This window comes from Lontra canadensis, unplaced genomic scaffold, assembly GCF_010015895.1.
Source record: "Lontra canadensis isolate GAN:19392208 unplaced genomic scaffold, GSC_riverotter_1.0 scaffold56, whole genome shotgun sequence".
Lineage (NCBI taxonomy): Eukaryota > Metazoa > Chordata > Mammalia > Carnivora > Mustelidae > Lontra > Lontra canadensis.
Genome location: NW_022631050.1, coordinates 7,876,802 through 8,165,159, shown reverse-complemented (window position 1 = coordinate 8,165,159; position 288,358 = coordinate 7,876,802). Strand labels below are relative to the sequence as shown.

Here is a 288,358-nt window from a genome sequence, read left to right as displayed (position 1 = left end):
CACTTTCCTCCGCCTAGAAGGGAGTCTAATACATAACAGGTGCTCCTATGATAGTGATTACTACTATCAGTTTCCACAAGAGCTGCCTCCTCCTCCCCAACCTGCTGCTTCAGCCTTCTTAGGATCCTGCAAAGTACCAGCGTTGTAGGTATTTTGACTCCTTATACCTGTTTGACATCACTTAGGGACAAAAGCTCAAAATGAAGGAGTAAGAGTATGAGCTAAGGTGTAGACTATTTTTACACAGCCTCAAATGAACATATAAATGCATAACAGTAGAAGTTGGGAACTGCCTATAGTCACTTAGAAATTTCTCTTAATAGGGGCACCTGGGTGGCTCAGGTCATGATCTCAGGGTCCTGGGATCAAGCCCCACATCGGGCTCCCTGCTCAGCGGGGATCCTGCTTCTTCCTCTCTCTCTCTCTCTCTGCCTGCCTCTCTGCCTACTTGTGATCTCACTCTCTGTCAAATAAATAAATAAAATAAAATAAAAATTTCTCCTAATAACCTGTGACTCCTTTCTTCCCTCTACAGCAGGTTTTGCTATAAGCAGCTCAAAATATTTTTGCTATGAACCATCCAGGCTTGACATAAATGAAAACTATTGCCCTAGGCTGTTTTAATTAAGACATCTGATTTCTAAGTAGGACAACCATACATCCCAATTTTCCTGGGATAGTTTTGCTTTATGCCTCTAGTCCCAGGATCCTACCCAGTTAGCATCCTCTCTCACTCTCCAGAGTGTCCTGGTTTGGATGATAAGTTATATGGCTACCCTATTTCTAAGTCTAAAATGTGTGCTATTATGGGTAATGTTATTTCCCTCAAGTTATTTACTTTAAGTTAATGAACTGTTCTTGACTTATTCTCTGAACCATCGCTCTTACTCTACAGCATGTTTTCCCTTTGACTAAAGACAGAATCATCAGAAGAATAGAAGCGTAAAGGAGCAGAGGCTGGAGGATGAATAGGCAGCAACAAAAGTAGAGATAAAAAGTAGGTGAATCGATATTTCTCACCTTACCCCACTCAAATCTTTGAAGTTGCCATCTCTGTATTTACTGGTAGCTTTCCTAAACCCATAGTGTAAATACACAGGATGAGGACTCTATGCTTGAATGGTTGGCACACTTTTCTAAATTCTTTTTTTTTTCTGGGTGGCTCAGTGGGTTAAGCGTCTGCCTTCAGCTCAGATCATGATCCCAAGGTCATCAGATCGAGCCTGCTTAGCAAGAATTCTACTTCTCCCCCACCCACTGCTTCTCCCTCTCCCTCTGCTGCTGTTGCTCTCTCCATCAAATAGATAAGTAAAACTAAAAAAAAAAACAAAAACAAAAACCCACAAATAATGTTCCTTTTTCCCCAGTTTTATTGAGAAATAATTGACATATATTACTGTGTAAGTTTAAGGTGAACAGCATGATGGTTTTATTTACATATTTTGTGAAATGATTATTGCACTAGGTTCAGCTAACATCCATCATTGCAAATAGATACATTAGAAAGAAAAGAAAGAAGGGCGCCTGGGTGGCTCAGTTGGTTAAGTGACTGCCTTCGGCTCAGGTCATGATCCTGGAGTCTGAGGATTGAGTCCCGCATTGGGCTCTCAGCTCCATGGAGAGTCTGCTTCTCCCTCTGACCCTCTCCCCTCTCATGCTCTCTCTCACTCTCTCTCTCTCTCTCTCTCTCTCTCAAATAAATAAATAAGATTAAAAAAAAAAGAAAAGAAAGATGAGAAAAAAAATTTTTTCTCTTCATAATGAGAACTCTTAGAATTTACCCTCTTAACAACTTTCCTCTATATCATACAGCATTAGCTATAGTCAGCATCTTGTACATCACATCCCTAGTACTTACTTATCTTGTAACTGCAAGTTGAGAACTGTTGATCACTTTTCTCCTATTCCCCCTCCCCCTCCCCTCAACCCCACAGGACCAGACCTATGTCTGATCTCTTTTTCTATGAGTTTGTTTGTTTTTGATTCCACATATAAGTGAGATTATACATTGTTTGTCTTCTCATTTGACTTGTTTCATTTAGCATAATGCCCTCAAGGTCCATTCATGTGGTCACAAGTGATAGATTTCCTCATTTTGTATGATTGAATAATATTCTATTATATATATATCTCCTAACTTCTTCATCCATTCATCCACTGATGGACACTGAGCTGTCCATGTCTTGGCTGTTGTAAACAGTGCTGCTATGAACATGTTAGGGGCAGATATCTTTTCGAGTTAGCGTTTCATTTCCTTTGGACATTTTCCTGAAAGAGGATTGCTGGATCATATAGTAAATCTATTTTTAATTTTGTGAGGTTCTCCATATTGTTTTCCCTCGTGGCTGTACCAATTGACAATCCATGCCAGCATTTGTTATGTCATCTTTTTGATGACATAATCTTTTTGTTGATGGTCATTGTGACAGGCTTGGGGTGACATCTCATTTTGATTTTAATTTACGTTTCCCTAATGACTAGTGATGTTGAGCATATTTTCATGTACCTGTTGGCCTTTGTATATCTTCTTCAGAAAAAGTCTCTTCAGGTTCCTTTACCCATTTTTAAATTGAGTTGTTGGGTTTGGTAGTTTTTGCTTTTTGTCTGTTGTTGTTGTTTTGCTATCGAGTTATATGAAATCTTTATATATTTTGGATATTAACCTCTTATGAGATGTATGGTTTGCAAATATTTTTTCCCATTTCATAGGTAATGTTTTCATTTTGTTGATGGTTTCTTTTGCTATTCAGAGTTTTTTAGTTTGATGTGGTCCAACTCATTTATTTATTTTTTTAAAGATTATAGAGTGCTTTTTTCTCCTTCTGTAAAATGCTGTTGGACTCTTGATTGGGATTGCATTGAATCTATACGTGGCTTTCAGTAGTATTAATATTTTAACAATATTAATTTTTCCAATACATGGACACAGGATACATTTCCATTTCTTTGTGTCTTTGATTTCTTCCATCACTGTCTTAAAGTTTTCAGAGTAGAGATCTTTCACCCCCTTGGTTAAATTTATTCTCAAGTATTTTTTTTTCTTTTTGATGCTATTGTAAATGGGATCGATTCTTTATTTCTTTTTCAGAAAAGTCATTGTTAGGATATAGGAACCTTACTGATTTTTGTATCCTGACACTGTAATTTTGTATCCTGCACCTTTATTGAATCCGTTCATTAGATCTAACAGGTTGGTTTTTTTTTTGTTTGTTTGGTTTTGGTTTTTTTTGGTTGAGTCTTTAGGGTTTTCTTTTTTTTTTTTTTAAGATTTTATTTATTTATTTGACAGACAGAGATCACAAGTAGGCAGAGAGGCAGACAGAGAGAGAGGGAGAAGCAGGCTCCCCACTAAGCAGAGAGCCTGATGCGGGGCTCGATTCCAGGACCCTGAGATCATGACCTGGGTCGAAGGCAGAGGATTAAACCACTGAGCCTCCCAGGCACCCCATGTCTTTAGGGTTTTCTACGTATAAAATCATGTCATCTGAAAATAGAGATAATTTTACTTCTTCCTTTCCAATTCTTGTATCTTTTATTTCTTTTTCTTGACTGATTGTTCTAGCTAGCTAGTACTTCCTGTGCTATGTTGAATAGGAGTGGCAAGACTGGCACCTTTGAGTTGTTCCTGATTTTAGAGGAAAAGCTTTCAACCTTTCACCACTGAGTATAATGGTAACTATGGGCTTGTCAGGAAAAATATGCGCTTGTGTTTTCACAATGTCAATAGCGATTTGTTGGGGAAGCTCAGAATCCCATTTATGTCTCCATGGAGATAACTGCCAAGTTCTCTACTAAGAAGCTGGGCTAAGCTCAACCTCCTTTGACACAGGCTGGGAAAATATTAGCCTGAGAATAAGGCGGCATGAAAGACGGGCCAGTGGTAGTCAGGGGCTTACTCTAAGGGAAAAATCCTTTTGCCTTCATGGAAGAAGAGAGAGGTTCATGGAGGAACACAATAAAACTCCAAATCCAGGGCTTGATTGAACTCTGGCTGCCAAACCTTTCATTTTAGGTAGCTAGAAACAACACAGTAAAGGACATTTATCAAAGACTCCCTGTGTTCTTACTGAGCTAAGCTTTGTCTAGGATATAAAGGTGATCTTTGTCCTCAAGTGGCTTTTATTGTATTAGAAACTGGAAACTCAGCTGCTTGTAAGGGTCAGACAGCATGAGTAAATGAGGAAGACCTGATGTAAGAAAAATTATGAGGCAACTGCCATTCAGTATCAGAGTCCAAGGGACAGTAGGGAATGACAGGTACTATGAGCACCTGGAGACCACGTCCTCCAGAAGGGACAGCCACCACTCAGATCCAGGAGGTTATTGCCTGGAGGGGCCAGTGCTGTCAGATTTTATGCTTTTCTAAGATACTCCAGAAATACAGGTTTTTATTCCCAGTGTGCCTATTTTTAAATATTAGGTGCTTTTTTTGTTTTTCTTTTTAAATTCTTTGCCCTTCTAATACTGTCAGCCAAACAAACCATCTCTACAGATTGGATACAATTCTTGAGCCTCTGGCATGTGCTTGCATCCTGGATTTGAAGTTAGCACTACAGCAAAGATTTCACAGGGTGAATGGGGTTTGGCCACATCCAAACACTTGAGAAGCAATTGTTTACCTGCAAGCAGCTCTTATCAAATCCTAGAGCCACAAGGAGCCTTAGAGTTCATCCAGTGTATTCTTCATTTTACAGGAAAAGGAGCTGAAGTCAAAGCACAGAGAATAGGCACTAAGGTCCAGCCAAAGGTGAGGTTCTATCTGCCCAAAGTCACCATATGTAGTCAGAAGACACGTAAGGCCACAAAGGCCACACCATGGCCATCCACCTTGTCGCACCTCAGCAGAGTCGTGGGCCCTGGGGTGCAGTGTCTGTGCCTGGGCTCCTGATAGGTGAATGCCTGGCCATGGGGCCCTTGTTCATCCTGGAACCCGCTGGGAATGTTTTGCGGGCTGGTGTGGAGAGATTTGGTTTAAATGTAAGGAAGTAAATTTTGATCGATGATGAGATCAGATCATGGAGAAGGCTCTGAGTAGCTCCCTCTGGGAGGTTCCTGGGCAAGTTGCCATTCAGTAGTGATCTGAATTTAGGAGCTAGGAAAGTTGTCTGGTCCGTCCCTCTGCCTCCAAGGAGCCTTGCCTTTGCTCTACATTCTCTGGGAATTTCCAAGGGAAAGTAAGGCCACTTCTGCCACTGGGCCGCTGTTCCGTCTTTATATGGGTGTAGCTAACAGAAGAGCCCACAGTTTTTTTTACTTTGGTAGCAGAGACTTTTTAAAAATCACATTAGGATTTTTCTAAGGCCGCTTATAGAAAATACAAGATATAAAGAAAAGGATAAAGAAGAAAAAAATTATAATCGAGCTATCCAGAAACAATCTGATATCATATTTGTATGTTTATACACATAGTAATAGATATATATTATTATATGTGTAATACATAGGTATAATATTTATATACATATATTATAATTTCTAATAATAAATACATAATCTTTGGTGATCTGTTTTTTACAGTTTTACATGTTTTTTAATTATTCTTTTACGATTTTTTAATGGCTTTACCATATCCCATGAAATGAGTACGATAACTCGTTTTGGTGGCATTTCTGAGGGATCAAAAACTGCTTAGCAGAAGCACCTGGGTGGCTCAGTTAGTTAAGCTTCAACCTTCGGCTCAGGTCATAATCCTGGGGTCCTGGGATCAAGCCCTGTGTCAGGCTCCCTACTCAGTGGGGAGTCTGCTTCTCCCTCTTCCTCTCCCCTGGCTCATATTCTCTCTCTGTCTCAAATAAATAAAATATTTTTAAAAATACTTTTAAAAAACTGCTAAATAAGGAAGTTTCTCACATAGTTCAATGCAAGTGTCTTGGCTCTTTTCCTGAATAAAGAACTGCTTTTGATTTATCCTAAAGCTCAATAATGGTGAGATATAGTGTCTTAAGTGGAGAAGGGAGATCTGGAGAAAGATCTAAACCATAGCAGCTTTCTGGGACACCCATCAAGTAGCTAGTCAGTTTATTGGGACACTTGGCCTCAAGCCCTCATTTGGAATAGGGAAAAGTTCATAAAGTTGGCATGGCATCTGACTGGAGGTTTGGCTGGTATTACCCTGGGTGGGGCACCAACCCATTTATGTTAACACCAAAAATGGGAATTCCTGGTGTAAAAAGATGAGGAGGAGGTGACTGGCCTCAAGGTCAGCCAAATCCCTGTTCCTCCCACCGTAAACAGCTCCTTTCTGACAGAACTGCTGTATCCACAAAGCCTGGTTGGCAAATCCCTCCCTCCTCGTGCAGGAGGAAGGGTTGTCTGCACTTGAACATGGAGGGTTTCTTCCCCAGGATGCCACTGTCCTCCTGGCTGCTGGCCCAAGGAGTAAACAGGTCCTTCTCCAGAGGCAGATGGGTCCTTCCAGAAAGAGACTGCAGCAGACCCCGTGCAGAAAGGTTGTCCTCAAGGCAAGAAGTATAGTAAGCTCAAGAGCCCCTCCCAGTCCAGATGGAGCGTAGGTGGGATTCACTGCCGGTAGTTTTCCTGCAAAAGGCTACTTATCTTCATTTTTTCCCCAGAACTCCCCTCCCCCTTCTTTGGCTGCAGAAGCTATTTTTAAATTGCCCTGGCAACTGGAGGACACAGGCAGGGCCTCCTGTGAAGCTGCAGTCACCAGAGACTGATCTGGAAGGTGGTACAAGAAGAGCCTGTTTCTTTCCCTCCAGCCAGTCATGACACCTGGTCCCCTTCCCTACCTCCGCCTCCGTTTCCAAGTTGGCCATCATCAATTTATTCTGAGATAGTGTCTCAGGCTTTAGTTCTCAGACAACTGTGATAGGTATTCAGAAACGTGAGCTCGAACCTCGCCCTGTGGGCCAGGGCGTAGATGGATAGGGGACTGAGGGTAAGGAGCTACGGGGGTGGCCCACCCACGCAGTAAATAAAGGTACACTGTCTGCAGAGAATGTAGAGTCAGTAATGAAACCAGCTTAAAGCTATCCTTGTGGACCAGCAATTCTTTAGTCGGTGATCAATACTCCCTGATGGTCCCCCTCTCTTTTTATACCCTGCTGCTTTGCTGGCTTCCCTGCCCCTGTGCTCCCCCTTCACCCACGTCCCGTGATGACCCAGCTCACAGTGCCAACGCCTAGGAAACCAAGCCATTGCTCAGCTCAAATGTTATCCAGCCTCGCTCTGGACTGAATGTGTTCCCCCAAACTTCCTATGTCGGTGGCCTAATGTTCCCCATGATGGTATTTGGAGATGGGGCCTTTGGAAGGTAATATGTTTAAATGAGATAATATGTTATGGATGAGATTAGTGCCCTGATAGGAAGAAACTAGAGCCCTCTTTCCACACACCCCCAATCCCCGCCCCCATGTGAGGACTCAGCAAGGAAGCAGCCACCTAAGCCAGCAAAAAGACTCTCCAGAGAACCCAACCAAACTGGCATCCTGATCTCAGACTGCCAACCTCCAGAACTGTGAGAAGTCACTGTGTGTCATTTAAGCCACCCGCCTATGGTATTTTTGTGAGAGCAGCCCTAACTGATTCAGACACATTCCTCACGCTGGTGCTTGGCTGTGAGAAACAGAGCCTTCCAGGCTGCACGAACCACCCCAACCACACCCCTCAAACATAAAGTGCCCACGGTCTCTGCGCCTTTTCACGCCAAGCTCAGGAAAAAGGAGTCAGAGTGAGCAGGACGCCCCTGATGCCCTCTCCCACCCCCTCAGGATGGTGCCCCAGAGCCTGCTGGCAGAGAGAGGGTCACTCCTCTGGAGCCTGAGCGGAATGTGAACTTCTCACTTTCTTTTAAAAGGGATTGCCCTCTAAGCAAAAAGCCCTGGTCCCTCAGAATGGCTTGGATTGATCACAGAAGAGAAAACAGAAGGAGGGATGGAATACCCGATCACACATCAGGAAATCATTTTGAACATTCTGGGGGGGGGCCTAGCCTGCATTTTTCAGTTCTGAAACCGAACTTGTAAATACAATAAATACATGCTAGGTGAAATCTTATCACATGGCCACATTTGATACTGTACTCCAAAGGGACGTCTTGTAAGTGCCGTGAGCCCCAAGAGCGCAGAAGCCTGTACTGAGCGGGGGCCTTCGGTAGCATTTACTCGTTACAGGAATTCTGTGTTCTTTTGGCATTTTTGTACTATGCCATCTAGAACTGTTCCCTTACCCTCCCTTAAATGTCCCTCAGTTGAGCTAAATTCCTTGTTGCTTTGGTAAGAGCACCGTTCACATCAAGGTGTAGAAGAAACAGGCGTTCCGGACTTTGGCAGGCTGAAAATACACTTGTGGTTTGGATTAATTTTCTTTTTCTATTTTTAATCATCTTGCCTATTTACATAGGACTTGTCTCCTCTGGGGTTCTTACTGCTTCTCAGTAAGGATTTGCTCTTGTTCCCAGCATCTCCTCGAGGTATCAAGTGGGTACTGTTGAACTACCCAGCATTGAGGAGAATCCTCTTTTCCATCGTCTGCCCAAGAGCCCTCAGAACTAAGAGCCCCTGGTTCACTGTCCCTGGGCAACTTCCCATCTCTACCCATCTCACTTGTCATTCTGCACCAGGTTACTTTTTAATAACTTCCTGGTTGGGTAGCTGGTGTCACTCGTGACCACCATCTGAGAACAGACAGGATAACTGAAGGGGCACTATGACGCTAGCTGGAGACCCTTCGGAGCCAAGCAGTCCCCCTTTAGATGCTGCAGGGGGCAGAAGTTGGGGTCCCGGGGAAGGAGCTGGGACCAATGGGTAGCTGGCAGCACCCAGGATGGTCCAGACAGCAGTTCTGTGTCTAAGGGGTACAGAAATATTTTCAATACTCGCAACACCTGGGACAGCTTTGTCTGTGGCTGAATACCAGTCCCTACCAAAGAATAAAGACAGGACTTCTTAGTAGGTATCCCTTGTGGGAGAACAAAGGTAACTTAGTCCGTTGGTTTGCTGGGTTTATGCAGGTTGCATGCAAATTAGAAGGAATCTTACATAAGTTTCCCCCTTCAAAGAGGATCACAGCAGCCCTTCTTGCTCTCTCTGCAGTTGGCCCCAAAGTTATGTCAACCCTCCCATGTCTCCTTTAGTGGTGCTCAGGTCAGATCTGCTCCCCAATCTTTTCTTTCTCTTCCCTGGGAACACAAGTAGCCAACTGAGGGTCAGAATATGACCTAGATGGAGAGTGTGGGCAGACCTGTGTCTGCCCTTCTACATACATGTCCTGAGCACATGTCAAGGATGAAGACCCAGGGCACCTGGGTGGCTCAGTCGTTAAGCATCTGCCTTCGGCTCAGGTTATGATCCTGGGGTCCTGGGATTGAGCCCCACACTGGGTTCCCTGCTAAGTGAGCAGCCTGCTTCTCCCTCTCCCATTTCCCCTGCTTGTGTTCCCTCTCTCGCTGTGTCTCTGTCAAATACATAAATTAAAAAATCTTTAAAATAAAAAAGCGGGGGGATAAGGACCCACTGAGGAAACATAATTTGCTTTCAGAAACTTAATTTTTAGAGAAAGAAATTATATAGAAACAGCTCTCAGGACAGCTGTGTGTTCAGGTGTAGCCTTAAGGAAAACCAGCTGAGTAGAGTCACTCCCCCCCCGCCTGCCTCCCCGGACCCTGGGACTGTGTTCTGCCTCCTTGTTTGCAGCCATTCCCACCACTGACCATCTACTGCAGACCCACCAGTTCCTCAAGCCCTTCTGGGACCATCCGGGCTTTCTTAAAAGGATTCCAAAGAAGGATTAGCTTGAAGATTTAACTCTTTCAGTGACTCCAATCACACTAATCACAATTACATTGCAAGGGCCTAAATATGCATTGGGACATTGCTACTGTGCTCCAAGTGACCATAGCACCAAACTGTTTGCATTGGCATCTTCTGTTCATGTAGTGTCACCATTACCTCACGGTGTTTTTTATAAAAGTGAAATTTCAGGGGGGCGCCTGGGTGGCTCAGTGGGTTAAGCCTCTGCCTTCGGCTCAGGTCATGATCTCAGGGTCCTGGGCTCGAGCCCCACATCGGGCTCTCTCCTCCGCGGGGAGCCTGCTTCCTCTTCTCTCTCTGCCTGCCTCTCTGCCTACTTGTGATCCCTCTCTCTGTCAAATAAATAAATTAAATCTTAAAAAAAAAAAAAGATTGTCTGGGAAAAAAAAAAAGTGAAATTTCAGGGACGCCTGGGTGGCACAGTTAGTTGAGCATCCAATGCTTGGTTTCAACTCAGCTGGTGATCTCAGGGTTGCTAGATCGAGCCCCAGGACGGGCTCTGTACTCCGCACAGATTCTGCTTGAGATTCTCCCTCTCCCTTTGCCCCTCCCCCCTAAAATAAATGGATGAATCTTCTTAAAAAATAAAATTTCAAATTTTATTTCTGTTGTTAGTTGCCTGAAGTATATTTTTTCAGAATATGAGTGAGACGATAAGGATTCACTTGGGTGCTCATTATGACTCTGGAAATATTGGAGTGGGGTCAAGAGGTTGATTAATACAGGAATGTGCAGCTAATGAACAGGACCCTTTAGATTTCCTTTCTCTGGAGACACAACCAAAACAACCACTGCAGGGTATGTAGGGTATCATCTTGGGGAGCAGACTGCTCATTTTGTTAGGAGACTGGCATGGAAAAAGTCAATCTGCAGGAAGTTGTTTTCTCCAAATGTAAATTTCAGACTTGACAAACTGTAGCTGCTTTGATCGTATGAGATTCCTCAGAACTCAGCATAAAAGCTAGTACTTTTTATGATCTGGTAGAATGGGAAAGAAAATTTGTTTGGCTATTGGCTTCCTGAGATCAAGATGACAAACAGCCCTTCTGTGAGATCATTTCAAAAGCATTTGAGTTCTTTAAATCAGTGGGTGGTTGAGCCTAAAACTTATTAGCTAATACATGAAATTGTTGGAATTATCATCTTTAATCTCTTCTTGGGGTAATGAGATTCATGGCATTAGGACCTACTGTGCTTGTACTTTTAAGCTTCTCCAGTCATCCTCTACATTCTGGCATTTTGCAAAAAACGCCAGTGCATTCTCTTCAGAATGTTAATACTTCTGTGGCTGATCATATTCTATGTCAAGGCTTTTTATTTCTAGATTGAGCCTCCTTTTTTTGCTTTTTAGTTTTTGTTTTTTTCTTTCAGGCTGGCCTCCTGTGGCAGCATTTCTACCCCCTACATAAATCCTCAGCTCAATCATATCTGCCCTAATATGAGCAGCCAAGATCTGACTTACAGTTTTCTAGTCTGGATACCCCCATGGTTTTATAGTGACAGGATAATATTTCTGATCCATACTCCATACAAAGGTAATCCACATCCCATTAGGGGTAAGTGATGTTGCCTGGCCCGTGTATTTTTTGGACCGTACAAGCTCCTAGAGTCTAGAGATCATTATTTTGTGGGACTACAAAAGTCATTGTCCTTAACTCATCCCTTAGCTGCCCACCACCTTATAAGTATAATTTTACTTACCTAAAGCTTCCAACTCTGTAAGGTTCCATGAGTTTGTTCCATTTGGATCGACACTCACAAATCAGAGATATTCAATATCAACTTCATTCTTTTCCACAGGACACATAAAAATATTAACTAAGGCCAATCCCTGACTTGGATACCTGCTCTTTCTAATTTGTCATACAGAAAAATATCCTTTTTTCATATCTCTTATGTCCTATATCTTAGGCAAATCCTTGGACATAATCAGGGGAAACTGAATTATCATTGATACTGGAAAAATATTGTCATAAACTTTTCACAGAATCTTACTACAATGTTAGTGAAAATATCAATAATGTCTTCTAATTCATTTTCTCATGATTGTTCTTTACCCCTCTAAAAAATATGGTGTGTAAGTCTGTCTTCATTTTCTGAGAAATATCCATTTATTCCTTTACTACCTTATGTTGTATCTGCCTAAGATTACAATAATTTATCCTTTAGTCTAGCATCTGCCACTTACCTAATATGACCATTACGTTCCATGCTTCATTGCTGTAACATTAAACTTGCAAATTTTGGCATTTTTTTTCCCAGCAAGGAACACACAGAGAACCTGGTCCAAGTAGCTCACTTGAAAGATAGGGAAACTGAGGTCCAGAATGTTGAACTGGCTTGATTAAGCTGTGCAATGAGTTGTCTCCAAGATCAGGTTTCTCACTAGCTCTCCAGCATTTCAATATGCCCATTTAGATTTGGGTGATTGTCATTTATAAGGAAGCATTTTAAACATTCTGATGGGGGATCTGTGCCATGGGCCAGTTGTCCAAAAAGATGGGTCAGTTATTTGGTCGTGTCCAAACTTAGTCTGTCATATAGCTTCTTCCTGATATTCTAGTAGGCCCTTGACAATGAAGGATGAAATGATTCAGACTTTGCTTGGCCAGAGGCTATGCAGCTGTTTCTTTCTGCATCTTATCATAGTTCTCATTGACCTGTGTTTCTCCTACACTAATAGAGAATAACATAGAGAATAGAGAATAAACACTTTATGGACAGTCATCATTCCTGATCAGTATCTTGGATTATGGTGAGTATTTGACAAACACTTAAATGAGTGAATGATTAAAGGACTTACCAAGGACACATCAGTAAGTAAATTATAATCAACTCTGTGTGTTCTTGCTGTCCGGTAACCTATGTTACACACCACTCAAAAGTGGCAATCAGACAGCCAAATGTGAAAAACCTGATCCGTGCCTGGCATCATATGTGGAAAACGAAAACAAAAACACAAACAACCCTGAAAATAGATCATAGACCTAAAAATAAAACCTAAAATTACAAAGCTACTAGAAAACATAACATAAAGTCTTTGCTGCCTTAGGTTAGAGGAAGATTTCTTAAGTATGATACTAAAAAGTATCATATGATACTAAAGTAGCATTCGTAAAAGAAAACAAGGATTACATGGTACCTTATCAAAATTAAAATATCTGCTCTTCCAAAGATTAAAAGACAAGGCACAGAATGGGAGAAAATATCTCCAAAGCCCATATCTGATAAAAAGTCCTTGATTCCAGAATATATAAAGAACTCTCCACGTAATAGTTAGAAAGCAAACAACCCAATTTTTTAAAATTGTTGGAAGATTTAGCAGACCGTTCAGCAGAGAAAAATGTGGCTGGGAGATAAGCACCCGCAAATATGTTCAGCATCATTAGGTAGGAGGGAAATACAAATGATGTGCACTTGAACCACCACGAGCCTGCTGCATGAGTCTATTCGAATGAAGGAAAAAACCCCACCAACAATAAACCTCTCCTACATTCCAGGGGAGCACACAAAATGCTACACCCATTTTATTAACATTCGAGTGTTTGAAATAAAACTAAACATATACTAACCACACGATCCAGCAAATACCAATTTGGAATTAAAAAAAAGAGAAACAGAAAGAACACCTATGTTCACACAGTAACCGGTACCTGAATGTTTATAGTAGCTTTATTTGTAACTGCCAAAACCCAGAAATAACGTTCTTCCAAGTGTCCTTCCACCAGTGATTGGATTTAAAAAAAAAAAAAAAAAGTGTGGGACGGGCACCCAATTGGACACACACCAAAAAGTGGATGGATCTCAGCAGGATTCTGGTAAGTGAAAGCATCCAGACTCAAAGGGCTGCCTAGTAAGTGATTTAGGACATTAAGGAAAAGGTAAAAGGTAGTAGGAGACTGATGGGTGGTTGACAAGGGCTGAGAATGGAGGCAGGGGTGGATTATAAAAGGCATGAAAGTATTTTGGGGGTGACGGAAATGGTTTGCTTCCTAACTCTGAAGGTAGTTATACATTATACGTATGTGTTAAAATTCACAGAGCTGTACTCCCCAAAGGTGAATCTTACTCTAAATTATATCTCAGTAAACTTGACTTCAAAAACCGTATTTGGGGGGGCGCCTGGGTGGCTCAGTGGGTTAAGCCTCTGCCTTCCGCTCAGGTCATGATCCCAGGGTCCTGGGATGGAGCCCCACATTGGGCTCTGTGCTCAGTGGGGAGCCTGCTTCCTCTCTCTCTCTCTCTCTCTCTGCCTGCCTCTCCACCTACTTGTGATCGCTGTCAAATAAATAAATAAAATCTTTAATAATAACAAAAACAGTATTTGGGGCTCTTCCTTTGTTCCTAAATTCTGCGAAGTTCATTTAGGTCTTATTAAAATCGGAACACCAGAACTGGGTGGATACCCGTCCACACCCCACCGAGTACCTATTTCAGACTTTGGCAAGACTCTCCACCAGGCTCAGAGTTATCCAAATATCTGTTAATCCATACAGGAGCTGTTTATGGTTTGGAGAAGGCACGGGAGTTTCAGCTTTACCAGGAATATAAATTTTTATAAAACATGTCTGCTTTGGGGGCACAGAACCCTAAAACACTTCCCATCACACATTATCCTGAGCTTTCGGAGAAAAAACTGTTAAAGGTACTACCTGATACTGGTTGTGAACACAAATCGTAGCAAACTGTGGTGCCTGGGTGGCTCAGTCGCTAAGCCTCTGCCTTCTGCTCTCCTGCCTTGCAGGACCCCAGAATTACCTGGCATGGGGCTCCCTGCTCGGTGGGAAGCCTGCTTCTGCCTCTCCCACCCTTGTGTTCCCTCTCTGGCTGTATCTCTCTCTGTCAAAGAATAAATAAAATCTTTTAAAAAAGTAGCAAAGATACAGTCATCCCTTTTATGTCTAATAAGCTTTTGAATATAGTATGAATTTATGTTAGGGTAAGAATAACGTTATGTTAGTGTAGGAATAATAATGTAAGCAATATTGAAAATATTAATGTTTATGTCAAAATGGTGTAATTACAAATGATTTTTTAAATTTATAAAAACTCTGTACATAAAAGAAAATTGTCTAATGGGCTGTTAAAACTGCAACAGCTTCTATTTTGGCGTCTTTTATTACTTTTAGTTTCCAGAAGCATGAATGTTTTTAATCTACTTCCAAAAATAATCCACATCGGTGGTAGAGAATATTTTAAAAATACTGGAAAACGTGCGGGCGCACACATACCTATTTTCAAGCCGGTTAATATCACCGCTCTCAACTTTGGCGGCACCAAGTCCCGCTTCTTGAAAAAAGGTGCATAGTATATAAATATGTTCCCCATTCTTTCACAAACATGGACTCATCCTACTTCACAACAAGCACTTTTCCACTTAATGCTATTTTACGATCCCAGATTCCTCCAGGTCTGCACCCGCTGAAACGGACCTGGCGGCAGGAGACTAATGTTCTCCGCGGCAGCCTGATTTGATAAGCGGCCCGCACGCTAAGCAGACTGTCTTTTTCCAGCGCAAGTTTTCTAGGCTAATGCAGGAAAAATGTGTAATTGAGATAAATGCCCCCTAATGTTTTCCCAGAGTGTCATCAAGCTTCCCGAAGGCTTGTTTCTGTGCCTGTGGTGGGGGGGAGGAAGAGGCTCTCTGCAGCCCCAGGCTTACCTTTACCACCACGGCTCTTGCTTCTTTTGGAAACCCAACAGCCTTGATTCTGCAAGGCAATTGGGAACCGCGTGGGAAAGCGCCCTTCATTAAGCGCCCTGAGGCTGCTCTATCTGTACCCCTAACTCACCACGGGCGGCTCTGAAACAGTGACCAAAGCGAGCTCTTCCTAAAGTTGCCACCCTGCAAGGATAACCTCAGGCCCCCGGACTCCTTGGTTCTCTGAGCGACTTTGGAACCACAACCCCCCACCCCCACCCCCCAGCATCACACACCTGCCTTCGGGTTTCCTGACCTCTCCCACCTGAGAAGTCTGCTTAACACTGTGGCCGGCGGAGAAGACCTGCCTGGGAAAGAGCTAGGTTGAGCCGTGGCCTGATCAGATGGCCCTCTAAGCAGGTACCTGATCTGAGCTATGCTTTAACCTAGCAGCTGCGTGCAGGACCTACTGGAGCCCAAAGGGGCTTTGAGGAAGGGGACCCCAGAACAGCCCAGTTACGGGTTTAGCGCAGATTACTTTGGACTCTTCCTCTGTATAATGAAGACGCGAAGACCGCAGGTGAAACCCTGGCTCTCTCCAGTACTTCCAGGTCTGGTAGAGCAGGAGGGGCAGCAGAGGACCCTGAGAAACCACAGCCACCAACCTGGGGGGCGGGGCAGGTGAGTGTGGGGATCGAGTAATCACCCCTATTTCTAGAAGGAGGCTATGGATGACTGCACCCAAAGTTGCCAAAAGATTCAGTGAAGAGCTTTCTCTGGAGGGTTCACAAGGAGTCCCATAAAGGTCAAGCTGTTCAAGACATTTAAAACATGATTTAACCTACAAAAATACAAAAATTCGATTTACCCACAACTTCTTGGTAACAAATCAACTCAACACATATTGAGTTACTACCATGACTCACTTATTTGCTTAGAAATCATTGGAACAAAGGCAATTTTGTTAAGTGTCTCAAATTAAGGCAGCCTACGCTTGGGGGAGGTGGGGGGAGCCAGACAACGATTTTTCCTTCCAGAACTGCAGAGGTGGGGGGGCGGCGTGGGGGGAAGCCAGTTTTTGATTATCGATGCCAATCAGAAACACACAGGGTAGGGATAATAGAATCCATCAGTAACTACACAGTCCACCGATGATGACTTTCTAGGCGAAGGTTTTCATCTCTTCCACCATTTAGATTTGAAATCAGAGATGATAAGAAAACTGCCTTACATTGAACTGATTCTTCTTTTTTCCTCACTGCTTTTAGGAAGGGGAGAAAAGAGGAAATAAAATGACCTCAGGGCACAGGGAAAAGAAAAATGAGAGCAGAGGGCTTCTGGATGGTCAGTCTGGTTCACTAGAGCTATAGGAGGTGAGGTCCCATGCTGTGCCCTGCCGGGCTGGGAAGGCCCCCACCAGGCGAGCACCTGGCCTGCTAAGACAGCTTTTCACAATTCCTGATGTGCATTCAAAAGACGGCTCTTTCTGACCCAATATGCCATTGGCAGAGGCTTCACCGCCTCCTGCCACGTCTCAGCTTCCCGTTCTTGCTTTAATCCCTTCCCTCCGCTGACCGAGTCTCTCCTTCCTGCCCCTGCAAATAGCAGATAGGCTTCCAGAGGCTGGGAGGTGCGGTGATGAAGGGAGTACCTCTTCTACTAGGAGGATTATAAAGCTTTCCCCAGCCTTTGCCTCCAACCTTGAGCCTGGTAATGCCCCCCCAGGGATCAATGAGCTAAAAATAGCCCTAGGCTTGTAAATGAACTGGAACAGTCTTGCGGCCTTCTTAGTCCTTCACAGTCCTAGGGACACAGGGGAGGCCCACAGCTCCAGTGCTGTTGCTTTTCCCTGCCATGTCCCATGGAGGCCAGCACCCCCCCCCCCCCCCCCCCCCCCCCCCGCCCCACTGCTTGCGGACGAATGATGGCATTTCCACCCTCTAGCTTCCCGGTCTCCTGTGAAGGTACAGCTAGTCCCCGTTCTGGAAGCCCCTTTGGCATTCCTTCTGGAGGAAGTGCGTCGCATTTCAAAAGAAATGTAATGCCACATTGATGGGTTGTAAATTCACCAGCCTGACTGTCAGGAGAAGTCCCATTTCCCAGAGCTTCGCCTCTCTTCTCCCTGAGGGCTCTCCTTGCCTGGCATGCTGCACCCAGGAGACAGGGTACCCGGCCCACCTAGCTGCTAATATTTTTTGAATGCCTGCTAGGTGTTATGTGCTATGCAAAAATACTGCTGGGTACTAAGCCAGATGCTCAAAATTCACAGATGAATAAATGTAGTTTATTGGCAACTCCTCATTTGCCCTGGGAAGTTCTGGGCAGTCAGTACGTCCTCAAGGTCTTTCGGTACAGCACAAGAGCAGGCAAGGTCAAAGCTGACTCCAGCGGCTAGGGGAAGGGGGAGTATTGTCCTTGGGAGGCCCCTAGGCATGGCCTTGGCTGCTATATTTCTAGGATGGTCTTATGCTCTATTTTGGCACCTACTTGGCACTTGGCAAATGGTGAGAGAGTATAGTGGTTAAGAGTGTGGGTTTTGGGGATCAGACAGATCTGCCTTACTCTACTTACAGGTGACACATCACCTCTCCTGGCCTCAGTTTCCCCACCTGTAAAACAAGGTCCAATGAAAAACTCTTCCTGGTAGGGTGCCTTTGAGGCTTGAATGAGACAGTGTGTCTAAATCAGTTGTCTTCCTGGCTGGCACAGAGTAAATAAACAATAAATAGTATTGTTTTAACATACAGTGTATTTGTACAAAAGTTAATGTCCAGTGAGGCCAATAGACCAGGAGATGATGGTCATTGAAAAGATAGCTTAGGGGCATCTGGGTGGCTCAGTCGTTAAGTGTCTGCCTTCAGCTCAGGTCATGATCCCAGCATCCTGGGATCAAGCCCCACAGGGGGCTCCCTGCTCAGCGGGAAGCCTGCTTCTCCCTCTCCCACTCCCCCTGTCTGTGTTCCCTCTCTTGCTATCTCTCTGTCAAATAAATAAATAAAATCTTTTGAAAAAAGAAAGAAAGAAAAGAGAGTTAATTACAGTTCCTAAGAGGAGGGTGTAGACTAGGCCATGAGGGCCACACAGGGATGCTCCAGGGTGGGTCAGGAGGCAGAGGGAAGGAGGGGAGGATGTAGACAACAGACTTTATTGTGGTTTCCACAGGCAAGGCAGAGTTTGGGATTGGCAAGTTTGAGTAATTTGGGGGTCGCTAGAGCAAAAGAGATGTCCCTGTCTGATACTTTGCTCCGAGGTGATTAGGTAAAGGAGGTGGTTGGGACTGTGGGCTCTGACTGGTTGGTTTGTATTGGAAAGGTACACCCTTGAGCAAGTTGTGGATTCTCTCTAGGAACTGACTAACCCTGGGAGGGGCAGCTGCTCTCATTCAACAAAGCCCCAGATGTCAAAGCATTTGCATACAGAAAATAAAAGACATGGTTAATGCAGGTATCTAGCATTTTCTATACATATGTAGAGAGTATGACACTCCATCCACAAAATTGGGAAAGTCATGTTAATTTTTTTCTAATTAAAGTAAGTCTAGGGATGCCTGGCTGGCTCAGTGGGTAGAGCATGGGATTCTTGACCTCTGGGTGGTGAGTTCAAGCTCCATGTTGGGGATGAAGCCTACTTAAAAATAAATAAATAAAATAGTGAATTAATTAAGCCTGACTTGGAGATGATTCTGCTGGGTTGCAGTAATCCACTCTGTTTCTCTTAGGGCTCTCCTCTCACGGCTCGAACCTCACCTCCTGGAGATACAGCGAAACCTCTGGATTCTTCAGCAGAGCAAAAAGGTCTAGGAGGTCTCCTAGTCCACCAGGCCACAGTGGTTCCTGCTGAAATCCAGGAAGTCCAGTGGGAGAACTACTTTTCTGCCATGTGGGCCTGAGTGCCATTGCCAAGACCAGGAGCCTCCCAGATGCATATGGTCATTACTTCAAGGCCAGGGAAATGTGGGCAACTGAGTGATAGAAACTCCTCCAGAAGCAGAACTTAGATGCACACATGGCCTGGCCCTGCCTTTTTTGGCTGCATCTTCCTTAACAACCCCCAGAGCTACTCCTCATTCTTGCCCCCTTTACCTCTCTGGGTGGGCAATGGTATCTTAGCCTTCCTTGATGTTTTTTTTGCCTAAAACTTGCTTGTCTCTCTTCTTTGTTCACCTAATTTGTGTTCACATTTAGCTAATATTTACTCAGACCCTGCTATGACTCATTTAATCTACATTCTATTCTCACAATAATCCTATAGGATAGTCACTCTTACTGATACCCATTTTACAGATGAAGAAGAAGACTCAGAAGGGTTAAGTGATTTAATTTATAGTCATACAGCTAGCAAAACCCAACTCTGACCAGAAAGCTTTTGTTCTAAAAAAAAATGTGTCATACTGCCTCTTGCCAGTGTTACCTACTCCAGGAAGCCTTCCCAGATCTCTCCCTCAAGACTGAACTAAGAATCTATGGGAAAAGACCAAATAGCTGCTCACCAAACTATCTCTTTTTCTTTTTCTTTTTTTTTTTTTTAAAGAGTTATTTACTTGGGGGAGAGAGAGAAAGAGAGAGAGTGAGCACCAGCACATGAGGAGTGGGAGGGGCAGAAGGAGAGAGAGAGAGAGAGAAGCAGACTGTCCCCTGAGCTCAGAGCTAGTCATGGGGGCTCCAGGTGGAGTCTGAGATCATGACCTGAGCGGAAATCAAGAGTCAGACACTCAACCCACTGAGCCACCCAGATACCCCTGTGTCCTCTTTTATCTGTGCATATTGCTAAACATTTCCCAGCCTCCTTTGTGGTTAGGTGTGGTCACGTCACTGGGTTCTAGGTGATGGAATATTAGGATATTAGTGGAAATGGTGAGGGTGACTGCCAGGCCCGGCTCATAAACACCTCCCATGTGTATTCCACATGTGTGGGCTGGATGCCCCTTGCCTTTTAAGCTACCTCAAAGGTCATGTGGTAAAGATGGTGGGGTAGTGGCAGCCTGGGTCACAAAGCACCGAGTGGATCATATCGCCTCTCCGCCAACCCCCACCCCCCAAAACATTGAACTAGTGCGTGTGAGAGAAAGCAAGTCCTATTGTGTTAAGCCCCAAAGTTGATACTTATTTCTTGCCGAGGCTGGTGTAACCTTCACCAATAGCTTCCTTTGAGGCTTTCTTTTATCCACACGCTTCCTAATGATCGATTTACATAGAATCTCATAGAAGTGACCTGAATTAGATTCCATTGACTACCAAACGCAGTTTGGAAGGGGAAAAATTATAAAAGGCGGCTTGCAGGGTATATGTACGAAGAGGAAAAGAAAAGAGAGTTTATAGGTAGATCAGATTTGTCCATTACAGACCTTTGGCTTGTTGATGGCCTGGTGGCCTCTGCCAGCCATAGCCTAGGCCCACTCCCACTCCCATACCCAGCCCTTAGCTGCTCTGGGGGCTGCCAAGCCTCTACTGCCATGGTCTTCAAATTCTAGAATCCATACCAATTACCTGGGGGCCTGATTGTAAAACAGATTCCAGACACTTCCAATCTCTAGATTGTAAATTACCCAGTTGCATGAGAAGTCTAGATATCTACATTTGTAACAGGCTTCCCCATGAGGTGAGTGGCTCACACATAGACCAGACACTTGGATAAATGCTTCTCAAAGAACCCCAGGTCTCTGTCTCCTGCTGGCAAGCCTAGGGTGGCAGTCAGGCCCCATAGGCAGGACTCATGGGACTAAGGGCTTGACTACCATTTCGTTTCTGGGTAGCTACTTTGTGGGTGATGTGGCATTCTGTATACTGGTCTGGAATTTACCTTATATCTAAGTGTTCCTATAGGAAAAGGAGCTCCAGTTTAATTACAAACTAACTTTGGCAGGAAAACCTACTCTTTAGGAGAAACTGTCTATGCTGATGGACACGGTAGAGTAGTTCGGCCCTGGTGACTAGTGGGAGACTTTCCTCCAGAACCTGAAATCAGAGGGTCGTCTGAGCAAGGTCACTCTAAAATCAATGCATGACAGATGACCTGATGGGCAACAGGAACATCCACCCTTAACTGGTACCCAACTCATTGTGTTCATTCACTGTTCCCCAAGCTTCCATCCTTGTCTCATCTTCCCAGTTCTTGAAATATGTGCCCACCCTCTGTACGATCATTATGTAACATTTCCCTTGAAATTGACAACCGCCCCCTGCATAGTTTTTAAAAATTTTAAAATATTGAAAAGGAAACTCCTGGGTAAGTGGGAAAATACGTATATATGAAAATTAGGACAGATCCTGGACCCAGAAAAAACGTGACCCGTGTCCCCTGACCAGAGTGCGCGAGCAGATGAAGAGGACCAAGGGCAGGGAGGGCCTGCAGCTGCTGGAGGAGAGAGGGAAGGGGTGGGTGGTGTAAGGGTTAGAGAGGAAGAAAGAACTCCAGCAGGAGAGGGAACACCGTTAGCTCTAATGTCAGGAAGACAGGGTGAGGAGGACTGCTCGTGGAGGGAGAGATAGGTCGGCAAGCCTACATCTGGAGAAGGAACCTCAGCGACTGGGAGAAGTGTGGGGCCTAGAGAGGGGGTGCCGGGGACCACCAACGCCAGAGGAGGCATGGGCGAGGAGACAAGATTTCTGACGCTGGGTTTTAAAGGGAGAGGTTAAGATGGAGTTCTGGGGTAAATGAGGTCCAGGGTGGGATACCGGCATGGGTTGGGGGGTGTTAGGGAAAGGGAGGCTGAGGTGGGGGTGATGCAGAGGGGAGAGAGCCAAAGAGGCCACAGCGGGGTCACGTGGGCAAAAGTGCTGGGGAGCAGGTAGCAGGGTGAGCCCTCAAACACTGGGCCCCAGGCATTGTCTTCCTGGGACAGGTCTGTGGCGAGGGAGTGCTGTCTGCAGCCATGGACCTGGGTTTGACCTTTCGGTCTAGAATTTTCTAAATGTTGTTTTGAGCAACCCCCCCCCCCCGCCACTTCCTGAGCCTCATTTTCTTCAACAATACAAGAATTGTTGCCACATTGGCTCAATGAAGGAATCATTCTTGCGCCACAACCCCATTGCACAAGTCAAACAGTGTAGACAACAACACTCAACAGAATATAAGAGACAGGATTATAATGGTATCAGAGTTCTGTGGCCTCACACTGTTGAGATGGTTTGGGCTGTAAGAGCACAGCACTGTCTCCTTCTTCTGATTCCCTAGGCCCTGACTCAGGGCTCGTCTTTCCAACAAGGGCCTCAGGGCCATGACCTTGTCTCAGTGAGGACTCTCCCAGGGACCTGAGGCAGGCCTGACACACAGGGAAGGTCAGGCCAGGGCCAGGGAGGCAAAGAAGAAAGAGACATCCATTCTCCATCTAAGGCCAAGGTGGAGAAATTGAAAACCTTGAGAGAAGGGGCTTCTCCACATACTTCTGGATGGTTGACTGGCTGGGGGAACCCATTCCCTTACCTGACCTTAGCTCCATGTAAACCCACGCCTCTGGGTTAAGGCTCTTTCTGCGAATGACATGGGCCATCCTGACTCTTTCTGGCTCCAGTCACTGGCTGAATAAGAGACCCTGGCAGCTACCTCCCCAACATGTCTGACTGTCCTAGGTTTCCTCAGGGTGGCTCTCAGATGCTGGTGACTCTTCCCAAGCTGGAGGCCTGTTCAGATCCACTTTGACAAGCCCTCAGGGTCTGGGGAGTCTGTGCTGCTCCCTGAAAATCCCCAGGTCCTGACCTTTCTCTTTAGGGGGCAGCCTTCACATGGGAACGGATGTGGTCACCACCCCAGGGACACCCCGTGGGTTTGGGCAGAAACTTCAGGCCCCTCAGAAGCTTCACTTCAGCTAGGGACATCTCTGTTTTTCTTTTTCCACTTAAAGGGCAAACACATCTATTGCCAGGCTATTTTAGGTGAACTCACTGAAAAAAAAAAAAAAAAGAAGAAGAAGAAGAAAGAAAGGAAAGAAAAAAAAAAGGAAAACAGAAAATCAACGTCGGGACGTCATAGCTATTTTTAGCTGGATCTTCTCTCCCTTCAGGACTCAGGCTCTATTTGGGAACCTTGTGCCTTGGTGGGCAGCCAACCTTGTGCTTTTTCACAGAGTTATCCCCTGACATATGGCAAAGGCTCCTGGTCCTTGTCACTGTTTTATGAGGAGGAGTTTATGGGGGACAACCTCCGTTCTTTCTGGCTCCTCGCTCATGGGCCCTTGCCTCCCACGACTCAGTGTCTTTCACACCGGGCAAAGCCCTTTGCAGTCAGGAACACTGTTCTGCCTCTCTGGGCTGCAGACATGACAGAACAGGGCAACTTTCCGTATATTAATGGATCTGCATCCAGGCCACGTGGGGTTATGAGGAACAGTTCATTATTTGCTAGCCTAAGAACCCTTACCAACCTCAGCACTAAGGTCATGGGCAAATGTTGACTGATCTGGGATCCTTTCTCGTGAATACACAGCCGAAGAGTCACATGTCCCTTTAATTCAATTAGACGCAGCTTCTTTGGTTCTGAGACAGGTCACCACAAAAACAGGAAAGGACAAACATAAATAAATGGGATTGAAACCCCAGGCCAGGGGCCAGATCTAGGAGTGTTGAGATCCGGCCCTGGCTGGGATGAGGTTCAGTAGTGGGGGGTAATCGAGCATGATAGAGGTCCCCCCAAAAATAGACCATGGAGAGACCCAATCCCTAGTTTCTTATCACCTAACCTCACTCCCAGAAAGAGTCATCAAGGATGGGGAAACCTTGGCTCCCACTTCCCAGTTAGGAGCTGTTGGAGTCAGAAGTGTGGGAGAATCCGATCTCTGTCATCAAGTATTGGCACAGGATAAGTAAGTACTGAGTATTTGGCCAGAAGGGACGCTATTTCTTGGGATACATGGACAGTTTATTTTTCTTTTCCCTAACAGGAGGGGCTTTGTGTTCTAAGTATAAAAATAATTGACTTGCATTGTGGAACGGAAAAGCATCCCAGACTTCACCAGCCAGAATTCATCAGTTACCATTCCAGGGAATAACACCCAAACAGGCACCTAGAGGCAAATGTGTTCACTTGCATCTAAACAGGTTCATGCAATTCTTGAGGAATGGCCTTACTTTGATGGTAGAAGACCCAGTTATCTGCTTTCAAGCACATAAAACAGATAGAGGGACCTATGTTCCCAGCAAGGGGCAGAGGAACAAGTTTCTTTTTCCTGACACATCTATCCCAGGGCAGTCCTTGGGAAACTAGCCTGTTTATCTGCAGGGGGTCGCTTGCCTTTGGAAACATAACGATTTATTCCCATCTCAGACCCTCCCTCCATCCTGGACTCTTCAGCCGGGTGGAAGGAAGGACTTGTGTCTAACTTTTTCCAGGGGTGGCTAAGAATCCCTCCCTTACCAGATGCTGCAACACAAGGTGGGTGACACTCCAGAACTGGCCTGAGGGGGCCAAGAACTTTGGAGCCAAGGAACCTACGGGCAGCCATGACTTCAAGAGCCTACTTACCTCTGACTCTACCAGCCCTAGTGATGGAGCCGAGTTCCTGCTCTTAATCACTGTGAGGCTGGCTGCCTCAACGGTGATAGAAATTGTGGTTTATGCAAGCAAATTCTTCTGGCTGACAAACATCGTCCACCTGAACATGCCATTGTTCTTCATCCATGACCACATGGCCTTGTCTGAGCCATTGGCTCCTGGGACTGGAGGCCTCTGATTTTAGTTCTGGCTGCTCTTACAGTCAGGCTCCTTTCTCCCATTGACTGACTGCCATTGGGTAAATAAACAAATGCGATCTTTGTCTTAAAATGAGGGTATTAAATGGTCGTGACTTTACATTTTGGTTTGTTTCAACCAGGATCCAGATGAGGTTCATCCATGGCAAGTAATTGATCTTGTTTCTTAAGTTCCTTTTAATTTATAGGTATAGTTTTTTCTCCCTCACCCACTTCTTATCTTGTTTGTTTGTTTGTTTTTGTTTTCTGTCAACTTACTTGTTGAAGGATCTGGCAGTGTTTCTATCATCTGGATTTGCTCACTGTCTGTGGTTTCATTACGCTCTATTTCAATCTTTTGCAGTTAGTGTCCTGTTGATGCTCAAATTGGCTTTATCTTTTGTCAGCGAGTTTCTTCAGTTTGGCTCCTGAATCCTTATCATCCTCCTCCTCCTCCTTCTCCTTCTTCTCCCTCAAGATTTTATTTATTGGAGAGAGAGAGAGAGAGCGCGCACAAGCAGAGGATGGGGCAGAGGGAGAGGGAGAAACAGACTCTCTGCTGAGCAGGGAGCCCGATGTGGGACTCGATCCCAGGACCCTGGGATCATGACCTGAACCAAAGGCAGATGCTTAACTGAGGGAGCCACCCAGGTGCTCTGTTCCTGAATCCTTCTGATACAACCTCAGTAAGTCTTTACTAGCTTCCTTGTTCTCTGTATGGTAAGATATCCTAGGCTCATTTTATATCATTCCTTCTATAGACCTGTAATCAGTTTCTTCTCCAAGGAGCCCTGGTCCCTTGTCATGGGAAATAGAATTTAGGGGCCACAATTTGGGCATTAGGAACCCGCATTGCCACCGATTGGTCATTGTATCTAGTCCTTTTGAGTATACTAGGAAATATGCATTTATACTGTGATATGATAAAAAAACCTCATGAATTCATATGGATACTTCAAACTCAAAGTTTTTACTTAATATCATTGGTCTTCTATCTGTACTTCTTTCTCCCATGTCAAAATTCCCAGCTCTCAACAATATCTACATAATTACTCATTTTCTTTATCTCATACACAACAATCTTGAAATAATGATACCATCAGTACCACCAGCAATATGATTACTGAGAACAGTTTAAGGTGTGCATGTATAGGTTCTATGTAGATTCTATCTCTGTTCTTTCCTGTACCATAGGTAGCATTATTATTATGATTATAACAATAATACTTATTTTAATGGCTGATCCATGCATATTTTAATATAACCAAATATGTATAAATTGAGTTGAGCTATATGATCCTAACATTTTTATAACTCAAAAATAGTCCACTTACGAGTTATTTCCTTTGGTCTTATCTAATACTTTGATATTCTTCTTCATAAATAAATAATAGCATACAACATATACTTTTCTTCACCTTGCCCTTTTCACGTATCCTAGAAATCCTTCTATAATATCAATACCATTCCTTGCTTTAAAACACTGAGGGTACTCAGCAGAGCATGTGACTATTGATCATGGGGTTGTGAGTTCAAACTCCACGTTGGGTGTAGAGATTCCTTAAAAATAAAATCTTTAAAAAGAATTTAAAAATAGGGGCACCTGGGTGGCTCAGTCGTTTAAGCGTCTAACTTCCACCTGGGTCATGATCTCAGGGTCCTGGGATTGAGCACAGAATTGGGATCCCTGCTCATCAGGGAGTCTGCTTTTCCCTCTCCCTCTGGCCCTCCCCACACTCATGCTCTTGCTCTCTCTTTCAAATAAATACAACTATTTGATACAACTATTTGAGCCCCAAGGGCCTACTGCTTGCTTAAATGGCATTAGACATTTCCCATAAAGTTATGAAAAAAAAAGTCCATATTTGCTACTACTTTTCTTTCTTTCTCTCTTTCTTTTTTTAAAATTTTATTTAGAGAAAGAGAGAACATGAGTGTGAGTAGAGGGAGGGGGAGAGGGAAATGGAGAGAATCTCAGGCAGGCTCATACTGAGCACAGAGCACAGCGCACAGGTCTCATGATCCTGAGATCATAACCTGAGCTAAAACCGAAAGTCAGAGGCCCAACTGACTGAGCCACCCAGGCACCCTGCTATGACTTTTCTTTAAATATTGTACTAGCCTAAGTAACAAGAATATACAAAGAAGTTAAAGCTATAAAATAGGAAAGGATGAAAAAATGTCTATAATCTTTCATTCTGTGTTCCAAGATGGAAAAATGTTCAAGATGTATGAGGTGAAAGCAACAAGGGCAAAACTACAGAGGTGGGGCGCCTGGGTGGCTCAGTGGGTTAAGCCTCTGCCTTTGGTTCAGGTCCCCGTCTCAGGGTCCTGGGATCAAGCCCCACATCCGCCTCTCTGCTAAGCAGGGAGCCTGCTTCCCCCTCCCCCTCTTCCTGCCTCTCTGCCTACTTGTGATCTCTCCCTCTCTGTCTCTCTGTTTGTCAAATAAATAAATAAAATAAAATAAAAACTACTGGGCTACTGTAAAAATGTTTGCATAAGCATGGGGTGGAAGATAGAATATATGTTTGGATTGGTTCATGTAGGCTGAGGAAACGGGAAAGCTATCCAAGAAATTGGCAGTGGTTGCCTGGAACAAGGAGGAGAGCTGTGTAGGTGAGGGTTGGGGGTAGAGGAGTGACTTTTTGCTGTATATACTTACATATTTTAAAAATTTATAAACTTTGTGAATGTATTACATGTTTAAAACTAAAAAAAAATTTCAAAGGTGAATTAAGAAGTTAAAGAAAAAGGGCGCCTGGGTGGCTCAGTCTGTTGAGTGTCTGCCTTCTGCTTAGTTGTGATCCCAGGGTCCTGGGATCTAGTCCCACATCAGGCTCCTTGCTCAGCAGGGAACCTGCTTCTCCCTCTGCCGGCCACTCCCTGTGCTTATGCTCTCTCTCTCTCTGCACCAGATAAATAAATAAAATCTTCTAAAAAATTTTTAAAAAGTAGTTATAGAAGTCCCAACCCAGCTTCATTCCTACAGTCCCATCATTGTTACCAGTCTCCAGCAGCCACCTCATGAACGAAGGGCTGAGCTCCACAAACACCGGGCAACGAGCCATGTCATACCTAACTGACAGAAATAAATTTAGCTTGTGGAAAATAATAATGTAATCAGAAATGTAGAGAACCTGAGGCAGGTTTTTCCAAGGGAAAATCATAAGCTTATTAATTTTCACAAGTTGTGAAAGTGTTAATTAAATATCTTATTATTGAAATAAAGTTTATTTTTTGAATGAAAATTGACAAGAGGAGAATGAGAATCATGTTCACCCAGTATTCTTCTCCCTGAACAGAACTCTCTGTGAGAATTTTCTTTTTACTTTTTTTTGGAGAGTGAATGAGAGTGCACATGGGGTGGATGGGGGGCCGAGGCAGAGAGAGAATCTTAAGCAGACTCCATGCCTAGCACAGAGTTCAACATGGGGCTCAAGCAGACAACCTTAAGATCACGACCTGAGCTGAAATCAAGAGTCAGATACCCTTGGGACACCTGGGTGGCTCAGAGGGTTAAGCCTCTGCCTTCAGCTCAGGTCATGATCCCAGGGTCCTGGGATCAAGTCCGCATCAGGATCCTTGCTCGGCAGGGAGTCTGCTTCTCTCTCTGCCTCTGCCTGCTTGTGCTCTCACTCTCTCTCTCTCTCTCTCTCTGTGACAAATAAATAAATAAATAAGTAAAATCTTAAAAAAAAAAAAAAAAAAAGAGAGTCAGATACCCAACCAACGGAGCCACCCAGGCACCTCTACCCACCTTTTTTTGTTCACACTTTTGATAGTATACCTTGTAGTGAGCTCCAGGTAGGTCTCCAGCCCTTTGTGCACAGTTGCAGACTCCCAAGAAACAGCCTACTGGTCCCCTTTCCCAGTAACCCCACGGGTCCCTCAGCTCCACCTGCCCCACTCAACGTGTACCCAACTCAACAAATGGCTCCTGAAGCCCGTTCTGCTTTACTGCAGTTGGGACTGCTGTCTGCCCATTTCCCTTGTTAGGCACCTGAGTGGGGGTCATTCATTCTTCCCCTCTTCTGTTTCTTCACCAATCATTAAATCCCAAAGCTCTTACCTCCTCAGTCTGCTTTCATTCCTTGAAAAATATCCTTATTTTTTTCTTTCTCCATGACCACCATCTCCAATGCAATCCCAGTCCCACTTAGGCACGTACAACAGCCTCCTAAGCCATCCTCCTCCTCTTCCAACCCATCCCCCCATATCCATGTCCGAATGGCCTTTAAAGAAAGTAAGTCTGATGTTGCCACCTCTCTGTTAAAGCCTTCAGTGTTTCTTCATTGTGCATAGACTGATGTCTAAATACTGCAGTGTGGACATTAGGTGAGAATGACTATACACCCCAGGGGCCCAAGGACAGTTCCAGTTTATCCCTCCTGTCTTGAGGTCCCAGCAGACATGATGCCCTCTCTCACTCTCAAAGTATCCTGGTTTGGACAACACATCATTCGGTCTCCCTAGCCATAGGGCCTTCTACAGTCCAGCTCTTGCCTACCTCTCCAGCTTCATCTCGTACATAGGTTCCAGCAACGCCAAACTGCTGGTCATCCATGTCATAGGTACAACTGTCTCTCCTGTGTACGTGCTTCCTCCTATTGTCTCCTCTGCCTGGAACGTGGCACAACCTCTCCTCTCCTACATACTCTTGTCCACTCCTGATTGTTCTTTGCTTAACATCAGCTTTCCATAAAGTCTTTCCTGGCTGTCCTCCTCTGACACACACGAACGCACTCAGTTTCACTTCCCTGTATTTCTATTTTTCTTTCTTTCTTTCTTTCTTTCTTTCTTTCTTTCTTTCTTTCTTTCTTTTTTTTTTGAAGATTTTTAAATTTATTTATTTGAGAGAGAGAGAGAGAGAGAGAGAGAGGATGTAAGAGAGAGAGAGAGAGCACGAGATGTTGGAGGGTTAGAGGGAGAAGCAGACTCCCCACTGAGCAGGGAGCCTGATGCGGGACTTGATCCTAGGACCCCAGGATCATGACCCGAGCTGAAGACAGCTGCCCAACCAACTGAGCCACCCAGGTGCCCTCTGTATGTCTTTTGAGAGCTCTAGCAATGCATTTGGTCAGACTGTGTTATAATTATCTCTCTATGGTTGTACCTCCCATCACTAGATTGCAGATTCTTTTTTTAAGATTCTATTTATTTATTTCTTTGAGAAAGAGAGAGAGAGTGGAGAGGGGCAGAGGGAGAAGGAGAGAGAGAATCTCAAGCAGAGGGTACAGAACTTGACACAGGACTAGATCTCAGGACACTGAGATCATGACCTGAGCTAAAACAAAGAGTTGGACGTTCAACCAACTGATCCACCCAGGTGCCCTACTTGACTGCATGTTTTTTTTTTTTAAGATTTTATTTATTTATTTGATAGAGATCATAAGTAGGCAGAGGCAGGCAGAGAGAGAGGAGGAAGCAGGCTCCCCGCCAAGCAGAGAGCCCGATGTGGGGCTTGATCCCAGGACCCCAGGATCATGACCTGAGCCAAAGACAGAAGCTTAACCCGCTGAGCCACCCAGGTGCCCCTTGACTGCATATTCTTAAGGGCTGGACTATGTCTTATATATCTGTATATCCCCAGAACTTGCAAATTTCCTACCTTCCAGGCACAGCAGGCCAGAAGAGCAAAAGCACATTAGCAGAAACAACTTGGATGCATTTGAGGAACAGAATGGCTGTGTGGCTGGAGCACAATGAGGGGGAGAGTAAAGTAGAGAATGAGGACCCATGGGAGGCAGAAGCCAGAACACGCAAGGTCCTCAGAGCTCCAGTAGGGGCCTTGACCACCCAGGCTGTCGAGCAGGGAATATAGAGTTTGAAGTTCAACAGACTTGAGTTTGACGATTGGTTTTCTCTCTAGCTGGGTTGGTGGGGATAATTTTTAAAATTTCTAAGCCTCGGGGCCCCTGAATAGCTCCATCGGCTAAGTGTCTGACTTTTGATTTCAGCTCAGGTCATGATCTCAGGGTCCTGAGATCTAGTCCTGTGTCAGGCTCCACGCTCAGTGGGGAGTCTGCTTGAGATTCTCTCTCTCCCTCTGCCCCTCCTTTTCTTTGCTGGTGCACACGTTCTCTCTCTCTCTCAAATAAATAATCTAAAAAAAAAAATGCAAGCCTCAGTTTCCTTGTCTACAAAACGGTCATAATAAATTTGTGGTGAAGGGTAAATGAGATAAGGGATGCTAAGCCCTTAACCACAGTGTGAGGCATGTCAGAGTGATTCATTAAATGGGAGATACTAGGTTTATTTCCCAGCAGAAATTGAAGGAAGGGAGCCAGTTTCCAGAAGTCCTGAATGTGGTGTCAATATCTTAGGCACTAGAGAACTCCCTAGGTTGTTGTTGTGGTGGTTGTTCTTCCTCTTCTTCTTCTTCTTCTTCTTCTTTTTTTTTTTTTTTACATTTACAGTCCTGTGCCATATTTATTGATAGTAAGTTTATACCATCGGTTTACAAAATGAATTGCCTGAGTGCTGACAGGTGGCAGCAGACAGTGACTCCCAAGGTCAGTAAAGTGTAAGTTCACAAAGTTCTACAAGAGCAACCCCATATCCCAACAGCCAGCATGAGCAGGTACAGTCCATTTCCAGCTCCGCCTAATCAGAAACATGTCCCTCTGACAATAATGAGCTAACTACTCCAGTATGATTTTGACTTTTATCATGAAAATCAATAAGCCAATAGGGCTCATTTGAAGAATCGAATCACATATCTACTTCTGCAGGCACACATCTTCTCTGAATCAGGGATCCTTGAGCAAACATTCAGCAGTGCTCAGAACCTCTCTCTATGTTCCAAGTTACCAAGTAACCTCTGACAGCAGGCTCTTTTCTTAAGCCAGAATCCAACGAAGCATTTCATATACTGCTCAGTGTCCAAGGGCCTCCAATCCGCAGCTCTCATTGGGTCAGATGGTAGTGATGCTAAAATTTATAACAACCACTATGTCATGGGCACAGATGGCCAGTCAGAGTGGACAGTGACCACAGCACTGGGATTACCACAGTCCTGAGGTCCCTGAGCCTTGAGCAATAACGCTTTAGCTCCTGGGCTGTGAGGATGTTCTCGGGACCAGCCAGGATGCCTGGGATACTGCAGAGTCACTCCGGTAGCCATTTACCAACTGACCAACATTTAACCAGCCCGCTCAGCCTTACTAGTGTGCATCTGCTGCGTACCAACGAGGCACAGGTGAGTTTGCTCACCTACAGAAACCCTACAGCAGTTCTCATTGCTTCCTTTTCCATATGCCCATGCCCTCTCCATCCAGAGTAGGCAAAATGAGCTCCCAAAGCAATACAGTGTGGTTGAGAGGTGTCTGGAGTGCATGGCAGGACCTTGGGTCCTGATCTGGGCTTTGCTTACCACCTCCTGTGTGATGCCAGGCCCATTAACCTCCTCACCTATAAAATAGGATGGTTATGTTCCCTTAGAGACGGGATGAGAATCAAATAAAATAATGCATATAATGTGACAAACACAAGACCTGGCACATAGTAGGCACTCAGTAATGGCATCAGACCTCCCAAGGGACCTGGAGACACAGCAGTGCCCTCCATGACTTTTATTCTGGAAGGCTCAGCACCATCCACTCTAAGGTTGTGTTGGAGGGGCCATGGGTCAGGGCAGCTACTGGACTCAGCCTGCAGCAGCCTCTTGCGCCCCGCCCTCGCTGCCCCTGGGGGAGGTGCCCAGAAAATCCAGCCTTCGCAGTCCATCCTGAAGCAGGATCGCAGAGCAGGGGTGTCGAAGGAGGAAGAGCACTGGGTGATGACTCACTCACATCAGGACCACAGGCACTGGGGAAACAGGGGAGGGTGGCAGGAGCGGGCACCCTTCTTCCTCCATCCTGGTTTTCTTTCCTTCCCTGTCAGGACTCTCTGGGCAGTTTAATAGGGTTGCCATGGGAATAACCTGCGGTGGAAAGAACAAAAAACCCTCCGCCTGAAGACGTGGGTTTGAATCCTGTCTCTACCGTTTTCTGGCCATACGACCTTGCCCACGCTAGTTCATGCCCACTACCCCCCCACACACACCCTTTGTTCCCTGAAAAATAGGGAGCCTGGACCCTCCCTTCACCCCCCATAGAGTTGTTTGGAGCTTTTCGAAATATGTAGACAGAAGCAATTTGTGTCATATACTCTCCAAACACAATGCTCTGTAATGTGACTGTGTTTGCTTAATGTAAGCTGAATTTCCCCAGACCTGCCAGCCAGAGGGGTGTCTGGAAAGCAGTTAGCAGTGACCACACACGCTCCACCGGCCAATACCTTCACAGTGCAAGCTAGGCCCTGGTGCCCGATGAAGAGCCCCTTGGGGTCATCCCTGGGGACATCCATTAGGCACCCCGGGGACATCCATTAGGCTCCCCACACAATACGATTCCCCTGGGCACGCTTTGTTCCTCTCCTGCTCTGGGGCTGCCCCTGTGTGCATGTTGCCAATATCCAAGGACCCTACCCTATCCCACCCCCACCCCATGTCACATAGGGTGCCTTGGGTGCCAACAGAGCCCTGAATAGGAGCAGTTCCTGCAGCCCCTCTCCCCTGAGGGCTCAGACAGCATTCCCAAGGCCAGACAGGGGACAGATGTCCACCTGCTCTGTTCATCACTTCTCTTCCTATATCAAATCTGCCTTCTCACCCACTCAAACCAAAAGGCTGTGGGCAAGTTACTTCACAGAAACGGACTCTTCTGGGACCGTCTACAAGTTAACCAGACATGCTCAGAGCAATTTGGATCTCATTCTGAGCCGCGGGTGGTATGCTTGCTACAATATTTATTACAAATCTCCATTTTTATTCCTGCAAATAGCAACACCCCCATCTGTGGTTGTTGAATCGAGGTGGAATGGTCCTGGCGCTGTGTTCACCACATTCCCACACTGCACACGTGACCGCGGAGGCAGCCCTTTCAGATATCTCTGAGGAGAATCCAGGCAGATGAGCTCTGGCCAAAACAACGATGGGGAAAGACGTTTGTGTCTGAAAGTTCACCACAAGCAATTCAAACTGAAATGTAAAGGGAGTGAAGTAAAAACTCCAGAGAAGTGCAGGTCCCAGAAAGGTTTTGTGTAGGTCATGTTTTTCTCAGGCCACAGGTCATATCTCTTTAGTACGTCATGAAATCAGGTTAGTGGGTCGTGACTAGCATTTGGAAAGATGGAGTAGGAGAGAATGGAATTATCTGGGTGCATTATATATACTAAGGACGAGCATTATTTTGTGACATTCTTGTTTCTGTCACATCATACCTAGAGATTGAACTCTAGGAACTACCCCTTGTCAGTTCACACCCCTCAGATACCAGCTGTTCCGGATGGCACCCCATAACAGGATACATATATATTTGGCCTCATGTAAAAATTTCTTTGTGTGCATCACAATTTGAAAAATTTGAAGAAGGCGATTGGATTTGGAGTTAGAGAATTTGCACTTAGATTCCAGCAGCAGTCTTTACTAGCTGTGCATTCTTTTAGCTTTGTTTCCTCTCTGTGATCTGCCTAGTCAATGGGACTGATGCGGAGAACTGTGGGAGAGAAAGCCTGTACTGTCACCTATTAGGTACTCACTTAGTGTCAGTTAAATGTGGGAAGAACTGAAGATACCAAGAGTGTGTTGCTCAGGACTCTTCAGCTACAAATGTGAAAGCCAACACTGAATACCGAATGCAAAAAAAAAAAAAAAAAAAAAAAAAAAGGAAGTCCAGAAGTGGGGTGGTCACAGGCACACCTGGATTGAGGGACACAAATGATGTCACCAGATCTCTCTTGGTCTCTCCCTCCACCCCTCAGTTCTACTTGCCTTCAAGAATGGGGTTCTTTCAGCAGGAGGAGAGAAAGCACTGTTGCCCACAGTTCAGGCCCGCATCACCGCACTAACAGCCTCGCAGATGCTACCAGAGGAAGACCAACGCAGACTGGAACACATGCTATGTCTGTGATAGGGAGATGGGATGAAACCCCTGGGAGGGGGGTTGCTGCTCTCTCTTCCCTCCCTTGTGACCAGAAGTGGGATGTTGTGATTGATGGCTCCAACAGACAGGAGGGGATCTGGGGAAGGAGGTGGCAGGGAGCTGCAGTTCCCAAAGGAAGAACAAGTTGTGATCTCCAAGTAAAGGAAAGGAAGCTTGAGTAGACTCCCAAGATAGCAAGATGAATAAGATGATCCGAGGGGCCTGTGTGGGACACCTGAAATCATACTTCTCCTTACAGAGGTTCATAGTGTCTGTTCATACAACACAGAGCAGGCGCCGTGAACAAAGTGAAGCAGGTCATCCCCCAAGGCAGCCCACATGCTCTCTGGGTCATAGCAATACGGTCCTCAAGGCTGATAAAGGACTACTGAAGGATGGGAGCCGTTCATGAAAAACCATACCCATTACCAAGAGGCTAGAGAAGAATTGAGAGCCAAGAAGACTTCGTGCCGTCTGGAAATACACAGGAGTAGCTCCAGCCAGAGGAGCAAGCGGGAAAACTCAAGACAGGAACTGACACGGTAGCACCTGGTTAGAGGAAGTGGAGAGTGTCTTTCTGGTACATATCATCAAACTGATGTTTAAGAAATACAGAAGAAATACGGAGAAAATACACTCAGCTGGGAACTCAGACTACTCCGGTCTATGGAAACATTTGGCTAAAAGCAGAGCAACTGATGCACTCGCTGACTATTTAATCTCCCAGAAAGTAGAGGAAACAACAGATAAACGGTTCTAAAGGAAATTCCAACCAAAAAGGAAGCTGGGATGGTGATGCAGGAGGAGGGGTATCCTGGAGAGGAACTTTGGGGGAAAACTTCCCAGCAGTCACAAAGCCAGTTCATGATGACAAGGGGAGGAGACAGTGGGACACAGAGATCCACCCTGGACCCAGGACAGGCAGATATCAGAGCCTTCACAGACTAAGTGTGACTTTACGGTGAAAGCGAAGCTGGAAAGGACTGGTGAGCTCTCCTAAAACACTCCCGTCGCGCGACTACAAATGAGGAAGGGATGGTGATAGCTTAAAAAGACAGAAATGGTGAAAATTCACATAAATGACTAATATTCTGTTTACAGTGAAACCAAGCTTTTTTTTTTTTTAAGATTTTATTTATTTATTTGACAGAGATCACAAGCAGGCAGAGAGGCAGGCAGAGAGAGAGGTGGAAGCAGGCTCCCCGCTGAGCAGAGAACCCGACGCGGGGCTCGATTCCAGGACCCTGGGATCATGACCTGAGCCGAAGGCAGAGGCTTTAACCCACTGAGCCACCCAGATGCCCCGAAACCAAGTTTTTTTAAAAACCATTTTTATCTTCCTGTGAGCTCCCCAAGTATTTGTCTTCAGCCAGTGACGGTGCCAAGAGTTCAGTGTCTCTCCCTCCCTCTTGTCTTCCCCGCCCGTCCTTGTCCGGCTCTAGCAAGCGCGCATGCGCTGTCTATGCTGGGTCTCCAACAACTGGAGTTCCCTATTTCCCTAACTTCCTCTTTTTCTATTATTGATGGAGAACTTGGACAGTTACTCACTTCGTCATCTTAGGCTTGCCGTGCAATATTCGGAACGTAGCTACACTTAAGAAGTAGATTTATCTGAAATTCAAATTTAACTGGGCCCCTGGTTTTTTGTGGTGGTGTTTTTTTGAAGGGGTACTAAACCTACAACCTACTCCTTCTCGCCGCATCCCCTTCCTCTGGGAGCCTCCAGTAGTGGAGAGGACACTTGGTGGGCGGGGCGCGGGGCAGAGGCCTGCCTCCAGTTCCCTGGGTTCCGAGACTCCAAGAAGGGGGTACCCCAGCTTCCGCCCTCTGCTCTCCACCCGCAGATCTTCCCACCCGCTAAGCACAGTCACCCTGGGGAAGGGGAGCTCCTCGGTGCGCCTTTTTGGCTACCCGGCTCCCAGGAGAGTGGTTCATTTTCATGTTCACAAACAAATGAATGCACCGCTCAGAGAGCAGAGCATCCTTCATCTCCCACCTGGAGCTGTGTTCTCTGGGACCAACTGGCTCTTCCGTTTCATAGAGCCTCTGAGGATTGACCGTGTCACACCCGTATGTCTTCACCTCAACCCCTTCTGCTGTCCCCAGTGGCTTACCACGGAGCCACTGTCCCCTTCTTTCAGTCTTTTCTTCTAGCCCTGCAAATGGTTATTTTAGCTTCCCTGTGAGCACACCCCAATTTGCTATGGCTTTCTGGAAATGAGCTGAGCTCTACTGGAACTAGAGTTCTGGGCAGCTCCCTTGCAAAGGGGGCCTCCAGGCATTCAGGGACAGAGACTACTGTTGACAGTGAAGGGACCTTCCCTATGGACAGAACACACCTCCTGGCTTGCTTTTAGGCCGCTGCTACTCTCTTTCACCAAGTATAACTACACACTGAAATTCTTTTATTTAAATTATATCTCCTCTTTCCCCCAATCAAATAATCCTTGATGAGAATTGGTAAGTACCATGGTTTTCTGGGTATCAAGTTCTATATTTGCACGGGCAGTTTTCCCTTTCCTCCTAAAACAAGTTTTTTCTTATTCAGATCTAAATAAGAAAGAATTGGTCCCATGAGAAAAAAATCAAGAAGGCTTTATTATATACCAGTTTAATGAAATTGAGAAAGTCATTTATTCCTAGGGAAAGCATTTTACATGTCTGGAAGAAGTACTTTGATGATGATAGGTGAGGTCGATGGAAGTAGTAAAGATGGACTGGTTTATTTTAAGCCCTATTCAAGTATCAAATGATTCTCACTAAATTGCCTTCTACAGGAGGTAGGTGGGTCACAGTATTCAGAGACCTTTTGCTTTCCCAAGTCCTGCTGGGAAGCTAGGAGCTCTTATAACAGTAATTTAAAAATATGATGGGGTTGGGGGAGTGGTATCTAGGAAGAAGGAAAGAAGGACCAGGAAAAACAAAAACAAGAAAACTCCTGCTGGCATTCCGGCCACACAGGGGCGTAATATAAATCAGAAGTTGAAGGGATGTGTTTATTAAAGTTATTTGTTGTAGGATATACAATGTAGAATCTTTCTTTTATCTTTGCTGTGAAATCTTCAGTGAAGGTCTATACTGCTCATGCTCATTGTGGCTCTGGAATGAACTAATCCTTCTTAGAGAGCTCGAGGAGATGATGCTGAGTTCTGCAAATGGATTGTCCAGGGAACAAAGAAAACGGGGCTCAGTTAAAGCACTGAGGGAAGGCCAACTCTGGATTATGCTTGTAAATCATTATTAATATTGGACTGAAGAATGTTATACAACCACTAAAAATGATATCTATGGAGTATTTTTGGCGATGTGAAAAAATGGTTTGTGTTAAATATTACATTTAGAAAGCGAGGTTTAAATTGCATGTATTCTGTGATCTAAATTACATAAGAATTATAGAAAAATGACTGAGTAGAAATGCACCAGAATGTTAATGGTGATTGACCCTAGAGAGTGGAATTATGATGACTTTTTTCTAATACTTTGTGCTTTTATGTACTTTTCAAGTTCTATGCAATGAGCATGGACTGCTGTAACATCTAATATAAAAGAAAAACATCAGGTTTCTCTGATTCCATTTGATCTATAGAAATGTTTGGTTCTCCCTGCCAAGTATATTTCTATTGGAATCTGGGGGAACCGTGATGGGACCCCAGCAGCCCAGATGAAAGAGTTTAGACCTGGCAGGAGGGGAGTTGGGGGACCCTAAGTCTGTGCTGCTGCTGGTCCGAGGTGCAGATGGGCGGTCTACCAGAATGTGGGACAGAGAGGGTGCTGCCCTCTGGGTGACCAGGACAGGCTGCTGCTGTATCTGTGGGGCCCAAAGCAGTGGCTGGAAACCCATTAGAGATAGTAAGCAGGAGATTCAGGGGAGCACAACAGAATATATATATATATATATATATATATATATATATATATATATATACACATACACACACACACACACATGAAGGGACTCTTGGGTTGAGACCTGCTAGAATGTGTCCCAGCCAAGCTGAGAACAGAGATCCAGATAGACAATGTGAGATGGTGGGATGGAGGTTACATGTAGACAGGGATAGTATTAATGGACATGAGAAGTTTGTGGCTGAAAGGTTCTGTGGATGTTCAAGACTCATTTCCATTCATTCACTCACTCATTCGTTCACTCATGCACACATCCATTCATACATCAGTCCGTTCCTTCACTCACCAACAAACATTTACTGGGTCTACCATGCTAGGCACTGGGGACACAAAGCAAATAAGACATTGCCCACAAGTGATCAGACTCATGCCAGGTACTTTCATCAGGGTGGTGCAGAGGTCATGAACACACCTAGGATTTTCTTTATGGTGTTGAGCAATCCGTGGATAAAGCATATCCGTGACTCTATGTTAGAGGAGCTGGGAAAGGGTTTACATCAATAACCGTGCCCCCCCACCCCAGGATCTTTCACACATTCTCCACTGCTTCCCATCTCACAGAATCAGAGAACAAGCATTGGGAAACGTGTGAGCTAGCAAAGGCCATAGAAGATTCTATCACCCTGACTCTTAGTTGCATTTCCTAAGGATTGTGGGATGATATTGCTAGAGATCTTCCCAGGATTGTGCCCAGGAAGCAAGATTTAATGAAAAATAATAAGGGTACACGGACAGAGCTTTAAAGATGACAAACTACCTTTAAATCCGTTCTCTCACATAGTCCTCATGTGATGGAAGTAGTCAGGGATTACAGTTTGAATTTCACAGACAAGGAAACAGGCTGAGAGAGATGAAGTCCTCTCCTACCCAAAAAAGTGACAAAATGGGATCTCCATTTCAGGTCCTCTCCGTACCTCCTAGTCCGTGGCTTTTTCCTCACAGCTCGCCCAGAGAGTCCAGATGGCTCTGTTGCTCTGAGGGAACAGCCGGCCCATGGCACACTCAGAACACAGGACATGTGTGCAGAATGTGTAGGTTTGGGGTGGGGGGAAGGAGGAGGCTGGATGCATTTTTTTCCCCTAGGGTTGATGTAATAAATTACCCCAAACTTAATGCTTTAAAAAAAAAAATGACAGAAATTTATTCTCTCAGATTTGGACACCAGAAGTCCAAAAGCAGTATTGCTGGGCAGAAATCAGTGTGTTGAAGGGCTGCACTCCCTCTGGACGCTCTCAAGGAGAGAATCTGTTTTTGCTCTCCCAGCACTCCTTAGCTTGTGGCTGTGTTACCCACATCAGTCTTCAAAGCCGGCAGCTTCAAATGGACTTCTCCAAGTCAGATCTCCCCGCCTCTCATTTATAAGTATGTATGTGATCGCCTTTAGAACCCACCTGGATAATCCAGGATAATCGCCTCATCTTAAAAGCCTTAATTTAATCATACCTGCAAAGCCTTTCCCCTCTCTCTCCCCCAAATAAGGTAACTCTACAGGTTCCTGGCTTCTGGACATGATTGATCTCTTCAAAGGATAGAACTCAGCCTCCCACCCTGGGCTAGGGACGTACATGTTCATAACCTCTTCTGCCTCTGGGTTGTCACTCAGTAGAAGCTGAATCTGCTTGTGGAAAAGGAAACATGGGAAGGCGACAAAATAGTTTTGAGGAATTTCTATGGATGAGGGTAGGACTAAGATTGCCTCCTGATGAAGCAGCTTATTTATTGATTCAATCTTAAAGCTGCTGCTTCTTCCCATGCTCCTGCAGAGTTGGCTCAAGTCCCCTCGCTCTTAGCCTCCTCTCTCTCCAGCCAAGTTCAGGGAAGATGGGATGGCCCTGAAATCCTGGAATGCCAGAGCTGGAAGGACCACCTCGCTGATCCCCGCTCCCCTCTTTTACAGACAGAGAGCCTGTGGTTTGAGTGAAACCAGGCCTGCTGAATCTCTTCCTCCAGAAAACAGTCCTTCTAATATGTGAGTCTGTATTTTTAAGGACCCAGCACAGTATCTCCCAAAGAGACTGGGACACAGGATTGCGGCCAGGAAACTGGGATTGGCTGACCATGGGGACATCCTGCTCCTGCGCCCTTTTGAACTTGGCTGTGGTTCTTCCTGCTCATCCTCTCTGGATCTCTCAACCATCTCCTCTTTCTTCTCTGTATCCTCTTGTCCCCGTTCTGCTTCCCCTCACCCTCTCCACTCATCCAGTCCTCTGTTAGGCCTGCATCCTCACAGCACCAACCCCCCAGGATTTCCTCCTATTTCCCTCTCCCTCTGTCTTCCCCAGTTATCCCTCCTTTCCCAGCCCACCCTATTCCCTCCTCCTTGGCAGTAGGCTCTTCGTCAGTTTCAAGGCCAACATGATGAAATAGAGAAGCACAGTGGATTTTGGAGACTTTTTTTTTTTTTTTTGGCCAAGTTTAAGACTTCTGAAACTGAGAAAGATAATGAGGAAGGAAGTGGGGATATGAAGGAGGAGGGCTTACCTTCGCTTCTCTGTATGTGGGTTTCACTTGTGTGAATTTTCCTGTCATATCTGGGCATCTACTGGTATAATTGCTCAGTTGAAGCTTGTGTGCATCAGCAAAATAGACCCTCAAAGTTAGGATATCCATTACCGGGTTGGTCAGACAATTCTAATTATACCAGAGTTCCAATATCATTTATTAGCATGTGGCCTTTGGACTCAAGTTTCCTCATCTTTGAAAAATCACAGGGATGATACTATCTACCTCACAGGGGTTTTGTAAAGCATAAATGAGATAATGCCTGTGAAATCCTCTAGCCCAGAAATCAGTGCAAGTTGATAGTCAGTAAATATTCGTGGAAATGATATCTGGGTCACTTCCTCTGTGAAGACTTTTCTGACCTTCTACTCCAAGGAGGACTGACCCCTCCTTTTTTAGTGTGCCCTTTATACCCTAGTTACAGCCCCCTCTTAGAACCTGTAATACTTTATTACCCTACTCAGCCTGCATGTGGCCCCCTTTCTCCTCTCTTTCCAGTGCTAAGCATCTTGAAGACAGAGATACCTCTTACTCCTCTGTGTAATCCCAGAGCCTAGTGCAGTGAGAGGCTCATGGGAGATGCCCTGGAAATATTGGTTGAATTGATTTGAAATAGTGAGAGTGTCTGAGCATAAGCCTTCCAGGCCAAGACTGCTTTGGATTTCTCCTGCCAGTTGCTGTCTTCTTGTATTTATTAAGATCAATGGCAAAACCTGTTGAGAGGCATCTGGTTCTAGTAGCCCCAGGAGATTTGGTCGGCTCTGATCCACCTCAGGCAGATGGGCCTTAGTAAGAGAGATCAGATGGTTTACCATGCTGTCAGTGCCCAGCCCTGCTTCCATCCCAAGCTAGCATGGTTTGCCATTCAATGCCATCATGTCATTGAAACGGCAAAGACTCAAGGGAGAGCCATGCACCTCATTTCCAAGGGGACCGCTTCACGGGTTCATTTGCCTAGAGGCAGTCTTCCCTGGTTATCTCCAGAGTCTTTCAAAAGCTTTGGGGTTGGTCCAGCTTAGATGTGATGGATAGGAGTGTAGCCCAGGAGGATACATTTAGACAGGACAGGTTCTGGGCCTGGCTGTACCAGAGGCCATTCAGAAATGTCTGTAGGACGTTGTCATGGTGGAGTAACTCAGCAAAGAATAAGCTGCATGTCAAACCTGAGGGTGACCTAGAAGCCCAACAGAAGAAAGAGTCGTAAAGACATAGGGATCTCTAGAAGAGACAAGTCACAGAAGGAAGTGGAAAACTAGCTGAAGGGTTACTCATAACTAAAACTACCACATTTGGGAAACTAGTAATGTGCCAAGCACACTATATACTTTATCCTTTGAATCCTCATGACAACTTACGTAGTGGACTCACACGAAAGGAAACGGAGGCTCAAAGGACAAATGACTTGCTTAAGGTCACACAATCAACAAGTAAGAGAAATAGGGTCAAACCCAGGCAGTGCGCCCAGTCTTCTACTGCCAACATGGGAATGGAGGGTACAGACTGTGATATCCCTTTTGTGTTGTACTCAGTGTGGGCCGAAGAGGCACGGGCCCAGCAGATTTGGGAGTCCAAACCAGGCAAGGAGGCATGATGCAATGCATATCTTATAAAGTCGTAATTCCTGTGTCCTCCCTTCTGGCTGACTTCTGGCTCTCATATCTTATATCACTGCAGTGTCCTGGGATTCATTTTTTGGCAACGTTGTTCATTATTGCTGCTGTGGCTTCAAGCAGTGCCTCTTCTTAACAGTTGAGAGATGTGGTCTTTTCTGAGTCAATCACTCAAGCAAGAGGTAGGACCTGATACAGAAAACTAAGAAGGTGGGAGACACACTTCCTCTTCCTCTTAGGGCCTTTTCTTCGCTCCCAGACTAGATGTCAGAAAGCATGGATTTCTAAGGCAGGACTCTGGAATGCTCGATGGTACCCAGCATGAGAATGCGGACTGAAACCTAAAGGGACGGTCTGAGGAAGACCAAACCCTATCTTGAGAACCAGATCGTCTAGCTGCAGATTACCTTCTAGGCTTATTTTCCTGCTACCATCTCTAAAGATGTCATGAAGGATTGTTTAACCCACTGTGCCACCCAGGCACCCCGGTGAAGGATTGTTTAAATACTTGCCCTGACCTCTGTTCTACAGAGGAATTTTTAAGAGGAATATTGGGGTCATGACATGAAACAGGTGCTCTAGGAGGTTACCACGAAAGGCGAATCGTTGGAAACAGGAGTTGGACTGCATTGTTTTTGTCTGCCTCTCTCCACAGGGAGAATCTTCTTCCCCAGCCAGCCCTGTGATGAGCATCACTTGGGGTCCTTTTGGTTGCAAGGACCAGAGCATGTTGAATCAAACTGCTGTCCACAATTAGAAAATGTCTTATTGGACGTGACGGGGGGAGGGCAAGGGAGAGCAGCCGTAGGCATGATGCAATCCAGGTATCAGCGATGGCATCAGATACACAAGTTCTTTCTGATGGTCCACCCTGCTGCGCTCAGTGTCAGCGTCTACCCAGAGCTGGTTTTCTCTGTGGTTTTAAGATAGCTGCTAATGGCTATGAGGGCTCTGTGCGTTATGTGCCTCTCAAGAAATCTGATGTTTTCTCAAGCACGGATGCTAGTTCCTTGGCTTGACTAAGTCCACATGCCAACCCCAAGACCAGCAACAGATGCCAGTGGAATGCCATGAGCTGGGAACAGGTGGATGCCTATAGTTGGCTAGAACGTGGGGGAACTACCCTTGCACCTGGGCTGGGAGCCAGGCGGGATGGCAGGGACACTGCTACAGGTACACACAGTGCTTTAGCCTATGCCCACAGATGAATTGTTGTTTCTGGCTAATCTCTGAGTCACTGTCCAGAGTTTCAAGGGGCTGTAGCCAGCAACAACTGACTGACTACACATCCTCATGGAACCCATGTAACCAGGAAACAGAAGAAACCCTTCAAATTGGGTTTCTGGAGAACTGCCAGGTACCAGTGTGTGCCATTGTCTTGTGTCAACCTGTCCAAGGCGAGGGTTTGCCTGCTCCCTGTCCTCACAGCCTGTGGCCCTTGGAAGTCCTAGGGAGCTCTGTTGGTGGGCTGGCAACGCTGAGTTGGGCCCTCTGCTTCCTAAAGGCTGTTGAAGCTCTGAGCTGAATCCTTCCTTGTGCTGCGGTTACCGTGGCCTTGAAAACACTGGGGAGCTGCCACATCTGTGCCCCCAGCCCTCCTTCCCATCACTGACTGCTCATTTTCTGAGCACCTCCCACAAACAAGGCACCAAGAAGGAATGGTATTTGCATGTCCTCCCACGTCCTTGCCCTCGCAATTATTACTCACTCATGTGAGGAAGGAAGGGATCAGGTTAGAGGAGGCACTTTAGTGAGTCTGCGATTGGGGTGGTATGGCCGGGAGTGTGGGGGCGAAGGGAGAAGGAGTGCATGGAACAGGAAGAGCACATACTTTTGTGGGGAAGGGGTGCTGGGGAACACCAAAAATGGCAGGAATCCTTGTGGATCAAGGCTTCACGGAATCAGCCTTGCAAATATTTACTCTCCAAGGAAAGCCAATAAATCACACCAGTGGATGTAGACCATACCGCATGGGGGCTTCCTCTGTCACGTAGCCCATCTGTCCCTCCTGACAGGTGACACAGGTGCTAAAACTCAACAGGAAGCCATTTGGCGGCCACGGATGGCTGCCATCGGGGACCACCCTTTGTGACTCTTCATCTGCTGTGCTCTCACTTCAGAGAAGGAAACAGCAGGGTGACTTTCCTCACTGGTGGTGTCTCGATGACTAAGTCGGTTACAGAGCTGCCAGCACTGGGTAAGCAGCCCGATCAGGATCAGGCGGAGGTGGGCACGTGGCGCAGTAAACACACACTCCATCCTGTGTCTACTGGCTCTTAAAGACGAAGAGCATGAGCTTCTGCAGAGACTGTGTAAGTGTGAGTGTGAGCATGTGTGTAAGCTGCTTAGCAGAGGACCTGAGGATGGCTCCACCCCAACCATTCCTACAGAAGCCTTGAACTCTGCTAGGCCCTATTGTCTGGCTACCTGGGAATGGAGGATGCTGGCTGTGTCTGGGCAGCTCCAAGCCTGGGCAACCATCAGAGCCACACAGCACCCTGAGCTCGATAGGCCAGGCAGGAGCTATGGGCTTTTCATTATCCTCCCAGCAATGAGCTCCCCTGAGGCAAGTGGGCAGTTGTTCAGGGTCCTGGGAAGGAACTGGCCTTCTGCCCATCCTGGGCCTGGGGCTCCCCCTGTGTGTACTGGCTCCCAGGCATTGGGGAGCTCAACCTACCCTAAATCTTAGAGGGTAGAACACCATTCCCTCCAAAACCACTACAAGTAGCACTTCTACTTGTATCCCTGCCTCTTCCTCTAAAGACACGTCCCCTCCATTTCTAATCACCATCACTGCCACCACCACCACCTTCAACTCCAACCACATTCTGCTACTTCCACCATCGGTGGCCACCATCATTGCCTCTGCCAACATTGCTTCAACCGCTGTCCCTTATTGCTCCCACTTCCATGGCCACCATCACCCCTCCTGCTGCTCCCAACATCATACCATCTCCATCATGACCACTACCACCACACCATCTGGGTGCCTACAGCCTAAGCTTGTGTGTTGTTGGGGCCACACATCTCTTGTCACTATTTCTTACAACAGTTTTTCCTTTGGTAGCAACTTGTAGTCTATAAATCTCCAAGCATAGACTAGAAAGCTGCTTGATTCAATTCCTGCAACTTTAGTCCATGAATCAGGGATTTGCATTAAATGACCTACAAATTCTCTTCCAATTCCAAGAGTCTTTGGTAGGTGCATGTGTGTGTCTCTGTCTGATTGTGTTCACACCTGTCTGGGCCCATATGCCTGGAGTCTGCCAAATTCGGTCTGTGATTCATCTGACTTTCCATGAGAATTTCTAATAGAATCTAGATCCAGAGCACATAGAATGAGACAAGGCATAATGATCCACTGTGGGTGTGTACGCCCCTCCAACCTCGGACTATTTATCATTGCCTTCTAAACCAGTGATGATCCCCAGAAATCCTAGCTTATAGCAAAAATCAGAGGGTGTGTGACGTAAGGAAGAGTTATCACAGAGAATTAGAAGACTGGTGTGAAGGATCATTTAGGCCTCTTACTCACTGAGTGACCTTAGGTGAGTCACTTCTCTTAGCTTCAATTTCCTCTCTTCAAAAGTGGGACAATTTTACCCTCTTCTTAGTGTTACTGAGGGGATGAAAAGAAAAGCCGATCTGTGACAATACTTGATGCCTAGAACCCAAGGGACATTCGTTCTTTCCTTCCTCTCCCCCACTGCTCTGAGATCCTGTAGACTTCAGGTGCTTGGGGAACACCATTGTTGATCCAGTCCTCTGAGACAGTGGGCTTCCTGTTCCCAGTTCTATATCAAATGGCTCTGAAGAAAGAACAGAGTGATCCCAGAAAATGTCACTGAATCAGAAGCTCAGTGGCTTTGCCAACAATCTGGGGGAGTGGACTACAGAGCAGCTACAGGGAGAGAGTGAGAGGACGCAGGCTTGGGCTTGAGTTCCAGGATGAGGATGGACCCTAGGACTTCCATCTTTTCTGCCTCTTCAATATGGAAATGCAACACACACGCACACACACACCAATCCCATTGTTGGGACAGCAGACAAAGACAGGGAGCAAGTGGGATCAGAGTCCCTAGAAGCCCAGAACTGGTACCCATGAGCTTTGATTGATTCATGGCCCACATCCACATGGCCGCCCAGACGGTGCCTTCTGCCGTAGTGCTCCTGCACAGAGCATACAGCTGAGCAGGCTGGTGGCCTCCCTGTCAGCCCCTCTGAGCAGGTGTCCTTGCTCCACGTCTCTCCCTTCTGACCGTGAGAGTCTCTTGCCAGCCTGTAGCCCAGGTCTCTTTCTCCATCCCATTGGCCTCAGCAAGGCTGGTAGGGTCTCTGGACAGGGACTGGCTGGTAAGGGGGCCGTGAAAGTGCAGGTTGGGGGTAGTGATAATACCTCACCTCTGTCCCAGCTGCTAGTCCTGTCCTTGGAAGCCCAGGGTCAGCTCTGGAATCAGAGCAGGAGGCCAATTGGGTCTTCCTCTTCAACAGTCATGGTGCTTCCTGGAAGGTGCCTTCTTATTTCCATCTTGGCTCACAATACTCTGCATAGGAACACATTCCAACAGACCTTAGGGTTCATGTGTTGGCATCCACTGGAGGCGGATACTTCACTAAGCCCCAAGCCCTGCATTGGACCCCTATTATTCTACATACTACTAGTTAGATGACTTTGGACAAGGGACTTATCTTCTCTCTTTTTGTCTTGCTATCTTAATCTGTCAAAATGGAAATAAGTAATGATATCTGTTTAGGAGGCTTGTTGTGAATTTAAATGAGATTATTTAAATGAGAGTTAAATGAGAGTTATTTCTGGCACTTGAAGACTTCCTAGTGTTCTGAAAATGTTAGTGAATGCTGCTCTTACTACAACTACCCACACCGCTACAACAATCGCTGTCACTATCAGCGAAGCCTGTTGGAAGAGTTAAGCCCAAAACTCAAAACAATCAGCTTTGGTTACCATTTAACGAGTGCCTACTATGAGAACATTCTACTGGGTGCCTTTGCTGACACTGACTCGTCTAGCTATAGTCAGACATGTAATTTTGCAATCATTTATAGATGAGAAACAGGGGGCTTTCCTCAGGTCCCAAGGTGGGGATTAGCAAGGGAACTTTGCATATTCTTGATTTGGCATTTATCTAGTTATCTGGATATCTAGTTATTGATGCCTTGCCTCATTCAAAAAGAGTTGAGGGCATCCATCTATAAATCATCCATGTGCCAGGTCACAAAATGTCCCAGAAAGTACAAAAGCAACAAAATGGATGAGCGCGGGGTGGGAATCCAGCCCCACCCCTTACTAGCCAAGTGACTTGGATGGTTACATAGAACCTCTGTGAGCTCCAGTTTCCACGGCCCACAGATTAGTTATGCAAACTGAAAGGTACTCATCAGTATCCCCGTTTTTCTGCTGAGGAAATCAAGATTCAAAGATGTTGCAACTTTACAAGTTTGCAAAGCTATCAGGTAAATTAGTAACAGAGCCAGATATTGGCTCTAGGTTGACCTGATTTCAACTTCCAGAACTCTTCCCACTGTTCTGAGCTATTTCAGAGGTGCCCTTTGCAAGTGCAAAGCTGTGATTTGAACACAGGGCAGCTCTTCCTGTCACATGGTAGTGCTGTCCATTTTCCTAGGGGACTGAATTTAGGTAAGAAAAACAGACATTCTAACTCCCCCATTGGTGCTTGTCCCGTCTCAAGTGATGTTCCAAGTCCCAAGTACCTCAACTCCTTCTTTCAAAAGCAATTAAAAATAATACTGCCTTCAAGGTGAGGAAGGAGGATGGGCTAGTAGAAAGTAAGGCAACCCAGAGCGTGGCTGAAGTCACTGGCTTGTTTTACCTTCGCCCCCTAGTCCATGCACCATTGTAGTCTGCCATCAGCCCCAGGATACCATGGGAAGATGCTTTCCTCAGGACCTCAGTGATCTCCTGATCCTCAGACTGTTGGCCTTTAAACATTTTCCCATCACTTAGTACCAGATCAATCCTAACAATCTGCTACACAAAGGCGCTGTGGTAGATGATTCAACATTTATAAAGGTGCCAGGCCTGAAAGGGATTACAGTCAGCAGTGGGGAAGGAGAAGATGAAATAAAACATAATACAAGGCAGGGTACACGACGCAAGGCATAGGCAGCTCTGTGTGCCATCCTCATCGCCATCTCTCCTTCTTCCCTCTCCTCAGCTTACTCTTCTTTCCTGTGTGGTCTCTCCATTTCCGTGAATGAAGCTACCTTCCCCTTCAGGGTCTCCAGACCAGGTCTCTCTCCCTAATCAAGTCCTAATCACTCAGCTGCCATTTTGATGGCCTTCAAGACCAACATGTCCAAAGCTCTAGTCACCATCTTCCTGATGCCAGCAGTCCCTTTCTGAGGAAAGGCATTTCTGTTCATCCTTAACAGCTTTCTCTTTTTCCCCCCAATTTAATTAGTCTCCAAGTCTTCTCAGAGCTTCCTCCTGCAGAGTCCTTGAACACATCTGCTCTTCTATCCTCTATCATCACCTGGTTTAATTCAGGCCTCTGTGTGTCTTGCCCCCACTGTTCCATTAGCCTCCCAGCCATTGTTCTTGCCTCTTGAGCACATCACTCATCCACTGTCCATGCGTTATCAGAATGATCTTGTAAAAAGCCAAATCTGATCTTGTACTTTCCCATGTGTTAAAATCCCCTTTGCCTTTAGCATAAATCCAAAACTCTTCAGCCTGACCCACAAGGCTCATGAAGGCCTGATCCCAGTCTTCTCTCCTTCCTCCCTTCCCCTACTCCATATCCCATTATGATCCATAATTAGAGTGACTGAATATTTTTTCTTCCAAACCAGAATACTTAGGAGAGTGAAAGGAGGCCCTAGTCATAATTAAACTGGGATAAACTGGGATTCCCCGGGGCACACTTAGACGTACGTGTCATCTAATCCATAATGGCCATCACAGACCCCACATGTACAGGAGTTTTTCTCTCTCTTCCCCAGAGCCTAACTAGCAACTTCTCTTTGTGCCTCTAGGGTCAGGTTTTCAGAGATAGAGAATTTGTCCCCGCTCATCTTTTCAAGGGCAAACCCAAGTTATAGCCCCTGCCAGCCTCCAGATTTGTAGGCTACCCTTATGTCAAGTGACCAGAATGGGCTAATTCAATATGGCTGTCCCAGGCCCCTCACTGAAGCAAGGCCTGTGGATGGGGACTTCCTTGGTGGGGGAAGGGGGTATTGGCCTCTATGTCACCTGGAGCTGTCTTCATCAATACTTTAAAAACCTCCTCCCTTCCTTGGGATCATCTGCTAGGAGGTGATAGGCTGGGCCCAGATACCACCAAGGTCGCAGCCTGTTCTTCCTCCATACACCAGCTACTCTGCCCCACCTCCCCCAGTACAGCCAACCCTTCAGCTGGCTAACTTGGAGGATGTCCTTTCCCCCCAGCTGAATTTTCTTCTTTCTCCCTTTCAAATCCTGCTGTGCTATTACCCGGTAATGGAAACAGCAGAAATCACTTTAGAAAGGAAGCCAGCTGGTTCATTAGTCTGATTAAACTCAAGCAATGGAATCTGAGCACAGTTCACATGATGAATGGTGTGCTTCCTCCTTGGCCGCAGTGAATTTTGCAGTGATTTTTAATTGTGGGGCTCAGTTACCCCTCACCTCTGTAAAATCACGTGAGGCAGAGAGATAGGACAGGGCTATGGGAAGAAAATGTCAGGGCTTTCTGAGTGGAGTGGTCCAGTCTTTCCCTCTCTCTCTCTTTCTCTCTCACTGCAGACCTGGTAGACTCCACAAAGAATGCCAGGTTACCTGAGTCTGTTAGGAAGACCCTGGTCTTCAGAGATAGAAAGATTCATCTTTAAAGTCAGGTTGTGCTACTTACCAGCTGTGTGTTACGAGGCTCACATTTTTCACCTAAAAGAGGGTGTAAAAATAAATATTGTAGAGTATCATGAGGACTAATAACTACTTAAATCTCCAAATGCAGTGGTTCAGTATGTATCTGAAGTACAGGCAGGAGTGGGCAGAAGTGAGAAGTAAGTAGGAGCAAGTAAGCAGGGCCAAATCACAAAAGGTCTTATAGGTTGGGCAAAGGAGTTTATGATTTTATATTGAAAAAATGGGGCAGATTGTCAAAAGGTAAAATTTCAGAACAGTGATAGAATCAAATCTGCATTTGGGGACGCTCACTCTGGCTACAGGGCAGCTTGGACTGGAACTGGACTGGGAGACAGAATGACCTGGACAGTTACCCCAGGACACATGATAGGAGTCTAAGTGAAGGCAGGGAGTGGGGTAATGAAGAATCTGCCTCTCTTGCAGCAGACTTGGAAATTGGCAAGGAAACAGACGGAACTGTGCTTGCTGAGGGACTGAAAAGCCACACAAGGAGACAAGTTGATTGTGGGGCACGTTGAATTGGAGGGAACATTGCCAATATTCCTTTTGATGGCATAGAATCCAACTGTTGAGGTGCGTAATTAGACAGACCCCGTCTGAAGAGGTCATCTTTCCAGGCCCTATTTCCAGGAAGATGAACAGCCAAACTAGCTAAAACCAATCTGAACGTTTCCCTGGGAAGGTCTTCTGGAAGCTGTCAGCAACCATGGCTGGGTCTGGAAATGCCTTCAAGTTTTCTAAGCAAGAAATCTCCCTTGCTATGCAGAACACCGAAACCTACCATTTCTTGTTTGCCTTCATTGTAAATACGCCTTTTCTCTACTGGTTGCACGTATGGGAAAGGGAGGGCAGCAGCTTCAACTGGAGGATATAGCGAAAGGTTAGTGGTCCTAAGAAACTGGTCAAAGGTGACCCAGGGGATTGCTGCTACCTTGGCAGGAAAGTCACAAGCGTGGGGAGACTATCAGAGCAATGCAGAAGGATCAGAGGGAAGCAGGAACAATGAGACAGAGCAAAAGATGACAAACAACCTATGTATAAAGGAGGCCCCAACATGATCTACACTGGGCGAGACAAAGAAAGTAGAGCCCAGAGTTGCCTGCAGAGGACGGCTTAACCTAACAGAAAGAGCTTGGGTTCTGGAGCTCCGCAGTCTTAGGTTCAAATTTCAGGGGGAAAAACCTGACTGTGTGACATTGGCCAAGTCATGGAAGCTCTCTGGGGCCCAGTTTCTTAATCTGTAGGATATTTAGGATAAAACCTTCTTTGCAGGGTCAGGGTGAGAACTGGCCCAGTAAAGAGACAGTGCTGGGGAGGTACTGGGTTAATTTCAGTAGTTCTTACTATGTTATTGTCACCACCACTCCAGCCATGTGACCTTGGTCAACTCACTTCATTCCCTTAATTTCAGCATCCTTATCCCTCCCTTGATGGCATTTTAAGGATGAAGTGACATAACCTAGAAGACAGTACTGCCACCCATGGCACCTCTCCTTTCCCTTCTTCTCCTTTCCCATCTTCTCCTTTCAAGATCTTTGAGATCTCGGAGAAGATCAGAATTTAAGTATGAAACAGGTCAGGGCTAAATTATATGAATCAATCTCTTAAGTTATTATTGAATGTAATTGTCAGCAGAGCGAACAGAAAAACAAGCATCCAGAATCCAACAAAATAAGCTGACTCTGGTTTTGGGGATTTAACTGGCCCAGTTCCTGTCCCTCCCTTTTTCTGATACTGCAGAGATGAGGTAACACCAATGCCCAGGCTGCAGAAGAAAATGTCTCAGTTTTGTGTCATCTTTTCAAATACAAGAAGCAGACAGTCATCTAGAACAAAGTAGCCCAATGATGCTTTCCACTTAAATGACCACTCAGCATCTGGAGCTCAGCTGGGAACTCTTTGCTATTCCCAATGACTGCCCCAAAGCATATTTTTGTATTATTTCTCTCTGTTTCTGTATTGAAGAACCATGAAGGGGCGCCTGTGGCTCAGTTGTTTAAGCATCCAACTGTTGATTTTGGCTCAGATCATGATCTCAGGGACATGAGATCAAGCCCTGCTTCTGGGCTCCATGCTCAGCAGAGAGTCTGCTTTTTTCTTGTGTTCTCCCTTTCCCTTCACCCCTCCCCCTGCTCACGCACACACGCTCTTTCTAAAATAAATAAATAAATCTTTAACAAAAATCCTGAAATGATCATGGAGTTGAAGCCCAAATTTATATACATTTTAATCACCAAACGGGGCAGTGAAGAAATCTAAAGCTTGTGTTTCCAGCTTTGCCTTAAGATGTGAGGAGAAAGACCCAAGCTTGCATTCCAACAACAGTGATATAGGAGGGGAGGGCAGGGAATTGTTTGACAAGTGCTATGCTGCCTATAATTTCTACCTTCCTACCTTCATTACCCTTAGACCCACTGTCAGAAACCAGCTCATGGACTCACATCACAGTGGTACACGCCATCAGTCCTAAAGACTCTGTTGGGCTTCTGCTGAGGGACCCAAGGAAGGGCAGTGATTTACCAGGAAGTGTTTACCTGGGAACCAGGGAGAGGTAAGACTAGGCAGACAGGCAGACTATTCACATATTAGAACCAGAGACTAAGTTATATCTCTTCCTTTTCCCAGTGACACTTTTTCTACCACCGTATGAGGGTGCTGTGACAGGACCAACATCATGCTAGCAGATACTTGACAGCCAGCTCTGGCGGGAAGAGAGCAGGGGTACCTGATCTATAACATTTGCAGATTGCAGTTGTGTAAATTCTCCCACCATGGCTGATTTCAAACTACCAATGTGGGGTCACACAATGCAGAATTGGGAAGAAAGGCACACCATTGTCTCCCACACACCACTGGGTAGGGCTCCGAGATCACCACTGCCTGCAGTTGTCAATAGGTCCCACATGGAAGGTCCTGACTTGCCCTCAAGATATAGCTAAGGAATTGTTGCCTGCCTCTGAGAAGTGTTCCTGCAGCCCCCCTCCCCCAACCCACCCCGGCTGGATCCCCTGTGCCTCTCCATCTCCCAGATCACTTGTGAAGCCCTTGTGTCATCATTTGTCCAGACACCCATCCTCTCATTAAACACAGGGCCCCATCTTCATTTCCACAGCCCCAGCACCTAGCAGAGTGCTGAGACAAGCAGGTTCCTTAAGAACACTTGGTAAATCCATGTTATTGGATGGACACCCAAATGAGTGAGTGAATGGTCCGGGGAGGAGAGGAGGAAGAATACGGGGGCTGCTATTAGGCAGCTGCAGAGATGTGTCATTAAAAAAACCACCACCAACAAAACCAATGGTCAGAGCTAGAACCAACACGAAGAAATGTCAGGAAAACACGTTTAGGGTCTTTGAAAAAAATAACTAGAGCTCCTGGGCCCTACAAAGTGTTAGAGTGCAAGGTTCTAAGTTGGCATGTCCTGCTGTTCACGCACTTGCAAACTAGTTCCAGTCTATCTGCCGGCTTCTGGCCCAGCTCCCGCACCCCAGCACAGGGAAAGGAGCTTTTGCTAATTGCCATAGATATCAAGGGAACATGGCCGGGTGTGCGTGTTTAGCCCAGAAGAGGTCGGCATTACTCAAAGGAACAAAGTCATGGTCCTGAATATCTCTCCTCCCAGTATATAAATGAATCAAAGAACTCCTGGTGGGTGTTCTGGATCTCTCTCTCATCCTTCCTCCACTGACTGCTTGACTCTCTCCCCTTTAGAGTTGAACTTGGCAACAGCACCCTTCTCACCACCAACTCCTTTCCCTGCATGGTCTGTAATATTCGCTCCACCTCCTAGACTCTGAGCCTCTTGGGGAGGAGATTACTGTCTGGATCCCTAGCATAGCATCTGGTACATTGGAGGTGCCCAGGAAGCATTTGTTAAATGAACAAATTCACAAACGAGAAAAAAAAAAATCCACTTCCTACACCTTCAATGTATATATCCCAAATTGGCAAACCTCCCAGAAACGTAGAAAAACAGTGTGCAGATCAAGTAAGCTACCAGGCTACAGCCAGGGTTCTGTGAGAAGTCAATTTGGAAAATCTCAGAGTCCCCCAGCCCACATCCTTCTAGGGCCAATTATAAAAACCTTTTGCTTAGAGACAAATAACTACAAAAACTTTAAAATACAGACAGTTCCCTAGTTAGGAACATGTTGTGTTCCAAATGTCTATTTATGAAATTGTTGTTTGAAATTCAGAATACACTCTCTGATAGAGCGCCCTGTTCAAAAGCGTCACTGACAACGCGGCTCTAACTTGAGACGTTTGCAAAGGGAAATAATAGGAAGCAATAAAGCTATATGGAGAGGCAACTTTTCTTTTAAACATCATAAAATAGACATGCAGAATATATGGAACATATCAAACTACACAGTAGCCTTTGGACAAGAGGCAGCACTGGGAAGCCATCAAGTGAAATTCTAAATGGTTTCTTTTTATTGATTACGGATGCTAACACTTGAGGAAAAGCCCGTTTTCTTCAGAACACTAGTAGAGGTTAGAAGGTTCCCCCCAGTGGAGCAGCGTAGGCTATGGTGAGTCACCTGCCAGACTTGTTACAACGCAGGCTTCTGGCCTCTGCCTCCAGGGAGGCAGATGGGGGTGGGGGTGGTCCCAGGTGGAGAGAACCCAGGGATGTGTTTTTGGTTTGTATTTTTTTTTAAGATTTTGTTTATGTATTTGAGAGAGAGAGCAGAAGCTGAGGGAGGGCACAAGCAGGGAGAGGGCAGAGGCAGAGGGTGGAGGGAGAAGGGGAAGGGGAGAAGAGAAGGAGGAGGGGCAGCAGGGAGCTGCCCGGGGGCTGGATCCCAGGACCCTGAGATCATGACCTGAACCCAAGGCAGATGCTTAACTGACTGAGCCACCTAATTGGCTCCTGGGGGGGATGTGTTTTTTAGCCAGCACTCAGGAGAGACTGACCCGGATGATATGAGGACTTCACCTGGGCCTGCCTGGAGGGGAGGCTACGTCATCTCAGCTCCGCTGAGATGTCATCACCCCAGCCTTTCTCCATTTGGTCCAGTGCCATGCCCCTCCTTCCTCCACCGTGTTCTTTCAGTGGTGGGAGAAGGCTACCTGTCAGTCCACAGGATATGCTTGCATCAGGGATTCAGGGTTATGGGCACAGATTAGAAAGATGAAAGAAACCCCATCACTCATTTATCACACATCTAGAGCTGAGATTCAGCTGGTATGCTGGTGATTAAAATAGCAAAACAAACAAAAAACTACTTTGTACCTCTTGGAAAATAGCCTCTGCCCTGGGTCTCCCACACCCATAACACTCCCCTGCCAGCAGCTGCCTTGATTAAACTCTCTGCAAAATGAGATTAATAACATCTTCTTTGTACAATTCATGTGTCCTTGTAAAGTGCTAAATACATATGTGCTTAACAAATGGTTATTTATTTCTGTGATTATATTGCTCTCCAACTACTTGGAGAATCAAGACAAAATTTCAGGCAGCAATAAACCAATTCTATAGAATACCGTTCAATTTGTTGACAAGGGCTATAGTAAGAGAATTAAGGCAAGCTCAGTGTGGGGGACACTCTCTTAGAGGAAGTGGAGACTGCACGCTAAGGCTTCTGGTTTCTAATACCAGCTCCCTCCACCCCTTACTGGCTGGGAGAACATGAACCATCAACATCAGTGTAAAGTGAGGCTGGTGGTGCTCTCTTCCCAAGCCTCCTGGAAGGGTTAAGAAGCCGGACGCCTGGCACCCGGAGGCGCTCAGTGAATACCAGCTCTACAGAAGATTTGCAAGTGGGAATAAACCTTCCCTTGATGGTAGAACCTCAGGGTCAACCGGGACATTTAATTGCCTTCTTTAAGTTCAATCCAGTGTTATTGATCCCCTATTAGGTACACTACTCCGTGGGTGATAGGAAGATGATTAAGATGTAGTCTAAGGAAGATCAACTGCAGTCACAGGACTAGGGCAGGGAAGCCTGTTGTAAGTAGCAGAATAAATTATAAACAAAGTTCAATGGACCGGAGAGAGGATAATGAACTTTGGTGGGGCAGGTGTAAAAGGTGGTCCAACAAAAAGAGCCAGAGAGAAGACAGACAGTCTTCTCAGCCGCAGGATCAGCCTGAGTAGGATACAGAGAGAGATGAGTGCGAGGTAGGCTTGGGTGATGAAGCTGGCGTACCGGGTCCTCGAAGGGCTTAGCGGATGTATGAGTAGGAGGACTAGACTGGGGCCACATAATGGAGGACCTTGAATGCCCTTTTAGGGAATATTATTTTATTCTAAAGCAACAATAACAATCATTGCATTTGTTGGGAGCTTGCTATGTGACTGACACTTTGCTAACCTTTTTCTAACTATTTCTTCTAAACACCACAGAAGCATCTGCATAAATATCATTAGTGCATTTTATGGATGAAGAAGATGAAGCTTTGAAGGTTTTTAAGCGAAGGGAGGACTCTGGGGCTTATACTTTCAGAAAGTAATTCTGGAAGCAGCAAATGGGAAGGATGAACGCAGTAGGTGTTAGCACTCAGGGGCCTTCCTTCAATTCTAACATATTGTGACATGTGGTCCCCCCAAACTGGTTAACAAGAGATAAAGAAGTGACCGATAGTTCTAAAAATGGACTGATGCTCTCCGAAGTCTTGAGTTGAGCAGGCTTTGAAGCATATTGTCGTTTATGGAATGAGAACCTTTTCCTCCCTTGGTTTTCCCCAGGGACCCTCATGAATGATTCTCCTCCGGGGAACACAGTGAAGAATTCTACAGCAGTGTCCCTGACCAGAGTAATGTGAGTGAACCAAAATTAGCCTCTTTACAAACTCATTAAAGCATAAAGGTTAGCACCCATTGCCCAAAATATAACAGGAAGGTGAAAGGCTCTTTTCTTTCTTTTTCTCCCTGCTTACTCACACTTCCCTTCTTTCCACCCTCTCCCTCCTGACAGGCAGTAATCAAAGCAGGATCTTGGATAGGTGAGTATCTTTTTCATGGTCAAGTAAACTCCATCAAAGTTTCTGAGAAATCCACTGTGAGTAACTCAAGGAACAGTGCAGACATCTTAGGTGGCAGGCCTTCTTATTCGGCCCTGAAGTTTGCATGTTAAAATAATACTATCCCTAGAAGTCTGGAGACAGTTGCTGACCCAAACTGTTGCTTCCTAGGAAGCAGACAAGTGAGTAGCTGATACAACTGGGCTTGTTTTGCTTTGTTTTGTTTTTTAAACAGAGGGTCTTACGGAAATGGACTATATTAACTATTTTTCTGCACAGCACTTCTAAATATAGGAAGTATTTTCACACATACTTCCTCATCATTACCCACCCACTGGTGCAGATCTTTCCATCTCCATTTTACAGAAGCGGGAACTGCAGCTTAGAGACACAGAGGCGAGTCTCCCAGCCCCATCTAAATGGTCTGTTTATTATTCTTAACCTGATGGATTCTCTCCTGTGCTTTTCCCCAAGTTTATCAGTTGGCATTATGGGAATTTTCCCAGCATGCTTTGGGAGAGGGGTCCACACCCTACTGATGGGTCAGTACTTAAAAGGTGTTCAGTTGATAGTACTTAGACTATCAGAACCAGAAGGAGGTGTAGAGACCATTTCCAACCTCCTCATCTTACCAGTAAGAAAATTGAGGCCCAGAGAGGAGCTGACCTGCCGACGTTCCCAGGGCTGGATCCAGGAATCTCATTCATTATTAACTGTGACCAGGAGCGAGCCTCCCGTCTCTTCCAACCCCATCCCACTGCCTCACAATCTCTCTTGAGCACAGCCCTCCCATTCAAAACAAAGAGGAAAACAAAGGTCAGGACTTGGCCAAGATCAGTCCCCATCCTGTACTTGTTGGATAAAATGGAAAGATCCCATCAGTTACGGAATCACGAACTATCAGGTGGAAGGCAGCTTGGAAATCATCTGGTTTCCAAGGTATATTCCATGGTATAATCCTCTGGTTCTGTAGGTGAGAAGAGTGAGGCTCAAAAAGGCAAATGGAGCCCCTGGAGCAGAGACTTGAACCCATGTCACCGTGTCCCCTGTCACTGACCCCACCTCTGGGACCACAGCTGCCTGCAATGTCAAAGGCAGTTCACCCAGTTTGTCGGGCAGTCCGACTTAAAGATTTCCAGACACAGGTACCTGAGTCAGCCCTGGTTTTGCCTTGGCAGTGGAGATCAGGCATCAGCTGCTGGCTTGAATGATGTGTTCCCCAAGCAACATGGCGTATGTGAGCTGCCAACATTCAAGTCTCAGGGAGCGTGAAGTGTGGAGCCAGTTAAACATCCAAAAATGCCCTGTCTCTCAGAAGCAAGGGTGACTCATCGGAGTGCTTGGGCTATGACTGGGAATGGCATTACAGTGGCTGGAGGAGCTAAAAACTCACGCTCACAAGCTTGTCTGCCACTGGCCCCTTGTTCACAGCTCTCTTCTCCAACCAAGAGCCCAAACACCACCCCCAGGAAGCCCAGACCTCCTCCTCCCTGAAGACTTGACTGCTCAAGCCTGGAGAAGGTCTCCCTTCTCAAGCCCTGAGACTCTGCTCTAACTGAGCACTTGATTTTATACTCTTTTATTCCTTCTTAATCATTTTGAGTGTTTGTTTCAGTGCTGCATGGACGGCAAATGCTCCGAGAGGAAGAAGTAAGCTCCCTTCTCCTTACCCTATAGCTCATCTTGGAGTGTCACTCCCAAGCAGAGACATGCTCAGGCTCACAGCTACTCCTGGCTTCAAGGCTCTTCCCACTTCACCTTGCATTCACACACACAGCAAACACTCAGTAAATCCTCACTGGTTTCCCTGTGGTTTCAGAATTTTCAGGGCCTCTGTCAGCCACACCATGTCTCTGTGCACATTAGGGAAAATTCCTTCCCCCAGGCAGACATAGCCCTGCCAGGCTGCACGGCTCCGTGGAGCATGGCAGGACCTCAGCCCCTCAGCTGGGTGTCCTGGGCAGTGAGCCCCTTGCACTGCCTGGACTCTGGTCCCTCACAAGGGCAGCAACCACATCTCATTGGCCTGGGCCCTCCCCTGCTCTCCATGCCGACAGGGGTGGCCTTTCTTGAGAAAGCTGGCATCAGAGGCTTCCCAGCTTTTTTCCCCAGCCCCTACTCTCAAAACCAAACAGGAACAGAAAAGGTCCCCCTTTGAGAGCTCCTTGGTACTCAGGGACTGAAATCTTTGGGCAGGGCACCCTGGGGGCCCTCTACAATAGGGTTCCAACCATCCTTCCCTACAGCAAAGACCCAGAACTCACCAGTGGATTTTCCTCCTACTGTGTCCTCAGCCTAGACTGTCCTTGTCCTGCTGAGCTTTTTGTCAGATCCCCTCTCCCCTTTCAAACACAAACCTTACCCCCCTCCCTGATGTCACAATCAAAATAACCATTCTGGGGCACCTGGGTGGCTCAGTTAGCTAAGCGGCTGCCTTTGCCTCAGGACAGGATCCCAGGGTCTTGGGATCGAGTCCCGCTTCAGTCTTCTTGCTCAGCGGGCAGCTGCTTCTCCCTCTCCCTCTGCCTGCCTCTCTGCCCGCTTGTTCTTTCTCTCTCTCTGTGTCAAATAAATAAAATCTTTTAAAAGAAAAAAAAAAAACCACCAAAATAACCATTCTCCTTCGTGCGTCTCCCCACCGACAGCCCTCCCTGCCTTCCATATCGCTTTGCCCTCTGTTACAGCCTTTCCACGATATTTTCTTAGTGTGCAACCCAGGGGCCGGCTGTCTTCAAACCCTCTGTCTACACAGGCTTCTCTGTGTTCACGCTGCATCAGCCCAGATGTTAAACTCAGCCCCACCCTGAGTTCCCCAGAGGAGTCCCCTCACAAACAAACTGGGGCACAACATTGTCTTTACAAATGATTGTGTTACAGGAAGTGGGGAGAGCAGAGACTTCACAGCCCTACACACACACACCCCCCACCACCACCCTGCCTTCCCAGCAAACTATTTACGAATCTCTGCGAGTCCTACTGTTCAAATCTTGGCTCAGGGGGTTTCTCTCCTTCGTCTTCCTCAGTGAGCACCAGATCGAGTCAGACCTCCATACTCTATCTCTGCGTGGTTTCCGCATTCCTCGCATCCAATATATTCCCTTCCTACTCTAAGAGGTCGAACCCCCTCCCTGCAAGCATGCATCCCCAAATGCATCATAGTTCTCAGCCAAATGGAGGCTCTCCCACAGTTCTGCCTTCTTTAGAGAGTCAAATGGACAGAGCAAGAATGTTTCTCTTATGACATGCGCGTGAGTGTGTTTTCCTTCACAGATAGTGCAGTTCAGAAGGCAAGGAGTGTTCTTCCGCCTCCACCCACACTGGCACTGGGAGAATACACACGGCAAGCCTGTGAGAAGCCTTCTCCTCTGCGGCGGACGGGGGCCGTTCCAAGCCCTTTCTGTCTTCCGGTTCTTCTTTCTTCCCAAGGAAAGCCCAGGCCTAGAGTCAAAGGAAAGTGCCTGAAGACGCAGTAGGAGCTTAACAGATAGTTGTGAAACGCATGAGTCAGTGAGTGAAAGGGAAGCAGGAGAAAAGAAAAACGTCAAGAGCACCCTCACTAGGGTTGTAACAGTCTAGCTAAAGGGAGTCCTGAAAACCAACCAGGGTGACAGAATGAAATGAGAATAGTGAGTGACAGGGTGAAGTGTGAACACGGGGTTCTGGTATTGGCTCTGCCTTCACTGCCACGTGGAATCTTGGGGAAATCTCGGAACCTCAGTTCCTCATCTGTCCCATCTGCCTGGCTGCAGATGGCCCCTGATCACCCAGGTCCTCAGAGCTGTCTGACATTCATGTTGGAGCCTTCTACCCCAAATGCCCAGACACCCAAGGCCCCTTGGCGCCTCTGCATCTGCAGAAAGCTTTTCTTGGCTGCAGGCCTGACCCGGGGACCTTCACTGCCTGCCGGCAGGAAAGAATTCTCAGTTGTGGAAAATGGTAAATTCTACATATTTTACAAATGAGAGTCCAAACTCCCGATGACTCTAAATGTTGTGTGAAGTGGACAGAAGTTATCCTGCTGGTGTGACACGCCTGAGATAGTGTCCCTACCACCACCACCAACCCCTGCAGACAGGCACCTCATGGAAAAGAAGCAGCAAGTCAGGGTGCTTTGGCCAGTGTTGGCCCTCATCCCTAACCTCTAATCCCCTGACCCTTTTCCGTGCTTTCTTACATTTTTAAAGAACAGACTGTTTGCTGTGCAGGAAAAGAGTCCACAGTCGCCTAAAAGTGAAGGAGAAAGGGAATTAACAGCTCTCAGTCCTGAGCTCTGATCTGGCCAACGCCAGCGGGATGCAGCCGTCCCCAACACACCTGCTGAGGGGGAAATCTTTTCAGACTGAGTAGTCACCAATCTCCTGCCACCAGGGCCAGAGCTGTCAGAAAATGGACCCTGGGCAGTGGAAGCGATTTGGAGGTTACACATTGAGTTCCCAGGAAATGGAGAGAACTTGTTGATATTTAATTTGCGTTTTTCCCCCTCTGATTTGGTCGGGATATTAAGGCAGCCTAGACTTCGGCTGAGATGTGGAAATGCCCAGTGGGGGATTCGTTTGTCAAGCAGTTGTCCTCCGTCCCTGGAGTCAGCTGGCCTCTGGCTCCCTGAGGCGCCCCCACTCCTGGGCATCCTTCCCGAATCCCTAAGCCTCTAACTCCTCCTTCCGGACCGAAGTTCTACCGGGGAGAAGTGCCCGAACTGCGCGGCGCCCGCGCGCCCAAGTTGCACCAAAGAGACGCGTGGTCGCTGCGAGCGGATCCGCATTCACGCGTGTGCGAAAGGCGCGCGCGCGTGTTTGTATGTGGCGCGTGTGTGTGTGTGTGCGCGCGCGCGGGGGTGCAGGGCGGGCTTCGCGCCCGGGGGCAGGGCTCCGCGGGAGAGTGGCAGGCGGACTCGCCGCGCGGCTAGGGGCGGGGCGCCGCAGTGCCGTAGTAGCCGGCAGCCGGGACGCACTGCTTTGGGGCCGAGGATCCGCTGGCAGGCGCAGGACCCCGGCTCTGCTTAGCCCCAGGGCGGCCACCCCGGCTCCGCGGCGCCCTCCCGGGAGAGAGAGCTGCTTTCCTTCTTGAGAGGGCTACGCCGGCGGGAAGGAGCCCAGACCGCAGCCTCCGTCCCTTTTCGGTCTCTCGGTTCCTCTTTCCTCCCAAGTAAGGGAATAAGCCCCGAGGAAGGAGCGCCCCGGGGAACCGCGCAACCAAGTGTTGCATGGTGAGGTAAGACGGCCGCCCGCGCAGCGGAGGGGGCTCGGGGCTCTCGGGCGCGGGCGGCCGCAACTTGGGAAAGGAGGGCAGAGCGGGAGCCAGTCGCGCGGCCGGGGAAGGGAGCCTCGGGCGACGCCACTGTGCCCACCCCGGCGCTGCCACCTGCCGCAAAGCCCCTGTGGGAGGAGACGCCCCGCTGGAGGGCTGGGGACGCGGGAGCGGCACGGGTGGGTCATCGGCTCCCTCTTCGACTGGGAAGACCTTCCACGCCCCAAAGGTGTGCAGGCGGGAGGCAGCCTTGCTCCCGGCACTTGGCTCCAGTAACTGGCCAGATTTTCCCCTTCTAGACATACTTGCTTTCTTGGTAGCCAGTTCGCGCGCCAGGGTGCCCAAGGGCGGCGAGGAGCAGGGACACTTTTCTTAACGTCTGGCCGCCAAAGCCTCTGACGGTCCCGCGGGGTTCCAGGACTTCGGGACAGTCCGCAAAGCCTCTGAGCTAGGGGAGCTTGAAGGGAGGCTGGCGGGAACACAGACACCTTGGGCAAATACAAGCCAGGGAGGGAGAGGAGGGTCGAGAGAGAATATAAAGCTGACCTGTTTGGTGACCGAGTCAGAACATGTATGCCCGTGTGTGTGCGTCTTGAAGGGCGCGCATCTAGTATCACCTGTGGGGCTTTCCAAAACTCCACTCGTCACCTCACCCCGAATATTCTGACCTTTTCTTCCTCTGGATGGGTGGGCTAGAATTTGCGGAGGTGGCCCGCGGAGTTCGGAAGGCCCTACAGGTGACTCTGCCGCGCCTCCCCCACCCCCTCCATCGCTGCAGCGGAAAGCCTGGGACAGGAGCGAGGAGGCGTCTCCAGATGTGAGCGATCCAGCTGCCGAGCTCAGCGTGGCGGGCACGACTCCTCCTCCCCGCCGCCGAGGGTCTGCGGCAGCGCGCGATGATCAGTGGCTGCGCCGCAGTGGCGCGCGGGAGAGCTGAGAACCCGCCGACGCGCTCGCGGGCTGGCGCGGCCCGACCCCGCCGGCTCCTAGGACTGCATTAGCATACGGTGACCTCGCCGTCCCGGGAGGGCACGGCAGCGCTGTTTGTCGTTCTTTCGTTTCAGGGTCTGGGGGGCACCATCTTGGGTCTGGAGGTGTGCACCGGCGGTAGACACTGATGAGGGGCAGGGGTCAGGACACAGGGCTGGGAACTTGCCCTCAGGTTCGAGTGGGGAGAACCAATCTGTGATTTCGGTGCCTGGAATGCTTTGTGTAAAATACAGTCCCCAGAGCCACTTGCTGGAGCACAGGGCACCCTCGTTGTCAGAGAAGGACATTAGATCGTCAGGGCAGTTGTCATCACGCTTTGGTCACGTCCATACACGCACACACGCACACACCCCTACCTTTGGGCTTTATGATCCTCTCATTCCAGGGATGTGTCCTAATTAACGTGGGAAGGGACTTTGCGGCTTGACGTGTTAAAAAGGGCTGGACTTGCCAGAGATTACATTCTGCATATAAAGTATACGCATTAAATAAAGCAGGTGCAACTAAGCTAACTTCCCTCTTGTACTCTGGTCTAAGTCTTCCCTTTGCTGGTCACCCTGAATGTTTATGTGTCTGGGTAGGGTTTATGTGTAGCACTGTGGGCATTATCTCAGGTATTTTTCTGGGAGGTTCCAGTAGAGGAGTCTTACCCACCTTACACTTTTAGTTCAGTGTTTGGTTCAGATCAATTAAACATGGGAAGAAAATGATAAATACCAGAGCATCTTCAAATCTAGACTCTCTGAGATAGGAGAAATCCCTTGGGACACCAGCTCCAACTCCCCCCACAACTCTCCACAACTCGCCACAGAGCACTTTCAACAGGTGGCACCCAGAGGTCCCAGCTCTGCACTCTGAGGTGCTGCCAGGGGAGAACCCACAAAGCGTTAACTCTTCCCTCTCCTGCTGATGCTTGGAGGAGGAGGCTGCCCCCTGCTCCTGCTTTGGAAGAAGGGACAGTTGTGGTAAAATTCTTAAAAAAAAAAAAAAATCTTATTGTGTTCCATCATTACATATACTTTTTTAGTGTGAAAATCATTTACTGTTGAATGAAAAAAATTGGGGAAGTTGGTAAGTGTGCAAAGAATCAACCACCACCCACAATTCCTTCACCTGATTTCCACACTGTTGCTATATTGGCATATTTCTTTTCTTTCCTTTTTTTTTCTTTTTTTGCCTTGAGATCATGTAACCTATAGTGAGCCTACATTGATTATCTACTAAATGTATGTTTTATGTGCTAATTCTTTTATATTCATTGTGTCATTTAATTCTCAGAAGATTCTCTGAGGCAAGTATTATGGCCAACCCCACAGAATTCAGGTGACTTGCCCCTCCCACACAGCTAGTAACTGGTAGACCCAGGATTTAAACCCAGGCTGAGTCCTGAGTGATTGCCTGGCTTCTGTAACTATTGCTTCTCTGCTCTCCCTGTCCTCTCAGTTAGTGTTAGTAGCCAAAGTCCTTCATGAACATCATTTTCATGGCCATATAGTATTACACCTATTAGCCATTTAGCAACTACAAATAACTCGGCATACATTTCCAAATACTTTGTTTGGATAGATTCCCAGAAGCAGCATCACTGGGCCAAGGGGCATGAATGTTTTAAGACTCCTGATATATAGGACAAGCTGCTTTTTGAAAAGGCGACACCAGTTTACACTTCCATCCATCAGAGGTGACTCTGACACAGTCAAAGCAAATGACCTCTGCAGACTCAAATAGACCAGGGCCTCCTGGGACCAAACCATACCACCTGAGCATCCCCCTGGCCTCCTGGGAGAAAGAATCACACGTATCATCCAGCTTTATACACACCCCTGTGCGTATGGAAACCATACAATATAAAGCCGTACCTGCTTTCATGTGAGCAATGGTCAGTGGCAGAATTCTCTGGCTAGATGTCACATATTAGCTTTGGGCAAATCAAACATTATGTAAATACACAAAAGTATGTAGGATCCCACTTCTCCGTGTATGTCATGAGAATAACCCTTACTCCTATTAAAGTGCATCACTGTCACAGCCAGATTCAGCCAGCCCAACCAATCCATAACAGCTTCTTCACACACTGGCCATATTCACAGAGCCTTTTGTTTATACCAAGGAAAAGAATTCTACAACAAAATCACAGTGGGAGTTGATGTCACCTTGTATGTAACAGAGTTCATCTTTCTCCCTACCCCCCACCAAATCAGTTATGGTTAGTGACTACTAATAAAGCCCTTAAAAAATGAGGTTATATACACCATCCAAAAAAAAAAAAAAAAAGCCCCCAGGTAAAGAAGATGTGGCTGCAGAAGAGCAATGAAATTAAGCAATACAAAAAAGACACAAAGGGGAAGGGTTTGAAGACAACAAATTGGCCCTAGGCTACGAGTTTTCACTAAGACAGTGTTTGCCCCACGGCCACCTCTGCCACCAGCACTGGGTCTCATGGCCCTGGAATATAACCTGTTGTTGTAAATTGAATAAATATTCATTGGCTCCCCTCTCTGAAATCTATTCAAGACGCTGCTCAGATCTTAAACCATCTTTCCGGGGAGCCCTCCCGGCTTACCCATCTGGGTTAGAGACCTCTCTCTGCTTCACCCGTAGCACCTGTGCATACACTTCCCTCACTATGGTGAACGCACTGCTCTGCATAGCCCCCACGAATCTGGGAGCTCATTGAGGGTATAGCTCTCACCATACCGCGGCCCCAGGGATAGAACGTATGCACCACGGACAATTGAATGTGGTGAACGAACAAATAAGAGAATTTTCCAGGGGGTGTCCTGGGTGCTTTATGTGCATTTCTCTCTCCATGCATTTTTATTTGTTCAGACTAGGCAGTCTCAGAAATGTACCAGGAAGGCATCTAGAGCTGTGCTATGTCCACATAGGACTATTTCCATTTCATGTGATTCATTAAAATTGGATAAAACTCAAAGTTCCATTCTTCAGTCACGTCAGTCCCATTTGCAGTATTTAAATGCCACATACAGCTAGCACATTAGAAAATGCAGATGCAGAATATTGCCATCGGAGTAGAAAGTTGATCTGGACAGTGGTGGTTGGGTTGTGAGCTTGGTGGGGACAGAAGATGTGAATCCACCATATTCCCTATAACCAGCCCAGTACCTGGCCTGGAGAAGGGTGGGAGGGGGGAGAAAGCAGGCAGAGGGATGCTGGGTAAATGGAGTAGTAACATTAGATACACTATCCACTGGGCTCCTACTTTGTGCTCGACATGGTGCTATATTTTGTATATGCATTGCCTCACTTAATCTTCACATCATTCTGAGTCTGGTATTAACCCTGTTGTACAGACAGGAAAACTGAGTCTCAGGGAGTCTTAAGTAAATGCTCATGAAGTTAGTAGGGGAGGCTGCATTTTAACTCAGAGTACTGTGATTTCAGAGCCTGTTCTCTTAGACGTTTTTCTTTCCTGCCTTCGTTAATGTCGTATGTGGTATTGGAGATGTGAACCGCCATCAGCTTGACTTCCCAGGGAGCCAAAGAAAGGGTATTTTTGAAGGCTTCCTGAGGGAAATAATTGGTATAATTTGCAAATGTTAGTGGCATTTCAAGAGTGCAAAATTTTTCCTGGACGTTCCAGAGGCCTTGTCCCCGGATGAGTGACAAGGGAGAAAGGAACCCACCCGTATTGTGTTCTGACCAGAAGGCCAGAACTGAGGAGGGCAGACCAGCCAACCACCACCACCCAGACTTCTCCTCAGGGAGGCCTGTCACCAGCTCTGAGGGAAATACTGGCTTGGCTAGGATCTCACAGCCAGTTCATGGCACAGTCCAGCTCCTGCCTCCCTAGCCAGTGCCCTTCACGATGCTCTGCCCTGCCTCATACATCATTGGCATCAGTGTCTTCACTATCGTTGTCATTCTTCTTTTAGTTTTCCTTGCCTTTGTTTTTTTTTTTTTTAAGATTTTACTTATTTATTTGATAGAGAGAAAGGAGAATGTCAGAGGGAGAAGCAAACTTCCCATGGAGCCGGGAGCCCGATGTGGGACTTGATCCCGGTTCTCCGGGATCATGGGATCATGACTGAGCTGAAGGCAGTCGCTTAAACAACTGAGCCACCCAGGTGCGTCCCCTGTCTCGTTCTTAAAGAGTAAAATACAGAATTTCAAGGGCAGCTGAATTAGTCCCAAGTAGAGATTATTATGTCCTTCATTTTACATTTCATATTTTTTTAAAAACTCTATAAGGTTGAATTGGGAATCTAAGCCAATAGTACCAGGTGAGTCTAGTGCCAAATGAAAAAAACCAACTCTTTTTCAAAATTCCTCTCAACCAGTAGCACCTGCCGCATACCCCCATGTGCCACCATCTAACAGATGCTACCTGGGACGTGAATATAGAGCCCTTGCTTTTATTACTCATTTCGTCCTGTGCAACTCAACTCAGTCACTCATTTTGTCATGTCCAGTCTCTCTTGCCAACTTGCCTAAATATTTCTAGCTTTAATTCTGTTATCCAGTGTATTTACTGTCCCTTCCAGCTGGCTTCCTGTCATCCCCAAATCTGATGAGTGTGACCTCTTCAACTATGTCATCAATAAAAATGATGAACGTCACGGGAATTCTGAGGCATGTCACTGTTTACTCCCTCAAGGTAGATGTTCATTCATTAAGTAAACAGCAGCCTTTCAGAAAATTTATTCAACTTTTCCTACTATTACCCGGCCCATATTTCTTCAGCTTTTTCAAAAATTCATCAAAGGAATCTTCTCTAAGATTTTGATTAAGTTCAGATACTTTTTATCACTGGTATTTCCCTGATCCACCTGCCAGTTATGTTGTCAAAGCAGTTATTTTGCTAGTCTGACATAAACTACTTTCAGTTAAACCTTGTTGGTTCTTAGAGGGCACAACTTCAGTCATAATGTCTCATTCCACATCTGTTCCAGAATGTTCTCTGGGATTAATATCAGCCCCTCAAGTTTAGAAATTTTCATATATTATTTCTCCCATTAAAAAAATTATAACTGTCTTTGCCTTGGAGGTGATGGTGTCCGTCGTAGTGATGGTGGTGGAAACGATGGTGGTTGGCAGTGAGGATGGTGGTAGTGGATCCCTTACTCTGGATTCTGAACAGATTAAGAAGAGTGGTCTGGTGATATCAGTTGCATGTTGTCTTAGCACCCTGGGGCATTATTCAGTTAGGCCATAAGACCTGGATTAGTTTGAGGAAGATAAAAGCGTCTCTAGCATCATAGAAAATGAAATGAGGGAAGGGACCTAGAGAGTACCCGATTCCAGGGCTTTGTCTTCAAGTGCAGAATCCTCTTCCTTCTAAAGATGAAGTGTCCTGCATATCTGATAGGAACTGAGGTCTCCCACTCTTCCCCAGGGCATAACTCCAGCTCTTCATCTTCATTTCTGAAGAAGCACAGCCTTTGTTTTTTTGTTTTTTGGGGTTTTTTGTTTTGTTTTGTTTTTTTAAAGAAATGTCCCCTTTCCTCTTGGAATTAACCTCTGAAGTCATTGATGACTCAGTGAAAATTCAAAATCCTTTCCTGGTATTGTGATTTAAAAAAGAGAACGTAAGAGAGCTTAAGGTTTCTCATTTTCCAAGTGGGACATGGAGCCAAAATGTCTTCAAGGCAGGACAGGGGCACAGAGAGAAAAGGTTCAAGTTAGAAATGATTTTTTAAATTAATAAAAGTCATGAGAATAATAATCATCCTTTGCATGTGTACCACACTTAGAAGATAACAGGGGCTCATATTCATGAGCTCTCCTGATTCCAGTCATGATTGTGAGACAGCACAGACATCCCCAGCCTTCTTTCAGCCTTGGGGTGAAAGGAGTCTAGAAGAGTCTCTTGTGGCAAGACAAGGGATGACAGGTAAAACTCAGTGGTACATAGCTGCTGACAAACCCCAGACCCACCTGCCCAGCTGGCCATTTGGGCCCACCATGCTCTTCTAGTGGTCTACATGGAGAGTTGGGTCCTCACTTAAGGCACAAACAATATTTCATCTACACAGAAACTGAGCTTTCACTTCCCTGGTGGCTGATTCGATGTGAAAGTTCCAAGTAACCAGAGGTCAGCAAGGCCACTTTGACCCTTAGATGCTGAAATGCTTGAAATGTTTGGCCCAAATGTTTTCATTCCTTGCTGTATTTCTCCACTTCTCTGCTCTGGGACAGTGGCCCACAGCCCTTTACCAGCTGCCTCAGTGTCCCTGCCTTTCAGTTAAAGTGGAGCCAGAGAAAGCTCTTTCAGTCTCTGAGGGCCAGAGGATTCCTTCCAGAATCCATGAAGTCCAATGAGAAGTGGGATGGGTGTTCTCATCCAGTTTCCCATTCTCTCAAGCCAGATTGTCATCAATAAGTATGTTCATGATCCTCAGAATCCAACCCCAGGACACCCACTGGTGGTAATTGGTCCCCTCCATTTTCTCATACATGAATGTCCAGCAGCCTTTGGCTGATCACAAAGTGATCTTGCCCAAGCATTAGGAAGTGAATAGTTATATGTTCCCACAGCTGGGGAAATTTCCACTTTGCTCCAAAGCTTCCATTGTTCTTAATCTGTAAATCATGCAAATCATGGCAAATACATTCTTGAGGAGATTCACCCAATCATTTGACTAACATTAAATCAGCAAATATATACTGAACATCCCCTCTGTGGTGGGCAGAGGAGTAGTTTCTGGGGATAGGACCCACTGTGTTTCCAGGAGCTGAATGGGACAGATCCAGAAACAGATACAATGTACCATTATGTTTAGATGAGATTTGGAGGAGGGTCACCTCTCCAGCCTAGGAAGGTATTAGACCAAGGAGGTCAGGCATTACTTTTTGGAGTAGAAAAACTTCAACTGAAATTTGAAAGATGGGTTGAAGTGAGGAAGTGGATGTGGGCAATACATCCTGAGTGTGGGTAATGGAACAGCATAAGCAGAAGCTCAGAGGGAGTTCTTGTCTCCAGTTCAGTGTTGCTGGAGCAAAGCCGTGATTCAAGAAGTGCTGGGAAATGAGGCTGGAAATGTGGGCAGGAGGGGCTTGTCTGTCAAATAAAAGAATGTGGATCTTTCCTGGTAGTCAGCAGAGGGCCACTGGCAAATTTTAAGTGGGAACTGACATGGCCAGATTTTAACATTAGAGCAATCCTTCCAACTACAATGTCAAGAGGGGAGAAGACAAAAAGTGGGGCTGTCCACTGAGGGGTTTCCGTGGGAATTTAGGTAATATGAGGACTGAACAAGGTGGTACAGAGGGAAGGACAGAATCAGGAAAGAACCTGTAATTAAGTGGATGTGAGTATAGTGAGGGAGGCAAATAAACCAAGGGCAGTGCCCAGGCTTCCACCTGGTGTGTCTGGAAGGGTAGTGGTTCCATTGACCACGAGAACCAAGAAACAGGATAGGGTTAAGTAATGAGTCCGTTCGGGACATGTTACATTTGAAGTGTCCATGAGAGATCCAGGTGGAGATGTGGCTGATAGATGAGGTCTGTGGCTAGAAACCCAGATTAGGGAATCATCACTCTAAGTGGTAGGTGAAACCACAAGAACTGATGAAATCATGGGAGTCGATTTTCATTTATCTTGATATATATGTACTGCCAGTGTCTGAAAGATCCATGTCAAGGAGACCCGTGCCTCTTCAAGAAGGGAAGGACGTTTCTCACAGCACTGAGAGTCTGGGCTTGATAGGCAAGCTATACCAGTAGCCGTCTGCTGACTCAGCTAGACCTTCAGTGTCCCTTCTGCCAGGTGCATGGTCAAGGGTGGATTTTTTTTTTCCTGAAACACTTCTTTTCCTCTGCTGCATTCGAGCTTCACAGATTTATAATCAAGGTCCTCTTCTCCAGACCAGTGGTTCTCAACATTGGTTGAATATTAAAATCACCTGGAGAACACTGTAGACCTAACAGTTCTGGGCTCCACTTCTAGAGATGCTAATTGAATTGGTCTGGGGTCAGGGCCTGGGCCTGAGTAGATTTTTAAGGATCCTCAGGTGACACCAGCATTCAACAGAGTTAAGAACCACTGCTAACCAAGAAGTTCCCTCAGTGATTCCTCTACGGGGGTTTTAATTCCTTACCTTCTCTGGTAAATATCCTCAGTGCAGTATGTTTTCTCTAAAAGCCCTCTTGAGCATGTCAGAACCTACACTGGACACTGCACTCCAGTCATGATCATGTCTGCACATTATCCCTGTCTTTGCATTCAACAGTTATTTCTCCCTAATGCCTGAGAGGCTTCTGGGAAGATTTGTTAAATATCCTGTCTCTGAGCTGTATAACTAATATACCTGTCAAAAAGACTTAAGAATCACCTGCTATGACTTTTGAAAATTGATTAGTTCCAGGGAATCATTGCTTCCTCTCCCAAGTTCTCACAAGGCAGCCCTTAATCTCGCAGTTCTTGAATTTTGATTTTTGCCTGGTGACTTTCCCATCAGAAATTCTGATTCAGAGATGTGCAGTGGTGGCCCAGAAGCAGCATTTTTCACCAGCACTCAGGGTGATTCTGGTGCAGGTAGACTGCCTTTAAGAAATACTGCGTTAAAAATGGGAAGTGAAGAAAACACATTTAACTCATACCTACTCCCCTGATTTTTTATTGAACTGATCATATTAATATATAAATATTTGAGGATATTTATTATAGTACTGACAGACAGAAAAGGATACCAGTGTAATCCACATGTCAGAAATTTTGACAGCTGTCCATGATAAAGAGTATCGGGGGAAATCTCAACTAACCCATAAATCACCAGAGTGGAAGGAAAAGTTGGCCTACAGATGAAAAAGAAGGAACTCCTAGAAGAATTTTCACTATCATCTCTAAGGGTAGAATGACAGGGGCTACAAAAAATAGGAGAAAACTATTTGCAAATCGTATATCCGAAGGTGGGTTGATATTCAGAATCTATAGAGAACTCAACAAGCTCAACCAAAAAAACCCCCAAATAATCCAACTAAGAAATGGGCAAAGGATTTGAAAAACATTTCTCCAAAGAAGATGCACAAATGGCCAATAAGTACCTGAAAAGGTGCTCAGCATCACTAATCATTAGGGAAATGCAAAGCAAAACCACAATGAGATACTACTTTGTATCCATTAAGATAGCTATTCTCAAAAACAAACAAACAAACAAACAAGAAAAAGAAAAAAACAATTGATGGCAATGTGAGAAGTTGGAACACTTGTGCACTGTTGGTGAGAATGTAAAATGGTGCAACCACTATGGAAGACAGTATGGTGATTCCTCAAAGAGTTAAAAATAAGAATATGATATGAGCCATTAGTTCCTCTTCTGGATATATACCCAAAAGAATCAAAAGCAAGAATACAAAGAGATATTCATTTGCCTAAATATATAGCAGCATTATTCACAATGGCCAAAAGGTGGAAGCAACCAAGTGTCTATTGATGAACAAAGGAATAAACAGAATGTTGTATATGTATAACATACATGTTGTATATGTATAACAGTGGAGTGTTATTCAGCCTTAAAAAGGAATGATTCTGATGCATGCTACAACATGGATTAAACCTGATGACATTTTGCTAAGTGAAATAAACCAGTCACAAAATGACATACACTGTATGGTTTCACTCATAGGAGGTATTTAGTGTGGTCAAATTCCATAGAGACCGAAAGTAGAATGGTGGTTTCCAGGAGCTGAGAAGAGGAGAATGAGGTGTTACCATGTAGTAGTATAGAGTTTTAGTTTTGTAAGATGAAAAAATTTCTCTGAATAGATGATGGTGGTAGTTGCACAAAAGTATAAATGTACTTGATGCCGCTGAACTGGATACTTAAAAATGGTTAAGTGGTAAATTTTCTATCATGTATATTTTACCACCATAAATAAACATAAATTCTATATTAGGTATATTTTGCCACTATTTTAAAACATATATAATATTTTAACATATATCTTAATATATTTTATATATGTTATATATATGTTAAATATATACTGTGTGTATCTGTATGTGTGTATATGTATATATGTGTGTGTATATATATATATACACACACATATATACATATGGCAAGGAACTATAGCAGTGCTAGCCACATTGATGATGGGAAGCACCACCTCAGCATCTCAATCATGTTAGTTTCTCCTCAGACACACCCTGGCCAACACACATGGTGATGGGCCATGGGACTCACTCATAGTCAACACATCGTCAAAGCTCATAAAAACAGTATTTAGTGGTTCAGAAGAAGGGAGACATCTAAGAATGTAAAACTAATTTCTCCCTGTAAAATGGACACTATTAAAAAAAAGAAGAAAACTTAAAAAAAAAAAAAAAGAAAGAAAGGTCCAAGTTCTATTTACAAAGATTCCAAAGAATGTAACAGGAACCATCAAAAGAAAGCAATCTGAGATTAGGAAACTTTCCTTTCTTTAAAATAAAAATATTTTGCAGAATTAAAAGCATGCAATGGAAGCATGGACATTAGGACAATACAGAGCAATAAAGATGAGCATAAATTCTCACAGTTTTGATAGAAAATACATAAAGAAAGAAATCAAAAGGGATGCCTGGGTAGCTCAGTCGATTAAGCAACTGACTCTTGGTTTTGGCTCAGTGTCCTGGGATTGGACTGGAGATGGGCTTCCTGCTCACTGGGGAGTCTGCTTCTCTCCCTCTCCCTCTGCCCCCTTTCCACCCCCTGCACATACTTTCTCTTTCTTGCTCTAAATAATCTTTTTTTAAAAAAGAAACAAAACTAATGAGTGAAAAAAAGGAAGCTATTTCAACACGTTAAATATTAAAATATGGAATTTTTTAGGAGAAGAGAAAATGGAAGATGAGTTATAAAAAGTATAGAGAAATATTTTTATGATTTCAATTCAAAATATTCATTGTGTACCAGGGAAAATTAAAGATATGTTCTGGTGGATGTTGTTAATTTATAAGATTTACAAGAATCTATTGGTGTGCAATCAGGAAAAGAAACAGTATTTTTAATAAGCATGTGTCAGATATTTTGTAGCTGTGAATGTTAGAAGGAAGTTGATATATAGCTATGGAGTTTTAAGGTAATAAAATTGTGACCCAGAACTGTATTCAGTACCACATGAGGGGGAAAAAAGATAATGTCAGACAAAAGAAATACACAGAAAGTAGACCACCAAAATCCTTTAGTGGAAAAAGTATTCAAAATATTCTGATCAACAGGGAAATTAATGAATAATAAAATTGGGGGATGGAGATGATGTGATATAAAAGATAGGTAAACAATAAAATCAGAGCAGATTTAATGTCTAAACTTCATTAATTTGGTTATGAAACAATGCAACTGTCAAAAATAATTCTTAGTTAAAGAGATAGATAAGAAATTTAATGATAGTAATCTGGATCTAAAAACTCAGATTACTCCAGAAAAACAAAAATGCTTGAAGTACTAAAGCGTTCATTTTGTGCTGAGAGACATCAAATACTAAATACATTTTTAAAAAGAAAAGAGAGTAGATGAATATAAGAGTAGAAATGCCATATTTAACTTCAAAATTAGGAGAAAGATTTGGACTGGTAAGGCCAAGATTAAAAACTAATAAAGAAAATAGCAAGGGAACATAAAGAAAGAAAGTATAAAATAAGACGATAGAAGTGAGGTCAAACGTGTTATCACATTAAGTGTGAATGGCTTAATTGTTTCTATTAAAAGACAAAGAGACATGGATCGGGCAAAAACTAATTCTAAATATATGCTGTTTAAAACAAAGTGGGACAGAAAGGAGAGAAAAAAAGGAAAGATAAAAATATACCAGGAAAATGCAAACCAAAGGAAGAAAGGAGAACAATATTAATATTAGACAAAGTAAAATGGTGCATTAACTGTGGCTAAAAGATATAATCCATTGGAAGGTATGCCCTCCATGAATACTTTTATTCTAAATAATATAAATAGTAAAATATATAGAATAAAATTGTCAAAACATTCACAGTGGGAAACAACATATTTCTCTCAATCTTCAATACATTGAGTGACAAAACTGAATGAGTATGTAAAGAATTTTAAGGATATAAGGAATTTGATGCAATGGATATATATGCAATGGATTTCACATTCTAGAGTGAAAAAAATATATATATGTTAAAACATTTATAAAATACTGAGAAATTTTGATCATTTTGTAACCCTTGTGATACATTCCAAAAAGTAGAAATTGTCCTGGCACCAAGAGGAAAATAAAATTCAAGTAGAATTTCTCTAGGATAATATATTCTAGAAAGTTGATGTAGCCTGGGATGTATGCACATCCAAAGTAGAATTTCTCTGGGATAATATATTCTAGAAAGTTGATGTAGCCTGGGATATGTGCACATCCACCTGCCACTATTAATTCAGCATTCAATGAGAACAAGACCCAAGACCTGCTATTTGACAAGCATCAAACCTGTAGAATGCTTCCTTCTCTAAGAATGAGTAAAGAGTAAAACAGATAGGAACTAAGGAAAACACAAGATAAAGGAGCAAAGAATAGCATACAGAATGAAAATAAATGAGTTCCTCCAGCTGGACCTAAGAAAATATTTTAGGAGACTGGAATGCTCTTAAGAGGGCAGGAAACCATGGCCTTCACAAATCAGACGAGAATGAAAGCAGGCAGAGATGAAAATGAAATGCGGTATGCAGAGATACAGATGAGATTGCAAGGAAACTAAAACACAACAGAATTAAAATCTCTTAGATGCAACTAATGAGCAGAGTTTGTTTTATAGAAAATCAAATCCAGTATGTGGAGAAGGTAATGTTATAAAAGGTAGAGGATTAGTACTGAGGCCAACTTAAAAAGAGATGTTTAAATTATTGTGTGGATCCAGTTTTAAAATTATGTGGAGGGGGCACCTGGCTGACTCAGTTGGTAGAGCATGCAACTCTTAATCTCAGGGTCATGAGTTTAAGCCCCACATTGGGTATGGAGCCTACTTTAAATTAGAAAAAAAAAAAAGCACTAAAAAAATAAGGGCTCCTAGGTGGCTCAGTTGGCTAAACATCTGCCTTCAGCTCAGGTCATGATCCTGGTGTCCCATGACCGAGTCCCACATAGAACCCCACGTTGGACTCTCTGTCCGGTCGGGAGTTTGCTTCTCCCTCTTCCTCTGCCCCTCCCCCTGCTTGCTCTCTCTCTTTCTCAGTCTCAAATAAATAAAATCTTAAAAAAATGAAATGGTATGCAAAAGTAAAATATATTCAAAGAGAAGATATGCATTTGATACAAAAAGTTATGAAACAGCAAGTTGGGATTTAAAGCCCCAGATTACATTCTTCAAAACCTGCAAAGACTGGTGTTTGTCTGGCGTCTATGGGAAGGGATGGGACAGTGAAAATAAAATGTTCTGAATTCCTTGGTTCAACTATGAGAGAGTCATTCTGTTCTTGACATTTAATTTTAGAAAATAATAGTTATAGAATTTCTTTTTCCACTAATCCATCTTCCAAACCCAAGGACTCTAAGGAAACATACTTCATATGAAACAAGACAGAAAATAAAGGAGATGCTGAGGAAGCATTTAAAAAAAAATTAAAAGGACCACAAAAATGATGAGATCAAATAGTCCGTTATAACAGCTCCCATTAATGAACTAAATGACCCATTTTTAATAAAGGTCTTCATCTTGTGCCAGAAATTAAAACTCAACCATACACATTGTTTACATATTCATCCCTGAAATGAAAGGATGAGCAAAGATTAAAATGCTGAGACAAGGTGTAGTGGACAGATGCAACAAACACTAAAGCAGAAGTCGTGACATCGATCTAAGACAAACCACAGCTTAACACAAGCATCATTGAATAAGGCAGTGAGGGTTGTTTTATATAAACAAAGGGTCCAGTTCACAGTGAAGCTACACGGTTGTGAAAATATATACATCAGTAAATGTTGACAGATGCAAAACTAATGTTGCCCCCAAAACACAGTGGTGGGGAAAGATTTAAAAATGCCACTCTCAGGCACCCGGGTGGCTCAGAGGGTTAAGCCTCTGCCTTTGACTCAGGTCGTGGTCTTAGGGTCCTGGGATGGAGTCCTGTGTCAGGCTTGGGACCCTGCTTCCCCCTCTGTCTGTCTGCCTCTCTGCCTACTTGTGATCTCTTTCTCTGTCAAATAAATAAATAAAATCTTTAAAAAATAAAATAAAATAAAAATGCCACTCTCGGGCTTTCAGATTCCAAGTAAACAAATAAGAAATAATATAAATTACAGGAATTGTATAATATAATTATACAATTGATTGTATAATTGATATACAAGATTGAATAAAGATTGAATATATGCTGCATAATATCTAAAATACATAGAGTGAAATTTTTTTTCCAGGGTCCAAAGAACATTTACAAATATTAATTATTAGGGTACAAATAAGACCTTAGGAAATTCCTCAAAGCAGAAATGCTAAAGGTCATAGTCTCTGAATATTAGAAATGAGTAATAAAAAAAACAATATGGGGGCTGCCTGGGTGGCTCAGTGGGTTAAGCCTCTGCCTTCAGCTCAGGTCCTGATCTCAGGGTTCTGGGATCGAGTCCCACATCGGGCTCTCTGCTAAGCAGGGAGCCTGCTTCCTCCTCTCTCTCTCTCTCTCTACTTGTGATCTCTCTCTCTGTCAAATAAATAAAATCTTAAAAAAAAACAATATGGGGGACAAGTCATAAATCACAGTTGATTTATATAATATATATGTGTAAAATATACTATATAGCCATGGAGAATAATATTGTATGTAAGAATATTTAATAACACCACATAATAGTCACCATATTCTGTTATGTGAAAGAAGTAAAAAAGAGATAAAAAGGAGTTCAAAACAAAACAAAAAAATGCATGCATCTATTCATGAATTTAAGTAACATGTTACAATTGTGGTTATAGTTGGTAGTGGCATTATATGTGATTTTTCTTTTGAAATAATTTTAAAATATGTTTTGGATTCTTGACTAAGATTACTATTATGCTTATACTGTTTATAGTTTGTAGAATCTATATTCTTCCACATTTTTGCTAATTAAACTAAGATTAGATAAGCTTATTTCTCGACCTTTAGCCTTTTGTTGTTGCTGTTATTGTTCTCCAAAATTCCTCAAAAGTCAGTAAAAGTGGTTCAGTAACCACTGAAAGTTCTCCTGGTCATACTTGTTCCCAAGCAATAGACCAAACTGTTTTTTGCTCTTCTTGCTCGGAATTAACCATCCTACTTCCCAAACTTCCCCCCAACCTTTCCCTGGCTAATATAGTTGTTGTTTTTTGTACTAGTATTTTCAGATCAATCTCCACTATTTTGCATGATGTAATTCATACAGGTTTGTGGCATCTTCCTATGTATTCCATGATTGTGTGCCCTTGCCCTTATTTCTAAATATCCTTTTCAGGTGTGAAACATGCATTAGCATGTTTCGCAGGCACTTTTTTTTTTTTTAAAACAAATCATTCCTTTTTCCTCTGCCTAAATCTAGAGACCTTGGCTTTTTTTTTTTTTTTAAAAACTAGAAAACTTTTTTTTTTTTTTTTTTACAACCAGATTTCTCCTTGACAATTATGACCTCTGAGTTGGAGTGAATGCCTTCTCTCAAGATGCTTTTTATGCCTGCTTCACTTAGCAAGTTAGTTTCTGATTTGGTATTGAAATTTTGGGAGGAGGAAGGAGGTTGAAGGTAAATAATACCAATTATCAAGGCTGTTGAATGTGGAGAAGGACATTTCCATTGAAAAAGTGAGGAAAATCTGTTGGAATGCGGTCCAGAGGACTTTATTCAATTAAATTTCTTTACTCCATGTCAACAAAGGAAATAAAAACACTAGACTGATTCTCTACTTTTAGCCAAATGAAGCTTTCTGCAGACATTCAGGGGGTTCAAGTTTCCTTTCTCTGCTCCTGCTTCCTTTGTCCCAGAGCAGTAGTGGTTAGGAGAGCACCCCTCCATTTCCTTCTTGTGGCTAACTGGCTTATAGAAAAGCTTCACAATGATATTGCACATGTTTGTCACCCTTTTCTGCTCAGTCATGAGCTCTACCTTTAGAGACATGAGTCCCCATTATAAATCAATTTTGGATCCAAAGCCATGGGGCCATAGTGACATGCCAGTCCATAAATACAGCTTCTAACACTCTTAGTAACTACATGTATGTGTGTTGTGTGTGTGTATGTGTCTCCAAGCACCTGCCTCTCATGTTTGTCTTTGGCCAGTTGTTCTACACTTCGGAAATACTCATGGCATTATCCCAGCTCTTTGCTCCTTCCCCATCAGCCTCTAGGCAAATATATGCCCCCCCCATGCTCAAGAGGGGCAAGCCTCTCATTACTACACATGATTTCCCCCTTTCAGCATTTGGTGAATTGTGGCTAGAAAGCAATAGCCAGTGTTGACACCGTTTGCTTTTTTTTTTTTTTTTTGTCCCAGAATCCCAACTGTTAGCAGAAAGAGTGGATGACAGCATCATCCCCATACACAGGTTTTCCCACCATCTTGCCTAAAACTAGTGGGAGATCAGGTCTCACTAGATCATAAAGGACCTCGAATGCCTGGAAAAGGAGTTGAACACAAATTGATAGTCAATAAGAGGCAAGTATTGGTTCTTGAGAACCAGTATTGGATTTTGTAGGGTAAAGTCCTCAGGCACGGGGAACGCTAAAATGGAGGGAGGCAATTCTAAAGATCAGAGACAGAAGCTAGAGCCAGTTACTCAGAAATTGGGGGTACTGTCTGTTACAAGAAAGGGACATTGCTGAGAGATAATATAAAACAGTTGCTAAGTTGGTTTCTGATTTGGTATTGAAATTTGGGGGAGGAGGAAGGAGGTCGAAGGTAAATAACACCAATTATCAAGCCCACTGAATGTGGAGAATGACATTTCCATTGAAAAAGTGAGGAAAATCTGTGTGATTTCATTTTGGAGGTGGAGGTAGGAGGAAGATAAGTTTGAGAGTAGATCTATTTATATATTTAAAAGTCACACCTAGGAAATGGTTGGAGGACTGAATAAATGCATGTGATTTCATCAGCAGCAGGATGTCTTTCTGACCAAACTAAGCTCTGCATGTTCTTTCACACTCTGTTCGAAACAATGTCAGTCAATCAAATCAAATGATTTCTTTCGTTCGTTCTTCTTCTTCAGTGGGGGCTGATTTCTGTTGGCTATTTTTGTCTAATTGAAAGTGATTCACCCAGAGAGGCCTCTCCAATTGAAAGATAATTTATTAAATACATTCAGCCGAAGGACTAACTCTGTGCTCTCTTGAAGCCTCCCAGTGTCCTAAATGTAGCTCTTATATCCAGTCACTCCTAACCACTCCAAGTAAAAGTTGTGAAAAAACTCTCAGGTCATAGCCTGAGACTTTATTCATCAATTGCTTCTAGGGGTGAAACTAAAATTTGTATGTACCATTTCAGCCGGCTCTGAAGTGCATCATCTTTCCCTTCCGTCCCTAAATTCATACCTTCTCTCATCTTAGACCCCTTTCTCCATTATATGATGGCCCTATTTAAAGGTATCAAGGAATATTGGCACAGTTACCTGCATTCAACAAGGAAAAAGGGAAGGTATTTGGCACCATTGAGCCGGGTGTACCAGACACTGTGCTGGGAAATCTGTGTTCATGATGTCTGATCCTATTCTGTAAAGTGACACCATTAGTCCCATTTTCCCATCTGGGAAAACCTGGGCTCAGAGAGATTAAGTAAAAATAAGTAATGTGCTCAAGACCACGAATCTAGGAAATGTCACAGGTGAGAAGCGAACTTGGGTTTGTTGGACTCCAGAGGGATACTATTTTCTGTTTTCTGACAGGTGTAGATTTCCACACATAGGATACTGTTGGCATGTTGTTGTCATCGTCAGAACCCAGTAGTGTGAAAAAGCAGTGGAAGAGAAACCCTTTACAACACAGGGGCCCCAGGGTCCTGACCCTTTGATGTCTCGCCCATTGCCAACCTGTGCAAACCCATGAGTAAACAGGACTCATGAGTTTGGAAGATTTGGGGGAAATGAAATGGCACACTCTACTAATTAGTTTAAACTGGGGAATCCATTAACTGTAATTTTTATTGAAATTGAAATAATAAGACAATTTTGTAGCATGGGGGAACCTGGGTGGCTCAGTCGGTTAAGCATCAACTCTTAATCTTAGTTCAGGTTTTGATCTCAGGGTCATGAGTTCAGTCCCTGTGTCAGGCTCCATGCTAGGTGTGGAGCCTACTTAAAAAAAAAAAAATCTCGTAGCATGAAGAAACTCTTAAATCAGATTGTGTTTAGGAGTTTTGAGGTTTTGATTTCAGTTGTTCTTCCCTGCATTGTAAGCATGTTGGTTATGCTTAGTAAATGAGTTTTTTCCTCTATCCTTTCTTCCTAGTCAACCATGTGAGCATCCTTGTGCACTGAGCTATTCTGTCTCTGAACCCCACAGCTTTGAATTCACACAGCTAATCTTTTATTGCAGCTTTGGGGCATCCCCCATGGACTGTCAGTTCTCTGAGGACTGAGATCATCCCTTTTTCCTTAATCATCCCTGAAGCCCTCATGGCTCCTAGCAGAGTATTGTACGAAGGGATGGGCAAATGTACAAGTTTAATTGCCCTTTGAACATCATAATTTTAACCAAACTTCCTAGAAAAAGATAAATAGGAGATAGAAAGGGATTTCAAGTTGGAAAACAGTCCACTGTGGTGTACAGAATAACAGTTTCAGGGGTAGGAAATTCATTTATTTAACTGTGGTCTACGTTTATACATAGTTCACAAACACTGAAATTCACATATATGCATATTACTCATAAAGTACAAAAAGACACACAATGTACCTTGTTCATACTATAAGCCCACACACAATACATATCCATATGTAGTCTGAATACCTTTAAGTACTTCTGTCTTCAAGTCAGTGTTCTTCAATCTCTAACCAGTATAGGTAAACTTGGAGAAGTTTGATTTGGACTGTGCCAGAGGAAAGAGAAAGAAGCAGACCGAAATGGTGGGGAAAAGAGGAAATCTCCTTTATATTTAAGAAATTATATAAATAATATATCCTCCCAGGTATCTTATGGTTCTTGGTGCTATAGTAAATGGAATCGATTCTCTAATTTCCCTTTCTATATTTCCATTGTTAGTATATAATAAAGCAACTGATTTCTTTTTTTTTTAAAATTAACATATAATGTACTATTAGCCCCAGGGGTACAGGTATGTGAATCGCCAGGTTTACACACTTCACAGCACTCACCATAGCACATACCCTCCCCAGTGTCCATAACCCTGCCACTCTCTCCCTGCCCCCCTTCCCCCGGCAACCCTCAGTCTGTTTTGTGAGATTAAGAGTCTCTTATGGTTTGTCTCCCTCCTGATGCCATCTTGTTTCATTTATTCTTTTCCTACCCCCCAAGCCCCCCATGTTGCATCTCCACTTCCTCATATCAGGGAGATCATATGATAGTTGTCTTTCTCCAACTGACTTATTTGGCTAAGCATAATACTCTCTAGTTCCATCCACATGGTTGCAAATGGCAAGATTTCATTTCTTTTGATGGCTGCATAGTATTCCATTGTGTATATATATACCACATCTTCTTTATCCATTCATCTGTTGATGGACATCTAGGTTCTTTCCATAGTTTGGCTATTGTGGACATTGCTGGGAGAAACATTCGGGTGCACGTACCCCTTCGGATCACTACATTTGTATCTTTAGGGTAAATACCCAGTAGTGTAATTGCTGGGTCATAGGGTAGCTCTATTTTCAACTTTTTGAGGAACCTCCATGCTGTTTTTCAGAGTGGTTGCACCAGCTAAGCAACTGATTTCTGTACATTGATTTTGTGTCCTGCCACATTACTGAATTGCTGTTTGAGTGCTAGTAGTTTGGGGGTGGAGTCTTTTGGGTTTTCCATGGAAAGTATCATGTCATCTGCGAAGAGAGATTGACTTCTTCATTGTCAATTTGAATACCTTTTATTTCTTTTGTTGTCTTATTGCTGTTGCTGGGACTTCTAATAGTATGTTAAACAACAGTAGCAAGAGTGGACATCCTTTTTGTGTTCCTGATCTCAAAGGGAAGGCTGTCAGCTTTTCCCCATTGAGAATAATATTTGCTGTGGGGTTTTTGTAGATAGATTTTATGAAGTTGAGGAATGTTCCCTCTGTCCCTATACTTTGAATCATTTTAATCAGGAACAGATGCTGTATCTTGTCAAATGCTTTTTCTGCATCAGTTGAGAGGACCATGTGGTTCTTTTCTCTTCTCTTATTGATTTGTTCTGTCACATCAGTTGATTTGTGAATGTTGAACTACCCTTGCATCCCAGGGATAAATCCCACCTGGTCATGGGGGATAATCTTTTTAATGTACTGTTGGATTGTATTAGCTAGGATCTTGTTGAGAATCTTGGCATCATATTCATAAGGAATATTGGTCTGAAATTCTCCTTTTTGGTGGGGTCTTTGCCTATTTTGGGGATCAGAGTAATGCTGGCTTCATAGAAGGAGTCTGGAAGTTTTCTGTCTGTTTCTATTTTTTGAAACATACTGAAAAGAAGGGCCATCTGTACCCCAATGTTCATAGCAGCAATGGCCACAATCACCAAACTGAGGAAAGAGCCAAGATGCCCTTCAGCAGACAAATGGATAAAGAAGATGTGGTCCATATATACAATGCAATATTATGTCTCCATCAGAAAGGATGAATACCCAACTTTTGTATCACCAATGGACAGGACTGGAGGAGATTATGCTGAGTGAAATAAGTCAAGCAGAGAGAGTCAATTATCATATGGTTTCACTTACTTGTGGAGCATAAGGAATAACACGGAGGACATTAGGAGTTGGAGAGGAGAAGTGAGTTGGAAGAAATCGGAGGAGGAGATGAGCCATCAGAAACTGTGGACTCTGAGAAACAAACTGAGGGTTTTGGAGGGCGGGGGGGTGGGGATTGGGTGAGCCTTGTGGTGGGTATTATGGAGGGCACGTATTGCATGGAGCACTGGGTGTGGTGCATAAACAATGAATCTTGGAACACTGAAAAAAACTTAAAAAATAATATATCCTCCTTTTTAAAAGAATTAAAATGTTACAGATAATGGAAACTCAACTTCTAATTTCTATGTGTTCTTTGGAGGTATTAATTATGGTATTTTATGTGTATCCTTTCATATATCTCTTTTTTGAGGTTACATATATACATTTGCTCCATTAAAAATATTGTATATGATTTTGAGGGCTTTTTCAAAATGCTATTTACTTCTTTTTTTTTATTTAAGATTTTATTTATTTATTTGATAGAGAGCACAAGCAGGGGGAACGGCAGGCAGAGGGAGAGAGAGAAGCAGACACCCTGCTGAGCAAGGAGCCCAATGTGGGGCTCTGTTTGGGGTTTGATGTGGGGTTCGATGTGGGGTTCAATGAAGGGTTCAATCCCAGAACTGTGTGATTGTGACCTGAGCTGAAGGCCGACGCTTAACCGACTGAGCCACCCAGGCGCCCCAATGCTATTTACTTCTACTAGTTCTAATATTCACAATAACTGTAAGGGAAATTCTGTTATTTGCATTTTACATATGAGGACTCTGGGGCTCAGACAGATTAAGATTCAAAAATTTTTCCAAGGTCACATGCATAATAAGTAGTACCAGATCTAATTTGAGCCTTCCTTTCCATGAATAAGGTATTTCTCCATTTATTTAGGTTTTCCTTTATGTTCTTCAGTACATTTTTATAGATTTCTTCATAAAGGTCTTACACATTTCTTGTTAGATTTATTTCAGGGAACACTACTTTTCATTAGAATTTTGAAAAAGATCTTTATTTAGCCTCATTGACTATTGCTTGTATAAATGGGAAAGCAATTCATTTTTTTTTTAAATAATGCCTAGCCACAAGCACGAGCCCATTTAAATATTTTATTTATTTATTTGACAGAGAGAGAGATCACAAGTAGGCAGAGAGTCAGGCAGAGAGAGAAGGGGAAGCAGGCTCCCTGCTGAGCAGAAAGCCCGATGGTGGGCTTGATCCTAGGACACTGAGATCATGACCTGAGCCGAAGGCAGCGGCTTAATCCACTGAGCCACCCAGGCGCCCCAGCAATTCATTTTTTAATATTGATTTTATATACAATCACTTGTTGAAATTCCTTAATAGTTTATTTTATTCTCTTGGTTTCTCTAGGTATACTATCATATCATTTAAAAATTGTGACGGTTTCCTGTTTTCTGTTCTAATATGTACACCTATTATTGCTTCTTATTTAATTGCATTGGTTGGGAGCTCTAGTAGTGTGTTGAATAGTAGAGATCATAACATGCATCCTTATCTTGTCCTTGGTTTTAATGGCAGTGCTTCTAATAGGTGGCCCTTTAAGTGTGGAGTTTGCTGTGGGGCTTTGGTACAGAGTTATTGTGAAGTAGAGGGTGTTCCGTTTACCTTCTAATGTGCTTAGAGGTGCATTTGTTTTTCATCCTGCTTGGATATTGAATTTTATCAAATTTCTTTTTCTGAATTTATTGAGATAATCATATGAATTTCTCTTTTATTCTGTTAATATAGTGATTATGGAAGTTTTATCATTTTGATCTATCCTTGCTTTCCTAGAATAAACTCTATGTATTATCCTTTGTCCTTTTAATACTGTACCAAATTTGGAGGGTTCATGGGGGGTTGCTTAATTTAGTAGGGAGATTGGTCTGTATTTTCATTTGTGTTCTCCTTATTCCATTTTTGTAACTGGGTTATACTAGCCTCATAAAATAAACTGTAACTTAACATCTTCTTCTATGCTCTGGAACAACTTATATAAGAGAATTATCTATTCTTTGATGATTCTTAGAACTTGCCTGTATATAATACTGTTTGGACCAGGAGGGTGGGGCAAGTAGACTTTTAAAAGATTTTATTTATTTATTTGACAGAGAGAGAGAGAGATCACAAGCAGGCCGAGAGGCAGGCAGAGAGAGAGGGGGGTAAGCAGGCTCCCCGCTGAGAAGAGAGCCCAATGAGGGGCTTGATCCCAGGACCCTGAGATCATGACCTGGGATGAAGGCAGAGGCTTAACCCACTGAGCCACCCAGGCGCCCCATAGACTTTTTTTTTTTTTTAGACTTTTGAATATTGATCCAGTTTCATCTGTTATTATTGGACTCCTCAGGCTTTTCTACTTTTTGAGTCACTTTGAAAATTCCTATTTTCTCAGAATTTTGTCATCTGGTTTTTCTAATGTGGTGCTATAAAATTGACTATCTTATTTTTTCATAATTCAATAAAATCTCTTGGATTTATAGTTATGCCTCCTTTTTCATTCCTAATATTGCAGGCTTTCTCTCTATTCTCCTCCTCCTCTCCGTCCTCTCCCTCCTCCTCCTTCCCTCCTCCTCCTTGTCCTCCACCTCAATCTCTCCCTCTGTCTTTATCTCTCTACCTGAAGAGTTGTCTGTCTTACAGACTTTTTACCCCCAAAACAATTAAAAGGGCCTTTGCTCTTGTTTACTAACCATCCAGTTGTTTTGTTTTGGTTGCTAGCTCATTCCTTTTTTTTTTTTTTTTTAATGTATTTATATATTTATTTGGTAGGCAGAGAGGCAGGCAGATTGAGAGGAGAGAGCAGGCTCCCCGCTGAGCAGAGAGCCCAATGCAGGACTCCATTCCAGGACCCTGGGATCATGACCTGAGCCGAAGGCAGAGGCTTTAACCCACTGAGCCACCCAGGCGCCCCCCTTTCCTGACTTCTTGAGTTGAGGTTTAGGTCATTTTTTCTTTCCATCTCTCTTGTTTTCCAAGACATTCATTTACGGCTTCAGCATGTCCTTTAAGCATTGTTATGTCCAAACTACACAGCTCCTATGTTTATATGTAATGCTTACATGTTCTCATTTTCTTTTTAAACAAGAAGTTATTTAAGAATATGAGGGGTTTTTTTCCTCCTTTATTTCCATATTGTTGCAGATCTGATTTCCTGGGGAGCAGATTCTGAGATGGAGTTGGCATGGAGGGAGGGGTATTAGTTTTAAAGGGAGTGCTTTTGGGATCACCACTTGTGGAAGGGAGGGGACAGAGAGGATTTAACAAAGAAGCTGGGCTGGGACAGTGCTCCTCAGTTGTTTTCAGTTGACTGAAAGCTCTGGGCCTTTATAAGCAGCAACCCTCCCACCCCCTTGTATCATTCAGGAATTGCCTGGGGGTTGCCCAAGGAGGGGCCATGACCTTGGGCAAGGCAGCTCTTACCAGCTAAGGCAATTCCTAAAAAGGGTTGACAGCTAAGAGCAGTCTGCCAGCAGCACTTCCAAGCAGCTAGGGGAATAAATCTTTCTTTCCAAAAGGAGATCTGGTTGGCACAGTTCAGCACCTACTACAAATATAGTCTTAATAAGTTAACTGACTTCTGGCTGTTGATGTTCAATCTGTATGAGACGTTTCTCCATGGATTCTTTCTTCTTTTCCTTTTCTTTCTTTCTTTTTTTTTTTTTTTTTTTTAACACTGAGTTTCACTGTCTTCAGGGTATTTACTTAGATGCATGTAACCAAAATATATTAAACAATCCCATACTGTGAGACATTTAAATTGTTTGGAATTTCTGCTCTTAGGAACAGTGCCACCACAAATATCTTTGGAGTTGAAATCTTGTAGAGGTAGTAATAGTAATTGTAGGCATAGTGCTGTTATTGTCTGTAGTTAATTTCTGAAGATAAAGTTACAGAAGTAAAATTACATGGAAATGTATATTCTGAGGCTATTGATAGAGCGTGCCCATGCTATTTTGGCTATTATACTTCCAGACCAGCAGTGCTGGAGATCTTCCATTTTCTTGCTTTCTTACCAGTAGGGATATTACCTATTTTTAAAATGTTAACAATTTGATAATGTGGCAGAATTAGCTTACTATTGTGGCTATCCAATAAAGTATGATTTAAATGAATATGAAAACAAATGACATTTCCCAGCTTAAAGTGATGGCACCAGATACTATGTGTCAAAAGCAAAGTGTTGATGTCTAACATTTCTAGAAGGAAAATGGAGTTACAGTTAGAAAGAACCTTAAATGTTACTACTCCACTCTCTGCAGTTATCAGATGAGGAACTTGAAGTCTAAAGAGTAGAAGTGACTTGTTCAAAATCACCCAGCTACTACATGTCAGAACCAGCATTAGACCTGAGGGCTCCAGGGCATGTCACTCCACCTTCTCTGATCTCCTTGGGAAACGAATGTATCTTTCTTCCCAGTTTCCAAAACTCCACCAAACTGTGGTATTTCTGAAACTGGAATTCATGAGGCCCCATGAAATGTTGTAAATTTTGTGTTTTTTCAAATAAGACTCATTTTATTTTATTTTATTTTATTTTATTTTATTTTATTTTATTTTATTTTATTTTTTTAGAGGGGAAGAGGGAGAGAAAGGAGGAGCAGAGGGAAAGGAATAGAGAGAATCTTAAGTAGGCTCCACGTCCAGCACAGAACCCAGTAGAGGACTTGATCTCATAACCCTGAGATCATGACCTGAGCTAGAATCAAGAGTCAGACACTTAACTGATTGAGCCACCCAGGTGCTCTCAAATAAGCCTCTTTTAAAATCGTTACAAATGAATTTGCTTTTTTTTTTTTTTTGATGACTGCCTTACACCAAGTACTACTCTATGACCTCAGTGCCCCTGTTACCTTTGTGTCACATGGCATAATGGTGAAGAACAACCTCCAGAGAAATATTACTTGGACTGGAATCCTGTGTCCAATCTGCTAATCGCTACGTGACCTAGGACAAGCTCCTTAAACCTTTGTGCTTCAGTTTTCTCATCTTTACAATGGGCAAAATATTTGTATCTACCTCATAGGGTGGTTATGAATAGTCAGCCAGATAATTCACATGAATTAATTAAGATAGTCTGGCATGTTGTAAAAGTTAGTTTTTATTGATGAGGTGTTTTTCATACTGGGGCCTAGACATCTCTGGGATGAGGAGGGCAATCCAGGGGCGTGTTGTCTGGAGTCAGAATGAGACGTATGCACCCCCGGGAGCCGTTGTCCATGGTGCTTAATTATTATTGCATGATTGCCTGTAGGGACATTGTTATTCTCTGCAGTTGGTGGAGGAAGAGGCACCTGACAGCTCATAATCCTTTTATAAACTAAGGCCTGGGATCCTCAGACGAGGCAGAAAACTGATCCTCAGGCAGTTTATAATTTAGAAATGGTATTCATGATCTTACTAGGTGTTCAGGCTGACTTGGGTTTGAATGATGGCTCAGCTGCCTGCAAAGAGTCTGATGCTAGGTATGGTGGCATAATAATTCTTACTTTGAAAGGTTTTTCTGAGGATTCTGTTCATGTAGAAAGGCATTAGATTCTCCATGAATGGTAGCTGTTTCTGAGGTTGTTATGAGAAGCAGAAAGTGGGAGGAAAGAAACAGAAAGGAGAATCAGAGAATGGGAGGCTTAGAGTTGCAGAGGAGGGAGAGGAGAAAGAAGTAGAGAATGCTCCCAGGCCAGCTCACCAGGGCTCCTCCTGGTCTGCAGGGCCTCTCCAAACTAAATGGGGTTTCACACACTGTTCCAAATGTGAATGTTGTTGCTTTGGTGTGGTTTTGTTGTGGTTATTGTTACCACACGCATCATCACAAGCATGCCACACGTCACGCTGTGTTTTCAGTGCTCTCTTCTAGATCTGCCAAGCCCTACTCATGCCTTGCCGTGTCCCTTCCCTGACAGGTCCATTTCTGATGCAGGAATGAGCTGTGGTGCGAAGGGACCTGCCACTTTCTCACTCTTCCAGGCTTTTCTGTTTGTTGGGTTTTGCCCTTCGCTTTATGGCAGGAAACTCCTGTTATCTGTTCTGTACCCTCTCCAGATGATACGTTTGGCACAAAATGTCACAGGAGGAATATGATCCAGATTGTAAAGAAGGGAAAATTCTGCAAGGAATATAAACCAAAACATGAGAATTTTAGTAACTAGGCAGGGTAACAGGCATCTGGCAGTCACAGAGCTCTAGCTTCTCGAGAATGTTTTCCTGCCTCGAGAAAGTGGAACTGCAAGATCTGGAATCTGTCTGCTTTAGGGGCCTCTTAAGGAGAAGGAATAAATCCAGGTATCCCAAGCTTCTCTCTCTCTCTCTCTTTTTTTTAAGATTTATTTATTTATTTGGCAGACAGAGATCACAAGTAGGTAGAAAGCCAGGCAGGGGGAGAGAGGGGGAAGCAGGCTCCCCACTGAGCAGAGAGCACAAAGTGGGGCTTGATCCCAGGACCCCGGGATCATGACAAGAGCCAAAGGCAGAAGCTTTAACCCACTGAGCTACCCAGGTGCCCCCAAGCTTCTCGTCTTAGTTCTGTCCATTACATGAAGGTAAAGCAGAGGTTACAAAATACTGGCATGGCATACATCAGAATCTGCAGGGCTCCGAGAAACAGATTGTGGGGCCACCCTAAATTTCCGGAGGTCCATGGTGTGTTCCAGGAATATGCTTTTCTTCTATCTTCTTGGCAATACCAGTAGCTGCTGGTGAGAGGATCATGCTTTAAGAACCACTGTTAGGAAATTTTACTTGCTAAGACTTTCATAAAACTTTATACAAATCATTCTCATACCAACCCCTGTGAAACATGTGTTACCATTATTATTATTATTTTCATGTAGAGATGAAGACCATGCATTTAATGTCACATAGTTGTAGGTGGTAGAGCCAAGATTAAAATTCTGGTCTAATTTCAACACCAGACTGGTGCTTAATGCTTTGGGAAGAAGGCTCCCTGACACTGGATAGGAGTCATTTTCCCCAAGCAGTAATTTCCTGAAGGAGGATTCCCCTCACGGTCCAGCACATACCCGCCACCCACTCCAAGCTCTGGAGTGAAATTAGGCCATGGTGTTGCTCTTTGCAACCCCGTTTCCTTAGCATTTCCCTTGTAGCGCCCCTAGTGGCCAAGCCAAGAATACATTCTCCCACGTGGAGAGAACAGAGAGGACCCAAATGTTAAGAGCAGTTTTTTTTGAAGTCTCATGTTTTACCTCAAACTCCCTGCATATTTCACATTCTTCCGTTCCAGTATGTGTTTGTGCTCAATATAATGTAGTTATTTTCCTCAAATACTGTTGGCTTTCCAGGAGCACGCCAAGGTTTTCCCTCTGGCTTCCAGTTCACCTTCCAGTTTTGAGGATGAGGGTGTAAGTCCTCCCTAGTTGGCTTATCGAAGGCATCAGCACCTAACACAGGACCTGGCACTTATTCATTATATTGTATTATAATGAGTGGAAAGATCATGGGCTTTGGGACCAAACAGACTTGGGTTCAAGTCCTAGTTCGGTCACCTACTGATGAGTGAACTTGGGAGAATCACTCTGGGATAGTTCTTGCCACTGTAAACTGGGCATAGAAAGGACTTTCCTCACAGGGTTTAGTGACTAAGGCAGACGAAGTGTGCAAAGCACGGAGTGTGTGGTAGTCTAGAAATGGAGGTTCCTGCTGTGGCTTATTGTTAGAGTGATATGTTGAACGGGTGAATAATAACATGAATGAGTGACCCACACTCCTGCCCGGACGCCCCTGGGCTATAAATGCTCCCCCACCTGACCCTACCTGCATGTGCCAAAGGCAGCCCCTCTCCAGGCGCAGGTCTCCACTTCTCCCCGGAGACTGCACACCTCTCCTGGGTACCAGACTCCCCAGCCCGCACCCGGGCAGCTTCATTCCCCTAGACATTTCCACACCACCCCCCAGAGTAGGGATCCTTAGGCTCAGTCTGAGGCTGTGAGTGAGATGCAAACTTCTTTAACTACAGTTCTCTCTGAATTGTTCTGGGTAGCACGCCATCCCCAGACTTCTATTTTTATGTCTGTATAAGGACTGTAGCCTAGTAATTTGTTAAATGAGTTATTAGGGATTACTCATATTTGCTATTCATAAACTCAAATTAGCTCATTACTAAGTTCCCCAGGGGGTTCTAATTCAGTTATCTGTGGGGTCCGGCTGCTTTTCGACACTCAGCCACTGCTGCCTCCTCACTCAGCGAGACGGTTAGAATGCTGAGACCTGGGGGAAAGTCATGTCGTCTTGCAGCATCAGGCTTGCTTTGAGTGGTCGTGGTGTTCAGCAACTGCTAGGCTTGCCTTTTAATTAGAAATCAGAGTTCATTTACCTTCATCATTATCATATTAGCCTGTGAAGGGTATCTGGTTAACCTAACAGCGTGTAGTGACACATATCTTCCTCACAAATATTTGGGGCCTATAATTTTCCAGTTACTAGATTTTAAGACACAAGCAAGTTGCAGTTCGAGCATGAATCATGCATAGTCTCTTGCTATACAGGTACACGCGTTCTCTGCACCCAGAAGGGCTTGTGTAGTTGTTTTAGTGATCTGTGAATGCATGATTAACTGCCTGAGAATTCAGTGGCTCAGCCGTCATTGTATTATTCAGAATCATTCTGTGATGAGGCATTCAGACAGGGCTCAGCAGGGACAGCTTCTCTCTGCTCCACATCACGCCTGCCGAGGGCCCAGATCCAAAATAGCTTCTTGTCTTCCGCGTCCGGAACCACAGCCAGAACAGCTTAAGAGACTGCTTGTTGGCCAGGAGGGCTTACATAGGATCACAGAGTGGGGTCTTCGGTTTCAACATCAGCTGGATTCCTCTCTTCTCCCCCAGAGGATGTTCCGCCTCCCTCTGTCCACGCGGTGCCCCTGTGATCTCACCAGCAAGATGGCCGAGCGCCTGACATAGTTCACAGTGCTCCCAAGAACACAGAAGCGGAAGCTGCCCAGGCACAGTCCCACTTCTACTGCTTTCCCTTGGTTAAAGCAAGCCTCAGGCATGGTCCAGACGCAAGGGGAAGGGACCAAAATGGGCACGAGTGTCAGGAGGCATGGTTTGGGAGGGACCCCCGGTGTGATAAACTACTATCCTATTGACAATTTATTAAGGAATTCAAACAACTTAAGTAACTCGGAGCATACTGTCAAGTTAAGCTGACTGTTAGAAGTTTATAGATGGTAGTTTAGTTACAGATTTGCAGGTCCTTATTTTCAAATGAAAATGTGTGCAGTTTCATATTAAAATTAGGATTTTAATATTAAACTTCTTTTCCTACTGGGAAGTGCCAACAGGTACGGTAAGATCTTTTGCTCCATGCAAATGGTCTCTGTCAAAAAAGGTTGAGAACTACCTTTCTACTGGTCAAGAACTGAGCCGTCATAAATCCTGTAGATGTTGGGGCCACAAAGGAGGCAGGAGGACACTGTTTCTGCCCTGAAGGAGCTCAAGAGTCTCACAGGGAAAGTTGGGAGGTATATTCAGTGTGGCAAGTGCCCAGGAACTCATGAAGAGCAGAGAAGACAAGCCCAGGCCTGACCAGGCCATTAAAGGGGGCTTCTTGGGGCAGGTGACACTGGAACTGAACTCCAAAGGCAGTATAGGAATTACAGAGTTTAAGAGGGATCAGCAGGAGCACAAGGCCAGAGATAGGACAGTTATCAAGATGGGACTCATCATAAGTTTGATATCTTACTAGCTCTTAGTCATTCTTCCCGTAGAGAAAAGTACTCATTATGGGTTTGTTATAAATCGTTGGGTGCATACGAATAAGATCCCCCAATCTGATGCCATGTTCATGAATTAATGTTTTTATGAGAGCAAAGAGGAGATGAAGAGGTGTTTGTTCTGGGTAATTGGCTATGGCTGATTCATTCGGATGAATAGAGACCTGGGGCTCGAGTCAATACCCATTGAATATGCCGTCTTCCTTCTGACTCGTGATTTCCATGCTGACATCTGTACAGAACAAATAGAGTTTGATCTGGGATCTGAAATTGCAGAGCTAGAAAAGGTGTTAGCAGCCATTTTTCCCACCCCCTCATTTGACAGACAAGGTCACCGGAGCCTGGGGAAGCTGAAGCAAGCGCTCAGAGTGGCATCGCCGTCGGGACGTAAAACACTCTGCTCCCATCCAAGCCTGACAATACCCAATCTGAGTGTTATTTAGAAAACCCCATTACATTTTCCCCTGTCAGGAAGGATATTCAGGGTGGTAATAAGAAGATTGTGCGTACTCTACAGGGCCGCCGAGGGGGCGTGTCAGGCGGGCTGCTGAAAGGGATGTGCTTAGTGATGTCGGGAGCAAACCTCTTGCGCGGTGGTTGCCGTCTCTGCCGAAGGCAGAAAACCAGAGGGGCCGTCACATGGGAGTGTGGTCAGCAGTGACCATCTGGACAGTCGGGCCCCTAATGTCTCCCGATGGAGAGAAATGGGGCAGCTTCTTCCTCCCTGAAGCCAAGCACTGAGCTACCACGCACCAAGGATGATGATAAGTATTTGTTGAATTATTGCAAAATATACCTCTTCACCTTGTTACTCCTCCCCAGCTCCTTCATACATCTTTCCTTGCCCCTGTGGCTGCTACAAGAGGGCCTCCTCGTTGCCTGTACCTGTCTGCACTGCCACGCTTCCCATCCTGTGTGTTGACTATCGGTCGGGGTGTCTGTCTCCTGCATGGGACTGTCAGCCAGCACAAGAGTGAAACATAGAGGACCTGTATGTTCTATGGGAACAGCTGGGAGAACAGCTCAGTTTGCTCACAGAGTCGGAAAAAACTGGAGAAGAGAAATGACCTTTTAATCTGGACCCAGATATGAGTAGTGGTTTGTTATGGGAAGGAGAAAGCAAGGGACATTCCTGGTAGATTAAAGGCACAGTGTGTTTGTCAGTCCACTAACTGATGTTTATGAGATGCTGCCACATGCCATGTGCTTGGCCTGGTGCCAGGAGGAGACAGTAGGATGATTTGGCTGGAATGTGGAGTGTGTGGGGCAGGAGATAATTGGAGTGAAGTTGGAGAGGTGAGTTGTACCACAGGTAACAGATTTTTCTGGAACTGGTGAAAAAAACTGCCCAAAGGAGTCCAAGAGAAGCCACTGAAGGTTTTCAAGCAAATAAGTGTTGGGGTCCAATTTAGTTCTAACTAAGAAAAATCTCAATGAGCAGATGCAGAATGATTCATGGGATATATTGTTAAGCGAAAAAAACAATGTACAAAAGACTGTCTTGAGTGTAATAAAGAAGGGGAAATAAAAATATATCCAATAATCTGTTCATTGGTGCAAAAATAAACAGGAAAGATAAACTCGAAACTAGAAGGGATGAGTGGGAATAAGATGGAAAAGAGAGGGATGGGCACAGAGTAAAAGGAATGGGGGCAGCCAGGCCTCTCTGAAGAAACCATATTAAAAAAAGAATCATTGGGAATGGAGGGGAAAACTCTAGAGTGAAATACAAACAGAAATGAATAGAAGTGTGAAAGAACAGATCTAAGTAACTTTTGCAAATAGGACTTGGAAGACGTGCTTTGTTGGCTAAAAACAAAAGAACTGTTAACAAATCTCCAACTCTTTTTTGTTTTTCACAGAGTTGTGGCTAGCAATTCTGAAACTCCTTTCTGTGTATTTAAGGATTGAGCAAATAAATATATTGTAGACAATGGAAATGAAGTTTGTTGGGGAACAGAGCTGAAAAATATGGAATGAGGAGAAGTCTAGAGTTGACACAGTAATATTGGACTATGGCTGGAGGTCTGAGTATGAACTTGGCGTTTTTTACATGAACAGATGGCTGGGTAGACAGCCAGCCAGCCAGAGATGAGATGTGTGTGTATACCTGCATGTATTTCCAGGCCCTGATAAAGTCTAGAAGCTACAACACCCCAGTAGCAATGCACATACCTAGTGCCCAAAACTCGATTTCAAATACTATTCTCCAGCAAAAGGAATGTGTGCTTTGGAGAAATGACTGATTTCAGGACAACTGAGGAAGTGCAGGCTGAGACTGAAACATTTTGTAGTACTAGAAAATAAAGATGTACTCAAAGAATGATGGGGAGGTGTCTGAAGAACAGGAAGTCAACGTGAATGAGCTTCCACTGGCCAAATCTGGGACAATTCCAATCAAAACAAGCAATGACAATGATGGATTATAATCCCCTGAATAAAATAAGAATCTGTTAATAAAAATAAATATATATCTAATATGTAAACATAATATACGTTGGTACTTATTTATATAGATATTTACATATGTATTTATAGTTTATATATATATAGCATTTATAATATAAAAATATAAGTAAACTGATACAAAGAAATGAAGAGAAAGCTCTTCCTTACAGTAGAATCCAAACTAATAAATACAGAGGGAGTGACCGAATTAGAAATTCTTTCATAATAATAATTAATCCAGGGATGCCACCGAGGTGGCTCATTCGATTAAGCATCTAACTCTTGATTTGGCGCAAGTTGTAATCTCAGGGTCATGGCATAGAGGTCTGCGCTGCACTCAGCCCTGGGTGTGGGGGCTGTTTAACATTCACCCTCTCCCTCTCCCTCTGCACCCTTCCCCACTTGCGCACTCTCCCTTTCCCTAAAAAACAAATAAAATAATAAAATAATTAATCCAGGCAAGAATCATCAATGGATGCTAAAACTCGTGGATGAAGTCTGGTGAGCAATTATAAAATTGCAGCAGCTTGGAGCAGAAGATCAAGTTCGGAACTCTGCCGCACAGCACAAAGACTTTGCACCCGACTGCCGTCAGCTGATCGCTTAAGTCATATTGCTAAGTGCTGTATTTGCAATTAGGATGATAATGATGATTACTTATTGAGTGCCCACTGCATATTAGGCATTATGTTAGGTGAGGTTTTGGGGTTCTCTGTTTAGTTTTTGCATATATTAACTCACTCCTAGCACTAGCTCAGTGAGATTTTTATTAGTATCCCCATTTTTGAAGGGAAGAAACCAAGGATCAAGAAACACAAAATTTGTCTAATGTCAAATAGCAAATAGGAAATAGAGCATGCTTCAAACCCCTATCTTCTGACTTGGAGTTCCATGGTGTTCTCTCAGGCAATGCATCTCTCTGTCCCCTCTGCCCTCCCTCCGTGTTTCTGGAAGTATGCAGAATGATACGGTCAAAGAGTCATGCTTAAAAGCTTGGAGGCTCCTTCTTTCTCTGTACCATATTTACTGAACACCTTGCCTCATTTTTCTCATAAAAATAGGGAAGGTGATGCTGAACATACATGTTCATTGGGAGGACAAATGGGCTCATCTCTGTAAAGCATGTAGGGTACAGTAAGTGTTCTCCAAATGACAGCCACAACCATAGTAACATCGGTGGTAACGTTGAATTTCCTGGTATGATGGAAAATGTTGCTAAAGGTCACCCTTCACTTTTGGACTGAATTGATCATCAGAAGGCAGATCTTAAAGAGCTTTGTGTATCATAAAAAGAAGATTACATTTTATTCTGTAGGCCATAGAAAACCACTGAAGAATTTCATTGCCGGGAGAGATGTGGACTAGTTGGCCATTTAGAGCAGACCCAGGGCAGGAGAGTAAAAGGCAAGGCAGGGAGCCCATCGGGACGCCGTTGGTAGAGACTGGGCGTGAGACAATGAGGGTCTGAGCTGATGAAGCTGGCATGACAGAGGAGGGGACACACAATGGACGGTCACTCTGGAGAGCGGCACCTGTCTTTGGCAGGAGAGGAAGGGGAAACAGCTGAGGCTGAGCCTTGGGCTTCTGGCCTGCGTCCTCGTCTATCTCAGGGTGCGACAAGAATGTAGAGGAGGGGCAGGTTGGGGCCCTTGGAACGTGCTGATTGGGGGTGGTCTGGGACACACAGAGGAGTCACAGCAGAGAGTTGGATATTCAGATCTGGACTGAAGAAAGCAGGGCTTGGGGACATCGGGCCTGGGGTCACTGAAGCTGTGGCAGTAGGCCCCTCAGGGAAGGAATATGGAGCCAGGAGAGAGCCGAGGTTGGGATTTGGGAAATGCCAGTATTTAATGATGGCCAAAGAAGTGGAAGGAGACAGGGGGGAACACTCCAAAAGATAAGATTATTTCCAGGGGACGGTTTCCTGCCTGGCAGAAGTTGCAAAGAGAAGCAAACGAAGCAAGGAAGGCCTGAAAATGCCTACTAGATTTGACAGTTGTGTCCCAGGGACCCTGGGGAGAGCAGGTACCAAGGAGCAGAATCCAGATGTGCAGTGGATTAGGGAGAGAATTGAACATTTTAAGAAGAGAAACTGGAACTTGTGCTCCTGGGGATGCAGACACCTCACCCCCTTGCCATGCATTCCCACCTGCTAGCGGAGAGCTCTGATTGTGGAAGGTCCTCCTTCCAGAGCCAGAGTCTCCTTCCCACCTCTTCCCTTAAACTTCTGGCCTGTCCTTGAGGTCCACACCAACCAAGTCCACGAGCTCCCCCAGATAGCTGCACAAACCCACCTCCTCACCAGGTGGTCTCAACCAGCCCCTCCACCGTCCCTTATAGGCTCCAGGCTTCCAGACTTAACTTGATGTCTGACGCCCCAGTGTGGATCCTGTTTTACGAAAATCAAGCTTCTTTGGTAACATCGGTCTGTATTTCTCCCCCTATTAGGCTGGTGGCTTTCCAACATTTTTTTTTAAACCTCAACCCAGAATAAGAAATACATTTTTCCATTATGATCAATAAACACGTATTATGAAAGGAGATGTGCTCTTATTTTTTACTCCATTTCATACCATCCCACTCTATCCTATTCTATTTGGTGCTTTTTTTTTTAATAAGATTTCATTTATTTATTTGACAGACAGAAATCACAAGTAGGCAGAGAGGCAGGCAGAGAGGTGGAAGCAGGCTCCCTGCCCAGCAGAGAGCCCAATTCGGGGCTCGATCCCAGGACCCTGGTATCATGACCAGAGCTGAAGGCCGAGGCTTTAACCCACTAAGCCACCCGGGTGCCCCTATTTGGTGTTTTTAAATGCTGGCCTTGACCCACCACATCAGTTTCAGAACTCGCTCAGTGAACTTCATGACTGAGGGTATGACTGACTGCCAGAGCTCACCGTGCTAGAAGGGGCTCCACAGAAAAGATGCTAAACTTCTGTCTGAATCCATTCCCTTTCCCTCCCACAAGTTCCCCTCCACTGGGCCGGTCAGGTCTTTCCTCTAATCACCTTCGTAGAAAACCACCTCAGTCACTGGGATGTTAGCCAGCCTTGGGGGTATTTGGATGTCCAAAGTAATGGTGGAATTTGGAAATCCATGGAGGAGAGACTGGCTTAGCTTTCAAATCACAGCAGATAAGTACTGCCCCTACTTAACTCATGAGGCATCTGATAGCCTGAGGCATTTTCACACCTTGAGGATGCCCTCAGGTGGTCCTACTACACCTTTCCTGTGAGACATGTAAAATTTCCTGAGTGGTAGAGTGTGAGTACCAATTCAGACAGGCCACCCAACTGGAATTGTGCTGGTCTGGTCCATACGTCCTCTACAGACTTCCCTGAGGAGACCCCTATGCACACCCTGGGAACCACTACCTCCTGTAGGTCTTTCCCCAGAGAACAGTTGGGGATTTCTTATGTAAGAAAGGGTGACTTACAAATTCTCACCCTCCCATACACAATGTCTTTTCTGCTTCTGCCCAGGAGGAGACAGGATTTCTGACGACCTTGACTACGGATAGAAGCATGCTGTTGGAGCACTAGGACAGGCCTTCTCGCATCTGCTGAAAGGGGCCCACCACCGCCAGAGACCCTCGGGTCCTCAGAGTCTCTGGAAGGACCAGTCCATCACCTGCCTGCAATGAGCCAGGCCCTGGGCTGGGCCTCAGCTTCACCCTGGTGACCAAAACTCCATCGCTGGCCTCAAGCACTCACATCCAGCTTAAAGATGAGTGAAGAACAGTGGGTCTCCCTCACGCCGGAAGAATTTGACCAACTCCAGAAATATTCAGAGTGTGAGTAAATGGATTGACCCACCTGGGGCAAGATTTCCTCTTGGGTGGGGGAGAACATTTCTGGAGAGAGCGGTAGAGAGTGGTATAATTGTTGCAAAGCCACAGAGAATGAGGTTGGGACAGGTTATATTTCCTTATAAACACAGAACCGGTGTCCTTAAACATAAAAACAATTATCTTTACACTGTATAAATGATACCCACTCACCATAGAAATTTGGAATATACAAGGGAAAAAATAAAGAATAGGTTGAAAATCACAGCCAAACTCATGAACATTTTGGAGCACTGCCCTCCTGTGCTTATTGTGTTATGTGGTTGAGTTCCTGAGTATACGGTGCCATTTTTTTTTTTTTTTAGTCTACATTTTCTGCCTAACATAATATGGTATTTTCTCAAGTCATTAACACCTGTTATTATAACATAATTTTTGAAAGGCTGAAGGCTGCATAGTTATAAGGTTACTCAGTCACTGGCTTTAATATACCCTTGTGTTTGGACCCAGGGCCTTTTTTCAGTAAGATATAGAATTCTGATGTGTGTCTCTTTCTTGACTTTGTTCTGAATAAGCCTGACCTTTCAATGGGGGCTCTTGGTTTCCTGGTGGTTATACCCAGGAACAATTGCAGTTCATCAGCACACACTGATGACAAGGCCATTGTTCCCATGGGGGCACAACAGCTGGGCCCTCCCTAGGCTACTCCTAATCCTGACAAGATGGGAATTTTCCCGGGCTGGAACTCCACTGGACCACTGCCCTAGGCACACGTGGCGACCATAGTGTTTGTGCAGTGACCCCAGCGTTTTACAAGAGCCCTTTGCTGGGCAGACCTCTCCGTGGCAGGCCTGCCCTGTCTCTTTGTTCTAATCACCTCTCCCTTCCTGTTAATTATACTGTCGCTTTTGTAAATCACTAGGCTTCTGGCAAGTTGACCTGCCCTACAAAGCTTGCCCAGGGAGCCCTTGTGTGCCCTTTTGGCAGCCTACCCTGCTCCCACGGGGCCAGCAGCTCTTGTCCACAGTACTGGTCTGGGAATCTAATGATTGGGTTCCAGTACCACCTGCTGCTCTTGCTCTCTGTGATGCGACAGCCTCGAGCCCTCCAGAGCCTGTGTCCTCTTCTGCATGATGAAAGAGTTGGACTAGATGATTTCTTCCTGTGATTCCTCCCAGGTCTGACACTCATGACGCTGTGCTCCTCACAGTCAACCAGAACCCCCCATGGGACTTCTGGTCAGTTTCCCTCTTGGCTCTCTAAAGCCCATGGCCTCCTGTCTGACCTGGATGGGCTTAGAGAGACTCTATAATGTATTGACGAGGAGCAAGGTGTCATCTTCTGGGGTAAATTCCATGTAGTTCAACACACTCTGTATGTCATCCAAGTACTGGGCCCTGTCAGGGATGAAAAGGAAGCACAAAGAAAAGGTTTGCTCTTGAGGAATCAGAATCTGGTTTGGGAATCAGAAATGTGCAAAGAGCAGGTTTGAGGCAGTAGGCAAATACCTCTGGCAGAGCTATCTAAACTGAGCACATAAGGGAGAAGGGAATTGAAAGCTAGGGGAAATTGGTATGGGGGAGTATATTAGTTTGCTAGGTTCCTGTGACAAAGTACTCACAATCTGGTTGGCTTAGAACCACAGTAAGTATCTAATGGTTCTGGAGGTTAGAAGTGCAAAGTCAAGATATCAGCAGGGTTGGTTCCTCCTGAGGACTGTAAGGGAAGAATGTGTTCTAGGCTTCTGTTCTTGGCTTTTAGATGGCTGCCTTCTCCCTGTCTCTCCATGACATTCTCCCTAAGTGTGTGTGTGTGTGTGTGTCCATATCCAAATTTCCCTTTTTATATGGACACAGTCATATTGGATTAGACCCACCCTATTCCAGTATGACTTTATCTTAACTAGCTACATCAGTAAGGATCCTATTTCCCATAAGGTCATAGTCTGAGGCACTGGGGCCGGGGTCAAGTCTTCAACATATGATTTTGTGGGGGAGGGGATACAATTTACCCCACAACAGAGGATTCAGCTGGGAGGACCTCTATGGAGGACAGAAGTGTAAAATGTGAGTACTATGTAGATAGTGGGGGAGGGCGAGAAACAACAGAAACAAAGGGAGAGAGGCACAGAGAGGGTTGTGTATGGGTGGTGAGGAGAACCTATGGGTTCTGTGGAGAGAAGGAGAGGAGGGTGGGTTTAGTAGGAGGCCTTGGGTCAAAGCATGGCTTGGGACCAAGGTGGCAGAGTTCAGGGCCATGGATCTGGTGGCCTGAATATAGAAGCTGCCAGATCAGGGAGGTAGAGCAGGGTCCGTGGGATGAAATCTAGTCTGAGCTGAGTATCGGGGCTAGGGAGGACTGTGGCAATGAACAAATGCTGACCTATGGAAACCTGTGCTGGAAGAACGAATGGAAGCCAGCAGAGATAATCCCTGGAGACTGTGGACCCAGGGCAGATGCCGACATTATTATTTAAGGCTGGTGGGGACGGGTTGGCAAGGTTGATTTGGGGATAGTGATGACATATCCCCTTCTATATTCAGACACTCCAGGTTCCAGGGAACCAGCAATGAGGGAGACGCAAGCCCTGCCCTCAAGGAGCTCCCCACCTATTAGGGAGATATAGCTGGGACTCAAACGATGATATTCCATATGACAGGTGCTAAGGAGTGGGGACTGCCGAGGAGGAGACCTCGCCTAGCCTGGTGGGAGGCTTCCTGACGCAGGGCTGGTTTCCAGATGCCGGAAACACTAGGAGGAGGGAGTAGGGGAGAGCACTGCAGGCAGAGGGAGTGGTTGGAAAGGCAGGGAAGAGTGGTCATCATGGTACTGCAAGCAGGTCACAGACTCGGAGCCTAGGACCCGTGGTGGTGGTGGTAAGAAAGGATTGGGGGCAAGAATGATAAATAAGTGCCCATTGTGGAGGACACTGCTTTGCAAGTGAGGTTTCCTATGGGCCTGGGAGGACTGGTGATGGGAAGAGAGTGGGAAGGAGAGCTAGGCTCCAGCTCTGACATGGGAATCATTGTGTGGAGGCAGCAAGGAGGGGACAACAAAAAGAATGAAAGCACTTCAGATAGCAAGCACATGAGGGCTAAGGGTCTGCCTGCAGCCTCCGGTCAGAGAAGGGACAGGAGTCAGAAGAAGACAGAAGAACCTGCAAGATGGCCTGGCAAAAAGAGTAGTGGGTAGAGGTTGCAGAAGAACAGAGGGGTTCACATGTGGCAAAGCAGTACAGGAGGCAGGGGTCAAAAAGAAACCAGAGTATTTACTACGAAGGGGTTCCTTTGTGGCTTGGGTCTCTTTTTCAACCATCAGCTTTGTCCTTTTCTGACCCCTCCTCATCTTGTTTGTGTCCCGGGACTGAACAAGGGTCCTGGGACTGGACAAGGTGCCCTGGAGCTGTTATTGTAACAGGAGAGAGAAAAAAGCTACAGTTCTTGGAAAATGGTTAATCCTCAGAGGAAACCCTGGAAAAGGCACGTCTACCAATTTTAGACACATGCTGGTATTCAGTCAGATTGCATTACCATAGCAACTGCTCTTCCGTAACTACATAAACAGGAGCTTCGCGGTAGTGGAATAGCCAAAGTGTATAGCCCAAGAATGGGGAACTTTCCCCAGGGGGGTTACCAGGTAGGAGGGGCCAAGAATTTCAGGATAAGAGGCTCTTGGTGTATTCTGTTTATATAACAAAACCCCTATACCTTCCTGGTGGCCTTCTGCTGTGTGGGGGAGGCCATGTTAAAACTGCCCTTGGAGATGGGGAGATAAGTATTTTATATGCTCACACACACGGAGTTGATAAGTTTCTATCTGGTAAGCTTAATGTGATTCAGTAAAATGCTTGTAAAAAACATGCTGTGATATTAAGAATATTTTTGTCACAAAATAAAAACAAGTATAAAAATGAAAACAGATGAAATGTAAAGCTACCCACGATCCCGTCTCCCAGTGATAACCACTACGTGCGTCTGCATGTGCATGTGTGTAAAATAGACACGTGAGGCTATTTCGTATGCTGTTCTCCTCACCCTAACAATTATCTGTTCAATCCAGTTATCTACTGCTGCATCAAAACAACTTCAGCCTCGTGCATTATAACAGCCATTTTGTTTTTTTCCCGTGATTCTGTTGCTTGGGAATCTGGACGGGGCCCAGCGGGGATGGCTGGGCTCTGTGGTGTGTGGGGCTTCGGGTGGGATGCCTCACAGTGTCCAGCAGGCTTACTCACTGCCATGCTGTTACCTCAGCATTCCTCCATGGGATTGCTTTCTCCCTAAGTGCTTTGTCATCTCCCAGGGCCTCTCCACGTGGCCTCTTTCTCCAGCCAGCTAGCCTGGACTTCTTACATGTGGCCCCGGACTCCCAAGAGCATAAAAGCAGGCCTTTTTAACACCTGGACTCTGAGGTCCCTAAACAGAACTGTCTCCACATTCCACTGGGCTGGCCCAGATGCAACGGGGTGAGAGGATGAACTGAGCTTCTCATGGGAGAGCAGCTCACACAGGGCGCAGGGAGACTGTGGACAGTGCTCTTTGGAGACTAGCTGGCACACAGTATATCATGAGGTGTTCCTGTGTTGTTCAGTACTTTCCAGAAGCAAGACTTCTAGGGGCTGGGAAGATTTCTTTTGATACATTATCTTATTTAACCAAACAACTGATTGTGATCATCGGATGTATTAATAGTCTCACAGTATGTCACAAGGCAAACTGGTACCCACATTCTGTCTACCCTGATCTGATTCCTTTGAGAGCTGAATTCGTCCCTAGGCACCACAGTGTACGATGGATAGGGACAAACCGGGAGGTGTTTGAGAAGTGCGGCCAGTATGGTGAGGGGGCTTACAGCAGGATTATGAAAAAGTGCCTGCGAGTACTATGGGTGTTTGCAGGAGAAGGGAGGATTCAAATAAGTAAATAAATAAAAAGTGCTGTTGGGGGAGGAGGTGTGTAGTTAATTTTGAATGGTTTCCAGAAGTAGCCCTAGGACTAAGGGAAGAAAATCATCAAAGAAGGACTTAAAGCAAGGGATTCGTTGATGCCTAATGGTCAGATCTGCCCAAGATAGAACAGAATTGACTTCAAAGCAATTGAGTTTTCTTTCCCTGGATGTCCAGTTGATTAAATGACCATCTTAGCCCTTCTAGTCTTAGAAACTAATCTTAGTTTCTATGCTGAAACAGGTTTCTTTTCAACCTCAGAGGGCATGAGCTCATGGGGAGGCCTCCTACTGACCCTCCTCTAACAGCTTCAAATAGAGATATAATGGGGTTATTGTCCTAATCCTGATATTCGGGGAGAGGCGATTATTTTTCCATAATTTGTCAAGGCTTCCCTTTCTGAAAAAGCTATCAGCTTTTTCAGAAAGGGAAAAAATGATAAAGCATCAATTTTAACTTTTAATTCTCCAAGAAATTAAACATTTTCGACATCAGTCCATGGTTGCTAGATTTTGTAGACTTCCTTTACACCTGGGAGAAATTTTAAGGCACCATCAGATCTAACTCCTACCCATTTTACAATGAGAACACTGAGTCCTGTGTTCAATCACTGAGAATTGCTCAGTGATTTCCCCAAGGTCACACAGAAGGTCAGTGGTAGAATGAGAATTAGAACCAAAGTACTCAATCCCAGGTCAAATTCAGTTTGCTTCAATCCAGTTCCAGTAAATTAAACAAAAAGTACCCACTGGAGCTCAGCCTTCAGTGAAACAGCAGAGGGATTAATGTATATATTATATATTTGCATGTCAATTAAACTATAATAGAGCAAAATTTTAAAGTACACTTAAGAAGCATGAATCAGATAAGTTGTGCTATTCAGAAATATATTTCATTAGAATCAGATCAACGCAAAGTCTCTGACTTTAAGATGTAGGTAAATTACTGCTCAAAATTCAAACCTGTCAGTGTTAATACGGGAGCCAGAGAAAATGTTTAGGGCTGGTTTATGGAACAATGTAAGGCTCTAAGTAAGCTTCATTGAAACCTTATTATTTACATGAGCCAGTGGAGTGAGAGTTAATCCAATGTTCTTGAAGTCCTGGGTCCATAAAGGGTCATGTCTCATTGTCATCGTTTCCATCTCGGAAGGAAACCACCACTATTTCTCCCTCACGTCTCTTGCCGCACAGCTGGCCTCCTTCCTTTCATTCTGACGACTAGGCCTCTACCCACCAGCCGTCAGAATCTATGGATAGGGATAGGCTTCTATGGAACAGTAGCTCTCAGGTTTGAGCATGCACACGAATCTCCTAGAGATCTTGTTAAAATGCCAGTTCTGACTCAGTAGGTCTGGGAGAGTTCTGAGATGCTGCATTCTGGACAAGCTTCCAGGCTGCTGATGCTGCTGGTCCACGGGCCACACTTTGAGTCACAAGAAGATGCAGATTGTCGGATCCATTCCTCCCCCTTCATGTGGGCTATGACTAATGAGGCCAAATTATTTGAAGAAAAAGTGGGAAGTTTTGCTATCAATACCAATGTCCCTTGTACAAATAAGCCATAGCAGTCATTCAGAGCACTTATGGTGAATCAGAAATTCTCAGTTTCTTAAAGAGGGTTCTCAGATATGAGCCCCCAAACCCTCTACTTTTGATGTAAAGTCGTTTTCCCTTATTCTATATGTAGCACTGTGCAGAATTAACCACCTCCACTGGCTCCCCTCAGTAGATTCGCAGACCTCAGAGGTCCTCAGCCTTGGCTGTGCACTAGAAATACCTGGGAGGCTTTGAACCCTTCCAGTGCCCTGTCCACACATAACCCCACCCCACCCCGAGGATCACTGAGTCATAATCTGTAGGTGCAGGATCCAGGCATCAGTGGTGTTTAAAGCTCACCATGTGAGTCCACCATGCAGCCAGGGTTGTCTACCACTGGTCCAGCTTTTCTCCCTATGCCCCTGGAAATACATATGGGACAAGAACATATGGACATATGGGACAAGAACAATAATCCCAGTGCCTTTTCTAGTCCTCCTTCATTCCATGAAGCTTTATTGAATGTTGAATTTATTCCAGGCAGTGGCTCTAGGCTGGGCAGAAACAGTGCACAGGAAAAGAAGCATAGCTGGGAGAATGTGTCAATGCTTCCGAAGCTGGGCTTCTTACACATGTTCCCCACATTCCCCTTTGGGGCCTGACTCCTCCTGGATGAAAAGGCGGGCCTTTTGATGCACTGCTCCTGGATCTGGCATCTCTGTTCTCACCTCATTCTCCATCTTTCCAGAACCCTTGGGAAACTCCACTCTTGCTTTTGGGCACCTCACTGTGTTCTTGACTCCCTGGAATACTTAGAAAACTTATTCATACTTCCCAGCCATCATCGAAAGAAGGAAAATCTAGATGTTGTTGTTGGTTTTTTCCCCCTTTCATGTGCCAACTTCCTCTTTTCCCCTGTGTCTTTGTCTCCCAGGTTTGAGTCATTTTCAGTCTTCTCAGTCTATGGACTATATTCCTCTAGCCTCAGCATCATGGTTTTGTCTGTGTTGTGACAGGCAGGCCTTACTAGTCAACCACAAATACACAAGAGCATTACTGAAGGCCTTCTCATCAAAAGTGAGGTCCATGCACCTGCATAATTAGTGTCACCAAGGGTCTTGCCTGAAATGCAGAATGTCAGGCCCGGACTCAGTCCCTGCTGAATCAGAATCTGCATTTAAACGGGAACCTCAGGCAGTGACTGCATGTGTTCAGTCTGAGATGCTCTTGGGGGACTGTGAGGCATGGAGAGTCATTATTCACTTATAATTTCACGGTCATTTATGGGTTTTCAGGTTCCCATTTCAAAATGTCAAGTTATAGTTATTTCACAGTTTAATGGTCTGACTAGTGCTCACATACTCAGTGTTCTTAGCTAGAAGATGGCCCATCAACTTTGGGTTCTGGTTTAGGCAGCACCACTGCCATTCTGCTGTAAACACTGAATCTCCTAACTTGTCTGCTTGTTCAGTTGGAGGGCATCCCTCTCCCACACAAGCGTGGCAGTGAAGGTGCCTGTGAGTTGGGCCAGATTTTCTCCTTAAAAAGGCTTTGAATGTGCTTAAACACTAGGAACAAGTGTTTGGTTAAGGTCCCAGAATTCTTGGCACGTAAAGCATAAAGAGACAATTTTAGATCAAAACTTCTTAGGGTAGTTGTTACTACTAGTGACCTTGATCATGGAAAAGAGGCTCTTGACCCCTGATTTGGGGTAAAACTGCATGCTGTTGGTTCTGCCAGTGCGAGTTACAGAATGTATCCCTGCCTTGCCACAAAGCTGAGTAAGTCGACCTGTTGGGTAAAGTTCCTTCATTTTGTCCACTTCAGCAATAGAGAATGTCTGCCAAGCATGGTTGATTTCGGATTTAGCAGAGTTATAAACTTTTCTTCCTTTTGCAATAATTATCCAACAAGTTTAGCTGCTTCTTAAGATAGTCTTCATTTCTAACAATAAAATTACATTCACAGAACAGCAGTTCTTAACCTTGACCGTACATGCGAACCCCCAGGAAGCTTTAAAATATTTTGATTCCTGAGTTTCCAAAGAGATGCTGACTTAACTGGTCTTGGGTGAGTCCTGGGTTTCAATGTACGTAGGCTTCTCAGGTGGTTCTGACAGATAGCCAGGTTTGAGAGGCACTGTTGCAGAGGAAAGGCCTTATCTTCTGATTTCCCAGGTTCACATATCCAGTGACTCTAATAGCTGTGTCACATTATTAAATATGCTAAAAATCAGAGTCACCCACTCACTAGCTGTGTGCCCCTGAAAGAATCATCTAAATTTCATAAACCTTTTTTTTTTTCTTCTCTAAAATAAGGACCACTGGTGGGCCTGGGGGCTCAGTCAGATGAATGTCTGCCTTCAGCTCAGGTCATGATCCTGGGGTCCTGGGATCAAGCCCCACTTCGGGCGGGGGGGGGCCCTGCTAAGCTGGGAGTCTGTTTCTCTCTCTGCCTTTCCACCTGCTGTGCTCTCTCCCTCTCTTTCTCTCAAATAAAATCTTTAAAAACAAAATAAAATAGGGACCATTATTATATTAGAGAGTAATTATGGAGATTTAAATAAATCATATAAGATAAGTAGGATGGTGCCTAGCATACAGTAAGCACTCAATAAAATAGGAGTTCTTACATAGAACTGTGGACATGGCTCTCTTGTAGACACTTAGGAATAGAACTGGATCTCCTCTGAGTCTGGTGGTGATGCTACTGTACAGGCTTCTGCTCTCTACTGAGGCTATGCAGTTGGAACCACAGATGGTGCTTGGGGTCAAGCAATGTTCTGAAGATGACCCTCATTGTTCCTTGCTGTCATAAGATGAAACAGAATGGAGCAGTACCCACTTACTCCTCCTTGGGCAAATAGAAACCCAGCCCAGAAACCTGTCAAAATAGAACTAATAAAATATCAAAGGACATCCCAGGAGAAAGGAATGGGTCTCAAATTTGAGAATTAGATTTTCTCCCTTTTTTTAAAAAAGAGACAGGTGTTGACACTATGAGCTCATTAAAGCCCATGAAGCAAATGGAAGTAAATTTGTGCTAAAGAATAACCCTCACGGAAATCTAGGAACCAGCAATCTCTTGGATTTTTTTTTTCCTACTAAATTTTAGGATAATAATTGGAGATTTTAATATACTTTTTGTGTTTTTTTTAAGGCCTGTTTATTTGAATGTGAACATAGGATGAACATACTTGTGTATGTGTATACACATATGTGTGTATGTGTGTGTGTGTGTGTGTGTGTGGCATGCATTTATAGCATACATTTAAATATAAATCAGAATTTTGCAAATATATAGTCACTTAGAACCAAAAATAGGATTTCTGCTAGGATCAACTGTGGAATTTCCAAAATGTGACAATAATATCAAGAGTATGAATTCAAGTGAAATCACTTCCCTGGTTCTCAGTCAAAATGTTGGCTCTTTACTACTCTTGCAGAAGCAACACCAAGGGTACCCATGCTTCCAAATTTGTACTTTTTAATGCAGTCCAGATTTGGCCACTCTGGTTGGCCTGAAAATCTCCCATTAAAATAGATTCTAAAATGTAGTCTTCTCTAAATAATTGAGCTGCCCATAGAATGATTTGAACATAATTTATGTGTAATGTTAACTGAGCTCTGGCCTAATTCTAAGTTGTCTTCCATTTTGTTGCCAGAGTGGCCTTTAGAAAACAGACTTGATTTTGGTACTCCACTATTCAGGAAATCTTTAACAATTTCAAATCAATGTCCTTAGCTTGGCACCCAAGACTCCCACAAATCTGGCCCCAAACTACTCTCTGGTTCTGACCTTTCCTAGATGTCTTGTGATGCCCATTTCTGTATTTTTTTCACCCTGCCCCTTCTTATAATAGTCTCTCCACTTTTTGTCCATCTTTTAAGCCTCACTTATTCTTTACACCTCAGCTCTCAAATGCTACCTCCTGTATGGGACATCCTTGGACTCCACCCAAGTTTACTGTCATCCTAACTTTACTTCTTTCCTGCTCGTTCTACTTCTCTGGTCCGTTCTTCATGGAGCTTCTGTATTATAGCTATAGTATTAATTACATTTTCCCTTGTGTCAGCCAGGGTTTGGGGAGTAACAGTGAATAGTGCTTAAGAGAAAGTAATATAGACTTTGAGCCAAACTAGACCTGAATTAAAACTCTTTTAGTCAAGTCACTTAATTTTTCTGAATTTCAGCTTCTTCATCTGTAAACTGAAGAAAATATAACCAAATGTGCATGGATTGGCAGGGGAGAGTATATGAGACTATGCAATAAAGGCCCCAACTAGAGGCTAGCCATTAGCACAATTATTCAGATAATCTCCCCAGCTAGTTCATCAATAGTACCTTGCAGCATCTCACCCTCCATAGTGTTTTCTGAATTGAGTGGAAGCAACCCAAATTGATGACATCTGCTGCCTGGATCTCACTGAGCTTAGTTTTGAATTTCAGGAAGAAGTGTCCATTTTTAGGCAACATCAACATTTTCCTGTGGCATTTCAATATGTCTCAGTTCTAAAGTGATTATAACTTGTGCTTGATCGAATCCAAGTAAGCAGAGCCGTGGAGAGTAGCCCAGCCCATGTGCACATCTACTTTATGCAGGCCTATGAGAGAGTGTAGCCCTCTGTAAAAACACCAAGGAACACTATGTCAATTTTTAATAACATTGCCCTTGCTCAGATCTTCAAATCATGGCAGTAATGGAGCTTGGGAAGCTCTTAATTATCCACAGTACTGTGAGACAAGGAGAGCACAGAGATCCTGGTTTTCTCTGATGTCTAGAGTTCTGGTAACTACACAGGATATACTCAGGATGGGTTTATAATGACAATTATTGAATCCCTTTTCTAGACTCCCAATTTCCTTATAAAACTCAAAAGAAGAAGAGGAAGCCATATTTTTTTCTGTTAGTTTCCAGATTATTTCCAATGGAAAGGAGAATTTTCTAAGTCATTATGCTTCACAGACCCTGAGTCTTTGTTTCAGCACCAAGGACAGAGCATCACAGGACTTAATGCCCATCCATCTTATTTAGTCAACAAAAGTTTAAATGTTTTAACATTTCTGCTCAGATTTTATGTAGTCACCTAGTAAACTGGTTTTCTGAACCTTACTTATGTGTCAGACTGTGATATGGTATACAAAGACTCACTAACCAATTACAGATCTCAAGGTAGAACTGGGGCAGGAGATGAGTAAGAGAGGCAGTTATAACACTATATGGCAAGTATGGCAAGTTCTGTTACAGAATTGTGTACAAGTCATGTGGGATGCAGGAGAGGGAACTCTGACTGATAAAGGAAGACTTTACAAAGGAGTTGGCATTTGAGCTGGGTACCAAGAATTGAGTGAAGTTTACAACAGAGAGAAGAGACTCCATGAAAGAATGAAGGAGTGAATGAATACACAGCGTAATCAGGGACTGATGGAAATGTGATTTGATGGTGCTGAAAAGTAGGGTGAGTAGAAGGTTAAAGTAAGAGATGAGGAATGGGCTAGGTCAAATCACCACATACTTATATACCAAGCAGGGGGGTTAAGCTTTATCCTGGGAAAACTGAGAGCCATGGAAGTGTACTGAGTAGGGACATGATCAGATCACATTTGTGTTTTAGAAAGATAGTTCATACAACAGGAGAGAGACTATACTGAAGAAAAGAAATAAGAGGGGAGAAGGGCAGATAAGGGTGAGATTCTTCCAGATAGCCCTGGGAATGAGGATTGGCGCCATCATAACCAAGGTTAGACAGGAAGAATGTACTTGGCCCAGCTCCCATGAGCTGTTCACCAATATTTCACATGTGCATTATGTCTCTCTAGATTCTTCCAAGAAGATAAAGGATGTCTTGGCTGAATTTAATGAGGGTGGAAGCCTCAAACAATATGACCCACATGAGGTAAGAACATTTCCATTTCAAGCCTTTGAAAAGCCCTATGTTCTAGCTTTTCCATAATTTGTTCCATTCTTAGAACTTTAGCTCATTTTAAAGAACTTGTTTCTCAGCATATATTCTCCTAAGTCTCAAATGAACCATTTATATGTTTGCCAAGTTTAAGCATTCTCTTAATGTCCTAGAAGACTCCATCATACCTTCCTCTCTCTCTTCAAATCTTTCCCTTTTCCTGTCCTCATTCTAAGTCATCAACCATGCTTTCTACTTCACTGAGAAAATAGAAAGAAATCAGAAGAGATCTTCCATAAGATTCTCACACGTCTCTGTACCTTAAATCCTGTAACTAGCAATGAACTCTCCATGCTCCTAGTCAGTTCAGCCCCTCCAGGTATGCACTCATTCCCATCCTCTTCTAATCTATTGGGAAGCATTGCTCTCTCTGTATATGTATCTCCTTCACATCAGCTTTCCACTATTTGCTAGGTTTTTCTCATCAACATATAAACATACTGTTATTTGTCCTATATTAAAATTGTTTTCCTGACTCCAGTTTTCCAGTTACCTCATTTCTTTCCTGTCCCTAATAGCAAAACTGTGCAAAAGGTTTGTCTGTAATCATTGCCTCTAATTTCCCTTTTTCCCACTTTCTTGAAAGTTCTTCAATCAGAGCGTAACCCCCTACTCCTCCACTAAAACCACTGGTGAGGATTGCCAAGGATCACAATGTAGCTAACTCAATAGGCATTTTACTCAACAACATTGGACACAGTTGGTCAGATCCTCCTCTATTGTCTTCACTTGGATTTCAGGACACTACACTCTACTGGTTTTCCTTTCATCCCTCTAACTTGACATTTCTATTGAAAAATCAAACTGCTATCTCATACTTAACATAAGCTAGTCTGAGTTCTTTGATCTTCCCTTGTAAAGCCTGTTTTTCCGGCAGTCTTCCCCATTTCCATAAATGACAACTCTTTTCTTCAAGTTCTCCTGTCTTAAACTATGGAGTCATCATTGAGTTTTCCTCTCACATCCCATGTCCAATTCATCAGCAAACCCTGCCATTTCTACCTTCAAAATATATCCAAAGTCTAGTCATATCTCATCATAGGCACTGCTTCCACCCTTACCTGCACTACCATATTTTGTCCAGATTATTGTAATAGTCACCTAACTGAGCTCCTTCTTTGTTTCTGCTCTTGACCTTTAAACCCTACTCTTCACACTCATCCTGAGCAATCTGTTAAAATTTAAGTCAGATCATGTCACTATTCTGCTCTACAATCCCTCATGGCTCCCCCACCCCTACTCAGAGTTAAAATCAAAGTCATTACCATCTGTACCTCCGTCTACTCCCTAACCTCATCTCTTGCTACTCTCCTCATCATTCCTTTCCAGCTTTTATAGCCTTCTTGACTCTGTCAAACAGGCCAAGTTTGCTCTACTTCAGTACCTTTGCATTTGCTTTCGTCTCTTCCTGGAATGTTCCTCCCACATATACCCACATTGTTTATTTCCTTACTTCTTAAAGTGTTTGCTCAGATCACCTTCTCAGTGAATGTCACCTTCTCTATTTAAAATTTTAAGCCCTTTTTCCTGATGCTTCTTATTTCCCTGGTCTGCCTTATTGTCCTCCTTAGTATTCCTCACCATCTGTCATGCTATGTATTTGTTCATTTCGGTATCCCCAGTGCCCAGAGGAGTATCTGGCTTATAGCAGGCACTCAAGAAATATTTGTTGAATGAGTAAATGAATGCAAGACCCCCCCTACTTTCAGATTCCACTCATCTCACGTTTCTTGAGCATCCAGGCACCGTGCTGGGCACTGTAGAAGATATAAAGGTGAGGAAGCACGGTTCTTGCCCTCCAGAACTGACTCCCTGTTGGCAGGCTCCGGAGGTACGTGGTCTTAGGTTAGACTTCTGCCTTTGCTGCCTGTGCAGTGCAGCCTGAAATAATATTTCACATCTCTGAACCTCATTTTCCTCATCCGTGACCTGAAGATCACAACAAGCAAAGACATTGAAGTTTGCAGATGAGTGGATGGATTGAGATAATTTTTGCAAAATGTCTAACACTTTATAGGACACTTAAAAAGTGGTATCCGTTATTATTCTGACTCCTTTCCCCAGAATGTGTTAAATTCAACTTCCTTTTCTTGCTCCTGGGTCCTTTCATGAGGGCTAATTGCAGAAAAATGACTGATCGGCAGGGCAGACTTGGGACAAGGCAGGTCATTATTTATTGGTATTGTCATCCTTTCAACGACCCTTGAGTCAACTCCGCTGCTGGGCACTGGCAGGGAACCAACAAAGCACAGGTCCTCGAGGTTTACCTGAGCAGGGGCTTTGGATAAAGTGCACAGCCCTCTGGAGAATGAAACAGGAGGAAGATTGCCCGTACAGGAGACAGACTGAGAATGAGCCATTTGAAAGAACATTCCTGAGGAGAAGCTATGCAGAAAAGATGGGGAAGCCTCACAGAACTTGCTTCCCCTCCCACCGCTCACCCCCAGCTCCAGAAACACAGGAACAAAGAAGAGTGGGGGCTGCTAATCAGCCCGACAGCCTTGAGGCTGAAGAGTGGGAGGGGAACAATTTGGTCAGGGCCACCGAGGGTGTGAAGGCCACGGGAGCTTTCAGAAGTGGAGAGAAGCTTGGCTGTTAGGAGCCTGCTGCCACCCACGCCTCATCCAGCTGGCCCCCCACTCTTCGCACGCCTGGCACTGCTGTGTTGCGGGGAAGCTCTGTCACTCTGGTTTTATTCTCTCTCCCAGTGTGGCTGGCTTCTAGTAGGTGTAATGTCCCAGCACAGGGTGGGGGAAACAAAAAGCATGTACTTGCTCTTGAGCTTGATGGCTTACTGCTGCTAAAACGTCTCAAGGAGGCATGAGTTAGTCGTGGGAAGGGCAAGTAGCTCGGAAAGCGAGGCCAAGAATAAAAGTTCGCATCTGGCCGCGACAAGCGGGGCCGCTGCCCATAAACTCTGAGGGATACTCTGGAGAATCGAGTAGAGCAAAAAACAGCCAGAAAGTGAACCAGTACACGATGGAGTAAGAGGAGCAAGGTGGCTCGGTGGCCTTGTGATCTTGGACTCAGATACGTGGAAGCACAGAGCCCAGCTCTGCCCAGGCTGTATGTATGACTCTGAGCAAGTTATTCATGTTTTCAGAATTTTTTTCATCCACCAAATAGCAGTAATAGTCCCACCTCACATGGTAGTGGTTGTTGGTTTTTTTTGAGATATTTTCTGCTTGTTTGACAGATACAGCGAGAGAGGGAACAAAAGCAGGGGGAGTGGGAGAGAGAGGAGCAGGCTTCCAACTGAGCAGGGAGCCCTGTGTGGGGCTTGATCCCAGGACACTGGTATGATGACCTGAGCCGAAGGCAGATGCTTAAGGACTGAGCCACCCAGGTGCCCTGGTTGCTTTAAGACTTAACTGAGATCATGAACGTAAACTGCCTGATGCACAATAAGCTGTCCATCCAGTTCCCCCCCTCCTTTTTTGACCTGTGCAAGAATTCACTCTTGAAGCAGACTGCAGAAACAGTAATTGCCCAGTTAGTTCTTATATGAAAGTGGCAGTTTCTGGGAAGAAAACAGGCCTGCACCATGACAGTGCCTAGCATGTTATTCCAGAGCACAGAGAGTTGCCAGCATGCCTCATAGTGTTTGTTTGTCTGGCTTGGGCAGAGTAAGCCACTTTCTACCCATCACACATTCACTAGCAGCGCCTCTGAGCCTGGCCTGTGCTCATAAAGAACTCACTCTCCACAACTCAGATACTGCTCTGAGAGTGGCACACAGCTACTTTTTTTTTTTTTTTTTTTTTTGCATACTGTACTTGAGGTTCTTGGAGAGAGTGGCAAGGAACCATCTGTTAGCACTGGGACCTAGAACAGAATGGGAGCAGGATTACTGGACTGGGAGTCAGAAGATCAGGCTTCCGGTTTTACTCTGCTGCTAGGTGGCTGGGGCAAGTCACTGAACTTTCAGAACTTCAGTGACATGAGGAGGTCTGGGCTCTTCTGATACGAATGATCTTTGTTTCTGGGCTTACTCTGTGCCATTCTTTTCCCCTGATTAGGGTCATGACTGGTTGGACATGTCTTCCATCATTGTTTTCTAAGTTCTTATAGTAGTTTGTCAGTACTTTTTCCATACTCATCACTATTGATGCTGTATTGGAATTATTTCAATACCGGAGTCTCTTGAAGGTATAGACCTATGTGTGTGTCACAGGTGTGTTCCCCAAGATGTTTCTTGTACCTAGGAGGTTCAGTACATAGACATTGACTGAATAGGCCCTACAATAATTGATGGGAGCCAAGTATACAGCAAGAAACCCCACATCCATTAAAATACCTATCATAGATGGTTTGGGGGGATACTTAGATGAAATAGGATATTTCACTACCTTCCCAGAACTCTAGATCTAGTTGAGGAACTAAGGATGTAGTTATCATAAACAACTATGTATTAAAAAGAGAGCAGCTGATGAAAGTGTCATAGGACATGAATGGAAGGGACAAAGTACAGAAATTCAGATACAGGAGATCATACCAGGCTTTCTGAAGGAGGTGGTATCTGGGCTGGACCTTAAAGTCTGGCTAAAATATGCTGGAATGTTAACAGGTAGAGAAGGAAGCAGTTTATGAGATACACGTGGAGGCTTGACCAGGAAAGAACACGGAGATAAGTGTGGACAGAGTGTAGAGGTACACATAGGGAATCATAGGAGAAAAGACCAGCATGATCTCAGAGCTTGAAGTAGCTACAGATCTAGGTTGGAGTGGGATTATGGGAGGGCTGTGAATCCCAGAGGACTCAAGGAATACACGAGATGTGGGATCCACTGGAGTGTGGGAACACTGCAAATTAGACCTTCCAGTCACATTGATTTTTTATCTCATCTTTCTTCTGTTTTCTAATTTCTTCTCTTGTGTATGTTTTATGGGGTATAATAGAGGAGCACAGTAGTACATGTATTAATTTATAAGTGTATGTAAATGGGAATGCATGCTCAAAAAGTTATAGAGGGTCATGTGATTTTAAAACTGATCTCACCTCTCCCATGGGTAATTAGGAGGCATGAAAAGTTTTTGAGTAGAGAAGCAATCTGTTCAGAATTATGCTCTGGGAAGATAAATCTGGCAAGGATAGATAAGACGAGAGGACTGACAGATGGGGGTGGAGGCAAATTGAGAAGTATTGCAGTGGTCCAGGTAGGAGGCACAGAACAGAAGTCTGAAACCAGGGAACATTGGGCCTCCAGAGCCTTCTTGTACGGGTGGAGGCAGCGGGACAGTGGACACACAGAAAAGACCCAGAGGTGACAGATGTGGCAAAAGAACAATGAATAGAAGGAAGGGACAATACCTAGTCTCCGATGACTGGGAGTTCAAAACAGAGCCTGGTCTTGTCAAAGGTAGCAGAAGCTGCAGGGTCAGGAAGGGGACTGGCCGAGGGAGGGGGCTAATAGAAGTTGAGAACTTGAGATCTTCTCAAACTTACCATCTGCTGAGGAAGAAACTGAGGTTCACAAAGAGAGGGAAATGGGGCAGAGCTGAGACCAGTCACGAGGTCCCCTGAATCCCACACTGCTTTTTTGGATGATCTTTCAGCTTTGGTTTTTGAAGAGTGTTATATTAGATGTGGTTTAACCAAATGTTCTCTTTTTTTAAAAAAATCATTTAGTATAGTCAGTGTTCCAGAAATATTTTCTGCTGCTAGTTCTCAATTTGATAAAAAAAAATTAATGGGACACTTTGGGGCTCAAAACTATAGTTGACCCTTGAGTAACATAGGGGTTAGGGTCACCAACCCCCGACCCAGTTGGAAATCCACATATAAATTTTGACTCCCCAAAAGCTTAATTACTAATAGCCTACTGTTGACTGGAGGCCTTACTTTTAACATAAACAGTTGATTAACACATATTTTATATGTTATTTGTATTGTATATACTGTACTATATTCTACAATAAAGGAAGCCAGAGAAAGGAAAATGTCATTAAGGAGATCATGAGGAAGAGAAAATACACTGACAGTACTGTACTCTACTTATTGAAAAAAATCCCACACTTGTACAGTCCAAACCCATGTTGTTCAAGGGTCAGTTGTACACTGCAAACAGTACTTGCCAATTTAAATAGTGTGAAGGTGAAGACCATGCAAAAAGAGCCTTTTAAAATATAACAGTGCCATCAACAAATACTCAGTCAAATCAAAGTAGAGAATGAAGAAAACCAAAATAGAACAACAATGTGGAAAACAGAAAGTTCAAGTAAAGAGGAGGGAATGCTACAGAGAAGCCGAAGATGAGCGAGTCAGAAAAGAGACACCTGAATTGATGACCTTCAAGAGAGTGGGTTCAGAGGTGATGGGCCAGAACCCAGACTGAATAGGACTGAAGAGTTTACAGGCTAGTGTGGTCTGGCCAGGGAACACAGAAGGGGAAGAGAAGAAGGACGGGGTAGTAACTCAAGTATTCAGTCATTTCTTTGGAACAGTGACCTTGAACATGCTTGAGGGTAGAGAAGCAGATGCTGGGAGATGCCTTCAGAGGGAGGGAGGGTGGAATCAAGGGTCATAGTTGGTGGGTTCCACTTGGAAAGTAGGAGAAAAAGCTTTTGCTTTTGCAGACTGATAAAAAAAAGAAAAGAGGAGGTTGTGTGGGGAAGAACACTTGGGTGACGAGGCTGTGGAGATAGGGTCAGAGAGACACAGAGACTCAGGAAAGACAGAGAGATAGAGATAGATTGGTGGTAGTTGTCACAAGAAATATGAATCCACCATTTGCTTAGAGATCCCTTAATGAGCTAAGAGCCTGCATTATCCTCTGTCTAACAAAATCAGGCTTCCTCCCCTCGGCAAAGGACAGCCTGGGGCAAGTAGAAACTGCCTCCTGAGCTCCCTCCCAGTAGGGTCAGGAAGGCAATTCTCGTTTTTGGGGCCAAAACTTTGCATCCCAGACCTGATGGTATATATTTGAGCCAGCTCATGGTTCCGGAAAGGCTCCCAGATTTTCTAGAAGAGACAAGGGGTTAAATGCTATCAGCATTTTGGAAGGAGAGCCAAGTAGGCTCCCAAAAAAAGGGATTTTTTTTTTCTCATGGCTGTTATTATTTACAAAAGCCTGCACAGCATATCTTAGAGGAGAGCTTCCTCAGTGATTTCCAGGAGCATCTGCCGATTTGATGAAGAATCTGATGCCATCAGAGAACGAGCCAGTGATGACTCATTGCAAACTGTCTTTGTTGAGTGTTTGCTGAGTACAGCAGCCTTTCTGGCATGGTTGCTCCCAGCCCAGGACCAGAAGCCAGGCAGTGGTGGGAGAGAGGCAGCTGGGAGAGGTTCTAGTTTTTGGCACGTTTCTTGATTCTACCTTCTGCCCTTTGGCTCTTCTCCCAGTACCGAAAACCTTCACAGGGGCATGTTTTGAGAACAGCTGAGCCAGACACATACCCTCTCCGGTTCTCTTGAGGTTCATCCAGGGAAGATCAGTTATGAGACTCATGAAGGATGGAGCCTGTTTTTCCCTCTTTTCTGAGACCCGAGCACTCAGGAATCACATCCCTCACAGCACAAGTAGAAAAATGAAGACCCCACATAAGAACCATCTTTCCATTGTGTTTTCCACTCTGTCCTTCTTCATCTTCACTAGGATTCCATGACACTGACCAAATCCAGCTCATTAGAGAACCATCTGGTTTGTGGGAGTCGACTCAGGCAGAGCCCCCCTCTGTGGTCAGGCTCATTCCCCATCACCCCCTTTCTGCCTAGTCTTGGACATGTTCTGTTACAGAAGCCTCCTGCCAGTCCCGACATGCAACCACCAGTGTCATCTCTTTCCTGCTTCCTGTCCCCTGCTCCCTGTGCCTTCCATTCTCCATCACCTCCTGGCCTTTTCATTCCTGAGCCCACCAATGCCCCCCACTTCTTTCTGCTTCCCTTCCATTTCTCTCACCTGCCTGCCCTCCCCAGTTTCTCTGTCCTCTTTGTTTCTTCTCAGCCAATTAGCTACGATGTCTTCAAGCTGTTCATGAGGGCATACTTGGAGGTGGACCTTCCTCAGCCACTGAGCACGCACCTCTTCCTGGCCTTCAGCCAGAAGCCCAGACAGGAGACTCCTGACCACCCAATGGAGGGGGCCAGCAATGAGGCCAGTGGCCCAGGTATGGAGACCAAAGTTCCCCGAGACAAAAAGGAGATTTTGTAGCTCTGATGCATTTGGCACAGGCACAGCTGCATTTCTAGGGGGTCCCCTGTGTGCAGTAACTTCCTTATGGGATGGGAATGGGGACTAGGGGACCAGGACTCCTTTCCCCATAGGGTTTCATAGGAAACCCTATCTGATGGCTTTTTCAGAGGAACAAAGAAGGGCAAAATTCCTGCCCCCGGGATCAGAGGGGAGGATGGGGAGAAGAGGAAGAACAAAATAACGTATGGCAGGGGGAAAGGAAGCTTCTGCAAAGAGGGCAGGAAGCCCTTGAAGGGAACACCTTCAGGTCATGTGCCCAGGCTGGGCTGAGCCCAGTAGTGGCAGAGGAAGGGGAGTTGTGATCCGTGTCTGCTTGGTCTATAATGGCGATGACACAGCCAACCCCAGTGAGTCAGCATGAACCCAGCTGACACTCAGAGACGCACAATCCAGGTCTCCACAGGAAGGTGTGCCCTGCCTGTGTCTCTAAGAAGCTAGAGATCATGGGCTGGTCCTCAAACCTTCTTTTTACTCCCCAGATACCAACATACAGAATGTGGATAATGCTGCCAAAGCAGATGAGGCCTGTGCCCCTGATACAGGTAAGTCTTTATAATACGAGATTTGCGGGTTGGGGTGGAGGAGGGGGACATCTAATCAGCGGTTTGTTTCCATGTCCTTTAAGCAGATCTTGTCTGCCTCCATCTTTGGGGCCTCCACCACTCACATGTGCTGGGATCGTGAGGCTTGGTGCAGGCTCTTTCTTTACTTGCCCTGAAACAGGGTAGCTCATTAGCTGTTTACTTCTGATGGGGTTGCCTGGCCAGACAGGGGAGAAGGGGAACCTTCTGGGGAGTAAATATATGATGGGGGTTTGAGCGAATGTGTGTGTGTATGTGTGTGTGTGTGAGAGAGAGAGAGAGAGAGAGAGAGAAAGAAAGAGAGTTGCAGAGAGAGAGAAGCAGAGCATATTTATAAAGAGGGATCTAGGGCCGAGATACGCATGACTGCCTATGGGTGGTTGAAGGTGGGCCGGGCAAGAAGGGAGGAGTGTGTTCAAATGGACAAAACTGTATAGAGCTGCACTGTAAGAAATGGTAAAGGGAATATTTTTAGTAGAATTATACCATATGGAAACCTGGCTTTACACATGCAAATGAAGAATGTTGAAACTGGTAACCACATGGGGACATATATAAAGAATATTTTTCTTATTAGTTAAATCTCTTTGAAAGGTAATTAACTATTGAAGCAAAAAAAAAAAAGACATTGTGTTGTGCAATTTCTAACATATGTAAAAGTGAAATGTAGAACAAGAGCACAGAGGCCTAGATAGGAGAATTGGTGGTACTTACATGCACCGGTTTTCATAAGTCAGGAGGAGGAGCCAGGTGAAGCAGTTAACATTATTTTCAACTATTTGCCAGGGACCTGGAAGGATGAGAGAATTTCTTCAAGTGGATACTAGGTGTATTTCTAATCTTTTCTGTAGTCATGGCAAAAAGGGCAACTGGAAAGATTACAGAGTTTTCCAGGTATAACTGAAGGACTGGTGAGATAAAAAATTGATGGTGGATGAAAAGCAGAGCATGGTTGGGAAAGGAAAATTGCTTTCCACAAAGTTCTACAAATTTCAGTCTTCCCCTAGAGCTCCACAAAGCAAGGATTACAAGCATCAGTGCCTTCCTGAGGCCTTCAGGGGCAGCATCAGGGCAAGACTCTACAAAGTATGGCTCACCCAACCACCCTTCCCAGCATCCCACCCAGCCATGCAAGATCCATGGCCCCTTGGGTAGATAAGCTGATGCTGGGAGATGCTCTTAGGTAAATGGATTTAAGTTATAAATAAGTCTTAAATCATATGTGGAATAAGAGAGGCATAAGATGACTTAAAATTTTCTCATAATAGGGAGAAAAGGGTGAAATTGGGAACCTTGACTTTCTAAACTCTGAAAGAGAAAATCAACCATGACAAGCATTTGGGCCCAGATTCTTTACCCAGAGACTTTCTTAGTCCAAATATCTGGAACTTCATGAGGAACCTGAGAGAAATTATACTTCATTCCTTGAGGTTCCAAATTGTCTGGGCAGGGTTTGTTTTAGTGGCTGAAGTTTCTGAGGAACCAAGGAAGGACTTCCTGGGGATGCTGTCAATACATGATATTTGAGAAAAAGTAATCGATGATGATAATGGAACTTGGCCGGTATATTTGACCACAATGTTTATTGGCAACATTTGTATCATTCTGAGTTTGAGAGCAACTTCCAGAGACTTCCTCCTGGAGAAGTGATTTGTGATGTACCATTTTCCTTGTGTATGGATAGTGTCAGTTTCCTGTGGTCAGATAATAAAAGAGTAATGATGTGAATGCTGGCTCAGGGAGGTATATACCATTTTTTTCATCATCTTTTGTGACTTGAGACTTAAAGTAGAACATCCTTTTCCTGTTAGGCCACCTTCCGTGGATGTCTTAATTAGATGCCCCTGTTCACCAGAAACAGGAATGTAGGGACAGACGGATACCACAGAGAGGGGTCTCTGCCAGTAAGGAAGAGCCAAGTTCTGGTATCACCTTAGATCAGGCCATCTGTTAAAAATCCCAGCCTTTTCCTGTTGTCCAAGCTGAAGCCAGAGGAAACTAGATTCTCATTTGCTATGGCCTACTTAGGCCGTTCAGAGCAATCTCCAAGCTGGGCTCCAGAACAATCCAGTTCAAGTTATTCATTTCCAGAACCAGGTAGAGGAATGTTTGGGTACATAGACACAGCAGAGAGGGGCTTCCACTGAGACATAGGCTCAGAGCCTCGAGTGATCTATCATTTCAGGTTGTCAGCTAGGAAAGCCAGAGTGCATCCTTCCGTTAATGCCCAGGACTAAGTGGAATAAACAATGTGAACTTCAATCTCCTAGTTTTTATTTCATTCCTCAGGCTCTTGAGATGTTTTCCGCAGCTTGACATATTGGACTCTCAAGGAAAGTCCTTCAATTTTTCCTTAGTTCTTCCCAATTATAAAAGTAACACATTATATGGTAAAAAATTTGAAGTGTACAAAACAAATAAAAGGAAACAACAAAATCACCCATAATTTACCAATGCAGTTACACTTCTGCCTGCATACACGTATCCTTGTAGGTTCTTTCTTTCTTTTTTCTTTTTTCTTTTTTTTTTTAGATTTTATTTACTTATTGGACAGACAGAGATCACAAGTAGGCAGAGAGGCAGGCAGAGAGAGGAGGAAACAGGCTCCCTGCTGAGCAGAGAGCCCAACGCGGGGCTCGATCCCAGGACCCTGGGATCACGACCCCAGCCAAAGGCAAAGACTTTAACCCATTGAGCCACCCAGGCACCCCTCCTTGTAGGTTTTTTCCTACAAATTTTTTATGGAATTAGAATCAGATTATGCATATAATTTGGGAACCAGTTTTGTTTTTCACTTAACATTATACTCAAATATTTTTCATGTCATTCAAGACTTTTGGTAAACATCAATTTTAATGCAAGGCCCTCCTTCCATAGATGAAAAATCTGAGGTTGGATATAGGAGTAAGCCCACTTGTGCAAGATCACACACCATTTAGCACAAACCCAAAGCTAGAAACCCAGTCCTCTGCCTCTAGCTTGGTATTCTTTCCTTTATGCAACCCTGCCCAACTGGAAGGCAACAGGTAATACAGAGACTAAGAGAGAAGGTGGAACAAATCAGGTCTGCCTAAGAACCCTCAAGCAAAATGGTTAATGACATGGCACCTAGACAGAACTTCTGTAATATGGAAGACGGTGTTAGTCTGTTGTTACTGATGGTCCCTGAGGGATGTACTTGAATGGCAATGGGTTGGGGGTGTTTCACAGAAGGCAGCTTGAGGAGGAAAAGCACTAGTAAGACTAAGTGCCCCTCAGTCCTTCTGTGCCCTGGCATTTCCATGACTGGAATGAATAGTTCACTTCAGTGTAGACTAGAACTAGTGGTTCAAGATCCAGTCATAGTTCTGGTAATCCAGAGATCTTTGGAAAAGTCTGTAATAATGTTTTAAAACAGATTTGTTGAAATATAATTGGCATAAAGTGAATTGCACATGTTTGAAATGTACAGTTAATAAGTTTTTACAGGTGTATACCTATAAAGCAGTACCACATCAAGATAATGAAGGTATCTATCATCTCCAAAGTTGCCTTATAATCTCTTTTTCCCACCTTCCCTACCACCACCCACATCTCTGTACTATCACTGATCTGCTTGCTGTCACTATAGATTAGACTGCATCTTCTATTCTTATAGAATCATACAGTATGTACATTTTTTGGTGCAGCTTCTTTCCCTCAGTATAATAATTTTAAAATTTGTTGATGTTGTGTGTATCAATAATCAACATGGTTTTAGTGCTGATTAGTATGCCAATATATAGGTAGATATTCCACAATTTGTTTATCCATTCACCTACTGATGGACATTTGGGTTGTTTCCAATTTGGGTCTATTACATATAAAACATTAATATTCTTAGTACACATCTTTATATGGACAGCTTTCATTCCTTTTAGGTAAAGATCAAGGAATAGAATGTTTAAGATTATTATGTTCTTGTGATGATTTGACCTCTTTATTATGAAGTGACTCCCTTCATTCCTGGGAACACTCTTTGCTTTGAAATCTAGCTTATTATAATTATATTCATAATTAATGTAGTCACTCTAGTTAGCTAGAGTTACAGTGGTATCTTCCTCCATTCTTTTAATGTATGTGTGTCCATATTTAAAAAGACTTTTTAATAGGAAGCATGTAGTTGGTTGGATCTTCTTTTTTTATTCTAAGCTGACAATCTCTGCATTTTAGAACTTTAGAACATTTACATTTACTATGATAATTGCTATCATTAGGTTTAAAAGTGCCATTTTGCTATTTGGTTTTTTCTCTCCATCTGTCCTTTCTTTCACTTTTGCTCTTTTTCTGTCTTCTTTCAATTAGTTAAATTATTTATGATTTCACTTATCTCCTTTTTAACACTATTAGCTATAACTCTTTGTAACAGTATTTTAGTGATGGTTTTAACTATAGTAGTCTATTTTCAAGTAATATTATTCCACTTTGCATATACTATATGAAATTTACCACAAGAGTGGTGCCTGGGTGGCTCAGTAGTTTAAGTGTCTGCCTTCAGCTCAGGTCATGATCCCAGGATGCTTTGATGGAGCCTCACGTTGGGTTCTTGGCTTGGGGGGGAGCCTGCTTCTCCCCCTCACTCTGTCTGCTGCTCCCCTTGCTTGTGCTTTCTCTCTCTGTCAAATAAATAAATAAAATCTTTAAAAAAGAAATTTATTGCAGTATCCCTCCATATCTTCCACCTAGGCCTTTGTGCTATTGTTATCATACATTTTCCTTCTATATATGTTGAATTATAAACTGCACAACCACATTGTTATTATTTTTGCTTCAGTAGTTAATTATCTTTTAAGGAGATTTAACTAATAAAAATATTTTTTATATTTACCCATGTGGTTACCTGTTTTAAAACTCTGTATTCTTGTGTGTAAATCTAGGTTTCCATATGGTATAATTCAACTAAAAAGATGTTCTTTATCATTTCTTGTATTGCAGCTCTGTGAAGTTTTGTATACTAAAAAATTATTTTGCCTTTTTTTTTTTCTAAAGATACTTTACTGAGTAAAGAATTCTAGGTTGGCAGGGGTGCCTGGGTGGCTCAGTCAGTTAAGCATCTGCCTTCAGCTCAGGTCATGATTCTGGGATCCTGGGATCAAGCCCCCAGTAGGGCTTCCTGCTCAAAGGGGAGTTTGCTTCTCCCTCTCCCTTCTGCTTGTGCTCTCTTTCTCTCTGTGTCTCAAATAAATAAATAAAATCTTAAAAAAAAAAAAATTCTAGGTTGACAGGTTTTTTTTCCCTTAGTACTTTAAAGATGTTTTTCCACTAGCTTTCAGCTTGCTTGCTTTCTAGTGAGAAAACTATAGGCATTCTCCTCTTTTTTTCTCTCTACATAAGGTCTCTTTTCCTCTGGCTTCTTTTATGAACTTTTTTCTCTTTATCACTGATTTTAACCAATCTGATTATAATGTTCCCTGGTATAATTTTCATGTTTCTTCATGTATTTGGGGTTCATTGAGCATCATGGACCTGAGATTCTATAGCTTTTATCAAATATCAACAAATTTGGAAAATTTCCAGCCATTATTTCTTAAATTTTCTACTTCTTTCTCTCTTCACGTATTCCAATTACATGTCTGAAGTTGTCCCCCAGCTCACCGATATGACACTATTTTTTTTTAAGTCTTTTTTGGATCGTTTTTATTGCTGTTTCAAATTCACTGATCTTTTCTTCTGCAAAGTCTAATCCACTGCTAATCCTATTCAGGGTACTTTTTCATTTCACACACATCATATCTAGACAATTGTTATGGACTTTTTTACATATCTTTTATATCTCTTCTTAACATATGCAGTCTTTCCTCTAGCTTCTTGGAGAGATGGAATACACTTGTAATAATTATTGTAAAGTTTTTATTATATCATCTGTGTCATTTCTGGCTCCATGTCAATTGCTTTTTCTCATTATTATTGTTCATTTTTTTCTTGCTTCTTTGTATACCCGTTACTTTTTTGTGAAATACCAGGCATTGACAATTTTACATCGTTGGGTTTTACATTCTTAGAAAAATTCTTGAGTTTTGCTTTGGGGCACTGTTAGGTTACTGGGAAATAGTTTGACCTTTTTGGGCTGGGTTTTAAAGCTTTGCTAGGCAGGACCAGAGAGGCATTTACTAATTTCACCCAATGACCAAAGCAAAACTCTTCTGAGTTCTCTACCCAGTGTTTCTTGAGTTTTCTACCTTGATTGGTGAGAAGAGACACTATTCTTGCATTCCAGGGATTGTTCCCACCAATACTGATTCTTTCCCCACCTTCAGGTAGTCTCATCACACATCTATGCTAATTGTTACTCAGCTGAATAATTGAGGGGAAACTCTACTGATTACTCACAGAGGACCCTCTGTATCTCTAGAGTTCTCTCTAGAGCTTCCTCCTCTTTGGTGCACTGCCCTGTGAACTCTAGACACCTTGGACTCCCCAGAGTCTGCCTCTTTAATTCAGAGAGACTTGCAGGATCTGTCTGGGCTCCCCTTTTCTGTGCTGCAGCCCTTGAAACTCTGGACAGTAAGATGTGGGAATTACAGGGATCATCTCATTTGTTTTTTATCTCTTGGGAATCACCATTTGGTGCTACCACATTCAGTGTCCTGTGAACCATTGTTTCATATCTTTTGTCCAGTTTTTTAGTTGTTTCAATAGAAGGGTATATCTGGTATGTTATTCCAATTTAGTCAAAATAGAAGTCATTGTAATAGTGTTTTAATGATGAATAGTTTGAGGATGTAACAGTAACATGAGATATAATGGGCTATCCAGTACAAAGGATTTCTCTCATTTGTCTTTTTTTTTTTTAAGATATTATCTATTTATTTGACAGAGATCACAAGTAGGCAGAGAGGCAGGCAGAGAGAGAGGGGGAAGCAGGCTCCCTGCTGAGCAGAGAGCCTGATGCGGGGCTCGATCCCAGGACCCTGGGACCATGACCTGAGCTGAAGGCAGAAGCTTTAACCCACTGAGCCACCCAGGCGCCCCTCTCTCATTTGTCTTATATATTAGTATGTTTATCCCTAACTTTTCCTCCAGTGATGATTTAAATACTTCTGTTGCATATGTAATTTTATTACAATTTCCCCATCTCATTATCCTTATTTTTATCTCATCCTATTGTATTTTTAGCTCAACTTACTCACCCTTGAGGCTTTCTGCCCCTACTTAGTAGAGGTTATATCTTCTTGCAACCTCCTAGGGTCTTGTCCAGTAGGAAGTTGTTTCCAAAGATCTGGAAGCTTCCTTTCCTTGTGCTGCAGTTCGTAAGATCTGTCTTGGTCTCTTGTAGTATACAGAGGCCTCTTGTAGTATACAGAGCGTCAGTGAGACAGTGGTCTCACCCACTTCCATCTGGACCATTGTTAACTCCCTTCTCAGATCATAGCCCAACTCCTAGGACCCAGTTGGCTTTCATGGAACACAGCTCTACTGGCCTGACACAAACCGTTTGCCTTTGCCTGGCACTTTGGCTCTCTGAACAAAAAGTGGGCTGGTGATGTTGCCTTCCCCAGCAGGCATTACTCTCAGGGCTGCCTGTCTGTGTGCTTGTGCCTTCAGCTCTCCATTACTTAGTGGATTTTCCACTGCTGGTCTTCCTCTTACTTTTCACTGTGTTTTCTGTGAGTTGCACCCACTTCCTGGATAGTAAGAGATTATTTCTGATGGGCATGGATTTAGAGAGACTGGGAAAAGAGACAAAGCTCTTAAAGTGACTTGAGAAAGTATAATTCACACAGTAGAATATAGGTGCCTGGTTTTCTCATTAGTAATAACCTCATATTTCTGAATTAGAAGACAAGAAGTATAAAAGAGACAGCATTTTCCTATCTAAGAAAAGGGAAACTCCAGAGGGAAAACACTCCATTCCTGCTGAATGATAAACCACTTTCTGCATATTCTTAATCCAATTGATTAGGCTGGCGGCTAGTCAAAATTTGTCCTAGTTTCTGGAAACTCATTGATTATTGATCTTCTGAATATTCACCTTTTAATTTATCTTTTAATCTATTTGAGAAGAAAATTCTGAAAGCCTGCATTGGTAAATGACCAATAGTCTGGTTTTGAGAATCCTAGCCAAAACTCTACAAACTGCGTGTGTTCCCAGACCCTTAGGCTAAATGACATTTACCTGTTGCTTATGGGCAATACTAAAAATCACTGTCATCTTCTCTGAAAATTCACAGGGTATAGGTGAATTTCTTACAAGGATATAGATTCTTAAAGGGGTCAGAATGGGGCCCATTCAGAGAGTATGAACTCTACAAATTAGATATCTAGGACCACAGATTGGATCATATTTAAGTGACCAACACTTTTGAGGACACTTGTTTAAAATTCTTGCCTCTATCAAGAAAATGATGGAGTAACAAAAGGGGTTTAATATTTGTTAAACACTAAGTGCTTTTGGATGGTTTCCTTTTGCCTATTACAGAATTGAAGATCACTGAGAAGCAAGAGCCAGCTAAAGACCAAGTGGATGCAGCCCCCCTGGGAAACCCTGTTGCTCCATCTCCAGGCTGGGAATCCCCCATAGTGTACCTGAAGGATGTTGTGTGTTACCTGTCCCTGCTGGAGACGGGGAGACCTCAGGATAAGCTGGAATGTAAGTGCTCACCTTCTCAAGGGCCCTCAACTTTTTCCTAGAAGATCTAGTATCTTGTCCTTCATTCTAAGCATGCCAGAGAGCGACCTGGGATAATGGGTATTGGTGACACCTGCTTGGGAAAGGTGCTTCTGTCCTGTCACCAGCAGTGATCTGGACACGTCTTAAATCCACGCTGGGAACCCAGTACCAGTTGTGTGGAGAGTAGGATGTACATCTGAGACCTTGCCATTGAGAATCTGGATTTGGAAATTGGAGAAGTCTCAACGTGGGGTCGAGACTCCCTTCCTTTGCTGGCAGGATTTTCTGAAAGTCTCCAACCAGAAAGTTCCTACCTTCCCTTATTTTTCGAGGGAGGATATTCAATATCTGTCTTCCTTCTATTCTGTACCCAAGCAACTCTTTAACTATGAGGAATTCCTTTTTCTTGATCAACCTCTAGCTTGTTAAAACTTATTTCTGTTTCTTCACCCACCCCCACCTCAAGTTTTTTGGCCTCTAGAGAAAAGGGGCTAGTTAAGTGAGGGAGTTGGTTCCAAATGTGACTAAAGTTGATTTAAAAAACATATCTTCAGAGAGAGAGAGAGTAATGGCTGGTGGCAGAAAGGAAAGCCCAGAGTGACTGAAAGAGCCTGGAATCTTGTAGAAGATTCACTGCAGGGATGGTTTCCCCCACCTCCAAGAGCCTACAGGCAGACTTTTTAAAATAGGAAATAATAGGACCTTGTTAAAAAAGATATATGGTTTTGGCTCTCTTGGGAACTTAGTAGATATTAAGGGAAAAACCATACATATCATAGCAAAAGTCAAAATTCCAGTTAATAAGATGACTAATCAACAAAACTTCATCAGTAACTAGGTTACTGTCTAATCCACTGGCAAGGTTAACCCTTGCCAAAACCAAAATGAAACAGTTCATTCATTAGCTGAGCTTAAAATCTCCCCTGTAGTTTTGAAGTATTAACAATTGCAAGACTGAAGTGATAATTTGGTGGCAAATATAGCAGGTTTCTCTATCTTTTGGCTAATGTTAAAAGTGAAATGTCAAATTATTTCTAACATTCAGCTGAAAAATTGGAGTTTGAGGTATTGAACTTGCTCATAATTACCAGAGAGGATGTGGCAGATTTTTTCATATTAGTGGCTCTCAGATTGAGTCTGGTAATGGCAATAAAAAGAAACCGCATTAAAAAAAAAATTTTTTTTGTTACAGAAAATTGCCAACATAGATAAAAGTAGAAAGCACAGTGAACTTCCCTATACCCATCAGCCACCTTCAGTAATTACCCTGCTTATAATCAATCATGTTTTATTTATACCTCCCATGCATTCCCTCTGCCCCAGAATATTTTGAAGCAAATTCCAGACATCTGTATGTACCTCTAAAATATGACTTTTTCTTAACTATAACCTCACCACCATTATCACATTGAAAGACAATCATTCCTTACATTGCCTGTTCACAGAGAAAGCAGGCAGAGCTAAAATAAGAACAGAAGTATTCATTTAGGGCCTCAGAATAGCAATATGGAGAACACAGATTTGGGCAGAAACCCAAAAAGTGTCCGTCCCAAAAGAACAAAAGTCAGGGGTGTTTAAAGACAAGAGGAATTCTCATGTATGTGTTTGCAGAGAATTTGGATTGGTGTTGGTAGTGGAAAACTAATCTTAATTGATATGTAATTGGTGACTGAGGTTATCACTAAACAAAGTCTCTTTAATGTAGCAAATTGCAGGTGTTCAGGCTGAGTCCTTGGAATATTTGCAGTTTGGCCCCCTTCAGAGTTCACGGTTCTGCCCGGTTAGGACCTGCATGAGGCCCATCTCCTTAATGGCCTCCCAGCTCCATTTTAAAGCCCCTTGACATAAGTGACTCCATTTAATTTCACCTTTTATATACCAGATATTCAGTTGGTGTTCACATTTTTCCAATTATCTTACCTATTTTTAACTGCTTGTTTGAATCAGAATCCAAATGTGGTCCATACATTTGCCGTTGCTTCTTATGTTTCTTCTATTTTAATCTTCTGCTTATTATTTTCCTTGTAATTTTTTGTTGTAGAAACTTGGTTATATTCGTCCTCTAGAGCTTTTAATCTTTTTTAAAATTAAACCAGATGAATTCAAATCCTCTCCTGATTTTAATGATTGAAAACAGCTTAAAGTTTTCTCTTTTAATAACCAAACATGCATCTTTTTGGAAATAATATCCTGAAATCCCACCTATCATCCGTTCATTAACAATTACTCTCATTGTTGAACACCTTTTATCTGCTAATCACTTTTTTTTCTTTTTAAAGATTTTATTTTTTTATTTGACAGATCACAAGTAGGCCGAGAGGCAGGCAGAGAGAGAGGGGGAAGCAGGGTCCCTGCTGAGCAGAGAGCCTGATGTGGGGACTCGATCCCAGGGCCTTGAGATCCTGACCTGAGCGGAAGGCAGAGGCTTAACCCACTGAGCCACCCAGGCGCCCCTCTGCTAATCACTTTAAATGCATTATCTCATTTTAACCTCACAATAACCTGAGAAGATCAATGTGATTATTCTCATTTTAAGTGTAAACAACTTGCCCAAGGACATGCTGGTCTTAAACGGGATGCTTTCTTCCTGTTCTTTCTGGTTCTACTGTCCCTGCATTGTAGGACCGGGGGAGCTCCCCATGGGAGTCGCCCGGGGCCCAGGGTCTGGGAACAGCAGTGGTGGGAAAGCCTGCCCTTTCCATCATCCAGCATCTGTTTGGCGACTCAGCCTCCTATGCTGAGTGCCTCTGACTAGGACATTCTGAAGACTCAGAGAATCAGAAGGCCGTGACCCTACTTTGAAGGAATCTTGACTCCTGGCACAATCACCCCACTGAACAAACGCAAGGTGCAGGGATGTCACAACATGTAGAAAGATGTGATGACACACAGACAACCTAACAGGAGTGTCGTGACCTGTGGGTACATGCTGAGAGGTCTAGAGTGGGTATGTGGGGGAAGGGTTAGTCAGGGAGGCCCAATGAAGGGTTCCAAGAACAGGAGGAAAATGAAGATGTGTCAGCTCTGCTCCCAACTCCGCTTACTTCTGAGATCACTAACAGGATCTCTACCTTTAAGATGAGTGAAATGTAATTTCCCAGGCCCCCAAAATGAAAATTTAGTCCTTTGCCCAAATTTCTGTCGCAGGTCTTCCTTATCCTGCATCACCTCCCTACAGCTAGAACTTGCTAAAGGATGTTTCTGAATAGCATGTTGACATTTTAGAAAAACAAATACAACAGCTTCTATAATGCTAACTACATCATAGCTTTGTTGAGGATTCCATCAGCAGTAATGATAGCGTGTACAGGACAGTGCATCGTACTTATTAAATGCCACATATAAATGTTTGTTAATGAAAGAAAGTAACAATAAATAACATCCGTTGAGTGCTTTCTCCATTCCAGGTGCCATGGGATGAGGAGTAGGGCACATGAATCTGTCTGTATAAGCTCGATCTTCCTGAAATCTTTAAAGAGGCCAAAACATTTAGATGTCACAATATTGATTTTTAAAGTGATCATAGCTGGCATAAAATTCTGAGGTTAAAGAAATGATGTTGGACTTCTTTGCTTGCTCTGGGGATGTTAAGAGAAAGAACACATCAATTTAAACTTCCCTGAATATCTTTTTTAGAGAGTGAAGTTGTCAAAACCTTCTCTTAAAACCTTTCTAAGGGGCGCCTGGGTGGCTCAGTAGGTTAAGCCTCTGCCTTCGGCTCCGGTCATGATCCCAGAGTCCTGGGATCGAGCCCCGCATTGGGCTCTCTCCTCTGTGGGAAGCCTGCTTCCTCCTCTCTCTCTGCCTGCCTCTCTGCCTACTTGTAATCTCTGTCTGTCCAATAAATAAATAAATAAATAAATCTTTAAAAAAAAAAAAAAACCTTTCTAAGTATTAAAAAGGCCAGCAAAAATATTTACCATGTATGTAGTCTTACTTGGCATGTTTCTTTTATGAACATTTTAAAGGTATTGATATATTTATTTTATACATATCTTGTAGGATATTGTATGCTTATTTATATTTCTTATACAGAACAATTAAAATTATTACAGAAAAAAAAAATTGACCGATCATTTACATACTAATCCTCATTTTAAAAAAAAAAGACCTAGGAGAAAGGGGAACCATTGTAATCTCCATCTTGCAGATAAAGAAACAAGGCCCAATGAAGTTAAATGACTTGTTTGATGCCCTTGAGGTAATAGGACAAGGCCCAGAGGCCTAAATCCACACCCCTTCTGGGTGCAGTAAAAACAGTGTCCCATTTATAGCTCCGGTGCTCGCACCAGCCGGGCACTTGTGAGCTGTGTTCCAGTGATGCTGCGAGGGTACGCACGCTCGCCAGGAATCACACCGCCACCTGGATCTCATCAGCCACGCAGTTATTGCTTAGACAGGTCGGGAAGCCAGACGGCTAGGTTCTCCTCCCTTTTTCCACGCTCCGTGTGAGAAATCAGACTCTGCACCGTGGAGGGTGGGTGAGCTGGCTGCAGGGGCCTTCGCCCCAGCGACAGAACTGAGCTAAAGACCGGCAGCATCAAAGCCCCAGCCCATCTGTGGTGCCCAGAGGACACCTCGAGCCTCACCTCTGTGTCTCTTGCAGTCATGTTTCGTCTCTATGATTCGGATGAGAACGGTCTCCTGGATCAAGCGGTAAGCTCTCATTCCAAATGTCCCTCCTGATACCAAGAAAATTGGGGGCAGAGGGGAGCAGGTGGAGGATGAGTCTAAAAACCCCCAGTTCTGATGTTAGAGAATGGCAGTGTCTTGAGATGGGCTGCAGGAATCAGGGTAGAACCCCCCACTGCTACTTCCCAGAGGGCCAGCTTGGGGGAGAACGAACTCCACCTGACGTTTTCGTTCCCGAAGCCTTGGATCCCACCATTTCAGAAGGGGAGTTGCTTTAGTATCTTACCTAGTTGAACTTCCCAGTCTTCCTCTCACACCCAGAGCAGTAGCTCAACGAGTCTGGCTCTTTCTGCTCTGAGCAAATGGTCCCGTCCCATTGTACCTGGGAAAGCCTGAGACCCGTCCCCACTCTCCCTCAGGAACAGGCAGGGATACAGCAGGGATCATGGAGTGAAAAGAGGTATGGAAGGCAGAGAGGGGAGAAGGCAAACAATCGGGCAGCTCTGCGCTCATCACTGGCAGTGTTAGAGACAGGGCTCCTTAACAGAAAGGCTGTGAGGTTGAGAGGCATGGAACGGAGTCACACCAGCCCCACGGGGAGGAAGGAAACAAGTCCACTGGACCAACGAAGTCATCCCCAAGCCCTCTAAACCCCAGGGCTCCTTTAAGGGATCCCATAGCCACAAGGCAATGCCGTGGGCTGCATCACGCCGGAGAACAACCAGAGAGTCACAGACTCGCAAGCATTTGATCAACACACGTTAATCAAGCGTCTGCCCCACGTCGAGCACTACTTCGAGCGCTGGGGCTATGTCAGTGAAGCCAACAGACACGAATCTGGGCCCTCATGAAGCTTTTGTTCTAGCACAAGCACACGCCCTACCAAGCCGAGCAAGGTACGTGTCAGAGAGAGGTGCGAGTCGGAAGGAAAATAAAGGAGGGAAAGGAAGTGTTTGAGGGAGCAGTTTAGCTAGAGGAGCCAAGGATGCTATCCCTCGGGGGATCTGTGAACAGGGACTGGAAGGAAGTGAGGGAGTGAGTCAGGGAGACATCCAGAGGAGACCCCTTCCAGGCTGAGGCAGCCCCAAGTGCGAGGGTCCAGGGGGTGCTTGGAATGTCAGCAGACGAATGAGGAGGGAACGTGATGGAACAGAAGAGCAAGGACGTCAGAGAGAGAAGTAATAGGTGAGATCAGAGAAAGAATGACCAGGAGTGGTTGTGGGGAGAGTTCACAAAACCCAGCAAGTTGTAGAGGGGATTGGAAGTTTGTCTTTTACTCTAGAGGAAGGGAGAACCACTGGAGGTTTTGAACAGAGGGGTGACACAACTTCGGTTTAACCAGATCACTTTAGCTTGCTGTGTTGCAACTAGGCTGTAGGGACTCCAGCAGGGATGCCCGTTTGGAGGCTGTTGGAATAAACAAGATAAGAGATGATGGTAACGCACACCAGAGTAGAAGCATTGCAGATGATAAGAAGTGGTTAAGTTCCAGATCTGTTGGGAAGACAATACTGGTGGATGGAAGTGAGTGTCTATAGAGAAACCTGATTCAGTTTTCCACAGAAGATCTCGGGCAGATGGATGCCCAGGATCTATGTGAACACTCTCAGGAGTGGAGAGTTCACCCTCTGCCTCAAGATGGTCGTTCCACTGTTGGGGGAACAGGTAGAGAGGGCTTCCTTCCTGCACAGAAGCCACCTCTCATCTACCAGAGAAATTCTCAGCACAAAAGAGGATTCTGTTTTCCTCTCCCTCTCCCCCAACCGAGCAGTGAGACCAAAATAGGCCAACCTTCAACCTCTCCTTCCCTACACCATTTGGCTTACTTCTGCCCCGTGTAGGTGACCAGGACAGCGGACCAGTGGAAAACCGATCCTATACCGTAGGCCTTTAAGATTTAGAAGGTACTGTCCCATCTACCCCAAGACCTTCTCTAAGCTCAAATTCCCCCAGTATTCTACACTATTTCTCATAAGGCAGGCTTAAATAACCACTCTGACCAAGCTCCGGTTTGAAAGTGCCATTCTTAAAATATGGCACAGAACTGAACCTATTCCTCCATGACTCTTTAAGTAGTCACATGTGTCCTGAACAGAATGGACATCTGGGGAACAAGTTCTTCCTAAGATCTGCCTATTCTGCTTCCTGAAAATGCCCACCGATTCACACAGACCAAGACTGAGTCAATTCTCAGTTCCTGAATCACATTGTTTTAATCAAGGACTCTTGAACCCAGCTCAATCCACCAAGCTCTTTTTTTGTTGGAAATTCTGTTGCACCCTGTCCCCACTGCTTGGCCCACTACTTTACCTCCATTTATTACCTCATCTGTGATTTTGCAATGAATTTTTTAAAATTTAAATAGAATGTAATTTTTTAAATCCCTCCTGGGTTTTTAGGTTGCTTATTTTGACCCAGCATCCTACGTGGTGGAGATAACACTTTTGAACTTGGCTTCCATTCACCAACGTGTCTCCCCAGATCAGTCTTACTATGAACATCTTCCATGGTGCCCAAGAGATACAAATGCCTCCTCAGTCTAGTGTGTTGCCATGCCACTCTTGGTGCACTGATTCATTCCCATCCAGCATTTCTGTGAGGTCTTAAAGAAAGCCTGACTTGGTACTAAACAAAAGTCTTGCTTACCAGGCAGGTGTAGCCCTTATAAATTTCCTAATCAGAGTCCTGGGCTCAGGGCTGGACAAGATGCAAAGGAAAGAGAGACGCTCAAAAGATAGAGCTAAGACCTGAGCTAGGACCAATGCAGTGGCCCTACATCCACCTGCAAATTGACCCCTGAGGGATATAGATGGATCCCAAGTTGCTAAAGCTTTGGGAATGAGGAGCAATAAAAGAGGGCGAGGAGAGAGAACTGCCTTGGTTTAGTATTTAGGAAATATTTAGGAAGCAAGAATCACAAAGGAGAAAACAGGAGTGCCTTCTTTCCTGAGAGTAACAGAATTGTGGAAGGAAGTTGAATTCAGGGGGAGTCCAAGAAGAAGACAGTGAGCTTTCTGCCTACCTGTGGCTTGCCCATGTTCTTTGTTTCTTGTGAGCGTCTACTCTCCGCAGAGCTTTGTAGTTGGGGCTAAAAAAGAGAGCAGAAACAAATGGTGAGCTCCTTAGGAAAGGCCAGTATGTTACATGGCTGCTTCTCATGCTCTGCCCTGCGCATCTTCCCACGGGGTTTGGTTTTGGGTCTTGCTCACAAAATCACATCTTCAGTGGTTCTGTTCTCTTGATGTTTTCTAGGAAATGGATCGTATTGTCAACCAGATGCTTCACATTGCCCAGTATCTGGAGTGGGATCCCACGGAGCTGAGGCCTGTAAGTTTCCAGAAGCAAGGGGAGATGTCCAAGTGAGCTTCCGAATGAAAGCAAGATAAAATGTTGACCACGCATGCGCTCCCAGACTCACCCTCTCATAGGCAGCTTCTCTGGGGTCCTATGCCTTGACCTCTGTTTTCTCTCATAGGAAAAATTGAAGACATAATTTAAATAATAATACCTAGTAGTGCTCCCTAACCTTTCCACCAGAGCTAAATTTTATAACAGAGGTTCAAGGAATTTAGAACTAGAAAGAATTTTAAAGATTTTCTCAATCACCAGATAATATTAATAGCTACATTTGGGGGCTCCTATGAGTCGGGTATTAGATGAGACATTTTCTATACCTTTTCTCATCCTCACTACACTGCTACCCACATAGCAATATTATTTTCATTTTATAGGTGAGCAAAGCCGAACCCAGAGAGTGGGGGTGGCTTGCCCAAGGCCACATAGGGCAGGGCAGGGCAGGGCATGGAACCCTGGCCTCCTCACTGCTGTTTACTCCCTCACTGCTGTGCCCACTGTAAATCAGAGCACAAAGGGGTAAAACAAAGAGGATAACACAGCAAAAGAGAAAGAAGGGGACAGAGGGAGGCAGGGAAGTGCAGGATGAAAGTGGACAATTGTTGCTCTCTGGGTTCTGCAGATACTGAAGGAGATGTTGCAGGGGATGGACTATGACCAGGACGGCTTTGTGTCTCTAGAGGAATGGGTCCATGGAGGGATGACCACCATCCCACTGCTGGTCCTGCTGGGCATGGACGACTCTGTAAGTCAGCAAGCCTGAGCTCAGAGAGCTCTTATCTTTCAGAAGCATCAGGTTCCATGTGGAAATTAACATCTATATATGGCCTTGGCTTCTGCCCTTCTCCATTGGGCACACCATAGCCTCTAGGCCAGCCGCATAGTCCTCTCTTTCCACCTGTTATATATTCATTCTGGCATATATTCATTCATCTGACTGAGAACACTGACTAAATTAAATAAAGGTACTGTTCTGAACACAGTAAGGGGATTCAAAAATAATATTCCCCTACCAGAAGCTTAGACTCAACCAGGTGGGTTGAGGGTTTGTGTGGGGGGAGTCAAGGAAGAATCCCATCTTTTCAACAGATTAGGGTAAAATATGCTAAGAGTCTTGACAAAAGAAGGAAAGGAGGAAGGGAAGGAAAGATACTGATGTGCCGCAAAGTAGAGGTTTTTCAGTGATACTCTCTTATTTAACCATCAAAACAACCAGATAAGATATATATATTTTCCCCAATTTGTATACATGGAAAACTGAAATTCTGGGCCTAGAGAGCAAAGGAAGAGACAGAATTTATTTGCACTTGACTCCAAAGATCCCATGTTTTCAAAACCTCCCACACTGAGGAGTGAGAAAGTAGGAAGAAGCCCTGGGGTCCTTTGGCCTGGTGGGAAGTACCATGTGGGAGTCTGAGGTCTCATCCTTAAGTATAAAGGTCAGGTAGAAAGCCCTTAGAGGGTGATGTTGGATCTGGTTCTCAAGGATGGGTATGATTGGCTGATGGGAAATGATAGAAGAGAAAGTTTATGACTGGGAGAAAAGCTTGGTCAAAGACCTAAATGAAAGAAAGTTCAGAGCGTATTAGAGAAACCTCCCAGTTTTACCAGAATAGGGAATACATATAGAGGCTTGATGTGAAATCCATGGTAATATACGCCGCATCTGAGCTAGTCTGCTTATTTCGCAAGGGAAATAGCTTCCATACACAAAGGAAAGATAAGAACTAGATGGTGGTAAATGCTTGATGTCACTAAATGGTGGACTGTTGCACAGGTTGTGGACAACACCTCTTTGAGATTACAGAAATGCCATAGAGAGGAAGTTCAGTTGGGTTAGCCTCTCGCTGGCTGCCATTGCCCATAATGTCTCCATCTGACCGCTCTGCAGTTAAGAACTGCTGTTCAGAAGCTGAGCCTCCGTTCCCAACACTCAAGAACGAAAGAATCCTGTAGTCATCTCAGTATGTCCAGCACTTCCCAAGTGCTAAGAAGAAATCAAGGAACCAGGAACTACACAACTTCTGCCTTCTTATTCCTTAAGACCCAAGAAGTCAGAGCTGGAAATGATGTTGGTGATCCACACATTAGTCTCTTCCTTTTACAAACTGAGGGCCAGAGAAGTAAAGGGACTTGCCCTCAGGCACACCCAGTTAATACCAGAGGCCAACCGCCATATTCTGGAAGAGCACGCGCCTCATTCAGTGATTCCTTACCAAGAACCTATCATATGTAAGAACCCACCTGAGCTAGGGTATGGTGGGCTCAGATAAGGAAGGCACGGTTTCTGCTATCGGTACTTGAATCAAAGTGGAAGTTCCAGCATTCCTGGTTTTTTCCCTGAAACGTGAGAATGGAGGTGAGACATTTTAACCACAAGGAAGCAATTTCTATTTCCTATTCTGTTTTGGACTTGCTAAGTCCAAGGCAGCATACAACTCTTTTCATGGAGGGGATCTACTCTCATATGGCTGGAGGAGGGAGAGAGAGTCTATTTCTTCAACATTACCCCTGATGTCTCCCCCAAATGCCAAACCAGCCTTGTAGAAGACCGTAATGTACATCAATAAAGGGGCAAACAAAAGCAAATGTGAATGTAGCTTTTATTAATCAAAAGTCTTAAGTGCGTATTTAAAAATATGCACTAAATTGTAAGTTTTTACATTTAATATTCAAGATTCTAGAATAAGCATCCCTCAGTGGCTTAAAAAATCACATAGCCCCTTTAGTTTTTTCAAAACCCACATGGGGGCCACTAAAAAGTCAGGAGATCTCTGAATGGCACAAATGCAGAGGAGAAATGGTCTGCCTCCCGGATACCAGGCTGGCACTGGGGAGGTGACGCCCACACCCCGCAGACTCCGTTGTGCGGAAATGAAAGGGCCACATGGTGGCGCTATAACCCAAGCAGAAATGTTATTTCAACCTTCACCTGGGTCCTTTTTCTTCTAACCCCACATCCACGAAAATAGTATCTGAGAAAACAAAACCAGCTGATTGAGTTAATAAAGGGATTTTCAGGTAAAATGACAGCTCTGTAGGGTAGATGAAGAAGCCATGCTGAAGACTGCTGTGATTTCCCTTCTGTCCATAAAGGAAAACCCTAGAATGTGTAGGTAGGGGGAGGGATGAAAGGAGCATAGACTCAGGCCAGCAAGACCAAGTTATTAAATCAGTCGCTTGTTATTTTATAGTCTTGGACTATTTATATAACTTCTCCAGGACCCTCTTTCTTCATTTCTGGGATAGGCATAAATCTACCTCCTTACAAACACTCTACTTACTTTGTGTTCCCCAGTGTCTAACACGGAGAGAAACTTAATAAAAGTTTTAATTCACGATGTGGTAAGCACTGGATTAGGAGCTTGACTTACGTTTTTTCACTTGATTCTTACAGACATCCTCTGGATGTTTATCAAGTGAATGGATGAATCAATCTTTCCCTAAATCATTTAATCAATCAATAAATCTGTTTACTAAAGTGGAAACCATTAAACAAAAAGCTATAATTCTATAGAACTCAGATCTTTAAAGAAGCAGTGTTTTGAGGCAGTAAGAAGAAAAATGCTTAGCCCTTCCCCGGGGTGGGGACCGGCATTCAGAAGAGCAGATGGCACTTCCTAGAGACCATGAGGAGACCAGTCTGGGCACAGGAACGAATCTGGCTGCCGTGACCAGCCCAAACCAGAGGTGTGCAGAAGTAGGAACTGGGTGTGAGTCCAGCATGGTCTCTATGTCAGTGCCCCCCACCTGATTCCAGTAGTTCTTACTCCCTTAAGACCAGCCCAAGGATGTTAGTCTTTTGATGGAGCCCAGGACAAAAAGTTCAGGGACAGCATACACGGAGGCATGTTCCTGAAGCCACAGCCTCCCATGAGGCTGTGCTCCCAGAGCTAGAAGTTGGAAGATCTAATGGCACTTAGCAATATGGTTTTTAAGACACTGAGGGCTGCTTTCTTCAGAATTTTGAATATCAGGTGTAAAAAATTTATAATTTAGTGCCTGTGTAAAAATAAATGCATTAGACTTTTCGATTAATAGAAGTTACATTCACATTTGCTTTTGTTTGCCCCTTTACCATTGTAAATTACGGTCTTCTAGGAGGCTGGTTTAGCATTTGGGGGAGACATTGGGTGTAATGTTGAAGATAGTTATTCTCTCTCCCTCCTGCAGCCATAGGAAAGTGGATTCCCCTCTCATATGTGGTTGTAGGAGGCTTGGCTTCATTCGTGGTTAAGGATGAATTTGCTTCTGGGCCAAGTCAGGAGGAAGTGGTTTAACCCTCTCTCTATTTCTCTTTACTATTTTATCTGTGTACAGAAAGTTGAAAGAAGTGTATTGTTTTTGCTAAATGACTTTCTCCTGATTACAAAACTGGTACAATCTCACTGTAGAAGATTTGGAAAACATTTTTTTTGGAAAAAACGGTAAGGAGAAATTAGAGATTAAAATACCTCTGTGGTACTGCTAACAGTAGCTAATCTCTGTTAACAGTTCAGTGACTTTTCTTCCCATCTTAGATCTTGTGTAAAACTGAGATTATAATACATCATCAAATTTGCATTCACTTAGCATTGTATCATGAGCACATTCCAATGCCATTAGATAATCTTCTTAGTATCTTTTTGATGGTCCATTAACAATAAATCCAACTAACCTTCGGAAAATTTTTTGCGACCTTCAGGGTATTTCCATTTTTTCATTTTTTTTAAACAGTGCTGGATTAAACACTTGGAAGAGCACAAAAATGTTCATCTGACTTTCAAAAATTATTTTTTGAGGGGGTGCCTGGGGGGCTCAGTTGGTTAAGTGGTCAGCTCTTGATTTCGGCTCAAGTCATGATCTCAGGTTCCTGGCACCAAGCTCCACTTTGGGCTTTCTGCTCAGGAGTCTGCTTCTCCCTCTCCCTCTATCCCTGACCCCCCCACTTCAAATAAATAAATCAATTTTTTTAAAAATTATTTCTTTAGGATAGAACCCAAGAAGCAGAATTTGTAAGTCAAAAGCTATAAACATTTAAAGGATGATGATGGACAGATGGATGGATAGACCAACAGACGATGGATAAGGAATTTGTTCTGACTTACCCTTCTGCCAGCCACATAGGAGAGGTCTTCTTTTATTCCCACTCAGATGTTCCTGATTTTTAATATTTGCTAATTCTAGAAACTAAGTATTTTGTCTTGATTTGCACTTCTTTTGAAAGAGTCCCTAAAACAGTTAAACGACTCTCTTGTATTCCACATATGAGTAGAGTCTTTTTAGAAAAAAAGAGAAACGTCCAGGAGCCACCCCCCACCAGCCTGCTCAGCATCTCCCTTGCTTGTACCTGTGCAGGGCTCCAAGGGGGACGGGAGGCATGCCTGGACCATGAAGCACTTCAAGAAACCCACCTACTGCAACTTCTGCCACATCATGCTGATGGGTGTTCGGAAGCAAGGCCTCTGCTGCATCTGTGAGTCAGCTTCCTTCAAACCCCTTGCCCCGGGAATGGCCCTGCTCTGCACATACCTGAGCCATTCTTTGGGACAGTCTAGGGATTGCTACTTCTAGCTTGAAGGACCCCACAGTGGGAAATAAAGCAAGAGCTCTCTGTCCTCTTTTTGCATTACCCATGTGAAATGGACAACCGCTGTCCTGTCATTGGAATTCTGCCAAGGGCCACTGAGCCCTGGGGGGGAAAAAAATGATTCACATTCACACATCATTTTGAAACATCTCACACTCATTTTAGTTGGGTTTTGCTAGAGAATGTTTATTTTGCTGAAGCTGGAGGTATTTCTTAATAAATAAGATAAAACTACTATATAAATGCAATGGAAATTAAAACTCTGTTGTTTCTCTTTATGATCCATTTAGTAAAGTAAGAAAGGAGAGGAGGAAAGAAAGCTCAGTGAGAAAGGAGGGAAGGAGACCAGAAAGGAGAACCGGAGAAAGATGGAAGGGGAGGAAGGAGAAGGGGTGATGTAGGAAGGAGAGTGGAGATAGGGAGCAGGGGGAGAGGAGGAGAGGCTACAGCACACAAAGGCTTTATAGGGCCAAGGGGCTGTGGCACAGAGTCCCACCAGCTACCTTACCACAGAGGCAGCAAACACTCTGCCAGGACCCACCAGGCCCTGGTGAGCTGCGGCTGTAGGAGAGCCCCTGGGTGCAGGTCAGGCCACTGAACGTTTATCCAAGCCTGCACACATGAGCTAGTCAGCAAGTGACGTAGCCACAGAAGTCACCTGAGCAGGGCTGGGCCCCAGGCCTAACAAGAGCAAGCACCAGTGGGAGAGTAAAGGGGCCCCCCATCCCTCCAGCACCCAGTCACGTCCAGCCCTCACGCACATTCCTCTTATAGAAGAACCCAGTCTCATTCCTGGTAGGTTCAAGGCCTGTGGGCCTTCCTGTTTGCATAGTAAGAAGAAGTGGTAACAACACAATAATAATTTATGGAAGAGCTATTCTGACACACACAACGCTATAAAAACTATCTCATCTGATGCTGTGAAAGCCTTGCAAAGAGAAAGAGAGCCCATTTTATCCCAATTTTATAGAAAACACTGAATTTCAGAGACAGGAAGAAAGTTACCCACGATCATGTGTGCTGTGACCAATGGCAGAGCCAGAGTTCGGGCCCAGGCCTGCCTAATTCCAAAGTGAGGAACACCCCTGGTCTTTCCATTTCCTCCCCAGAATGCATGGCATTGGTTGTACTGAGCAGGTTACACTTCCCTTAAGTGGAACGTGGTTTTCTGGGGATGTTTTCTTCCTGCATTCATGCTCTGCAGAGGCAGTGTGGTGGGGTAGAGGGTACAGAAACATGTCTGGGAGAGAACTATGGACTCTCCTCCCACTGAGCAACTGGAGGCAATTTCAAATTTCCATTTGGAAAGCCAGTGCCCATAGGTCCCCTGCCTCTGACCGGTCACCCAGAGGGAGGCACAGAACTCGGTTGGAGTGGAGGTGGTGGGCAGATGGCTGGACCTTCCTAGGTAGCCACTCACAAGCACTTTCTTTCTTTCTATCTTTCTTTTTTTTTTCTTTTTTCCAGACTGCAAGTACACTGTCCATGAACGCTGTGTCTCCAAAAACATTCCTGGATGTGTCAAAACATACTCAAAAACCAAAAGGGGTGGTGAGGTTAGTGATCTCTCTTGCCTTGTTCTACTGCATGCTGCATCCCAGGCAACATGTCCATTACCACAGACTCGTGGGCGGGAAGCTTTCTCGGGTCCCTGCTCTGCCTCGGGGACAACCCTTAAATCATCCTGTTCATCCATCAACCCATCAGCATCTCCCCAGTGCCCACCATGTGCCAAGCACTGTGCTAGGGGGTCCCCAGTTTACAAGATGGTCCCCAGCTTGTGCTGTCTTGTGGGAGAGCCACAGACATGTAAGCAAAGTATAAGCAAGTGAGATGTAGGATAACAGTAGGGCTGTGTGGGACAGACAGTGGAGACACCAGGGAGGAGGCTGGGGAAGGTTCCACAGAAGAAGTGGCATTTGAGTTGTGCCTTGAGCCCAAATTGGGAGGACTTCACAAGGCATCAGGGAGGACAAGGCACCCCAGGCCGAAGAAGCCTTGAGTGCAAGGCATGGAGACGTGGTCTAGTCTAGGATCTGTACTTAGTCTGGTGTAACTGGGACAGAGGATGCTTAAAGGGAAGTGACAGGAGATGTCCTCCAGAAGTGGTAGGTCTGGCCTGGGGAAGTTCTGGCGAGGCCAGCTGAGGCGTCAGAAAGGCATCTCCTGCACAGCAAAGAGGCCTCTGCAGAGTTGTAACCCCCTGAAGAGACACGAAGAGATGATTAGGTTTGCGAATTAGGTTAACTGCTCTGACCATGAGGCAGGAGAGAGATCAGAGGGGGGAACAGAGCTTCTCCAACAGTTCAGGCAAGAGGCAGTGCCACACCAAGGGCCTGCCTCGGGGGGAAGGGGGTCCTGTACTCACCATGCTTAATACACTCACGTTGACAACAGCAAACGTGGCAGTGGCAGTGTCTGTGTTGAGGGTCCCCCGGCCATGCTGTTGCATATTTTGGTTGTCTCCTGGCTGAGGTAGAGGAGAGGAGGGGAGAGTTGGAGACATAATCTGGAGGTAGCACTCGGACTTGGTGATGGGGATGTAGTGGATGGGAGTGAGGAAGAGGTTAGGAATGGCTCCCAGGTTTTGAACTTGGCCATTGGGTGGTGCCATTCACAGAGTCTGGAAATAGGCTCTCCTTAAAATGAGCAGGGGAGGAGCACTCTTGCGTCCATTCAACCTGAGTGAGGAGATGATTAGTGGCAGGGAGTGGCATCCAGCCCTCCACAGGACTCCTGAGGGAGAAGGGTGATCCAGGACACGCGTGCATGCCTCATGAGACGCTGCATGGTCTCTTGTCTATGCCTGCACCACGCCCATACACACCACATTTCATGTCCATACCTTTCACCAGGATGCACCACATACTTCCTGGGCTCAGGCCCTAAGCCTACATCTGGCCATTTGCACACATGCCACAGAGGGAGACCGCTCATGGGCCAGCAGAACACATTCTTAACCTTCTGAGTCTTCAGGGGTAACCCAGGTCCTTCGCCATCCTCTTCTGGTCCCAGAAGAGGATGGAGAAGGCAACACGGTGGTAGGACACAGCCATGGACTTGGAGTCAGAAGACCTGGCCATGAGTCCCTACTTGGCCACTTACTAGCCTGGGAACCTACGACCGGTCACTTAACCTCTTTGAGGCCTCATGTTTTTTCTCTGCAAAATGAAGATAACCAGAATCTCAGAGCAAATTCAATGCAACCACATAGGTGACAAATTGATCAGCAAACAGGTTATTTTATACCAGTGGGGATGTGCAGCAGAAGGTGAGAAGCTACAAAATAAACATGTCACCTCTTCCAGAGCAACAATTTCACCGAAAACCTTTAAGGGGGAGGACATGGTAACTTAATTGATAAGTAACTTTAATAAAGCTTTTACTTAATACACATACAGATGGAATCATGCAAATATTCCATGTGGGTTTTTTTTTTTAATTTTTTTTTTTATTTGTCAGGGAGAAACAGAGTGAACACAAGCAGGGGGAGAGGCAGGCAGAGGAAGAAGCAGGCTCTCCGCTGAGCAGGGAGCCCAATGCGGGACTCAGTTCCAGGACCCTGGGATCATGACCTGAGCTAAAGGCAGACGCTTAACCGACTGAGCCACCCAGGCACCTGTCCATGTGTTTTTAATATCGTGTCTGTAGTTGGCGCTTCAGGCTGTGCCCTCACATTCCTATAGAGGCCATATCCTCTCTTTTCTGCTGTTTAGAGTGGCCCTAGCAGAAAATCTTGAGAAGTTCTGTAGAAATCCTGGACAGAGCTAACTGAGGGTTTAGGCTCCCAGAGGGTGGTATCATGGGGCACTTCAGCTTCACTTGCATACACACACGTACTCGGGACTTTCCCACCTGCTTCCTAAGTTCCTGGGTGGTGCTGGTGTCATTTCCAGGGCAGGGAACAGATATAAGCAGCTCTCTAGGAAACAGATACGCAAACTGCTGGCTGCTGACCCACACTAACGTCTTTGAACTTTTTCCTCTAACTTCCTTCTAGAGGGTTTCTGAACCTTAGCTGCACATTATCACACGTGGTGCTTTAAAATAAACTAATGACGAGTCCTGTCTTCGGAGACTCTGATTTATCTGATCTGGAGTGAGGGCTGGGCATTAGGACTTCTAGAAGCTCCTAGGCAGTTCTAATGGGCTGAGCGCCACTGGTCAATAGAAGACGGGAGCGTGAAGGGAGTTATCCCTCAGCAGGTACGTCTCAAGGCCCAGAGCTGTGCCAGAGAGCCTCTTCCACGTGCGCTCTCTTTAACCCCTCCCAGAAAAGCCAGCGGGGGTACTTATCATGCCAGTTTCTCTAGGTGAGGGACCTGAGACTCAGGGAGGTCCAGGAACTGGCCCAAGGTCACCCCGCTGCAAAGTGGAAGGTCAGTGACTCCAGCCTGCTCCATCCGTGGCCACGGCCCTCTAGCGCTTGCCTGCATCGCGCTGCCTTCCAGGAGAGGGCGCACACAAGCACACCACTCCACAGGGAGTTCTGCAAGGCAGGTGGACTGCCAGACAAGATGCCGCTCAGAGGCTTGCAGGCCGGGGTGAATGAGTTAATCAAAGTGCAGCCCAAGTGTTTTTTCCTCGACTTTGATTGGCACAATTGCAGTTAGGGAGGGACCGAGTCTATGCAGTTTGGCAAAGCAGCCCCACGTTCACCAAGTAACGTCCACTGAACAGACAGCACCCCGTCTGCCCTCCCCAGCCCTGCGCTCCTCTCAGACCCTTCTCCTCAGGCCCCGGGCTGAGGGATGTGGCCCTGCAGCCTTCCCTGGCATCCTTCCCTTCCCTCCTGCAGGTGATGCAGCACGCGTGGGTGGAAGGGAACTCTTCTGTCAAGTGTGACCGGTGCCACAAAAGTATCAAGTGCTACCAGAGCGTCACCGCGCGGCACTGCGTGTGGTGTCGGATGACGGTGGGTCGGCGCACAGGGTGGCCCTATTTCTTTTCTGTGTGTTTTTGCTCAAGCTGCAGCCAGGGAGCAGTGGATGTCCTGCCAGAGGGCATGAGCGGAGCTAGGAGAGCAAGACCAGGAGGAAAGAGCCCCCGCTCCAGGCTCTGAGTCTAACAGTGTCTCCAGGGCTTCTCCAGGCTGCCTGGAGAGAGGGTGACCCCAGAACCAGGGAGCGAGAGCTGCTGAAGAAGAAGGGCCGGTCCACTGCCTATGTGGCCAGGGAGCTGTGAGCAGCCACCAGACCATTAACTGTCTTACCTGGGTGTCGTCTGGGGCCGGGGGCACAGGGTAGGAGTGGAAATAGACACGAGAGCCCCTGCTCCTCAAGGCATCGGGTGAAGGCACACCCCTTACAGCAGCCCCACTCCACAGCAGAGGTCTATGTCCCCTTGGGACACCTGACGCTGCCCGCCCTGCCTGCCATGGAAACTCTGTGTCATGTCTTGTCCCCCTGACCAGGTATCAGCCTCAGAAAGGATGTGTCTGCACATCAGGCTGTAGATGTCTTAAAATGCACAGGTTGAGTCTAGGGTTTTATTTCCAGCCTCTCGCAAGTTTGTTCAACAAGCTCTCCTTCCTTACAGAGTCTCAGAGCGTAGGTCCAAGGGGGTTTCTGGAACCCACAGGGCCATGCCACACCAAAGGGTCCCAGCCTGCCCATGACCGTTTCACTCCAGCAGTCGTGGACGGCGCTCAGTCTCCTTTCTCTCTGCCTGCAGCCAATATGACACCCCTGACCACATCACACTACACACACACACACACACACACACACACACACAGCGCTATCCTGCCAAAGCTGGCAGTGCATAAGGATTTGGGGGAGTATTGCATTGCTGGCTCCCTGGCAAGTCTCTGAAGGCTCACACCTGACACTGACCCCGGTTAGTCTCACTCACTTGCTTCTTCATTCTTCCCTCCAGTTTCACCACAAATGTGAATTATCAACGTTGTGTGATGGTGGGGAACTCAGAGACCATATTTTGCTGCCCACTTCAATATGCCCTGTGACCCGGGTAAGTGCTGCCCCACCAGGCCTCTGGGCTCTCTGGGTTCATGGTTCAGATGCAGGTGGCATTCAGATAGCCACCTCCCTCCGAGAGCTTCCCACAACAACTAGGTTTTGTGTTTACATGTTTGAAAGCGCAGGGTGGCACTCATCAGCTTGTGAGAGAAAACCCCCCTGATTGGGGCTCACTGCTGGCCTTCTAGAATGCTCCAAAATGACCCTTGGAGAAAGCACATACATTCTAAGCACTTTGCCAGCCCAGCAAGCTGCAGGAATTTCTGTCCCCACCTGCGTGCGGCTAGGCCTCCCTTGTCCCTGTCAGCCTGTCTCTTTTGTCTAAACATGAATCTCTCCCCGCCTTGAGGACACCCTCTTGGGCATCCCAGCCCTGTTTGGAGATGAAAGCGGGAAAATTGATGTCCCTTTAGGTCCATCTGAAATTTTCTGTCCATTGTGTTGGATAGTCCTCTTTTGGACCAAACGCCGAACACCTTGACGATCCCTTCTGTCTTCAAGATGTTGCCAGGTTCTTCTGATCCCTCTCATCTCACCCCCGACTTGGCCAGCTACTCCTTTTTCTTGGGAAAAAAAAAAAAAAAAAAAAGGAAAGAACAGCACCCCTTTGGAAAACCAGTTGGCAGTACCTACTAGGTTGGAAAAACACTAACTCTGTGACCCAACATGTCCTCCTGGGTATCTGTCTGAGAAATACAAGCGCTTGTTTCACCAAAAGCCTGGCACAAGAATGTCCATATTGATCTTGTTCGTAACAATCAAAAACTAGAGACCGGCTAAATGACCGCTGACCGCAGGGGTCTGAGGTGTACCCGTGTAATGGAATACCGCATTGCAGTGGGAGAGAGCCATGCTTAGCTGCAAAAGCACGGGCAGTCTCAAAGATACATGCTCAACGGAAGAGACTAGACTAAAAAAAAAAAGACATGCCCTATGATTCAATTTATGAAATTCCAAAGCCAGGAGTCAATGCTTGAAGAGACCGTAGTGACAAGGGCATATATGTATATAGAAAAACTGGGGATGGAGATTTGAGGATTTTAACACATACGAAATAAACATCAATAAAAATAATCAACATTGAAGAAAACAAACAAAACTAAAAGAAATGACTTAGGCAGTATCCCATCGTTTAGATAGTGCTGAGCGGAGAAGCCAGGTCTAAGACAAGGCTTCCCGGAACTCGAGCTTCTAAATCAACAAAGATTTCTGTCAGTTTCAGTGTTTCTTCTCCCCAGGTCTGTACCGGTGTCTCCAAGTTAAAGTCCCAGCAAAGAATGACAGAGGCCTGGGGAGTCCTAGAGAGACCCATAGGGGAGCATGTCTTTTTTTTTTTTTTTTTTTTTTTTTTAGGTTCAAGCCTTATTTTGATAAACTCCTCCCTACTCTCTACTGGTTTTGCAGTCTCTTTGTATTAACTGTTTGGTTTTTTTCTGATCTCTTTTTTTTTTTAACTAGGGCATTTAAAAAAAAATACATGTTTGTCTTTCTCATCACAGGACAGGCAAGGTGAGAAGTCTGATGGCAGTGTGTCAGCCAAGACTGAACTTGTGACACAGGTACTTCAGCGAGCCCCAAGTCCGGTATCTCGTTCTAAGTGTGTCCAAGGCTGCCTGCGGGGAGGACAGGGTTTGGATTCTAGAGAAATAAATCTCAACATTTGCTTTCTCATCTGATTAATTACATAAATACATCACACAGGAGGGACACTTTATTTCCAGCTTTTGGGATTATCTTTGACCACCACACTGTTGGCAAGTGGTGAAAAGGGAGGTTGGCTGATTCCACTGCTGGTCATATTAACTTTATCACCTCTTTAGGAACAAGTTATGTAAAACTTATTGAAAACATACAATGGGTTTTCCAAGACTGTCAAGCTGTTTCCAGAATGTGATCTCCCAAAACAAAGTTCACCAGATCCAAAAGTTCCTCTTTATCCTTAAATGTATACTTAAGAATATATATTTAAGAATTTTTTTAAAAGATCTTATTTATTTGAGAGAGAGACAAAGCACAAGCAGGGGGAGGGGAAGAAGAAGTTGGAGAGAGACAAACAGACGCCCACCAAGCAAGGAGCCTGATGCGGGGCTCCACTCGAGACCCGATCCCAGGACCCTGAGTTCATGATCAGAGCCAAAGTCGGACTCTTAACGGATTAAGCCACCCAGGCGCCCCTTAAGAACTCATTTTTTACTTGGGTTCACCAAGTAGGAGTATTAGAAAAGGAAATGGAAAACTAGGGTCTCCTCCTCTGTCTCCGAGCCTCATGTTTTCTTGTTTGGAAAAGGGCATTGCAGTCCCTACACTGCCCACCTCCCAGAGATGCTCTAAGATTAAATGAGAACATGAAGATTAGTATGTCTTGAAAATTAAAACATAAGCAATAATGATGGAGAAACCATAGTAAAATGGCATAGCTCTAGACAAGTAGAAAGGCAGAAAGGCGGAACATAAACACACACACACACACACACACACACACACACAGAAGGTGTACCGTATACCAGCTGTTTATAGCTCGCAACTGTCTGGTTATCCTGCATCTGTTTTGATTGGGTGTATCCATGCTGTACAGATGATTAAATATTTTGAATATCATCCCCAGAGGTAAGGAATTACTCCTTAGGCTCCAAGATGCTTCTGGGTGTCACACAGACAGTCACTCTGGGAAGATGAGAAAATTCTTAAACATTCATAAAGAATGCCAGCGTCCATTTCAAACAACACAGTGCTGTGCTTGCTGAAATTTCAGCTTGCGATCTGAAAAGGTAGGCCTCGTGCATCTCCATATCAGTCTGTCCCTCAGCTGCGTCCACCGGTATTTATTAAGTCCCCACTCCCTGGTCTGGTGTCATGGGGTGCTTGGTAGGAGGGTTACACGCACACCCGCCCTGCTCCTAAGGCATTTAAAATCCAAATGATATTTTGAGACATTTGCCTAAGAACACATGAAACAAAACCCACATGAATGGACAGCAAAGGGAACCCAGAAGATATTCTGTGTTTCAAGTGCAGTGGTCTTAGCTGCAGTCATAGAGGAAAGCTTCATAGAGGATATAGCTCTTGAGTTAGACCCTAAGAATGCGAAGTTCTTTTTAAGAGATTGCAAAAAAGGAAGAGGGCTCTTCAGAGCATCAGGGAGGAGAAGAAACCAGTGTGAGCAGCCCCCCAGGGTGGGAAGGCAGGGGACACACTGACTGGAGAGTCAGAGCCAGCCTTGACTGGGACTGCCACTGAAGTCCTTAGCATTTAAGAGGCAACAGATCGGGACTGTGTTAAAATGTCATGGATACCACATCAGGAGATTGGGATTTTTATCTTCTGGGCAACAAGATGTCATTAAAGGTTTCTGAGTGCAAGTGGCATGACTGATGTCCTGGGAAGGAACTGTATACAGGCCTTACCTGAGGTGGGAAAGACCCGAGCAGTGTGGGTACCATGGCGACTGCCAGAGATAAAGGGACATTCGAGGAATTAATTGTCAGAATGGGGTCTTCCCTAGATGACTACAGAATGATAATAGTATGTTTAAGGGAAACAGTGAGCCAGGAGAGAGTTCCAGTTTTGTGGGGACTGAAGATAGGTCAGGTTTGGGCATGCGAGTTTGCAATGATGGTGAGATGTTTGGTTAAAGTATCCATTGGATAGTGAGAAATGTGGAACCAGAGCTCAAGAGAAAGACAAGGGCTGGAAATGTGGATGTGGAAGGTGCTAGTGGAAGTGATGGTTAACTTCATGAGTGTTATTTGGTTGGTGTGTACAGCCAGAAGACCATAACTTCTAAAATTCTACTACTCAGTTGTATCCCATACAAAGTGTAATCTTGTGCTTATAGCAGATGCCTGGCTGACTCAGTGGGTGGGGCGTGTGACTCTTGGTCTCAGGGGCTGTGAGTTTAAGCCCCATGTTGGGCATCGAGCTTCCTCAAAAAAATGGATTAAAAAATATCTTTAATCTTGTGCTTATAGACACAATACCACACCATTGTTGAATGATTTGAAGCTATGGTTCCATTGCTGCATCTCTGATCCCAGCCTCAAACTCACTGTTAACACTGCGTAGGTTCACTTACGTCAAAGACACTTAGCTGCTTAACCTTTCAGGACTCCCTGTCCTCTGTGCCAGGAACTGCTTCCCGTCCACCTTTTCTGGAAGCCATCTTAGCGTCAACTCTCATCTCCTTCATCGTCTTGGCTGAAAAAGAACTAATTTCTTTTTCTTTTATCTTTGAAGTATAAGATCATTCCCACCCCGGGTACCCACCCCCTGCTGGTCTTGGTGAACCCCAAGAGTGGAGGGAGACAAGGAGAAAGGTATGTTGTCTTCTTTTTCAAAATGAGAGGCTGAGACAATTTCACTCAGGTTTTTTTTCTTCCCCTTAAGAGGGTAGACTGCAAAGACAGGCAGTTGTGTGTTCCCATCCCAGCCCGACCCCTGACCTGGTTCAGCTAACTGCTTAACATCCCTATGGTCTGGTTTCCTCCACTCCTCTCATAGCTCTGTGGTGAGGATTAAAGCAGACACATCCTTAGCCTAGGGCCCATGGAATGAACATTATTATGGCTCCCAAGTTCCAACCAGGTTCGGAGACAAAGATTTCCTTCCCAGCCTCACAGGCCCTTCCTTGATTAAGAGGAGTGGCAAGACTTGCCTGATTGGGACTTCCTGGCCTGTCCAACTCGTGAGAAAGCAGGGCACGACCTCCTCAGGGAAGGAAATTCCCAGTCTCCTGGAAGCATTGAGGGAATGGGAGGAGAGAGGGAAACTGGATGAACCAGCTCTGCGTCCCCATCCTGTTCAGCTCAGGGTCATGGACAGATGAGGCCGTGATCGGGAACCCAGGTTTACAAACATAATAAGTAGGGTTAAAGCAAGAACTATGAGAACCTCTCCCCTCCCACCCACCATCGTCCAAGGGCAGGACACCCCTCCTGAACTGACCTGATTAGTCCCAAGTTGGAACCTTGACACCAAGCCTTGAGGTGGTCACTGCCCCTGGCTTCCCCTGCTCAGCCCCACTTCCTGCACTTCCTTCTGATCCCAGGTTCTAGTGGGCTTTCCAGAGAAGGTTCCTTGTTACCTTTGTGTAGTCCACAAAGAGCAGAATTGCACAACCTAGAACATATGGAACTTTTGGGAGAAGGACAGAGCTTTAGGAGAATAGAAGTTTTATTCATCTACAAGGGAGGATAATCCTGGGGTTGAATGCTACAGACTTGGATGGTGGGGAGGCCTTGAGTCAGGGCGTGGGGGTGTGAATGGTACAGCTGGACCTGGGACTTCAGGGTCTGCTGGGCCTTATGCTGTCTTCTCCCCTCTTGGGTTTAAATGCACCCAGATTCCCGCCACCGGTGGGCTACAGAGGTGTTTGCCCTACTGTGACTTCTCACAATGACATTCTCCCTCTCTGTCTCTCTTTCTGTCCCTCTTTCTTTCTTTTTTGTTTTTTCCATAGAATTCTTCGGAAATTCCACTATCTGCTCAACCCCAAACAAGTTTTCAACCTGGACAATGGGGGGCCTACCCCAGGGTATGGAGAAACGTTACTTATCTCTCCTCCTCCCCCTTTCATCTAAAGAAGATACCTTTCTTTGGTCACCCTCCTTGTCTCTCTTTCATCTGTGGACTTATCCTTCCTGCCCTTTTACTCTTTTTTGTCTTCATTTCCTCACCTCTGCTCTTACTTGCTCCTGGGGTTGCTCCTTGGGGCTAGCTCTGGAAAGAGGCCTCCTGTGTACTTCACCCTAGAAAAAGTTATTGTTTTTGTGAAAGAGAAAAAGCACACATGCCATTCGTTGGAATGACAGGAAGAGCGGGCTAGTAAATTACGTGAACATCTCTGCAAGGCTGTGTTCGCGGTGGCTTCACACTGAGTCATCAGGGAGGAGGAAAGCGTTTTCCTAGCGCAGTCAGCAGTTCGGAAATCTGTACAGCTGACTCAGAGTTCTGCGGCATGTGCTGTTGGGGAGGATTTTAGGATCGAGGCAATTGGTTATTCAATGAAATCACTTTTCCCCCCCAGGATTATCCAATTTAGAGGTTGTTAAGCTGCCCCTGGCCCTTCTCCTGCAGGTGACTATTGGCTGTTTCATTGCCCATTAGAGCGGGAGAGTGAGGCAAGGACGCAGGTAGCCCCTTGCAGCCGTTCGCCTCCCATCCCCCACCCCCATCTGGTAGGAGGGGCTGGGCCCCGTGGTACACTAATGTGATGGCTGTGGGTCCCTGTAATCAGAGGCAGCTTCAGCATCGGGCCTGGAAGGCTCCCAGCCTGGGCTTCTTACCAGACAGAGCTGGTGCACTAGGGACATCTGCTGGCCAGCCTGAGCCTGTGTCCAGGCTGGCTTTTCAGATCCGTGCACCCTGGGCTGAGCTTCCCAGCACAAGGCTCCTTGGCCCAGCCTCCCAACCTGCGTTCCCAGGCTCAGTCCAGCAAGACCCTCAGTGGGTGGGAGCAGGGGAAGGGGTGCAGGAGGGACTCTAAAAAGGCACTATGTCCCAGTCTTTTGTTGTTTGACACAGAGCTGTTATTTATATGGCTATGATGGTGCCAGACCCAGTTAAAAGGAGAAAGAAATGTGAGTGTAAGTCCAGGTTTTACGTGTAAAACCGATTTCTAAACAGAGCCCGCCGATGCTCTGGGTGTGTCCTAGTCACCATGATCGTAATCACTCCCCCATCATCGTGACGTGTGACTGGAAGGCAATCTGCAAGCCATTTTACCAGCCCCCTCTCTTTCAGGGCTGGTAAATTGTTTCTGCCCCATTTGGCAGCTTGTTGAAGCCAATGGACCTCTTCTCAGAATTTTTCTTAATCTGCGTAAAGTGAAATATACAGGATCCCCAGGGAAACGAACTATACTGAAAGACAGTTATCAAAATATTTTTAAAAAAAAGTATTGGGATAAGGGCATATATGTGATTTACTAACACATTTTTGGTAAGATGCAGGGGCAGATCTAGTAATGACTGTTAATTAAAGCAGTGATGAGCATAAGCGGTAGTATAGGCAGCTGCCAGAACTGTAGTAGAACATGAAAATACCTGTGAATTTGACTTCTAACAACGTCATCGGTATTGTTCATACCCCTGTGATTTGTTGCCCACTTCCGTAATTGGAGAGGCTAAATCTCAGGCCTTATGCAAGGTAAGAATGTACCATTTTCTCCTCCCAAGTTCATGGCCGTCTGGATTCTATCTACAGATGCCTTAGAGCTTTGTGAGCCCCCGGTGAAGAGCCGTGGTGCTCCCTCCGCTTTGGTCCGGACCCACAGGACAGTGGGATGGAGATCCAGCTAGTTCACTACATCTGAATTAAAGGAGAGCTTGGGAGGACAGAGCAGGAAGGAGAGCCAGAGAGGAGTGGGAACGTTAGGGGTTGGTTGTATTGGTGCCCAAAGAAGTAAATGGTGGCCTCCTCTGTACAAATAGCAGCGGTTCTAGAAAAACCATTTTCTTTTGTGTTGAATGTTGAGTCAGATTCTCCTTCTACAAGGAAGGCTCCCCAGGATTCTCCCCTATACTTCCGCGGCCCTGAAGTTCTGGTCTCAGAACACTAAGTTCTGACACCCCAAAAGGAGTTAGGGCTGTAACATACTCCCAGGGAACAGGGGAGATGCTGACTCAAGCAGTGTCAAATGTCAGCCACAGCCTAGTAAATAAGACCATTTTGGCCTTTTACTTCCCAGGTTAAACTTTTTCCGTGATACTCCAGACTTCCGTGTTCTGGCCTGCGGAGGAGATGGGACAGTTGGCTGGATTTTGGATTGCATTGGTAAGAATGGACTGGGAGGGGCTTTAGAGTTTATTAATAATAAGTATATTGAAAGTCAGAGGCAGGCAATCAACAGGAGAGAGAAATGGAGCCATGTCTTGTTCATCCTTATTTCCACTCTCGGAGTGCTGCTTAACTACATATCTGCTTTGGGAGGAAAGGAGAAATGGAAGGGTGCCCACAGGTACAGGTGTGACTGTTTAGTTTCCAGCCTCACCTCATGAACATTTCTGATGGCCTGGGTTTGGACAGTGGCAGGACAGGTCCGTTTGGGGACCTGCAGGGGAGAGAGGGCAGGACTAGGACTCTGGCCAGAGCCAGGGGAATGGGTAAAGGCCAGAGAATTAAGCATAGGAGCTTCCATAGCCTGAGGCAAATCACCTTGAGACGAGCACCTGAACCTGAGTCCAGAAAGCAGACCTAGAAAGCGCAGATCAGTACAAGCAAAGAAAGGTCACGCTGTTCTGTGTCCAGTATGCTTAGATCAGAAGGGTAATGGGGAGGGCTGAGGCTGGGAATCAGGAGGCCTGGGTTTCAGTCCAGCTTTGTCTGGATCTGCAGATCCTTGGAGGGTCCTTGGACATCTCATCCCCCGTAAATAATGGAGACTAACTCTGGAATTGTCTGCCATTCCTCCCACACATACTGCATGGACACCTCCATGCGCCGTGCTCTCCTCCAGGCACTTGAGATGCAGTAGTGAACAAACCACATAGAAATCCCTCTCTCCTGGAGCTTCCTTTCTAGAGGGAGGAGACAGGCAGTCACCAAAAAAGTGATGGAAACATGTAGCATGTCAGAAGGTAATACAAACATAGCAGGGAAGGGGCAAGGTAGGTAGGGTTGGGGGTGGTCTCCAGTCAAAGACCCAGTGTTTGGGGAAGACCTCACAGAACAGATGACATTTGCGTGGAGACCTGGAAGAGAGGTGAGCCATGAGGATACTTGAGGAAAGAGCAGTTCCAACAGAAGGGACAGCATATACAAAGGCCCTGAGATAGGATCAGGCCAGGTGGCTGAAGGCAGCAGGTGGGCTGCAGAACGTGCTCAGAGCAGGGTGCGAGAGGCGAGAGTGCCAGAGGATGAAGCAGAGATGGCATGGGGCCAAGTCACTAGGATGTAAGGGACAGTAGACAGAATATGACTTTCATACGGGAAAGGTCCCAAGACGCTTCATGGTTTGGAGCAGAGGAAAGACACAACAGATCATAAGAAAAGGGCAGCAGCAGGGAGACCCATCAGGAGGCTCCTGCAGGAATCCGAGTGACAGGTGACCAAGGCCTAGACAACAGGAGACACAGAGGAGGTGGTGAGGAGGAGTCAGCTTCCGGATACTGTTTGAAGGTGGAAGCAACAGGATGAGAGGAAGAGAGGCATCAGGGATGGGCATGGGTAGACCCTGACCAGGGCAGGGAAAGCTGCCCCTGTGGGGGTCGTAGGCAGCCCACCGGGAGGGGACCACACCCAGCACACCTGCCACCCTCTGCTCCCCATAGGAGCTCCAGTTTCCATGGACACAGCCCTGCCACACAGCCACCCACGCTCTCCTGTCACCTCCAGCTCCGGAGTTGTTTGTGGGGGGTGGGGGTGGGGGAGGCATCCTCTGGGAGCCCAGGAAAGAAAAGCTGATTGGCAGAGGCTGGGTGGCTGCTGTCCTGGGAGCTGCTCACATGGTTCCCTCTCCATCACAAAGGAGAATGTCAGCCTTGGTGGTTTTATAAAATTCACCTGTCAAGAAGACCGGGTAAAGGACATGCCCACAACTGAAAGAATAAAGGTCATACGACAGGTTGGCGGCCTGACAACAGAAAGCAGTGGTGAAAGGAGTAACCGCATCATGCTCGTTCATTCATTCCAGAATATTAAAGCCCTTATTCAGTGCCTTCAGCTGCCCCCACTTTGGTCCCAGTGCCGATCTGCTTATGCTCTACAAACAGAGCAGTCTTTCCTGAATGTCAGCGGGTTCATGATGTATGTAAAGCACATCAGTGGCCTCCCATCATTCTTAGGAGAAAAACAAAAGCCTACAAGGTCCTGGTGCTCTAATCGCTGCCTACCCTTCTGACCCTACTTCATACCCCCACTCCTCTCCCTCTAAACTCCAGCCACCCCATCCGTCTCTTAGACCTTTGAAGACACCAGTCTCCCTTCTACCACAGGGCCTTTGCACAAGCAGTTCCTCCTGTCGGATATGCTCCCTGGACATTCCTTGGTCAATTTCTACTTCAGATCTCAGCCAAAGTGTGGCTTCTTCAGAGGAGGCTTCCCTGACACCCAGCCTCCGTCACCTTAATATATTATTGTACTTCTTCCCTTTCCAATATGAATTTGGAATTATGCATCATTTATATGAAGGCTTTATTAATATCTGTCTCTCCCTCTCAGTTGTAAGCACCATGAGAACCTGTGTCATGGCACTTTGACCCACTATGAGAGCCACAGGACCTAACACAGCACTGGGCACATAGTAGGCACTCAGTAAATGTGTGCAGAGATACTGTGATGAATGAGACATAGTTCCTCTAGGGGGGTTACAGTACATTAGAGAATAGACAGGTAGTCAATTACAAGAAACACTCTGGAGATGGGGAGGAATCATGTACCTGAACTCAGGCATCGCCAGAGGAATAGTGAGAAGAGATTGCTGAGAGATCTATTAAGGAAACAGCACATGGAAACTGCTGTGTGAATGGAGGCAGGGTAAGGAAGAGGGACAAACCTAGGATGACATCCAGGTTTCTAGCCTCAACACCATGAAGATGGGTCACCTGTTGAGATGGGGACCACAGAAGGAGCAGACAGAAGGCAAAGGGAGCAGCAGGCACAAAGGCAGGGAAGCAGACATGCAGACCACATGTTCCGGGAGCAATTACAGAGCCCATCGCTTTGCTCTGTCCCCCGTCTTAAACCTCCTGGTGTTGAGCTCAACCCTGGGCCTTGCCTGAGCTCAGCCACCTGCAGCAGGAGCCAGACAACCCCGGGGACCTGTGAGCTCCCCTTTTGCGAGGGCAGCCATAACATTTGGCCCACTTGTTGATTCCCCTGCCCCCAGGCGCACTCCTCAGTCAACCTCCCTCACATCCGCAGGCACAGGTGTGTTGCAGCTTCTGTCAGTGGCGCCCCCTGGAGCCCAGGGGCTGCACGTGCCTGTCCCACCTTCCTCTGTGAGGCCAGGCCAGCCTGCTGCCCTGTGTCTGCAGCTGGTGAAACCAGGCATGCTTGGTCTGCTTTCTCCCCTCACAGGTCACAGGGCAGAGCAGCTTGGGGATTGGGGATTTGCAAGTCTGGGAGGTGCGGGAAGTGATGAATTCATACCCGCGTGCTAAGTAACACTTTGAGGTTTTGTTAGGCACAATATTATTTTTTTAAAGATTTTTTAATTTATTTATTTGACAGAGATCACAAGCAGGCAGAGAGACAGGCAGAGAAAGAGGAGGATGCAGGCTCCCCGCTGAGCAGAGAGCCCGATGCGGGGCTCGATCCCAGGACCCTGAGATCATGACCCGAGCCGAAGGCAGAGGCTCTAACCCACTGAGCCACCCAGGCGCCCCAGGCACAATATTATTTTTAAACTTTGAACCTGAATGACAATTAGACGAGACAGCTCCTGTTTCCCAAACGACCCACCATTCCCTGATTTCTCAGACCCGCCTGTGTTACTCTCTGTGCACCTGCCTAGCCCCTGAAACAAGGAGGAGCCTGGTCTTGGGACCACAGAGATCTGGGTTTCATCCTGACCCGGGACTTACTTTCCCCCTCTGAATCTCTCTCCCGTCATCTAGCAGGAGCATGATAATACCCGGCAGAGTTGCTGTGAGGGACAAAGGGAGGTGTTAGCTATGATGACAAATGAATGTGTTTGAGGTGTACGCTGTCATGTCAAAGGAAAGAATTTGGATGAGATGTGGAGAAGCAGGTACAAGTTCCAGGGAGAAAGAGGGAGCTCAGTATGAAAGAATCCTTTGGAGTGGTTCCCATGCTATGGACAGAAGAGACGGCTTTAGGAAGCAATGTACTTTCCATCATGGGAACTCTGCAAACAGAGATGCTGTTAAAGGGTTCTAAGGCTCAGATCAGGGATAATAACCCACAGTTTTCGTAACCTGGGCCTATGGTTTTGTCTTCTTCTGCATGGTTGCAGATAAGGCCAACTTCGCGAAGCATCCACCGGTGGCAGTCCTGCCTCTAGGAACAGGAAATGACCTGGCCCGCTGTCTCCGCTGGGGAGGAGGTGAGTCTGCGTGTCAGTGGCACCCCCCTGGCGAAAAGCCCTCCAGTCTCCAGGGGAGCTCGTCAGGGCTAGGCTGAACTTCCCTTTTAAGAATTTCATTTCACAGGGGCGCCTGGGGGCTCAGTGGGTTAAAGCCTCTGCTCAGCAGGGAGCCTGCTTCCCTCTCTCTCTCTGCCTGCCTCTCTGCCTACTTGTGATCTCTGTCTGTCAAATGGATGAATAAAATCTTTAAAAAAAAAAAAAAAAGAATTACATTTCACAGAGTCCTCCCTACCCCATGACCATTCCCCCTGCCCTCCAAGTCTTGCTGAGACCTGTGCTAAGCCCTCAGTCTATTTACTCTGATGCAGAGACTCTCAACCTAGAGCCTGCTCCCTGCAACAGAACATAGCTTTAGGGTCATATCTATTTCCCCCCACAGTGCTCGCTCTACTAGGGGCTCACGCAGGCGTTTTCTGGATAAAATTACCTCCTCTCCAAGTTACTGGTCTTCTTCTGAATTAGGACGCAGAATACAAACCGAGAAGCTATATGGTCAGCTACTAGGGGCGTCCAGCTCATCAGAGGCCCCCACGGCCAGAGGCCCTCATTTCGCAAACCCACCAGGAGAGGATCTCAATGTGGTGACCAGCTCACGGGACAAGGGGCTAGGAGCTAAGGAGAACTCTGCAAACTGCAACCGCCCCCATGGAGCTGGGAATGCTCCAGAACACAGAGGAGGTCAGGGCAGCACGTGGAAGGGACATAGCAGTCTGGCAGGCAGAACAGGGATGGGCTTCCAGATGGCTGATCGATTCAGCAAGGATTCAAGACCAGCTCAGGCAGCGGTCAGTGTTCAGAGCTGGGTACATGCCTGGTGGCAGGAGCAGAGGAAGCAGGAGCCAGCCCCAGAAGGAAGTTGGCAGGCACAGATGTCCTCAGCCACACACTGAGGCTAGGGAAGAGCCCTCTGTTCAAGAGAAACAAGCAGAATGTGGTCCCGTGCTGCGCACTTCTAGGTGGCATAGCTCCGCACCAGGGTCATGCGGGAAGCCCAGCCCCGTGCTTCCAGAGAGACCCCAGGCCCTCAGCTATGTAGTTGCTACCACTGCTGTCTTGGGAGGCATCCCTGAAGAGCTGACCAAACTAACAACTTGAAAATACTCTTCGGGGTTGCCCTAAAATAAGCAGGGCAGTGGGAGTTTCACCTGAAGGAAAAGACTCTTTCTCCCACTAACCTCTCATGATTTGCAATTCTATTGCTGCATAACAAATGATCCTAAATGTAGAGGCTCAAAACATTCATTTGTTAGCTCCCAGTCCTCTGGGTCCAGAGGCCTGGAACAGCGTGACTCGGTTCTCTGCCTCCCAGCCTGCAGTGAGGGTGTTGCACAGGCCATGCTCCTCTCTAGAGTCTCTGAGGGAGAATTTGCTTCAAAGCTCTTTCATGTTGTTGGCGGAATTGAGTCCTTTGTGGTTCAAGGACTGATGTCCCCATTTCCTTGCTGGTTATCAGCTGGGACCACTATCAAATCCTTTAGGCTTCCTTTTTCCTTGATAGATGGATCCCGCCATCTTCAAAGCCAGCAAGAGAGAATCTCCCTCATCCGAAATCCCTCTCAATGAGAGCTTTGAGTCAGTTTCTTAAGGAAAAGCCCAGTCCTTTCTAAGGCCTCAACCAATCAGGTCGGATCCACTCAGATAATCTCCCTTGCTTAAAGTCTCCTGTGCCATATAGTATAGCTAATCATGACAATGACTGTCCTATCTTATTTATAAGCCCCATGAATTGCAGGATGTATACCCCTGGGTGGAGGGTGGTGGAGGGCTGGGGAGACCATCCTAAAATTCTGCCTACCACACTGTCCATCTCCGACATGACCTAGTCCTGGAACAGACCCTTTGTTCTCCCGTGTGCAGCTTCCCAGCCCCCCAGCCCACCAGTTCTCTAGGGCTGGATGTGGCTACACAGGCCTGCCCACCTTTGGCCAGCCCCCACACCTTTGCCTTCCAAATTTCCCCAGCTGCTTTGCCTTCCAAATCTCCCCAGCTTCTCTCTGATTACACTGTGTTGTCCTCTCCTTCTCCATGGCTCAGGGAACTTAAGTGTCTCTGCGGCCCCAGACACGCTGGGAAGTCTCCTGGTCACAGAAGCCCACAGAGTTCCCTGTCCTGATAGCTACCCGTATGTCAGTAACCACTTAGCCTTTCTGCCCTGGGATCAGATGTAATGCCATGCTCCACAGGTTATGAAGGGGGCAGCTTGACAAAAATCCTGAAGGACATCGAGCAGAGCCCCTTGGTGATGCTAGACCGCTGGCATCTGGAAGTCATCCCCAGAGAGGAGGTGGAGAATGGGGACCAAGTCCCGTACAACATCATGAACAACTATTTCTCCATTGGTGTGGTGAGTTGGTCAAGGATTGCCTTTCTGCATGGATGAGAAACGTCTGGGTGGGCAGAAGGTTCTGGTCCCCCATCCTCCCCCTCTAAGTCCCTACTCTTCACCTCTCCCGGCTACCCCAGTCTTGACTCGAGTCCAAGCATCCTTGCGTGTGGCCTAGGTATGTTCATCCAGAATGTACCAACCCCACACCCTAAATTATGGAGGAAATTCCATTCCCTGTAATTGGAACTAACACAAGAAAACTAGAAAATCTTTAAAAAACAGATTTACCCTTTGGAAAATTTGAAACAGTTTAAAAGAAGTAATAACCAAGGGGCAAAGTCAGGAGAAGACTCTCATGTGAGCTTCCAGAGTTGAGAATTCAGATCCTTTAAAGAAAACCAATGGTCCCAGGCTGGCTTAGCTAACTTAGTTGTCAGAATTCCTTCTCTCCTGTTCCCTCCCATCTCAACTGTATTCCCCACAGTCTGGGTGCTCATAAACCTCTGGGAGCATCTCCTCCCAGCTGACCCCTCCCTCAGGTGAGCTCCACGATCCTTCTAGGTGTTTTCCGCAGCCTTGTGTGTTCACCCCACCAGTGTACTCTCTGCATTGGATTGGAGGGATTGGTTTACTGTGCCCATTTCACACACCCCCCGCACACACGCATGCATACACACACACACCCAACACACACCCCTAACAGACCTCTAACACACACACACAACATACCCTCCTGCACACACACACACACACACACACACACACACACACACCCAGAGCACAAGGACAGCTCCACATCCCTCTTTCTTCCTCCAGCCCCCAGCACATCTAGCACAACTCAGTTTGTTATACTGAACTCAGTTTCTGGTCCAAAGAGGATGAGGGTGGACCCTCCTTCCCAAACTGTTAAGGATGAGATCTGGAAGAAAAAAGATCCATCCATTCCATAGATAGAACTGGGTTTCAGGAGGGGGATGCATCAAAGACACTAGCATTTATTGAGCACCTACTGTGAGCTCTCCACTATTGTAGACCTTATATATCACAATCCTTTGCAGTCTGGCAGGTGTCACTGTCCCGATAGTCCCCATTTTACAGACGAGGTCTGCAGACACTTGACTAGTGAGGACCGGGAACTGACACAGGCCCGCTGTGCCTTACAGGTTTTCCTCTCAGTTTCCTTGCCTCTGGAATTACCCTGCTCAGTGTCAGATGCATAGAAATCCCTCCAAACCAACCATCCAAACCCAGATTGTGTGGTAGTTGCTTTTGTCAACCATCCTCGCCTGAGCCTCTTTTGAAAACTTTTGTGGCTTAAAAAGAAAAAGGAATTAGACGGGGAAATGATACATAGCTTAAGAGAAGAGCAGATTTAAGGAAAGAGTTTTGGTTTTTTTTCTTTAAAGATTTTATTTATTTATTTGACAGAGAGATCACAAGTAGGCAGAGAGGCAGGCAGAGAGAGGGGAGGAAGCAGGCTCCCTGCTGAGCAGAGAGCCCAGATGTGGGGCTCAATCTCAGGACCCTGGGATCATGACCTGAGCCGAAGACAGAGGCTTTAACCCACTGAGCCATCCAGGCGCCCCAAGGAAAGAGTTTTCATAAGACTAGAAGGGGATCTGGGTGGCTCAGTCGGTTGAGCATCGGACTCTGGGTTTCAGATCAGGTCATGGTCTCAGGGTGGTGAGATCAAACCCCACGTCAGCTCTGCACTGAGCGTGGAGTTTGCATCAGATTCTTTCCCTCTTCCTCCTCCTCTAACCCTCCGCACTGCATGCACATCTCATTCTCTTTCTCTCTTTCAAATAAATAAATAGATAAATACAGTCTTTAATAAGAAGACCTGAAGAAGAGCCATGGAAGAGGAAAGGATGTTTTAAAATACCATATATTTACAGAATTTAAAATTTACCATATTTATAGGTATTTTCTTGATTCTTATGACCGCATTTGAGCAGCCATAAGAGTAGTAGCTCCATTTTGTAGATAAGGAAACAAAGAGTCAGATGAAGCGATTGGCTATCATTTTTGGGCTCCTAAGCCAGCACTGTTTTTCTATTACTACAACAGAAGACAGAGGCATCACAGGACCGACAGTCATGGTCTGAGAGAATGGGAGTTTGGAGGGGAGGGGGTAGGAGGTTGGGTGAGCCTGGTGGTGGGTATTATGGAGGGCACGTATTGCATGGAGCACTGGGTGCGGTGCGTAAACAATTCTAGAACACTGAAAAGAAATTGAAAAAATAAATAAAAATTTAAAAAAAGAATTAAAAAAAATATCCATTTAAACCTCTGAAAAAAAAAAAAGAATGGGAGATTGGACTGGCGGCAAGTTCAGGGTCCCTGTGCCCCAAGCTGGTTTATCTCCCCAGCTCACCTGGCCTCAGTTAGGGCAGATGCCTCTCCCTAGACCTCTTCCAGCTGCCCCCACTCCAGTGACCTAGGCAGACCCCTCCTTCCTCTTCTTGTTGGCTCAAATGCTTCTCTCCTTTTTGGCCCCCAGCTCAGGTCCCACTTTCCCCAGCAGGAACGCACAGCCCTCAGCTATTGCCAGTGGGACATGATCGACAGGTCTGGTATTCAGGAGGCTTCTAGAACATGGGCTTCCCATCATGACAATTTCACAAAAACTTGTGTCTTTTTCCTCTAGTAACCAGAGTATAGCTTGCTAACATTTATTGAGTCCTCGCTGCACATGAAGCGACCTTGATAGTGACATGATAGGTATAGTCATTACCCTTTTGCATTTCGTAAGAAGGAACTGCATCTTAGAATAATACAGAGACAGGTCTCAGCTGGTGAGTGGTGGAGCTGAGAACCACTGGGGTTGAGCTCCAGAGCCCCTGAGCTGTGGACCAGGAGCCATGCAGCCTCTACACAGCCCTCTCCGTCTTCAGATGCTTTCCTTCATAGTAACACTGGTAGGGGGCAGGGGGAGTCCGAACATTTAGTGTGTGATGACTCACTGGTGCCCTTTGTCGGAGATGCAAATTCCACCCCCATGACAGATCCTGGTTTGCTTTCTGATTCGGTTGGCCTGAGCAAGGTCTGGAAGTTTGCAGGCCTATGAGATAATTCTGATGTAGATGGTTCCCACCAATCTTCAGTGAGTGGAGACAGCCCATTAGAACAGAGAAGAATGGTCAGAAGAAGTATTCTTACACAGGAGCAGAACCCAGAACTGAACTAGATGGAGAAAAATGATAGCAAGGAGGGGACAACAAAGGGAGAGCAGAGTAGCAGGGCCGGGTGTCCTGCCTGGAAACTTCTAGATGGCAGTTTACAGCTGTGGCTGTCTTCAGAGTCTTTAGCCCCTTGACACACTCAGCTCTGGCTGCCAAAACATAATTCTTGATCCCTCCTATCTGTCTCTACACAGTGCCATATGCAAAAAATTTCACTCACTTAGTGCTTCCTGACCATGGATAAACACACCAAAAAAGAATAAACAGCCTCACCTTACCTAGATAACCTCACTGTAATCCCAAGAGCCACGATGATCATGGTTTTAGTTCATTTTTGCAACTAAGAAGGAAGGAAGGAAGCTGGGGGACAGGAGGAAGGAAAGGAGACCACCTAAGTGTCCCCCAAGGAAATGCATACAAACAGATTCTCCATCACACTCACTGGTCAGGGTATTTATTTGCCTGGGGCTGACTTATAATAACCCAGTCTGTTCGTCTTTTAAGTTATAAAGAACTCCACAATATCTTCCTCACGATTTTTTTCCCATACACCTTTCACTTAGGTGTGTTTAATATTTTATTATGAAGCAGTGAGGAACCAGGATGGTTTTTATCTCCTTGGTGTACCCTAAGGCTTCTCTCAATAAAATGTTTGCAGGGTTTGTATGCTCGCTCTTTAAAAGTTGGAAAGGGAAATTCTTGAGAAAACAAGTAGCCAACACACAACTCTGACAGAATCTGGGGCTGACATTTGCAGAAGCTCTTCCTCCCTATTTGACTTCCCAAACTTTGTAAGAGGAGAGGTAGGTATGTAAACCAACTTACAATTTTACTTCCTTCTGATAATCAGAGTCAGACTCCTTTGGCAAAGAGAGCCTTGTGAAGTCTTTGCCTCTGTTGAAGGACTCAGGGTATCTGAGTGATGTCAGGTGTCTGCTGCCTTGCATATATAAAGGTGATGACCGTGACAGTGACCGCTGCTGTGGTGGCCCTTGGTGGGAAAGCATTTGTCCTGACAAGTTCACCGGGGCCCCAGGGTACCAGCAAAATCCACGTCACACAGGGAGGGATAAACAGGGCCACCCAGAGAACCACTGTGGCCCCATCGTTACCACATTCCCCTCCCCTACACACATGCTGGCCCTCTACCAGCGACGAGCTGAGAGTCGGCCTTCTCAGTCCCCCTAACTGACAACACCCCTTGGCAGGAGATTTTAAACATAGTCATTCAGGCTGCTACTTCCTCTGGCTTCTCTGGCCTTCTCATCCCTGCTCTTTATTTTCGGATTTGCAGAAATGTCAGGATGGCCAGGTATCAGTGACAGGAAGTTTGGGCCCGTGAAGTAATTCCTGGGGTATGTGTGATGCCCGGTGCCTCAAAGGCTCTGCTGTCACTGAGCCTCCACGGGAGGAGTGAACAGCTAATCCCTTGATTCAATGAAATCTATTTCTGCTGCTAGGGGAACCCATGGGCCAAGGAGAGGCCACAGTCTCCACACTAACCCGCACACCATTCTCCACCTTACAGATTGTAGTTCTCAGTCTTCACCAGCTAAGTTTCCAAAATGATGAGCCCCCTACCCATTAGGGAATTTTCGGGCTCCTGCACCTTTTCCCTGCAACTTTTTGGATTCCTTCAGGGTTAAGTTCTTGTGTGTCACCTGAGAGCCCTTGGAGGTCCTAAGACAATGGGACTCACTGAGAGATATCTGGGACAAAGGGTCTACACTCTTTTTCATCTTCCTATCTGCCATAATTTTTCAGAACTATCCAAATTCCAAATGATCTGTTTTATTGTCTCCTTTGTCCTTTTTATCTCCATAAGTTGCCCAAGTGACTTGGACCTGCGTTGTCCAATATGGTCGACATTAGCCACATAGGGCGATTGTGTACTTGCGATGGTACTAGTGTAAATTGAGAGATGCTGTAAGGATAAAATATACACCAAATTTCAGAAATGTAGTATAAAAGAATTTTCAAGATCTCAGTGATTTTTTATATTGATTACATGTTGTAATGATAACATTTGTCACTGAAAATATATTATCAAAGTTAATTTCACCTTTTCACTTTTTGAATGTGGTTACTAGAAAAAATTTAAATTTATTTCTGTCGGACATCCCTGACCTAGACATCCAAATATCTCAGAGTCCAAATTATGGTTGCTTATATTGGGAAGGAGCACAAAAAAATCTTTTGGACTTTTAGTTTTAGTTCAGGAAAGAGCAGCCCATCATCTCCTCTGTTCCTCACACCTCACAGAAGGGACACTGGAGAGTGACCTTCAGAAATGCCATCACTTCCAACGCTTTGCAATTCCCATCTCCATCCACCTGCCCCTTCTAAATGGAAGTCTCATGTTGCTGTAATTATTACCAAGAAAGGGTCTGGACTCTTGTAGTACTAGTTTCCAAAATTTAAAGAAATCGCTGCTGAATACAAACACACCCAGCTCAGGGGCTGGCGCAGAGCTCAATAGAGGACAAAGGAGTCTTCACTCTTTTAAATCCCCGGGTAGAGAAATGTGGTCAGAATCAAGGTCTTTTAAAGATTTTTTTTTAATTTTTATTTATTTATTTGACAGAGATTGCAAGTAGGCAGAGAGGCAGGTAGAGAGAGAGGGGGAGGGGAGGCAGGTGTCCACAGAGCAGAGCGCCTGATGCGGGACTCCATCCCAGGACCCTAAGATCATGACCCCAGCCGAAGGCAGACGCTTAACCCACTGAGCCACCTAGGCACCCCAGAGTCAAGGTCTTTATCAGCATCTCCTTTCCTGCTCAGCTCTCCCTTGCTACTTTGTGTATTTGTCAGGAGGTTACAATGGAACCCCGTGCTTAACTAATAATATTATAAAGGCTCTGGTCTTTGTGAAAGGAAGCTTTGCAAAATCTAGTTTAAAAAAAATAACAACAGCAGGGGCACCTGGGTGGCTCAGTGGGTTAAGTGAGCTCAGGTCATGATCCCAGGGTCCTGGGATTGAGTCCCACATCGGCTCCCTGCTCAGCAGGGAGCCTGTTTCTCCCTCTGCCTCTGCCACTCCCCATGCTTGTACTCTCTCTTTCTCTGTTGAATAAATAAGTAAAGTCTTTAAAAACAACAACAAGGATAATCAGAACTGTGCAGAGGGAGGGAGCCTGTGCCCATATCCCTGAGAATAAGAAAACCAGGAACCAGTCCTTAAGAGTCTTAGGGATATGTCGGGGGGGGGGGGGTGGCAAAGCACAGATCATGCCAGGCAACATGTGATGACTTTTTTCTTTCCTCCTCTTTCTTTCTTTTCTCCTCTGACAGAAGAAAATTAGTGCTTCAAAGGAACACAAGTAGATGGAATATTTTCTTGAATTCTAGAGAAGCATTTGACAGATGTCACAGGAATCTTATTCAGAGTGTTCACTGAAACTTGCTCAGAGCTGGGGTGGGGAGATGAAGGCCTGCTGCCTGAGAAGCCCCCCAGGACAGAAGCTTGGAGGCCCTGCACACGTCCTACCATGTGTCCATGGGGGGCCTAACCAAGACCTTCAATTCTCCATGTGTCTTAAAGGAAAAATGAAACAATCAATAACTAGAGTTTAAATGTTAAAATCCTGGATGCCTCTATGGCTGTTGGTTAAGCATCTGCTTTTGACGAGGGTCGTGATCCTGGGGGCCTGGGATCAAGCCCCACTTCAGGCTCGCTATCAGCAGGGAGTCTGTTTCTCCTTCTACCCCTGCCACCTGCTCGTGAGATCTCTCCCTCTCTTCCTTCTCTCTCTCTCAAATAAATAAATAAAATCTTTTTTAAAAAGAAAAAGAAATAAATGTTAAGTTCCCAAAACATTATTTCAGCAGGAGTGTTGGCCAACCACACACAAAAAAAGCCCTTGGCCTAGACTTGCCTCTGTAGTGGGCTGCCTACTGGGTTTACTCCTCTGCCAAGTACAAGTATGACAGAAGCCCCTCTTTGCCCCCTAACTTGCTTCCAGCCTTTCTGTCTCCCACCATTGGCCTATATTTTACTCCCCCCACACAGAACATACTCAAAAAAAGCTGCTCCACTGAACGATACCTCCTGATGTTAAAAAATAATGATAACATTCAGAATTTTTCTTTTATGAGTACATAACAAGAAATGGAATTAATATGCATTCACTTAAATGGAATTTCAGTTCTCTTTTAGCCACATAGTGTAGTAAATGAGTTTCTGTAGCTTTTTTTTCTGCACGTATCTGAGTCAGCTCCCTTGTTTCTGTGTCACTCCCTGCCCCCCAACCTACAGCTTGATTCTCCTATTTCTTTCTAAAGCCCAGCACCTGCACCTAACGTGTTGGCATGAGGCCTGAGCAGTGAGGGGGCTCAACACATTCTTCTGCTTGACAAGGAGACCATTAATGAGGGTGAAAGACCTAGCATGAGGAGGAAAGATGAGCTTGGTTTTAGGGCTGAAGCTGAGGGTTGGTTCTAGAAATACACACTGTGGAGACATCAGAGACATTAGTAATAAGTGTGAGAACTCGAGATGATCTATGACATGGAGTGTAGGCTGCATATAAGACTCAGTCTGAGAAGGTCTGATCAGAGAATGGAAAGCCCAGAAACATGGTGTCATGGGAGCCTTCCTAATAGTGAGTGCTGAGGAGCAGGTGGCCAATAGCGCAGCAAAGGGGGTGTGCAAATAGGAGAGCAGCAAAGAGTCCACAGAAGGTGCTAGTGAGACTCTTTTTGACCTTGGGGAAGGTCCTTTCTGTGGAGATCAAGTAAGAGAAGCCAGACATTGAAATATACTACTAAGCATGTTATTCAATGCTACTAATTATTTCTCCTGATGCAGATGACTAGAATTTATATATAATAGCATCTACTGAAGTCAGTTTTCTGGTTTTGACAATGTACCATCGTTACATAAGATGTTATTGGGGGAAGCTGGGTGAAAGGGATACAGGAACTCTCTGTACTATTTTTGCAACTTCTTGTGAGTCTTAAAATATTCCCAAATAAAAAGTATTTTTTAAAAAGAGTTAATATGGCAAGGCATTTCCAGAAATTCACACTCAACCCCACGCACAGGCTTCTGCACTCTAACTGCCCCCACACCCAGACACACGCTCTCCCCTCAAAGGGCAGCGGCTGTCCCCTTCATTCACCCTGAACTATGGCGGAGAGTGAAAACTGCAAGGAGCAGAGCGGCTTAGGCTCTGCCAGCTTTGGTGGCTAGCCCCTAACCTTAGACCTGGTGTTCCCCCTTTGTGGGACCCTCCTTTTCTCCCCTGTGACCCCAACTCTCCAGGTTTGGGGGCTTTCGGTGAAAGCCTGTGTGCTTCCTTTCTTTCCACAGGGCACGGTCATGACCACTAACCAGGCGTCTGCTTTCCTCTTGTTCCCTTTCAGGATGCTTCCATTGCACACAGATTCCACGTGATGAGAGAGAAACACCCTGAAAAATTCAACAGCAGGTAAGAGTGTCATGAGGCTGCATCCCTCCCCGTAGGCACTGCCCGCTGGCCCCGCCCCGCCCCACGCAGCCGGCTAGACCCAGGCGTCCACCTGCTCTCACCCAAACGTTCTTGGCCCCGCCGCCCGGGGACTTGACTTGGCTTTCCTGCCACGTTGCCGGAAGGAGGGTTTCCATTTCCAAGCAGAAATCGGTGTCAGAAACCTGCCACAGCCTGGCCGCCTGTCCCCTCCCAGAGGATGCTGTGCAGTGGGAGGAACGGCGAGCTGGCAGGGAGGGCGTGGTATCCCGGCCTTAAGAGGTGGGGATTTGCTCTTGGCTAACTAGAACCCCACTCCAGGCCGCTTTCTCTAGGCGGAAAGCTCCCGCAGCCCCCAGCCCCCGAGAATTTCTGTGAGGAAGGGCAGGCGGGACGGCAGGGGCCTCGTCTCTTCTGGGTTTTGAAGGGAGGGGGAGGCAGCGACGGGGCCTGGGCGGGAGGGCGGAGAGGGCGTCGCCTCCGCTTCCCCCGACAGCAGAGGGCAGCAGAGGGAGGCCCCTGCAGAGGCTGTGAGACCAGAAGCCGGCCAGGTCCCAGCCTCAGCCCCTGCCTGGGTGAAGCCTGGATGTTAGGTCCAAAAATACAGGAGAGAGAAAACCAGTCCTCTCGCAAACAAAACCAAACCCTTCTTGCTGGTGGGAGGCAATATGCTAGAAGTGAGTTGTGACTGGCACATAGCTAACCCGGGATTGCTAAAATACCTTTCTCCATTCTTCTTTCTTTTTTTCTTCTCTTTGGTTGATTTCCATCCCTGTTCCTCTTTGTTGTGCCATTGCAAGATGACCATTGTGTCCCTCCCCACCCTCCAGCAGGTGGGGAGGAGGAATGCAGACTGAGCCTGAAGGGAGTGACTTATTCAGCCCGTAGGATTCCCTTCAGAGCAGAGGTCCAGTGTTGTCTGAAGACATTTGTCTAAAGCCTTGCACCCCCAAAGAGGGCCATCATTTTCATTCCTGATCCTTTCCCCTGACCCCACTGCCCGGAAGGTTAACCGGGAAAAAGAAACTCTTATCACAACATACTTAAGCTGCAGGAAAAGTTATCTGCGACCTACTAGCTGAACTGATCTTCTTAGTGTGGTCCTTCTGTCCTAGGCCTGTTCCGCCTGGCCCTCCCACATCCTGCACACAATCACGAATCACTATTAACAGGTGTACATCCAACTTCCACCCTTACTGTAATCAGCCGACCCTCCTTGCACATTCTTCCATTTTCCCACACACGCTAAATTATTCCTTCTCTTCCACCTCTGAGGTGCTCTTTTCCCAGAGGTGACCTTACGCATACCCTTACACACATACTTGTTAAAATGCCAGATGCCTGTGAAATCCATAGCGGTTCTGCTCATTGGTTCATTCCACACTAGCTTTTGAAAACAGACTCTGTACCAGGCACTGTTCTGTAGGTGTTTTGGACAGAGGGACTCACAGTCCAGGGATGCAGACCGGAAGGCAGATATGCAGAGTGACTTGTGTTTAGTGGTATGAATCGAGCTAACCTATGGGAACACAAAGCAAGGACATGGAATTTGGTGTGGAAGGACTTCTATCTGTGGAGATGCCAAGACCTGAGAAACAAGTGTATATCTTTCAGGTTGACAAAAAGAGAAGGACAGGGGCGCCTGGGTGGCTCAGTGGGTTAAGCCTCTGCCTTTGGCTCAGGTCATGGTCTCAGGGTCCTGGGATCGAGCCCCGCATTGGGCTCTCTGCTCAGGAGGGAGCCTGCTCCCCTCCCCCCCGCCTGCCTCTCTGCCTACTTGTGATCTCTCTCCTCTCTGTCAAATAAATAAATAAAATCTTTACAAAAGAGAGAGAGAGAAAAGGCAGCCCAGGGAGAAGGAAGCAAAAGTACAGAAGGATAATAACAAGGAATGAGAGGAAGCAGCATGCTCGGGGAAGAGCAAAGGAAGTTTGTAGAGTGATGAAGCAGAGGAAGGCAGAAATTTCTCCATGTTCCATAAATCAGTAGGTCCTCACAGGACATATAAATAGAGTGGTTGTCGATTGCCCACATGATTAAATATAATTAGAAAGATACCTCTGTCAGAAAAAAGTTGTAATTGTGCCTTTCACTGTGATCTGGTGAGTGTTTTTCCTTCCCACTTCCTCCATGCCATTAATAAGACTAGGCTACAGGTAGTTGCACACCTTCCCCTGGTCAAGGTCAAGGTAGTGGGGTCACCTGGGATGAGAGGCACACAGATTTGCGTGCCTCCAAATAAAGGGAGACCTAGTGGCGCAGAGGTGGGTCCTGCGGCACAAGGTCCTAGCAGCCGTCCTAGTAAGAACTTTGAGTCCTTGCTGCTTCTACCCCGCCTGCTTGCTCCGGTGGAAAACACTCATGAGTGCCTCCTTTGTCCACCAAGAGGCAGGCGAGCAGCCGTTTTCTCCAGGCTTCCTTATTTAGCTTTGGAGATGGTTTTAAATAGGCAGGTGGTTGTTGCCATGGTTACCCCATTACACCAGCGGCTAAACTTAGGAAGGGCCACAAGGGATAGGAAGAAAGCTTGATACCGGAGATTTGGAAATGTAAACGATATTATCAAACAAGGTTTCATTTTACTTGGCTGAACTTAGGTTTTCCAGAGAGTAGCCACTGCTTGCTTGGCTAGATGTCCTTACAGTGAAGGTGCCGGGCCAAGCCCTCGGGGACAACCCTGAGGTTAAATCTGGGGAGTTGTAACTGTTCTGTTTTGGTTTGAACATGGGCTAGAATTTATCGGGAACTTGAATCTTTCACAGGGCTCATTCACTTTTCTGGGCTATTCTAACAAGAATCCTCAACCTGAGTTACAAAGGCTGCAGGAGCTCCAGGAACCCCTTGAAATTGTATAGAGGACACTGAATATAGTTTTCTGGAGAGAAAATACATACCTATCAGAAGGCGCTCACAGGGACCCGTGGCCCTCTTATGGCTTAAAGTCACAGTTCTGAGGCCTCCTTAAATCCTAAAAGGGGGTCGGGGTTTGGTTGGGGTTTTAGGAAATTCTTCTTCCTTTGGCTTCTCTACACAGGTTGTTGCCAGAGAAGGTGGCTGGTTGTACAAAACTAAGTTATGTTCGTTAGTGGAATAGCTTTGTTGATGGAGCAAGAACCAGACCCAAGAATGTGGGAATACGAGCCAACTGCGATGGGCAAGGATAAAAAGGCCTTTAATGGGGCTATTTTTGGTACATTCTGCTTCCTAATCATTGACAGGCTAATAATTAATTGCTAGTTTGGAAATATTATGAAAAATTATCATCTTGTCGTTGGCAAAAACAACAGAAGACAGATTTAATTCAACTAAGATTCTGACATGTGTTAGAAGGTGTTCTAGGCTACAAGGGTAAATAAAACCTGATTCCTGCCTTCAGGGAATTCATGTGTAGCAAAGAAGGAAGAGTAATCTTCAAATATTTTTTATGAAGTGATTTTCACGTACAAGGAGGTTCCATTTTGTAGTTCATACAGCATAAAGGAAGCTGGATAGTGTAAGACACTTACTAATGGTTGTGTCCCTACATCACTTATAAATGAATTGTTTAGAAGACAGAAATGGTGTTATAGGGAACCAAAGAAAGAACTGTTATTTTCTGAGCTCCTACTAGGTGCCAAGTGATAAACTAGGTTCTTCAAATACATTATGTTATTGACATCCCACGATCACCCTACAAGGTAAATATTAGATAAAGGGATTTTATAGATAAAGACACTGAGGCTGGGAGAAGCCGAGTCACCTGACTGAAATGAGACGTCTTTGTAAGCACTGGAGCTGAGTGATTCTAAGCCAGTGCCTAACTCCTCCAGACTTCAGACTCTGACTTCTGCACTTGCTTTCTCCTGTGGATTTCATTCATCAAATACCTATTGTATATCAAACACGCTGATGGGTACTACATACACGGTCCCACTCTGTGCTCACAGTAACATGCAAGGTTAAATGCTGTGATCTCCATTTTAGAGAAGAAAATACGGAGGCCAAGGAGGGTAGAGCTTTTATCACCTCTGTCCATCTTTATGGATTGTCTCTGTGGGAAAATGCCTGCCAAGTTCCAAAGGGGGACTGGCACGCCACCCACTCTCAGTTGTGTGGCGTGACTCTTCTCCCTGTCTCCATGTCCATGGCACAGAGCAGGACCGAATATAGATGGGGGCAGCCAGTGCAAGGTTAACATGCAGGGCCCTTTAAGAATTTCAAGTCCACGGGAGTAGAGCTTTAATTAAACCAAGAACAGAGCCCTTCTGGTGTCCGGTTCCTTGCACCTATGTAGACTTCTCTTTCGTAAGGTGGCCCTGGCAAGGAGAGAGGAATTTATTTAAAACAAACAAACAAACAAACAAACAAAAACCTCAGAGGTTCCAGGGCTCATGGAGGGGGGACGTTTGCAAGAAAGGCAAAAGGAATGGAGGAAAGATGGCTTCAACCGCGGAGGAGGGAAGGGATGATAAGTCCCTCAAACAAGCGGTAGTCTGTATTAGCAGATGAGCTGATGACACCACGGAAGTCTTGCGGGTCTCTAAGAACCAGTTCTCCGTGGAGTTTCTGGATGAACTCTCTGTGAAGGGTTTTTTTGATTTATGGAATATATACACGAAAGCTCCCAAATCCCAGTGTCACTGTGGCTGAGTGTCCAGAAAGAGAAGTCTAGCAATGGAATTCTTTTCGTTGTTGCTCTGCTCATAAACTCCGAGCACTTGGAGAATGTGTTATTCCAAACCTGTCGAGTGCCATCCACTTGAATATGTCCCTCAGCAGTTTAGGCTGAAGCAAAGTATTTCCTGTTAGACACTTCAAAGGCACCGAAACAGTGCTTCATTCCTACCAAAAGCGGACCACCTTTCCCAAAAGCCCTTGGGTAATTAGTACACTCTGGAGTGTTAGCTTTCTTGGACCCAGGCCCATGGAGTAATTGATGAGGGGTTCCCCTAGAAGTCCTTATGTAGCCTGAGACCTTAAGAGGTTGGAATTACATCTTGCAAATAACTAAGCCCTTTCCAGATATTTATAGAATGAGGCAGCAGGGTATAGTCAAAGTTGGCACCCAGAGTTGGCTCTGCCACTTACTAGCTGTGTGACCTTGGGTAAGTTACTTAATCTCTTTAATCCTTTGCTTCCTCCCCCGAAAATCTTGCAAGGTTGCTGTAAGTATATGGAGATCGAGTACAAGTTCATGGCACACCGTGGGTAATCAATGAACATTTGTTGTTGAGTATTGTTGAATAACAAGCATGAGTAAAACATTGCCTGAAATTGTCAATGAAATCAGTCACCATGAAGTCTTTGATTTATTGGCATGGCCCTTGAACTGAAATTTGGAGGACAACTGAAAGTTGGAGGAGACCTCTTCTGTGATACATTAAATCCCTCTCCTAGGGAACGGAAGGATAGCATCAATTAGCCAGGATTGAGTTGGATTCTATAGGACTGGAGCGATAGAGAAAATTCCCTTTATAGGCTCCATGGGTGTTCAAAGAGGCAGAGATTTGGCATCTGAACATCAGAGGTGCTAAGTCCAAATGCCAAGGCCAGGCTAGAGACAGGATCAAGACTGGAAGAGCAGACCCCAGATGACATGGAAGGAGAAGGAACAGGGTAGGAGTAAGAGGGAGTTGCAGGGCAGATGCTGTGTGCTTCCTGGGATACCTAGGGCTTACCAGCTGGGGCCATGGAGTGCACTGTTGGTGGGTAGGGGGATGGCCAGGGGCAGTCAGACACGAGACGTAACGACATTTCATTCATACTGGCTCTCCCCTCACCCACAGAGCATCTCTTCTCTTACTTTAGATAACACAGAAGTGTTCTGTAGGAGGCAAAATAGAAGCCAGCAAAGCTCAAATCATACAATTCTGAAAATGAAAGGGCTTCGCCTATTGAATACGGGTGGTATGTGATGAGTCCCAGGCATAGACTGTATCACCATTTATGTAAGATTTTTTTTTAAGATTTTATTTATTTACTTATTTGACAGACAGAGGTCACAAGTAGGCAGAGAGGCACGCAGAGACAGAGAGAGGGGGAAGCAGGCTCCCTGCTGAGCAGAAAGCCCGATGTGGGGCTCGATCCCAGGACCCCGGGATCATGACCTGAGCCGAAGGCAGAGGCTTAACCCACTGAGCCACCCAGGCGCCCCTAGATACTTTTTTTTTAATCGAAAAATGAAACCATTCTAAGTTACCCTTTCCAGGAGCCCCATGAGGTAGCGTAATGTTACAGCCCAGGTGTTTGACTTTCCCAAAGCATAAAGGTACAAAAGCAGCAGACACAGTAAGGTTAAAATCCTCACCATTGGAGGTTCATTTGGTGTCCTGATTTGGGTTTGTCTAATAGTCAGCACCCAAGAGAGACCTGCTCTAGGTACCCAGAGGTCCAGACTGTCTGCACCTGTTTCCCTCAATACATCAAACTATTTTTTCAAACATTTGGGATTCAGAAAAACCCCAAGTGAAGTTGATTGTGGCATTTCTATTTTTATTGTTACTCCCATAGGTATTTAGAAAGGAAATGCAAACCTTATGCTTTGTGTTCAAGTACCTTTGACTCTTCAAGTCACTTCTGACAGAGCAGCTTACTTAATTAGTGGGATGTTTATATACTAGCCCACAAAAATGTTTTATCCCCACCCTCCCCACCCATCCTTGGAAGAGATGCAGGGAGTGAAATGAATGAAATATGGGTTCATGTTTTTTTCACCAAGCATTCATCATTATGCAACTGCATAAGTTCAGGGATTTTTCTTGGCTGTCTTATTTGTTTACAGTCAGCCCTTGATTATTTGCAGAAACAAGGGAACAGCAACATGGATCATTTAGAGCTGTGGATGTTACTAATATTTGTGTGCAGGTCTCTCTACCTCAATGACTCACAGTAATTTAATATGATGAAATCACATTGACTCTTTTTTTTTAAGACGTATTTATTTTTGAGAGAGAAAAAGCACAGGGGAGAGGGACAGAGGGGGAAAGAGAATCTCCAGCAGACTCCCCACTGGGCACAGAGCCCTGAGCAGGGTTCCTTCTCATGACCCTGGGATCATGACCTGAGCCAAAATCAAGAGTCCTGTGCTTAACCGACTGAGCCACCCAGGTGCCTTGAAATCACATTGACTCTTAACATTTCTTTCATTTTCCTCCTGACTCCCCAGCCCACTGGAACGGGTAACACAGCTTCAGACTGGCACATTGGAGCAGCCTATGGTATCTCAAGGCTCCTTATAAAGTTGCTGGTTTGCCAGAACAGTTCCTTATTGTAGTTTAACAAACCTTTTCTTCTTGCGCCTTCCCAGCTAAAACAAGAAAGGTATGACTCATGTCAACAAAGAGTGGAATCAGTTTGTGGTAATATCAAAAGGAACTTGAAAGCAAGCTATAGTTTCAAGTCATTAGAATAGATAATCCAAAAATTATCAGTATTGATGGATTGATTGATATTTAGAAATATTTCCATCGAAGAGCTCAAGATAGACTATATCAAGTTCAGAAGGGATAAGGTCAGCATGATAAGCTCCTGGAAGAAAGTCAAAAGTAAGGTTAAGAACTCCCCATGTCCTCAAATGGGTGTCAACAGTGTGGATGATTTCCAGAGGGAAGAGGTCAGGAAAGTGCTAGAATTTAATGTCTTAATAAGGAAAGACTGAATCTGGGTTTGTTCCACCCAAAGAAAAGACTTAGGGAGAAGGGATTATTGACTTCAAATACTTAAAAAATATTTCTCATAAAGGAGGAATTGGGTTATTTGGCCTGATAAATCAATGGGGGAAATGACTGGAAAGACCACTCTAAGCACCAAATATTGGACATCATTTCTACCAATTAGAGCCATTCTCAGGGGCAGGGGGCTACCGATGAGAGCATTTTCAGATTTTAATGTTCACGCAGGTGCAGCACAAACATCTGGGACTCCAGTAAGGCCAGGTGCCTGGGGGTACAGGCAATATCATCAGACAGCCTGGGCTCCAGTGCTGGAGCTGTCATAACCACTTACATGCGACCTTCATCAAGTTACTCTTCTAAGGCTTAGTCTGCTCACCTGTGAAATTGGGATATCATACTTCATTTGTTTCCTATGGATGCTGTAGCAAATTACCACAAGCTCAGTGGCTTAAAACAACGCTAATTTTTCATATTGCAGTTCTGGAGGTCAGAAATCTGAAATAGGTCTCACTGGGCTAAAATCAAGGTATCCTCAGGGCTGCATTCCTTTCTGGAGGCTCTAGGGGAAAATCCGTTTCCTTACTTGCTTGCATCTGGAGGTTGTCTACATTCCTTGGCTAGGGCCCCCTTCTATCTTGAAAGCCAGCAATGACCAGTTAAGTCTTTCTCTCCATGGCATCCTTTTGATAGTCTCTTTCTGCCTCCCTCTTTCACTTACAAGGACCCTTGTGATTATACTAGACCCACACAGATAATTCAGGATTATCTCCCTATCTCAAGGTCAGCTGACTGTCAATTTCAATTCCACCTGCAACTTTAATTGCCTTTTGCCATATGAATTAACATAGTCACAGATTCCAGGAATTAGAAAGTGGACATTTTCAAGACATTATTCTGCCTACTACAAATACCTTACCTAAGTACCATAGAATTATTCTGAAGCTCCAATGGACAAATGCATTTAAAGTGTTGTTGTTGTTTTTTTAATTTTTTTTAATTTTTATTTTTATTTTTTCAGCGTAACAGTATTCATTGTTTTTGCACCACACCCAGTGCTCCATGTATTTAAAGTGTTTATTACAAAGGCTTGGCACAGTTACTATATTGCTATTATTATTATTATTATTATTTATATTATTACAAAAATAGATCCTACATCAAATAATAGGCATCTTGGATGACTCAGAAGCCCTTAAATTCTGAGATTTGGTGATTTTCTGAAAGGGACAAATAAATACCTGTTGGTCATAGGACATGAGTCATCAATACAGCAATATGTGACATCCTTTTTCTCTTCATTTTTCTTGATAAATTTTTTCAATGCATTTATCATTATTTAATAATAGATCATAAAGTATGATTACATAATACATTGCAGTATTATTATAAATAATTTGTAGGGGTGCCTGGGTGGCTCAGCTGGTTATGTGTCCGCCTTTGGCTCAGGTCATGATCCCAGGGTCCTGGGATGGAGTCCCATATCAGGTTCCCTGCTCAGTGGGGAGCCTGCTTCTCCCTCTGCCTCTGTCTGTCACTCCCCCCACTGTCAAATAAATAAATAAAATCTTTTTTAAAAATTTAAAAATATTCAATAAATAAATAATTTGTAAAGTTCAGAAAAGTTAAAAAAGAAACAAATCACTTATAGTGTCATCACTCAGAAACACAATATTACCTTTTTCAGCGGTTTACTTGATACACGTATTTTTAAATATTTGTAATAACATGTTTTTATAGTTATATGTGCCATTTCTCAAAAAACTTTTCTTTATATGAGTAATTAAGTCTTATTATGGAAAATAAATCATACTGTCCCCAGGAAATAAACAATTTTAGCATTATAATATCTTTTTCCCATACTTGCACTGTACAATTTTATTTACTTGAGATCACACTGTACACACTGGTTTAAAACACTATTAGCATAGTAGGGGCACCTGGATGGTTAAGTGTCCAACTCTTGATTTCAGCTCAAGTTGTGATCTCAGGGTCCTGGGATCAAGCCTACATTGGGCTCCATGCTCAGCCGGATGTCTGCTTGAGGATCCTTTCCCTCTCTTTCTGCCCCTTCCCCCACTCACACTCACTCTCTCCACCACCCCCCGCCCCCGTTGATAAATAAATCTTTTTAGAAAATACTATTAACACAGTAGTATTTACAGGGTTTGGAGGGAAGCGGATATAAAGGAGCTGATTAGAGTGAGTTTATCTCCAGTGGGAACTTTATTAGTCTTCTCTGATTAAAAAAAATCCCAATGATTTTGTTCAGTCACTATGAGAGTTTTAAAGATACCATTACTCAAGTCCCTTTGCAAGTGAAATAACTGTTTGATATATTATGTAACTTTATCTTTGTGGAAGGAAAATTTGAAAATTTGACCCTCAGAAGCAAAGTTCCTCGTCCTGTACGTGGTTTTGCTGTATGGGAATAAGACCAGTTTGTGTTTTATGTGACCATGAGAGACAGCAAGAGTTACCATCTGAACTATGCAGTGATGTTGTGGTTTAAGCACACAGACTTCCTGGGTGTTTATTAAAGTCCTTTAAAGGGTGGTTTTCCCAACGTCATCAGCATTGCACCAACCAACACCGACAATGGGAGCCATCATTTCCTAATGTTTTCAAGGATTTCATGTACGTTATTTTTAACCGGCACAACTCTCCAAGTATACGGTAACTACTGTTGATCCATTTTACAGATGAGGAAATTGAGGCTCCACTTGTATGTATCAAAGAACATACAACTAGGTAACAGGGCAGCTGCTATTAAAACCTAGTTCAGTCTGGCTCCACAGCCTCCACTGATCCTGCTGCACTTTCCTGCATCTCTGGAGGCCCAGTTCGGTGCCCCATGACCAAGGAGACACCCAAGAAAGAGACTAGAGAAGAACCACAGAGATAATTAACGGCCCCATGAGGAAACCTTAAGTAAACCAAAATAGTTTTTTGCAGGGGAGAGTTTTTTTGTTTTTGTTTTGTTTTTTGTTGTTGTTGTTGCTGTTGTTTTTTGTTTTGTTTTGTTTTGTTTTTGTTTTTTTGGAGAGAAGAAGCAGAAAATATATTGGGACTAGGCCTCAACAGTGTGAAGGATTCACAACAGGAAATAGTGACCACACCTTACTTTTCAACTGGACTCAGGAAAGAATGAGAGGGAGAAAATGTGCTTCTAAAGTGAGGAATTGCTGTTTTGGATGGGAGGAAGATTCTCCTGGCCTGGAGACCTATTAAAGGCTAAAATGAGTTATTGAGAGAAGTTGTGGAATATGTTGCAAAGGTTTCTAAAAAGAGGAGCCAGATTCATTCATCTGGATGACAAACACATCATCTTCTCTGAGCCCAGGGGTGAGCTTATGGTACCCACTGAATGAGAGCCCTCTGCCCCCCACCCCAACAACCAACTGGGGTGCCCCCTGGGAGATCTTTACCTCCTTAGTTCCTCAGCTCCCAGCTAGTCCCCACGTTGTCCCCTCCTCAGGATTTCCTCATTGGGCCCCTGGCCGTCTTCATACTCTTTGTTCTCAGGTCCACACTTTGGCAGCTGCCCGTGTTTTTGTCCTGTTTCTGTCACACAAGGACCTGCTGCCACAGTCCTTGTCCCATCTTATAGAAAGGCGTGCTTTGCCTTAGGACCCTTTATAAATATCTTTTCCCAAACGCCAGTCTGGCCTTATCACTTGCTTGCTCCTTTGCTCCCCATTCCCTACTCCACCCTGACCCCTCAGTCTAGTGTGGCATCTCCCTCTGGGGCCTGATCATCACCCATTATTTCAAGATGCAGTCCTAAATATTCAAAACACTCCCTCCCTGACCAACCCCAGCCCTGACCTCCACTTCCTCTTACAATCCACCTACAACGTTTTTGACACATTTTTTCCCACTTTGATTTTTCTGCTTTGTCTTCTCTAAGTCATCGTTTTGATGCTAACCCGTTATCTCTCCACCTCATTCCTAAGCTTGCTCACTCAGGGAAGTGAACCGTCTTGGGATCCACTGACCTACAAGCAGAAGGATGGTGCTGAGAACTTTCCCTCATTTGGCCAGAATGTGTTGAGCATCTATTCTGTGTCAGTATTTGTACTGCGACGGAGGAAATATGGATTACCACAGCCCCTACTTCCAGGAGCCCATGGGTCTAGTTGGGAAGATGAGCATATCCAGAAGCTATCACCAATGTATTCATTTCCTAAGGCTGCCATGACATACTACCACAAACTGGGTGGCTTCCAATAACAGAAATGTATTCCTCCACAATTGTGGAGGCTAAAAGTCTGAGATCAAGGTGTCAGCAGGATTGGTTTCTTCCCAGTGTCTGAGGGAGAATCTGTTCTGTGCCTCTCTTCTTGCTTCTGGTGGTTGCCAGCAATTCTTGGCATCCCTTGGCTTGGAGCTACAAAACTCCAATCCCTGCCTTCATCTTCACATGATTTCTCCCTCTGTGTCTCTCTGTCCAAATGTCTCTCTTCTTTTAAGGACTCCGAGTCATTGGATTTGTCCCACCCTAACCCAGGATGACATCATCTTAACTTGATGACATCTTCAGAGACCCCCATTTCAAATACAGTCACATTCGCAAGTAAGGGGTTAGGCCTTCCACAGAGCTTCCTGGAGAACACAAGTTAGCCAACCATATCCACCTTCCCTCAAGCTTCAAAAGAAGGATGTACAGTATAATATGGTGGGCTTTGTTTGAACAAGGAGCCATGAATAATGAGTGTGTTGTGGGAGCACCTAACTGAGAGAGAGTAGGATTAGACTTCAGAAAGAAGGTTCCATTTGAGCTTGAGAAAGAAATGGGAATGCCCTGAGGAAAGAAGGAGCCAGGAGGAGAGAAGCAGGCTGGGCAAAGGGCAGACGTGCTTTGCTAGAGGACGCTGGATGTGAAGAGGCGAGTGGTTCTGAGGTGGGGCGGGAAGACAGGGAGGGAAGGCGGCCACAGCATGGCCTCCATGCTGTGCATGGGGTGAGTGAGTGGACAGGGAGGTGGTCAGTCAGCAGATACTTTGTGAATAGGTCCGTGAAGAGATGAATTATCTTGCAGAGTATTCCCAGAGCCCAAATTCCAGGGTTCCCAGGAACATGGGGACTTTTATACTGAAACATATTGGGTGTACAGGGTGTTAGGTCAGAGAGAGACCCAGAGAGGTGGGAGATGAGGTAAGCCTCAGGGAGACAGAAAGAAGAGGGCTGTCAGGAGAGAGGCAAACAGGAATCAGCTCTGCTAACCTGGGGGAGTTCATGCAAATCAGGGCCAGGGAAACTGTGGAAACCAACCATGGGGCTTTTTTCACAAACCCTGAACTGTGAAGCGTGCTGTTTGGTTGGGGAAGTAGAAATTCATATTGAACAAAATTCCACATGTCATTCTCTCTTCCTCACTGCCACGATTTCAGATTCTCTCAAGCAGAAATGGACTTAGGTGGCCTCTAAACTTAGTTCAACATGATTTTTTGTTTGTTTTTGGTTTTTTGCTTGGGTTTTTTTGTCTCCAAAGAAAAAATTTCAGAATTTATTATCCGTCTGTTATATTTTACTAATTAGAACTTCGGAGAATTATCATCCTTTTGTATTAGGGGTGTTTCTGTGACACACCAGAGTCCATCTTTATATTTAGAACTGATAAGATTAGTGTATTCAGTCTGATATAGTTTCCTTAAACTGTTCATACTTGCCATGTTTAATGAAAGAGAGATTGAAAAACAATAGATATTCTCAAGAAAGATTCCAATGATTAATTTTAATCCTTCTTTTCAAACAATATTTACTAAAGACAGTTTTAATGTATTTGTTGTTTGGCCAAAGGAATTTTTTTAAAGACTTTATTTATTTATTTGACAGAGTGAGAGAGAGCACAAGTAGGCAGAGCGGCAGGTAGAGGGAGAGGGGGAAGCAAGATCTCCACTGAGCAGGAAGCCCAATGCAGGGCTCCGTCCCAGGACCCTGAGATCATGACCTGAGCCGAAGGCAGAGGCTTAACAACCGAACCACCCAGGTTCCCCACGGCCAAAGGAAAATTTTGAAAGCAGCCTTTTGCTGTACTTATCAGGAAACCGGGTAACTCCCTGGTGAAATAAGCAAATTATCTCTCCAGAAATCCCAGGCAAATGGCCTTACAACTCCATATGTTAGGCTGCATTCCCCTCACATGAAATGTAGGTACTAATCCCTGCGTTTCACTGCATCCAAAAATCAGAGCTGAGTTTCAGCTTCTACCCTGCCTCTTACTTACTCTCTGCCCTGGGGAAAGTTACTCACTTCCCTGAGTCTTCATTTTCTGGTGTGTAAAATGGAAATCACAGCTATCTCACAGGATGCTTCTGAGAATGAGAGCAGATAAATGAGTGGATGTGAAATGTTTCAGACGTTGGTGTGATACTGTGGATTATTATGGGAATTTGTAAGAAGAACCTTTCGCGGTCCATAAGCAAGTACACTGTAGCCGCTCTCGTTTCCGTGGATAGTGCTGTAATTCTTAACTGTAGTAATAACTTGTAGACTCCAGGCTTTGGACTGGCACTTGGGTTTTAGCCCCCTTCCCAGTGTAAGCATCTTTCTGTAAACACGCCTCGGAGAGGGGTCATCAAATCTCTACTTTGAAGATTATAGATCTCTACTTTGAAGATCGAATGAGTGTTTAAATTCTTTTTTTCCTTTGGGCTTTACCCCACTTCACCTTTTACTAAGAAAGCAGTTTCCCTATCTTCTAATGCTTTTCATGAAAGAGGCTCTCCTCATTCCAAGAATGTACTTATACCTTCCAATTGCTAAAGCATCAGGGACTTACATGCTACGTATAATAAATGCTCTGTAGTCATGTTTATTGGACCTACACTTAGACTGAAACTCCTCATTGTCTAGTAACAAGATTTTTCTATTCTGTCAAATCAAGAGTCCCTTTAATCTCCAAAGTGGAGCTTTTTGGAGAGCATTCCAAACTGCCAATCAAGCCAAGTACTGTACCTTGCCTTTGAACTCAGTGGGCTGAATGTGTGTCTACAGTCTCCGGTTTTGGATTACCATAAGGCAAGAGGTGGTAGGAACATCATGGGTGAATTAAAACCCCAAACTGTTAGTCTTGTGAAACTTACTGGAGCTGTCAATGCATTCCTATTAATTAGCTTCTAATTCATCAGGTTTTCCCTTTCCTCTCCTGCATCACCTCAGCCCTCAACTTGGCCAGGGAGAGGAAGGGAGACTCATCACCATCAGGGTTTCTGCAGACATGTGCAGTGTTGAGGCGAAGATAATAAACAGAATGCTCTCTGACTTGAGCTGATGGCCTGGTTCACGATTTGTACTTTTAATTTTGCTCTCCACCAAGCTAGTGATAACTACACTAGAGAAAAATGAAACCACCAGCAATAAGCCAATGAGTTAGAAAAGAAGAGATTTGAGGACTGGATAACAATTTGTCCTTTAATAATTAAGACGTGATAGCATAATGTTAGCGTTCATCATAACCATCGTTTGTGCAAAGTAGAAAATTCAGGGGAAAGGTAAACGTGAGCTTGAGCTACTTCTTCAGGAAAGGATGAGTTCATTAGTTGGGTGTTCCATGCTAGTCAAACAGTCGATAAGCCTAACATATTGTACCTAACCTGTAAACACACAGCAACTGAAAATAGTTTTCTCTCTGAAAATGTGGCCTTGGGATGATACTCTCTTCCTTTGCACATGGTCAGTGCAGTGCCAATGCCAATGGCTTCAGTTCTTACTCTGCCATAACTAATCAGCCCTTGACATTAGACATGTATTAGGACTCGTGGCCAAAGGTACCAGCAGCTCAAATGGGAGGAATCAGATGGGGAAGGAGGTGGGGGAGACCCTTTTGAGGCAGCTCCTAGGAAAACTCCTAAGAGGAAACTACAAAGGTCTCTGTGAGGGGTCACAGATCAAAATGGCAGCAGAGGCAAGGTAGTTAATTTAAGTGAGGGAGGTGAGAGGACATGGGGCTCTAGGGAGTGCCGGGGACTCTGGCAAGCTGGAGAGCATGTGCTCTGTGTCATGGGAACAGCCAGAACTCAGCTCCAGCCAATTGCCGCCAGGTTGGAAAGCAACCCAGCATCTCAAGAGAAGCTGGGCTCCAGGTGTGTATATAAAATCCTCCAATTTAAGAAACCATAGTGCAAGTCAAATAAACACATTTCCAGGCCTCATAAGATCCAAGGGCCTCCAAGTTGTCACATTAGTGCTCAAGAAATATCACCTTAGGCATGTGATGGGGGCCAGTTATTGATTTTTCTTGCTTGACCTTGGTCACAAATTACTGATGCTGCACATGTAAATTGGTCTCCTCCCAGAGGAGGGAATGAATGAGCTCCAGGAAGCTTAAGAGATCGGTGTTTTTGCATTGATGAAGGGTTTCTAGATGGCCTAAAGGAAATGATCCAGAAAGAAAATGAACTCAGTAGGTCAAGGCAACATAAAGCAAGGTCAGAGGTTGACTAATAAATAGACATAACATGGAAATAAAGAGAAAATACCCCATTCCTGTTTGGGGAGAAAAAAAAAAAACAAAAGTCTGAGACTGTATCCAAGGTGAACAGTCTTGGGTCTTCTGGAGAAGGGAAAGTGAGACAGCCAGCAGACTCATCATAGGTAGCTTCTTAGGCTGTCTGCTTCAAGCATGCATCAAAACAGCATTGGTAAGAGTGTGTTCTATGGGATGCTAAAAGGAAACGCACAGGAGGGCAATCATCAAATTCATTTGGGAAATTCCAAGATAAGTATCTTTCTTTTCTGTGGAATATTATAGAGCCTTTAGTGTAGACTCTAACCTCTTGACACCATGCAAAAGCAAGATACTGAGTTTCCCAAATTTACCTGACCATAGAATTCCCCTATCCCAGAGCCTCTTATGAAACCAATATTTTGCTGAATTGACTTTGATGAAAACGTCTGCACTAGAGACAAAAGGAGGTACACGTACTGCTATAACCCCCTGCTGCCTGTGGATGTGGGGGCAAGTAACACATCCAGAAGAATCCTGGTCAGTATCCCTAGTGACTCTGGTGTCTTGTGTAGGAAATGAAGGGACGTGGGGCAGAGGTGATGTTCAAGTCTCTTCATCAGGCATGAGTCATGATTTTAGAAGAAACAGGCACGTATGTGGAACACAGAGCTGCTCTGTAACCCATCTGAGAACGACTGTTCTTCAGGACCATGGATCTCAGTGCTGATTCCTGGCAAGGAATCAGGAGCTTGTCCCATAAACCAAGAGGAATATTTTTGGCCAGAGACTTGAAGACCAAACAGGAGAGCTTTAAAATGAGATTTAAAGGGGATAAAGTAGAATGTTCACATGAAACTCTACAATCACAGCCCACGGTGGGGCAGCAGGTGTGAGCTAGAAATAAGAAGCCTCGCAGACGAGGTGCTAAGCAGTTCTCCTGAGGAACTGGCAGGCAGGAGCAGCGGGGTCACATCCACAGTGGGGACATGTCTGCCAATGGCACAGTGAGGGGGCAAAGGGAACGGATTGGGCTTCTCAGGCGACTGAGCATGACCTCCGAGAGACCGCGGGGATTTGGTGGGCTTGAACACACAACCAGAATGCCAGGCTCACGAGGGGGACAAGTTCACATGATCACAGTCACTGCAGTGGGTGTTAGGAGTGCATACACAAGTATCAGAAGTCACAAACATCAGAGTGGAAGCAAAGCCGAGAGCATATGGATGAGATTTTCTAAAGGGCAAAATAGAAAGGATTCTGCTGGCTGCGTATACTGCAGCCTTCTCCGGCAGAGTGAGGCTCTGGCGAGTGCTTTCCTAGTTAAGATTTTTAAGACTGGCACAGGAAGAAGATGCAATAGGGATGGGGAGGGGGTTTTATTCAGGCATGTGCCCCATCTAATGAATCGTTGGCTTGCCTTGCTAACGGTTTCATGACTTAAAAGGTACAAGAAGGAGGGGAGAACTAGTTAGTCTGTATTGCACTCTGACCAGGAGGTGTCCGGCTGTTTGGTGGTGTGGGAGGCACAGGAAACTTGGGAAGAAGTAACCATATCATCATCTAGTTTTATGAGAGCAGAAGGAAGAAATAGGATGCGTACCTACGTTGTGCCCTTACTCACCTTCTTACCTCTGCTCCTTCCTACTTCCCTCTGGCACCTCCTATCCCATTCTAAGAACTCCAGCCCAGACATCGGGGTAGCACGAGGGATTTGAGGACACGCCATATCCCTTTCCCAGGAAAGCAAAAATTCTCCAATCCAAAGTCAGCCAGAAAGGTGCACCGCTTGTATTCCAAATTGGAATTCAGAATCCGTGGGGCCACAAAGCCAATTTTATACATGGCAATGGAGCTCTATTTTGCCATTATTCCAGCGTATATCAGATGGCCCATTTTGAGCGTTCCCCTAAACCCTGAAAGGTAGATGATATCATCCCAATGCAAGATAAAGACACTACGGCACAGAGACTAAATGACTTGCCCATGGCGACATGGCAAGTAAGTGACTGACCTGTGGCTTGAACCCAGGCCTTTATGTCTTCCAGCCAGAGCTGCTTCAGCTTCACGTAGCTGTCTCCAAAACTAGATACATAATCAGTTAATTGGCTTTTGTAGGTTAGCCTGGGAATGAACCTCAACATCACATCGTTTCTATGGGGAAATGTGCTCAGAGTGACATCAGCCGGCTTAACCACGGAGTTGTTGTAACCTGACCTACCATAAGTCTGGCACAGCCCCCTGTTCAGAAGGGGGTTGCTTGTGGGAGAGAGAGAAGAGAGCAGGCTCCTTCGTTGCTTCCGACACCGTGATACCATTCCAGTCCAGCTTTGCAGTTTGAAGGACGTCTCAGATGCATCAATAGAAAAACCACTGAGTGTAGACGTGAGGACCACGAGAGGGGGACCCTTGGGTTTGCAAAACAGCTAGTGCAGTAGCAGCACACAATAAACACGGGGTAAGTCAGGACTGAGAGGACTCTCAATAGATGGAGGGGGAGCTGGACAGAAGGGTGTGCAGAGGGAAGGCAAAGGTCTGCTGTCTCTCTCAGGGGCCCACTGGCGATCACAGTAGGGAGCAGGTGTGTACCTGCTTCTAGGGTTGCCTCTACTGGCCCAGATGGTTTCTAGTTTCTAGCCTTGGTTGGTCAGGACCCAGGAAGCAGCCTTCTTGGACATGAGCTCCATTCCAGCAAAGTGGCTTGCCTTTTCTAGGCATTTGGGACTTATGTTCTAATCAGCCATCTCCTCTTGCCTGGGCCTTCACTGTCCCCACCTGCCTTTGAAGACCAGCCTCCCAGGCTGATGGACGTGTGAATGCTGGTAAAGCATAGTTCAGAATCAAAAAGGTACATAGCAGCGGTGCCCTGCTGGCTCAGTTGATAGAGAATGCGACTCAAATTCAGGGATATGAGTTCAAATCCCACATCGGGCATCCTACTTAAAAAAAAAAAAAAAAAAGATACACAACAACTAAGCAGTCATTACAGAACCTTAGAAACACACATTGCCACTTGCCTTTGCCCCCTTTCCTCCAGGCACAGGATTTCTTTTTGTCCCAGTATTTGACTTTGCTCTCTGAGACCTGGGAGAGCAAACTTACTCAGAGCCCTCTAGCATCGGCCAAATTGGCTTGAGGGGGATTTTCGTTCCACGAATAAATCTTCAAAGGAAGAAAAGATTGCTGAAAACAGCCAAACTCTGTGAGATTTTTCCATTTTTTTTTTTTTTAATTTTTGGATGGGGGAAGGGAGTGATTTTCTCTTGGCAAGGACAGATACTGACTGGAAGAATATTCCAGACACTCCGGCCCTCAGGAGAGGAAAACCCTAGCTGCCTCACTAGCTGTCACTCCCGAGGGTCACCCCCAAAGTGGCAGGACCATGGGGTGGCATGGTCATCACTGTGACAGATCTCAAGTTGGGCTGTGGAAACTCTAGAGACCCCATCACCTCAGAGAGGCCATGGCTATAAGTGTGCTTCACAGCGGAGTATCAGAGAAGCCTCGCTGTGCTGGCCTGTGTGTGTCTACACACACACACACACACACACACACACACACGTGTCATCGATGCTACCGTGGGGGAGGATCAGATTTCAGACTTTGGCAGCCTTCATGCTGGAGTCCTGCCCTTAGGAGGAGATTTCATCAGGTGCCAGACAGAAATGGGGAGAGCTTACCAAAGGAGACTATGTCCGTAGTCCATGGAAACAAACAGTGTTGCGTGAAAGAGAAGCATCATTGTTCAGAGGGGATAGATTGTCTGGACCCCAGACTCCATCAGAGTGGTGGAGAGGCTGCCCAGTGGGTTTGGCCTTTTGTTGCTTCGGGAGAATAGTGGAGACCAGAGGCCGGTAAGGAGGCCCAGATCACAGACTCTGTGGAGAAGAGTGCCATGGGGCCCTGAGCAACCAGAGTCGGTCAACCTAGAGCCGCACTCTCTCAGCCATGCCTGTGGCTGGGGAGATGTGAACAAAGCCACTGCACCACTGAGAATGGCTGCAGCTTTGTAGGCACTAGGTCCCCTGAAGTGGCTGACTCTTCCACTTCTCTCAGATGCATCCCAGGCACAGCAACAGGAGCCAGGGCAGGTGGAAAGGTAAGAGATGCGGACTAGAAGTTGGAGCTGGGCCTTGGATTCCAGCCAGTATGTCACCAAGGACTGGTCTGAGCTTCCTAATCTGTGCCATGAGAAGACTGCTCTGGCTTAGAAGAGAACCACCTTCCAGAGCTGGTATGGTCTAGCAGTTCTGCATGCACCCTATTTTTCTTCATTCCTCATCCCTCACCACCATGGGTGCCATATTGAATCAGATTTCTGTCAGCCATAAAGCTGTTCCAAGTAATAATTTGTTTTCCCATTTTTATTATTCAACACCACCCATTTACTATGCAATCAGTGGCTCTGGTTACCATGAGGTGACCAATGTAATTGGTTTAATTCCATTCCATGGCAAAAAAATTTAACCCACTAGATAGCCTATGCAGTCTTTATTATGAGCAAATGCACAAATACTGTTTCATATTAAGAAATGTTGACAGCAACTCATGGACTCCTTTCATACTTTGGAAGATTCCTTGGAACCTGTGATCTTCTGGCTGGGAATCCCCGGACCCCAAAGGCCCCTTAAGTGCAAACGATCTGTCGTCTGTGATTTTACAGGTAATTTTTCACACATGAAAATGAGCTAAGAAGTTATTAAGGCGATTATAACATAGGTTATTAAGAGGATTCCGTATTTATATTGCAAAATACATGCTAGGCATGTCCTTCCTCCTTTCTTGGCCTTCTTGTTTCCTTTAGCTCCTTCTTGAGCCCTTCCCTCTTTTTTTGTTCCACTAAATTCTACCCACCCCCTCCCGGTCTCTGGTCTCCAGTTGTCTAATCTAGTCACCACCCTAGATTTTCCTGAGTGCCGTGAACACCAATCTGTCCCCAGTATGGAAAACAGCCAGCAAATACCTTGCCTCCTTGAAGCCGAAATACACTGAGCCAAGACAAATCTGTTGGCAGGAACCGTGGGCACAAGAGTCACACTCGGAGAACAAAAACAGCTATTTATAAAGCCTGCTTCCTGATTGCTGGGGGGTCACTTTCCCTTATAGCACAGGGGCCAGTGCCCCCTCTTGGAAAAGATTGTTTCACACACAGTTCCGTGCCTCAGGGTCATGGAGAGCCCATTCCAGTGAGCAGTGAGAACAGGGGACAGCATGCAGGGTGGATTAGATGCGGTGACAAGCTCTCTGATGGGCCAGGACAGCTGGGTGTGCGGGTGACACAGATGGCCTCTACAGCACCTGTGAGGGGACAGTCACAGGCCCCTTACAGGACTTAATATCCTGGCCTTAGAACCAAGCCCACCTGCCTCGGCTCCTTTTTTTTTTTTTAAACCTTTGATCTAAACTTCAGTTAACACAATTACTAAACTTCTAAAGGCCCTTGGTATTCAAATAGTGTAAAATGTTAACAGATAAAATATTCTCACTATTATTACTGACCTTCATCATTCAATTACAATTCAGCTCAGGTTGCGTTTGTTCTTTCTGTGTTATCACATCTGTTTAATTTTGCTAGATTATTATTCACCTTAGTAACCTGACACTGGTCTACTGTCTTCAGTAGGAGTAGCAGTAGCTCCAGCAGTAACTTAACAAATCCCTGAGAGCAGTAACTGAAATTCTTTGCTTTGTTTTCTGATTGAGCTGAACCTTGTGAAAATTTATAATTAATGTACTGAAATAGCATGTTGGCTAGCTATAGTTTTCCCCTGATGTGTAGATTTGGGTCTTTTAAAAAATTGTATTCAGGGGCACCTGGATGGCTCAGTCAGTTGAGTGTCCAACTCTTGGTTTTGGCTCAGGTCATGATCTCAGGGATGTGAGATCCATCCCCATGTCTGGGAGAGATTCTCTCTCTCCATCTGCCCTCCCTCCCCACCTCTAAAAAAGAATAACCAAAAAATGAGTTTGTTGCCTAACTCTAATAATCAGATTTAACATAAAGACATATTTCTGGCTTCTCTGTAAAAGATGATAGTTCTGACAATACTGGGGCCCATACCCCAACATGGTGACAGAGCACATGGGCTCTCCCACCCTATCCTGGATTGTGTTATCTCTAGTTGTTTAGAGAGCTGGGAGAAACCTTAGAAATCCGCCATTTCAAACCCTTCATTGTGACGAGGAAACTGAGGCCAGGACACCCCAAGTAAGTCATGGTGTCACATGCCGACATGTATGAGAACTAGGCCTACGAGGCTGAGCCCCTGCCGGCTGGCCCAGCACGCCCTCCACCACATCAGTCCACCCCCTCCACACAACACAGAACCCATCTTGCAGGGAGCATTTGCTTGACAAGGCCGAGAAAGAAGGCCTGAATGACTGAGTCATGACCCACTCAGGGAACCTGATTATCAAAGTCCAAACCACAAAGAGGAATACCATTACTTCAAGGGCTCCTATTTCTAGAAATAGCTGTAGTGTCCTCTTTGTAGCCTTCTAAACTCAAAGAAATGTTTTCATGTTTTCATGACTTCAAAAGTCTGTTGCCCTTCAAACTTCCTAGAATATCAGAAAAGGGCCATCAGAAGCTCCATTGCCTTTGTGGGTAAAAATGCCCAGCAGCTAGCTTGATTTTACTTGGGGACATCCTTGAAAATGGCCTATTCATAGGCTGTCGGGATGATGACTGAATCCAGCCTTAAACTGCTGACAAATACAAAAGAACATTTTTAATTAGTCTCATTTGGCCCTCATCTGTCAAATGAGAGATTCAACTCACTCGTGTGCAATCGATGTTATTTTCTTATAAAGCCGGGGGAAATTAAGAAAACCCAGAAATAGAATCAACCCATGGTGTCTCTCCTGCTATGTGCCTCTCCTCCATGTGACTGAAAGCCCTTGAGGAGCCCCAATGAGGGTCTTCCACCTCAAGGATGGGCTAAGCTGGATGGGAGTTTTGAGGTTGACCGTGCATCTAGGAGTTTTGTGGACATGGAAACCTGCCCTGGGACAACTGGCTAAAGATTAGTCATCTCTAGCTAAAAGGTGATTATGAGAAGGGAAGTTATGGTGAGCCAAAAAAAACTCAGGAAGAGAGATGCAGAAAAAGCATTCTAGAAGTCACTAAAACATTGTTAGCTTTATTTTCTTCAAATACACTGGCTGTCTAGGATAGACCCCTGCACTCCACTCCTGCCCCTCCCCCAGCAGCCATAGGGGAATGAGCCTTCCAGGGATGGCATCGCCTTGTAACTAGAAAGAACCACTAGTGAGTCCTTCCCATGCAGTGAGACTGCTTGGTGCTGTCTATTTGCCACAGGATCTTCACAATTTTGTGGGATAGAAAATCATATTCCTGGGTGTCTGGTGGCTCAGGGCCTTGAATGTCTGACTCTTGATTTCGGCTCAGGTCATGATCTCAGGGCTATAGTGCTTTGCACTCAGCAGAGTCTGCTTGTCCCCTTGCCCCTCCCCCCAAATAAAGTAAAATCTTTAAAAAAAAAAAAAAAAAGAAAGAAAGAAAGAAAATAATATCCCCATTTTGTAGAAGAAACGAAGCTTCAAAGAACTCCTATCACTCACCTAGCCAGCAAGTGGCAGAACACTAGCCTTTCAGATTCCAAATGCCATGTTCTTGTACAACTGAAGGTGACACAGACAGAAACCAGCACCGTAGGCAGCAGGGCAGGAACCCTCCAGCAGGGGCTAACCGTCAAGTGTCTGGGGAGGCATCTTCAAAAGAGAAGAAGGAACACTGGTGTTCAGGCTCTGGTTGGCAGGGTGGGGTAGGGCTGTCTGTCCCTCTGCCCCTTGTAGATTATCCCATGCCTGTAGGCTTTTACCAAGGGCTTTGGAAAGGTGCTGGTGCTGGTCAACGGAAGGGTGAAAAGGGAAAGTGAGGCAGAGGAGAACGTACTTCAATCTGTGAAGTTTTTATTGGTAGCAAGCGGACCTATTCATAGACTTCTTCTGAGACTGAAAAGAGATAATATATGTAAAATGTTTAGCAGAGTACAAAATTAAGAGGCCAGAGCCTAGTTCCAGATCAACAAAAAACTCGCCAGCACTCCATGCTATACAGATCTGCTCTGATAGTGTAGACAGACCCTAAGTATCCCTGTTGCCGCTCCCCTGGTGTCTCAGTGTGCAATGATGGGAGGCTGGGCATTTGGTTTCCCTCCTGAGCTTACAGAAGCTGAGAAAAGGGGCAACTAGGAACCCGCAGGGAGCCCTGCCTCAGATACGCCTACCAGTGAAATCCTTGGCAACAACACTCCAACATGTATAAAGAAAGGTTCTGTCTTCTCTTACATCACTTGGCTTGAAGCCAGCCTCCACCTCGGGGCCCACCAAAATGGCTGACCTCAGTCAGGCAGGGTGCTGGGAGCCATCTTTATCCCAGTAAGGGTCCCTTCCTTTCTCTAGCTCGACCCTCCATGGTCCCAGCCTTCGTACTCGTACTTTCAACCATTTTGGTGGCTAGGACAGAGACAACCAAAATAACTCCCCTTTATGTTATCTCAAATAAACGCTAGTGGCTATCTTTTCTGATTAAACACATAAGTGACCTTCTTCATTATCAAGACAGTGCTTTGATTACTGACAGGCCATCAGCAACAGTCAATCAACAAAATGTGTATAGGGGATGAGCGCCTTCCATAGGTCAGGACCTGTTCTAGATGACTTATGCCTCTTAAACTGGTTTGCCTTCCAGCTTTCCCTGTTGCACTCGGTGTTGGGGATGGTCCCCAGGGCCTGCCCCTGCGCCATTTCTGGGTGAGCTGAGAGAAGGCAAAGAGCAGGGTGTCTTGGGAGCATCTTTACCAGGGTCTGCTCTGGTCTCCCTGACTCTGTGAGACTCTGTAGATTCAAAATCAGGAGGTTCCTATGACAAATCCAATCCCAACTCCTCTCGAAGCCCCCTGGCTCCTGGGAGCTGGGAGGGCCTGACACTGTGCATCAGGCAGTATCTCCTAGGATGTACTGTCACGACTGACCCCCCAGATCCCCAAGTGCATCCATTTAACAACCTGGGGAATGAGAACCACAGAGGTCTAGGAAGCACGATAGTGACACACAGCAGCACACCATGAAAGCACACTAGGCTCAGAGGCAGGGCAGCAGAGCACAGACAGGGCTGGGCATCACTCTTCACTAACTGGCTTTGCAAACTTAGACAACTTATTTATCCTCCCCAAATCTTAGTTCCCTTATTTGTAGCAATAGTGTCTACTTAATGGGGTTCTTCTGAGACTTGGAAGAGAGAGCCTATGTAAAATGTTCAGCGGCCATGGCCATAGGCCAGGGAAATAGAATGTATCCACTTCTATCTAAAACGTGCCTGAGTTAGAAAAAGAAGTAAAAGCTCTTAAATTTTGGACACGTCATCTTCTGTGGGTCAGAGGTCGAATGTTAGTGTCTGGGGGAAGCTATTCAAAGTATGGAAGCTCTGTGAGGCCAGAGACTCTCATTCATGACTATCTCCAAGGTTTACACAGTGCCTGGCCCATAGGATGACTCAACAGATGTTCTATGGACGGATGCATGGACGATAGGCCAAAACACTAGAGAGTTGTCCTTCAGTTACAAAGACCACCACCACTGGAGCACTGATTTCCTGTGTCCCTCTCTCAGTGAATGGCACCTGCCATCTCTCACACTAAGACGAAAACTTGGGTGTTTCTGTGATGACTCTTTCTCATTCGCTCCTCACACCCAATCAGCTTTGTCAATTCCACCTTCTAATTTTTCTCTTGGAAAGCATTCTCTTCTCCATTACTCTACTGTCACTACCTTCGTTCAGGTCCTTCCCAATTTGTTCTGAATTTCTACATCACCTCCACACCACTCTCTAGGGCTCCAGTCTGTACCCACCCCCTCCAAGCCACTTTCCACACTTGGAACAGAGTGATTTTTTTTTATTTTTTTAGTTTTTTTATAAACATATAATGCCTTATTAGCCCCAGGGGCACAGGTCTGTGAATCTCCAGGTTTACACACTTCACAGCACTCACCATAGCACACACCCTCCCCAATGTCTATAACCCAACCACCCTCTCCCTACCCCCCTACCCCCGGCCCCCCTCAGTTTGTTTTGTGACATTAAGAGTCTCTTATGCTTTGTCTTCTGCTGGATCCCATCTTGTTTCATTTATTCTTTTCCTACCCCACAAACCCTCCATGTTGCATCTCCACTTCCTCATATCAGGGAGATCATACGATAATTGTCTTTCTCCGATTGACTTATTTCACTAAGTATAATATCCTCTAGTTCCATCCACATCGTCACAAATGACAAGATTTCATTTCTTTTGATGGCTGCATAGTATTCCATTGTGTATATATACCACATCTTCTTTATCCATTCATCTGTTGATGGACATCTAGGTTCTTTTCATAGTTTGGCTATTGTGGACATTGCTGCTATAAACATTCAGGTGCACATGCCCCTTCGGATCACTACATTTGTATCTTTAGGGTAAATACCCAGTACTGCGATTGCTGGGCCATAGGGTAGCTCCATTTTCAACTTTTTGAGGAACCTCCATGCTGTTTTCCAGAGTGGTTGTACCAGCTTGCATTCCCACCAACAGTGTAAGAGGGTTCCCCTTTCTCCGCATCCTCACCAGCATCTGTCATTTCCTGACTTGTTAATTTTAGCCATTCTGACTGGTGTGAGGTGGTATTTCATTGTGGTTTTGATTTGTATTTCCCTGATGCCAAGTGATGTGGAGCACTTTTTCATGTGTCTGTTGGCCATCTGGATGTCTTCTTTGCAGAAATGTCTGGAACAGAGTGATTTTTAAAATGCACAAATCTGATGAGATTATTACTGCCCCCCTCACCCATCCCCCCCAGCAGCCTCACATAAGGATGGTCCACAACACACTACAGACTTAAAGATAAAGCCCAAACACCTAAGCATAACATCCCCATCCTTTACAGATGTGCTCCTGCCTGTCTTTCCAGCCTTACCTGGCCAATCAGCAGCCCACTCACCTTGAGTTTAGGTCACCTGCAGCAAGTTTATGCTCTTTCTTGCCCTGTGCCATTGCCTAGGCTTCTTTCTCTGCCTGGAATGCTCCCCTTTCTTTGTTCTCTTCCACAATCTTCAGAACTCAACCTTGGCATCGCTCCCCCCCAGGTTGCTTTCCCTGATTGCCTCTGGCTTCCCTAAGAACTGGATGTCCCTTCTCCTAGGTACTCCCAAGGCTTAAAGCTTTGTTCGTAACTCTGTGATCTTTTTCCTTGTCTGTCCTTCCCAGGTGCCTGGCTCATGTAGTGCCATGTTTTGGTCTTCAGTATACCTAGTAGACCCCCATCTAGTTCCAACACAATGAGTTTCTGGAACTGATAAATGCTGTCTCACACCAAACATGCACTTTTACAGAAGCATATTCCTAATCAACATCATGTCTTTGGACAATTGTGTGACCAGTCAAGATAATTAACCAAGGATTAGGGTGTGGTCCATGATCTGGAAAAACCTATTAGAATAAACATGTGGAGAACATATGTTTCTGACCACAAGTCAAGACACATGATCCAACAAATAAGATCACATTTTTTCCTGCCCTAGAAAAATGCACATGTATGTCCACAGCCACCCAGCCCGATCTGTCAATTTTGCCCTACTATGTTATCCAAATATGTCAACCCAAACATTGAAATAATAGCCAATACGTACGTAGCTAATGTTCTTGGTGAGCTCACTGTGCAGCCAGCATTATGGGAAGTGCTTGGCAATCGCCTCATTTAATCTTCTCACTTCCCCTTTGAAGCATATTTTTTTTATCAACTCCATTTTACAGGTGAGAAAACTAAGGCTTAAAGCTTGTCAGAGATTACAGAGCAGCAGCGGGCATCTTACCAGCCATAGACAAGGAATCTGATCCGCTCAGTCTTTCTGCTACACTGACCTGACCATGACCTCTTAACCTTATTAGATTATCAGAAGAGCCACTTCTGGGGCAAAAATAGCTGGTGGCTTCCGGAAATTTTTATTAAAACTCTAAATCTCCTGGCAATAACTTTCAAAAGTCATGATTCAGACCAGAAGTGATTTGAAAATGGAATCACAACGCAGGTCTCTTGGCTACAGAGATGCTCTCGCTGCTGGAGAGGAATGCTCAACCTTGACATTTATGACAGTCTGTGTTATTCTTGTCCTTGGGTCTTTTGCCATTACGGTCTATGGAGAGGTGTTGACCCTCATTTTATCCTCCTTGAGGAATCCTGTCAGGTTTAATCAGTCCATTCTCTTCCTTGGCCATCACTTCATTGGTAGCTAGAGGAATGCTTCTTCAATTCGTGACCACTGACCACCTGCATAATGATCCCTGGGGCGCTCTTGCCTCTTCCTGGGCCCCATCCCACAGTTATCACAGGGACTCTCTATAGCTCGAAGCCCAGGAAACGGCATGTTAATCACATTCTCCAGGCAATTCTTAGGAATACTAATGTTTCAGAACTACCCATCTGTCTCTGCATCCTCACAGCACCAGGTGTGATCCCTCGACCGACATCAGCAGCTTGTTAGGAAACAGAATTCTCTGGCCCCAGCCCTGAATAACTAAATCAGAACCTACATCTTAATGAAGTCCCCAGGTGATCTGTATTCACACTGCTGTGCCTACAGAGAGCCAGTGATCTAGAACAGTGTTTCCCAAGATTTTTCACTTCTTGGCAGGCATAGAAAACAAAAGCACTTGTTTGGCACACCGATGAGAACGCCCACTGTGACGGCAGGGCTCAGTCGGCCCCAGATGCCAGCCTGGCCACCCGAAGACCGAGGGGATCCATAGTCCAGGCGGGCCTGATTGCAGCACACTAGTTGAGAAGCCCTGGTCTGGTTACAAGTATACCCATTTCGGCTTTCTTCATTAGGCAGAACTCCCTACATCCTGCCTATCCTTATTTCCCTCAAAATTTATTATTTCTTTTCATACATACATAGAATCAGAAAAGCTACTTCCCAGTCAACTAGGTCTTAGAAATCATATGCAATGAACACAGTCTCATCATCTTTTATGTTCTGAGAAATGCAGAGATAAATGATGTCTTTTATTCTGAAGACTGTCTCCTGTGGCCCAAGGAATACTAGGAAAAAATAAGAGCCTTCTTCCCTCCAAAGAATATTCCATTCCTCTTAAGCCACAAATCTGAGGTTGGAGGGTCAGGAGTGCACAAGATGGCTTCCTCTCCTGAAGACTGTGTCAAGAAAGATGTGATTTTGCTTACTCCTTCCTTAGCAAAATCTGCCAGCTTATCAACCGGACAGGTGTCCCTTCTCTTAGCCAGCCCCTCATAATGAGATGACAGGTGGGATGGAAGGAATCGAAGACCAGCAGACACACTTCTTGGTGAGACCATCTGATCAAAATGACCAGATGTCAGGACACAGTGTCTGACTTTGTCAAGCCCCCAGCCATGCGGGAATCCCTTTCTTTTCCCCCCACTAAAGAAAATGTTGAAAAATTTTAAAGCGCAAAATGGTGAACTCTTACTTCAAAGCAAATGACAAGTTCTCCCCCTAAATGAAATATTGCCAGGACCTAAGCAGATGCAATTGGGGAGTATGGGATGGCGGGAGCTCTTGCTACCAAGCAACTTGGTTTTTTTCTTCTCTTTCTACCTTGTCTGCAAATCTCTGTCTAATTCCCTCCACTCTGCTTCCCTCAGGCAGAGCGCGTAGACAAAGCAGCACATTTTGGTTGGTTTCATGTGGGACTCTCTCTTCTCTGCCCCGAGACTGTAAATACCCCAAGTCTGAAAAGTCTGTCTGAGCTTCCCTCATACCCCAACGATACGCGAGAGAGGGCTCTACCGGAAGTCCCTCTGCATTAGCCATAGAAAGGATGGCGATCGGAGCATGATCGCACTTCCCCCACTCTGGCTGGGTTTTTTTTTTTTTTTTTTTAAAGATTTTATTTATTTGTTAGAGAGAGAGAGAGTGAGTGTGGGAGCACAGGCAGACAGAGTGGCAGGCAGAGGCAGAGGGAGAAACAGGCTCCTTGACAGGCTCCCTGCCGAGCAAGGAGCCCGATGTGGGACTCGATCCCAGGACCCTGGGATCATGACCTGAGCCGAAGGCAGCTGTTTAACCAACTGAGCCACCCAGGCGTCCCCTCTGGCTGGTTTTTTATAGAACTCTTCTCTTGCTCCAGATGCAGAGGCAAGCACGCCTTTCTGCTGCTCTGACCAGGAAGTTCAGAGCCATTGGCAATTCAGCCAAGTAGCCATGATGTCTAAGAAATGAACGGGTTTTTCCTTGAAGTTCATAGCTGGAAGAGTTGGTGAAAAATGTCTTCCCCAATCGTCTGATGAACAAGTGCTGAGAACACAGGAGTGGGGAATACTGAGGGCTTGGGCCTCCCAGCCCTAAGAACATAGCTATTTGCCATGGTTGTTCCAAAGGCAGATTACTGAGCCAGCTCTCTTCTTCATCGGGCAGGATGAAGAACAAGCTGTGGTACTTTGAATTTGGCACCTCAGAGACCTTTGCCGCCACCTGTAAGAAGCTCCACGACCACATAGAGTTGGAGGTAAGGCTTCCCAGAACTTGGTTCTGGTCCTGGACTGTCAGACCCCCTCAGAACATGTCTTCAGAGTCCTTAAGAAGAGCTCCCGAGTAGAGTCCATTTGTTGTGTCTCCATCCTGTTCCCAGCCCTTTCTTGGCCTGTCCAGGGAGGCCCTGGGGCCCTGGGGCTCTGGGGCTAGAGATCCATTCCTGTCCTCAGCCCTGTCCCCACCGTGGTCTTGGGATTCCCCCCCCCTTCAGAGAGGCAAAGACATAGTTGCCGGCAGCACAGGGAGACAGGCTGCTGGAAGGGGGAGAGGCAGTGCCCCAGGGCCGGTAAAGATCTGGGAGCCCACAGGCACAGGGCACATATCTCCCAGCCCACTCGGCCTCCACTCTCACAGCTGCTTCAAGGAGCCGACTCAGAGGTACCCAGGGTCTGCTTCATGGGAGCGCAGTGGCCCAGGGGGGCCTCGGGTTAATGTTCTTCATGTCACCATCTTGAAATTCTTGGTAACTTTTTAGCAGAGGGCCCTGACTTTTCATCGCAAAGTGGGCCCCTTAAATTCCATAGCTACCGCTGTTGGCACATTCTTGTTTTCCTAACTCTCTAGGCACTTGCAGCAGCCTGCCTCACACGGGCTTGCCTGAGGCTTCCCTCCAGCTCAGCCCACTCCTACTGGGCTCCCCTCAGAAGTCTCTTCACCTCTAGGAGAAGGCCTCCTAGGTCTCTGGCCACCGGAGAGCCTGTCTCTGCTAGGCAGGGCCTGGGGCCGTGAGTTCCCTCAGCTAGCGTGCCACCTTCCTGTGGGATTCAGGCCTGTGGCCTCTATTCACTTGAGAAAAACAAGTGAAAGAGGCGCCAACCAGTTCAGCCAGGATGGGCTCCCCCAGGGCCCACCAGCGTTGTCCTTAAGCCTGCATTAGCAGTCAGGTGGGGCCTGGGCACCCCTTGGAGGAGGAGCATTTGGCTTAAAGCGGTGTGGGAAAGCCCCACCATTCCCAGCCTAAGGCAGACTGTGCTCCCAGGGAGTTTTCACAAACAAAACACAAAGCCAGAGATTCTCTGCTTCCATTTGACTCATCTGCTTGCCTCTCCCCTCCGGTTGCTGGGTTACCAACCCCAGGGTGGGAGGAGCTGGTCAGGGCTAATCCCTGGAACTTGTGCCCAGCTCAGTCAGAGGACAGAAAGGTCCAGGTGCCAAGGCTTTGTGTCCCCAGGTGGGACCAGCTGCACCTGAGAGAGGCCAAGGAGCTAGGCCACTTCTCTCAACCCCCTGCCTGGGAGATGGAGTGAAGGATGAGGCAGGGGGGCTGGGCCTGGAGACTGAGCCAGGCCGACAGAGCCCGTATGTGTGCATTTTTCCTGTTGGCATGATTGTCTGGTGGGGTCTCTTTAAATACACCCCAAGTGAGGGACAGCCCTCGCCTAACCACTGCCAGCTGCAGACGCACAGCGCCTGCTTGTTCTCCCTGCAGCTGGCCTTGAAACTGTGCCCAGAATAGAGCAGCTCGGCTCCCCTGCCTGTGTGGCTCGCCCTCCCAGCTCCTCCCACCCTGCCCATGCTTCCTTCTGGGCCCAAGACACAAGGCCTCTTCCTCAACCACAGAGGGGGCTGGTGGCCTCAGGGCCAAGGACGCTGGGGACCTCTGGAGGGGGTGGGTTTGTTCAAACTATGGGTCGTTGATGGCTTACGGGAGCATTTCCTGTGTTCCTTATCTACCCCAAATGAGTCTTTTTAGTATGTATTCATGCAAGGAGGGGGTGGTCATGTGCAAGCCGTTTCTAAGAGCCTACAGGATTGGGGCGGACATGGTTTAGGCATCCAGAGAGCAGTGTGGGTATGGTCCTGGGCCTTGCCATCCAGAGGACAGAGAAGCAGATGGGGGTGAAGCGTGTGGGTGACAGGGGCTGGGAAGCCGCAGAGCACCTCGGGTAGATGGGAGAGCATCAGGAGCCTCAGGGAAAGTAGAGGGAGAGACTGGCAAGGTGGCCTGCTAAAGCAGTTGCTACACAGAGCAGCCCAGGCCTGTGAAGACCAGTACCCTCCCCAGCTCAAGGTCAGTGACCCCAAGAATATCCCCTGCCCCACAGGCATCTCTACTGCACGTCACTGTTTTCAAAGCCCAACTCAGCTCGTTGCGTAATCACCCAGCAGCCCTGTGAGCTTCAATGGCCAGGCGTTATTACTCCTATTTCACAGAAAAGCAAACTGAGGCACAAAAATTTAGAAGGGTAAACAGAAGGAAGAGCAAATTACAAAGGGAAGAAGAATAAGTCAGATGCTTTGACTGCCTACCATTATGTGTCCTCATTTGACACAAGCACCCGGTGAGGCAAGTATCTTCACATTTTTTAAATAAAGACACCAAGGCTCAGATGCATGAAGTAACTTGACCAAGATTCTGTTGCTGGAAACCAGTAAGAGGGAAGATTCTAGATCTCCTGGAATGACTTTAGCTTAGAACTCACTAAACAAAGATTGACCTTGAAAGTGCAAAAAATTCACTCCGTGAATTCTTCAGCATGGCTGCACGGCTTCCTCCTCCTCCGCTGAAGGTGAGCCCATTTGGTTCCCTCTCAGCCAAGGTGGCTAGGTGGGTCTGCTGAGAGATGCTTTAGAGGAACAGAAGACAGAGTCCTCAACAGCTCCCTTGAGAAAGGAATGGGTTCGCGCTGGACCACAGGAGGGTCGTGGCTGTGCCTTCAAGCTTACAAAAGGCTTTCCCATGCAGCACTCCTTTCATTCAGAACATCCAGGGCAAATATTTACATCCTCACTTTATGGTTGAGGAAGCTAAGGCCGAGAGGTTCAGCAACTTGAGAAGGAGCACACAGGTTAGGGACTGAAGGTAACACATAGTAAAGTCTATAGAGTTGCTGTGAGTGTGTGTCATGCTGGTCACAATCTGGGTGGTAAGACTTAAAGCTAACCTGAGATTACTCAGGGAAGGTCTTCATTAAAAGTCTCTCACAGGAAACACAGTCTATTTTTCTGAGGCTCGTGGCTTATTGAGAAGGACTCGGAGACTTGGTCGCTTCTCTGGAAGCTTATGGCCCAGCGAACAGAACACATTACAGCTGGTTAATATAGTATCCTCACTTAACAAGTCCTAAGGAGATTGGATCCAGGGGTTCTGGGGAGCCATGTGAGCCAAATTATTCCAGATGCTGTTTTGAGCTGCTCAGAGACTCAGGCAAGGGAGAAGACAAGTCTAGATCTCCTGCTTACCCACAGAGACGTGGCCAGGGTCGGCACCGTTAAAGGTACCTGGCCCAGACACACAAGACCAGGAGGTGAGCCCTGTTCTGCAGTTAGGCAAGTCACTTGCCTAACTGTATCCGGGCCTCAGTATTCTCGTCTATAAAATGGGATGACAGTGGTTAACCTACTTCCCAAGGCTATTATCTGGGTTAAAGTTTTCACATTTGTTTGTTTGTTTTAAACTAGCAATGAAGCTAAGGGCTCAGAATCTGCAAGCAGCCCCACATGGCGGGCGTCACAATCACCCCTCCAGAGTAGGAGATAGAAGCCGAGAGAGAGGGCAAGGAGCTCCCTTGAGGTCTACAGCCTACGAATGGTCAGGCCAGGCAAATCCTGGATACCCTTGGATGCTGGCACACGGTTTAGATCCCAGATTCTCAACTAGACATGGGGCACATGTGATCTCCTTTTATTCACATGCTTGTATTTAACATTTCAGAGAGCATTAAAAGTAACCATGAGATTTTTACATTTATCAAAAAGAGAGCATGAGAAACATTGCCCATGCTCGCTCTGAATGCTTCCTTCCCTGTAACACAGAGGAAGGCCTATGAAAGCTAGTGTTGTTCTGGAAAATGGATGCTCCCTAAATTATGGTTGATGCTAATTAAGAAGCCAGTATGTCACCCCCGCGACTCTCATCATCCCTGGTCTAAGGCTTCTCGCACCATCTCTTGTCTCAGACTTCTCTTCCCTTCTGAAGCTACTGTTAAGGTTCATTTTAATCTGATTTCACCTGAATAAACAGATAGGGGCTGGGGTGAGGGAGGGACACAGTGAGTCACCTCCCCCACCCCAGGCCCAGAATAGCTTTGGAAAGGTTCTTAGACGTGATGATAGTTAGGCGGAGCCAACCAGGCAGGCTTTGACTAGAGCACTTTATTTTATATGCTGTGGAAATTTTTCATTTTACTGGCTAAAAATAAGAACTTCCAAAATTCCTTGATATTTTATCTACTTTAAAACAATGTTCACAAGGGAAGGCTAGCTGGCCCCACTAATATGAATTTCTGCATGGGGAGAAGTGAATCCAAATTTGGAAGCTGCTCAAAAAAATCTGTTATCCTGTGTATTTTGGGAAGCTGCACATCACTGTCCTCCCCCCATCCCCCGTTTAATTGAGGATTTTAAAAAATGCAACAAAATCTCAAGAACAATATATCAAATACTCCCATTTCCCCCTCACTTAGAAATGGTATTTGTCAATATTTTGCTTTATTCCCTTCAAGTATTTTTTTAATCAAAGGGAAAAAATACTACCGAGAGAACTGAGTTCCCGCACAATCCTTTTGTGCCCCGCAACTTGCCTTTTTCACTCACCACGATGTTCTGGAGATCTGTCTTTGCTGATGTGGACGGAGCTAGTTCATTCCCCACATCCTGCGCTGGTGAGCATGCGCAGAAGTGGGACCCTCTGCCACCACCATAGAAATTCAAGTGGCCACTGCTTTACAGAGCGGTTTAGCGGTATACGCTGAACTGAAAATGCATTTGTAGGCCATATGACCCAGTAGGTTCTTTGCAACGCAGGCCTAGAGAATTTCCTGCATGCAAGCTCACGAGAGGGTAAGCACGGAGGTGCAGTGCAGCATTTTGTTATTACAACAAAATGGAACCAACCCAGCTGACTGTGTTATTCTAACACTTTAAAAAGACAGTGTGAGCGGAAGTACTAAATGCCACTGAATTACACACTTTAAAATGGTTACTTCTGTGTTATGTGAATTTCATCTAAATTTTTAGAAATTTACTTTTACAAAAGGGAGTGTGCTGGGCGCGGTGCTAGGGAGAGCTGATCCCCCTCCTGATATGGGCCTTGTCCACGAGAATCCTAAATGCTAAAACTAACATTTAGCACAGCCAGGTGCGCTGTAAAGAAGTTAATAATGAATGCATCAGATTGTTTCAAGATTGGGCAGATACCTTTAGCTACTTCAAGCCAATCAAGTGCCATTATTTTTCAAAAGAGAGAAATCAAGGGCTTTATGACTTAAGTGGCCTGGCCAAGTTCACCCAGCCAGCTCACAGCTTGAGCTCCAGGGGGAGGCGTTCTCTTATTCTGCCTCAGTCTCCACCTGCAGTAGTGCACACCCTTACATGAGAGGGGAAGAAATCTTCAATCCAGGCCTCTTCAGGCATTCAGACCTTCTCAGCGTGGGCAGGTAGAGCCCTTCAGAGCCTGGAGTAATGAAGATGGGAACAGGCCAAACACTCAGGCCATCAACCCAGCCGCAAATCCAAGGGAGATGAAATGAAAACATGCTCCTGGGGAAGGGAGAGGTGAGAAGGACATTCAAAGGGATTTGCAGTTCCTGGAAAATAAAAAGGTGGCAACCTAATTATGCATGAAATCCTGCAGTCAAAGGGAGGCTGGAACAGGCCTTAGGCATCCTCCTTCTGGCCTGTTCCCTTCCTCAGTCAGGAGCAATGGCTTCATCACTCCAGTACCATCGTCCCACCGAGACCACCCAAGGCAGCACTGGCCAGCTCACAGTCCTTCCTGCCCAACGCCCAGCGCCTTACTGCTGCTGGTGTCCCCGCCTCAGTTCCTTCCTCCCTCCACCTATGCAGGCCACTCGTTCCCTGATTATAAAAGTAACCTAAATTCCCAGTAGAACACTTTAAACTGCAGAGAGGCAGAGGGGAAAGGGAACCCACAGTCTAAGCAGTCAGGTCAGCACTGTTTTAATGCAGGCCTTATTTCAACCCTATAAGAATACTAACCCTTGTTTCTTGAAAATCAGGTCTCTAGGAGGACTAATGTGATCCTTCGATTTCTTAAATCTTTACCAATTTTTCAACACAGCTCTGTCCTCCCTCTCTACCTCTTTCAGCCATGTACTGTCTACAACTTTCCTCCCCTTATCCTTAAAATCTTTCAGCCAAGTAAGAAGAAATGGTTTCTATCAGTTTTCTCTTACAAAATGCCACTGTCTTCTTACAGTTTCAGCCACGTCACTTTTTTGCTCTCTTAAACGACCCCTTTTTTTTTTATTTCCCACAAATTTGAACCCTGTATTTCACTTCAAGCCTCCATTCATCCATATGCTCTTATTTTCTTGTTCTTTTCCATTTCCTTTGTTCTTCTTGAATTGCTTTGATTTTCTTTGTCTGCAGACTCCTGGCTATACAAATTTTGGTGTCTTCCAAGGACCTTGAAATAACTTTTTTTTTCCCTTGGAATAACTTTTAAGGATGAATTCTCATGCACACACTTTCACAAAACAGTGGGGGGATACATGGCACAGAGGCTAGATGAAGGCCATAGGCAGTCTCAGATGACCCCGGATTGGGGTCATGTGACAGCTTGTCAGGCTTGGAGGCACACCCACAAGGGGTTCCTGGAAGATTGCTAGGCTAACCTCTGCCCTGGTGAGTATAACTTTTCAACCCTCAAGGTCCCTTAGTCAAAGAATAACTTCCCTAAACAATGTCCACCAAAGCGATGCATCTTCCAAGTAATGACAAACTGTGAGCTGCTGTCAGTGGGAAATTTTAGAATATTGAAAAGAATTCATCATCTTCATCTCCACACTCAAGAGATTCAAGAACCTCAGGGAATAGAAGCATTCCAATCCTTCACTGCTCCTACAACTGGGTTATATAACAGACAGGGGATATTATACACAGATATGACTTGTGCCTCTAGTGGATAGGCCTTCATTTATCTATCTTAGTGAGATCATAAACTTGCTGATCCTAGTCTTCTACAGAAGAGGAATTAAGGAAGTAGAATTGACTCAAGAAGGGTATCTAATCTAACAAGGGATTACATAAATATTTCTATGCACACATAAGTGTTATATCTCAAGTCCATTAGGATCAACCGATTAATAATAGCGCGGTCATTTACCTTGAGATAAGCTCTGTCCGGGCATCTTCATTCGTGTCTTATTGAATCCTTATAACAACTCTGCATGGTATATGTGATTCCTGTTACTGATACAAGGAAACTGAGTCTCCTAAAAATCAATAAGAACTCTAAGATTGGATGAGGTTCTGGCCCAGATGCCCCCACAGTCCCTTCCCTTCCTGGAGGAGCTGATCTCTGCATTACACTCTGCTTTTCATCTAAGGCACATGTGCCCGAGTTGATAGTGGGGATCCCATGTAAGATTTGGCATAACTATTAGGCCATCAGCTGTCTGAAGCAGGGTCTCTGTCTTATTTATTCTGGATCCCTGGGGCCTAGCACAGTGCCTGAAATGAAGTAATGGCTCTATAGTTATTCATTATAAAATTGAACCAAAGTGTGAAAAATCCCATAATTAGTATAAACATTAATACAAATTACCACTTGACTAGCCTCAAGTGAGAGCTTTTTGCTGGAAGCCATGAAAATAAAAGGGACGCACCTTACTCCATTTCAAACACAAAGGGGGAGGTGGCTGAGCTTACAGAGGGCACTCGAGCCTTCTAACTGCCTTGAGTGGGAAGTCCTCCCACGCCCATCCCTGAGCTGTTGCTAGGACCTCTGAAAGTAGCAGAAGGTCTGGGACAACTGTCAACCCAGGGCAGGAAATGCCAGAGTTCTCCCACTTTTTTCCCACCAGAGAGAGTTAAGACAGCGAGTGGGCTGAGCCCATGTGGCAGCAAGGGTCCCAGGCGGCTGTGGGGTCAGAGAAAGTGACTCTGAAAGGCAGAAGAAGGGGTCTCCATTCTGAGCCCTCTCCTATGGCCCAAAAGCTTACCTACCCCTGGGCCCTGCTGGTCCCCATGGCCATCAGCCCTGCTCCGTCTGCCAAAAAGCTGGACCTTTCAGTAAAGCGCTATCCACGCCACATTGGCCTGAGCGACCCAGACAGAGAGCAAAACCTGTTCATCTGCATCCAGAGCTAGAATACCTCAATACACCAGTTTTGTGTTTGGGTTGGTTTTTTTTTGAACTTGGGGAGGGTGGAGCAGTGTATAGGAAATGGCTTTGCCTTCTGTCCAACTCTGAGGCAACCCACCACCATGAGCTCCGAGAAACAGCAGTTTTGTTTTGGAAACTGGCACTCAGTGCAGGCTTGCTCCTGGAAATGAATTTGGGTCCCCCCCCCCAACCCAGCTGCAATGTTCTACTTCCAGCCTCCCTGCCAATACCCCCTTCCAGCTGCCCCTCTCAAAGGCACCATTGTGCCCGCCTGGCACGGCAACAGAGGAGGGCTGAAGAGGAAGAAAACATTTTCTGCCCATGGGATGTTCTTAAGCAGGTTGTGTACATGGCTTCAATGCTGCATTCCTTGAGCCCACACAAACCCGCCAAAATCTGTCATCCCTGTCACAGATTGTGGCCACTTTCCAGTCTTTCTGGCCCACCGCACCTCCCTGTCAGAGAACGCAGAGCCCGCAGCTGGGTGGGCAAAGCTGGTGGGGTGGGGGTTGGGGGTCTGGATGACACATTTTCAGTACTTCAGTCCAGCCCAGCAAAGCAAAGCTGAACCAGACACTGAATCTCTGAACTGGAAGGGGAATCAGTCCCATTTGCCGCTCAACAAAAAGATTCGTTCTGGCACATGCTGATAAGTGCACATCCAGCCTCTTCCTGGATTCTCCAAGAAGAGCAAGCTCACTACTTTTCAAGAGTCTCATTCCATGGCTGGACAGCTCTGACTTTCCGAAAGTTCTCCTGGATGTTGAACAAGGATGTGTGTCCTGTTCCTCACCATGTCCTTCCCCTGTCAGCACTTAGAACAATGCCTGAAACAAAGTAGGTGCACAGTCCATGTCTATGGGATGCATGACTGAGATCCCCATCCGTCTCCATCCAGTGGGCCGATTTCCACTCTCTGAGGCCCACAGAACATGCCTTCTTGCTCCTCGTGTGACTGCCCTTCACAGCACTGAAGATCTCTCTTCCACAGCATCTCCTACTGTCTTCACTGAGCTAACTATCCCCAGTTCCTCATGTGACTCTGACTCCATGTACAGACCTGTGACTCTCCTGACAACTCTTCTCTTGATAGACTCCATTTTTTCCAGTGTCCTCCTTAAAACGATGACTCCAATCTCTTGGAGAATACTCAATCTCTTTCAAGAATACTCAAAAAGTGGTTTTGTAGGTAACAAAGGACAAAATGATCAGGCGACAGGTACGTGCTGTGTAAGTTAGACTGTCTTCTTAAGTTCACTGTTTGCATCTCATGCAGGAAAACTTCAGGTTCTTGAAGCCTACCACGAACCCGCATAAATTGGGAAAAGAAGGATCTTCCTTTGTTTCACTGAGGCGATGTTTCCTCATCCGTAAAAGTGAGGCTACAAATACCAACAGTGCAGAGTGGTAAGGCTTAGACATAAAATAATACGAAGTATGCCTGGTTCACAATAGTTACTCAATAAATGATCTATGTTAATATCATCATACAACATTCGTTGGCATTAGTATCTAACTGCCCATGACAGACATCAGCTCCTAAAATGACCTAAAACTGCCCCTCCGGCTGCAGGGAAAGCCATGTCTCCTAAGATTTACCTACTTGCCAGACTTTTTTTTTTTTTCTTTTTTTTTTTAGTGTAGATAGTACAGGACTATCTTTCCAATAATGCTGTCACCACTCATCAACACCACTCAATTTATCCCCTTCTCTTCCCCCAGGATACAGATCAGATTATCTCTTTTGTTATTCTCTAGGGAAAACAGACATCGTTGTTTGTCCTGTCTGCTTTTCTTGTATTCCCAATACTTGTCTCTGGCAACAGGCCCTACAGATACGCAGATAACCACTTCCTCCTCCATGACCGGCTAGAGCCAGCTTGCTTGCTGGTGCATCATTTCCAGCCCTACTTTGAGTGATGGTGCATGTTGGTAGCTTGAGATTGGCCATAGTGGGAGTATTTATACTACGGAACACACAATCAGAGCTGCTGCTGGCCCCCCACGAGATCCTGCCCCACCCCCAAGATCCTGCTGCTAAGCACTTAGTAGCACACCATTGCTTCTAGCACTGACCTGCTGTGAGTGCCTTGAAGACAAGGACTGTGTCCCATTTCTGCTCTATCCCCCGGGTCTAGCACAAAGTAAGTAGGTTTTCATCACTCTTGATAGATGAGTAAATGCTTTTGTCTTCTGTCTCTTGCCCCATGTACCCTAGTCTTGTTACAAGCCGTTCAGCTATGGATTTCCCTTAGTTGTGATCAGAGGGCTACTTCTTGCAGACTTGGATTCACCTTCCTTATCTCTCCCTAACCTGGGCATTCAGTGCACTTTATTTGGCCAATATATTCCTTCTTGGAAGCTGTGGGAATGCACCTAGAAAGAAAGAAACTTTGTCAGTTTTCTTTAAAGAACACTTTGATTTCTATTTGGGGATTTCACCTCTCTACCTCCCTCCCTCCTTCTCTCTCTCTCTCTCTTCTCTCTCTGTCTTTCTCTTTCCTTCCTCCTTCCTTCCTTCCTTCCTTTTTTTCCTTCCTTTCTTTCTTCCTTCCCAGTAGTGATATTGGACATCTGAGGTACGGAAGACATTCCAGGTACATTGAAAAACACAGAGCCGTGTAACATGTGGTCCCTGTCCTCTGGGAGCTTAAAGTTTCCTTGGAACAGGCGAATAATACATAACAAAATATACATTCTGTACTGGAGAGAGAAACAAGGCAAAGAAAATTCAGAAAAGGAAAAGATCGGTTTCTACATAGAGCATTGGGAAAAGCCTTATAGAGGAGATAGCTTTTGAGCTGGAAGGGTAGGATTCTAATAGGCATAAAAAAGGTGATTGGCAATTTAGGGAGTGAGTACAGAAATAGAAGCAAGTAGGCCCAACTCTGTGGCCTGTATGCAGACCAGTTTGGGGTATCATGACTGGCTTTTGCTAGGGCCCAGCTCACGCTCTTCCTCAGCTACTCTCCTCTTTCCAAATCAAAGGATACCCTGAACCAGTGCCCAGCCTTCCTTCCCCATAATTTAAGTTACATTCCAGCCTGCCAGGCCAGTTCACAGAGAGAGCACCCTCCCCACCCACCAAAGCAGAAATGTGGCCACTATGAATGAACACTACCACCCATGCTTTCCTGGGCCCTACAGGACCCTGGGACTGTAGAGGATGGTACAGATGCTTTCCCTTTTCCTAATGCCTATGAGTATCCTGTTCTCTCAGAAGGGTTGGGGGGCGGTGGGGAATCTTAGTCAGGTCTTTATGTCAGTCATTCCTCTGCCCTTGAGCATATATCTAAGGCCCTGACATAGAGCCCAAGCATCAAGTGAGGCCTGCCTCTCTTCATGTCCATCCCCCACTCACCCCATCAGAACCCTTATTCAAGCGTGTCTGGATATCGTCCACCTCTTCCTCAGCCCTCTCTCTTCCTTCCTAGTGTAACTGAGATACTATTTTCCCTAGACATCACCCAATACTTCCTTACTTCACTCTTCAAAAGACACCCCACCCCCAGTTCTCACTCACCAGGGTAGGAAAGGACTCCAGTGTCATCCCCAGGCCAATGTCCACCACTGTCTTCAGCATCTTCTCTTTCATTCCAATCTACTTGCATTCTAGGCATCCTTAATGTCCTCCTCCCTCTGTGCATTTATCCAATATGTATTCATTGAGTATCTTCTCTGCCTCAAACCTCCCATGAAAACCCTTTCCTCAGTCGTACTACCCTTTAGATCTAATCTTCTTTCTCCAGCCCCATGTACCCCCAAAACGCATGGCTGTTCTGACTTTTCCCTCACTACTACCCCTATTCACCATGCAGTCCCTAGTTAAGCCCTAGATCATCCAAGAATTAGCTGTGTAATCTAGGAAGGCCACTTACCAGCTCTAGGTCTCATTGTTCTCATTCTGGTAATTAGAGATTACCAAATCTAATATTCCATCTGGCTTCACCATTCTAAGATTTTGTGCTTAGGCCTTTGTCCAGCTGCCAAAAACCTTCTTTACAAAATCACTATGACCTCTTGGTTGCCAATCCAAATGACCAAAAGTCTAATTTCAGGCCTGCTGATTCTGATTAGTTCTGTGACATTGAACCATTCCAATTTAACTTCCGTTTTTCCCATCTGTAAAATGAAGTGATTGGACTGAATGACTTTTAAAACTTGATTCCATGAGAACACAGTCACAGAGAAGAGAGAGAGCCCTCTTGGAGAGTGGACAGGGAAGAACTCAGAAAATGACATTTGTAGATATTCCAAAGAAAGGCACAGAAAGAGTACTAAGGTGTCCTCAAGGGTGTCCTTCCACTAGGGGACTATAATAATGGGTCTAAACAATGATCAGCATCCACTATTTAAAAGCTCTAGAAATGGAAGATTTAAGCTGACCACACTGGAACCCACTAACCAATCTGAACATAACACCACCACCAACAACAAAATGAGATAAGCTATAAGCTATAACCACCTAATGAGATGCACTAGGAAATACACACCCCCTCTGATAAAGTAGTCTTGCCAAAAAGTCAACCCAACTGTCAACTATACTCAAATTTTTTAAAAGTTAAATGAATTAATTGATCAAATTTGATTTAAAATGTCAACCCTGAATCTGATCAAGCCTCTAGATCTGTAAGTACCACCTTAGTGAACATACAGGAGATAGACTGGGAATCTGTTTAAAAGACACCTCATCAAAACCAGTTACATACTATACTGTGACTAACTGAACATAATAAAAAATAAAAATAAACATAAATAAAAGACACCTCAGATACAGAATCAGCAAAATCCAGAATCTGGGAAGCTACGGCCTTACTTCTAGTATGGTCCATCACACACAGCACTCAGGATCACTGAGGAGCACATAGAAATTTTAAATGCAGAGTCTCAGGCCCTACTTCAGATCTCCTGAATCCCAGTCTGCATTTTAATAATCCTGAAGTGACTTGTATGCCCAGTTGGCCCATTTCCTTCAATAAATGTTAAACTATAAGGGAAAAAAAAAAAACAAGGAATTTGTAGATCAAAAGAAACCTAAGAGGGGCACCTGGGTGGCTCAGTCAGTGAAGTGTCTGCTTTCGGCTCAGATCATAATCTCAGGGTCCTGGGATCAAGTCCTTGCTCAGTAGGGAGTTTGCTTCTCTGTCTCCCTCTGCTGCTCCCCCTGCTTATGCTCTCTCTAGCTCGCTCGCTCGCTCGCTCTCTCTCAAATAAATTTTTTTTAATTTCAAAAAAAGAAACCTAAGAAACATATCAAACACATCCATAGACCTTTCAAACAAACCAATTATTTTTAACAGTGAGATTATCAAGGAAATTTGAACAATTACTGGGTATTTATTGATATTAAGGAATTGTTACTTTTTAAGAGTGATAATAATATTGGGTAGTTCTTTTTTTAAAGACTTGTCATCTAAAGGTACATACAGAAGTATTTGTAGATGAAATGAGAGAATATCAGGAACTTTTTATTAATAAAGATTTTGAGGGCGCCTGGGTGGCTCAGTGGATTAAACCTCTGCCTTCAGCTCAGGTCATGATCTCTGGTCCTGGAATTGAGTCCCGCATCAGGCTCTCTGCTCAGCGGAGATCCTGCTTCCCCCCACCCCCCCGCCCCACCCACCTCTCTGCTTGCCTCTCTGCCTACTTGTGATTTCTCTCTCTGTGTGTCAAATAAATAAGATCTTTAAAAATAAATAAATAAAAATTTTATTTATTTATTTGAGAGAGAGCGAGAGTGCACTAGCAGAGGGGGAGGGGGAGGGACTAGCCGACATCCTGCTGAGCGGGGAGCCCCATACAGGGACTTGATCCAGAACCCTGGGATCATGACCTGACCAGGAGGCAGCCGCTTAACCAACTGAACCACCCAGACACTCCCTATAAAATAATTCAGTATGGACACGGGCAAACAAACTGAGGTACAGCTAAAACCAGATTTAACTGTGAGTTGCTGATTGCTTAAGCTGAGATGTGGGATACATGGGATTTATTATTCTAATTTCCTATGTATTTAAAAATACCCATAATAAAAATTCAGAAAGAAAGAAAAGAAAGAAAGAAAGAAAAAGAAAGAAAGAATCATCAGAGATGGGACAGACAAATCTAGATAAAGCAGTGCAGGTTAAGAAAGAAAATGTCAAGCCGAAGGGGGAACAAATGCCTCAGAGCGGTTGAGGCCTGGGTTACACCTCCGATCTGGCCCGGGAGGGGTCATTCCAGAGAGCAGGCAGACACAGCCCCAACCGCAAGAGGATGAAACAAAACAATCTGCGTTCTAAAACAGAGAAAATCAACGTAATCCGTGGCCCCGTGAATCGAGGTTAGAAGAAGGGAGAATTTCCTAGTTGCTAAAAACTGAAACAGGTCATCAAGTAAATTATGGGATCTCCTTCTCAGAGGACCTTCAGAAATAGGATCGACGGGGCTGGAATGGAGGCGGCCTCGCTCAGCGGGGAGGAGGTTCAGATCCGCCGCCTTTTTCAGGTCACCGAGGCCGGCAGGCACTGGGGCGCGGAAAAGCCTGCCACCGCAGCAGAGAAGCATCAACGCCTCCCGCATTTCCTACGCTCTCGCGGGTCCTGGTTGTGCCCAAAGTAACGGGAATTTTAGGGATCCAAGAGATGAAGGCCAGAGGGCAGGAGAGGGCCGTTGGGGATGGGGGGAGGGGAAGGAGATACATATTTCCAGTGCTTTGCATTTGCACAGAAAGGAGCTCCGGCTCCCTAACCCAGTCTCTGCTTGCTTACTCACTAGCCTTCCACCAGACGAACCAACCGTCCCCAGCTCACAAAAAAAAAAAAAAAAAAACTACGGGCACTGTGTTGCAAGGGGGGCCGTGGTGGACGTGGCGGACAGCTGCGGGCCGGCGCAGCGGGGCTTGGGAGGAGGCGGGCGCGGGCCGCTCCCGGCCGGTGCTCTGGCAGATTCCTGAACGCTTTCCAAGGGCGCAGGGGCCGAGCTGGACCCGGAGCGCCCCGCCCCGCGCCTGCAGCGCATCCTCGGACCCTGGCGGCGGGTCGTCCCAGTGTGACTGCGAGCACGACTTCGGGCGTGTGCGCGCTCGCCACCGGGGACAGGAGTTCTCTGTTTGGGCTGCACAGCAGGCTATAAATACCTGGGTTCAGCGCAGCCTCAGCTTGGAAGGGGGCCTGCTAGCCCAGTCCTAGGTTAGGGACGGCTAATAGTGCGCTCGGGGACCGTCCGCTCTCCTTGCACTCTCCCCTGGAGCCCCCTCCCCCACCCCACCTCTAGCCGGAGCAGGGGGAGGGGGCCGGATGACGTCATGGAACTAAGTGGAGGATTTAGCTCAGAAACCCACCCGGGAGCAGCCCTGGGGCCGATGTTCTATTTAAGCAGACGGTGTAAGACTCTAGGCTCCACTTTCCCAAATCCAGCATGGCAGCTTTCCACCTAACCAAGATCTGAGCAGGGTTGGGGTTCTGAAAGAAATCAGTGTGTAACGTCTAGGCCAAGGACCCTGGAGAATGGGCCTGCAGGGATGGACTGGCAAGGCTTTCAAAAGCATGGCTGGGGCCAAAAGGCCATTAAAATTCTTCCAGCAAGGTCTCAGGTAGTGGGACCGCTTTGAGGCTGAACTATGCCTCGTGGCACAGCTAATATTATTATTAACTATAAAAACAATGCAAACAGTTATGGAATGCTACTGCCTTCCAGAGACCCATCAAACCCTGGAAGTAGAAGTCATTCCAACACCCCACCCCCATTTTACAGATGACAAACTAAAGTTCCAAGAGGTTAAGGAGCTCTGAGGCAGGATTTAAACCCTTATCTCTTTGTCTTCGGGCCCAAGCACCCTCTTTCTGAGACTGCATTGTCTCTCGGTTTTCAAGTAGGTACATTCCAAAGGTGATGGCACCCAGTGTCCAACAGCCTCCAGGCTCTCCCATCTCTTCAATTTGTCCCAGTCTGCCTATGGCCCAAGACATAATGGGAGAAGGGGACAATCCGTCAGAAAGCAAAGGAAGGACTGTTTGCTCTTCAAGAGAGAGGTTAACAAATGATGGAGTTAATAGCTAACATTCCTAGCTAGTTATGAGTGGAGATGGAGGGGACAGGGTACACTTACAATGGCAGCAGGGAAGAAAGGTGACTTTGTGGATTACAGTGTGCCAAGAGCTGTGCTGTGCTAGTGGTATACTTTTTTTTTTTTTTAACAAAGTTGGCAACAAGGCAAGATCTAATACTATTATCCAACATTGATGTGCCAGGCACTGCTCTAAGTACTCTGCAAGACTGAGTAGTGGTGGGAAGATTTCAATTATTCAGACAACAGCTGGAGTTTAATTTTGCTATAAGTCTAGCATCAGCAAAAGTCCCGATTTGCCTCATTGACTCTTTCGTCTCCAGAGTAAGACCTGGCGTCTGACTGCCTGGGTTTGTGTCCTTGCTCCATCAGCTTGTAGAGGGGCAAGTTCTATAGATTCGGAGCAGGCACCTTACCCCCGTGAGACCCTGTAGTCTGGGGGCAGCAGTGGTGCCGTGAAGATCCCAAGAGAGAGCGCAGGGGAAGGACCAGCACATTGCCCAAAGAAGCTCTTGCCAAGCAAGAGCCGCTCGTTCTGTTATGATTGTTGCCTCTAGAAGCAGAAGGGGCATTTTGACCCACAGTAAATAAATTGAGATGCTGTGGAAGTAACAACAACCCCGAGCAAAAGTGACCGTTTCGTCTCAGAGGTGATAAGGGTAAAGGACGGCTGTGCTTGATGCAGAGTTGAGCCAAGCCAATTTCAGAGAGTTTGGAAAAACGTCTGACCCACTGGGATTCTAGACTAAATCCTTAAATAAGAATTTCTGTATAAAGGATAGGAAGGATGGAAGATACTCTGAAATAAATTGTTAACAATTCATTAGTTCCATTGGGAAGAAAAAGGAAAAGAGTTATGAAAACCATCCCGACTGTGGCGGGGAGCTCTGGGTTGGGCCCATGCTTTCAGGAGACTTTACACATTCGTGCAAAAGCAGGGTGTGACCATGCAAGCGAGTGTAAATGCACAAGAGCAACACAGACCTGATGCTAGAGGCCAAGCAGAATATGAAACAATGAAGCAAATGAGAACATGGGAAGAATAGCTCATTAGGACTCTGACCCCCAAAAGAATGATCCATTCCAAGAGAGAGTAAACTTAACCAAAAAAAAAAAAAAAGGAAGAACAGTTGCTAAAGGTGGGTACCAGACCCCAGGGTAGATCAATAGAGAATTAACTGGCCTTGGAAAACACACCCATTAGAATCCAAGTTGCTGGACAAGCCTACAGATGTCTTTCCTGGGCCGCTTTGACAAATCTAGAAAACAGAGTGGGATTCAGCCAATGAGAGACAAATGGACAAATGCCCCAGTTTTCAAAAAAATTAGAAAAGGAGACATCCCAATCCCTGGCAGGTTTCTGAAGGAAATTATTAACCAAGTATTTGCCCTTTGCACACAGATAATAGTGATTTACTCTGAGTCCTCTTATTTCTTTTCTGACAGAGAGGGTAGGGTGGTCATTTAGAAAAATGCTATTTGGTTACAGCACAATCTTGTGTTTTAATGGAGAGAACACAGGATTGAGGTCTGAAGACGTGGAAACTAGTCTGGTTCCACCATTAGTAAGTTGAGTGACCACAGGCAAGTTTCTAAACCCTTCTGGACCTTGTTTATGAAAGTTGGGGCAGGTTCTTTTAAGGAGCTCTAATTTTTAATTTCCATGATTCCACACTGTATGAAAAGGAGACTGAGAGTTCAGTCCAGAGGATACACTCTCCCCACCCCACGAGGGCTGTGTATTTTACAGTGTCTGCTTTGTTAGACTGACCAAGGAGAGGGCTCGTTCCCTGTTTTTGCCCTTCATATACGTGCATTAATGATTTAGTCCACAAATGATAGGACAGCTATGGCGAGGGGTCATAGAATGAAGGAACTAGATGGAGGAGGAGACTTGGGCTAGAAACCAGATGAAACTGACTGACATAAATGTAAAGCCCTATGTCTACGTTATTAAAAAAAAAAATACCTACACAAGTTCACAATAGGGAAGAGCAGGCTGAGAAGTACATAATGGGCAGACGGTCCGGGTGTCTGTGATGACCACCCATTCAAGCTGAAGCGATCCAGCTGTCATCTAGCTGCTAACAAAAGAGCTGGTGCCACTGTGATCATATTTAACAATAAAGATAATGATAATGCGGGACATGTGTTGTGTACTTCCATGGGCTTGCCATGTTATCTCATTTCTGGGGGAATGACAGTATGAGAGGATCCCAACCCCAGGATGTGCTCCTGCCTTGGCCACCTATGCCATCAGATCCTGGGGCAACGCCGGAGAACTTAAGAGAATGGGAGACTAACCAACAGTAGTCTTTGTAGAACAGGGCAGCCAGGACAGGGAAATCTGAAAATCAGGTCCCACAGGAGCAACTGAGAGAGCTGACCATGTTCAACCCAGAGGAGGCACAATCAAAATGGCAGTGGGAGAGGGAGGAGAGATAAAGGGGCCATTAGGACTTAGGCTCTGACTGCCTGCCATCAAGTCTGTGCACTTCCATGTGTACGTTGTGTGATTTGGGGAAAATTGTTTAACCAATCGTGTGTCTCAGTTTCCTCATTACGAAGAGGGATAGTCACAGCAACTGACTTCCAAGATTATTAGGAAGGTACTAAATGAGCTGTGTCCAAAATCTTACCAGGCAGGTGGCAATGCTTGATGCTTGTGAACAGTGATAGTGACGATTGTCATCATGTTGCCGGTGGGCTGTCCCCATGGAGGAGGAAGGAGGGTCATCCTGTCTGGCTTCAGAAGGGAAACGAGGACCAGTAGATAGAAGCAGGAAGAAAGAGAATCTGTTTAACGTAAAGAGACAAGCTTTCAAATAATCAGAACTTCCCAGTGAAGAAATGAGTTTCCAGTCATAAGAGAAACTCACTCCATTCCATTCTGTAGTCGGGGGACAAGCCATGGGGATGATGAGGTACCATAAATTAAGAGCTTTGAAGAAATCAGGAGCTGAGCAAATATGAATGGCAACAAGCCCTTCCTTCCTGTTCCTCCTCTGTTGAGAAATCTCTGGACGTTTGGGTTTGTAGGTAACCCCGAAGACAGTGGATTTTTGTTGCATGCTTTTCATTTTTCCTGCCTCTCAAGAACAAGATAAAGACCTTGGGTTTACAGTCAAAGTCCCTAACTTTGAGTTCTTGCTCTTTTATGTGTCAGCTAGACAACGTTGAGTAACTTAACTCCCCTCTCTGGGTGGGTTGTTCCCTTGTGTAAATGAAGAAAACTACCTACAGTTGTGCAGAACCATGATCAGAACTAATTCATTTCTTGCTGCGTTGTAAAGAGTATGCCAAAAGTAGGCATATTTGAGACAGGCACATTCAGGCCTTCTGGCCTTTTGTTACCTGGCGGAGGATGCGGGTGGTGGAGAGAGGATAAGGAAACTGCAAGGTCAGCAGGCATTAGGGCCAAAATTGCACTTAAAATGCAGATATGAGAGACAGGCGAATTCTGAAAGCCTTCCAAATCTTTTTTCTTTGTCATTGAAGTATGCTTGACATACATTCATTTTACATTCATTTTAGGGGCACAATATCATGATTTAGCAACTATATAGCTTATGCTGGGCTCACCCCAAGTGTAGCTCCCATCTGTCACCGTACAACGCTATGACAATACCTTTGACTCTGTTCCCTGTGCTGTATCTGAAAGCCTTCCAAGTCTTCCCGTGTTGTCCTTATCACAGGAGGGATAGGATAAGATGGGGTAAAGTGAAACTTATCTGTCCTTTGTTCAGAATCTACTATGTGTTAGGTTCGGGGCTCAGCGTCCCACCATATCTTCACATTGGTTAGTCAGGGACAGAATTGATGATAATGATGTTGGACCAGAGAACATGTTTGCAGTTGTCTCGAGAACCATCCCTGAGCCCTTATAAATCTGTAGAGGATCTCTGAAGCCTTGTACTACCATCCTCAAAGCTGAGCAGGATTGTATCTCCCTAACCCACTGTAGGGGCCAAGGCATTAGGCCTCCGTCACTTTGCCCCAGGTTGAGCATCTGACAGAGGCAGGCTGCTGGCCGAGGGCCCATCACACACCCTTCATGAGAACTCCTGCCACACACACATACAGAGTCTTGGGTTGGGATACACTGAGAACACTAACCAATGATCTTTTCTCTCTGCCCCTCAGTGTGACGGGGTTGGGGTGGACCTGAGCAACATCTTTCTTGAAGGCATTGCCATTCTCAACATTCCCAGCATGTACGGGGGCACCAATCTCTGGGGAGAAACCAAGAAGAACCGGGCTGTGATCCGGGAAAGCAGAAAAGTCATCACTGACCCCAAGGAACTGAAATTCTGCGTGCAAGGTAAGCAAGGCATGGGGAAAATTGCTCTCGGTTGGCGCCCTAGTGAGAGGGGGACATTCAGACACACATGGGTGTGTTAGCAATCTGTATCAGGGCCTACAGCAGGCTCTAGAACGTCCTACAGCCCAACAAGGACCCATTGCTCTGGGGATATGCCATTTCATCATCCCTTTTGTTGCAACGTTTACCGTCCGACTGAGAGGAGAAAATTAACAATAAGGGAGCCCTAAATGACAATCAGCAGTCAGACTGAACTCTGAGGTCAGGAGTCAAGCGCTGCTCTCAAGGTCACCAGTGCCCTTCCGTAACTAAATCCAACAGTCACTTCTCACACTTGATCTTCCTTCTCTCAGCGGCGGCATTTCATCCAGTCCCTGTTCCTGCAGATACTAGGATTCCACAGGTTCCTGTTTTCCTGCTCCTGCACTGGTTACCCGTTTCTAGTCTCTTTCACTGATTCCCCATCTCTGACATCTTTTAGAGCTGGAGGCCCCCAGGCAAGGGCCTCAATTCTCTTTTCTGTCTGTCCTCACTCTTGATGACCTCATCCAGGCGTGAGACTTTATTTAAATACCACGTGAGCATCAGTGACTCAGCATGCCCAAAACCGAACTCCTGATGTCCCTCCCACAGACCTTCCCCACCCATAGCCTTCTCAATTTCGGTTGATGTTAACTCCAGCCTGCCCGTTGCTCAAGCCAAAACACTTGGCACCATCCTTGACTCCTTTTTATCTCACACCTCCCATCCCACCCATCAGAAAATCTGCTAGCTCTACTTTTAAAAAACATCCAAGATCCAGTCACTTCTCACCCCTGCATTTCTGCCACCTTGATCTGAGCCACCTTCCTCTGTCCCTTGGATTCCTACAAATCATCCTAACTGGTTTCCTTGCTTCTATCCCTGCGCTGTAGAGTCTGTCCTCAGCACTGCATCGGAGAACCCCTGCGAAAATATGTCAGATTATGATACTCTCTGGCTCAAAATCCTACAGTGGGTGGGTTGGAATAAAAGCCAAAGATCCGTATGTGGCCCAGAGTGCCCTAGATGGTTTGGCCTCAGGTTACCTTAGTGACTTCATCTTCTGTTACTCCCCCCTCATCCCGCCTCTGTTACCATGTCTCCTCTAACACAGCAGGTTGCTTCTAGGAACTGACTATACTTTCTGACTGGAACAACTGGGAAGTATGCCTTAGAGGCCATCAGCTGGACCTCCCCACACGTTCACCCCTGCACCTTACCAGCCATTTCCATCAATGAACCAAGTGGGAACTCAATCAGAGTACCCGGGCAGCTCTGATTCCTCCATGGTTTGGATGAATGGCCCCCATTGATCCTCAGGGGTTCTTAACAGACTGGTGAGCTGAGGGAGGAAAGCCATGTATGAGTATGAGGGTATTGGCAAAGATACCACATCAAGAGGCAGGAGAGTGGGTTCAGGTCCAAGTACAGGCTCTAACCTATTTTTGGCATCTCAGTTCTCTTTGTTGTAAAACCAGGATCTCGTGTAAACTTTTGATAGCTGAATGAATGGGGTTGAGCCAGATCATTGGTTCTTACACCAGTCCTGCTTATTGAAAATGAAGATTCCTAGGCCCTACCCCAGATCAACCTAATAATCACTGGGTTGGTTCCTAAATTTGTAATGAGGTCCCCCAGACAACTCTGATAGGCTGCCAGGTTTGAGAACCACTAATACAGAAAAATTATGTGTGGATCTGGATCTCTGTTCTTTGATGTCCCTGGCTGACAAGTACTAAGACTGGGTGTGATCCTACCATAGAAGGAGACAAAGCTTGGCTGACCATCAAAGGGAGGGGTTACTTGCTTATTTCAGACCCATCTGTTGGACAGTCAGATCGTTCTATTCCAAGACAAGGTCATCAAGATGTGTCATCTCCACACCTCCAGCCTTTAAGAGAGGACTCAGGAATTTTTATTTCTCTGTTGCCCTCTTAAGTCCCCTTTGTTTCACACAGTAAAGTTTTCAATTTGTGTAAATTATTAAACTGATTAATGTGTTCCTCCTTCCTTCCTTGGCAAGGGAAGTTGTGGTTGCTAGCAGAGGGTGGGGGAAGCATTGGAGGTTATAGAAACTTTGTACAAATTTTCCCACCCTGGTGCTCCTACCCCAACCCCCACCCTGACATTCAGTTCCAGCAGAACAGTATCAGGGTAGAATCCTTCCCCTACCCCTGCCCAGGGTATGGGAAAGCTCTTGCTAAAGACATGTTCTGGTTAGGACTCAAGGACTTATCTTCTCCTTACATATCGGCCCATGTATCTTCCCCTTCCAGCAAGAGTAATGTATCTGCTGATCACTCCTACCCATCATCTACAGGAACTCTCTTCCCCAAATCCCCCTTTCCCACCCCCAGAATGTGCTTTCAGAGCTAAAAACGAAGCTACTTCCTGTTCTTTAGATGAGGACATGAGCTGATCAGAGCAGAGGCCCAAGAGGGGCCTGGCTTCTGGGCTTTAGAGACAGCAGCATTGAGTTTTCTTCTGAAAGGGCCATGATTTCATTTAAGTTGAGATGTTAATGGGGGAAAGCTAAAGAGACAACCTATTTTAGTAGAAGAGCATTGGCCTGGGAGTCAGGAGACCTGGGTTCCAGTGATACTCAGCTTCTCACTAGTGTGTGATGTTGGGCAAGTCTTTCACCCTGCTGGGTTTCAGTTTTCATTATCTGTAAAATATGCAAGTGTGACAATCACACAGGCTTCTATAGATCATAGCTTCCTTGCAGATCCACAAAATTAAGGCATGGCCAGTTTTCCGTCTAGGTAGGCTCCTTGACTTAAATCATACCACACGCTCCCTCTGTCTTTCAGTGTGTTTTGTTTCACAGTTTTTAGGCCAGCTGCTGAGAAGGCAGGAATTTCTTCTCAACAGGCTTCATGTGCTGGGATTCTTTACTCCTTGGCGGTTTCATTGGGATTGGAGGTGAGGAAGAAGTCAGGAGGGAATAGTGGGAGGGAAGCGATTTCTCTCAGGAGGTTTAAGAGGAAATGACACTAGAAGGGGTTACTGTCAAGCCTCCTCATCACAGATCAGTCTTTCTACTTAGAAGAGCAATCTAAGAAATAAGGTCGTTCAAAATGAGCATGGAGTGAGATCTATACAAACACTGCCTAGTTAGAATGCAAGAGTGCTGGGAAAAGCACCACACTTGCAACTGAGTGACTTGGGTTTCCATTTAGGCTTTACACCTTCCAGATTTATAAACTCGACTTTCTGAGAGTCTCAGCTCCCTCAACTGTAAAATGGGCATAATAATATCTAACTTATGAAGATGATGTATGTGAAAGTGCCTGGAACATAGCATAAGCTCAAACTTAAAAAAAATATATATTTCCTCTCACCTTTTATCCTAGTTTATTCTGGAGCATACCAGTTGGATTTCTGATTTTGAAGTTCTTAACTTTAGCATTGCCATCTACCTGTACTAACAATAAAAAGGAGCAGAGCTCCTGCAGAAGTCCAGCCCCTGCCTTTGTCCTAGCACATTAAACTTACACCATCAATTGTCCTGACATGTCCTTCCCCAGACTTTTTGTGTTCCAAGCATGGAGGCTGGGGGTTAGTCATCTTTGTATCCCCAGTGCCTGATAGGTAATTAGTCAAAACAAGGTTGTTGGATAATGAGCAGTACATGGGCATTGGTTCTTGTTTTTTTTTAATGATACTAGTAAGAATAGCGATAGATAGTCTCTTATATTTGCATTTCATTTTGGCTTACAAATAATTTTGCCTTTGTTAGTTTCATGTGACCTAACCAGAAACCCAGGAGCAAGGTTATACCCACTCCTTTCCACATCCCTACTTCATAGCTGGGGAAAAACAGAGGCCCAGAGAAGGGGGCCCTCTTACACAGTTTACATCCAGTGGTAGCATCAGAACCAAGTCCATGATTCCTAGCTAGCCCCTAGTGTCTAGTGTCCAACCAGAAAATTAATTTGAAAATCCTACTGCATGCATTGTATAAGCCAGACACTCAGAAAACAGGAAATGTTTATATACCAGGCTAAAGAAAGGCTCCAAATAGACTTGCGGAAGTTCTACTCTTCCTTTAAGGTCTAGGTCAAGGGCTATCTCCTTTCTGGAGCCTCGGGTGGCACCTCTGGGAGTAAATCCAGCCCTTGCCTTACTAGAGCACTTGACTTTGCTGTCTTGACAGTACACTGATTATGGGTTGGCCCTGTTGCATGGGTATGTGTATCCTTGTCACTTCTTTCTTCTGCTAGGACCTGGAAAATGGGGAGCATGGGGTCCTCAGCTGTGTATCCCCCTCAAAGCTTAACATCCTTCCCACCTGGCTCATGTTGTTCTACAGAAATGTTTTTTGGAGGGAATGAGAAGGGGAGAGAATCTTGCCTTTGGTCTCCCAGCACAGTGGGCAGTAGATTCTGGAGCTGGACAGGAACAGGCATTCAGTGGAAAATCTTGAAAGAAAAAAATATATATTTTAAAGAGTTATATGTGAGTGTTTATGAGGCTGAGATTTTCAATCTCGTGATACCATTAGATTCGACTGATAAGTAAAACATGCCAGCTATCTGCAAATAAGTAATTCAAATCTATCTTGAGGACTTAGAATCAATATAGGATAAGGGACGAAACACTAAGCCAGAAGTTGAAAGACCCAGGCCTTCCCACCACCAGCCATGTGACATTGGTTAAGTCATTAAACCTCCCCAAGCCTCCATTTCAACGCATACAAAATGGAAACAATTATGTTCTCTCTCACTGAGCATTGTTTTGATGGTTAAATGAGATCATCCATGTAGAGCATTTAGTAGAGTGGGTGGAACATGGGGAGTGTTTAATCAATAGTAATCTGAATTATTATTAAGTGATAAATGGAGAGTGATAGTGTATGATTAGTGTATGATAAGAAAGGGGCCAGATTTTTTTTTTTTTTAGATTTTATTTTTTTTTAGAGAGAGAGAACACAAATGGGGGAGAGGAGCAGAGAGAGAGGGAGAAGTAGTCTTCCTGCTGAGGAGGGTGCCCGATGTGGGGCTCGATCCCAGGATTCTGGCATCATGATCTGAGCCGAAGGCAGAGGCTTAACCCACTGAGCCACCCAGGTGCCCCGAAAGGGGTTGGATTTAGTGTTTCACTCTTTTAAGCTCTACTTCAGAAATTTGGTCTAGATTATTTTTAAATTACCTGTGGCTCTGAAAACCTGTACCTCTAGGGTTATTTGTTGGCACTATGCTTAAGTTGGTTTGGCTATTGCTTCCAATATGGGAGTTACCCCTAAGCTGAGTTTCCAATGAAACAACATAAAGGGTAAGGATGCCAAGTTTTGAATCCACGTGAAGCACCAGGGCATGACACAAAGCTGAACCAGTCCCTGCAAGGTTGGGGAGTAAAGCCCTGAGAAGCTCTGCCATCATCTCTCCCTAGCCCCACCCGAGGTATAAATGCAGGGACTTCCTACACTTTTTCTCACATTCTTCACTGAACCCCATATCTGTCACAATCCAGCCTTCAGCCTTAAAACAACAATAGCCTTGAGACTGTGTCATCCAAACCTAAGCCCTTCTGTCTATCTTCTATTAAAGCAACTCTTTTCTCAGTGATTTCTTAGTCAATCCCAATTGAACTGCCAACAGGGTGTCCTATATGAGGTTCTAAGCAGAAAGGACAAAATCTCCCCAGACTTTCATTGGTAATAATTTTCTAATACCTGGCAAGTGAAGACAGGGAGAGAGACCATGAGGGAGCCATCAGGGAGCATGGGAACCAAGCTTCAATAAATTAATCCAACAGATAGGCATACAGTTAGGATCTGTGATAAGCAGTAAAAAAGGAGCCTCCAGCGAGGCCAGCCAGCCAGTGTGGGGCTCATAGAATGCCTAGCCTCGCACTCTAAGCCACCAACCAGGCATCACACAGGTACCCTCCTAGCAAACACAGAGTCCTAAATCAGCCCCAGTGCAGATGTCTTGCTTGGGAAGGGGATAACTTGCCTCTTCAGCTGACTCCACTACTTCAAGGGCACACGTGGTTCTGTCTGTCTCTGTACTGTGCCCATGTGGATTTTCACAGATTGTATGGACCATACTCTAGATGTCAAAGCAAGAGAATGGGCTGCCATCCAGCCATCTCAGGCTCACATTCCCCGCTGAGAAGCTGGAGCTCAGACGAGCCAAAAAATAATTGTGAGCTTGTGAGTTCCTTGTTTCTCAGGGCTTTCTTTCCACTTCCATGAAACCATAACAGAAGGTGGCCCATTGGGTTCAGGAGCTGTCCAGGGTTGTAGGTTCCCAATTTTCCCATTTGGTGGGGAGCTGGCGAGAAAGACAGTCATAACGAACAGTAGTCAGCTATTTACTGCTCATGGGAGTTGAGAGAAAGTCGAAATTTACATCAAGTGTGCGTTCCACAGAGGTCTCTCGGGCCAAGGTCTCTCCTGGGGGCTGAGGAGGAGCAAGGCAAGGGATCCCTAAAGAGCCTGGGGGTACTTGGGTGTGCACTGGGACTGCCCTCAGTGCTGGGGAGTAACCATGGCAACGTACATGTTCTTCTTAACCGTTGCGGGCCTGCAGAGAGACAATGTGTTGCTTTTCACAGGAAATCACAGCATTGACTTTCAGTCCTTTGGGTGCCCACATTAGAATCAACATGTCCCAAAAGAGGCATTATCTTCTTCTTTACACAGCCTACCCCCTCTCCTAAAGCCCACTGCCCCGTCCCTGCTCCTTGCTTTGTTAATGGCATCACCTATGGCCCACAATAGAGACCCAGAGTCATGCATTTTCCTTTACAGCTGGCTTTTGGAACTCTCCCACAATTATTTCCTTACCTTGGGTCCCCCACCCAGCTATGGGCTCCTCAGCTCTGGATGTCATCGTTCTTTCTATATCCTCATGCCCGGCACAGTCTCTGAGACCTGGAAAGGGCTAATATTTATATTGGTTAACCAAAAGCACCCAAGGTCAGGGGCACCTGGTGTGGTGAGTTAGGAAGCTGTGTTTGAGTTATCTCCCAGCAAAGTGGAATTTGTAAGTGTGATGTAGGGGCACAACGTCCCAGGGCCCCCTGTGCCAGCATCGGCCTCTACCAGAGGCCGGGAGGTCCACTTCCCAATCCTCACTCTTCCCTCTCCAAGGCCATGTCTGTTCCCAGCTGACCCTACGTCAGGTGTGGCTCTAGGAGTGCCAGTCAGAGCTGCCTGCTCGATCTGCAGGTTAGGCCAGGTAGGAATTTTGCAGCTTCCAAATCAAGGCCAAATCTGGTTCTCAGAAGTCTGTTTCCATAGATACTATGATGTTTCCTACGTAGCACTGAAATCCCAGAATCACAAGTCTCTTAGAAATTCAGAGATCACTGTGTCCTCTAGATAAGGAAAGTGAGAGCAAGGTGAAGTGGCTTGCCCTGGGACCAACCTGGACTGAAGGGCAGGTTTCTTGGCTCACATGGACCAGTTCTTGGTACCCGAGAGCAAGCATTGGCCAACTTTTCCTGTAAAGGGTCACAGAGTAACTACTAAAATAATTGGGTTTTGTTGGCCATACGGTCTCTGATGCAGCTACCTCACTCCGTCCACTTAGTGTGAAAGCACCCATAGCCAATATACAAATGAATGGGCTCGGCTGTGTTGCAACCCAACTTTGTTTACACAAACAAACAGCAGGCTGGATTTGGCCCTCCGAGCTGTGGTTTGCCCATTTCTGCTCCAGACCTCCTGTGGTCCACAACGAACAACAAGGGCATCTCCTGACTATGTCAGCAATATCCTTGAGTCCTCGTGCAGGCCTGGTGAAGCCGGGTCTGCATTTCCACGAGACCCCCGGGGGGATCCTATGTGTGCTGGAGTTTGAGAAGCAGGACACTGGTGAGCCTGGTCACTCCCCCTAAGAATGCCAAGAAGAAACTTCATAGATTAGAAAAATGAGACCCAGGGAGATTTGTGGACCTGCCCGTGGTCATACAAATTGGTGGGAATGGGACTAGAGCCCAAGTCCTAGTATTTCAGCATAGAATTCTTTCTGCACATGCCAGAGTACCCGCCCCAGTCTCCTCCTTTCTGGCTGGCCCTGACCCAACTAAGTTCACCGGAAATTCAAGAAAAGTAGTCCCTCATCCTTCCTTGGCTGACTTCTGAATCGAGAGGGCTCTGACTCCAGCTGTGTCTCCTCCTCTTCCCCCAGCTCATCCCTGACCAAGACCTGGGAGGGGCTGGCGAGCTAGAATTGTGCTGCTGGAGGCCGCCCAGCATTGGCAGGGGCAAACTTGCTCACCCAGCTTCAGGCTGGAGTTAAACTTCAACTTAATTCCTGCCTTAAGAAATTCGCTGCCCAAAATAGAACCCAGAGCCAATGAGCCCTTCATTTTTCACATGCAGAAGAAACTTCTGGGGTAGCTCTTTGGCAGGTCTAGACCTGTTAGATTTCCCCCCCTTGGCTTGCCCTCCCTTGGCCCACGCACCAGTCCCCGTTTCTCTGTAGCAGCTTCTTAGTCATTTGATATCAGGCGTCTACTAAGACTCAACCCACAGCAAAATCCAGGCAGGCCACTCTGCTCCACGTGGCCTGGACACTGGTGTTCTTCATCTGCTCCTAATTTAGGTAAGAAATGTTTCATGTTCTTAAGTAATCAATTAATATATATTGGGCTGCTTTTTACTGAGCACTTACTTATGGGCCAAGCCTGTTGCATATTTAATTACCAATATTCCTTGACTTACAATGGGGTTACCTTCTAGTAACACCATGAAAATACAGTAAGTTGAAAGTATATTTACTACGCTTAACCTACCGAATATTGTAGCTTAGCATAGCCTACCTTAAGTGCGCGCAGAACGCATATGTTACAATTGGGGAAAAATCCTCTAACACAAAGCCTATTTTATAATAAAGTGTTAAATATCTCATGTAATATAATGAATCCTGTGCTGAAACTGAAAACCAGAGTGGCTGTCTGCATAGCGGTCATCTGCCCCGTGATCATGTGGCTGACTGGAAGCTGTGCTGTGCTGCCCATGCCCAGCAGCAGGACACGGTATGGTACCGTGTATCCCTGGCCTGGGAAAAGACCAAAATTCAATATGTGAAGTATGGTTTCTACTGAGTATATTACTTTTGCATCACCATAAAGTTGAACAATTGTTAAGTTGGAAACGTTCTATATTTAATCCACTTTATGGCTGAGGACACTGAGGTTAATAGGGTCCCATGGCCCACAGGACAGGACAGAGCATGGATTCAAACCTGCCTTCAAGGACCTGTAGGGCTCCAGGTGCTGCGGAGGATGCAAGCAAGAGTGTGGGGACTCCAGGAGCTCACAGTCTACCTACAGGAAATACATGGAGAGCAGTTCTGTTAATGCCGGTACCATAGGTGAGCACCACGGAGCGGCAGAAGCAGAGTATCATAAGAGTGTGGGGGGCAAGACAAGGAGGTCTTTCCTTAAGAACTTGATCCCTGGCTGCCAGTACTATGCCCTGCAGCCAGGAGGTGACCAGGAAATATTTGATGTCTGAATGAATGAATGAATGAATGAGCGAGATACCGAATGTGTATGTGCTCACAGGTGAAGCTGGCAAGGATTTGAAAAGACAGTGAGTGAGAGAAGGGGAGCATAGGTTAGAGCACCAGCATGCAGAGGTGACAAAAAAAGAAGGCTGGAAAGGTAGATATCTATGAGTCGTGCGCCATGGGATTTGTCCATGATCCTCAAATAATAGGAAGAGAGGAAAAGGTGAAGGTGTTCAAACCCAGAGCAGTAAGATGGGAGACGAGTGTGCAGTTTGGGTTAGAGGACAGGGAAAGGGAAGGGCAGCAGGCGACCAGTTCAGAAGTTAATGAGAACAAAAGCCAGCAGGGAGGACAGAGGAAGGGGACGCTGCCCAGTGGGTGGTTCCGCTCTCCCCCACAAACCACCCAACAGCATCCCAGCTTCTACCCACATGCTCCGCCCTCCTGTCTGCCTCCACACCGCACGGCTCCCTTGTTCGAAGAGAGGAGGCCTTACACCGGAACCTGGGTCTTTTCCACCTCCAGTGTGCCGCCTGCACCCTCCTCTTCCCATTTTCAGGCCACTTCGTCCAATACTGGTTAAGCATCTCCTTGAATTTAGCACTAGATGCTAGAAATACTTTATACTCATCATCTCGTTTTAATCCCCTGCAGCACCCTTGAGAAACACTTTATAATTAGAAAAACGAGGCTCAGGGAGGTTAATTGACCTGTCCGAGGCCACACTAATTGGTGGATCTGGGACTAGGGCCAAGTCTTGTTATTGCAAACATGGTGTTCCCTTCATGTGCACCGCAGTACCCTCCCCCACCCCCCCATCTCTGGCCAATCCTGACCCAACAGCCGGAAACAGTCCCTCCTGATAGCAACTCTCTACTTCTGCCTTTCTGGGGCAGGTGGGTGGTGTGCACATCTCTCCGAGCTGTGATTAGCTTGGTGGGTGTAGATGTCTGCAATGTACCTTATTATATGTGTCATGCCTGAGAATCAGGTTTGAGTTGAGCTGGAAAATCTCACCACTAATTGATTTATTCTATTATATACACCGCACCTGGAACCGAAGCTTCTCAAGCTCAGTGAGCAAAATAAAGCCAGCTAATATACCGACAAAATACCAACAATAGCATTTCACATTCTAGCCGAGAAAGTCAGCATTCCATTTAATAAGATCGCGTAGCCAAGGAGTGTTCCCTGAGAGGAACCGAGGAGAGGCTCAGCCTCTCCATGCTCATTTCCTGGCCATTGGACATCCTATCACTCCTAGGTATTTTGTCTCTGCCTTGAGTTTTTTATTCCTAGTTTATTTTTGGAGTCAGACAAGCCTTGGTTTGAATTCCGGCTATCCCACCTGCCAGCTTGGTGACATTAGGCAGAACTCCTCAAGCCTTCTGAGCCTCAAGAGTTTTGGGGGGTGTTTGTTTTCTTTTGTTTGTTTGTTTTTTAATATCAAGATAATAGTTTCCACCTAACAGAGTTGCCATGAGGGCTAAAAGCAATAACCTTTGTAAAGCTTTAGGCCTGGCCCAGAGTCTGTGCTTGCTATTGGTCATTTTCTTCATTTCTTCACTGGGACCACGCAGTCAAGATTCCCCGTATCTCCACTGCCTCCCAGGCCTTCTAAGACATTCTCACTCTTGGTTTTTCTTGGAGGCATAATGATGTCAGGCCCTCACTTCAGAGCCATTTCCAGGAGGCCATTTCTTCCTGAGAAATTTCCTGCCACATGACTTCCCCAGCACACTGCATCTCTCCTCCTCAAACACCTGACCCTTGGGCATAGAGGGGATTAGAAGCCCCCCTTTCACAAAAGACGGAGCTTTCGTCAGAGCCCTGCCCAACCCAGGAACAGAAAGTCACACAGAATGGAGGTCCCACTCTTTCCTCCCCACTTCACCACACAGAAGGCTTTCAGGAGCCAACAACAATGTCCATGGTGAACCCACCCTTGCTCTTTCTCTTGCCTCAGTGTAGGATTGCACAGAATGTTCTGTCTTCTGCACAGTGTAAAGAATGGTAAATGCACTTGACCCAGACAGTCAGGCAATCTGGTCTCTACTTCTGTGGGAACAGCTCAAACAGACTCGAAGGTTAGATTGCCCCCACCCAAGTCAGGGAGAATGGAGGCCTTGAGGAAGAACGTGACTTGCCTGAGGTTACTCAACTAGACAGCCAGAGCAGAGACAAAAATCCCAGCTCTTACCTGCTAGATCGACACATTCCCTTTCCCTCCAACCCTACAGCCTCTCCTCTTCAGAACACGGAGGTTCTGGGCTGTTTCTCCTTCCTACCTGTTGCCATCTGGATTATCCAGAGTCAGAGACCACTCAATACCCTCTCTTATGGGGCTTTACAGACCCTGGGGAGTAGAAGAAACCTGCAAGCCAGTATGACAACAGCAGGGCACAAAGGAAACGTCCCTAAAAGGAGGTGCCTAGCTAGACCAGGGCGTCAAAACCATGCCTGAAATATCTCCAGATCCTCCTCAACTCTCTCCTTGCTCAGCCCAGGAACAATGGATCACTGTGGGATTGTATCTCTCTCTCTTTCTCTTTCTCTCTCTCTCTCTCTCTCTCACACACACACACACACACACACAGGAATTCAGGGAAAGGAAAAGAACTAAAGGAACCCATTTCCAAATAAAATGCTGAGCCTCCATTCTGCTTCAGATTTAAAGAAGTAGGAATAGGGATGCTACATTTGCCAGGAGGGGCAGTCATCCTAAAAGCTCAAGGTCACAGTATCTCTGGCCATCCTGCTGTCTGCTTTTCTTCTCAGCATTTCATTCTTCCCTGACCTTCTCCTCCCTCTTTTCCTACCCACCCCTCCCCCATCATCCCTCTCCTCTTTTCCCTCTTTTTTCCCCCTCCTGCACCACCTGGTCTGGGTCACATTAATGACCACCTGCAGAGGGCCGCTCACTTACCATGTCGCAAAGACAGGATATGCTGGAGATACCCCTTCCCAAGGAACATAAAATCACAATAACTTCTACTAGTCCTTGAGGGCTTTCTGGGCAGGGCTCCTGATTGGTTCACTTCTAAACCTCACCATAAGCCTGCCAGTGAGTTATTATATCTCCATTTGCCAGATAATTAGAAAGACTGGGGTGGGGGAGGATGCACCGGGATGGCTCAGTCAGTTGGGCATCTGACTCCTGACTCAGCTCAGGGTCATGGATTCAAGTCCCATGCTGTGCATGTTGCCCACTTAAAAAAATAAGACTCAGGGAAGCAAAGTGACTTATCCCAAGGTGATAAGACTAGTGTGTGCCAAGCAGTAGTAGTTGATGTCTGTCCAGGGCCCATGCTCTGTGCCCCACAGCTTATCTCAGGAGCACATTCTTCACACTGGGTTTGCAGAATGCCAAGGAACAAGGCCTCCTGCCTGCTTGGTTTGCGGGCAAAGGTCTCTCTGCCTCTATCCTGTGACTGAGCTTGGATCCCTAGGAAAAGCATTGGTCCTGGGTTATTCTTCTGGGTAGCTGTAGTCGAGATACCCAAGAGGCCAGCTGGGAACGCACCTGGTGAAAATCCTGTTTGTCAGTTACAGCCTTCCTTACTCACCCTTTTGTGCCCAAGGAAAGCCCAGAGCCCTTCCCTTACAGAAAATCAAGAAAGAATCTTGTGGGATTCTCCATCTCCCCGTGCCCAGGCTATTTTGGGGATGCCAGGCTTCTGAGTTGGCTTTGAAGCTCTTTAGCCTGGAGCATTCTTTCATCTGTGCAGACCAGACCCAGTGGGGAGCCGAGGCGGTCTGCTCAGTGCCTGGCTTTGTGGGGCTCTGGGTGCCTGAGCCTCCGAGGGCACGTGGCCCATCTCCATGGAAATTTGGACCCAGGAGAAGGAGCCCAAGGTGACACCTGCCACAGCCTTGGCAGGCCGAGTCTGAGAGAGGCCTGCCAGCTGCCATTCACCTGTCTGGACCATGGGGACTGAACCTGGCCCCACCACAAGGCAGAGTTCCACTTGCATCCTTTCCTTCTGAGGATCGTAAGAAGGCCCACCAACCCCCTACTCCCCTCCAGTGTAGGTCAGCTTCTCCCTAGAAGAGGGATAAGGAACATTTCTAATAGCTGTTTATGGAACACCTTCACATTCTTTAACTCTTTTGTCCTCAAAGTAACTTATGAAGTAGGTTTTGTTATTGTGCCTTTTATGGGGCAGGGACCTGAGGGGAGTTTTGTCATCTCCAAAATTCATATGTTGAAGCCCTTATCCTCTACCTCAGAATGTGACTGTGTTCAGAGATAGGGTCTTTGAAGAAGTGATCAAGACAGAATGAGGCAGTGAGGGTGGGCCTTAATCTAATCTCACTGGTGTCCTTTTAAGAAGAGATTTGGACACGTGCAGAGAAATGCCAGGGACACACAGCCTCAGAGGAAAGGCCATGTGAACAGGTGGCCAGGGGGTGGCCATATGCAGACCAAGGAGAGAGGCCTCAGGAGAGACTGAACCTGACAACACCTTGATCTTAGCTGTCCAGCCAATGCAACTGTGAGAAAATAAATTTGTGCTGTTTCAAGCCCCCCAGCCTCATGGGATTTTGTTACGGCAGGCTTAGCCAACTGACAGACTCAGGAAAGATTCAAAACCTGCCCTATATGGACACAAGCTGTTGGCCCTAAACTCCTAAACTTGTACAGTTTCTCAGAAGCTGCCGTGAGCACTATGACTCCTTATTTGTCTGCCAGAGGCCATTTATCAAGTAGGGACAAATTCCTTTTTGCATTTCTAATTAGTCAGACACATACCCCTGCCAGGAAGACCTTCAGGTGAGCATCAGCTAACCAGTGCTCCCCACTGAGCTGATAGGACTCCAACCCAAAGCAGGGACGCCCAACATCTCAGCTCACCCATGCTGCTAGAACCCAGGTAAGGGGACAGTGCCCACAGGCATTCTAGGGTGTGGGGCAATATGGTGGGATGGTTCAGAAACTCTCTGGGTGCTGTCACGTGGGGTTTCCACACGTCCATTGGGGGTTTCTTGGTTCCCTGGGTTGGCCCATTGCTGTTCTCAGCCTAAATCTGGAGTATGACTGACTAAAGAGGAAACAGATAGGATTGGGGTTGAGAGTAGCAAGGCATCCTGCTAGGCTAAGGATCTCCCATGCTTCCCTATGATATGGCAAGCAAGGAGTTAAATCACACCACTAATATAGCCTGAGCTTCCTTTGCATCTGAAATGATTGAATTTTCATTAGTGTGAACCAGAAGCCAAGATGAGGATGGTCATTAGAATTATGGATTAAGAGTGAGAGGCAATGGGCACATGGGTAGCTCAGTCGGTTAAGCGTCTGCCTTCAGCTCAGGTCATAATGCCAGAATCCTGAGACTTAGCCCCACGGGACCCTCCCTGCCTGGTGGGGAGTCTGCTTCTCCCTGTCCCTCTGCTTCTGCACCCCACTCATGCTCTCTTTCTCTCAAATAAATAAATAAAATCTTTTTTTAAAGAGAGAGAGAGAGGCAAAAACCAGAATGGGTCATCATTACCTGTTATATACATATTAATAAATTAATTCATGGAAAGCCTGCTACCAAGTTCAATCTAGGCAAGTAGTTATCATTATTATTATTATTATTATTCACTATCATTTTCCTCTTTCAGGTCAAACCTTTAATGTCTTTGGCACTAAAACATGTATCTTATTCAGATTATTCAACCAACATTTTTTTTTAAAGATTTTATTTATTTATTTGACAGACAGAGATCACAAGTAGGCAGAGAAGCAGGCAGAGAGAGAGAGAAGCAGGCTCTGCACTGAGCAGAGAGCCCGATGCGGGGTTCGATCCCAGGATGCTGGGATCATGACCTGAGCCGAAGGCAGAGGCTTTAACCACTGAGCCACCCAGGCTCCCCTATTCAACCAACATTTATTGGAAGCCTTCTGTATGCCAAGAGGTAGGCTAGTTGCTAGGGTTACAAAGATAAACAAAACAGAAAAGCATCCCCACTTCTAACTCTCACTGGAGTTCGGAGAGTGATATGTTCAGAAACAGTTGTCTTTCTCAGAGATCCACTGTCTGAGCAAAGGACAAGGAAGAAGCATGGTGCTTGGGGTATCTCAGGAGGGTAAACAGGAGTTATCTAAGCAAAAGGACACCTGTGGAGGGAACGGGGCCAGCTACAGATAACTTTGAATGCGTGTCCCTTGGGCTTCCAAGGTTCCTGAAGGGCCTGAAGGAGGGAGAGGACAGATCAGACATACCCCTTCACTATGAATGCTCTGCCAGCTTTACCTGTTAGTAGCGAGCTCCAATCCCACCTGCCGACAGTGGGCAGGACTAAAAAGATAAAAGCAAAATGGGACCATTGAGATCAAAGTAGAAGAAGCAGAGAGAAGGAAGAGTGAAAGTGTGAAACTATGAGGACCACAGAAGATGTTTTAAAAATTTGGGGACATTTGTACGCACAGCTCTAGGAAGGTAGCCAGCTGGACGACTGGGAGCTATCAGGTTGAATCTGGCAGAAAAGGAAAGTAAAACTAAGAGATTTTTAGTGCCCACTCTATGCCAGACACTTTAGCATTCAGCTCTGCCATTTCGATCTCATAACCACACTTGGTTATTATTCCTAACTCCTAATTTTCAAGTGAAAAAGCCCTAGGTCAAAGTAATTAGGAAATAACTTGTTTTTTTATCTTTTTCACTCCAACTCCTGCTGTATATTTTGGGCAGTTCTATTGCCTAAGGCTCAGGTTCTCAATCTTGAGCGTGCCTCAGAATCTTCCAGAAGGCTTGTCAGAACACAGACTGCTGGGCCTAACCCCCAGAGTTTCTGATTCAGTAGATCTGGGGCGGGGCTCGAGTGTTTGTGTTTCTAACAAGTTCCTGGGCGACATTGGTGCTGCTGCTACAAGACCACACTCTGAGAAGTGATCCACCCAACATCCCAGCCCAGTGGTTCCCAAACTGTGCTGCCTTTTGGAATCGCCTGGGGATCTTTAAAAACAAGCACTGACACCTAGCTCCCAGGCCCACATATTCTGATGTAACTGGTATAGATGCAATCTGGGCATTGTTATGTGTAAAAACTCTCCAGGTAACCGTAACCTACAGCAAAGGATGGTGACCATTGACCTAGCCTCACTTCGCCTTGACGCTAACACCCATCACCTCCCTCTTCTTCAGCTGCCCAACACTGGGGCCATGGGAGGGACTTGGAATGTACTAGCACTGCTCACCGCATCTCTCCCAACCCTCCTCTTCCCACTGGCTCACAACACCTTCTAGAACTCATTACACCTCTCGCTCCCTTCTCCCTTTCCTTTAGTCCTTCATCTCCTTCCCTATTCAAACTAGACCCTGTGCCACAGCAAGTGTTACAGCCATCTCTTGCCCACCATCAGGACATCAACGCCCTTGTTCTTTCCTTGACAACACTTACCTGGAAAAGTTTGAGGATCTAAACCAAACTGCAGTGCAAGGAGGCTTCGTGAAGTTGATGGCGCTTGACCTGAGTCTTGATGAACAAGTAAAAGTGGAAATGGGCATTTCAAGCAGGGGTACGGCATACACAGAGGCACAAAGGAGAGATTACCTGGAAAACTTCATGCTGTTTGTCCATGTCAGGCACAGGTACCTAGCCCTAGAGTGTCAGGAAAAGGCAGCCTCTTGACAGACGCCTTGTTGCCTTGGGCAACAAGCCAGGGAGTTTACATCAAGTTTACAGGTATGAAGAGCAGTCAGTTGATAGGGTTTTTTTAAATGATTTTTAAATTATAACATTAATACATACTTCTAGAAAATATGAAAAATGTAGAAAAGCATCAAGTAGAAAATAACAGTGGTCTCGAATCTAATGATCCAGAACTCAACACTGTTAGGATATTAAGGGAATTTATCCTTTTCTCCTATGCATATTCTTACTTAGCTCAGGACATGCTGTGTATAAATAAGTGTGTATCTCACCTTCACACTTAACGTCATGGACATAGTTAATGTTTTCGAAGTTTTGTAAATATCTTAATGACAGCGCAAAAGTCTATCGTCATGGATACTGTATACTTTATTCTCATACAGACGGAAATGAGGAAGGGGGGATGTCACTGCTATAAATGATACAACAGTGTTCATATTTGTGTGCACTTAGATCCTGTCAATGATTTCTTGTGATTGGTACCAAAAAAGAAATTAATGAATCAACAGTATGAAAACTGTAGACTCCCATTGTCAAAGTTTTTGCCAATTTGCACTTTCATCATAGGTGTGAAAGAACGCACATTTCAGCTTCCCTTGCCAGCACCTGGTGTTATGATCGGTGCCACTGAAGGATTTTTGGTATGAGGATGACATGAGCGGATTTGCATTTATAAAATCCCATACTGGGGGCTGAGTCAAGCGGGCCAGATTGGAGCTGCTATTGCCATCCTTGCTGTTCTTGCTTTGTTTCCACATTCTCCTTTTTTCCATTTCCCCATTCTTCATCTTTTTTTCCTCCTTAGAGAGTGTATATTAAATGTTCCCCGCCCACAAACACAAGGATTTTTGCCAGGGGCAGAACTGAAAGGCCTCACTCTAGTGGTTGCAGCAAACTTGTGCACAGCTCAGCGATCCTCTTCCTATAGGGGTCAAAAACAAACAAACAAACAAAACATTCTAGACAATAATTCTCCTTATGTAGAATTTTTTTTATATTTTTCAAAGAACTTGCCAAGTGATTTATTGCTAAATTAATTTCTTTCTGCATTCTGTGACCGTCCAACCCTACATATCATTCTGTCCCTGGAACATCTTTTCCCCTTCTCCTTCTTAACCCAGCATTTATCCTTCAAGACTTTCTTTAAAAGTTTGTGACATCTTCCTCCCTTACTTAGCCCTCCCATACTTACTCACGCCTCCTGTCCTCACAGTTCAGTTATAGCATTTTCTACACCTACTACATTTTCTCCCTCTTGACCAAGAGTCCTTCAAGAGTAGAACATTTTGTATTCCCAGTTCTTATCTGGCACTCAGTTGCTACTCAGTAACTTATGAATGAATGAATGAATGAATGAATCCCTGTTTTACTAAGGTACATGAACATTCCAGCTTAAATACTAATGAGTTGAAAAGTGTAAAGAGAGACAGTATGGAGGTGATGTGAATTGCCAAAACCATAATCTGAATCACTGGTACCAGGTAAAACAGACACCTGGTATACCAGATGTCCTGATCCTGGATTCTAAGTTCTAAATATTAATTGATCTGTGTGCTTGGATGTTGACTTGCACTCTATTCTTTTTCACTTTAAGTCCAAATTTGATTTATGCATAAGTATCTCTGTGCTAAAGGAAGTAAAGGGAATTAAGTGATGTCAAAATATCCCAAAATGTGTATCAAAGAAAACTACCATGGGCTGTTTATGAGTATCACACAAAAGAAAAGACTTGTGGTCCCATAAGTTTGGGAAACAACATGAAATAGATTTCCTTATCTCAGAATCTCATGGGAGGCATTGTAAGAAAAGGAAAGAAAGATCAGCTAGGCAATGGTGGAGAAGTAGAAGAGCAGTTAAGTATTCCTCCAGTAGTAGACAAGGGTCATCCTAGCCTCTTTATGCCAGAGAAGATTCAGAGTACAAATTCAAAAGCAGAACGGCAAAAAGTATACCAGTATATCCTAGCCCCTTACCCTGAATTTATCTCCTCAGTCCCACATGTGTGTAAGCCTCTGCCCCCCACCCACCCACCATGTGGATGAGATCAGCCTTCATTACTTCTCTTCTAGAGCCAGGAAGCAAGGTAATGTGTGGGAAGTGATAGCTGCAAGGTAATGTGTGGGAAGTGATAACAACTTAAAGCCATTCAACAGGAAAATTTGTTAAAAGACCAAGACATTGTAAAAGCTGAAACACTTGAGTCTATTAAGTCCCCTGCTTCTTAGAACATTTTGTTACCAGGAAATGTTTCAAGGAGGGAAAACACTGAACTATAACAGCACTGTCAAATACTGAAGCCTGGTACAAAGAGCAACATTTTACAAGACATCTGTCTTTCTGCCATTAGGGGAACCTCTGAAAAGTTCTGCTTCTTTTTCCTCCTACCCCAGTATAACTCCCCCACCTTCCTTACCCCTAGATACACTCCTCTGTTTCTGTCCTCCCTCCTCCTCCTTCCTCCCTTCCTCACTCCTCTCTCATTCATAACCTGTGCTAATTTCACAGACACTGTTAAAATGGGACAGTAAGCTAAGACTACTCAATGGTTATTTAATGCTCTTTGGTAAGAAGGGAACTAATTAAATGACTAGAGGTTTAGATATTCGTTGTTTATTGGAGCCAAACTCTTTAAGAGAGCCTGGAGCGTTCTCCTAAACAAACACTGCTCTTTCACGGCCTCTTGGTCCAAGACCAAATGAGATGGAGAGTTTAAGAGAGTTTAAGAGACAGAGGAGACAGTATCTCTTCATAGATACGGAAAAAAAAAAAAAAAGGAGGAGAAGGTGAAGAAGAAGAAAAAGGAGGAGGAGGAGGAGGAGAAGAAGAAGAAGAAAAGGAAGGAGAAGAAAACAAGAAGGGGGAGTGGGAGTGGGGGGAGGAGCAGGAGAAAGAAGAAGAAGAAGAAGAGGAGGAGGAGGAGGAAGAAGGAGGAGGGGGAGGGGAGGGGGAGGGGGGGGAGGAGCAGGAGAAAGAAGAAGAAGAAGAGGAGGAGGAGGAAGAAGGAGGAGGGGGAGGGGAGGGGGAGGAGAGGGAGGGGGAGGAAGAAGAAGGAGAAGGAGAAAGGCAAGGAGAGAAGGAGGGGAGGAGAAGGAGTACGGGAGTGTGGGTTGAAATAGAAAATAGAGGGGAAAGCTTCTGTGTCTGTCACAGGAAGACCAGCGAGCACTATTTGTTGGCAGCTGCTGTCCATCAGTGATCATCAGGAGGTTGGATTGGAGCAGTGTTGACACATTTGTGGTCAGCCCCATGGTCTGCTTAACTCTTCATTCGAAATATGTCCATCAAGACAATGTTTTTAAACAATAGTCTTCTAAACAAAAAAGTAAAGACAAGCCCAAATATCTCCTTGGCAATCTTAACAAACACCGTTACGCTATAACCAGGAGGCACCTTTGACAAAAACTGTCTATTAAATAAATAAAAGCATTAACTTTCTTGTTTAGGGATATTAGTAGGATGTTAGTGACTGGGTACAATCTGTGAGAAAAGTACCTTTGCCTTAGTAGGCCAAAAAAAAAAAAAAAAGGAAGCTTTAAAGAATCCGCCTTTTTGTTTTGTTTCTGTTTTAACTACTAAAGTTGTGTGGTAAAAGTGAGTCTTGTTCCCAGCATCAAACCTTGATCCTGCCATTTCACAAGAAATCAGGCAAGGGCAGCCCTCAGGAACTCTGAACAAAAGATATCTTCCAGGTGCTGAATCAGGAGGAACTGCCACTGTGAGAGACCTTCGAGCCTATGGGACTCTGAGCCTGAAACTCATATTTTCTGTCCCACTTTTTCTACTGTGGACCCAGAATAATCTGGTGGAGGTGAAATACTCTCTTCCTTGGCTCAGATGAGGCACCTGGTGTCCTGAAAGAGGTTGGCTCACCACCAGCTTCCCACAGGCCAAATTTGAGGTCAATTGACCATCCGTCATCATCAGTAGGGCCATGATGTTGTTCCGATATTCAGAGAAAAGAAACTTGAACCAGCTACAGAGAAGGACTTCTGTCACCATCACTTCCTATCCTAAACCCAAACCCATGTGTCTTTAGCTGCACTGGTGGGGAGGTGGGGGGAGGGGGTTGGAAATCATTTCGGAAATAGCTGGTTCATCATTTGTTCCTCTCCATTTGAAGAAGCTTCTAGAATTGCCAACCTATTCATTGGATGCATATTAATGTTCTGAATGAAAACTTTTTTTCATTAGAATTGGGTTTCTGTTCATAAAAAGTACATGTATTGACCTTTGGGGGAAATTCCGTATTCATAATTAGTTTGAAAATGCTGTTTGGTGGGAGATGAAAGGGTATCATTGACAGATCTGGGTTTCTGACCAAAACCAGCCTGAGGAACAGAGAGATGTGTATGCACTGCTTCTGTTTGTCTCACTCTGCAGACCTCAGTGACCAGCTCCTTGAAGTGGTGGGGCTAGAGGGAGCCATGGAGATGGGGCAGATCTACACTGGCCTGAAGAGTGCGGGCAGGAGGCTAGCCCAATGCTCCTCTGTCACCATCAGGTATGTTTCCTCATTACCCAGCAGCTTCCAGGTCTTCTTTCCCCTCAGTGTTCTTATGGACAAGGACTAGGAAGCCATCTTTGGATTTCAGTGCAGGGAGAGTGCAGGACGGAAGCCTGATGAACTTTTATAAAGAGTATCTTTAGAGACATTTAGTTTCCCAAACCAGGTATAATGCAACCATCCAAGACATCAACTGAAGGGTCCACCATGACCTGTTTGTTATTCCCTTGTAATGAATTGGTGAAGTTCTCTAAATAGTATAAGATTATGAGGTCCAGAGAACCAGAGGTTCAACTCCTTGCCTTTTCTTTTCTTTTAAAATTCAGTTAACCAATATATAGTACCTCATTCACTTCAGATGTGGAGTTCAGTTATTAATTCGTTGCATGTGACACCCAGTGCTCATCACATCATGTGCCCTCCTTAATGCCTATCCCCCAGTTATCCTATCCCCCCACCCACCTCCCCTCCAACAACCCTCAGTTTGTTCCCTATAGATAACAGTCTCTCATGGTTTGTCTCCCTCTCTGATTTCTTCCCTTTCAGTTTTCCCTCCCTCCCGCTACAAGCCTCTGCTCAGTGTTGCCTTTCTTATCTTCACAAATTAAGATGCTAGATGTATGCCAGGGAGCACACTGTGACAGAAACCAGGTTCTCTGCTCACTCTTTCCTGGATAGTGGCCTTAGAAATACTATGTCCTGTGTGCCTTTGTAGAGTCAAACCATCAACATCAGCCCATCTATCATAATTGCCTAAGAGGGTGATGCTTTTGCAAGGTGGGGCCGTCACAGTCTGTCACTACAGGCTGCTGGAACAAATTCAGTCTAAGAGAGGGCATCCTCTGATTTGGGTTGCTTCTGTTTAGTCAATAAAACTCATCAGATTCTTCTCCACCTGGTTATTCGAGAAGTCTTTATTCCCTTCCTTTTCCCCCATTCAATTTTTACAGTTCAAAGCTTTTAGTGTGCCTTAGGGATCTCCTGGAAGGGCCAGAGTATGCAGACTTCCCAAAGGTATTTGACCACAGAACTCTTTCTTCCCAAAACCCCTTGGGTGAGTGTCCTCAGCACACTTTTAAGAAAGTGCTGCTCTTGGCACTAACCAGTATCTTTCAGAAAGATCCCCAGAGCTGGTTCCCTGACACCCCTTAGCTGAAGTCTATCCCACTAACCCATTTCTTCATTCCCTCCCTGTATCTTCTTTGTCTTTTCCATTATTACTCAGAGCTTTGCTTGTTTTCTCTCTGGGCTGTTGTTGTGCTGGGCGCCTGTTTTCCACATTAATCTCCATACTCCCTTCCTTGTCTATCCTCCATGACTCTGGCACTGAGTAGGTCCAGTCTGTTTGCACGGCCAAGCCATAGCTGACACAGATCACGAGAACATAACGTCTTAGTCCCCGGGGAATCAAAAAAGCCACGTGGAAGAGGGAGGACTTTTTCTTCACATTCAGTAAACCTATTTTCAGATGGAACAGAGGGGGTGAGCCAAGATCCCCATCCTCCTGGGCATTTCCCAGACACCCCCCTCAGCCCCAAGAACCAAAATGCCACTCTCTCCTCTTATGATCGGTTTTATTATTAGGTTTATTATTTTTTATTATTAAATATTCTCAAGAGGAGTCAGACAGTGATCGACATTGAAACATAGCCCGTGTCCCTTGTTTTATCATTTCAAAAGCAGGGCAGATGACAAACCCAGGTGACAGCTTCCCAGCCAGTGGGTGGCAACAGTTTGTTCCCTGCTCGCCCGGACCAGAGGCTTCTGAAAGGACTTTCCTTTTCTCCCAAAGGCAATAGAGAACAAATTCACAGCTCTTCCCCAGAAGGAAGTCTAAAGACCTCATCTCTCTCCTTCTAAGAATCCGTATGGCAGAGAAGCCTTGTCCCCAACGAGAAAGCAACACTGTCTTCTCTCCTCTCCTCCTACCATGGGACGGTATTCTCAATGACCCCATTTCCCAGCTAAGCCAAGTTCATAGTCCATGCAACCATGGAGTGCCCTGCTGTGCAAGACATGAATGAGGAGAAAGTTAGGAGCGGGGGCAAGGCAAACACACTCAGACCTGAGCAGTACCTTGCATAAGTTAGAGACATTACTTCATTGACATGGTGCAACCTCTCAGTCAACAGGGAAACCAGGCCTTTTCCCATTTCATAACCTTTCCCATTTCACTGTGGAGTTTCTGGCACAGTCTGCAGGCCCTCCGGCTGGTTGTTGACTGAGGGTCTGCTCAGCACTGGCGTTGCCATCCCTGTTGCCGCTGTTTCCCAAACTTCCAGCAGTGGACCTCCCTCCTCACAGCTCACCCGGGACAGTGTTTCTCGAAGTAGGATCTGAACACCAAAGCAATGGAATGGCCCATAGCCTGAGTTGTGACCCCAAGACCTGCCTGGTCAGAATTCCCGAGGTGGGCTCAGAAATCTATTTTTAACAAGCCCTCCAGGGCAGTCTTAGGGAACCACTCCGAGGTGGGCAGAGGAGGTCCTCCCACTTCTGTCTCCTTTGTGGGGACCACCCTAAAATTCTTGGACTCCAGAAGCCTCAGAGTTCACTGTGTTCTCTCGGTGCTTGGTATTGCAGGACAAACAAGCTGCTGCCAATGCAAGTGGACGGGGAGCCCTGGATGCAGCCCCCTTGCACGGTGAGTGTCTCCAATCTTTGGGCCAAGGGTGAGAAGCTTTATCTTGGGCCCCTGTGGGGGCACTGGCAGTGGGAAACAGCTGACTCTCAGAGTTGCCTGGCATTTGGGGAAATCATCCAGTGCTGCCTGTCTTCCACTTTATTCATCCACCCATTCACGTCCCTGCTGAGACTTCTGAACACCCACTCTGTGCCAGGCACTGTGAGGGACAGGTTCCCAAACCCAATGAGACAAAGACCTGTACCCTGAAGCGCTCACATGTACAGCTGGCGAATTCCAAGACTTCTCTGCAGTATCCTCGGGCATCTCCTCTTGAGTCATTGCAATGGCAAAGAACTTGGCCCCCCAGAAGGAAATCTGCTCTGTTGATGAATAAGTCTAATTGTTAGAAAGCATCTCCTGTGTAGAAGCCAAATCGGTACCCTGGCCCTGTAATTTCTGCCCAGACATTGTGACCCCCGGAGCCCAGGGGGTATTGTGGGGGGGCAGGGGCATACCCCCCGCCACGCACACACTTCACCACCAAGCCATGGACCTGAACTCCCCTCTGCAAGGGGAGACGCCAAGTTCTCGCTCAGCACCCAGCGCTGTGCCTTGTATGGAACAGGGTCACAATGATACTTGCTGAACAGTGAGTAAATGCTGAACAAATGAGCAAACAAAAGAAAGGGAACATCCTCCTTCCCCGACTTACCATACCTACAGCAGCCCTCCATTTAGCACAATGACGGGGCCAGGCATCCTTCCTGCTTAGCTAGAAACCCAGCTAAAAACTTGGTGGTGAAGAGAAACACTGTCTCGATGTTCGGGGCCAGGGTGCTCCCTGGGTCATTACGTTAATATCACCTTCAGTACTGTGGTGACTGTGCAAACCTCCAGAGGCAAAGGCAATGTTTCTAAGCTCCCTCACTTGTGGAGTATTCAAATATCTCAAGAACCTGCTATTTTGAGCCCTCGGAACACCAAGTTTTCTTCTACTAGAGGAAGGGTTTGCATGAGATTTCTACCAGGCCTGAATCGTAGATGTGTTTCCATCACTCTTGGTTCCATGTGACTTCTGTAGATTATAAAACTGGCCCCTAGAGACAGACTCTAGGGATGGCAACTTCTATAAAGGGTATCAAAAGCAGAGATTTTTCTGCAAAACCTTACCTCAATCTTCTGGCTTCTATGAAGACTAAGAAAAAGATGAAAACACACTACAGCAAAAACTAATAATAGCTTACCACTTTGTTAGAATTAGAAAGGATGGAGGAAATTTCTACTACTTATAATTTCGATGGAGCTAAATTGAGAAAAATCTATCCAAACTCCTCTTGTCTTCTAAAAAAAGGCTGGAAGAAATCAAATCCTCTCCCACCTGGCTCAGCAAGATCTGGAAACTGGATTGCCATTTCTCTTTGTGCAAGGACTTGGTTTTTGAAACAGCCCAGTGCTTCTCCTGTCCCCACCCTGACCCTCTCTCCGGGCCACCCTTCAGAGATTTCAGTTCACTGGGAAAACACGAGATGTGACCCAGTGATCTTAAGACACAGTCCAAGGATAGCCGCATGTAAAGATACAGGCATCTGCTCAGGCTCCCATCACAGAAAATCAGATGGGGCGTCTTCAATGACGGAAATGTATTACTGTCCCACCTGGACGCTGGAAGTCTAAGACCAATGTGCTGGCGGGGTTGTCATGGTATGGCTTCTCTTCCTCACTTGCGGACAGCTGCCTTCTCTCCGTGTCCTCACATGGCGTTTTCTCTGTGCGTGCACACTCCTGGTGTCTCTTCTTATAATAAGGATGCCAGCCCTCATGGTGTAGGGCCCCATCTTTCTGACTTTATCTGCCCTTATTACCCCTTAAAGGTCCTGTGTCCAAATATAGTTGCAGTGGGGGTTAAAACTTCCATGTAAGAATTTGGGGGAGACATAATTCAGTGCAGAACAGAAAGTCACCTTCAGCTCACAATAGTGAAAACGAAAGTACGCTTCCTGAAACATTTTCCTGAAGACATACATCAGCTGGGAAGTAATTCTGAATGAAAGGCTTAATGACAGGACATCTTGACACAAAACAACTTTTGGTAAAAATTGAAACCAGTTAAATTAGAATGAAGGAATGTGGGAGGCATAGTAAAAAAAAAAATAAAAAATAAGTAAAAATTTTAAAAAATAAATAATTTTTAACAATTAAAAATAAGAGGGGATAGTAAAAATATAGTGAAATTTTTCATTGTCTGTCTTCACTTTGATAATGAAAAAGCATAAACCAGGAGAAAATTTGAATAATTAGATAATCACTAGTGAAATAAAAAACAGGGTGCACACCTTTCAAATCTTGGATGCTTTAAATTTCATGAACCCTATCAATGTCAAACCAGATAGAAAGCAAATCACAAGCAAACATTTTAATTTTTTCAAGTTTTCATTTTAATTCCAGTTAGGTAACATACAATGTTATATTAGTTTCAGCTGTACAATATAGTGATTCGACAATTCCATACACCACCCTAACAATAACAAACAAACTTTAAATAAAAATGTTCAGGTAAGATGAAAGAGGTTAAGTCTAAATATATCAATAGTGACCCAAAAAATGTGCTAAAATTCCCTGTTAAAAGCACAGTACTCTCATATTGGGTTAAAAATTAAAATTCAATGATGTGTTTCTTGTAAGAGAAGCAAAAGGACATATATATCTTTTTATTTTATCTTTTATCAAGCATAGAGAAATCAAAAGTAAAAAATTGATTAATTATATATGATTAATATATAGATATGATTAAGATATAGATTAGATATGATTAATTATATTAATTTTAGGCAAACTAACCTTCCAACATGCCAAAAGCATGGAGTGGAATAAGAAGGTCACTTTTCATTTGATAAAAGGTACACTCATTTCTGAGATGTAGTAGTCATAAAATTATAGGTGTGCAATAACAGAATCAAAATATATACTGGGAAAAACAGGATGAATATATATTCCAAGGAAAAAAATAGATACAAAAGACGAAGTTGACAGAGATACAAGTATTGAGAGGCTTTAAAATATTTCTTTCTGCCTTTGAGGTCAAGAAGCAAAAATAAAATCACAATATGGATAAGATAACTCTATAACCTATAAACAAATTAAATATCTCAGTTTTTTTCAAGGATCCAGAGCATATTTACTAAAATAGATCTTAAACTAGTTCACAAAGAAGAAAATCTATATAAAGCCAGAGGGAAAAATCATAAAGGTTATTTTATTTGATCATAAGGCAACAAACCCAGAAATTAATAGTAGAAGGTTAAATGAATAAACAAGCAGAATCCAATCATTTGGAGGTTTTTAAATCTCCTAAAGAACAGTAGATCCAAAGGGAGATCAAAACCACCATCACAGACTATTCCAAAAATAATAAAAATCAGAAGGTTCTCATTGAAAAACTGCAGAATATAGCCTGAAGTGTATTTGGAAGTAAATTCAAAGTGTCATATACTTTCATCATTTAAAAAGGGGAAACATGTAATGAATAATTGCAAAATTAGAAGAACAACAGTAAAACAAACTGAGGAGAAGCAGAAGGAAGAAAATGGTAAGGCTAAGGAAGAAATTACATAATTAGGAAGCAGGAAAATTGAGAACCTGTTCTTTAAACATGCCAAATATTTAAAAGCCCAATTTTAAAAACAAAAAAATAAAGATCAGAGACCTTAAAATATAAAATATATACTGTAATGAAATATAAGTATAAATGTGATGGTTTCATTTAATTATAAGACATATCTTGATTCTAATAAATTTGACCTTCTCATGAAAATTCTAGGTAACTTCAAATGAAAGAGAAAATACCTTCAAAGAATTACATCCAAAATGATCTTAAAACAGATGGTCATACTGGTGAGTTCTTCCATACTATTGGGAAATAAATATTCATGTAAACTCTTCTGAATTATAAACAAAAAAAGGAAGCCACCTGATCCATTTCATGAAATTAGGACAGCTACAAAAACTGAACAGAAATTATGATTTTTTAAAAGATTTGTTCATTTATTTTGGAGAGATGAAGCATGAGCAGGGAGAGAGGGAGAGGAAGAGAGTCTCAAGCAGACTCCATGCTGCACATGAAGCCTAACTCAGGCCTCAGTTCACAACCCGGAAATCATGACCTTAGGTGAAATCAGGAGTCTGATGCTTAACTGGCTGAGCCACCCAGGTTCTCCTATTTTTTTTTTTTAAGATTTTATTTATTTATTTTGAGAGCAGGAAGATGGGCACAGGGAGAGAGATTGAGAATCTCCAGCAGACTCCCCATTGAGTGTGGAGCCTGACACGGGATTCAGCCTCATGACCCTCAGATCATGACCTGAGCAGAAACCAAGAATGAGACACTTAACTGACGGAGCCACCCTGGCACCCCAAAATTGTAATTTTTAAAGAAAAAAACTCTTAGGACACTAAGACCAGAAAAATACTCAAAATATCCCTCAAAATAAGAAAAAAAAAAGTATCCTAAGCAAATAATAAACATTTTATTTAATACTAAAAAACTAGCAGAATTCTCATTAAAATCCTGGGTGAGACCTATACGCTAATACCATTTGTAAGTTTTAGCCAATGCCATATAAACAACACAGAAAAAAAAATGTAGCCATTTGGAAAAGAGTCAAAACTGTCATTATTTGCAGATACTATGATTATGTATATAGAAAGCTAATGGAATCAACTGAAAACTCCAAAGATTAAATTATTTCAGTGAAGCTCTATAGAAAGATAGACAGAAGTTAATAGCCTTTGTATATTTCAGCACTAACTAATCAGAAGAAGATAATAGAAAAAATTAAAGTATCATAATAGGAACAAGCAAAACCAAAATATTAAACTGAATTGTGAAGAAAAAATTTAAACTAATAAGACTTAACCAATATAAAAAAATATATATAGATATATTTGAATTTTAAAACATCCCATGTTTCTAAATAGGGATCCCAACCAAAAACCCAATGCAATTATTTTTTTTAACTTGACAAAACAATACAATAGTTAAGGTGTTTTATGAAAGAGCTGTGAGGAAGGACTTGCCACAGGTATTAAAATAGTTAGAAAGCCACAATACTTGGCATGATATTGAATAGATAAATCACTAGTACAGAGGAAAGCCCTAAGAAATCCTAGTATACATAAAGCCTATTAAAAAAGAAGAAAGAACATAAGTTAATTTGAAAAGAATGGGCTCTTTAATATAGAGTATCAAAGAAATTGCCAATTTGGGAAAATGTCATTATATACCGAAACCTCTTACCTCCAACTATACTCCAAAAACAAAATCAGAAATGAATTATTTAACAATTAATTAATTAAAAATTAGGACTACCTAGGGGGGAATATAGATGACTATAATCACACTGTGAGCATGGACTTTCTGAGAAAAAGGTGACACATTTGACTGCTAGCACGTTGAAGTCTACAAGTCAAGAGTCAATGCAGAAATTGTAAAGGCCAAGGTCAAGATGTGTGCAACAGCTATCTCAGATCAGGTTCATTCCCACAGTGTCTAAAGAGCTCTTAGAAACCAGGAGAAGAGGCAAAAATGCAATAGTGAGCAGACAGTTCACCGAAGTAATACCGTGGACATCCAAAGCCATGAAATATTACTTAATATCTTAAGTTAAGGAAAAAGGGGGAAAGAATTTCAGATTGAAATCGTGAGAAAACCATGCCATGTTTCACTTGTCAAAGTAGCATAATTTCATTTCCTTTTTAAAATAATATTCATTGCTGTCGAGGTGTATAAGTGGTGAGATAACAGTATAAACCAGAGGGGCACCTGGATGGCTCAGTCAGTTAAGCCTCCGACTCTGGATTTCCGCTATGGTCGTGATCTCAGGTCCTGATTCAGGGGTCCCACCTGAGGCTCTGCGCTCAGCAGGAAGTCTCCTTGGGATTCTTTCCCTCTGCCCCTCCCACAACTCGCATGTGTACGCATACTTGCTCTCTTGCTCTCTCTCTCAAATAAGTAAGTCTTTAAAAAAAAAAAAAAAAAGGTACAACCAGAAAGCCATTCTGGAAAACAGTGGGAGTCATATATCAAGAAGAACCTTACAAATATTAATATAATGGATCCAGTTCACTTCCTATGACCCTTAAAATTTTGTTCATTGTTCTTTTAGAAATTTATTTTAAATAAAATATAGGTTATCAGTGAAAAAAATGGCAGAAAAACCCAACATTTAAGGAAAGGGTTAAGTAAGCTATGTGAGATTCATCAAATAGAATAATTTTCTGTCATTGAAAGCCATGTTAATTAATATCTAATGACATCAGAAACATTTACAAAAGAACACTAATGAAAACAGATTAATCAGAAAACAGATTAAGAAGCTGATTTCAGGGCGCCTGGGTGGCTCAGTGGGTTAAAGCCTCTGCCTTCGGCTCAGGTCATGATCCCAGGGTCCTGAGATCGAGTCCCGCATCGGGCTCTCTGCTTAGCAGGGAGCCTGCTTCCTCCTCTCTCTCTCTCTGCCTGCCTCTCTGCCTACTTGTGATCTCTGTCTGTCAAATAAATAAATAAAATCTTAAAAAAAAAAAAGAAGAAGCTGATTTCAAGGTATTAAAAACATATAAACATACAAATAAACCAAAAAATATATATAAGTTCCTAAAAGTTAACAGCAATTACCTCTAGGTGATTTTTTAAATTTTTCCTTATTTCCCAAATTCTCAAAAAGGAGCATATGTTTTTTTATACCTATAAATTATGTATATAAGAATTGTATTATTAAGAAAACTAGCCTTGTGCTTACAGCACAGTCAGATGACTTTTCATGTTTTATCATCAGCTAGGCAGTATAATTTGAGGCTTAAAATTAAGAATATTCCCCTGCAGTTAGGATCTCAAAGTGGAAAGGGATTCCAGTTATCTAGTCCAGTGAATCCCAAACTTAAGTGTGTGTCCAAATAACCTGAAAGGCTTTTAAAATACGGGTTGCTGGGTTTCTGATTCAGTAATTCTGGATGCATGAGAATCTGCCTTTCTGACAAGTTCCTAAGAGATGCTGATTCTGTTGGTGTAGGGACCATACCTGGAGAACAAATAATCTAGTCAAATTCCCTGACTTATCAATAAATCCCAGATTTCTCCTCCACCACTGGCAAACCCAACTGTCCAGCTATATCTGAAAGCCTCTGGTGGCAAGAAACCCTCTCGTGAAGCAGGGCATCCATCCAAAGAACTTAGATAGCAAAGACCTAAAAAGATTGTACAAGCGCTCTCCCATCTCCCCGAGGCTTGCTTTAAGCAGGAGTGTTTCCCAAATGACTTGGGAAGGGTCCACGCTTATAGTTACTGACCATTTTGCGGGACATCATCGGAGTCTTCTGCCCAGAGGGGGCAACGTTCAGGAAGGAGTCCCTTAGTCTATTGCTTCTCTTGGAGTAATAAAAATGTGTTGATTTGCCGGAAATGGCCCCCCAAACAAACTCAACACTCAGCACTAGTAAAATTTTAAAATGTACTCCATTCTAAAAAGGAAATTACATGCTGCAGTGGTTTTGTGAATTTTGAGCTATCACACAAGAGCCTATGAGGATTCTCTCCCTCATAGAGCAGAGAACTAAGAAAATGGGGCTGCTATTCTCAGTGCTTGTTCTAGAATGTTGTAAATCTCTTGAAAGGTCTTTAAGAAAATCATAAAGACCTCAGTTAATTGCCTGAACAGCCCAATTAGCAGAGAAATTTGGGTTCTAATTACAAAGATATGGGATGTTGTCTTTCCTTCGGGGGTTAAAAAGGCAAGCTCCACCATGTCCAGCTACCTCCTCCAATGGGCTCTGAACTAGTTAACCCACTAGTTAGCCTCTCCCAAAGAAGGGGATAAAAGACTGACATCTCTTTGACTCAAAAATATAATCTACTCCTTACCTTCAGTTACCTATAGCACTGGACTCCATAGACCACATCAAAAGCTCATGTTAGCCAGCATCTCCAAACTCCTACCCCATCCCATCAAGACCTTTGTCAAAACTGTGGAAAAACCAAATGGGAGATCTGAATTTCACTTCCTCCTCTTTGCCCTGGAGGCACTAACAAGCAAATAAATTGCTCAGCTAGAGAAAGAAAAAGGAGAAGTAAGGGACTTCCATCATCCAAAAAAAAACAAAAGACAAAACAAAAAATGGGCTCTATCAGCGGGAAATGTAGGCAGTATATCAGCTGCCCCTGTCTGTCCCAAACATAGCCATCTCCACTACCAGGACATCCTTTCTCTCTCCTGGGTCGTGCTCATCCGTCAGTACTTCCACGGCCCGTGCTGTCAAAAGGCCGTGCGCTGGTTCAGGGAGTAGCGTCATGAAGAAGATGGAGTCTTTCCTCACAGGGGCTCTGGTGCCCAGGAATAAGAAAAGGCTCACCACAACACAAGGACATGTGCCACAAGTCACTCTAGTCCATTAGTGCTCAATCACATGACACAGACAAGCTCCGTCAGAGTCCCTCTGGAATAAACATAATGCCCATCATAAGGCCCATAACACAAAATGGTACTTGATATATTCTTGGTTTGCTCTTCTGGGGACTGCCACAAAACAGAAAGATTTCCTCCCCTTCTGGAGGTCCTGGGTGGTGAAAACCAACATTAAGAGCCATTTGCAGCTTCCATCACCCAAGTTATGCTAATTCTCCACAATGTCTTTTGGTTTATCCTTGTCTTTCCATATCCTGAGGACTTCTAAATTTAAACCTGGCTCACCATAGTACCCTTTTAGCCAGAGTCTCCCCCACTCCAGCTTACCCTGACAAGAGCTGTGGAATAATTTCCCTGGAACTCTTTTCTTCATCATGTCTTTATTCTCCAATTTAAAAGTTATCATGGCTCCCCATTACCTCATATTAAACCTGGCCTCTGCCATCTTCCCTTGAAAACCCTAGACTAACCACCCCACCTGCATCCCTGACCTCATCTCTCATCCTTTGCCCTGCACCCAACCAGTTCATATGTGGCCCTTCCACCTGGTGCCTTCCCTTTCTCTTTTCACCAGTACATCTCCTTCCCTTCCTTTTAGCTCTTAAAACTCTTCCTCAGTTGCTCCATCCAGACTCTTCTCCTTCCTTACCTAACTTCTTTTTGACCCCACTTGGTTTATCCCTATATTAATTCAAACTTGTGGATGGGTCTCTCTCTTCAAGAGTTCCTCTTTGGTTCTCTGTGGCCACACTGCCATTTCCAATGACATAGAAACCATGAGAATGAGCTCATAGATGGCTTCTCTTGACATACATCTTTCTCCTTCACCTCCAGTGTAAGATAACAATTACTCAACTAACCATTACATTCCATTTCACAGTTCACAGCAGGCTTTCATGGACAGGCTCCCATTGGATCTTCACAACAACTTTGTGAGGAAAACAGGACAGATGTTACTATCCTCATTTTACAGTTCAGCAAGCATGGCTTTGAAGGTTAAATGATTCATCCAGAGTCTCACAGCAAAGAAGCAGGAGATCAGGGACCCAAACCCAGTTCCTTGAATCCTGAGTGCTTTGTTCCCACATCATCTTCCTACTCTGGACATGTGTCACACTTGATAAATGCTGATGGACTGATAATGCAGATTAGTAATGTGCAGTGTCATCAGGCCACAATTCAAATAGGGATTTAGCATTCTGAAGCCATGCCCTGAGGATAAGATTGGGAAGAAAGACAAAAATGAGAATTCACCAGTGTCTTTCACTTCCAACTGACTTAAAGTCTGTAGGAGAAAAAAAACTCATAAAACCTAAAATTAAAAAAGAAGAAGAAGGAGAAGAAGAAGAAGAAGAAGAAGCAGCTTTTAAAAAGAAAGTTGGTTTTTTCCTGGAAAGCTAAGAAAAGAGGAAACACCTAAGGGGCTCACTTGAAACCTTCCACATGATGTGACTCGGGTCAGATGTCAGACTAAAGCCTCTAGGTTGACTTGAAGTTGACTGGCTAATATCTGTGCACCGTCTGGAGCAGTGGAAGTGAGGACTCTAAGAGCTGGACTGTATCTGTTCTGCCCTCTCTGTGGGACCTTAGGCTAATCCAAGGCTCATTTAGAGCCTTGGGCCTCCATTCCTTTATCTGTCCTGCAGAGAGGTTGAATGAGATGGTCCCTGAGATCTCTGGCTGTGACATTTTGAGAATCTATGAATAGCAAGGACACAAGACAGGTGCGAGCTGATCACCACGTGGGAAGCTCACACCTGTCTCTCCCCAGTGTTTCCGCCCCTCACTTCCAGCAGTGCCAAACTCCAGGCCCAGTGAGGGTCCAGTTGCCAATTTTGAAGCTGTTCAAGGACAGTTGTCCTTCTGCATGGGGCTCCTTCCAACCCAAAGCTGGCCTTCCTTCCATCCTCTGCAACTCCCTCGTAAATTGCTGGGATTTGCATGCCACTAATTCATTTATGCCTCTTTGCTTTTAGATTAAAATTACTCACAAGAATCAAGCGCCTATGATGATGGGCCCTCCCCAGAAGAGCAGCTTCTTTTCACTGAGGAGGAAGAGCCGTTCAAAAGACTAAACAATATGCCAAATGCCAGTTAAACCAAGAGAGAAAACAAGAGACTGTAACACACACAAACACACACACACGCACACACACGCACACAGGCACACTCATCTCTAACCAGTGGAAGCAAAGCCACCCATCAGGAAGAAATCTTCATCTTGCCCTACATTCTCTCTGCTTCAACAATGGACACACCCCAACAGAGTCAGCACCAACAGAAAATTCTGAATGGACTTAGGGCCCACCAGGGTGTGGTTGGCTCATACGGCAACCTCCACATTCCCAGAAGGCCATGAGTGGGACTTTCTGAGACTGAAGGAGAAATCCCCCTTTCTTCCCACCAGTCCTGCAAGTTCCCTCATGGACGCTTGTAAGAAGCAGGCTGCAGGTTTCCTGCCTATGTTGAGATCGGATGCGGCCAAGGGAAAGAGCTCCCATTCCAGAGAATTTACACAAAGGTCCCTCTGTACAGAGACAGACGGCCTCCAGCTCTCAGAGCATAACCCTTGGCAGGGCTCAGCAAGCTCACGTTGGTTTCTTAGTCGTCCTTCAAGCGGCAACTTCTCCCTGAACTTGCTGAGGAGGCAGAAAGGCTGTGGAAAGCTGTGTTTCCATTCTTGGTTCTCCACACTGTCAGTGGGCACTTGTTATTTTCCCAAAGCTTTCTCCTGGTGGCTGTGTGTTTGTTTAGAGACGGCTCCAAGAGCCCCCAGAGCTGCCTTCACAGCACACCTTAGATGTGGTATTTATTTTCTTAGTTCTGTGAACACCTGGGAGGGAAAGCAGAGAAACTGGGATTTATTTTTCAAATTGGTGTCATAATATTGTGTAAAAAGGGAAGAAAAAAAAAAACCACCCCCAGTTTCTTTCTTTTTCAAGCCAAAACGTGTTTCCTGTTTAAGTTCCAAGCCCTGGTGGCAGACTATTCCTGAAGGCAGAGAAGAGGATAAGGAAGGGCCTTTTGCTCAGAAGACCAGGAGACAAACCATCAGGTGGTTCCCACCTGCCTCTTTGTACCTATGACTCCCAGAGCCCGGCCTGAGGGCCCTTCTGATGGTCTTATGTGTGTACATATATGTAGCATATATATATATATATATATATATATATATATATATAGGGGGGGAAATATTTGTAGACTAGGGACAGAAAAAGAAAAAGAAAAAGAAGGTTTTTACTCCCCCATTCCACCATTTCATTGTTAAGACACATTTCCCCATGGCGATCATGAGACTTAAGGGAAATGAAAGTAGCTCCTTATCATAAAGAGACTGAGAATTCCTATTCTGGATTCTCAAAACAGCCATGAAAGATATGCTGTACAGAATTTACTCTCCCAATTGCCAGAGATAGCAAGTCTTAGGAAAGTTAAGAGACTTGTCCATGGTATCTTAACTAATGTGGTTTGGGAGTAGGTACCACTAAGAGGATATTTATTAGAGGAAAGAACCCACACATCTTAGAATAGGGTCATTTCTGGTCATGGAGAAATTATTCCATTCGAATCCAGGTTTCCAGGGAAGAGTGAATGTGTAGCACATGTGTGGATGGGATAGGCCCACACAAGGAAATGAGTGCCGCATGATGCTTCCCAGAGATGCTCTCTGGCCTAAACTGGTAAGAAGTTGGTCTGGATTGAAGGCACTAGACATATCATGAGATTAAACTCTCCACATGTCAACTCATCATGGTCATGATGGCCTCTTAGTCTGGAAATGCCTCTGGCTGTAGGGATGACCTCAGTTGGAGACTCGCGAGAAGGACCAAGGCACCTTCTGCAAGGTGCTACCAGCCAGTTCCCAGAGGCATCCCAGCAGAGCTCAGTGGGCTTCATGCAGTTGGTGCCAGCATTACCCTCCTTTCCCCGAGGGCAAGTCTGTGTAGAGCATTTGTCTTGGCACCTTTGCTCCATTGGACCTCCATCCCCTCTGAGATGTCTTAAGAGGACACGTGGCCCCACTCGACATCACTCCACTGAACTCTCTCTAATCTCCTTGCACTGAGTCAGGAGCTTCGCACAAGGAAGGGAAATTAAGATCGTGTGTACACACTGATCCTAACTCTGAAGGAAGCAATCATCTAGGACCACCCTGCTGGGTGCAACAGCGCGAAATAGTGGGTGAGGGGACAACCAGGCCACCTGAAGAATGTCTTGAATGATGGGATCCTTGGTGACGGGACGGACTAGCATGCTCCAGAATAACAACAGGTACTATCTTGGAAGCCACTTGACTTTGAAACAGAGGCAGATTCGGATTTGAGGTCACTGATTCGGAGGTATTTACAGCAGTTTTTTGTGTGTTTCGACCCTGATCCCCCAAGATTGAGGCTGTTGAGATGTGGCACTGTGGACAGGTGAAACTGAGTCTCAGAGATTCACAAGTCAGAGTGGCCCCTGCCTGTTCATGCCCAGGACTTGGAGTGTCGCCTGAGAGACATGTCCCAAGGCCCCCCTAGAACCACAGAGTATAACAAGGCAGTGGAACAGTACTTCCAGTTTGGTAACCTCAGTAAGTCTAGTGTTGTTGTTTAGTGTGCTATCGCAACCCATCCCTTAACTACTGTGACCGTGGTTTCTTCTGGCAGAGTACTTCACCACAGTGGGCCTCCCAGCAATCTCAGAGGTTGGTGGAGAAGGTATTAATATCCCGATGTTAATAATGAGACAGTGAAGCTTAATGAGGGTTCGGTGACTTCTCAAAGTCACACAGTTAGGAAATCAGTGCAGAATCCAGTCCCTTAGTCTTCATCCTGTTCTGATTGTAACCATGCCACAGACTTGTTCCCACCCACCCCCATGGCTCTACCCCACCAGCAATAAAAATAATGAAACAGAAAGTCTTTAATACATTGTGTTGCCCCTGGACTACTCAGCTGAGAGTTGCATCTCATTATGGCTTGGTCTTTGTGGATTTCCTCCAGTGAGTTGAGAATGGAGATAGGCTTAGTAGAATGATTATATTTCAGGTCAGAGACCAGCTCCTCTCAAGATAGTTCTTTCCACAGATGGAAAAGATATGTTAAAATTGCCAAATAAATTAGGAAATACTTGGCAGAATCTGGAAGAGCCTCCAGACTGGCGTTACATAACATGCATATACATTATACATATGCACATTATATAAGGTGACATAGTACTTAATGTGCTGTATATATTATGCAAATTACATATTTGTGAGTAATCATGATAAATATAGAGACCCACTAATCACTTTTTTACACATACTCAGTGACAGATTAGGAAGTTACTTTGCCAGAGAGTCTTAAAACTTACTCTCTCCTGCTGCTTTGGTTCCAATTCCTGACAAAAATAATTGCATCAACTTCTCCCATCTCTAGCCCCCTCTCCTCTTGGCCAAAATCCTCAGTTACCTCCTGTCCCAGCTAGGTTGTACCTTCCGTGGAACACACCACAATTGTGTTCATAAAAATAGAATCATGGGGTTGGGAAGGATCTAGACTTCCAGAGGCCCCTACGTCCCAGGCCTGCACCTTAACATCCCTAGTCAAGGGTGTGCCTCATGTTAATATCAAGGGGAAAGGGAAGGGAGGAAGAGTCTACCAACCCTTCAAGGAAAGAAACTTCGTAGTGTTCCTTGGCCACCGGTTTCCGGGATCCAACAATAACCAATCAGGAAGTTACTTCAAATGTCTAAGTCTCCACAGCGTATCTGAGACCATACTTTCCCAAGACACGTTTCACAAAATGCTAGTAGCCATAAAATGCTCCATGAAAACAGAGCTATTTGATCAAGTACTAGCTCCCTTTCTAGGAGAGACATAGAAAGACTTAGAATTCTAAGAATTCACAGTAAAGAATTATAGGGCCCTTTATTTGTTTGCCAACATCTATAGATTAGAAATACTACTTTATGCCCACCATTTCTTCTTTTTGTTCTCAGTAAAGACAGGGTCACACAAGTAACCATCCGTAGCAATAATGTTCCAAAAAGTACTTCTCTAGGACAAGGAGTCTCCAGTCTTAAGACACTCTTTAGTTTCTTCTAAGTAACTATTTAACTATTTTTATTTTTCCCCTCTACATGCTTTAAAGCAAGAATTAAGATTCTCGACTCTTTGCCCCCTGGGGGTTGGGGGGTGGGGAAGGAGGGATTGGGGACACTTCATAGCTGCCGGGGGTCAGACTTCATCTGTGTAGCTCCAGAGAACAGAACCAGGTCTAAACAGCACAGTTCTAGAGAGGTTGATTTGTATTCAATGTAATGCCTGCTTTTTGAACTGGCCAAATAGGGAAGGGGTTGCCTTCCAGGGGAGTGAACTGTTACCCACTCTGAGGGAAAGGGTCTTGACCTGGTTGGGTGGGGAACAAGCAATGATCAATCTACCTTGTCCAACAAGCTATTGAAACTGTTTTTGTCAGCAATAGTGTTAAATCAATATCTGTTACTTCCTTTTGAAAGGGTTACCTCAGTATCCCCTGTTTTCTGAAAGAATGAAAATGACTCCCAGAGACATTTCTGGATCAGTGGGTACTAACCAGATAAACCACACCTAATACATGGCAGGGTTGACCAGAATCGTTGACATCCTCCACAGACAGCTAGTGGTGTTGATCTCCCCTTAGTAGCTTAGAGAGTTAAAGGAATGAGGTTGAGTATTTAGACAAAAAGAGGTCCTGCCTTTCTATTGGGGTCCATAATGTCAGTGTGGAACTCTTCTAGTCACAAATATCAGACCTGCATCTGGTTTGCAATAACAAGGAAAAAGAAACCATCCCACACCTCAAATATCAATCAAGTTTTAGATAAAACAAGAGAGCATGGAGCCATTGTTTGTAGCTCACCTTGATGTCCCATGATGCTGGAGTATGTCTTTCAACTTTCTGCTACAGAGAGAAAACAGGAAAAGGATACAGGAAAGGGAATTCCCATTTATCGCTTACTGGATACAAGGCACCATGTCAAGGTCTTTTCATGTGCTGTCCCATTTAATCCTCAGAACAGCCTATGATATGGGCATTGTACTTATTTCACAGATAAAGGAATTAGTGCATGGAAAGGTGAAGTACCTTGTCCAAGGTCAAAAAGATAGTAAGTAGTAACAGCTAAGACTTGACATGGATTTGTCTCACCAAAAATGAATGCTTTTACTACTATACTTCAGTGCTTTTAACATTCTCGTCCGTTCCCAACCCTACTATCATTCTGGGTGAGGTTACATGGCGCTGGCAAATTGATCTATCAGGTCTACCTCTGTATAGCCATCTAACCACGTTCCTTCTAAAGAACTTCCAGTGCTTGTTCATATTTAAACTTAACAGCCTCCATGGACAGCTGGAACCCCAAACCTCAACTTTGCAATCAGATTGGCAGCAAAAACTTAATCTTCAATGTTTCAAATTCTAGTGGAATGGGACTCGTCTCCCAGGGCTCCCTAATAGATTTTCTGTTCAATTCCGTGGGTGGGAGAGCAGCAAGCAGCCTTCTCAGACATAAATGCCATGGTCAACGGTGACTGGCCTGCACGGGGAAGGAGGGCTGGTGTTGTTGAAGGGAGCCTCCAGCAAGAAGGCTCTGCATGTGCTCCTCATTAGTGATAGGCGTGGGCTGGGCCATCTGTATTCCGCAGGAGAACAGAATGGCAGGCTGCCTTTCAGATGCCAAGAGAAGCTATCTAATGGGAAGATCCAGAGAGCTCAAAAAGCAGACAGGCCTCTTTCCTCATGGGGATCTCTGTGGGAAACCAGGGACACAGAGAACCAAGGGGTTTGGGAAATTAACGGTTTAACCTGCTGGGCATCCACGCTGGCCACCACTTCATTCTTCATGCCTGTGGTGCAGAATGGCAAGCTGAGCCCTGCGGCCTCATCGGCTCGCTCAGCTCCCTTAAATGGAGCCCACGTTATCCTGAGATCTGTGGCTGCGTTGACAGGTGCATTACAGCAAGCCACCAGAGTTTGCAGGGAAGCCTTCAAGTCTCCCAAGGACCAGGAAGCCCTGCAGCTAGGAGAGACCATATGATTGGATGCTCAGCACAGATTCTAGAGAAATAATCAGAAAACATGAGGACAACTCTAAATGCTCCAAATGAGGAAAACACAAGTTGGAAGTAAAGAAGAGAACGTATAACCCAGTACCAAACATGTAGTAGGTAATGAGTAAATGTTTCTTAAATGAATGAATAGCTAAACTGGGTGTCTGCTCCTCTATCCTGGAATGGGTAGGGGAAGGGGAGGTAGAGGCAATGAAAGCTTTTTAACTAACAACTCGGGAACTTGAAACCACAGGATGTAGAGGGAGCTCATGGGGGCCTCTAACTACCCAGACATCTGTTGAGTGATGGACACAGCTAAATATGGATCATCAAAGGGCTTTCTAGGTCACATGGAGGGCAGTTGCATGATTCAGAAAAAAATGAAATTCAACTTGGACAGAAAGATAGAAATATTTGCAATCTACTTCTTAGCTATCGGGTCAGAATGGACAAAGACTAAAAAGGCAGCAAAAGTGTAGTTACAACACAGTAAGAGATCGGCATAATAAGGTACAGATTCAAGAGATGAAAAGACAACTGGAGAACGGGTTTTGTTTTTTTTTTTTTTAGATTTATTTGGGCAAGAGAACTGAGCACTATAGTTAAAAAATGAAAGAAAGGACCGACAGATCTTTTTTTTTTTTTTCCTTAAGGCAGCTTAAAGTTGAGTTAATTGGAAGATGGACATGTCCAGGCATTAATGAAATTGCTAGTAAATAACTATCATTTATTGTGTGGTCCCAAATCTATTACTTTGATGACCACTGTTAAATATCACAGGCACTCTAATGAAGTTGGTGGCATATGGTTCCCTACTTAACAGACAAGGAAACTGGCAGATCTGTCAGTATCCCTCTTCAAAACCAGGCCTGTGCCTGCAGGGCCATTGCTGATTCCTCAGAGCTGCAAGCACTGGGGTAGGGATTTACTACCCCAAACCAAGCCCATGTGCACAACTCACTGACTTCCATGTCAAACCTGAAACCCGAGTCCACAAAGCTGGAGTGGGAAACAGCCGCAGAGGCCCATGGAGGAGGAGCGGATCTGGGCTATGGAAGGTGCGTGCGCACCTTACCCTCCTTTCTTGTTAGGCCCTCTCTCCAAGGCGCCAGCTGGGTCTGGTCCTAGGACCTTGCTTAGACGGCAGACAGTCAACAATGGCAGCTGGTAAAGAACTCACCAGATCAGGGTGTTCACATAGTATGAAAGATCACCTTAAAGGATACAGAGACCATATTAAGGACCAGGAGAAAGTGAAATGAGGTCAGGAAGTCAAACATCTGAATTCAGTAACAAATACGTAAAGGTAGAACAGAGTTCCAAAACATCCTTTTAAAAATCTGTTGGGTAAATCATAATTTGGGGTAAAAAGACTGCTTCTAGAATGATGCAAAAAAATTTTTTGAACTTTTTCCTCAACAAAAAACCCAAAAAAATCCTTTTAAAAATGGAAACTTAACAAGAATTACAAGTTGAGGGGTAACGAAATACTTTTTTTCCTTAGACAAGACAAAAGGAAATTAATTTCTAAACTTCACAATGTAAATGGCAATCCAGAAAAAGACTCCAGAAAGTGTGCATTTTCTGTTGAGGGATTAAACATTAGTAGTTTCAAAATAATGAATTTTGTTTTGGTCTTTTTTTATTTTCTTAAAAAAACTGGTACCAATTGGTTACCAGAAAATGGCATGATCTTCAAGAAAAGAAAAATTTTCTTGGTAAATATTTCCTCTTTCCCTGAGTCTTTGAGGTAAAAGAACTGAGAACTAACTAGATCTTTTAACTCAGAGCAACGAATGTCCATGGAAGGGATGAATAACAGAGGATATTATTAAATTGCTGTTTGAGGTTTTCTATCATCACACTCTGTTACCACCAGGCATGTCAGTAATGATAAAAAAGGATAAATATAAAATGATAAAAAATGATAATGATTAAAAAATGATAAAAAGGATAAAGTAATCCCACCTCCCTCCCTCTTCCTGTCAGCCTCTTAAAGCTTACCACCACGGCCATCCAGGTTAAATATACTTCCTTGAATTAGAATATCTGGGAATAATCTCTTTTTATTATAGAAATTTTCAAACATACAGAAAAGCAGAGCCATGAGTATAATGAGAACATATATACCTGTCACTCAGATTCAGCAGTCGTTACCATCTTCCCATATGTTTTTTTTTTTTTACTGAAGTATTTTAAAGTAAATTACAGATGTCATGACATCTCACACCAAAATACTTATGCATATATCATTATAGGGGATCCTTCCTTATGTGGGAAAGGCACTGCTTATGGGAGCTCTCATAAGCTCAGTCATTTCTCAGTCCCAAATAGAAGTTAATCAGGACATCACTCTAACAATTATTGAGGAGTAAGTTTTGGGTGGAACCCAAGGAAGATCTTAGCTGTATTTAGAACATTCCTGATTGATATAGAGAGAGGAAAGGCAACAGCACATTAACTAAATTCTCAAAAGACACGAAGCGGGGAAGTGGGAAAGTCTTATACACACTAATGATGCCAGAGAGAAAACACAAAGCACTTGTGTGGAGGTAGAAATTTACATGAACACTGCATGTTCTTTTTTTTGAAAGAAAAATTGTTTAAAACGTTGGTAATGATGGAATGACTGGGCACCGGTAAAACAGTAAAACATCCTATCAGCAGATTCCTTTAATCATAGAAAAGACCGTTGTGGTTTTTGCCCCCACCATGTGATGAGCATGGCACTAGACCTGGTGGGGCGGCGGGTGGCGGTAAGCTGCTGAGATGCACAGACAGGTCCTCCCCCTCCACTGGGGCATAACTGAACGGGAAGTACATCAACTCCCAGGAGAACGTCTGGGAAGCTTGGTTGAGAAGCGCTGGCTCACTTAGGCAGGGTAAGATAGCATCTTCAGTAGGCACACTTGCTCTGTGCTTCGTTGCTGGGGTCAGGGCAGGCTAACTGCAAATGTTGTGGACAAGATGGCAGGCAAGGTGGTTGGGTAGTTTGCTGGCAAAAGTCTGCCGGCTCGGTGATTCTGCCGAACAGAAGAGAAGCAGGCAGAATGAGTGACAGCAGGTTCCAGAATGTTCAGCCTGTCTCTGTCAATAAGTGAAATTCATTTCCTATTCAAAACAGCCTTGGTGGCCTCAACAACTGGAGACCAAGGCCTGATACCCAGTCTGTGGCTGGTGGACCTAACTGAGCACCCATTTGGCTTTCCACGCATCCAATGGAAAAGCTTCCTTATCCATACCCTCAGGGCACTTCTACCTCTTGACTCATGAAGCACCCCACCCCACTACCCCCTCCCCCCACACCATGGGGTTCATAAGAACAAGCACCACCTTCTTTCTCCATGACATTGCTGCCATAAGGAAGGCAAGTCTCTGTTGACTGACTCGGCGATGAAAATTCTTTCCACCCTCCAGAGAGTAGGAACGTGTTTTCTTCCCAGAGCGCCCCCTCTTTGGAAGCACACAATCTCTCCTGAGCTTCTTCCTCCAGCCTCACCCCGGGCCTCCGAAGCCCAAGCCCAGGATCCGCTGATGGGTAAGAAAACACATGAGCTCATTGGAGCTTATATAAGAGCTCTTGGCAGGCCTTCCCCAGGAGCATGCTCGCATTTGCTTTGTCTAGGCAATGTGATTTTTCTCTTCTCTATCTCCTCAGAACAGAGAGGCTGATTTGTACTCCTGTTCAGTAGTGGTTTTGTAGCAGGGAGAAGGAAGCGCAGTGTTGCTTCCCAAATCCCAGTGATTTAAATTGGTGGAGTTTTCCCGAGGGGCAGAAATAGTATTTAAAGGACGGAATCCACTGGCATGTGTCAAGCCCCTTCACACTGGCTCTATCCCTTCTCTCAGCTTCTGTCTCTGCGGAGCCCATATGCATTCAGTCACCCCGGAGGAGCAGTGAGAGCCGTAAGGGCCGAAGCTTCCTTGACATCTCAGAGGACTCCCTCTCTGATGTCCCTTCTGAGATGTTTGCGAGCAAGGTCTAGGGCAGAGAGAGACAAAATAAAATGGAAATCCTCCTCTTCCTCCAGAGGAAGAAACAGAACATTTATGTAGGTCTTTCAAGTGTTCCCATCACAGGAAATTGATCCTGCCTCCGATGACTTGGTGACAACTTCCTTCCTCTCCCAGATGCCGTTGTCTTGAGGGAGGAAAGAAACTCTTGGGGAATTTGGGGGAACTGCACTGTGGAAACTCAAAGAGAAGTGGGGAGAGAGAGAGAGAAAGGGAAGGCCATGACACCAACGTCCAAAGTCAGGGAATGTTTTACATAGCTCCCAAGAGGAGAAGGGACTTGGTTATTCTCTTGCCACTGAGGGAAGAAAAGGAGGGGGAGGAGTGGGTGCCCTTGACAGTGATGGGCTCCCTTCTGCCCCCAGTCACTCCAGGCCTGGGCAGCTCAGGGCAGTGTCAGACAGAGAAGCTCAGCCTGGGCCTCCTCATTCTCCTCCTTGAGCCTCACAGGCCATGACCCAGGGTGCTTTGTACCCACAGGCAAGTGGGGATATGCCCTCTTCCTCCTCTGTTCCTCTCCTGGGGCCAGCGCCATTTCCTGCTTGGCACCAAGGAGTGGTAGGGACATGGGCAAGTGTCAGATTATGTCTCAGCTTCCCCACCTGTCAGATGGGGCCAGAGAGGGTAGTTCATACATTTGTTCATTTATCCATCAATAAATATTGTGTTATTAACCAATGTCTATTTGCCAGGCACTAGAAGGGTCCTTAACCTGTTTCAACACAGTTCTCTTGCTTTTTCTCCACCATTTCCCATTGCGTTCTGCTTTTCCCAACTTCCATCCACCCCCAATGCCTACTTCTTCCACCTTTTCTTCTTTTATTCTTGTGATGTTTCTCTTCCCTTTTCTCCCGTGATACTATTTTTAGAGTTTTCATACATAAAATCAGAGGATCACAGGGATCTTAAGGGGACACTTGCCCACTTTGTTATCTCCAGGCAAGACTGTGCTGAAAAAGCCCAGGGAAGATCAAAGAACATAGTCCAGAGCTTGATTTCAGGATGTAATTTGAGTGTCTCACAGCTTCTCCCATCCAGAAATTATCTCCAATGTCTAACTGAAACCCCTCTGTTCAGTACTATACTTCTTTTTTTCTTTTCCTTTTGAGTCACATCTCAGGCATAGAGCACCTTTGTGGATATAGAACCATTGGGAAGTTTAATGAGAGCAACACAGCTGAACATCCCAGACCAGAGGGTATTAGCTTCAGTATGAAAACAACAGAATCAGGAGCAAAGGGAGGACTAGAGGCCAGGGCAGGGAGGTGGGTTTGACTTCTCTGAAATCAACAAAAACAGACTAAGCAATAACCCACAAGCGTAATCCTACTGGAGTTGCCATTTTGGATCAAGTATCTCAGTTAATACAAAAAGTCCACTGAGCAGAAAGTTAGGGAATCAGCCCCCTGTTGCTGGAAAGGCTCTTCCTTCGATGTCCTTGAGTTCAGTCTTGCACGCTGAGGTGGTAGGCAGTGGAGTACAAAGTCTGTGGTCTGTTGATTGTAGTTGAGTTTCAAATGGGCATCATTCAACCTTGGTTCCAATGTGACCATGTACAGAATTCCTCTCCAAAGCCATTTTTCCCAGCCTCTGGGAAGGAGGCAAGCCACGTCTACCCTTGGACAGGGCCTGATGGCCCTTTTGGATCTGTGTGAACCTGCCGAGATGGCTCACACTCTTGATGGAGGCAGTGTGCCTAGAGAGTAGGTCACCAGGCAAGGAGACAGATTGTAAAACCTACAGAATGTTCTTCCTTTCTTCAGATGGCAAGAGGCAGGAGATCCAACTAAAGAGAAGAGGGTCTAATGGCAAGTTGCTGACCCAGCTTCTGGCACAGCTGCCCTCTTGCACAGAATGGGAACAAGTAACCTTTTGTGCGTCTCTATACCATCAGCCTCTACTCCTGGTAGGTATCTCTGGGCAAGTGTTATTGTTAGCCAGTAAGCATAGTCCCAAAGAAGCCACTGCAAGAGGGGTTCTGACAGATGCTTTTCTCTCTCTGCAGGAAACAAGTTAGACCTTTCTATCTGGGAAAATCTGGCCACTGTTCCGTACAGGCTGCTGTGGAAGGAGCCATCCCACGTGCCAGGACGATCCGAGAGATGAAACCCTGCCTGGGAAACAAGAGCAACATGGGGAGTGGGCCACAGCACTGTCTCAGTCACGTGGCCTTGGACGTGTCCTTCGGGACCTCTCTTTCTCCATCTATCAAACAAGGGGGCTCTAAAGACTTTCCCTTTTCAACGATCTTGCCTTTACCTGGAGTAAACGCTGCGGCCATGGGAGAGGGGGCAGGGTCCTTGTTCTTCTGGGTCTTCCACCAGGCCCAAGGCTTCCCCTAGCCCTGCTACCCTGGAGGGCTACCCTTAGCCCTTTAAAGAATCTTCCCTTCCCTCTTAAGGATTGATCATGCTCAGAAATCCAGCTGATTTGGGGGACCAACATGAAAAAAAAAAAAACACCTTACAAAGAAACTTTTTGAGAAGCCCTCCACGTTTACACACACGCACACAGACATATACAAACACACATACTCGATCCCTGACGTGTAAACATTTTCCCTTCTGTGGCTCAAACCTATTTTACCCTTTCTCATTGCCCGTGTGTTCGGAGAGACTCCATTCCCACCCGTGGAAAAGCACCATTTCCTTTTAGAGAACTTAGCTAGACCTCAGTGTTTGGGGGTCACCCTGGGCATAGGTTGAAGCTAAAGGTCCTAACACACCTCACCTGCGGCCCATAATCGCAGACTCTGCCTGCCAAGACCGAGGCAGTGACTGGCTGGCACAGTGCCAGGGTCCAGATCCTTTGCTCCTTACTCGTCCATCTCCACTGCCTCCTCCGCCCGTAGATATGCTTCTCTGTCACGGTGGTTGCCTGCTCGAGCCTGCCTGTCCGCCTGCCAGAGTGCCGTGGATTTCTGTAATGTACTGTGTGTATGTGTGTCTTCCCTCTGCGGTTTACTACAAATAAACATGACAGCGGACAGCTGACCCCTGACCTCCTGGTGGTTTCTTTTCAAGCCATTGCTCGAGAAATCAGGATCGGCTGATCAGCCACAGGGCGCTGGAGACAAGCAGGCTCCTCTACACTGTTCCGTGGCCTTTCACTGGTGCCCACTCCCAGGGGTTCCACTGATAGGCCAGGACTGGGAAGAAGGGAAAATCTCTGTTGCCCCTTTCCTGGTGTTGCAGGATGGGGAGAGGAAGCTGAAAATCCTATTAAATAAGCCTTTATTAGACATTTCAAAGTCTTCATTTCATTGATATGTGAAAACTCCCCTATGAAGCAATGAGCCATTTTACAGATTAGGAAACCAAGGCTCAGAAAGGGTCATTAACTTGCTCAACAAGTAACATAATAAGTAACTCACTTCTTCTCTCAAATCCCCAAATTCTCGCTCTTTCCTTTAAACCAGTATTTCTCCAAGGAGTCGGGGGCAGGGACTGCTAACATCAGAAACACCTGAGGTCTGGATCTGGGGCCCTTTCAGACCTCCTGAATCCTGGGCTCTGAGAGTAGGACCCGAGAATCTGGGTCGGTCTATAGACCTTCGCGCCCACCGCGCCGCAACCTGCGGGGAGGGCAGGACCCGTCTGAGAGGACTGAGCCAAGCCAGCGTTTCAGGAAAGCTCCGAAACCAGAGCCTGTGGAAGAACACCGTGAGACAGGAGAGACACAGAGAGGAGACAGATGTGGGAAGAAGCGAGGCTGTGGACTGCACATCAGAGTGGGCTGACCCCTCACCCCAGAACAGAGATGCCAACAACAGGTCCATCAGCTCAGCTCTAGGCTGAGCTGTCTGCAGCCAAGGGTTCCAAGTCACACCCAGGCGGGGTTAGGCAAGGAGGTGGGGGCTCAACCTGGCAGCCTACAAGATAGGGGCCTACAATTTTGGGCAGCCTCCGGAGGAGGAGGCCATGGTTGCCCAGCAGCTGGTCATCGGCCTCTGCTGCCTTTGCAACCCCCATTGCCCTGGCCAGCCTGGCATGACTGGCCAGTCTCAGGAGCCAAAGAGCCATTGTCGTTGCCTCTCCAGGTTCTTCCTGCCACAAGTGACCAACAGTGTTCCAAAAGACCCAGAACTCAGGTCCTGAAGTCTGTCTTCTCTGGGTCCCTGCTGTCATCCTCAGGGCTGGGAAAGGACTCTGGCCTCAGGGAACCTCACCAAAATGTTACTCACTCCTACCCACTCCCTCCCCTTTCCACCTGGATCTGCCGAATTCTATTTTGTGCCCTGGAGTCTAGGTGGAGGTTTCTGAAAAGACGGTGGGGATGTTTGAGGTGGGGCGCTGTGGGGTGGAGACTATCATTGCTACTGAGGACAGGACAAAATTCTGGAAATAGCTCCACGGCCACTCAACTGGGGACATTCGGCTACGGTCTCACCCGCCCCGCTATAACACTCACCAGTCTCCATAGCTAGGGAAAGAACTGGGTAAACAAGGAAAATTCTGGTCCATTCAAGAACAAAGGCCCTTAGCAGTTGTGTTTGCATTTTAAACAATAGTGAAAAATAAGCCATTTGCCTTAGCATTTACAAGATTTTCTAACACATGTGACCGTGTTCCTGCTCCTTCCCCCATTTAACAGGTTACTGTGTGCCTTTAAAAGTAACAAAACTGCCTTTGTTTTTAGACGTTCTTCCCTCCTACATTCCATTAAACCAGACTATCAATTATTACCGAACTATTTCTGAATCTAAAATTCTTCAAGCCATTCACAGAGGGAGCAGAAAGTCAAAGAGAGCCAACGTGGCAAGGAAGAGCAGAAAGAAAAATGGGAGAGATTCGAAGAAGAAATGGTGGTCTCAGACTGGAGGGGTCGCAGAGAGAACCGGGTCTGACCTCTCAGCCAGAGCAGGTCTCAGTTCTATGGCTTCTGTCTTGTGCACGGCCACCTCTGCCTCTAGACTTCCCTCGGTGGGCAGCCCGCCTCCTTTCCAGGGAGCCCCTCCAGAAGGTCTCTGAGCCTTAGGTAGGCTCCTATTACACCCAAGTCTGCCTCTCATGGACTCCCAAACCCTGGGCCCCAGCTTGGCCCCTAGCAACCCACCCTGCAGCAGGACAGCGCGCATTTATCTCAGAACAGCAACCCCGTCCTCTTTTTTTCCCCCCTCCAGACCAAACATCCCCTGAATCCTTAGATCACCCATTATATGTCATGACACTCAGACCCTAAGCTATTCTTAGGACTTTCTCTGGAACCACAAAAGGTTGCCAAGGTCCCTCTTAAAATGCGATTGCCAAAAATGAGCGGAGCGCGGTACCCCAGAAGCAGGCGGACAAGCGCCGAGCCACACCCCGCGCTCCAGGCTCCAGGCTCTACGTTCGCTTTCCTTGGCAGCCTGATGGCTCTGCGGCCCTCCCGCTCTCACGGAGGCCACCTCCCACCTTCCGTGAGGGCCAGTCACTGTTGGTGGGGTGGTGCTTTACTGATCCCCAAGTCCTTTAGGAAACTCGGCCTTATTAGCTCTTCAGCACAGCTGGGGGAGGGCGGTTAAAGATGAGGAAGCTAAGGTTTTTCCAAAGCCGCGTGGGCCAGGCCTCACGCCCTGAGCCTGTGGTTCTGAGCCTTTGCTCCTCCATACACACCCATGTTGCCTTTACACTCGAACTTTTGTTAAGTCCAAGAAAGCCTTCTTGGCTTCATTTGTTAGTGTCTATTCAAAGTCTTTTTCAGGGCGCCTGGGTGGCTCAGTTGGTGAAGTGTGTGCCTTCAGCTCAGGTTATGATCCCAGGGTCCTGGGATGGAGCCTCAGCCTACTTGGGCGCACGCTCTCTCCCTCGCTCTCTCACTCTCTCTCTCTGTGTGTCATATAAATAAATAAAATCTTTTTTTTAAATATCCTTTTCTTTTTTCTGTTCCATTTTGTTTTGTTAATTTCTGCCCATCCCCGAACTTGTCTAGATCTTTTTGACTCCCACTTCTGCCACCCTGTATATTAAAGGGAAGACACTGGATCAATGAGAAAAGGCAGCTGAAGAGGATGAAGGACCATACAAGGAAGGAGAAAGGAGCTGGAAAGGGAGTATCTCAGAGAAGAATGGACAACATGGTGTGGCATGTTGGGGGTTGGGGGAAGACTGGGTTCCAAACCCACCCACTTCTGCGGGCTCTGCTGCCCTAGACAAGCCACTTAGCCTCTCAGAGCCTCACTTTCCCAAAAGAGGGCATCTGAATGGGACTAGACCATTCCCAAGACTTCTCCCAGTTTTGTGAATCTCATGTAGAAAAAGACCTCATTGTTAGTCCAAAGAGTCTTCTCTTTTAATCCAATGGCTATACTGGACATCAGATTTCACTCCAGATATTTCACATGGTTTTCTTTTGCTACAATAAAGAAAAGCAAAGGTGGCTATGGGCATGGCATTAAGCAACATCTATTTCATTTGATCGCTAGCCCTGCTTCTTATGGGGTGGGGAAGGAGAGGAAGGATTTGGAGAGTTATGTCTCAAGATGTTGGACCCAAAGACTAAGGAATCCTCAGGGAGGTTGAACCAGAAGCTCCATAGCTATCACCAGACACTCTTTCCATATTATTAGAGGGCCAAGGGTCCTGCAGTGAACAGTGGCCCCTGACAAGTCATGAGAAGGGAGAGAACATGTTACTCATCTCTCGCCCGCCTTCCTGGGGAGGTCACATGGCAAATGGTCTCAGACCATTGTGCTAACATCCCATGTTCTTATTCTTCCAGAGCAAAGCTGCTCAATAGAAATATAATGTGGGCCACATATGTAAACTTACATTTTCTAGCAGCCACATAGAAAGGGCAAAAGGGAAGAGATGCAATGAACTTGAATAAAATATTTTCTTTAACTCAGAATTTCCCAGATATTATCATTTTCACGTGTAATTAATATAAAAGGTATTAACTACTTAATAATTAAACATTTAAATACTTCAAATAATTTTAAACAACTTTAAATAATAATTCAAATACTTTGAAATAGTTAATTTAATAGCTAAATACTTAACTTTTTTTTTCTTTTTTGGACGAAGCCTTCAAAACCCAGTATTTATTTGACATGACGGCACTAGCCTGGGGGGAGCAGCTGCTATACCAGAGAAGCTCAAGGTGCTCCCACCACATCTGGTGCTCCCCCACACACACAGCCCTTCTCCAACTATGTCATGACTGCCTGCTTCACGGTTTGCATTATCCATCAGACTGAAGGAAGTCTAGGAAGGCTGGGACCATGGAGTTAACTGGTATGTTCTCGGCTCCCAGCTCCCTGTTTGACATGGATAGCATAGGCCCTTGACGGACATCTGACAAGGAAGCAAGGAAGGAAAGGGTCCAAGCTCGCCTATATGAGCAGTACAGGGAAGAGCTTGGGTTTGAACCTGAGTATTTGACAATAAAACACACCCTAATTTCACTGGCTCTTGCCTCCTCCTAAACTTCTGAAAGCATTATGAAAAGAGCACAGTCTCAGTGGCCCAGAGACTGAGACTCAGCTTCCAGCGAGGTGACTGGTTACAGGGAGCTCACTACAGAAGTTTGGGAGTGATCCCGTGCTCTTTACCTTACCTCTCTTGGCCTTGATTTCCTCATCTATAAAATGGGGATGATAATATTTACCTCATAGGTAACCATGAAGATGACATGTATCTTACAAACATCAGACTTTCTGTAAATGTTAGTTTGTGTTCCTTGTCTAATGAAATGGAAATAAATCATTCTTATCTGGCCAACTTTGAATCCTGCAGCAGCTTTGTCCCTATCGAGAGAGGGAAAAGTAATGAAAAGCAAACCAAAATTTGAGAAAGGGAGCCAGCTCCTACCATCTGTCTCCTTGTTTGTTCTTTAAAAAGCTCCACAAAATGCAGATCCAGCCAGGGTAGCCCGTGAGTTATGAGGAAGCTAGCAATCCCCTTGCTTTCCCAGCAGGTAGACCGCATTGTCCTTTCTTCTGACCTTTGCCTCAGGGATTCCGGCCTTTCAACCTCCTCAGGCCCCAAGCCCAGTAGACCCTGTTTTTGCTATTCTGAGTTCAGGAGGCTGCAAGTGCCTGGAACCACGTCTGGGGCAACCACTCAGGTGGAGAAGGTACCCAGGAATCGCTCAGAGATTCTGTCCTGAGGCCTGAGTCTGAGCTGGGGCTGAGCCTCAGGGAAGGCAATGGCTCCTTTAACCAAGAATCTCACATGAGCTCAGGAAGAGGGACAGCTGGGGAAAGCAAAATTGCCATTGTCTGGATAAGAAAGTAGTTATCAAAATTAAACACTCCCTCCTAGCTTATTTCTGACTGTTCACCCTCCCCTCACACACCCCCTCGAGAGTCTTCTCATCTCCAGGCCTTTTCTGGCACAGCTCCTCTGCCTGCTGGGCCCTCCCCCTCCCCTGTCACCACCAGCCTGCTCCTCCCCACCTTCACTGGGCACTGAGCCTTTCCTCTTTCTGTCCTACCATGCCATGACCAATAACAAGTACACCACACACACACACACGCACACGCACACACACACCATACACATCTGCCCCAAAAGTCTTCCTTTGCCTAAAAGTCATCCCTTCCTCACTTCCATGACCACCATGATCAATACCCACCACACACACACACACCCCATACGTACATAGCATCATCACACACCCATACGCATCACCACTACCACACCCTCACACCCATACTTACCACCGTCACTTACTACATACATGTACACTTACTCCCTCGAACACCTACATGGCACCCCCACACACACTACAAACACATGCACACATGCAGAGCCCACATACACAGAGACACATGTACAACACGCCAACTGTGTCATACGCCTTCCATTGGTCCCCCAACCCTTACACACACCCAACACAGAATCAGAATAAATATCCACCTCAGAACATTTGTTCTCCTGAGTTCTGAAGACTTATCTCTTTCACCTTGATTAGAGATAATCATATACAAACATCTCACCTCCCCTACTGGACTAGGAGAGCCCTGAGGACTGAATCCATTTCTCTTTTTGTTTTTGCAAACTGCACGGCTCTTGGTCTATGGTTCGGGCTCAATATTTTTTTTTTTTTAATTTTTCTACTTATTTGAGAGAGAGAGAAAGAGCGCACAACCGGGGCGAGGGGCAGAGGAAGAAGGAGACAGAGACTCTTAAGCAGGCTCCATGCTCAGTGCAGAGCCTGACCTGGGACTCCATCCCAGGACCCTGAGATCAGGACCTGAGCTGAAGTCAGATGCTTAACCGACTGAGCCACCCAGGTGCCCCTCAATAATTATTTCTAAATGAATAAATGACTCAGTTAATCAATCACTGTGAGTCTGCAGGGCCTACATGAGGTGACGGGGAGAACCAATGGTGTAGGCCTGAGCTGGCCTGGCCACCCCAGGGGGGAGGGTGGGAGATGGGGGGGCACGCTGTCTTTCATGGCTAGTCCTGCCTGATCCTGCTCGGCTGCCTCGGTTTCATTCCAAGGGAAATATTTGTTCTGTGAGCAAATAAAATGTGAATATGTTCTAATCTGTTGCAAAGATACACAGAGCTGCCTTGGGCCTGATGCTTAGCTCTCTGAGGGCACTTCAAAGAACTGTGAAAATAAAATGTCCCCGGTGGGGGCAGGAGGTGTAACTCTTTCCTTCCCAGAGACAAGGGCAAATGAAGACTAGGTATTATGACTCCCCTTGAACATTTCTAAGGAGAACCTACTCCTCCAGGGGCGCCTGGCCGGCTCAGTCGGTGGCGCATGTGGCTCTTGATCTTGGGGTTGTGAGTTCAAATATTATGTTGGGTGTAGAGATTACTTAAGAATAAAATCTTAAAAACAAAAAACAAACAACCAAACAAAAATCCCTCCTCTGGGTCTGTCAGGATCTCAGACATGACAGGTCATGGTAAGGTTTTCTTACCCGTTGTTCCTCAGCTTCGAAGAGCCAAACCCATGAAAACACATCACCGCACACTCACACCAGAAAACTTTGCTGGGTGCCTACAGTTAACTAATGGAGAGTCTACCTCCCAGAAATGCATGTGTGTGACCCAAACTTCTCCATCTCCCTGGCCCTCTGAAGCTAGCCTCCTGCCCACCTGAGCATCACACACACACCAACATACACCATGGATCCGTGTTTTAACAAACAGGCAGAATGGTTGGAGAAGTCAGGAAGAAACAAAATTCCTAGCTGTGGAAAACCAGGAAGGGAGCTTTGCATTTTGTTTGTTTCCTACTAAGGGATTCTTAGAAGTTCAGAACCTTCCATAATAAGCTGTCATCAGATACAGTTGTCGCCGAATATGGCCTCAGGTTTGATTGCAGGGTTTTTAAGCATCTGACCCCAGAATGCAATGTTTCAGTGTTCCCTTAGCCCGGCCCTGTCCCTGCTTACAGCCTGGGATAAAAAAAAAAAAAAAAAAAAAAAAAAAAAAAAAAACAGCATTGAACTATCAGTTAAGGAAACCCAGGGTGTCCGAGTGCAACCATTTAGTAAATGCCTCAAGAGGCGTGACTTCGGTCCCTGCAGTAGATTCTGAAAATATAACCCAGGACTCCCCCTGCATGTCCAGGCTCTGGAAGTCTGAGTGTTCCAGGTTAAGCTGTCCTGAGGCCAAGCATACCTGTCTTGATTCCAGTTCGAGAACAAGCCTCAGCTACTTCTTAGAGCACAGTCTCTGTGCTGTTCGAAGATCCTTCCTTGGTGTTTGAAGCCTCTCAACAAACCGCAGGTGAAAAATATTAGCGTCATCTGCTTCATTTCAGAAGGGTGAGGGGATCTGGGGCTCAGAGAGGCCAAGCAACTTGCCCAGTGCAACCCAGCTAGAGCCAGAATTGTGATTTGCTGACCCCAAAACTCCTTTCCAGGGGACTGCTTCACCAAGAGAGCCAGCCTGCACAGAACTTCAGGAAGCCGATGTCTGCTTATTCCTACTAGTTTGTTATTCAAAGCAACTGCTATTCTCTCCCTCATTAGATCCTCTATTTTTTAACACATGCAATTTTAAAAATTTTAACACATGTAAAAGCAACACAATACTAACCCAATCAATTCAAAAGACTTCTTGAAAACCTCTATGTTTCCTTTGAAAATGAATTCTCTTTCAGATTCCTCCATTACAAAATGGAATCACAAGACCTCTCTGATGCCTTTACAACAGCCCTGTGCTCTGGGCTTTGCTGCCTCTTCCAGGGACCAGGGCAACACCTTTTCCAGGGGTCTGGGGGACACCTCCAGAGTAGCCCTTCCTTCAGTTGACAGCTGTCATTCACAGTGAGAAGGGGGCAGCAGACCCTCTTCTGGCATAGGAAACAGGGTCTGGCCCCATCTCCAGCAGTCACACCTGTACTAAAACTAAAACATACACATGTGCACGCGCGCGCGTGCACGCACACACACACACACACACACACACACACACAGATTGTCATTGTAGTGTTGTTTTTAACCTCAAAAAATTGGAAACAGCCTAATCTCCAACCTCAGGGAAACAAGTAAATGATGTTATAGCCATAAGAAGGCATACTAAGCAAACCTTAAAAATGAAATTTATGAGAGTTTTTAATGCCCTATAATCTTGGGCAAAATGCAAAGTTATATATTAAAAAATATATCTCCATTATGTAAAACAGTGAAGAGAAAAGCCAGGGAAGAAATATGTTTAAATGTTAACAGTATTCATTTCTGGAATTATGGGTGCCTGTTAATTTTGAATCATTTTTGTATTTTCCTAATTGTACACAATGAGTATATAATGATTTCATAGTTTGTATGATATGTTTTTAGAACTTTTCAAAGACCAAATCCCCAATGTTCGTGAATTAAGAAGACTGGTTTAAAAAAAAAGTACAGAAACAAACAATTCTGGGGAAACTGTAAAAAAAAAAGTAAGGCTATTAAATATCTGATTGGAGTTAAGCCATAAATTTAAAAAATCTTAAAGTATCATGATAGATATGTAAGCCTGCCAGTTGAAAGAACAATTTCTACTTCCGATCCTACTCCCTGACAAGTAATAATGTACCAAATCTTTTAAAATAACAAATGTAACAGGCTTCAGAATTCTGTTCCTTGTCAATCTCGGACTTGAGCTCAAAATGCCTTGCACTGACCTCTACCATTCAGGGTCAGTCTTCAGGAGGGGCTCTTGATGAAATCCCATGGGGGAAGGGAGGCAGAGGTGTAAGCAAATAAGAGCCTCCTCTCCAACCTGGTATGAGCTTAGTCACTTACTGGAGGAATTTAGAACTCCGTTCCCCTCCACTATGCAAGCTAGCAGAGGCAGAAAGCAGCAGCAGAAGGAAATGTGTTGATTCCAACCATTCTGAGGCACTCAGAGGTCCAATAGCCCATAGCCAACCTTCCCCATTCTTCTTGTAGACCCTGTCCTGTTCATTTGCACTTTGGAACATTCTGATCCAAGACAAGGAGGCATCTAGAATGAGTGTTTGGTTTTTTAAAAAATCCCCCCCTCCAACTCTTCATCTGCCAGCTGAGCTATTTTTCTCTTACCTCTCTGTTCTGATGTACTTCAAGCCACCCTCATATCCATTAGATGTGTCTTTCCCAAATTTCCCCTTTTCATGTGTCACTCCCTTACGCCAGACCCTATCATAGCTCTATCTCCCTCAAGGAATCAGATCCAGACTCCTCCGATCCTCACTACCCAACTTCTGGTCCTTACCCAGATCCCTCCAAACTCACCCTCCTCTGCTCTATTTCCCCTCCTCACCCCCCCCACTCCATTCTCCCTACCCTCACCCCAGCCTCCAGCCCAGCCCTCCCCACCCTACAGGCTGCCCTTCAGTGGAACCTCAGAAGTCCCATCAACTGGAAAGAAATGTTCCTTCACTAAAATAGAATAATGGAGTCTTGTCCAAATTATGCTCAAAGATACAATTTTCTCAATGTTAAGTTTTCTCCCACTGACTTTTGTTAAACCTTTGGCACTGGCAGCTCTGCCTATCTCTAGTGAGAGCCCACAGATGGCAGAGCGAAAAAACAAGTCCCTGGTGAAAAATTGTGGGAAAGCCTCAGGAACAGCCCATCGTGTGTCTTCAGTAGCTTGTTTACTTCACAGACATGTGCTCACATTGTGGTTTTATATGCACACAAAAAATAAACCCTCATTTTCCGCTAATTAAATTGCTTGGGCCTGTGTGAGAGAATTCTATACCATGTGCTTTTTGCGATCCTCTTTAAAAAAAAAAAAATCATGGTGTTCTTTGCATAAGAAAATTCTGATTGTTGTGAGCCAGGACACCTGGGTGACTTTATAAACCATTGCTTCAGACCCTCCACCCCCAACATATCACACACATGCATATTTGAGCCTTTGTTGTTCTGTTCTACCCGTGCTCTCCACACTGCCTTCTCTGCCGAAGAATACCTCCTCAGCTTTCTACAAGATTCCATTCATATAATACATCCTCCATGAAAGGCATTCTGCCCTCTGTCCTGAGATCCAACAGAACTCCTTTAGTTCCTTCAGAAATCAATGAAGAGAGACACACTCTCGACATCAGAGAGAAGTAGCTAGGAAGAAAACACCAGTGAGATCTATGAGAAAGGAAAATATCACATCGAGAAGCGAGATGTGAGAAACTCTTTCATTTATCCCAGGAAGTACTGCAAAGGTCAGGCATGGTCATGCAAGGTTCACCCAGCACCTGAATTTGTACAGAGAAGAAAGGAGTGAGAACATGTGTTATGTTTCTAATCTACCCCACTGTGCTAGATGCTTTTCAAATATTCTATTTATTCCTTCTTAGAAACCTGAAGGTTTGCATTGGTATCCCTAGTTTATAGTGATAAAACTGAGGCTCAGAGAGATTAAATTTGCTCACATTCACCCACTTGGCAAGTGACAGAGCCATGATGGAAACCCAGTCCCACTGCTCCTGCCTGCTCGCCACCGGCCAGCTTCACACCCAGTCTCCCTGGACAGACTACTCTGTGCAGCAAGAGTTATTATTCCCATTTTTTAGATAGGACACTAACTTGCAGAGAAGCGAAGTGACCTGCACCAACAGTCACATAGTTAACAGTGATGGAGCTGAAGTAGGAAATGGGGCTTTGTCTCTGTATTCACATTCTCCTCTCTCTGTTCACCATACAAGGGAGCACAGGTATAATTTAGTAACTGCAAGAGAAGGCAGTGAGTCTGGGAAGCACGGAGAGGTAGTCTAGCCCACTGAAGATTTTTAATAAACAAAGAGCTTCTTCCAGACATGAGTCTATAGAGCTATTACCATATTACCTGATGGATTACCTCACAACCATTTACATCTGCGCGGTGTACACAGAGTTGGAAATGAACGCTACCCGCATTCTTTTGGGAATGTGTGGGTTGGAAAAGGTAAAACACAGATCCTGTAATGAAAAATTACATCTCATCGTGGAAGGTAGTCTAATACGTAGGGAGGAAGAGGAAGACCATATTTAGCATTTATATTCTCCTGTGGTTGAGATGACCCTGTTGGAACAGGCCCTGGGGTCAGTTTCCAGGTATAAAATGAACATTCCATAGTGGGAAGGTCCAGATGAAACGCAGATAAATAGACAAAGCAATTAGGTATGCAGAAAAGAGCAGCAGGAGTGAGGAAAGATTGCAAGGGCAGTTCAAGTCAAAGGGCAGGGGAAATTCTCCCAACCAGGGTGCTACCTGGTGAAAAAAAATTCTTCGAAGTTCAGGTAGAAATGCTGATGTTTCTGGGCTGCCTAAAGGGGACCCTTAGGGGTAGGGGTCTCTTCCAGGGAGCTGACCACAGTTAGGAAGGCCAGGCAGACCAAGAAGAAAGGGAAAGTTGTTCTTCCAGCCTGTTTCATGTCACCAGTCCAGTGGCTAAGGGGCCGTCCACAGGAGAGGATCTAGGTCGAAAGAGTCAACAAGGAGGCTGATCCCCTTTTTCTGAGCAAGGCCTGGATTTCCAAAATGGAGAGGGAAGGTAGTGTTGCTAAGGAAATGAAGCAATTCCCTCAGCACACAGCCTGAGCTGGTGCAGAAGCCAAGGTTACCAGCTCTTCATTCCTCTCCCACCATGTGGGCAGGCAGAAGCTGGGTGTGCCTAAAAACAAATCCACAAAGAGACGCTCACCCACCCACCCCCTTTCTCAGGCACTGTTTTGCAGTGCAGGTGAAATCACTTGCCACTCATTCACTCATTCATCCTTTGGTGACCACCTGTTAGGTGCAGGAGCTGTGTTTGGGGCAGGCCAATTCAGGCAAGCATGGAAGGGGATCTGTATGAGAGGATTTCGTCCTGTGGACAATACAGACCCAGGAACAATGTTATTGATACTTTAATCAAGGGTGTTGCGGAGGAGGTGATGTTGGAAGCAACCACTCCGTGTCTTTTGGCTCATCGTTTTTCAGCACCTAAGAGATGTAGCCCACAATTCCGAAATGTGGATGATCACTTCCAGAATGACTGTCTAAGTCCCCTGACAGCTTATCCCCCAAATCCCTATCTTACTCCATTTCATTCATCTTCCAGCCCTACCCTCCTTCCATCCTGGGGTCTAACCGCACGTGAGCAACAGCCAGTCCCTGAACATGCCAGTGACTGCCCAGCCTCGCTATGTCTGTGAGAGTCCTTTCTTCTGCCTGGAAGGCCTTCCCCTTCTTGCTCTGCACAGCAAAATCCTAGTAATTAAACATTCCAGGACTGGCCCAAATGTCAACTCTCTCTGATGCCTTCCTTGACCCTAACAGGAAGTACTCACCACTCCTTCATTTGTACTCTCAGAACCCATTTACCGCTCTCTGTTTCGACACCTGTCAACATCATATCATAGCTATTTGTTCCTGTGCCTTGTACCCACCTCCCACCACACTGGGAGCTCTTCTCAGACAAGCCCCACTCTGACACCAGTCGCTCCAGAAATGTGTATGGAAGGAGGCATGAAAGTTCCAGCTGTATAAACTCACATGTGTCTTACCTTAATAAAAGCACATTCAAAGTGATAGCCCGGCTTGGTCTGACAGGAGGGATGGGCCACTCACCTTCCAGGGCCAGACACCCTCATCTGATGATTGCCAGGACTCTGTAATGCTCAGTGTGGGGCGGGGGGGCAGAAATCCAATGTAGTAAAATCCAATTTGTGGGGGTTTTAATGGTATAATGTATATCCTTAGATATGATTGCCTGAGCAGTAGAAAATACCTAGACCGATACATAAGAAACTATTAATAGGGGATGATTCTGGATAATGGGTAAAGGCTAGGAAGATATAGGGGTTTTTGTTTTCCATTCCACACCTTTCTGTGATGTTGAGAATTTTTGTCACGAGTCTCTGTCACTTTTCAAAGGAATAAGACACAAAAATGAATCTTATGACTATATATTTTTTAATTTTTTAAGTACTCTCTGTACCCAACTCACTACCCTGAGATCTAGAGTCATGACTGAACCAGGCAGGCACCCCTTATGACTACGTTTAAAATGAACCACTTCAAGTTAGGTTAATAAAGTTACTGAAAAACACGATCTGCAGTCTTACTAGAATGTTCATAGCCATGTCACTAGGAATAGCAAAAACAAGAAACTGCCTGAATGTCCATGAACAGTAAAATGGATATATCAGCCATAATATATTCATACAATAGGATACTATGCAGCAAAGACTGAATGAAACAGAGCTACACACTACAAAAAGAATGACTCTTCCAAATATAGTAAAGAAAAGAAGCCGGACACTGAAGAGTTTGTACTGTACAATTCCATCTATAAAAAGTACAGAAACAGGCAAGATTGGTTCATGATAACAGAAGACACAATAGGGGCTACTTTTGTGGGGAGTGGAGAGAGGGGAGTCACTGGAGAGAAGGGGGCACGAAGAGGTCTTTTGGGAACAGGGAACTGATAACGTTCTCTCTTGTAATCTGGGTCTAGATGCACGGCAGTTCTTGCTTTGTGAAAATTCATCAAGTTCTACACTTAGGATTTGTGTCCTTGCCAGTATACGTGCTTCAGCAAAAAGTAAACAAAGTCACAAAATAGGTCACAATTGAGAAGTTGGAGCAGTCCTTACCTCAAGCTGATAATCTCTCTTAAGAGCAAGATGCCAACCTTCCAGCCTCTCAAAACATTCAGCGATGGGACAATGGAGATGGGAGCCCAACTGTGCCCCTGTGTCCTGCCCCAAGACAAAACCCACGTGCGAAGAGGAACAGACAGAGGACCTGAGGACTTCCACGGGGTACAGAAGTCAGAGCTTTCCTGGGATGGGAGGCTGTTCTCATGTTTTACATTTTTGCTTACGTAGTTTGGCTATTTCATGGGAGAGAATGTGGAGAGGGGAGAGGAGCAGGGATGAGGAGAGGTTTTTAGGTGGGCTCTGGTTTAAACAGAAGGTGCCTTATGTCCCAGAGGTAAGGGGCAGGTGACAGACTACTAGGAAGAGTCGTGGTGAAGGGGAGACAGAAGGGGACATTACCTGTATTTAAACACCGACTGTTTGGCTCTGTGGGGCAATAAGGGGGAAAGACTGCCTCAGGTCTAAAGGTTAGGCTGGATGTCTGGTTGAAGCCATATGATCAAATCCATGGATGGGGCATTTCACCCGGGGGCTCCCTTACCAATGGCTGTCCTTGATCTTTCCTTTGTCCAACTCAAACTAAATGCACCCCCCTCCACAGGCCTGACAGAGCCGAGGCAGAGGTGGGCACTTCAGAAACCAAGCCAAGAGCTGAAAGAACCACCCTCCTTACCACCCGCTCTCCAGCTGCCACGTTGAAGCAGGCCCATGAGAGAATCCACATTCCAGCCCCAACAACCTGCCCTTCCAGCGGGACCAAGGGGCGATGCCAGAGAGAGGCCTTGCAGAGCCCAAGGCGGGCAAGTTCTGAGCCTGCTACTCATACGTGGGGTGCTGAACTGAGAACATTGCTGTAAGTGTTAACCCCTGGCCATAAGGAACTCTCCACAATGGCATAAGGGAAGCAAAAGAAGGACTCTGAATGGTCAAAATAGATTTTGCCAAGTCGACACATTCAAGTTCATCCACTTCCTCATTGGAGGGGACCTTGTGGCTCTTACCCAGAACCCGTGGACCCTTTCTCTACGCCCAATTCAAACTCACTTGGTTGACTGCTTTCCCTTCACGGATCAGAGGCAGCCGTTGACAGCAGCCATGAAGGGCTACTGGAGACGCATGTTCTTAACATGCAGACAAGTTCTGACTGACAAGCTAGTGCAGCAAAGGAGCAAGACAACTTTGAAGATAAGACTCGGGATTCCCCCCCAAATTCCAGCAGCTTGGTGGGGCTCCTTTCTGTGAGGACAGGCAGTCCTTCTTGGGCCTGCGGGATCGAGCAGGATGTCGGGCTGTGACTGTCCCACCGGAGGGCCAAGGAGGCTCAGGAGAGACAGCAGGGGCACTTGTACACAGCAGAGAGCCCACCACAGAACCTGACTCCTCCCTGAAGGCTGTGAGAGGCCTAGGAAGTTTCTGAAGATTTTCACTCTATTTTTTTTTTCTCTTTAAGGTTTTGGGCTCAAGGAAAAAGAATTCCTCAGCCATCGGGAATCTCAATATGACATGCATTCCCAGATTTCCTGGAGAGTAGATGTTTTCTAAAATCTAAGAATTGAAAGTTAGGAGAAGGAGGCAGGAGAGAGGATGTTCTCAAGCTTAGGAAATGAGCCAGGAGAGGAATGAGGTCCCACTAGGCCTGGCTTGTGGGTCAGAGGCCTGGCTTGTTCCCTCCTTGCTATGACAGCTCAGACAAATTTGTTAATCTCTTGCTATGACTCTCAGTTTTCACAGCTGCAAATTGGGTGTTCTTGCTCCCTCTGACGAGGATTGGGAGTATTAACTAAGACAACGTACACGAAGCGCCTAGCTTGGCGTCTAGGGGACGGATGAACAGTAAACGCAATTTCCATTCTCTTTCTAAAGTGGCTTCACTGAACACCAAGTCTTGCGGGCCCAGGAGTGTCATTCAGAAGTCAGAGTGGCTCTGTCTTTAAGTGTCTGCGTTCGGCTCAGGTCATGGTCCTGGGGTCCTGGGATTGAGCCCCATATCAGGCTCCCTGCTCAGCAGGAAGCCTGCTTCTCCCTCTCCCACTCCCCCTGCTTGTGTTCCCTCTCTCTCTCTGTCAAATAAATAAATAAAAATCTTTAAAAGAAGAAGAAGATGATGACGACGACCAAGAAGTAGTAGTAGTAGTAGTAGTCAGGTGGGAGCTGCTGGAGCAAGTCCCCAAAGAAGCACTGGGACTTCTGAGGGAGTGGCCAGTAAGGAGCCAGAGCACCTAAAGCAAATG

The 288,358-nt window shown here is 45.3% G+C and overlaps 1 protein-coding gene and 2 long non-coding RNA genes across 4 annotated transcripts; 2 read left to right on the top strand and 1 right to left on the bottom strand.

Moving 5' to 3' along the window:
- Positions 1-46,595: 46,595 nt before the first annotated feature.
- On the bottom strand, positions 46,596-50,946 carry LOC116878167. Its single transcript, XR_004384785.1, has 3 exons — positions 50,925-50,946; positions 47,458-47,600; positions 46,596-46,865 (listed from the first exon to the last, which is right to left on the bottom strand). It is a non-coding gene; the product is annotated as an uncharacterized LOC116878167 (long non-coding RNA).
- Positions 50,947-100,679: 49,733 nt separating this feature from the next.
- On the top strand, positions 100,680-260,228 carry DGKG (diacylglycerol kinase gamma). Of its 2 annotated transcripts, XM_032875583.1 has the most exons (24): positions 100,680-100,872; positions 113,170-113,246; positions 121,259-121,421; positions 121,987-122,049; positions 130,526-130,696; positions 135,324-135,373; positions 138,602-138,676; positions 139,326-139,448; positions 144,041-144,158; positions 145,740-145,828; positions 149,071-149,187; positions 150,150-150,242; positions 151,750-151,809; positions 154,484-154,563; positions 155,706-155,780; positions 157,935-158,020; positions 162,162-162,251; positions 164,477-164,637; positions 173,169-173,233; positions 203,805-203,895; positions 224,183-224,360; positions 245,870-245,990; positions 248,577-248,637; positions 259,049-260,228. In XM_032875583.1, exons 1-24 carry the CDS (start codon positions 100,806-100,808, stop codon positions 259,145-259,147), a joined length of 2,373 nt encoding a protein of 790 aa, XP_032731474.1. In that variant the 5' UTR covers positions 100,680-100,805; the 3' UTR covers positions 259,148-260,228. The 2 variants fall into 2 exon arrangements, with proteins under 2 accessions (XP_032731474.1, XP_032731475.1); XM_032875584.1 differs by lacking the exon at positions 149,071-149,187.
- Positions 260,229-260,274: 46 nt separating this feature from the next.
- Positions 260,275-271,602, top strand: LOC116878255. The gene is made up of 3 exons (XR_004384805.1): positions 260,275-261,344; positions 270,907-271,049; positions 271,149-271,602. It is a non-coding gene; the product is annotated as an uncharacterized LOC116878255 (long non-coding RNA).
- Positions 271,603-288,358: the final 16,756 nt, after the last annotated feature.

Bases quoted from the DNA above. Each gene is read 5' to 3' on its own strand.
- DGKG (XM_032875583.1), top strand. From the start codon at position 100,806: ATGAGTGAAGAACAGTGGGTCTCCCTCACGCCGGAAGAATTTGACCAA. The intron at 130,697-135,323 runs GTAAGTGCTCAC...TGTCTCTTGCAG, and splicing joins ACCTCAGGATAAGCTGGAAT to TCATGTTTCGTCTCTATGAT. The intron at 144,159-145,739 runs GTGAGTCAGCTT...TCTTTTTTCCAG, and splicing joins GCAAGGCCTCTGCTGCATCT to ACTGCAAGTACACTGTCCAT.